This window comes from Aulostomus chinensis, chromosome 15 (assembly GCF_037954235.1).
Source record: "Aulostomus chinensis isolate RoL2024-O1b breed Wild chromosome 15, RoL_Achi_v1.0, whole genome shotgun sequence".
Taxonomy (NCBI): Eukaryota; Metazoa; Chordata; class Actinopteri; order Syngnathiformes; family Aulostomidae; genus Aulostomus; species Aulostomus chinensis.
In genome coordinates, this window is record NC_141334.1 from 2,438,675 (window position 1) to 2,671,172 (window position 232,498).

General features: G+C 46.7%; 31 protein-coding genes, 4 non-coding genes and 1 pseudogene across 58 annotated transcripts; 24 read left to right on the forward strand and 12 right to left on the reverse strand.

The window, feature by feature from the left end:
* Window positions 1–188: 188 nt before the first annotated feature.
* ncf1 (neutrophil cytosolic factor 1) lies at window positions 189–6,245 on the reverse strand. 2 transcript variants are annotated; one of them, XM_086227257.1, is made up of 11 exons: window positions 6,126–6,245; window positions 5,959–6,039; window positions 5,574–5,649; window positions 3,389–3,554; window positions 3,242–3,288; window positions 2,660–2,782; window positions 2,256–2,363; window positions 2,068–2,185; window positions 1,677–1,790; window positions 984–1,159; window positions 189–905 (listed from the first exon to the last, which is right to left on the reverse strand). In XM_086227257.1, exons 1-11 carry the CDS (start codon window positions 6,195–6,197, stop codon window positions 742–744), a joined length of 1,245 nt encoding a protein of 414 aa, XP_086083383.1. In that variant the 5' UTR covers window positions 6,198–6,245; the 3' UTR covers window positions 189–741. The 2 variants fall into 2 exon arrangements, with proteins under 2 accessions (XP_086083383.1, XP_086083384.1); XM_086227258.1 differs by lacking the exons at window positions 5,959–6,039; window positions 6,126–6,245 and having other exon boundaries at window positions 3,389–3,656; window positions 5,574–5,622.
* A 148-nt stretch (window positions 6,246–6,393) lies between these two features.
* Window positions 6,394–10,210, reverse strand: LOC147248182 (histone H4). Its single transcript, XM_086179241.1, has one exon. It carries the CDS (start codon window positions 10,022–10,024, stop codon window positions 9,713–9,715), a length of 312 nt encoding a protein of 103 aa, XP_086035367.1. The 5' UTR covers window positions 10,025–10,210; the 3' UTR covers window positions 6,394–9,712.
* trnav-cac (transfer RNA valine (anticodon CAC)) lies at window positions 8,471–8,543 on the forward strand. Its single transcript has one exon. It is a non-coding gene; the product is annotated as a tRNA-Val (tRNA).
* LOC147248184 (histone H2A type 2-B-like) lies at window positions 8,788–9,265 on the forward strand. Its single transcript, XM_086179240.1, has one exon. It carries the CDS (start codon window positions 8,837–8,839, stop codon window positions 9,215–9,217), a length of 381 nt encoding a protein of 126 aa, XP_086035366.1. The 5' UTR covers window positions 8,788–8,836; the 3' UTR covers window positions 9,218–9,265.
* Window positions 10,211–10,595: 385 nt separating the features above from the next.
* LOC147248185 (histone H3) lies at window positions 10,596–11,067 on the reverse strand. The gene has a single exon (XM_086226098.1). It carries the CDS (start codon window positions 11,053–11,055, stop codon window positions 10,645–10,647), a length of 411 nt encoding a protein of 136 aa, XP_086082224.1. The 5' UTR covers window positions 11,056–11,067; the 3' UTR covers window positions 10,596–10,644.
* Window positions 11,068–14,998: 3,931 nt separating this feature from the next.
* Window positions 14,999–15,432, reverse strand: LOC147248186 (histone H2B 1/2-like). Its single transcript, XM_086226092.1, has one exon. It carries the CDS (start codon window positions 15,420–15,422, stop codon window positions 15,048–15,050), a length of 375 nt encoding a protein of 124 aa, XP_086082218.1. The 5' UTR covers window positions 15,423–15,432; the 3' UTR covers window positions 14,999–15,047.
* A 2,551-nt stretch (window positions 15,433–17,983) lies between these two features.
* On the forward strand, window positions 17,984–18,931 carry LOC147248187 (odorant receptor 131-2-like). Its single transcript, XM_086179065.1, has one exon. It carries the CDS (start codon window positions 17,984–17,986, stop codon window positions 18,929–18,931), a length of 948 nt encoding a protein of 315 aa, XP_086035191.1.
* A 1,911-nt stretch (window positions 18,932–20,842) lies between these two features.
* Window positions 20,843–21,736, forward strand: LOC147248188 (odorant receptor 131-2-like). The gene is made up of 2 exons (XM_086179066.1): window positions 20,843–21,537; window positions 21,625–21,736. Exons 1-2 carry the CDS (start codon window positions 20,843–20,845, stop codon window positions 21,734–21,736), a joined length of 807 nt encoding a protein of 268 aa, XP_086035192.1.
* Window positions 21,737–29,039: 7,303 nt separating this feature from the next.
* Window positions 29,040–29,933, forward strand: LOC147248189 (odorant receptor 131-2-like). The gene is made up of 2 exons (XM_086179067.1): window positions 29,040–29,714; window positions 29,823–29,933. Exons 1-2 carry the CDS (start codon window positions 29,040–29,042, stop codon window positions 29,931–29,933), a joined length of 786 nt encoding a protein of 261 aa, XP_086035193.1.
* Window positions 29,934–34,490: 4,557 nt separating this feature from the next.
* Window positions 34,491–38,254, forward strand: LOC147248190 (olfactory receptor 1500-like; annotated as a pseudogene).
* Window positions 38,255–41,694: 3,440 nt separating this feature from the next.
* Window positions 41,695–42,588, forward strand: LOC147248191 (odorant receptor 131-2-like). Its single transcript, XM_086179069.1, has 2 exons — window positions 41,695–42,369; window positions 42,478–42,588. The coding sequence occupies exons 1-2, from the start codon at window positions 41,695–41,697 to the stop codon at window positions 42,586–42,588; spliced, it is 786 nt and encodes a 261-aa protein (XP_086035195.1).
* Window positions 42,589–49,279: 6,691 nt separating this feature from the next.
* LOC147248192 (odorant receptor 131-2-like) lies at window positions 49,280–50,128 on the forward strand. Its single transcript, XM_086226649.1, has one exon. It carries the CDS (start codon window positions 49,295–49,297, stop codon window positions 50,126–50,128), a length of 834 nt encoding a protein of 277 aa, XP_086082775.1. The 5' UTR covers window positions 49,280–49,294.
* A 7,888-nt stretch (window positions 50,129–58,016) lies between these two features.
* On the forward strand, window positions 58,017–58,910 carry LOC147248193 (odorant receptor 131-2-like). Its single transcript, XM_086179070.1, has 2 exons — window positions 58,017–58,711; window positions 58,799–58,910. The coding sequence occupies exons 1-2, from the start codon at window positions 58,017–58,019 to the stop codon at window positions 58,908–58,910; spliced, it is 807 nt and encodes a 268-aa protein (XP_086035196.1).
* Window positions 58,911–67,487: 8,577 nt separating this feature from the next.
* LOC147248194 (odorant receptor 131-2-like) lies at window positions 67,488–68,450 on the forward strand. The gene has a single exon (XM_086179072.1). It carries the CDS (start codon window positions 67,488–67,490, stop codon window positions 68,448–68,450), a length of 963 nt encoding a protein of 320 aa, XP_086035198.1.
* A 7,717-nt stretch (window positions 68,451–76,167) lies between these two features.
* On the forward strand, window positions 76,168–77,001 carry LOC147248195 (odorant receptor 131-2-like). The gene has a single exon (XM_086179077.1). It carries the CDS (start codon window positions 76,168–76,170, stop codon window positions 76,999–77,001), a length of 834 nt encoding a protein of 277 aa, XP_086035203.1.
* A 3,473-nt stretch (window positions 77,002–80,474) lies between these two features.
* LOC147248196 (odorant receptor 131-2-like) lies at window positions 80,475–81,308 on the forward strand. The gene has a single exon (XM_086179078.1). It carries the CDS (start codon window positions 80,475–80,477, stop codon window positions 81,306–81,308), a length of 834 nt encoding a protein of 277 aa, XP_086035204.1.
* Window positions 81,309–91,211: 9,903 nt separating this feature from the next.
* On the forward strand, window positions 91,212–92,177 carry LOC147248197 (odorant receptor 131-2-like). Its single transcript, XM_086179079.1, has 2 exons — window positions 91,212–91,978; window positions 92,063–92,177. The coding sequence occupies exons 1-2, from the start codon at window positions 91,212–91,214 to the stop codon at window positions 92,175–92,177; spliced, it is 882 nt and encodes a 293-aa protein (XP_086035205.1).
* Window positions 92,178–92,627: 450 nt separating this feature from the next.
* LOC147248198 (alpha-1A adrenergic receptor-like) lies at window positions 92,628–107,796 on the reverse strand. 4 transcript variants are annotated; one of them, XR_015119472.1, is made up of 6 exons: window positions 107,068–107,796; window positions 105,010–105,261; window positions 102,775–103,168; window positions 95,799–95,920; window positions 93,568–95,027; window positions 92,628–93,208 (listed from the first exon to the last, which is right to left on the reverse strand). XR_015119472.1 is itself a non-coding variant. In XM_086226374.1 (6 exons), the coding sequence occupies exons 1-6, from the start codon at window positions 107,392–107,394 to the stop codon at window positions 93,684–93,686; spliced, it is 1,374 nt and encodes a 457-aa protein (XP_086082500.1). In that variant the 5' UTR covers window positions 107,395–107,796; the 3' UTR covers window positions 92,628–93,683. The 4 variants fall into 4 exon arrangements, 3 of the variants coding, with proteins under 3 accessions (XP_086082500.1, XP_086082499.1, XP_086082501.1); XM_086226374.1 differs by having other exon boundaries at window positions 92,628–93,719; window positions 94,785–95,027; XM_086226373.1 differs by having other exon boundaries at window positions 92,628–95,027.
* Window positions 107,797–122,375: 14,579 nt separating this feature from the next.
* havcr2 (hepatitis A virus cellular receptor 2) lies at window positions 122,376–125,909 on the forward strand. 2 transcript variants are annotated; one of them, XM_086226658.1, is made up of 7 exons: window positions 122,376–122,502; window positions 123,293–123,494; window positions 123,767–123,918; window positions 124,009–124,056; window positions 124,128–124,216; window positions 124,313–124,418; window positions 125,233–125,909. In XM_086226658.1, the coding sequence occupies exons 1-7, from the start codon at window positions 122,451–122,453 to the stop codon at window positions 125,340–125,342; spliced, it is 759 nt and encodes a 252-aa protein (XP_086082784.1). In that variant the 5' UTR covers window positions 122,376–122,450; the 3' UTR covers window positions 125,343–125,909. The 2 variants fall into 2 exon arrangements, with proteins under 2 accessions (XP_086082784.1, XP_086082786.1); XM_086226660.1 differs by having other exon boundaries at window positions 124,131–124,216.
* Window positions 125,910–126,440: 531 nt separating this feature from the next.
* On the forward strand, window positions 126,441–132,807 carry LOC147248200 (hepatitis A virus cellular receptor 1 homolog). Of its 2 annotated transcripts, XM_086226770.1 has the most exons (8): window positions 126,441–126,846; window positions 126,957–127,358; window positions 128,223–128,576; window positions 128,744–128,818; window positions 129,040–129,098; window positions 129,603–129,687; window positions 130,244–130,271; window positions 131,472–132,807. In XM_086226770.1, exons 2-8 carry the CDS (start codon window positions 127,310–127,312, stop codon window positions 131,590–131,592), a joined length of 771 nt encoding a protein of 256 aa, XP_086082896.1. In that variant the 5' UTR covers window positions 126,441–126,846; window positions 126,957–127,309; the 3' UTR covers window positions 131,593–132,807. The 2 variants fall into 2 exon arrangements, with proteins under 2 accessions (XP_086082896.1, XP_086082897.1); XM_086226771.1 differs by lacking the exon at window positions 126,441–126,846 and having other exon boundaries at window positions 126,920–127,358.
* Window positions 132,808–132,830: 23 nt separating this feature from the next.
* LOC147248201 (cornifelin homolog B-like) lies at window positions 132,831–135,993 on the forward strand. Of its 2 annotated transcripts, none has more exons than XM_086226773.1 (3): window positions 132,831–133,747; window positions 134,077–134,231; window positions 134,999–135,993. In XM_086226773.1, the coding sequence occupies exons 1-3, from the start codon at window positions 133,648–133,650 to the stop codon at window positions 135,122–135,124; spliced, it is 381 nt and encodes a 126-aa protein (XP_086082899.1). In that variant the 5' UTR covers window positions 132,831–133,647; the 3' UTR covers window positions 135,125–135,993. The 2 variants fall into 2 exon arrangements, with proteins under 2 accessions (XP_086082899.1, XP_086082900.1); XM_086226774.1 differs by having other exon boundaries at window positions 133,617–133,747; window positions 134,123–134,231.
* A 36-nt stretch (window positions 135,994–136,029) lies between these two features.
* nhp2 (NHP2 ribonucleoprotein homolog (yeast)) lies at window positions 136,030–139,956 on the forward strand. Its single transcript, XM_086226772.1, has 4 exons — window positions 136,030–136,336; window positions 136,827–136,896; window positions 136,988–137,093; window positions 138,947–139,956. Exons 1-4 carry the CDS (start codon window positions 136,171–136,173, stop codon window positions 139,070–139,072), a joined length of 468 nt encoding a protein of 155 aa, XP_086082898.1. The 5' UTR covers window positions 136,030–136,170; the 3' UTR covers window positions 139,073–139,956.
* A 5,750-nt stretch (window positions 139,957–145,706) lies between these two features.
* foxi3a (forkhead box I3a) lies at window positions 145,707–147,295 on the reverse strand. Its single transcript, XM_086226645.1, has 2 exons — window positions 146,677–147,295; window positions 145,707–146,376 (listed from the first exon to the last, which is right to left on the reverse strand). Exons 1-2 carry the CDS (start codon window positions 147,161–147,163, stop codon window positions 145,802–145,804), a joined length of 1,062 nt encoding a protein of 353 aa, XP_086082771.1. The 5' UTR covers window positions 147,164–147,295; the 3' UTR covers window positions 145,707–145,801.
* A 2,705-nt stretch (window positions 147,296–150,000) lies between these two features.
* Window positions 150,001–159,674, reverse strand: lcp2a (lymphocyte cytosolic protein 2a). Of its 4 annotated transcripts, none has more exons than XM_086227146.1 (22): window positions 159,518–159,674; window positions 159,221–159,425; window positions 157,948–158,010; window positions 157,688–157,734; window positions 157,336–157,401; window positions 157,008–157,036; window positions 156,797–156,831; window positions 155,487–155,676; window positions 155,184–155,278; window positions 154,978–155,035; window positions 154,747–154,824; window positions 154,416–154,435; window positions 153,243–153,262; window positions 152,717–152,827; window positions 152,622–152,640; window positions 152,529–152,544; window positions 152,359–152,437; window positions 152,214–152,269; window positions 151,666–151,742; window positions 151,108–151,182; window positions 150,532–150,681; window positions 150,001–150,366 (listed from the first exon to the last, which is right to left on the reverse strand). In XM_086227146.1, the coding sequence occupies exons 2-22, from the start codon at window positions 159,296–159,298 to the stop codon at window positions 150,223–150,225; spliced, it is 1,506 nt and encodes a 501-aa protein (XP_086083272.1). In that variant the 5' UTR covers window positions 159,299–159,425; window positions 159,518–159,674; the 3' UTR covers window positions 150,001–150,222. The 4 variants fall into 4 exon arrangements, with proteins under 4 accessions (XP_086083272.1, XP_086083271.1, XP_086083270.1 ...); XM_086227145.1 differs by having other exon boundaries at window positions 152,214–152,266; window positions 154,966–155,035; XM_086227144.1 differs by having other exon boundaries at window positions 154,966–155,035.
* Window positions 159,675–161,913: 2,239 nt separating this feature from the next.
* Window positions 161,914–164,934, reverse strand: zmat2 (zinc finger, matrin-type 2). Its single transcript, XM_086226255.1, has 6 exons — window positions 164,800–164,934; window positions 164,032–164,131; window positions 163,328–163,451; window positions 163,128–163,201; window positions 162,879–163,024; window positions 161,914–162,595 (listed from the first exon to the last, which is right to left on the reverse strand). Exons 1-6 carry the CDS (start codon window positions 164,815–164,817, stop codon window positions 162,452–162,454), a joined length of 606 nt encoding a protein of 201 aa, XP_086082381.1. The 5' UTR covers window positions 164,818–164,934; the 3' UTR covers window positions 161,914–162,451.
* Window positions 164,935–165,556: 622 nt separating this feature from the next.
* slbp2 (stem-loop binding protein 2) lies at window positions 165,557–171,036 on the forward strand. 2 transcript variants are annotated; one of them, XM_086226389.1, is made up of 9 exons: window positions 165,557–165,716; window positions 167,129–167,284; window positions 167,529–167,609; window positions 168,107–168,184; window positions 168,284–168,427; window positions 168,570–168,740; window positions 169,388–169,541; window positions 169,839–169,965; window positions 170,295–171,036. In XM_086226389.1, exons 1-9 carry the CDS (start codon window positions 165,664–165,666, stop codon window positions 170,357–170,359), a joined length of 1,029 nt encoding a protein of 342 aa, XP_086082515.1. In that variant the 5' UTR covers window positions 165,557–165,663; the 3' UTR covers window positions 170,360–171,036. The 2 variants fall into 2 exon arrangements, with proteins under 2 accessions (XP_086082515.1, XP_086082516.1); XM_086226390.1 differs by lacking the exon at window positions 168,107–168,184.
* A 1,251-nt stretch (window positions 171,037–172,287) lies between these two features.
* Window positions 172,288–182,119, forward strand: fam53c (family with sequence similarity 53 member C). Its single transcript, XM_086178973.1, has 5 exons — window positions 172,288–172,625; window positions 176,249–176,562; window positions 176,982–177,039; window positions 177,169–178,163; window positions 179,101–182,119. The coding sequence occupies exons 3-5, from the start codon at window positions 177,033–177,035 to the stop codon at window positions 179,398–179,400; spliced, it is 1,302 nt and encodes a 433-aa protein (XP_086035099.1). The 5' UTR covers window positions 172,288–172,625; window positions 176,249–176,562; window positions 176,982–177,032; the 3' UTR covers window positions 179,401–182,119.
* A 2,321-nt stretch (window positions 182,120–184,440) lies between these two features.
* On the reverse strand, window positions 184,441–185,315 carry hspb9l (heat shock protein, alpha-crystallin-related, b9-like). Its single transcript, XM_086226352.1, has one exon. It carries the CDS (start codon window positions 185,260–185,262, stop codon window positions 184,621–184,623), a length of 642 nt encoding a protein of 213 aa, XP_086082478.1. The 5' UTR covers window positions 185,263–185,315; the 3' UTR covers window positions 184,441–184,620.
* A 1,526-nt stretch (window positions 185,316–186,841) lies between these two features.
* On the forward strand, window positions 186,842–186,914 carry trnaa-agc (transfer RNA alanine (anticodon AGC)). The gene has a single exon. It is a non-coding gene; the product is annotated as a tRNA-Ala (tRNA).
* Window positions 186,915–187,560: 646 nt separating this feature from the next.
* On the forward strand, window positions 187,561–190,543 carry LOC147248210 (early growth response protein 1-A-like). Its single transcript, XM_086226925.1, has 2 exons — window positions 187,561–188,043; window positions 189,030–190,543. The coding sequence occupies exons 1-2, from the start codon at window positions 187,875–187,877 to the stop codon at window positions 190,223–190,225; spliced, it is 1,365 nt and encodes a 454-aa protein (XP_086083051.1). The 5' UTR covers window positions 187,561–187,874; the 3' UTR covers window positions 190,226–190,543.
* Window positions 190,544–191,478: 935 nt separating this feature from the next.
* timd4 (T cell immunoglobulin and mucin domain containing 4) lies at window positions 191,479–197,604 on the reverse strand. Of its 2 annotated transcripts, none has more exons than XM_086226927.1 (8): window positions 197,415–197,604; window positions 196,534–196,712; window positions 195,884–196,046; window positions 195,441–195,536; window positions 195,017–195,090; window positions 194,739–194,850; window positions 194,036–194,066; window positions 191,479–193,841 (listed from the first exon to the last, which is right to left on the reverse strand). In XM_086226927.1, the coding sequence occupies exons 1-8, from the start codon at window positions 197,494–197,496 to the stop codon at window positions 193,757–193,759; spliced, it is 822 nt and encodes a 273-aa protein (XP_086083053.1). In that variant the 5' UTR covers window positions 197,497–197,604; the 3' UTR covers window positions 191,479–193,756. The 2 variants fall into 2 exon arrangements, with proteins under 2 accessions (XP_086083053.1, XP_086083052.1); XM_086226926.1 differs by having other exon boundaries at window positions 195,013–195,090.
* Window positions 192,498–192,570, reverse strand: trnav-aac (transfer RNA valine (anticodon AAC)). The gene has a single exon. It is a non-coding gene; the product is annotated as a tRNA-Val (tRNA).
* trnav-cac (transfer RNA valine (anticodon CAC)) lies at window positions 192,772–192,844 on the forward strand. The gene has a single exon. It is a non-coding gene; the product is annotated as a tRNA-Val (tRNA).
* A 1,874-nt stretch (window positions 197,605–199,478) lies between the features above and the next one.
* pgap2 (post-GPI attachment to proteins 2) lies at window positions 199,479–203,828 on the forward strand. The gene is made up of 6 exons (XM_086226674.1): window positions 199,479–199,831; window positions 200,358–200,526; window positions 200,610–200,859; window positions 201,346–201,452; window positions 201,928–202,036; window positions 202,122–203,828. Exons 2-6 carry the CDS (start codon window positions 200,359–200,361, stop codon window positions 202,250–202,252), a joined length of 765 nt encoding a protein of 254 aa, XP_086082800.1. The 5' UTR covers window positions 199,479–199,831; window position 200,358; the 3' UTR covers window positions 202,253–203,828.
* Window positions 203,474–210,926, reverse strand: rhogb (ras homolog family member Gb). 4 transcript variants are annotated; one of them, XM_086226675.1, is made up of 5 exons: window positions 210,786–210,926; window positions 206,433–206,527; window positions 205,780–205,933; window positions 205,459–205,629; window positions 203,474–205,334 (listed from the first exon to the last, which is right to left on the reverse strand). In XM_086226675.1, the coding sequence occupies exons 3-5, from the start codon at window positions 205,906–205,908 to the stop codon at window positions 205,059–205,061; spliced, it is 576 nt and encodes a 191-aa protein (XP_086082801.1). In that variant the 5' UTR covers window positions 205,909–205,933; window positions 206,433–206,527; window positions 210,786–210,926; the 3' UTR covers window positions 203,474–205,058. The 4 variants fall into 4 exon arrangements, with proteins under 4 accessions (XP_086082801.1, XP_086082804.1, XP_086082803.1 ...); XM_086226678.1 differs by having other exon boundaries at window positions 206,433–206,523; window positions 210,786–210,795; XM_086226677.1 differs by lacking the exon at window positions 210,786–210,926 and adding an exon at window positions 210,742–210,760.
* Window positions 210,927–211,032: 106 nt separating this feature from the next.
* LOC147248216 (stromal interaction molecule 1-like) lies at window positions 211,033–230,630 on the forward strand. Of its 9 annotated transcripts, XM_086226669.1 has the most exons (16): window positions 211,033–212,156; window positions 212,379–212,509; window positions 212,905–213,045; window positions 217,414–217,544; window positions 217,625–217,739; window positions 218,227–218,338; window positions 219,236–219,351; window positions 219,563–219,737; window positions 221,941–222,118; window positions 223,407–223,574; window positions 224,040–224,140; window positions 224,439–224,674; window positions 225,684–225,770; window positions 227,414–227,477; window positions 227,970–228,115; window positions 229,028–229,165. In XM_086226669.1, the coding sequence occupies exons 3-16, from the start codon at window positions 212,907–212,909 to the stop codon at window positions 229,033–229,035; spliced, it is 1,776 nt and encodes a 591-aa protein (XP_086082795.1). In that variant the 5' UTR covers window positions 211,033–212,156; window positions 212,379–212,509; window positions 212,905–212,906; the 3' UTR covers window positions 229,036–229,165. The 9 variants fall into 9 exon arrangements, with proteins under 9 accessions (XP_086082795.1, XP_086082796.1, XP_086082797.1 ...); XM_086226670.1 differs by lacking the exon at window positions 225,684–225,770; XM_086226671.1 differs by lacking the exon at window positions 227,970–228,115 and having other exon boundaries at window positions 211,038–212,156; window positions 225,684–225,709; window positions 229,028–229,173.
* The last annotated feature ends 1,868 nt before the right edge of the window (window positions 230,631–232,498 follow it).

A 232,498-nucleotide genomic window follows, 5' to 3' on the forward strand; every position in this document is an offset into this window, starting at 1 on the left:
ATCGTTATCTAAATACCTTTTCCCCCAGCAACTTTTAAAGGCCATACAAATAATCCCTGAATTAAGCAACTAATGAGGAGACACATTTTCTAAAACCTCAGAGATTTTGTGTCTCGTCACCGGAGGAAACATTTGATTGCACATCTTGAGAATACTGTGATGAAACATTTACCATGAAAACTACAGGGTTAGGTCTCAATATTCATGTTTTATTACTGTATAAAAGCAAATAAATAAAGACAAACATTCCACAGGCTGCATGCTTGGAAATGGATCACAAACGGCAAGAAAAATTGCAAACAGGAAGTTATTTAATGCTTTGTGGCTTGTAAATGTTTTGAATGAATCAGAATTTTGTTTATGAAAACAAAAAAATAAAAAACCTGATGTGGCAGTTTCCTGCTCTTCCACTTCGCCATGGTAACGCTGCTAAACCACAACTAACAGTCAACATAGTAACCCAGCAACAAGTTCTGGTTGACCCACTGAAGGAGGACGGACTCAAGGTCTTAAAACAGAGGTGACTTCCTGCTGCCAACAGGTGGCCCGATGACTCATTCAACGCCAAGTTTATTAATCATGAATCTAATAGGTTCTTCCTTGGCCCCGCCCTTCCACCAAGTCTGGTGAAAATCAGCCTAATAGTTTCTGACATATTTCTACTGACAGACTAAATGAACGAAGAGACGCAAAGACTTGCTAAACGCTGTTTAGCCTCCCGGGACGTACGGTGACTTCGTGCTAGCTGGCGGGACCGGGGCAGGCGGTGTGCACGCTGACTTTCTTGCAGGTGTTGGCGGTGCACCGCTCCAGGATGAGCTCTGGACTTGGCCGAGGAGGAATGACTGGAACCTCCTTCTTCCTGTCGCTCTCTGAACCGGAGCCGGACTGCTCAGGAATGTTATCTGTTATTTACAGAGATAGAAAGTCAGTCTTTGTCGCTCCAGTAGTGTGAAGCCACGCTGCCTGACACAGGTCATTACCCTGGTTCTTCCTCTCCCTCAGTGGGGACTTTGTGGCGTTCTTGGAGTTCCGGGTCGGCGCAGTCAGACGGCCATCCTTCTGCTGCAGGTAGCGTTGGCTGTTCCGGCGGTAGGCGTCCTGGCTGAGGCGCCGGCGGGCTCGGCTGTGGATGCTCTTGGCGTTTCTGATGGTGGACCTGCAGAATTGGGAAGAGGAAGTGTGACTGGAAGCAGAGCGGATGGTCTGATCAGCAGTGACTCTGTGTTGCTTTTGTTTCCCTTCAGCTCAAGCGTGTCTCCTGGGTGTGACAACATTGTGGGTAAAACAATTAACAATAAAACATATTAGTGCAACATCTGTATTATGAAAAAAAGTGGAGGAACATCATCTTTAAATTTGTTGACTGTCACTTTTTGGGGAGGAAGTTGGAGGGAAGCACAGACTTGATGCAGCAATCACACTTCCTGTTTGTCTGAGGTGGCACAGAGGAACGCCTGAGCCAGTCGCTCGATTTGTTTACATTATAAATGTCTAAGGGTTAAACCACAAGGTTACTTTTTATGTGTACGTCAAATTAAATGTTGACGAGGTTTTGGCAGCTGATATTTGCACTTCAGTGATTGTTTTGAAAGTCAATTCAACTGAATGTGTTAGAACAACTTTAGTTACTCTGGAGAAGCCGCCTGTCACCAAGGAGGAGGTCTCCAACATACCTGCGAGGGGGTGGCTTCTGTCCCTGCAGCTTCAATGGCTTCACCTCCTGCTTTGCTCCTTTGTCAGCAGCCCGCAGGAACATGGATGGGAAATGTCCCGTCTCCTCTCCTTTCCTGCAAAACCAACATCCAAACAAAAATGAGATAACGAACCACAGAGCTCTTGGAGAGCAAATCCTGCGCCAAAGCAAACTCAGTGTAAAAAAAACAACCATCTTTCACCGCGTTCATACATCCTCCTGCAACGGTTCCAGGTCCTTCACTGGCCCAGGCTCAATAAAAAAGTAGAATAATGACATGTAAACTTTACATTTCCAACCCTGATAACATGTTGTTCCTCAGCCCTGCCATGCTAACTTCCTGTTGGACTACAAAGCCACCTTATACCCACCTGACGACCCACCAGCCATCCAGCAGCTTGTGAATGACCTCAATGGTTTCTCCCTGATCCAGAGAGATCTCGTCCTCCTGCTCCGCTGCGTAGGCTTGGATGGTGACGTACACCTCTCCTGAGGGGACACAAGGCCGTTAGAAAACCTTCCTGGAACAAATGCATTTAAAAAAGGTCAAACAGCTTGCCTTCATAGTTTGGTTCATCCTCCTCGGTCTCCTCTGGCCCGTCCAGAGGCTCCAGGTAGCTGGCAGGAACCCACCCATGTTTGGACTCACACTGGCAGAACCACCATCCTAAACATGAGAGCAGAACAAGAGCTCCAACTGGCAGTCACAACCAGAAGCAAATAAAACTACAGAACACGGCCTGTAATGGACTCGAGGCACAAGCAGCTCCACCCTCTCACCCAAATATGGTCACTTCCAGCTCCAAAACTCCAAGATGGTGATGGTCAAAATCCACAACAACAGTTAACAGTTAGTGTTATCACAACGGCTGCATGTCCTTCGCTCACTGGGTGGGGGTTTGTGTCTTCAAAGATTTTAACTGTTTGTGTTTTTGAGCAAATTTTGGATTCAACTATTCTCACCGTTCTGGTTTTTCTCCACAATTTCCACCAGGTCGCCGGAGCGCAGATTGAGCTCATGTTTGGACGTCTTGACGAAGTCTGCGATCACTCTGTAGGAGTCCAGTATGATGGGCCCAGAAATCTCTGAGGAGTGAAACAAGCCGTCGTTAACCAGGAGCTCTGCTTCCACTTCAGAACCTTGTTTTCAAAAAGTAGGATTGCAAATAAAAAAAGAAGCAAATACGGCATTTATGAGATGTTTGTGATCACTTACTTTTGTTTGCTGTTCAGTTCACTCCAAAAACAAACAAACAAACAAACAAACCCTGCAAACACTGGGCTTTCACCTGCAGTGGAACCAGGAATCAACCCACAGGGCTGCAGCTCGGTGCTGGGATTTTTGTCATTCACTCTGATTTCTGCTGTCTTTGTTAAACAAATGTGGTGACACACAGTGGAAGGTCAGCTCCTTTAGTTGTTGATTCTGTCAAAACCCTGACATGTTCAAGGACTAAGCACCGAGTAAAATTCCCTGCCCAGACGCTGTCCGTAACATCCTGACTAACGAGCTTTCCTGCTCACTAAAACGGGAATACGACTCACCAGATGCGTTGCCTCTGGACACCACGATCGTTTCACTTTTCTTGTGTCTGGAAGGGAAATGATCCTGCTGCTTATAGGAGCTCCACGGGCAACATGCAGTATTCTACTGATCACGCGTGAAGGAGGAAGCGTGACACGAATACTGACGTGTTGGGAGCAGGTGGGTTTTCATCCTCCAGCCGAACCTGGAAAAAGTTGATGAGGAGTCTGCAGCGGGAGATGTGCGGTGGCAGGCTGACGATGGAGTGGCAGTAGTGGGCCAAGGTGTTCTGCCTGGATTCTCGGGACCTCTGGCTGTCCAACCACCGGGGCGCTGGGGACACGAGAAGACTCGTCACACAACCGGCCGGCGACTTGTGGATGTTTCGCTGGCCGTGCCAGGATGTACCGCTGCATTGCATTGTGGGAATTTATCCTATAATCATCAGAACAAACCAAGCTTCTTTCAAATGTCGAACAACAGTGAGGTCGAGGGACTCGCTTTTAACTGACAAACTGCAGCAACAAAATCGGGGCGAGCAGCAGCTGGTCTGCACCAGACTGACGGACCACATCGGTCCTGATCAGGCCCCTGAGATCAGACCTGAAGCAATGAATCACTCAGGCTCGTGAAACTTTTAGCAAATGTGTTTAACATTATTTTAACTGCACCAACGAACACGTTCAGATAAAGGCCACAATAAAAGAAAAGAAGAGACTGGACTTGGAGTTCCAAGCACCAGTGTAGCAGCACATAACCAGTAAGTAGACACGCCCCCCCCCCCCCCCCGCACTAGTTAGCTTAGCACAATGAATGACAGTGGGTGGGAAGTGTTAGCAAATGTTGTCTTCAGCGTAGCAGAGCATCTTCTCACCATGACACTAATATGCAGGGGGGAGCTCAGGACTTCGTCCTATAATGACTATTTGACTTTAAATGACAGGAAATGTCCTCAGCTGTGTTCAATAAAGGTTCTCCTCACAGGAGAAATGCGTGCGTTCTCTGAACATCTGGAACGTCCTAGAACAGCTGGAGGAAGCATTTTCTGAGGACACCTGGTTGTGTGTAAAGAAGGAAAGTGGCATCGAATGTTCCACTGATGAGTTCTGCGTTGGGAGGCAGACTAAAAAGTGGATCATAAAATGAGCAACATTTTGACACAAATTTACAAATACAAGACAAAAAGATCACAATTTTGGAACGCGACCAATGTTCTGCTGTGTCATCGTAACCTTCCTCTGGTGTTGGGGTTGGCACAACCTGTTTTAAGGTTTTAAAGGCATAAAAGTAGTACAAAAATGTGTTTAGGCCAGGAACCAGATGGATCCTTCAAGGCCTAGAAGAGCTCATCTCATGGGCCAGGATGAGCTTCAAGCCCAGCAAGTCATAGATCCTTGGTCCTGAGAGAGGGATGCGCTGTGACAAGTTCCGCTTCACACTTGCAGGCATCAACAGCCCAAGCGGCATGGAGCAGCCAGCGAAGAGCCTGGGACAGAAGCTTGGCTCCAGCCTCAAAGACTCCAATTCCATCAAAGACCTTGAAGAGTGGCTCACAAAGGCAGACAAATCAGGTATGCCTGGGAGGTTCTGACCCCGGGTCGACCACCATGCCGTCCTGCCTGGGACCCTGTGGCTACTGCTGATATATGAGGTCCCAATAACAACAGTAGAGTGGATGGAGAGGAGGGCGAGCAGCCACCCGGGCTTCCCCGTCCTCAGCAGTGCAGCAAAGGAGCAACACCTTGCAACTCCCATTTAGAAAAGAGGAGTTCATGGTGTCGCGACAAGGGAGGCGCTCCAATACAGAAACTCAAGGGACCCCAAAGAGTCAGCGGCAGGCAGGAAGTGGAAAATTTTATATATATATATAGATAGATAGATAGATATATAGATATACATATAGATATACATATAGATATATATGTATATATATAGATTTTTTTTTAACACCAATCTTTTCATGGATAAGGAAGCCTTACAAGGTCAACAAGAGCCAAGAAACAAACAGGATGATAAATAATTTAGGATCTTTATGGCTGATTTAAGACCGACCCGCTGCCAAAAACAGAGGAAGTTAAAGGAGTTTACTAGGAACTTTCTTTGGAATTTTTTGGTTTGTTACATTTTCACAAAGACATTGAGTGAAAAGTGTCAGTGCCTGAAGTTTGAGTACGTTTCCGCGCTGTGGTTTCAATTGTATTTTGGTTGTTTCAATAAACAGAAAAAGAGGAATAGGAGGTGAGTTTTGACACACAGGGGCTTCCTGCAACGATGCTGCAACATGTGGACGTTTGAGCCTCATCTGCTTCTGAGCAGCACCCATCAGAGTTAGAACAAGGGTCCACGCCTTACCTGGCAACGACGGGATGATACGGTCCTTCTTCTCTATTTGACCAGATTCGATAGGAAACATCTCCTTGAGGGATTTCTGAGAGAAAACAGTGATACAGTGAATCTGGATTTGTTTCTTACATGTCATGATTGTATTATTCTGATACATCAAGCACGTGTCAAGCGTCTCCTGTTTATGTTTGACAGGATGTTCTCTTCTTACTCTCGTGATCTGCATTTAGAGAAGATTTCCCTGCTCTCACATTATTTCAAATCAGGGTAAATGTTGTTTCAATTGCTCCACCATGACTTCCTTTGGCAATGAGGAGGAAGACGCCAGAAACCGTCTTTCAACCAGGAATCAGACACGATCCCTCTGACGTGAACCTGCTGTGGTGGAACTTACATGGAACGTGTGGATTTCAGGATACGTGCGGTAGATCAGCTTCTCTGAGAGGTCGCTCCACTTCACCATCAGCATGTACACCTACAAAACAGGAACTTGGTCTTCAATGCAGTGAGAAGTATGTTAAGAAGAATTTGCATTTGTGAAATAAAAGTTTGGAGCCTTACGTAGTGCTGGCTGGGGAAGAAGCGTTTCTCGAGGCCCAGCAGCTCCACGTGCCTGATGTAGAGGCCCTCCATGCTGAGAGGCGGCAGACGGAGTCCAGCGCAGCAGGTGTGAGGCTCAGATGATATACGGCGCCCGCGTCATCAGGAGTTAGTTCCTCTTGTCACATTTGAAAGTTGAGCAACTTCATCTCAAAGACAATGAAACTTCCACATTTGCTTAGCACACGTAATATCAGCAGATACAAGGATGTAATGATCACAACGTTCAAGGATTTCGTACAGAACATCATTTTTATTTTTTTATTTTTGTTACTTTCATTTGCCCCGGCTAAAAGTGGAAAAAAAAAGTAAAAGCAAGGTTATGTAAAGAACAATAAAACAGTGAAAGCAGTTTTGTTTGTCATGTGGGACGTGACAAACCCTCGCAGTGAGTGAGCAGCAGCCAGGGAGTCTGAGGGGTTTTGGAAAGGGTTCCACTTGTTGGCTGCAGCAAACCACAGGAGCTTCATCCAGAGACGGACCTTTGATCGAGGGGAGAGAGGCGTTGTACCGAGTATGGTTTTGTAAATGAGCTGAAGCTGGTGTGGAGTGATGTCCAGTCTACTAGGGTATACAGGCACCAGTGGCAAACTGGTGTGGAGTGAGTTTGCTGTGGGACGATTGAGAAGCCGTCCTGTAGACGGCGTCACCAGGATGGTCGTTTTAACAAGTGTGTGTTTGGCTGAACAGGGGAAGGAGGCCTTGTTCTGGTATAAGAAGCTCAGCCGAGCTTTGACTTTTGACAGCAGGTCAAAGGTTGCGGTCACTGAAATCACCAGAAATCTCTGCAGTTCCTGAACGTTCTCTCGTCCTCAACCCTGCCAGAACGTAGCGAATGCTGCCCCAGTATTCCACCCACTAAAATCCCCACAATTCAAAGATAACAAAAACTCAATGCCCTTTATGCTGGTGGAGATGTTGTCAGACATTCTGGAAACAATTTCTGGAACAATTCAGGAACTTTGTCCTCTCCACAAGTCCACAGGGGAACGTTCCCTAACTTATAGAGAATCATAAAGGAACATTTACGCTTCAGTAGTTCTCGCAGTGACGTTGCAGTGTGGCTGAGCGACGGCTTCGGGCACCATGGAGTAGAAGAGGGTTCCTCTAATCTTTCCTTAACCTGTCCTTGATCTTGTGACATCTATGGTGATGTGTCTGTTTGCTATCAGCTCACTGGTTGTAGTACTGGTAGAAGTACTTCTGACCTCAAATGAAGTAAACAGTCACAGTGGTGAGAAATAATGCGCCAAGTTCCCCTTCAAACTCTTTCTCAAGTGTCCCTGTTGATTTCATCCTTCTTTTACACACACTCACTCTCACAAAACGCATCAAACCATGGTTCACGGGAGTGTGTGTGTGTGTGTGTGTGTGTGTGTGTGCAATATGGGTTTCATAGGGGGTTTCGGCTGCATTTGTGATTTACAAAATTTTTGCAACAGCAAAGAGGAACAAAAACACCGCAAAAGAAACACAAATTAAGCCGAGAGGGGAAACTCCTTTCATATGGAAGTGTTTAGTTTTCTTCTTTTCTTCTTTTTAAAAGAAACCTGAATGAGAAATTACCATTTTTTTTCTATTTATCAGAAGGATAAACATTCCAGAAAACAAAACAAAACTTTTTTTGTTTTGTTTTGGGGGGCAGGTTGTACCAAAATCATTGCAGGTATGAAGTATCGATGCTGTCAGTCCAACAGGAAGTGACCGTGTCGGGGACGAGGTGTGTTTGTAGTCCAATAAACCTGAGAAAGCACTTGGCAACAGCAGTGACAATAAACTGCCTTTTATCAGAAATTAGTCATGTCAACCACCCGCCTGGTCAGGTGACAGTAACCCCACACACCAATGTTTTTATGACTCATTCCTGCTCAGTCTGACAGAGGAGGTGAGTTTGCAGATCTCGTGATATTAACAAAGATCCAGTCACTGATCAACCCTGATGAGACATCTTGAGTAACAGAGGGGTCCATCAGTGTCCACTCCTGTGACAAACCACCTTCCTGCAAGGACAAATACTGATTATTTTCCTGTGTGTCTGTGGAGTTTTACTCTGGTGTTTTTTTTTTCTTCTGTTTCCTACTGCATTTTTTTTTTTTGCACAAGAGCATCCAGTTTGTACCAAAAATTTGAAGAACTGCTGATTTTATAGTTCTGGTCTCTTGATTTGGCGGTGAAACGCAACAACACTAGAAGAGGTTGTGCTGCCTGTCAGCAGGATCTCACATTAAATTGATGACTTTGAGTAAACGTCATGTTTATGTGTTTAATGTAGTTATAAAAAAGCCAGGGCCTTCACTTATGGTATAGTTTCCGTAGTGTAGTGGTTATCACGTTCGCCTCACACGCGAAAGGTCCCCGGTTCGAAACCGGGCGGAAACACTTTACTCCGGTCGTCATTTTAATTTTGGTGTTCAAATAACTTATCCGAATAGTTGTATCTGTAACATACAGACGGAAATTTCTCTGTTTTGCCGCGTAAAGGGTCGTTCCTAACGCGTTAACTCCTCTGTAGTGCGCATGCTCGCATCCATCTGTCCAATCCCGTCACAGCAACAGCGCACTCGTGTTTGCATACGAGTCTATAAATGCGCCGCTGAGGGCAGGGAAGGGTCGCGTCATCGCGTCAATACTGAGACTTTGGTTTACTCTCTCAAACCCGCGAGTAACCGATCATGTCAGGTAGAGGTAAAGGAGGTAAAGCTCGCGCCAAGTCCAAGACCCGCTCCTCCCGGGCCGGGCTCCAGTTCCCGGTGGGGCGCGTGCACAGGTTGCTGAGAAAGGGTACCTACGCGGAGCGCGTGGGCGCCGGTGCCCCCGTCTACCTGGCGGCGGTGCTGGAGTACCTGACCGCTGAGATCCTGGAGTTGGCCGGGAACGCTGCCCGCGACAACAAGAAGACCAGGATCATCCCCCGCCACCTGCAGCTGGCGGTCCGCAACGACGAGGAGCTCAACAAGCTGCTGGGCGGCGTCACCATCGCCCAGGGCGGCGTGCTGCCCAACATCCAGGCGGTGCTGCTGCCCAAGAAGACCGAGAAGCCCGGCAAGAAGTGAACCAGCACCACCTTCAAACCCGCAACAACGGCTCTTTTCAGAGCCACTCACGTCCCGTTAGAGAGCAACAATAATTTGTGTCATTGAGTGTTGATATTAGGATAGAGGAAGAGTAAATAAGGAGTAATTCCAGGACACAGAAGTTTAAATACAAGAAGCCTCGGGTTCCCACACCACGTGACCTTGTGATCTTTTAGAGCCACGACAACCGTGTCATGCACTCACGACATTTTTTTTTTTTATCCCAAGTCTACCGATTTGTTTGCAGTGGAACCCGAGGTTTGGGGTGTATCAACTGCGCTCTGATATGCAGGTGGGGGTCAGGCTCCAGTTACATTAAAGGGTTACTGTGCAGGAGTTTTCCCAGGAGCTCTGCCTTGTTAGTGGAAATGCAGAGACAAAAGCCATCTTGATACCCTGCAAGACGCGGATGTTGCTGAGTAGATCAGGTGGGTGGCTCTTAAAAGAGCCGTTGTGTTGAGCAGCAGGACGAGTTTATCCGCCGAAGCCGTACAGGGTGCGGCCCTGCCTCTTCAGGGCGTACACGACGTCCATGGCGGTGACGGTCTTCCTCTTTGCGTGCTCAGTGTAGGTGACGGCGTCACGGATGACGTTCTCCAGGAACACTTTCAATACTCCGCGAGTCTCCTCGTAAATGAGACCGGAGATTCGCTTGACTCCGCCACGGCGAGCCAGGCGGCGGATGGCGGGCTTGGTGATGCCCTGGATGTTATCACGGAGGACCTTCCGGTGACGCTTGGCGCCTCCTTTGCCGAGTCCCTTGCCTCCCTTTCCTCTTCCACTCATGATCGCTCTGTGTTCCAGTCACAGCAGACTGAGTCAAGCCGGTCACCACCGGTATTTGTAAAGAGTCTGCGGACGCTGTAGAGGACGTCTACATGTCCCATGTGACGTCATGGGAGGGGCTTCGACAAGCAGCGTCAGTTTGAACCGCCTTTGAGTTTTAGTTTTTAAATCAGCGAGTGCATAATATTAACACGATATTAATGTACTTATCAGTGCGACTAACTTGGTAGTTAGTAACTCGTCAACTGCTGATGACCCCGCTGGTATCCAGTGACTGAAGCAGGGCGGGCAGTGGGCTGCTCCACCAGTAGAATATAAAATACATGCAGTCGTAATTGTGGCACGACAAACAGATGAAGGCGCACACGAACACCAAAGCTGCGCGTTAATGCAACGCGTAGAGTTCAGGTGCCGTCGATGCGACCGCCAGTGGCTGAGATCATTTTTTTAATTTGAGTAAGTCACGTGTTTTTAACATTAGCAAGTTTAATTTATATACAAAAAAAAATCTCCACAGGGACATGTTGGGATTTGATTTGCACCTTAAACGGACTAGCTTCTTCAGCGGAGGTTTATTGGCTCTTAAAAGAGCCGTTGTGTTGGCAGCAGCAGCGAGCGGTCTAAGCGCGCTCCCCGCGGATGCGGCGGGCCAGCTGGATGTCTTTGGGCATGATGGTGACCCTCTTGGCGTGGATGGCGCACAGGTTGGTGTCCTCGAACAGACCCACCAGGTAGGCCTCGCTGGCCTCCTGCAGCGCCATGACGGCCGAGCTCTGGAAGCGCAGGTCGGTCTTGAAGTCCTGAGCGATCTCCCTCACCAGGCGCTGGAAGGGCAGCTTGCGGATCAGCAGCTCGGTGGACTTCTGGTAACGCCGGATCTCCCTGAGAGCCACGGTACCGGGCCGGTAACGGTGAGGCTTCTTCACCCCGCCGGTGGCCGGGGCGCTCTTGCGGGCAGCCTTGGTGGCGAGCTGCTTCCTGGGGGCTTTGCCTCCGGTGGACTTACGGGCGGTCTGCTTGGTTCTGGCCATCGCTGTGCGTCTGTGTGCGAGACTGGAAGTAACACGGAAGATTGAGACACGCTGGTCTTAAACAGTTGGCGCGTCGACGTCACTTCCGACTGATGATTGACGGAGTTTAGTACCGCCCCTGTAAGCGCAATTCACACATTGATGGCGCCACGCTACATTTGAATAATTCAAATGTGACAAAAGTTTAAAGGTATAAAACCGCTTATGAGAGTTCTGCAGCTCAGTGCTACAAATACAAGAGGAAAAGAGTGTCAAAACAAAAACATGTCCGTTAAGAGGGAGTGATTGTTCGAATCATACAAACATTTTCTACATCCCACAATGGGGAAATTTAAGTTGTCAGGAGAATTTACAGAGAGAAGTAAGGATAATATAAATGACCAAGACCTGAAATTAGAAACAAACATTCTATCAGCCAGCCATCCATTTTCTAACGCCTATCCTGTTAAGGGGGGGCTGTTTTGAGGCAATTTAAAAAAATATTTACATGAAGTTTGAAAAAATATTTTATTGCACATTACTGACTACAGCCAGGGGGACACCCTCACACTCTCTGTGGCTTTCCTCACCTTTGTCCTCCCGGTGTGTGTGTGTGTGTGTGGGGGGGGGGGGGGGCGTGTCTGAGGGGACGAGTTCAGGTTTGGTGCTCTGTGACCTCCGCCTGCAGGTACAGTTGGAGCTCTGTGCAGGGAGCCTGGCAAGAGAACAGAATCCAACCTGTTGAACTGTTTTAACTGGTTTGCCCAGTCCTGATCCCCGCGGTGTCCTGCCGTCCCCCACCTTTGCTGTGGCCTGAGATGAGATCCAGGCCTCTCTGCACCTCCCTGGCATTTTTCTCCTCCGAGTGAACTCCAGTATCTCCTCTGCTTCCTGCTGTACTGGGATATGACGATGTCAGTCCTGCACAGAACTGGTGGGCGGATCGATACCAGTACAAATGCTGGTATCGATCCGAATGATGACACTGACTAAGAACCGTGTACCAACCATACAAGTGTGAAATGTGTTGCAACCAAAACACGAGCGGTAACACAAAGCATGATAAATAAATTGGATTAAAACAAACCAAATGCTCGGGATGCTGCTCCCACGTGAGGAATCCCAGGACCCTGCTGTTGTGACCGTGACAGAAACACTGATGGTGTGTTTGTGACTCACCAACTCTAAATATTTTTGAAGTATCAGGGACCCTGGGATTTCTGAGGATCTCCACTGCTCAGCCTGGTTCTTGGGGGCTTTGCTGGCTTCTTCGAGCTCTTCGTGGTCTCCTTTGCGTCCTCAGGGACTTCCTAGCGGCTGCTGTGGGTTTGAGCTTTTTAACGGCGGTCGGGTTCTTCGCTGTCGCCGTGGTTCTTAACTTTCCTTCTTGTTGACCTTGAAGGACCTGAATTGCCCGGTCCCCCTGGTCTAGACCAAAGTACGGTGGCCCTGAAGTGCAAAACACAAACTCAGGGGAAAAAAAACAACGCAACTGAAATTGAGAAAACCATAAATGTAAAAAATGAAAACGGAACTGGAATCAATAACATTAAACACAAATGTGAAGAAGATCACGGCTGCAAGACAGAGAACACAACCACAGGAACTCCTGGGTGGGGGGGGGGGTACTGTCCTTTAACATCTGCAGGACCCTGCTGAGGGGTTCTATGAGTCCGTGGTGCCATCCTGTTTGCTGTTGGGTGCTGGGGCAGCAGACTGAAGGTAGCAGATGCCAACAGACTTAAACTCATCCAGAAGGCCGGTGACATTGTAGGGGCAGAGCTGGACTCTGACGGTGGTGACAGAGAGGAGGATGTTGTCTGGACTCCATACAGTCTTGGACAGCATCCACCACCCCTCCACAAAGTCCTGGTGAAACACAGCACATTCAGTGCTGGACTGATCCCACCTAAATGCATCATATATAAAAATATAGCTTAGCTTATTCCTACTCCTACACTTTCTTATTCTTATTTCTTAAAGTCTGCACTTTCTAATTATTGTAATTTGTAACTTTATAGTACTTTGAGAGCTTAATAACAACAAAATTTCCCCCCAGGATTAATAAAGTGTTCTGATTCTGATACTGGAGGTCACTGCCCGTCTCTTCAGCCTGGGGTCAAAGCATGAGAGCCATCAGCGACTCGGTGCTCAGAGTAAACTTCATTTTCTATGTTGGGCATAATTATGATGTCATACCTGACAGGCTGTCAATGGAACGAATCATAAATGATTCCTGTGGGTGGAATGAAGCGATGGAACTCTGCTGCCTTAGCAGAGAGGAGAGCAATCATACATTGTGTGTGTGTGCGCGTAGCCTCCAGCAAAAATTTGGCCTTGGCATTTCCGTCAAATCTTTCCGGTGGTTGGAGCAATTTCTGATCTCCACCTTGACACCTTCTTGTGGGCAAAGAGTGAAACAGAACATCTGGTGCATCTGGCCAAAGAGAGACTGACGTCACCCAGTCAAAGTCAACTCCTGCCACTGCAGGGCTCCTCCTTTTCCTGAAGAGTTATGATTGTGTTTTCAATTTGTGTTTTGCACTTCAGGGCCATCAAACTCCAGATGGCGAGCTTCATGAGGGACTTTTACTTCACAGTGTAGCCGCCCTGCAGCTCCCACCCCCCCCCAGGCTAACGCGTCCTTTGCAGCGACAGCACCATTTTAAAGTCGTGTTGATAAATTTACACGGGACATATACAATCTGGTCTGTGCTTCACTGCCTTGTTTCCTGCACTCTAGTGAAAGCAAATACAAGAAGACACGGTGAAGGGTCACAACAGGGAATGGCAGGAGTGGAGCTCATGGCTAGCATCACTTCCTCAAGCTGATCAGGTAAGAACAGAGTCCACAGAAGAATCGCTGCAGTCGCTTAACGTCGCGGGAGTCAGGTCGACAACAGGAGCAAGGTTGTGAGACAGAGGTTGTCTTCACACAAAAAGTATACAACGGTCGACAATGGTGCTGGCACGCAGTCAGAGATGAATCTGCATAAGATGACGACTTGCTGAAAAATTCCTAGTCACTAAACGCAAAAGTGTGTTTTTCTACAAAGGTCAGCAGGGTCAGAACATGGAGGAGCTCTTAGAGTGAGCCATCGTCGTTTCCGTGTACACGAGGTTGTTGTGTTCTGTTAAGTTTCACCGTCACACTGCAGGTTAGTTGTTCCTCCTGACCCCAGGGGCTGTGTGGTCACCAGCGATGGAGGCACCACTGTGGGAGTCACTGAACAAAAGCATTTGATATCCAAGTTTCCCAGCAAACAAAAACACGAACCATCTTTAGAAAAAACGTTAGAAAAACAGACTGAAGTTTAAACATGGAAAAAAAAAAAGACTGTCCTGGATCAACGGTGTGGGGCTTCGAAAGTCAGCATCAACACTTTAATCTACGATGAAGTAAAGCAACCCGGATGTGATTGACAGCGTAACCGGTGACCTCACCACCGCCATCGGGCAGAAGTTGAATCCACGTGTTGTGTCCACCCAGCAGGCACTTGGGGGGGGGGGAGACGGTCCCGCCGCACCATCGGTTACACGTCTCTTATACGGACAAGTCGCACCGTCATTGCTGTTCTAAAGTTAACTTCTGCTTCAGGGCTTCGTGCTCCCCGGCACATTCCAGGATGCTAGAGGCAGTGTTTGCGGTCGAGTGTTGGCTCCCACCCCGCAGGTTCCTTTCGCTTCAGAGACCACGGCTCCGACTGGTGCGCGCTTCTCGAGGCCGCGGCGGAGCTCTCGGCTTAAAGGGTCGAGTGTTGGCATCACCGCGCCGTGACGCAGTGAGACAACTGGCTCGGCCTGATGTTACGGTACCGCGAATTCGCCTGCCATCATACACGGTCACGTGTCAGACTCACCGTGTTTTAAGATCCTCACCTGGATGTTAAGAGGAGCTGGCACCCCTACCGCTCCCCACGGTTTGGTAAACTACTGGATTCAAGAGCGCTCTCTGGATGAGGTGGGTGGCTCTTAAAAGAGCCGTTGGTTTGAGGGCTTGACGGCGAGGACGCTCACTTGGAGCTGGTGTACTTGGTGACGGCCTTGGTCCCTTCGGACACGGCGTGCTTGGCCAGCTCGCCGGGCAGCAGGAGCCTGACGGCGGTCTGGATCTCCCTGGAGGTGATGGTGGAGCGTTTGTTGTAGTGAGCCAGGCGGGACGCCTCGGAGGCGATGCGCTCGAAGATGTCGTTGACGAAGGAGTTCATGATGCTCATGGCCTTGGAGGAGATGCCGGTGTCGGGGTGCACCTGCTTCAGGACCTTGTACACGTAGATGGCGTAGCTCTCCTTCCTGGTCTTTCTCTTCTTCTTGCCTCCCTTACCAGCAGTTTTGGTGACTGCTTTTTTGGAGCCCTTCTTAGGCGCAGACTTCGCTGGTTCGGGCATTTCGGTCTCGTCAGTGACTGACAGAATGAACCAGAGGCCGCCAGCCAGACTTCTTATAGAGGCCTCATGCAAACACAACTGTGTCGCCCCCCTCCTCTGATTGGCTGAGCTGCCCACCGAGTACCGGGGGGGGCCTCATTTTAGAGGCGCGAGTTGCCATGGAAACGAAAGAAGACGGCGGTCAGTTCGAGCAAACAAAAAGATGTCACTATTTGGGTTGATAGTGTGGATATTTTGTGACATGAGAGGGAACATTCACAGTTCACACCACTGGAAAACCCCATTAAAGTGATAATTGTGTTATTTTTGTGGAGTTCTCAATCAAATTCCGATGCCCCCCTCAATCTGGAGAGCAGAAAAAAAAATCCTAGTGGACTACAGCCCGTTTCCATCTGCAGACTCTCCAGGTCTTCAATGGTGAACTTCTTTGGCACTGAGTTCTTGAGATCAGTGGAGACGGCCGGGTTACTGAGACTGAAACTTGTCTCCTACCGCGGGGTGTCACTTCTCTGCACGGTGGATGTTCACAGCCGTGTGACCCAGACTCCCAGGCCGCTTCCTGTTGGGGGATGGTGGTTCCAGTCCAACATACATGGCCTCTTTAACTCCTCTTTCAAACCATCCGCCTCCTCTGGCTAAGATGTGCACCTCGCAGACTCCTTCTGTCCACTGGGCCGTGGTCTACTAACAGCCGAAGGAGACGGGACAGTCTTTGAGGACAGCGGTTCTGCGTGTTAGGCCATGGCAGTGTGTTGAGTTATTAGATCATGTTCAAGTATGTAAACTACATCAAAATGTCTGTTGCACACACGTTTATTCATTCAGTTTATTCGTTTTAGTTTTTTTATTGTTGTTGTTTAGTTTGTTCAACAGATTTGTTTCTAAAATGATGTTTACTTGCTTCACACCACTGCAGGTCATTCGCCGATCCCTTTTTCCCCCTCAGAAGAAAATCTGGAACTGATAATTTACAATCGTGAAAACTTTAATGGAGGTTTGAAGTTTGTCTGTGTGCTTTGGACGTATCATTTGTTTAACTTTGCCATAATTTGTCTCCATGGACATGTACATGTTTCCATCTCCACTAAGAATCCTGATAAGCACCCACAGGAATCATTTATGAAGTTATATTTACTGAAAACATCAATTAGTAAATGTTTGAATAATTAATGTGCCTAAATGAGCTGTTGAGGGACTGGGTCAGGGGGGGATTTCATGTGTCTGTCACACCTCCATTAGCTGAACAAACAATGTTCACTCTTGAGAACGCAACCCGTCAATTAAGGAAACCCCAAACCCCAGGAGCAGTTATGCTAGTAGCTTCTAAAAAAGTGAACTTCTTACCCGTTGTTTTCCAAATTATGACCAGAGTTTTATTGTTTATTTTTTTATTCAAGTCGATTTCTATGACGCACCAGGTTTAGACATTTCAGCGCTGCCTTCACCATTCAGTTTGAAAAGCTTGTTTCAGCCCTCAAAATCCCACAAAAATAAAAACGCAGCTCTTTTGTTCTCGTGACTTGTTCTTCACAAGCTCACCACACAAGATGTAGGACTTCTCACACGCAAACAAAAGGTTTCTTTTCAACACATTTCGCACACAAATGTGTTCACATCTTTCAGTGAGCATTTCACCTTCGCAAAGATAACCCTCCACCTGATAGGCGGGACATCATAAGATGCTGATTAACCAGCAGGATGATTGACATGTGAGTCTCGGACTGGTCGTAATAAACTGCAACCTCTCAAAGTTTTCAGTCGAAAATGAAAAAGGCCTTTATTAGTCACACAACTGTGGTAGCTTAGCATGAGGCGGTAGACGTCATCTATGCAGGTTGAGTAATGCCGGTCGGCTCTGGTTCAACGGTGGCAACATGAGGAGGTGTTGGCAGATGAACAGGGCACCGCCGGCCCTCACACCACCTCTGCATTCAAACCACCATCAGTAAAAGCAACTTGAGTTTGTAGCCCTTTGCCAGTACCGGGACCCTACTCCCCTCAATGCTGACATCAGCAAACTACTCGCGCTCATGCCAACTTGGAGTCTAGAGAAAGCTGCTGGCCATTCTGCTCTTCCTCTGCAGGTCGCATGGTGGTGTGTCACCCGGAAGTCAAACAGCAAACAATCAAGGAGGAATCATCACGGTGGGCAGGAACAATACGTAGAGGCACATATGTACATGTAAATATGTGCCTCTGCACACCCGGAACGTGCTCACACACTTATACGCTCATTTTTTGTGTACATATGTATGATGCATGATGCATAGCCCAGGTGAGATGCTTGGAGATACGGGACAGGAAGAAAAGGAGGATGACATCACTTTCTTCTACATATATTGAGCCTGTATGCATCAGGCGAAGGACCCGTGAGAGGGAAGGATATCTGCTTTTTGAACATCAGCTCTGCCCTGGATGTCGTCTCCAACAGGCTGGCGTCACTGGTGGATCCTCTGCTTTTATCGGATGTTTGTCTTTATGGTTTTGCAGTAGCGTGATGACTTTACTGTGTTGAGTTTACCGGAGCAACTACAAAGACACCTGCGTTGCGAGAGTGTGGAATGTCTCTGCAGCCTGACGCCAACAGCACTCGTGCTCTGGCACCACAGGAGATCATGTTGTTCGGTTTGTTGTCGGTGGGCTCCAGCTGCTCCTTCCTCTACATTAATTGTGTTCTGCTCATCACGCTGAGGAGTAAGCAGGAGTTCTATGAGACACCCCGTTACATTCTGCTCTCCAACCTCCTTTTTTCAGACTCGGCTCACATGGTATCAAATCTTCTGCTTTACTTGCTGTCTTCTTTGCGGGTACAGACAGCATATTACACATGCGGCACCCTTGTTCTGCTCTCAGTTTTCACAGCCACAATCTCGCCGTTCACCCTGGCTGTAATGTCTGTTGAAAGGTTTGTGGCGGTATCTTATCCGCTGAGGCACGCCACCATCTTCACCAGGAGACGCACGAGCATGGCCATCACTCTGTCCTGGGTCGTGAGTTTCATTCACATCCTCATTCGAGTTTTCATCTTGTTGTATTTTCTCACAAAAATCGCCATGAATGTACCGTTGAATGTCTTGTGTTTCAAAGAGGTTATTTTTTTTGCCCCGCTCTTTCATGATTTTGAAGAGGCGTACGCCGGCACTCTGTTTGTGGTCGTGGGTGTAGCCATTGTCACATCCTATGTGGGCGTGGCACTCATCACAAGGTCTGTATCAACAAACAGAACCTCAGCAAGAAAGGCTCTTCAGACCCTCTTGCTTCATCTGATCCAGCTCAGCCTTATTCTCATCTCCACCATGTTCTCCACCATCATTCTCGTCATTATTAGAACAGCGGGCCGATCGGCCATCCTGCGTGTTTACAACATTTGCTTTGTGTGCTTGAATGTCCTCCCAAGGTGTCTGAGTGCCCTCATCTATGGACTCAGAGATCAAGCCATCAGACCTCTCCTCCTACAGAATCTCTGTTGCTGGAATCGATGCTCACTTTTCTTCACCAGGAGTTTGTGAGAATTTGATAGTTTGTTTTCTGAGCTGCAAAGACCTCAAAATTCACAGCGTGTATCTGTCAAGTTTCTTGTCAGAGTTTGTAATTACACTGTAAATAGGCAACCTAAAATTCAAGAACACTGAATTTGAGCCAAAAATCACTCATAGTGGCATTATCTGTTCAAGCATGAAGAGTTTTAAATTTCCTGCGTGTGTGAAATAAAAATGAGCTGTCATTGGAACAGGCTGAGTCTCCATATCTGACTAACATGCTGCTCGTTAGGTGAGTGTTTGTTTAAAGAAGATACTTTTGAAGACTTGGACTTCAAAATGATAATGATGACATTTTTTCAACACTTAAAGAATCCATCCATCCATTTTCTGCACCACTCATCCCTTGAGGGTTGTGTGCGTGTGTGGGGAAGGAGGGGGGTGGAGCCTATCCCAGCTGACATTGGGTGAGAGGCGGGTTTTATCCTGGATGGGTCACCTGTCCATTGCAGGACCATCAGGAGCAATTAGGGGTTGAATATCTTGCTCAAGGACACTTGGACATGGCCACTGGGGGAAGAGGGGATCAAACGAGCAACCCTTCAGTTGCTAGACAGCCAGCCACTCTACCTCTGAGCCACGCTGCTCCTTCGCTAAAAGAATCCAGAAGACAAACAATCATCGTCCCTTTATTCTTCTAAATTAGACCTTTAGACGCCCCTCATTGCTGTCCAGACTGCCCACTAATGTCAAATACATTGTAACAGTCCTCCTGAGGTCTTGTTCAGTTGTTTATTCGATTCTCGACTGTGATGCTCAGTGTACACATGGCCTTTGTTTTATTCTTGTATGATCAGATAGAAGGTTTATAACTGAGCCTGCTGATGAGGATGAAGCCTAGCAGTTTATGTTAATAAACAACACGCTGTGTGGAAACCGGTGTGAACTTGAATGTGAATATGCATGTGTACCCAGGGCAAAGAATGTCGCTTCAAGTGTTGAGTGTTTCTGTGGGTGGATCCCTCAGATAAAGCACCCTTCAGGCCAAAAACCCCTGGCTTTCTGCTGTCATGCAGACTTGGATTATTGGTTTCATCACTCAGCACCTCAAAATAAGAGCAGAGGTTTGCAACAAACTGAGAACCAAGGGCAGAACTTTTCTGAAAGTTAATTCCAGGATGAGTTTACATGAAAATTCAAGATGTACTTCAATTTAAAGCAAAGCGTCATCTTTTTTGGCATTTTTAAATAGAATATGAATTAAAGTCATTTTATTTGGTGAATATTCCACCTGATTTTTCTGCACTTCTTAGTGATATTGATGATCCACATTATTGCTTATCAAACAACCTGGGTTATCTGATTATGTATAATGCATATTAAAAATCATTCACGTATTTTTTTGACATACTGCCTCACAGTATGGTTTCCTAGCTGTACAGCGAGCAACAAGAGAGCATTGAGTGAGTGATCAAAGCAGCCCAGAACATCATCGGCTGCCACCTCCTTGGAAGATATTTCCATTTCCCGCAGCCTCAGGATGAAAACAGGAGTCTGACTAAATATAAAATGGCCACATGCAAGTTTCCATGACGCAATGCTGTTTTCCTTCCTCAAGTTCAGTCATGTGATGTGGGTATGAGGACGGAGCTCATATACATCATGTGGAGACAGAAGAGTCCAGCAGAGTCACTCTGCTCACATGGAGACAAGATAACTCTTTACAAAAGATGATGTGGAATATTTGGGGCTTTGCATGTGAACGTAACTCTGAACATGACCTGCATTCTCTGTTCTAAGAATGCAAGCTGGACGAGAACTGTTGTTCTTTTCTACTTCATAGTGAATTATTGTCTAAAATGTTTTTCAAAAATGTCCTTTGTGAATTCATCTCAGAACAACGTGACTGTTCAACCACAGTTGTGGGGATTGTTGGAAATCATGCTTTTCTCTGCTCCAATTACGCTGTCATGCTGTGTGTTTCTCCTCATTAATGGGGTCATGTTATTCACCTTGAGGAGTAAACCAGTGTTTCGTGAAACTCCCCGTTACATTCTCCTGTATAATCTCCTTTTTGGAGACACTGCACAGCTGGCAATGAGCCAGTTATTGTTCTTGCTGCATGCTTGTCGGATGAAGTTGTCGTATCCTGTATGTGGTGTTCTTACTCTGATTGCCAATCTGATAAATGATATCTCTCCTCTCACGCTGGTGCTGATGTCCCTTGAGAGGTATGTAGCTGTGTGCTACCCACTGAGACACGCTACCATCATCAGCATCAGGAACACAGGACTGGCTATCATCACTGTTTGGAGCTTTTCTTTGTTGAATGTTGTGATTCGAGTCATTTTGCTGTTACAATTTCCATTTCAGGACCTGGAGAGTTTGCAGATGAGACAGCCGTGTAGTTCAGTTGCCATGGTTCTTGTGAAAGCATCTGATCACTTTGACAAGGCTTACACAGGTTTAGTGTTTGCATCAGCAGGTGTGGCTGTTATTTCCAGTTATATTGGTGTGATAGTAGCAGCCAGGTCGGCCTCCACAGACAAAGCTTCAGCCCATAAAGCTCGTAAAACACTTCTGCTGCATCTGATGCAGCTGAGCCTCAGTCTCTCCTCAACATTTTTCACCGCTTTGTGTTTTGTTATCTCCAAAATCCTAGATCGAGTTACATTTTACCGCATGCAGAGTGTTCTTTATGTTGGTGTGTTCCTCCTCCCCAGATGTCTGAGTTCTCTCATCTATGGACTCAGAGATCAGACCATCAGACCTGTCCTCATCTACCATCTCTGCTGTGGGCTGAAACTCTCCAGCATCCAGCCAAAGCTACACTGAATTATTCTCCATTCACACTTCTTGTCATTCCAGATACTGATGACGTGATAAGAATGGGCCTGAACTGCAACATGACTTTCTGGTTTTCCATGTTTTTAATCGTATGAACACAGAGACATGAATATTAGAAGTTTATCAATAAATCTCTGTAAGAAACGATCAAGAGACACGACTCTTTACAGCTCAACCTAGGATATTTGAAGATTTGTGATGCTCTGATGTGAGACATGATGCTGGAAATAAGGAAAGACCATGAATGAAAAGTTAAATTTGTATTAAATTTTCAATACTGTTGATACAAAAATATTCAAGGAATCAGGAGAGGAATTTCTGATGCCTGATGTTGACTAATTTACAAAATCCCAAATGACCTGGTGTGATGTCTCCTTCCTCCTAGAGTTGTCAGTGAGTTATTTCTGCTGTCAGCTGGAAAGCATTTTCTTTGGTAAATATTCCACCTCATTTTATGCACTTCTTAGTGATATTAATGCACTGCGTTATTGCTTATGGCACAACCTGGGTAATATGATCAAGTGTCACGCTGTGATAGGGAATGATTGTACACATCTATAATATGTCATAAATAAACAAAAAGTACATGTTTTTTATCTTTCCATTGCATCCTTTTTTTAACCTGTGATCATAGCCATTTGGAGTGTTACAGAAATATGGTTCAAATTTGCTCTGTATTTCCAGGTGTGATTGAATACTTTCATAGATTCTAATGTGTAGAGTCCAAGAGTAAAATAATTACATTGCAGAAGGGACCAGAAAAGGAAAAGATCCCAGATATCACGAATATGAAACACAAGTACGGTGGGTAGAAGGCCTGGAGGACAAAATCAGAAATGGTTTCAGGCAGCTTAGGAGGCGCCTCTCTGGAAACTTTGGCAGAACACTTCTAAACGGCTGAAAGGAAGGTGAACACAAACAACAAACCAGACTCTCACTTCTCTGGCAGTGGAGTGGCCCTTTGTAAGGAGCCATCCATCCCATACTCCCATCACCCCAGTCTGCCACTCCAAAGGGACTGCCCCCGATGTCCACTCAATGTTGCAGAGACGTGTCAACCAAGACAGCCTCACAACATCCAGAGCCTTGAGATACCCAGGGCGGATCTCATCCACCCCTGGAGCTTTGCCACCATGGAGTTGCTTAACTGCCTCAGCGACTTCTTCTAACCCTTACTCCCCAAACTCTGTCTCTTCCATTGAGTATGTGTTGGTGGGATTGAGGAGTTCCACAAAGTATTCCTTCCACCGCCCAATTATCTCCCCAGTTAACATCAGCAGCCTCCAGTCCCTACTGTAAACAGTGTGGGCAGGTTGCCGCCTTCGACGGCGACGGATGTTTTGCCAGAACCTTTAAGGAGCCGACTGATTGTCAGTCTCCATGGCCTCACCGGAATCCTCCCATGCCCAAGTTTTTGCCTTGGTGACTGCCATGGCTGCACACCACTTGGCCTGCCGGCACCGATTGGCTGCCTCTGGAGACCCACAGGCCAGCCATGCCCTGTAAGCCTGACACCAGCCTGACGCCTCCCCTCACCTCTGGTGTCCACCAGTGGGCTTGGGGATTACCTCCGTGACCAGCCCCAAAAGCCTTACGGCTACAGCTCACAGCAGTCGCCTCGACAATGGCAGAGCGGAACATGGCCCATTCGGACTCACTGTCCCCCACTGCCCCCAGGGTGTGGTCAAAGCCTTGCCAGAGGTGAGAGTTAAAGATTGTTCAGATTGGTTCTTCCGCCAGGCGTTCCCAACAAACCCTCACTACTCGTTTGGGCCTGCCAGGTCTGTGCGGCTTCTTCCCCAGCCACCTGATCCAACTCACCACCAGATGGTGATCAGTTGACAGCTCAGCTCCTCTCTTCACCCGAGTGTCGAGAACATGCTGTCGCAGGTCAGATGACATGACTAAAAATCGATCTTAGTCCTGCGACCTAGGATGTCCTGTTGCCACGTGCACCAGTGGGCATCCTTATGTTCGAACATGGTGTTAGTTAAGGACAAACTGCAACTTGCACAGAAGTCCAATAACTGTACACCACTCGAGTACAGGTTGGGCCGGCAGTTCCTCCCAATCACGCCCTTCCAGGTCAAGCTGTCATTGCCCATGTGAGCGTTTAAGTCCCCCAGTAGGGCAATGGAGTCCCCAGTCAGGGCACTATCCAGCACCCTTCCCAAGGACTCCAAAAAGGGTAGGTACTCTGAACTGGTGTTCATTGCATAAGTGCAGGACCCGTTTCCCAACCCGAAGGCGCAGGGAAGCAACCCTCTCATCCACTGGAGTAAACTCCAAACTGCAGGCAGAGAGTCTGGGGTTATCAAAAAGCCAACCCTGGTGAAAGAAAGAGTCCAACCCCTCTCAAGGATTTGGTTTCCAGACCTGGAGATATGTGTCAAGGTGAGGTGACTATATCTAGGCAGTAAAGCTCAACCTCTTCCACCAGCTGGGGCTCCTTCCCCACCAGAGAGGTAACATTCCATGTCTCAAAAGCCAGCTTCTATGCCCGGGGATCAGACAGCCAAGGCCCCTGCCTTGGACTGCCACCCAAACCACATAGCACCTGACCCTTCCGGTTCCTCCTACAGATGGTGGGTTCTTGGGAGGACATGTCCATGTAACCTTTTCGGGCTAAGCCCAGCTGGACCCCATGAACCAAGGCCTAGCCACTAGGTGCTCGTCACTGAGCCCCTACCCCGGGCCTGGCTCCAGGGCAGGGCCTCGGTGCCCCTCCGGGCTGGGTACACAAACTCCTAGGTGTCGCTTCCATGAGGGGTCTGTTTAACCTTTGTCCAGCCCTTTGCCTAGGACCAGTCTGCCTTGGGTGACCCTACCAGGGGCAAAATGTCCCCAACAGCATAGCTCCTAGGGTCAATAGGGCACTCAAACTCTTCCACCATGATAAGGTGACAGTCCAGGAAGAGTGGAGATTGTTTTGGAGGAGCTGACTCAAACTATCTCACCACGAACCTTGTACATCTGTTGTGGACATCCAGTAAATTCACCAGTGTCAGCCATCTCTGAGTCTCCAGGATGTTTCTTGTTTCTGACGAAAACCTTCATCACCCAAAATTCCTCTACACTACGGACCCAACCCAGTGAGGCTCAGAGTAAAGAGACACATGATTTTGGGGACAGGAAACGTCACCCTACTGTGGTGTCATTGCCTTCCTAAAGATCCACTCTAACGGGACCTACAGTAAAGAGACAAACATGCTCCCTCAAAACTAGACCACTGAGCCAGGAAGGGCACAGTGGTCATTTATGTGAGGCAGCCTGTCTCCAAAAATACTCAGAGGGTTATTTGACATGTTGCTCAGTCCAAAGTTGGCCGACGTGTTCTGTCTCGATGGTGAATTTGAGACAGGTCGACGAACTAGCGGAACAAGTCAGAGCCGGGACGGGGGCGGGGCAAATGGCTGGGCCCTTTAAACCCAAATAATAACAGTCATGATAACAACTCAGGCAACTAGGTATAACTCCTCATCTCCTGCTTGCAGCTAATTTTTCTGGCCCTAGATGCTTCAAACTGTGTTTGACTTCGCCATTTTGTAGCTAGAACAAGAGTGCCGGACTTAGCCTCATCATATTGCTCCCTAAACTCCATCAAAACACTGCTGGTGTTTTGCAGAAGTGTAGATGCCTTCAGAATAGCTAGCAGTAACAGTGAGGCAGTGTTTATACACTCAAGAATCTTGGTTTGCATGTTGACCAAAAATATGAAAGAAAATTTGCTTATGGCATTCTTGAGCATACTTGTTTCAATGTGCTCCTCTTTTTTGTCACTGGTTAGGGATATTTTGTCAAGGGCTTTTATAATGCCTTCATATCTGTGCCTTAATGCTAAAAGCACATCATGTCGAGATGACCAGCGAGTGGGACAGAGACATTTTCATGTGACAGTTCTGCTCTCTGGCGTCATTAACTCGCTGAAGAGCACCCATCGTTTGATACTGTGACCAAAAAAAGTTGTACAGGTTCTCTACAGTGTCATAGAACTGCTTCCCTCCTGGGACATTTTTAATAGAGCCATTAAGAGAAAGATTGGGTTTATGAGCAGCGCAATCAACATAACGGACAAGGGGCTCCCTCTCTGTTATACTTGCCTGTATGCCTGTATCCGCACCACTCATAATCGCGGCCCCATCATAGCCCTGTCCACGGCATTTTGACAGATCTATTCCATTTTTCACTACAGAGCCCAGGATTTGGTTTTCAAGCTCTTACGCTGATGAGCCCATGTCCGCTTCAAAACCCCAAAACATTTCATTGATCTGTTTATCTTTTGCAATGTCCATGTCATTCTTAATAAGTTACGTAATGGTACGCCTGGCTCAGCTGATCTATCTTTGGCACATCTTACATTGTGTCCATGACAATGGAATAAAACAGGGCTTCATTTATTTCATTAATTATCTCAGCTTTCACACATTGTGACAGGATGTAAATAATCTCATCTTGAATCTGGTGACTTAGGTATTTCACTGACCCTTCTGGTCGGTTGATTCGCTCTTTCGAAACGGGGTCATAGTGAGCTAATAGCTCAATTATTGACAAAAAGTTACCAGCATTTCCCTGACCTAGAACTTTCCTGTAACCCTGAATGCCAGGCTGCGTGAAGCCAGAGTAAGAGTGACATTTACAATGCACTCAAGGACCTGTCGCCAAAACAAGGCTGCATTATGCCCATTCCTCTTCATTTCAGCATGTATTGTGCTGTTGAGTTTCCACTTCTTGTAGACTATGCATGCACCAAGATGTATTTGTGTGGATTCATGCTGGGTTCCAGTCTCTTATTCCATTTACCCATGCATTGTTGAAGTACGGGGCATTACGGCAGTACGGGGCTGGCAAAAAGCCAGCAAGACTCACAGAAACAGCAGTCTAATTTGGGGGAAAAGCACATCCAGCTTGGAAGTTTCATCCCAACTTTAGTGGTAGAGGAGTAATAAATCAGTAAAACACTGATTGTTGTTATCAGTAGGAAATCGACCTTTGGGTCTGCATGGGCCCATGTTAAGGATATATCTTATAACATTGGAGTCGGCTGCACAGTGGTGCAGGGGTTAGCACTGTTGCCTCACAGCAAGAAGGTTCCAGGTTCGAGTCCCGGCTCGGGCACAAGATTTTTCTGTGTGGAGTTTGCATGTTCTCCCCATGCCTGCGTGGGTTCTCTCGGGGTACTCTGGCTTCTTCCCACGTCCAAAGACATGCAATGGGGGACTAGGCTAATTGGTACTCTAAATTGCCCATAGGTATGAATGTGAGTGTGAATGGTTGTTTGGCTCTGTGATGGTGCCTGCATTACTGCCAATGCCACCCAATCTGCCTGTCAACCATCCACTCCATCCTACCCTCACTCATGAACAAGATCCTGAGACATTCTTAACTTCTCCACCTGAGGTAGGACGCTCCACACCTGGACTGGTCAGTCCACCCTTTTCCAGCTTAGGACCATGGTCTCAGACTTGTAAGTGCTGATTCTGATCCCAGCCTCTTCACATTCCCCCAGCAAGACCTGGAGGTCGTGACATCCTCCTGCCACTAAACTCGCCCCCCTACAACGCCTGGCTACACCTAGAAATTCTGTCCATCCATCAGCCAGGACAGCCCCACAACAGAACCGGTGACAAATGACATTCTTGGTGTAGTGTAAACCTCACAGGGAAAAAAATTCCCACTTACTGCCAGAAATGCATACTAGACACTCACTGCTTCGGATATAGACTGAATGGCCTTTTGTAAGGGGCCATCCACCAAATACTCCCAGAGTACCCCCACAGGATGCCTCCAGGAACACAGTAATAAGCCTTCTTCCAATCCAAAAAGCACATGTGGACTGTTTGGGCAAACTTCTATGCCCCCTCCAGGAACCCAGCAAGGGTAAAGAGCTAATCAGCGGTTCCACAGACAGGACAAGAACCATATTGCTTCTCCTCGAACTGAGGTTCCACTATCGCCCTAACCCTCTTCTCAAGTACCCTTGGCATAGGCCTTTCCAGGGAGGCTCAGGAGCATCATCTCTGTCTCCCTTGCCCAGTCTGCGACTCCAAAGACTCCGCCCCCGATGTCCACGCAATGTTGCAGAGATGTGTCAACCATGACAGCCCATCAACATCCAGACCCTTGACATACCCAAGGCAGATCTCATCCAACCCCAGAGCTCTGTCGCCGCAGAATTGTTTCCTTGCTTCGGCAACTCTGCCCTGGAGAATGGAGCACCCCTCCCCAAGTCTTCCCCTGGGTCTGGTTCCTCCATGGAATAACTGTTGGTGAGATTGAGGAGTTCCTCAAAGTATTCCTTCCCTTGTACAACATTCTCCCCAGTTGAGCATCTTCAGAGCCGATCGATAGCCATTCTTCATGCCCTCCCCGAACTACTCCCACACCCAAGTTTTGCCTCAGCAACCACTAAGGCTGCACTCCGCTTGGCCCACGGTAAGAGGCAGCTGCCTCTGCTTCTTCTAGTGTATGTCCTCAGTGGACTGTAAAAACGGAAACATATATTTCAGGAAAAAGAAAAAAGATGGGAGAAAGTGAGAGCAGAGACAGATCTAATCTGGGATGTCTGATATCAGCCAGAAACAAAAACGCTCTTTTAGTGCCCATTATGTAAAATAACATTTACAATCATTGACTGTAGAAGAGTCTAATATTATTTAATTTTTTTAAGTGAGCCATGGCAACCTGGGCATTTCTCATGTTTAGTGACCACATGGTGATGCAATAATACACTACAGAATTGTACTGTTCTGTCACTATTGACCCAGTTTAATACCGACTCAAAGTCAGGAGCTGAAGACTTTCTTAGATGATAACATTCCTAAGGTTTGATTTTCCACTTGTGGATGAAAACAGGAGTCTGACTAAATACAAAATGGCCACATGCAAGTTTCTGTGACGCAATGCTGTTTTCCTTCCTTCAGTGGATGGCGTGACGTGGAAGGGATTGGCTGGTTTATTGGCTGGTAAAGTTCAGTCATGTGATGTGGGTATGAGGACGGAGCTCATATACATCATGTGAAGACAGAAGAGTCCAGCAGAGTCACTCTGCTAACATGGAGACAAGATAACTCTTTACAAAAAATTGTGTGGAATATTCGGGGCTTTGCATGGGAACGTAACTCTGAACATGACCTGCATTCTCTGTTCTAAGAATGCAACCTGGACGAGATGTCTTGTTCTTTTCTACTTCATAGTGAATTATTGTCTAAAATGTTTTTAAAAAATGTCCTTTGTGAATTTGTCTCAGAACAATGTGACTGTTCAACCACAGTTGTGGGGATTGTTGGAAATCATGCTTTTCTCTGCTCCAATTACGCTGTCATGCTGTGTGTTTCTCCTCATTAATGGGGTCATGTTATTCACCTTGAGGAGTAAACCAGTGTTTCGTGAAACTCCCCGTTACATTCTCCTGTATAATCTCCTTTTTGCAGACACTGCACTGCTGGCAATGAGCCAGTTATTGTACATTCTGCATGCTTGCCGGATGAAGTTTACGTATCCTGTATGTGGTGTTCTTGTCCTGATCACTGTTCTCATAAGTGATATCTCTCCTCTCACACTGGTGCTAATGTCCCTTGAGAGGTATGTTGCTGTGTGCTACCCACTGAGACACACTACCATCATCAGCATCAGGAACACAGGACTGGCTATCATCACTGCTTGGAGCTTTTCTTTGTTGAATGTTGTGATTCGAGTCATTTTGCTGTTACAATTTCCCTTTGAGGACCTGCAGAGTTTGCAGATGAAACAGTCCTGTAATTCACTTGCCATGATCCTTGTGCCAGCATCTGATCACTTTGACAAGGCTTACAGTTGTTTTTTGTTTGCATCAGCAGGTGTGGTAATTATTTCCAGTTATGTTGGTGTGATAGTAGCAGCCAGGTCGGCCTCCACAGACAAAGCTTCAGCCCATAAAACTCGTAAAACACTTCTGCTGCATCTGATGCAGCTGGGCCTCAGTCTCTGCTCAACATTTTACTCCACTTTTTCTTTTGCTATCTCCAACATCCTAGATCGAGTTACATTTTACCGCGTCTTGAGTGTTCTTTATGTTGGTGTGTTCCTCCTCCCCAGATGTCTGAGTTCTCTCATCTATGGACTCAGAGATCAGACCATCAGACCTGTCCTCATCTACCATCTCTGCTGTGGGCTGAAACTCTCCAGCATCCAGCCAAAGCGACACTGAATTATTCTCCATTCACAGTTCTTGTCATTACAGATACTGATGACCTGATTAGAATGGGTCAGAACTGCTACATAACTTTCTGGTTTTTGCATGATTTTTAATTGTTGGAACACAGAGACATGAATCTTAAAATTTAATAAATTAATATCTATAAGACACAACCAAGAAACACAACTCTTTACAGCTCAACCTGGGATATTTGAAGATTTGTGATGCTCTGATGTGAGACATGATGCTGGAATCAAGGAAAGACCATGAATGAAAACTTAAATATGTATTAAATTTTCAGAACTGTCAGCACAAAAAATATTCATGAAATCAGATAAATAACTTCCTGGATAGTGAAAACAACTCTTTAAACAGTCTGATGTTGAATAAATGACAAAATTCAATTGACCAGGTGTGATAGTCTCCCTCCTTCTGGAGTTGTCAGTGAGTTATTTCTCCTGTCAGCTGGAAACCTCCCTCACTCAGCCAAAGCTCGTCGTCGTCCGCTTTATCCGGTGGGTCCGAGTCGAGGGGGCAGCAGTCTCAGCAAGGAAGCCCAGACTGTCCTCTCCCCAGCCACTTCAACCAGCTCTTCCGGGAGCATCCCGAGGCGTCCCCAGGCCAGCCGAGAGACATGATCCCTCCATTGTGGCCTGGGTTGGCCTCGGGGCCTCCCGGTTGGGCATGCCTGGAAAACCTCCCGAGGGAGGCGTCCAGGAGGCATCCTCACCAGATGCCCAAACCACCTCAACTGGCTCCTCTCGACATGGAGGAGCAGCGGCTCTACTCTGAGTACGTCCCGAATGACTGAGCTTCTCACCCTATCTCTAAGGGAGAGCCCACTCACCCTGCGGAAGAAACTCATTTCAGCCGCTTGTATTCGCAATCTTCTTCTTTTGGTCATAACCCAAAGCTCATGACCATAGGTGAGGGTTGGAACGTAGATTGACCGGTAAATCGAGAGCCTCGCCTTTTGGCTAAGCTCCCTCTTCACCACAACAGACTGATTTAGCACCCGCAACACTGCGAATGCCGTCCCAATCTGCCTGTCAATCTCCCGCTCCATCCTACCCTCACTCATGAACAAGACCCCGAGATACTTAAACTCCTCCACCTGTGGTAAGACCTCCTCCCCAATCCGGAGTGGGCAAACCACCCTTTTCTGGCTGAGGACCATGGCCTCAGACTTGAAGGTGCTGATTCTCATCCCAGCCGCTTCACATTCGGCTGCAAACTGTCAAGAGCTGGAAGTCGTGGCCCGATGGCGCTAAGAGAACTACGTCATCCGCAAACAGCAGAGACGACACCCTCCCACCACCAAACTCGACCCCCTCCACCACCCGGCTGTGCCTACAAATTCTGTCCATAAAAGTTATGAACAGAACCGGTGACAAAGGGCAGCCTTGGCGGAGTCCAACCCTCACTGGGAACAAGTCCGACTTACTACCAGCCACGCAGACCAGACTCTGGTAGAATGACCGAACGGCCCTTTGTAAAGGGCCATCTACCCTATACTCCCAGAGGACCCCCCACAAGATGCTCCTCAGAACACGGTCGTAAGCTTTCTCCAGGTCCTCAAAGCACATGTGGACTGGTTGGGCAAACTCCCATGACCCCTCCAGCACCCTTGCGAGGGTGAAGAGCTGATCCACGGTTCCACGGCTGGGATGAAAACCACACTGCTCTTCCACAATCTGAGGTTCGACTATCGCCCTGACCCTCCTCTCCAGTACCCTGGTGTAGACCTTACCAGGGAGGCTGAGGAGTGTGATCCCCCAATAGTTGGAACACATCCCCCTTTCTTAAAGACGGGGACCACCACCCCGGTCTGCCAATCCAAAGGCACTGCCCCCGATGTCCACGCAATGTTGCAGAGACGTGTCAGCCAGGATAGCCCCACAACATACAGAGCCTTGAGATACCCAGGGCGGATCTCATCCACCCCTGGGGCTCTGCCACCGCGGAGTTACTTAACTGCCTCGGCGACTTCTGCCCTGGAGATTGGACGACCCCCCTCCCCCCTCAAGCACTCCCCAAACTCTGTCTCCTCCATGGAGTACGTGTTGGTGGGATTGAGGAGTTCCTCAAAGTATTCCTTCCACCGCCCAATTATCTCCCCAGTTGACGTCAGCAGCTTCCCGCCCCCACTGTAAACAGTGTGGGCAAGTTGCCGCCTTCCCCCCTGAGGCGACGGACGGTTTGCCAGAACCTTTTCGGAGCCGACCGATAGTCGTTCTCCATGGCCTCACCGAAGTCTTCCCACGCCCGAGTTTTTGCCTTGGCGACCGCCACAGCTGCACACCGTTTGGCCTGCTGGTACCGGTCAGCTGCCTCTGGAGACCCACAGGCCAGCCATGCCCTGTAAGCCTCCTTCTTCAGCCTGACGGCTCCTCTCACCTCTGGTGTCCACCAGCGGGTTCGGGGATTGCTGCCACGGCCTGCCCCAGCAGACTTGCGGACACAGCTCACATCAGCCGCCTCGACAATGGCAGAGCGGAACATGGCCCATTCGGACTCATTGTCCCCCACTGTCCCCTGGATGTGGTCAAAGCCTTGCCAGAGGTGAGAGTTAAAGATTGTTCAGATTGGTTCTTCCGCCAGGCGTTCCCAACAAACCCTCACTACTCGTTTGGGCCTGCCGGGTCTGCGCGGCGTCTTCCCCAGCCATCTGATCCAACTCACCACCAGATGGTGATCAGTTGACAGCTCAGCTCTTCTCTTCACCCAAGTGTCCAGAACATGCGGTCGCAGGTCAAATGATAAGACTATAAAATCGATCATAGACCTGCGACCTAGAATGTCCTGGTGCCATGTGCACCGGTGGGCATCCTTATGTTCGAACATGGTGTTCGTTATGGACAAAATGCGACTTGCACAGAAGTCCAATTACTGAACACCACTCAGTTTCAGGTCGGGCCTGCCGTTCTTCCCAATCACACCCCTCCAGGTCACGCTGTCGTTGCCCACGTGAGCGTTGAAGTCTCCCAGTAGGACAATGGAGTTCCAAGCCAGGGCACCATCCAGTACCCTTCCCAAGGACTCCAAAAAGGGTGGGTACTCTGAACTGGTGTTCGGAGCATACGCGCAGACCACAGTCAGGACCCATTCCGCGACCCAAAGGCGCAGGGAAGCAACCCTTTCGTCCACCAGGGTAAACCCCAACGTACAGGCAGCGAGTCCATCCCCGCCCTCCGCTTCTAATGCAAAGCTGCATTAAGTTATTCAAGTATGCTTAACATTAAAGGGAAGTGTATTCACAATAAGATAAACTTCATTCTCCATGTGGGGAAATTTGCTCTGGACTGGCTGCTTAGGCTGGCCCTTAGATATGCTACTATAGGCTTAGGCTGCTGGGGTATATCCCATGGTGCACTGGGCTTCTCTTGACTCCTCTCTGTCCTCCTATATTTGTCATATATAAATCATACTCATGCATATTACTAACTCATCTTCTTCTCCAGAGCCTTTGGGCTCCCCTCATAGCAGATCCTGGGTGCTGCTGGAGGAGGCTGCAGACCTGAAGAAGCTCAAGCTGCCACCCGTAGCTCCACCTGCTCACGTCCCCGTCTGTCCATCAGTCTCTTCTTTTTCTCTCTCTCTTTATCTCTGTCCCACTCTTTCCTTCTGCATAAATGTCTTCCTCCATTATCTGTCTTTGTCTCTGCCCTGCTCTCCTGCTCTCTTTCCCCCCAACCAGTCAAAGCAGAAGGCCGTCCCCATTGAGCCTGTGTCTGCTCGACATTCCTGCCTGTTAAAAGGAAGGTTTTCGTCGCTGCTGTTGCAGGATGTGCTTGCTCATGGAGAATTGTTGGGTGTAAATTCATTGAAGGAGCGTGGTTCTAGACCTGCTCTACCTGTAAAGTGTCATGAGATAACTTTTGTTGTGATTTGGCGCTATACAAATAAAATTGACTTGACTTGACTGTCCATCCTGCAGTTTAAAATGAAATAAATAAGATAAAATTGAAGGTAAAAGTTGAATTACATCTCATTCAGTACTTTCATACACATACGTTCTTAACATCCTAAAATGTTGCCATTTTGCTTAACCGTCATGACCAATGTCCACCTTCTACTTAGGTGTTCAGGAGCTTAATGGACAGAGTCCAAATGATTGTAGTGGTTCTGCCTGCACTCAGGGACCCTGAAAGTAAATGCTGGGACTCTGCATGAAGAATGTGGGTTGGGTCTGACAGATTCTCATGCACATCTGATGACAGACTGCTCATGAAAAGAGCCCAGTCTTCACTGCTGTGATGGCTGACTTTAATATGGACAACAACATTTTCTTTGGTAAATATTCCACCTCATTTTATGCACTTCTTAGTGATATAAATATTGATTGCTTACGACACAACCCGGCTTATCTGATTATGTATAATGCTGTAATAATACATTATATTACAAATCAATAATATATAATGACTAAAACAAAAAGTACCGTGAGAACAGTGTTTTACATGTTTTTCCCGAACACTAACATTTTAACAAGACATGAAAATCAGGAACACAAATGACAGATTGTCCTAATTTTTTGGGGTGTTTGAAATGTTTTCTTAAAATGTCATTTGACAATGTGTCTTAAAGAACAACAGCAGTTGGACCACAATTGTGGGATTGTTGGAAATCATGCTTTCCTCTGCTCCAATTACGCTGTCATGCTTTGTGTTTCTCCTCATTAATGGGGTCATGTTATGCACCTTGAGGAGTAAACCAGTTTTTTGTGAAACTCCCCGTTACATTCTCCTGTATAATCTCCTTTTTGCAGACACTACACTGCTGGCAATGAGCCAGTTTTTGTACATGCTGCATGCTTGCCGGATGAAGTTGTCGTATCCTGTATGTGGTGTTCTTGTCCTGATCACTGTTCTCATAAGTGATATCTCTCCTCTCACACTGGTGCTGATGCCCCTTGAGAGGTATGTAGCTGTGTGCTACCCACTGAGACACACTACCATCATAAGCATCAGGAACACAGGGCTGGCTATCATCACTGTTTGGAGCTTTTCTTTGTTGAATGTTGTGATTTGAGTTGTTTTGCTGTCACAGTTTCCATTTGAGGACCTGGAGCCTCATGTATCAACAAGGTTAATGCAAGATAAATGTGCGTACACCAGGATCGACGCTCACGTTCAGATGTAAAAAAGTTTATCAATTCTTGCGCTGTTTCACGCCAACTCTGGAGGTGCCGTAGAAGTTGGCGGAAAGCCGATTCTTGCGTTAACTGCACTTTGGTCCATTGGCAACAGCTTGTTGCGGTGTTTGGTGACTGACATTATTTGATAATGGGCATGAAAAAGTCTTCCAGCGGGAGATGGCAGACTTTTCCAGGGTGAGTCAGTTGACCCTCAGCCGGGCCATGCCCTGGGTGGTGGACCTGATCATCCGCCTCTCCCGCAGGTACATTAAATTCCCTTATGGTGCAGTTGAACAGGTCAATATTAAAGCGTAATTTGCAGCAATTAGGTCTAAATTCTTGCTTGTGTTGTACGTCACTTTGGACAAAAGCATCTGCTAAATGAAATTGTAGAATTGTAGAATTGTAGCAATTGGCAGATTCTCTAATGTCAAATTCTCTAATGACTGCACTCATGTTGCCATAAAAGCGCCGTCCCATGAGGAATATGCTTATGTTCATCGTAAGGGTTTCCACTCCATCAATGTGCAGATCATCAATACGCAGAGGCTGGAGGGATGGATGCCGATCCCGGCTGGGCAGCCGTCCTCGCATGCGTGAATTTCATTTCCACAGTGTGAATGGGTAAGAAGCTACTACACGATTCATGAAGCCAGATTAATTTATTTTGTCCATGAAACGTTCCAGAAAATTATCAGGCGGTCGAGCCAGTCATTGTTCCCCATTATTCCCCTACGTAATAATGTCCTCCTGCGACTGCAGGACCGCCTGTGTGAGGACTCTCCCTCTGGATCCTTGTGGGCCGGAGGATGTGCCGCTAGATCCGGGTGGGCTGAAGGACTGTCAGCTGCTTGTCGGCCTGGTGCTGGTGCCGGGGTACAGGCTGGCCCGAATGCCGCTGGTCCTGGCGGATGACTCTGAGCCAGTGGACGGGCTGGCACGGGAGCCGGCAGGGGTGCTGCACGTCAGCAGCATGGCTGACAGATCAATTTCTATTAAACATCTTGGTTTATTTAAATGGCTGATTCTGTGTATTTTTGCCTTTACATCTGTGGCAAAGCATGTGGAAATGTTGCGTAAGAAATGGAGTTGCCATTTACCCTCCAGGCTCTCGGAGTCAGCGTGGGTGGCGGCGACAATCCCCCCCACACAGAGGTGCTGCCCGTGACTGCCGCCACCCGCAGCTCAAATTCTGTCAGGTGCCCCTCTCCCTGACCCCCACCTGTCTGGCCGGCACTCCTCCGGAGGGCAGCTGTACGCCGCTTGACCTCCACCTTGAGGTCCTGTTAGTGCCATTTTCCATATTGTTATTTAAATTTAGATTTCAGCCAATTTATTATTGTAGTTATTATATTTAGTGATTGCGCAGTGTTGAATTAAGTCGTACGTTAGCTTGCATTGTTTAGGAAGTTAGAATTTCAGACATGCATTAGAAATAGAGAGGAAATCTTTCAGAGCACTAGCAGTGGTGCAAGCTTATGACATCGTGATGCTCGAGCAGGTTTCGTGAGGAAAACTGTGCTTTGTATTGTAGCGTGAAGTCAGACAATGAGCTACCAGTCGGCCTCGGTTTGTGTTATTTATTGCTCCGGTTACACGGCTACTGCGAGCTGTAGCCTACGCCAACAGAACAAAAAACGAAGAATCACGGAGCTAGCTAATAATCATTCAACTGTTGACTAGTCCTCTCATCCACACATACCACACACGCACACAGACACGTACACCCACCTCCCATTCACTTCCAGCCAATCACACACACACACATGTCTAGTGACTGACAGCTTTGCATCACATTCCTGACATTAGGGAACCTCAGTAACAGCCATGAACAGAAGTAAACAAACTCTAAACAGAACTCAAAAATCCAGTCCATAAGACTTCCCCCCCCCCCCATAAGTCCCTCGCCCTCGAGGGGGCAAACAAAGGCTCTCAGCCGGGGAGGAAGTCTGCAAGCTCGCCGTGGCCGTGGTGCCGCAGGAGAAGCGGCAGAGGGAGCCGATGCATGGCGGCCGCCAACATCAAAACCAGTGGCAGAAGAAGCCTGTTGAACTGAAGGGGAAAAGGGAGAGAGGGGAGGGGAAAAAAGAGGAAGAGAAGAGGACAACTCCGCACTGGCAGAAGGGAGCGGTGGGGCTGAACTGCTGTTGGGGAACCTCCCAGGGGTTAAGGTGGCAATGTCGGCTGACCTCCCTCCTCCAGACCCTTCAGGTGTGGCGCTGCCCCGATATGGGGCCAGTCTGTCCCGATGCAGTGCAACTTTTCTGACTCTGGGTAGCAGCTGCAGTCTGTAGACAACTTCCCCTAATCTTCCAAGGGTTCCGCAAGGTCCAACCCAGTTGCTGTCCAGTTTAGGACACCTCCCCTTCTTCCTCTGTGGGTTATACACCCAGACCAACTCTCCGACTGCCTTCTGAATGTCTTCCTCTTGCACAAATATCATAATTCTTCTTCTGCCTTAACCCAGCACTGGTCAGTCGGTCCCTAGCAAACTCGTGTGCTGACTCCAAGCAGTCCTGAAGCTTCCTGGCCTACTCCGGCCCTGGGGGTCTGGGGGGGCATCAGGAGGTCTGCCCACCATCATCTCGGCCGGCGCTCTTATCTCCCTGCCTAACATCAGGAGGGCTGGGGAGGTGGAGTCCTGGACAGCAGACCGACAGGCCATCAGCACAAGAGGAAGATGTGCATCCCAGTCATGTTGGTGTTTGGCTGTCATGATGGCTAACTGCTGTGCTTGCGTGCGGTTGAATCTTTCAACGAGACCGTCACTCTGAGGGTGCAACGGAGTGGTGCGGGTCTTATGGGAGCCAAGCCTGTCACACATGCAGGTGAAAATGCAGGACTCAAAATTCCTGCCCTGATTAGTGTACGTCGCTTTGGACAAAAGCGTCTGCTAAATGATATTGTAGAATTGGATGGTCTCAGGCACCCCAAACCTGCTTAACATTCCCTCGATTAGGGCCTCCAGTACAGTCTCTGCTTCTTGGTCGGGTAGACTGTAGGCCTCTGGCCACTTTGTGAAATAGTCCATAGCAGTGAGGACGTACCGATTTCCTCTATCATGAGGGGGAACGGCCCAAGGACATCAATTCCCACCCTTTCCATAAGAGATCCTGTAGGAAACTGCTGTAGCTTAGCGTGTGACCTGTCTGTGGGACCCTTGTGTGCTGTGCAGCTATCACAGTGTCGACAGTAGTCCACTACGTCCCGCCTCTGCTGGCCTCAGTAGAACCCTTGTTGAAGGCGGCGAAGTGTCTTAATGACTCCGAAATGTCCTGATCCAGGAGGCCCATGTGTTGCCCGCAGCACTGTGTCTCTCAGCTCCCTTGGCACCACCACAACCTGCCAATGCATGTCACCTGTGGCTGACTCTCTCCATCTTCTCTGGAGCACCCCATCACACAGACGCAGAGCACCAAACATTGACCAGAGTCCCTTCGTGGATCGAGAGGTCATGGCAATCTCTTCCCACAAGGGTCGGTGCCCTGTCTGCACCCACACAAGCACCGGCTAATGTCAGCATCCTCTTCTTGCCTATGTGCCCATTCTTCCGCCCCCCTGTAAGTGAAATTCTCCTTGTACATCGTTGAGATTTACTATTTCTCTGAAGAATCATGAACTCAGTGTGATGAATCAAGTCTCTTTAATGCATACAGCATGGAGAGACGACTGCTGAGTGTTCTCTCCCGATCTTTACAATGTCTCAACCTTTATACCATTCAACAACAAAGGGCAGATGGTTTCCCCATCCCAGCAATAACTGTATCACCTGTTCATCAGCTGCTTCTCAACTCCCCCCTTCATCCTGTCTGCGACTGTTGTCCATTTGTTTCTTGAGGTCAGGGAATGGCCATAGAAACTCATGTGAGTGACAAAATGCTTCCTGAGACTAATACTCCTAATCTACAGTATCTGCTAATTTAATTCCTACACCCCACAGCAGCCAGTCCTGGTCCTTCTAGGGCCATCGCTGCAGAGCTCACCTCAGCCTCCTCCTGAGCGTCCTTTTTGTCACAGTAGCGACAGCCCTCGGTGTAACAGGGGCAGCGGGAGAGTGAATCAGCATTACCATGTTGAGTCCCTGGTCTGTGCAACATGGTGAAGTTATAGGCCTGTAGCTCTTCAATCCAGCGTGCCAACTGACCCGCTAGTTCCCTGAAAGACATCAGCCTCTGCAGTGCCGAATGGTCAGTTCTGACTGTGAAGTGGAGTCCTCCCCAGGGAGTATTTGAAGTAGTGCACAGCACTGACAACTGCAAGCAGTTCCCTCCTGGTGACACAGAAGCAGCGCTCGGCTTTATTGAACGCCCTGCCAAAGTATGCCACCACCCTCTCACCCTTCGGCCCCGCTTGGGACAACACAGCACCTGATACCGTTCCACTGGCATCCGTGTCTAGGATGAAGGGTAGGGTGGGGTCAGGGGGGGGAAAGGACCGGGGCCTCCACCAGAGCCCTTTGCAGGGTGGTAAAAGCTGTTTCACAGTCCATGGTCCAGACAAACTCCTCCCCCTTCTGTAGCAGCAGAAGAGAGGTGCAGCAATACAGGAGAACCCCTTAACGAAACTCCTGTAATAAGAGGCCAAGCCCAAAAAGCTTTTCAGGTCTGCCGTGGAGCAGGGAGAGGGCCAGTCTGCCACAGCCCGCACCTTCTCCTTCACAGTGCCAACCCCCCCTCCCCCAAGTCAGTGTCCTAGGAATGTAATCTCACGCCTCATGAAGCAGCACTTTTGGGGGTGAAGTTTCAGTCCTGCTGCTTTGACATGCTCCAACACCCGACGCAGTGTGCTCAGAGCTGCCTCAAAGGACTCCCCGTGAACAAGGATGTCATCCAAGTAGACAACACATTCCTGACGGGGAATGCCAGCCAGAACCCTGTCCATCAGTCTCTCAAAAGCCTCAGGGGCATTGCAGAGGCCAAAGGGAAGGACCTTGAACTGCCACAGGCCCCCACTAGTAATGAAGACAGTTTTAGGTCTAGCATCCAGATCGAGAGGCACCTGCCAGTACCCGCTGCATAGGTCCAGTGAGGAAAACCAGGACTGTATCAAGGGTCTCATCACTGCGGGGGAGAGGGTAGGGGTCCCTTTTGGTCACCTTGTTCAGGGGCTGGAAGTCAACGCAGAACCGCCAATCATCCTTCTGTTTCTTGGGAACCATGACAACCAGGGAAGCCCAGGGACTGTCAGAAGGCTCAATCAGTCCAGCACGTTGCATCTCCCGAAGTGTTTTGTCAGCGGCTGCCTGTCTAGCTAGGGGTAAGCGTCGAGGTCTCATCCTGATTGGCTGTGCCTCTCCCGTGTCAGTGTGGTGGTGGATGAGGTCAGTGCGGCCTATGCCGTCTTCCGTCAGGGAAAAACAGTCCTTATAATCCAGCAGAAGCTGCCACAGCAGGTCCTTCTCCTGCCTAGATAATCCATCAGGGTGCTTCTCCAAAACCTCCTTCACAGCCAAAACTCGCTCATTCAAGGCAGATGGTTGGGGAAAAATAGGACATGGTTGAGGTGTGGTGGAAGGGAGGAGAGAGGTTGCTTAGGACATCAGCTGCAAATCAGTTGAGGATGATGCGAGCTGAGGCTCAGGCAGACGCACAATATCGTCGAAATGCTGGGACAGTCGTACACGGGCTGTGAAGGTTGGGGGTGGAGTAGGGTGGAAAGTCTTGTCAGTTACAGGCTCAGTTCCCAGCAGGGCAGTGGTGTGGGTCTCGGACTCATGTCTCTGGGATGGCCGCTTGTGCATCTGGATTACATGGCCATCAGGAAAGGTGAGAGTTCCTCTCTTCACATAAATAACACACTCCATCATCTCCAAAACATCCAAACCCAGTATACAGTCATCGAGATCTGCGACTCACACTGAGCAGAGAACTGACTTTTTCCCCACCCCCAATGACACAAGCGTCTCACCCACAGTGGGTGCTCCCTCACCAGTGACTCCTTGGGATGTCTGATATCAGTCAAAAACAAAGGCCCTTTAGCACCCTTTATATATCATAACATTTACAATTATTGACGCTAGATGAGTCTGATATTACTTCATTTTTCAAGCGAGCTTTCGCAACCTGGTCACTTCTCATGTTTCGTCACCACATGGTGATACAGTAATAAACTAAAGAATTGTACTGCTTTGATACTATGGACACAGTTTAATACAGACTATGCCAAAGAACTTATTTTCATCTTGTGGATGAAAACAGGAGTCTGACTAAATATAAAATGGCCACATGCATGTTTTTGTGACGCAATGCTGTTTTCCTTCCTTCAGTGGATGGCGTGATGTGGAAGGGATTGGCTGGTTTATTGGCTGGTAAAGTTCAGTCATGTGATGTGGGTATGAGGACGGAGCTCATATACATCATGTGGAGACAGAAGAGTCCAGCAGAGTCACTCTGCTCACATGGAGACAAGATAACTCTTTACAAAAAATGATGTGGAATATTTGGGGCTTTGCATGGGAACATAACTCTGAAAATGACCTGCATTCTCTGTTCTAAGAATGCAAGCTGGACGAGAACAGTTGTTCTTTTCTACTTCAAAGTGAATTATTGTCTAAAATGTTTTTCAAAAATGTCCTTTGTGAATTTGTCTCAGAACAACGTGACTGTTCAACCACAGTTGTGGGGATTGTTGGAAATCATGCTTTTCTCTGCTCCAATTACGCTGTCATGCTGTATGTTTCTCCTCATTAATGGGGTCATGTTATGCACCTTGAGGAGTAAACCAGTGTTTCGTGAAACTCCCCATTACATTCTCCTGTATAATCTCCTTTTTGGAGACACTGCACATCTGGCAATGAGCCAGTTAATGTATCTGCTGCATGCTTGTCGAATGAAGATGTTGTATCCTGTATGTGGTGTTCTTGTCCTGATCACTGTTCTCATAAGTGATATCTCTCCTCTCACACTGGCGCTGATGTCCCTTGAGAGGTATGTAGCTGTGTGCTACCCACTGAGACACGCTACCATCATGAGCATCAGGAACACAGGGCTGGCTATCATCACTGTTTGGAGCTTTTCTTTGTTGAATGTTGTGATTCGAGTCATTTTGCTGTTACAATTTCCATTTCAGGACCTGGAGAGTTTCCAGATGAAACAGTCCTGTAGTTTTCTTGCCATATTTCCTTTGCCATTATCTGATCACTTTGACAAGGCTTACAGTTGTTTTTTGTTTGCATCAGCAGGTGTGGCTGTTATTTCCAGTTATATTGGTGTGATAGTAGCAGCCAGGTCGGCCTCCACAGACAAAGCTTCAGCCCATAAAGCTCGTAAAACACTTCTGCTGCATCTGATGCAGCTGGGCCTCAGTCTCTGCTCAACAGTTTATACCCCTTTTTCTTTTGCCATCTCCAAAATCCTAGATCGAGTTACATTTTACCGCGTCCAGAGTGTTCTTTATGTTGGTATGTTCCTCCTCCCCAGATGTCTGAGTTCTCTCATCTATGGACTCAGAGATCAGACCATCAGACCTGTCCTCATCTACCATCTCTGCTGTGGTCTGAAACTCTCCAGCATCCAGCCAAAGCTACACTGAATTATTCTCCATTCACACTTCTTGTCATTACAGATACTGATGACGTGATAAGAATGGGCCTGAACTGCAACATGACTTTCTGCTTTTCCATGTTTTTAATCGTATGAACACAGAGAAATGAACATTTGAAGTTTATCAATAAATCTCTGTCAGAAATGACCAAGAGACACGACTCTTTACAGCACAACCTGAGATATTTGAAGATTTGTGATGCTCTGATGTGAGACATGATACTGGAAATAAGGAAAGACCATGAATGAAAAGTTAAATTTGTATTAAAATGTCAACACTGTTGATACCAAAAATATTCATGGATTCAGGAAGGGAAATTCCTGGAGAGTGAAGACAACTTTAACCCAGTCTGATGTTGAATGAATTACAAAATCCAAATTGACCAGGTGTGATGGTGTCCCTCCTTCTAGAGTTTCCAGTGAGTTATTTCTCCTGCCAGCTGCAAACCTCCCTGACTCAGCCAAAGCTGCATAAAGTTATACAAGTATGCTTAACATTAAAGGGAAGTGTATTCAGAATAAGACAAACTTTATTGTCCATGTGGGGAATTTTGAAAACATTTTCTTTTTAATTCTGTGACTCTGCATGAAGAATGTGGGTTGGGTCTGACAGATTCTCATGCACATCTGATGACAGCCTGCTCATGAATTGTGACCTCAACCATTTTCAGAGCCCAGTCTTAGCTGCTGTGATGGCTGACTTTAATATGAATAAAAGCATTTTCTTTGGTAAATATTCCACTTCATTTTATGCACTTCTTAGTGATATTAATGCTCCGCGTTATTGCTTATGGCACAACCTGTGTAATATGATGATGTGTCACGCTGTGATAGGGAATGATTGTACACATCTATAAAATGTCACAAATAAATAAAAAGATGATGTTTTTATCTTTCCATTGCATCCTTTTCTCAACATGTGATCAGAGCCATTTGGAGTGTTACAGAAATATGGTTACAGCATCAAATTTGCTGTATTTCCAGGTCTTGTTTAACACATTCATAAACTGTGATGTCTAAAGTATAAGAGTCCCAAGTTTAAAATCTTTGCATCGGAGAATGGACCAGATCAGGGACAAACCCTGACACCCCGAAAACGTAACCTCTACCAAATGGGCGGAGAAGGCCTGAAGGCAAATGAAGGGATGATTAGCCTCCCTGGAAACTCTGGCAGAACCCTTCTAAAAGGCTGAATGGAAGGTAGAAATTCCCCAGAGATGGTTTTCCACTTCTTTACCCTTGTAGAAGAGGAGATGGCTATGGCCCATCTAGAACAAGGGACAACTGCAGCCCATCAGGAACAGCTGTGGTCCAACCAAAACAGTAAATGGCTGCAGCCTCGGTGGGACTGGAGTTTTCTTTGCTTCCTCTAGAAATGCAGATGCCAGCATCCCAGCTGGGACTACAAATGGCTGCAGCCCAGCCCCAATAGTCTCTGGAGACAGCTGTTACCAAACCAGGTCTGAAGATGGTTGAGGCCAGGTTGAAACAGGAGATGGCCAAAGCCCAGGCACAGCAGGAGATTGCTGTGGTTCAGTCAGGACTGAAGATGGCTGCAGCCCAACAAAAGGGGGCGCAAAGATTCTGGGGACAGGAAACGTTACCATGCTGTGGTGTCATTGCCTTCCTAAAGATCCACTCTAGCGAGGCCTACAGTACAGAGACAAACATGTTCCCTCAAAACTGGACCACTGAGCCAGGAGGAGCATGTTGGTAGTTTATGTGAGGCAGCCTGTCTCCAAAAATACTCAGAGGGTTATTTAAAATGGGCTGGAGGTTGCTCAGTCCAAAGTTGGCCAATGTGTTCTGTCTCAATGGTGAAGTTGAGGCAGGTTGACCAAAATGCAGTCAAAATCAGCAGGAAAGCTGGTAGTTTGGGGAACAGATGAACAATCCAGGTGTCCAGAAACTAATAAACTGGAACCACCTTCTGAAAAAGAAACTTGCAAGTTGCAAAGCAGATGACAACACAGAGTAACTACAGCGGGTAAGTTGATAAAAGTGGAAAGAACACTGAATGGATTCAGACACACTGAGGAAGTTGATCCATTAACCACAGAAAGTGAACTCCTTTGTTGTGTGTCGGTCCATCCTGTATTTTATCTGCCAATCTCATAATGAGAGATTGTTAACTTTTTTTATTTGGCTGCTAGTTTACAGGTTTGTCTGTGAAGGACAAAAATTGTCTGAACTAATTTGTTGGTGAATTCAACAGGCAATGGAACCCAGAAGAGTGACTTATTTATTCCTTTTTTAATCCTTTTAATTTTTTTTAGATTACAATGGGTTTAGTCTTGAGCTTTAAAGGGATGTTTCATCTGATTTGTCATAATTTTCAAATGTGCAGTATCAATGTCCATATGCCCTCCTCATCTTCGTCCTCAACCTCCGCTTAACTGGGTCCAAGTTGCGGGGGAAGCACCCTCAGCAAGGAAGCCCAGACTGTCCTCTCCCCAGCCACTTCCACCATTAGATTGATGTAGATTGACTGGTAAATCAAGAACTTCACCTTTTGGCTAAGCTCCCTCTTCAACACAATGCACTGGTTTTGTGCCAACGCCACCCCGATCTAACTGTCAACCTTCCGCTCCATCCTACCCTCACTCGTGAACAAGATCCTGAGATACTCTAACTCCTCCACCTGAGGCCCAGCCTGGACAGCTTAGTCCACCCTTTTCCAGCTGAGGACCATGGTCTCAGACTTGGAGGTGCTTAATCTCATCCCAGCATCTTCACACTCGGCTGTGAATTACCCAAGCAAGAGGTGGAGGTCGTGACATCCTCCCGCCACAAAACTCGCCCCCTTCAACACCCAACTGTGCCTAGAATTTCTGTCTGTAACAGTTAAGAACAGAATCGGTGACAAAGGACAGCTTTAGCGAAGTGGAACCCTCACTGGGAAAAATTTTAACTTTCTGCCAGCAATGCAGACTAGACACTCACTGCTTAAGTCGAGAGACTGAATGGCCCTTGGTAAGGAGACATCCACCCCATTCTCCCAGAGTACCCCCACGGGATGCCCCCAGGAACAGGGTCATAACTTCTGCCCTGAAGACTGGAGCACCCCTCCCCAAGTCTTCCCCTGAGTCTGGTTCCTCCATGGAATATGTGTTGGTGGGATTGAGGAGTTCCTCAAAGTATACCTTCCACTGTCCAACATTCTCCCCAGTTGACATCAGCAGCCTCCCACCCCCACTGCAAACAGCGTGAGCAAGTTGCCGCACCCCCCCAAGGGCGACAGACTGTTTGCCAGAGCATCTTCAGAGCCGATCGAAAGTCACTCTTCATGCCCTCCCCGAACTACTCCCACACCCAAGTTTTTGCCTAAGCACCGGACACGGCTGCACATCACTTGGGCCACTGCCACCAGTCAGCTGCCTCTGCTTGGTCCAGTTTATGTCCTCAGTGGACTGTAAAAATGGAATTGTCCTTCAGGGATTAAAAAAAAACCCCAACCATTTATGTCTAGAAAAAATGAGAAAAGATGGAAGAACACAAGAGCAAAGAAAGAACAAATCTGGTATGTCTGATATCAGTAAGGATAAAAGGCCCTTTAGCTCCCTTGATGTATCATAAAATTTACAATTTTCAACTCTAGATGAGTCTGATATTACTTCATATTTCAAGCGAGCTTTCACAACCTGGGCATTTCTCATGTTTAGTGACCACAAGGTGATATAGTAATAAACTACATTAATTGCACTGCTCTGTTACCATGGACACAGTTTAATACAGACTCAAAGTCAGGAATTGAAGACTTTCTTTGGCGATAACATTCCTAAAATCTGATTTTCCACTTGTGGATGAAAACAGGAGTCTGACTAAATATAAAATGACCTGTAAAAAAGGAACTGTCCTTTAGGAATAAAAAACAGCCATTTATATCTGGAAAAGATAAAGAGAAGGGAGAACACGAGAGCAGAGAAGGATCTGATCTGGTTTGTCTGACATCAGTCAGAAATAAAAAGGCCCTTTAGCTCCCATGATGTAACCTAACATTTACAATTATTGACTCTAGATGAGTCTGATATTGTGTCATTTTTCACGTGAGCATTGCAACCTGTGCATGTCTCATGTTTAGTGACCAAATGGTGATACATTAATAATCTACAGAATTGTACTGCTCTGTTACTATGGAAACAGTTGAATACTGAGTCAAAGTCAGGAGTTGAAGACTTTCATAGATGGTAACATTCCTGATGTCCTGAAACCCACTGGCATCACAGCTTCAGGCTCACCCCTCCGACAAGAACCTCTGTGAACAGTTCCAGCCTGGCCTTCGCCCCCGCCACAGCACAGAGACTCCTCAAGATCACCAATGACCTCCGGATGGCAACTGACTCTGGATTTTCAATCTCACCTCAAAACCCACCTGTTTAGGCAGGCGTTTCATTAATATTCCTCTCTGTTGTAGTTCTGCTGCAAAGACTAGGCTGATGTCTACTTTTACTTTGACTGTGTCTTGATTTTTTTAAAGTATTTTCATTTGTTGTGTGGCGACCTTGAGTGCCATGAAAGGCGCCTTATAAAATAAAGGTGTTGTCACGATCCCTGTCTTGTGCTTCCTGTTTTACTTTGGAGTCATGTCCTGTCTTCCTGACCTCCCTCCTGTGTTTACCTCATGTGTCTCACCTGGTTGATTGCACCACCGGTGTCTCATTTTCCCTCGTGTATTTAACCTCTGTTTCCCCCTTGTCGGGTTATTGTTGTGTCGTGATGTAGAAGTCTGCGTCAAGTGTTGTCACTGTCACAAGTCATGAGCCGCCGGTCACAAGCCGCCGGTCACGAGCCTCCGGTCACGAGCCTCCAGTCTCTTGAATAAATCTCTTTTGTGCACCCTCCTTCCCCTCGTCTGCTGGAGGAGGCTGCAGACCTGAAGAGGCTTGAGCTTCCACCCATAGCTCCACCAGCTCAGGTCCCCATCTGTCCATCAGTCTCTTTCCTTTCTCTCTTTTTATCTGTCCCACTCTTTCGATCTCTGCCCCGCTCTCTTTCTCCTTAAATGGTCAAAGCAGAAGGCCGTCCCCACTGATCCTGGATCTGCTTGACGTTCCTGCCTGTTAAAAGGAAGGTTTTTGTTGCCGCTGTTGCAGGATGTGCTTGCTGATGGAGAATTGTTGGGTGTAAATTCATTGAAGGAGTGTGGTACTAGACCTGCTCTACCTGTAAAGTGTCAGGAGATAACTTTTGTTGTGATTTGGTGCTATACAAATAAAATTGACTTTACCTGACTTGCATTTGGGTCCACTTCCCTGCACCTCAACCCCTTGACAGAATGACCCAACCATGAGAGACCCAGCAGACTGCTCTCCTTCCACGCCTGATGAACCTTTTTGAATTTTTTGTCTGGAATGCAAAACAAACAGCAGAGAAAGAGTCACCTGCTGTGGAGGATTTCACTTGTCCCGGCTTGCCCGGGGGGGGGGGGGGTCCTCACTCTGTGCAGCCAGGCCTCGGGTCAGCTCGGACCGCATTCGGGAGAGCAAGGTGCTCCCAGCCTGCGGGCAAAGGGCAGGCTGGCCGCCTTCATGCTCAATGGTGGTCAGGCCTAGTCCTCACTGCAGCTGCGCAGCTGCCACCTTCAGATGCCACTCCTGTTCCGGCGTCGGGGTTCCCGACGGATGCCACTCCTGTTCTGGCATCAGGGGTCCAAGCGACCGCCACACCTGCTCCACCACCGAGGGTTCTGTCGGGCGCCGCACCTGTCCCGGCACCAAGGATTCTGGTGAGCAATGCTCCTGCTGCGCCGCCGAGGGTCCTGGCTGGTGCCACTCCTGTTCTGAGGGGCCAGGAAACACAAGACAGGGATCGTGAAAGTACCCCCCCCCCCAAAGGGCTGGCTCCCAGACCGCCCAACAAAAATAACACTAGGGTGGGTGGAGGGTGGCCAGGAGGCAGGAAAGGGCAAGAACACAAGAGGACCAAACAGAAATTACTCTTCAGGCCTGGGGGCCGAGCAATGAGACAGAGTCAGGGGGGCAACCTGGGGGCCGCGTAGACCACGGGAAGTCAGGGGGCAGCCCCAGGGCCGCACAGACCACGGAGAGTCAGGAGAAAGAGAGGCATCCGCCTGGACCCGCACCCTCCTTCCCACCGTCTGAATTTGGGTCTACTTCCCCGCACCTCAACCCCTTGACAGGTGTTCTTATTTTTTTATTATTGTTATGTGTGATTTTCCACTTGTGGATGAAAACAGGAGTCTGACTAAATATAAAATGGCCGTATGCAAGTTTCCGTGACGAAATACTGTTTTCCTTCCTTCAGTGGATGGCATGACGTGGAAGGGATTGGCTGGTTTATTGGCTGGTAAAGTTCAGTCATGTGATGTGGGTATGAGGACGGAGCTCATATACATCATGTGGAGACAGAAGAGTCCAGCAGAGTCACTCTGCTCACATGGAGACACGATAACTCTTTACAAAAAATGATGTGGAATATTTGGGGCTTTGCATGGGAACGTAACTCTGAACATGACCTGCATTCTCTGTTCTAAGAATGCAACCCAGACAAGATGTCTTTTTCTTTTATTCTTCATAGTGAATTATTGTCTTCAGTGCATTTCAAAAATGTCCTTTGTGAATTTGTCTCAGAACAACGTGACTGTTCAACCACAGTTGTGGGGATTGTTGGAAATCATGCTTTTCTCTGCTCCAATTACGCTGTCATGCTGTATGTTTCTCCTCATTAATGGGGTCATGTTATTCACCTTGAGGAGTAAACCAGTGTTTCGTGAAACTCCCCGTTACATTCTCCTGTATAATCTCCTTTTTGCAGACACTGCACAGCTGGCAATGAGCCAGTTAATGTACCTGCTGCATGCTTGTCGGATGAAGTTGTCGTATCCTGTATGTGGTGTTCTTACTCTTATTACCAATCTGATAAATTACATCTCTCCTCTCACACTGGTGCTGATGTCCCTTGAGAGGTATGTAGCTGTGTGCTACCCACTGAGACACGCTACCATCATCAGCATCAGGAACACAGGGCTGGCTATCATCACTGCTTGGAGCTTTTCTTTGTTGAATGTTGTGATTCGTGTCATTTTACTGTTACAATTTCCATTTCAGGGCCTGGAGAGTTTGCAGATGAAACAGTCCTGTAGTTTACTTGCCATGATCCTTGTGCCAGCATCTGATCACTTTGACAAGGCTTACACCTGTTTTTTATTTGCATCAGCAGGTGTGGCTGTTATTTCCAGTTATATTGGTGTGATAGTAGCAGCCAGGTCGGCCTCCACAGACAAAGCTTCAGCCCATAAAGCTCGTAAAACACTTCTGCTGCATCTGATGCAGCTGGGCCTCAGTCTCTCCTCAACATTTTTTAACCCATTTTCTTTTGCCATCTCGAAAATCCTAGATCGAGTTACATTTTACCGCATCCAGAGTCTTCTTTATGTTGGTGTGTTCCTCCTCCCCAGATGTCTGAGTTCTCTCATCTATGGACTCAGAGATCAGACCATCAGACCTGTCCTCATCTACCATCTCTGCTGTGGGCTGAAACTCTCCAGCATCCAGCCAAAGCTACACTGAATTATTCTCCATTCACACTTCTTGTCATTACAGATACTGATGACGTGATAAGAATGGGCCTGAACTGCAACAGGTTTTTGCATGATTTTTAATTGTTGGAACACAGAGACATGAATATTAGAAGTTTGTCAATAAATGTCTGTAAGAAACGACCAGGGGACACGACTCTTTACAGCTCAACCTGGGATATTTGAAGATTTGTGATGCTCTGATGTGAGACATGATACTGGAAATAAGGAAAGACCAAGAATGAAAAGTTGAATTTGTATTAAATTTTCAAAACTGTTGGTAACAAAAATATTCAAGAGATCAGGTGAGGAATTTCCTGGAGAGTGAAGACAACTTTTAACACAGTCTGTTGTTTACTAAATAATAAAATCCTCAATGACCTGGTGCGATGGTCTCCTTCCTTCCACAGTTGTCAGTGAGTTATTTCTGCTGTCAGATAGAAACCTATTTTTTTGGAAAATATTTCACCTCATTTTTCTGCTGGTAAACTTCCTACAGCTGCTGGTTTCATGGTTTGTCTGTGAAGGACAGAAACCGTCTTAAAGAAACTGTCAGTCATTTCAAAAAGTAGTAGAACCCAGGAGAGGGACATTCCCTTTTTCCTTTTTCAATTATTATACTACAATGTTTTCAGTCTTGTGCTTTCATGGCATGTTTTAACTTATTTGTCACAATTTTCAAATGCGCAGTATGAATGTTTACATGTCCTCAGTTGACTGTAAAAATGGAACTGTCCTTTAGGAATAAAAAAACAGCCATTTATATCTGGAAAAGAGAAAAAGAAGGGAGAACACGAGAGCAGAGAAGGATCTGATCTGGTTTGTCTGACATCAGTCAGAAATAAAAAGGCCCTTTGGCACCCATGAGGTAACCTAACATTTACAATTGTTGACTCTAGATGAGTCTGATATTGTGTCACTTTTTTTTAAGCTAGCATTGCAACCTGGGCATTTCTCATGTTTAGTGACCACATGGTGATACAGTAATAATCTATGGAATTGTACTTCTCTGTTACTATTTGGGATGCAACGGTTCAGTTAGCCCACGGTTCGGTTTGTACCTCAGTTTTGGGATCACGGTTTCAGTTTGTGTTTTGCTTAAAAAAAAAACAACAACAACAAGAAGTTTGACTTTCCAAAAAAACTCCACTTTATTTTGCTTTTATGAAAACTGAATTATGACAATGCCTCTTTGCCTTAACTTTTAGTGAAGCTTAGATGTCAGGGATTACGGTGTCGGAGAAATATGTACGAGAGGGAAAAATTTAACGTGGATCAAGCGTTGCAAGTAAGCAAAGCCCGCATTTTCAACCACGGAATATGGCTGGATATCTTTCAAAATGCACATCCCCACTGCACGGATTATTTTCTTGTGTCTGTCTGAATTCATGCTGTCGGACTTTTGGAAGGCCTTTTCGAAACACCCTTGTGTTTTCGCTGGTGTTACCTTCACATAGGTTTATTTTTGTCCACTGTTTTCTCTCCCTCATCGTGAGAATTTACAGGGAAATGGAAATGTCCCCACACCGCAGATTTGAATGAAGCCGGTGCTTCTTCTAACTCCGGTCTCTCCACCACTCTGCTCGCCATAACTTTTTTGTTGTTCTCTTTCTTCGTCTCAGTGTGTATGAGCTGTGAGCTGAGCTGAGCTTAATTGTGCTGAGCCATGTGCTCGGCTCATATTACAAAGTAGGTGCTTGACAGCAATTGGATATTTACTCGCAGGGTGGGGTTTTGTCCAGAGCTGTGCACAGAGGAGTAGGAGGGGTTGTCTCCAGAGCAGGACAGCAGGCACTGGCTAGACAAATGCATCCCACAGCTGTTAGAAATGCATTAATTGCAAAACGGAAAAAGCGCACTTCATAAAGGTGTATTGAGCTGTGTCGGGCATACCGTATGGTGCGGTTTTAAAACTGTTAAACGATGCATCCCTAGTTACTATGGACACAGTTGAATACTGAGTCAAAGTCAGGAGTTGAAGACTTTTATAGATGGTAACATTCCTGATGTCCTGAAAGCCACTGGCATCACAGCTTCAGGCTCATCACTCCAACAAGAACCTCTGTGAACAGTTCCAGCCTGGCCTTCGCCTCTCCCACAGCACAGAAACTCCTCAAGATCACCAATGACCTCCTGATGGCAACTGACTCTGGATGTTAATCCGTCCTCAACCTCCTCAACCTTAGGGCGGCTTTTGACACCATATCCCATTCCCTCCTTGACAGACCAGCATCCATTGGCATAACTTACACATCTTGAGACTGGTTCCACTCCTATCTCTCTGACCATACTCAGTTCATTTAATTAAAATCATTCACTCACCCCTCCGACAATTCTACAATTTCATTTAGCAGACGCTTTTGTCCAAAGCGACGTACAACACAAGCAAGAATTCAGACTTAAGGAAAAACCCATAGGAAGCGCAAAAGTGCTTCAGTTGTGATTTGGTCACAGGTATTGCCATCTAGTGGCAGAAGAAGTGTCGCCCCCCTCCTCCCTTTTTTATTTATTGATTTTTTAAAAATTTTGACAAACATACAACATCACACAACACAGTTAGTGCTACATAAACACTAAGTGCTGGGTCTTCGACCCTCTGACTTATTCTACCCCACAGGACAAAGAGGAGAAGAGTCAGGTTAAGTGCCTAGGTGCTCTCTGAACAATTGAGTCTTCAATTGTCTCTGAAAAGTAGAAAGGGACTCAGCAGAACGCAAAGAGTTCGGTAGTTCGTTCCACCATTTGGGAACAACAGAAGAGAAGAGTCTGGCTAGAGATTTGGAGCAGCGCTGGGCAGGAAGCACCAGGCGTCTTTCGCATGCAGAGCGTAGTGGGCGAGAAGGAGAGTAGACCTGGATCAGGGATTCCAGGTAGGCTGGAGACGTTCTTGTGATTGTTTTGTAAGCCAAGAGAAGTGCCTTGAATTTGATCCTGGCTGCCACTGGAAGCCAGTGAAGAGAAACCAGCAGCGGGGTGACATGTGCCCTTTTGGGCTGGTTGAAGACCAGATGTGCTGCTGCATTTTGGATCATCTGCAGAGGCTTGAATGAGCCTGCAGGGAGGCCTGCCAGAAGAGAGTTGCAGTAGTCAATGCGTGAGATGACAAGAGCCTGAACCAGAAGCTGTGTGGTCTGTTGGGTCAGGAAGGGTCTGATCTTCCTGATGTTGTCGAGGGCATAACGGCGAGACCGAGAAACTGAGGTCACATGAACCTTAAAGGTCAGCTGGTCATCAATCATGACACCCAGGTTTCTGGCTGACTTTGTGGGCACAAGTAGGCTCGAGTCAAGTTGGACACTGACCTGAGGCTGAACAGATGGACAAGCTGGAAAGACCATAAGTTCAGTCTTAGACAGATTCAGTTGAAGGTGGCGTTCCTTCATCCATGTGGAGATGTCAGCCAGACACGCTGATATACGATCTGAGACCGTTCTGTCATCAGGTGGAAAAGAGAGGAAAAGCTGAGTGTCGTCAGCATAACAGTGGTAGGAGAAGCCATGGGAGCGGATCACTGTACCAAGTGAGGTGGTGTACAGAGACCCCTGAGGAACCCCAGTCGATAGGCCATGTGACGTCGCTCAGAGGAGCAAAGGAGAAGAGTGAAGCAGCAGTGGCAGGTTGGTGCTGACTGGACTGGTCAGGCTCAGAGAACTGGTTGCTGATTGCAGCAACTTTTTCAGTAAAAAAGGAAGCAAACATGACTGAAGTCAGTGCAGTGGAAGGCTGAGCAACTGGAGGAGAAAGCAAGGAGTTAAATGCCAGAAACAGTTTTCTGGAATCAGAAGTGGCACAGATCTTGTTCTGATAGAAGGCTTTCTTAGCGGACTGTAAGCATGAAGTGAAGGAAGCAAGTTTCTGTTTGTATAAGGACAAGTCAGTGGGTTCTTGGGATTTACGCCACTTTCTTTCTGCTGCCCTGAGTCCAGATCTTTGTTCTCTCAGAACTTCAGAGAGCCATGGACTTGGTTGTTTTTTCTTGGCTGGTTTGGACACCAGGGGGCAGAGTTTGTCCAGAGAGGATGCCAGAGAGGAACAGAGTGTTTCCATAGCCTCATGAACAGAAAGTGAGGAAAAGTGCGAGTGGTCAGGCATGACGGAGTTCACCTCATCAGACAGCTGTGCTGCTGTGAGGGACTTCAGGTTTCTGCGGAAGGAAACCGTCTGTGTGGGTGTCTGCAATTGCGGAAAGGCAGCCGCAAATTTGACCAAGAAATGGTCTGACAGGTGGAGTGGGGTAACTGTCACATCTGTTATGGAGCAGTTACGAGTCAGCACCAAGTCAAGGACTTTACCAGCTTTGTGGGTGGGAGGAGAAGGAGCTAGTTCGAGTGCAAAGGAGGAGATGAGTGCCAGGAAGTCGTTTGCCAGAGTTCTGTCAAAGTGAATGTTCATGTCTCCCATGACAGTCAGTGGTGTGCCATCATCAGGGATGTCAGAGAGTAACATGTCCATCTCAGAGACAAAGCCATCCAGATTACCCCCTGGTGGGCGGTACACAACCAGAACATATGACACTTAAAGCATGATATTCAAATGTTGTCTCGCTGTTCGACGGACGTAGTGCAGAAAAAGACCAGTTCCCAGGAATGAGCACGCCAGCACCGCCTCCTTGTCCAGTAGAGCGAGGGGTGTGGCTTAGTGTGGCGGACTCGGAGAGTGCAGCTGGGGTAGTTGTGTTTTCTGGGTGGATCCATGTCTCAGTCAGGGCTAGGACCTGAATGTCTGAGAGTTTCATCAGTGAACTGATGAATTCTGTCTTATTGACTGCGGACTGACAGTTCCAAAGACCAAACGTGACCAAGTGTGGGCTGGGACCACTTTCTGGGAGTGCGGACAGGTTTTGCGAATTGCGTTTGCGGTAGACTGTGCGTGTTTCCGATTGCCTCCTGTTGTTCCCCAGGGTTCTGTCCTTGGCCCCATCCTCTTTATCATTTACCCCCTCCCACTTGGCCTCACCTTTTGCAAACGTAACATCCATTTCCACTGTTACGTGGATGGCACCCAGCTCTATGTCTCCTCCAACCCCAAATCCACCTTCCCACCCTCCTCTCTCAGTGCCTGTTTGCAGGAAATGAAATCCTGTTTTTCCTCCAACTTTCTCAAATTGAACAGTGATAGAACTGAGGTCCTCCTCATTGGCTCCAAGTCAACCCTCACCGAACATCCCAGTTTCACTAGCGCTGTTAGAGGATGTGGCAAACGGGGCAATAAGATGGGAGCAACATTTCAGGGAGCACACTTGCTCCACAATTCTGATGAGCCAGTTCCGGCTACCACGGGCCATCCTCCTGCAAATTTGTGAGGAGCTGTGACCTGCACTCCAGCGCAGAACCACCAGGAGCGGAGCTGTGCCAGTGCCAACACTGGTGCTGTGCACGCTCGGCTTCTTGGCCACTGGCTCCTTCCAACATGGTGGACTGTTCCAGGGTGAGCCAGCCGACCTTCAGCCGGGCCATGTCCTTGGTGGTGGACCTGATCATCCGCATTCCCTGCAAATTCCCTTACAGTGTGGTTGAACAGGCCAATATTAAAGCGCAATTTGCAGCAATGGCTGGTGTTGTATGGGACCCAGGAGTGGATGGAGGAATCATGGAGACTCAAAAATCTTCTTTAGGGGTTTTTATTTTGCCCACCAAAAGTGCAAAAAAGTGCATATGAAAAATTCAGGACAAAAGGTCTAACCAAAAACAAAGAACAAAAGCAAAACAAAAACTAATGCCAAATAACTTAAGTTCACAAGTCTTTCAAAAAAATCAAACAACCAACGCTAGGCTTCAGGCTATGGAGCTCTAGCACCTGCTCTGTTCAGGCCCAAGCTGCATGCCCTCGAAAGGAGGCTTTCCACTCCTCCTTTATACCGATAGCCCCTCCTACGAGACAAACCATCATTAAAATACAATTAAGGTCATCAATCAATAAACACACCATATACCAGGGTTCCCCAATTAGATTTCACCAAGGGCCAAATTCTGACCTGGACACCAAGCCGAGGGCCACAGCGCCCGTGGGGCACGCTGCTGCAGGGAGGGGGGCGCCACCACACCCCCACTCCAGTGACAGTGCAGATACCAACTTTGAATCTGCACTTATAGTGCATTATAACATTATTATTAGTGGTGCCCTGGGGTTCAGGAAGACTGTTTGTGAGGGTCACACAAAGACAAATTGCACACTGGAAACAAAAGTTGAGAACCAACCATTTACTCAAAATAAATATTTGGTTATTACAGTCTGCTTGGAAAGTTGCCAGATTTATAACAGCAGCCAGTACTGTAACTCAAAATACTATTTCAACAATTTACTTTGCTCGTCTGCTTGAACAAATCAACAGCAATACAGCTATAACAGCAGCCAGTTATACATACTGAAATAATAAATAAACCTAATAAAAACATCAAACAAACAAACAATATATTTCCATCAAACTCACAGTGGGCTTGAACACTATCCCTAATCAAAATTTTAGCAGCCAGTTGTACATACTGAAAATGAATTCAAAATAAATCAGTAACCAACAATTTTCTCTTTTACTTGTAGTCTGCTTCAAAAGGAATGCAGATGTGTATTTGATTGGGATGGTACAAAGCTGATTATGGCAGCAGGGAGTCACACTATTCTTCACTCAGTGGCCAGTATGTGTTCCTTCTCCCTGCCACACACACACACACACACACACACACACACACACACACAGTATCTCTCAGGCAGAGCTTGCTTCTCTGTCTGCCTGTCAACTGTCTGCCTGACACACAGACACAGACCACGACACACACACACACACACACACACACACACACAGACACACACACACACACACACACACACACACACACACACACAAACACATAGGAAAGAACAGAGGTAGAAAGAAATGAAGAGGGATTTTGGCGTTTTCACTGTTTGTTTCATTGTTTGTCATTTACTCTTAATTAAGAAAACTCTGTTACATTTTAAGTCTGCAACTTGTTATTAAATTTAAATTATTATCATTTGTGTTGCAGTTGTAATTTTAGACAATAACACAATTGACAGAAATACACTGATGTTCACTCACCAATCAGTGGGAAAAGTGACAGCGGGATGAGCTGGCAATCCCTCTGATGTGAGGTTTGTACTCCGTTGTGGCAATCCTGAGGCACTGGTCAAGATGTTCATTTGTCAGTCTGTTTCTGTCCTGGCTCTTGATGGAATTCGTCATCGAAAACGAGGACTCACATACGTATGTGGAGGGGAACATCGTGAGTCGAATTCATTCCATTACTGTTCCTCTCTGTTGTAATTCTGCAGCAGACACTACACTAATGTCTACTTTTACTTTGACTGTGTCTTAATGTTTTCAAAGTATTTTTGATTTGTTGTGTGGCGACTTTGAGTGCCATGAAAGGCACCTTATAAAATAAAGGTGTTATTTTTTTATTATTATGTCTGATTTTCCTCTTGTGGATGAAAACAGGAGTCTGACTAAATATAAAATGGCCACAATCAAGTTTCTGTGACGCAATGCTCTTTTCCTTCCTTCAGTGGATGGCGTGACGTGGAAGGGATTGGCTGATAAAGTTCAGTCATGTGATGTGGGTATGAGGACGGAGCTCATATACATCATGTGGAGACAGAAGAGTCCAGCAGAGTCACTCTGCTCACATGGAGACAAGATAACTCTTTACAAAAAATTGTTTGGAATATTTGGGGCTTTGCATGTGAACGTAACTCTGAAAATGACCTGCATTCTCTGTTCTAAGAATGCAAGCTGGACGAGAACTGTTGTTCTTTTCTACTTCATAGTGAATTATTGTCTAAAATGTTTTTCAAAAATGTCCTTTGTGAATTTGTCTCAGAACAACGTGACTGTTCAACCACAGTTTTGGGGATTGTTGGAAATCATGCTTTTCTCTGCTCCAATTACGCTGTCATGCTGTGTGTTTCTCCTCATTAATGGGGTCATGTTATTCACCTTGAGGAGTAAACCAGTGTTTCGTGAAACTCCCCGTTACATTCTCCTGTATAATCTCCTTTTTGGAGACACTACACATCTGGCAATGAGCCAGTTAATGTACCTGCTGCATGCTTGTCGGATGAAGTTGTCGTATCCTGTATGTGGTGTTCTTACTCTTATTACCAATCTGATAAATGATATCTCTCCTCTCACACTGGTGCTGATGTCCCTTGAGAGGTATGTAGCTGTGTGCTACCCACTGAGACACACTACCATCATCAGCATCAGGAACACAGGACTGGCTATCATCACTGCTTGGAGCTTTTCTTTGTTGAATGTTGTGATTCGAGTCATTTTGCTGTTACAATTTCCATTTCAGGACCTGGAGACTTTGCAGATGAAACAGTCCTGTAGTTTACTTACCATGATCCTTGTGCCAGCATCTGCTCACTTTGACAAGGCTTACACAGGTTTAGTGTTTGCATCAGCAGGTGTGGCTGTTATTTCCAGTTATATTGGTGTGATAGTAGCAGCCAGGTCGGCCTCCACAGACAAAGCTTCAGCCCATAAAGCTCGTAAAACACTTCTGCTGCATCTGATGCAGCTGAGCCTCAGTCTCTCCTCAACATTTTTCACCGCTTTGTGTTTTGTTATCTCCAAAATCCTAGATCGAGTTACATTTTACCGCATCCAGAGTCTTCTTTATGTTGGTGTGTTCCTCCTCCCCAGATGTCTGAGTTCTCTCATCTATGGACTCAGAGATCAGACCATCAGACCTGTCCTCATCTACCATCTCTGCTGTGGGCTGAAACTCTCCAGCATCCAGCCAAAGCGACACTGAATTATTTTCCATTCACACTTCTTGTCATTACAGATACTGATGACGTGATAAGAATGGGCCTGAACTGCAACAGGTTTTTGCATAATTTTTAATTGTTGGAACACAGAGACATGAATATTAGAAGTTTGTCAATAAATGTCTGTAAGAAACGACCAGGGGACACGACTCTTTACAGCTCAACCTGGGATATTTGAAGATTTGTGATGCTCTGATGTGAGACATGATACTGGAAATAAGGAAAGACCAAGAATGAAAAGTTGAATTTGTATTAAATTTTCAAAACTGTTGGTAACAAAAATATTCAAGAGATCAGGTGAGGAATTTCCTGGAGAGTGAAGACAACTTTTAAAACAGTCTGTAGTTGACTAAATAATAAAATCCCCAATGACCTGGTGCGATGGTCTCCTTCCTTCCACAGTTGTCAGTGAGTTATTTCTGCTGTCAGATAGAAACCTATTTTTTGGAAAATATTTCACCTCATTTTTCTGCTGGTAAACTTCCTACAGCTGCTGGTTTCATGGTTTGTCTGTGAAGGACAGAAACCGTCTTAAAGAAACTGTCAGTCATTTCAAAAAGTAGTAGAACCCAGGAGAGGGACTTTTAATTCCCTTTTTCCTTTTTCAATTATTATATTACAATGTTTTCAGTCTTGTGCTTTCATGGCATGTTTTAACTGTTTTGTCATAATTTTCAAATGCGCAGTATGAATGTTTACATGTCCTCAGTTGACTGTAAAAATGGAACTGTCCTTTAGGAATAAAAAAACAGCCATTTATATCTGGAAAAGAGAAAAAGAAGGGAGAACACGAGAGCAGAGAAGGATCTGATCTGGTTTGTCTGACATCAGTCAGAAATAAAAAGGCCCTTTGGCACCCATGAGGTAACCTAACATTTACAATTATTGACTCTAGATGAGTCTGATATTGTGTCACTTTTTTTTAAGCTAGCATTGCAACCTGGGCATTTCTCATGTTTACTGACCACATGGTGATACAGTAATAATCTATGGAATTGTACTTCTCTGTTACTATTTGGGATGCAACGGTTCAGTTAGCCCACGGTTCGGTTTGTACCTCAGTTTTGGGATCACGGTTTCAGTTTGTGTTTTGCTTAAAAAAAAAACAAACAAACAAGAAGTTTGACTTTCCAAAAAAACTTCACTTTATTTTGCTTTTAAGAAAACTGAATTATGACAATGCCTCTTTGCCTTAACTTTTATTTAAGCTTAGATGTCAGGGATTACGGTGTCGGAGAAATATGTACGAGAGGGAAAAATTTAACGTGGATCAAGCGTTGCAAGTAAGCAAAGCCCGCATTTTCAACCACGGAATATGGCTGGATATCTTTCGAAATGCACATCCCCACTGCACGGATTATTTTCTTGTGTCTGTCTGAATTCATGCTGTCGGGCTTTTGGAAAGCCTCTTCGAAACACCCTTGTGTTTTCGCTGGTGTTACCTTCACATAGGTTTATTTTTGTCCACTGTTTTCTCTCCCTCGTCGTGAGAATTTACAGGGAAATGGAAATGTCCCCACACCGCAGATTTGAATGAAGCCGGTGCTTCTTCTAACTCCGGTCTCTCCACCACTCTGCTCGCCATAACTTTTTTGTTGTTGTCTTTCTTCGTCTCAGTGTGTATGAGCTGTGAGCTGAGCTGAGCTTAATTGTGCTGAGCCATGTGCTCGGCTCATATTACAAAGTAGGTGCTTGACAGCGATTGGATATTTACTCGCAGGGCGGGGTTTTGTCCAGAGCTGTGCACGGAGGAGTAGGAGGGGTTGTCTCCAGAGCAGGACAGCAGGCACTGGCTAGACAAATGCATCCCACAGCTGTTAGAAATGCATTAATTGCAAAACGGAAAAAGCGCACTTCATAAAGGTGTATTGAGCTGTGTAGGGCATACCGTATGGTGCGGTTTTAAACCGTAAAACGATGCACCCCTAGTTACTATGGACACAGTTGAATACTGAGTCAAAGTCAGGAGTTGAAGACTTTTATAGATGGTAACATTCCTGATGTCCTGAAAGCCACTGGCATCACAGCTTCAGGCTCATCACTCCAACAAGAACCTCTGTGAACAGTTCCAGCCTGGCCTTCGCCCCCGCCACAGCACAGAAACTCCTCAAGATCACCAATGACCTCCTGATGGCAACTGACTCTGGATATTAATCCGTCCTCAACCTCCTCAACCTTAGGGCGGCTTTTGACACCATATCCCGTTCCATCCTGGACACTGACCTGAGGCTGAACAGATGGACAAGCTGGAAAGACCATAAGTTCAGTCTTAGACAGATTCAGCTGAAGGTGGCGTTCCTTCATCCATGTGGAGATGTCAGCCAGACACGCTGATATACGATCTGAGACCGTTCTGTCATCAGGTGGAAAAGAGAGGAAAAGCTGAGTGTCGTCAGCATAACAGTGGTAGGAGAAGCCATGGGAGCGGATCACTGTACCAAGTGAGGTGGTGTACAGAGACCCCTGAGGAACCCCAGTCGATAGGCCATGTGACCTAGACACCTTTCCTCGCCATGACACTCTAAAGGATCTGCCTGTGAGGTAGGACTTGAACCACAACAAGGCAGAACCTGATATGCCGAGCTCAGAGAGTGTGGAGAGGAGAATCTGATGGTTCACCGTGTCGAAGGCAGCAGACAGGTCCAGCAGAAGTAGGACAGAGCACTGACCAGCAGCTCGAGCTTGTCTCAGTGACTCCATGACTGACAGGAGTGCAGTCTCAGTGGAGTGGTCACACCTGAAGCCAGACTGAAAAGAGTCAAGTAGGTTGTTGTTCCGCAGATGTTCAGAGACCTGGTTAAATACTGAGCGCTCCAGTATTTTTGACAGGAATGGCAGAAGTGATACTGGCCTGTAGTTTTCAACCTTGGCAGGGTTGAGATTCGGCTTTTTGAGCAGTGGGGTGACACGGGCTTGCTTAAAAGTAGCAGGAAAAATGCCAGTTTCCAGGGAGGAATTAACAATGTGTGTGACTGCAGATTTGATAGTGGGCAAAATGGTCTGCAGGATGCTGGTGGGTATTGGATCGAGAGGACATGTTGTAGGTTTTGAGCTCAGGAGAAGTCTGGAGACCTCATCTTCGCTCAGAGGAGCAAAGGAGAAGAGTGAAGGAGCAGTGGCAGGTTGGTGCTGACTGGACTGGTCAGGCTCAGAGAACTGGTTGCTGATTGCAGCAACCTTTTCAGTAAAAAAGGAGGCAAACATGACTGAAGTCAGTGCAGTGGAAGGCTGAGCAACTGGAGGAGAAAGCAAGGAGTTAAATGCCATAAACAGTTTTCTGGAATCAGAAGTGGCACAGATCTTGTTCTGATAGAAGGCTTTCTTAGTGGACTGTAAGCATGAGGTGAAGGAAGCAAGTTTCTGTTTGTATAAGGACAAGTCAGTGGGTTCTTGGGATTTACGCCACTTTCTTTCTGCTGCCCTGAGTCCAGCTCTTTGTTCTCTCAGAACTTCAGAGAGCCATGGACTTGGTTGTTTTTTCTTGGCTGGTTTGGACACCAGGGGGCAGAGTTTGTCCAGAGAGGATGCCAGAGAGGAACAGAGTGTTTCCATAGCCTCATGAACAGAAAGTGAGGAAAAGTGCGAGTGGTCAGGCATGACGGAGTTCACCTCATCAGACAGCTGTGCTGCTGTGAGGGACTTCAGGTTTCTGCGGAAGGAAACCGTCTGTGTGGGTGTCTGCAATTGCGGAAAGGCAGCCGCAAATTTGACCAAGAAATGGTCTGACAGGTGGAGTGGGGTAACTGTCACATCTGTTATGGAGCAGTTACGAGTCAGCACCAAGTCAAGGACTTTACCAGCTTTGTGGGTGGGAGGAGAAGGAGCTAGTTCGAGTGCAAAGGAGGAGATGAGTGCCAGGAAGTCGTTTGCCAGAGTTCTGTCAAAGTGAATGTTCATGTCTCCCATGACAATCAGTGGTGTGCCATCATCAGGGATGTCAGAGAGTAACATGTCCATCTCAGAGACAAAGCCATCCAGATTACCCCCTGGTGGGCGGTACACAACCAGAACATATGACACTTAAAGCATGATATTCAAATGTTGTCTCGCTGTTCGACGGACGTAGTGCAGAAAAAGACCAGTTCTCAGGAATGAGCACGCCAGCACCGCCTCCTCGTCCAGTAGAGCGAGGGGTGTGGCTTAGTGTGGCGGACTCAGAGAGTGCAGCTGGGGTAGCTGTGTTTTCTGGGCAGATCCATGTCTCAGTCAGTGAACTGATGAATTCTGTCTTATTGACTGCGGACTGACAGTTCCAAAGACCAAACGTGACCAAGTGTGGGCTGGGACCACTTTCTGGGAGTGCGGACAGGTTTTGCGAATTGCGTTTGCGGTAGACTGTGCATTTTTTCCGATTGCCTCCTGTTGTTCCCCAGGGTTCTGTCCTTGGCCCCATCCTCTTTATCATTTACCCCCTCCCACTTGGCCTCACCTTTTGCAAACATAACATCCATTTCCACTGTTACGTGGATGGCACCCAGCTCTATGTCTCCTCCAACCCCAAATCCACCTTCCCACCCTCCTCTCTCAGTGCCTGTTTGCAGGAAATGAAATCCTGTTTTTCCTCCAACTTTCTCAAATTGAACAGTGATAGAACTGAGGTCCTCCTCATTGGCTCCAAGTCAACCCTCACCGAACATCCCAGTTTCACTAGCGCTTCTGGAGGACGTGGCAAACGGGGCAATAAGATGGGAGCAACATTTCAGGGAGCACACTGCAGCTGTGACCTGCACTCCAGCGCAGAACCACCAGGAGCGGAGCTGTGCAAGTGCCAACACTGGTGCTGTGCACGCTCGGCTTCTTGGCCACTGGCTCCTTCCAACATGGTGGACTGTTCCAGGGTGAGCCAGCCGACCTTCAGCCGGGCCATGTCCTTGGTGGTGGACCTGATCATCCGCATTCCCTGCAAATTCCCTTACAGTGTGGTTGAACAGGCCAAGCACAATTTGCAGCAATGGCTGGTGTTGTATTGGACCCAGGAGTGGATGGAGGAATCATGGAGACTCAAAAATCTTCTTTAGGGGTTTTTATTTTGCCCACCAAAAGTGCAAAAAAGTGCATATGAAAAATTCAGGACAAAAGGTCTAACCAAAAACAAAGAACAAAAGCAAAACAAAAACTAATGCCAAATAACTTAAGTTCACAAGTCTTTCAAAAAAATCAAACAACCAACGCTAGGCTTCAGGCTATGGAGCTCTAGCACCTGCTCTGTTCAGGCCCAAGCTGCATGCCCTCGAAAGGAGGCTTTCCACTCCTCCTTTATACCGATAGCCCCTCCTACGAGACAAACCATCATTAAAATACAATTAAGGTCATCAATCAATAAACACACCATATACCAGGGTTCCCCAATTAGATTTCACCAAGGGCCAAATTCTGACCTGGGCACCAAGACGAGGGCCACAGCGCCCGTGGGGCACGCTGCTGCAGGGAGGGGGGGCGCCACCACACCCCCACTCCAGTGACAGTGCAGATACCAACTTTGAATCTGCACTTATAGTGCATTATAACATTATTATTATTGGTGCCCTGGGATTCAGGAATACTGTTTGTGAGGGTCACACAAAGACAAATTGCACACTGGAAACAAAAGTTGAGAACCAACCATTTACTCAAAATAAATATTTGGTTATTACGGTCTGCTTGGAAAGTTGCCAGATTTATAACAGCAGCCAGTGGTACTGTAACTCAAAATACTATTTCAACAATTTACTTTGCTCGTCTGCTTGAACAAATCAACAGCAATACAGCTATAACAGCAGCCAGTTATACATACTGAAATAATAAATAAACCTAATAAAAACATCAAACAAACAAACAATATATTTCCATCAAACTCACAGTGGGCTTGAACACTATCCCTAATCAAAATTTTAGCAGCCAGTTGTACATACTGAAAATGAATTCAAAATAAATCAGTAACCAACAATTTTCTCTTTTACTTGTAGTCTGCTTCAAAAGGAATGCAGATGTGTATTTGATTGGGATGGTACAAAGCTGATTATGGCAGCAGGGAGTCACACTATTCTTCACTCAGTGGCCAGTATGTGTTCCTTCTCCCTGCCACACACACACACACACACACACACACACACACACACACACACACACACACAGTATCTCTCAGGCAGAGCTTGCTTCTCTGTCTGCCTGTCAACTGTCTGCCTGACACACAGACACAGACCACGACACACACACACACACACACACACACACACACAGACACACACACACACACACACACACACACACACACACACACACACACACACACACACACACACACACACACACAGACACACACACACACACACACACACACACACACACACACACACAAACACATAGGAAAGAACAGAGGTAGAAAGAAATGAAGAGGGATTTTGGCGTTTTCACTGTTTGTTTCATTGTTTGTCATTTACTCTTAATTAAGAAAACTCTGTTACATTTTAAGTCTGCAACTTATTAAATTTAAATCATTATTATTTGTATTGCAGTTTTAATTTAAGACAATAACAAAATTGTCAGAAATACACAGAGGTTCACTCACCAATCAGTGGGAAAAGTGACAGCGGGATGAGCTGGCAATCCCTCTGATGTGAGGTTTGTACTCCGTTGTGGCAATCCTGAGGCACTGGTCAAGATGTTCATTTGTCAGTCTGTTTCTGTCCTGGCTCTTGATGGAATTCGTCATCGAAAACGAGGACTCACATACGTATGTGGAGGGGAACATCGTGAGTCGAATCAGTGCAATAGCTGTCATGTTTTTGAATTGGGTTTGGGGAACCACATTGATCCGAAAGTCACTCACAGTCACCTTCTCATCCTTGTGTCGTTTTTTGAGCAAATCAGATGAGCTCATCTCCACAACTTCAATCTGAAGAGCTGCCTCGTCTATGATAGGGACCAGCTTTTTAGCCTCTGTAGTCCACTGACCATCAGCTGCAACGGAGAAGGGCTCTCTGAGGAAGAGGAGGATGTCAGCTGAGAGTTTGCTGCTTTCAAATCATTCCTTGAAGTTGTCTGACAGGCTCGTCACAAACTTCTTCATAGCTGGGGTCTCGTGCATTTTGTTTTTCTCACAATAGTCACGCAGATGTGGAAAATGCAACTTTCTCCCTGTGACGTCGCGTTCTAGAAGGCTCAGCTTTGATCTGAAAGCATCAATCGCCTCGTACATGTCAGCGACAGTGTGGTTCTTGCCTTGCAGTTGTAAATTGAGGGTATTCAGACGAGACATGATATCACACAAAAAAACAACTTTTGCCACTGTTGCCTCTTTTCGCTTAAAAAGCTCTGAAAAACCTGCGCTTTTTGGCTCTGCTGCAGGCTGGATAGAAACATCAGAATCTCCTCGCACAGGTCACACTCTCGCTCCAACACTCGGCCCCTTGCTCAGCCAGCGTTCATCATCATGGAGCAGAAGATCACTGTTCTGCTGACATTTCCTCCAGCAAAGCCTTGAAAAGGCGATGTTGCAAACTAGAATTTGCACAGATGAAGTTTACAAGTCTAGTCACCGTATCCATCGTGGTTTTCATGTCGTCGCATAGTTCAGCGCACAATGCTGACTTGTGAATGATGCAATGAAATGTCATGAGTCCTTTCTTTGTTCTCCTGCACAAACTCCTCCATAAGCTTCAACTGGTCCAGAACTCTGCCACCCGCATCATCACTGGAAAAACATCCATCAGTCGCATCACGCCTGTTCCACATCAACTCCACTGGCTTCTCATTAAACACCACATTAACTATGAAATTCTCCTCCATACATTCAAGGCCATCCATGATCTCCCTCCTCCATAACTCTCTGACCTCCGACACATCAATGTCCTCACCCAGTCTGACTCTCCCCCCCAGCCCCTCTGTCAAACATGGGGACTGGAGCCACTCTGCCCCTCACCTCTGAAACTCCCTTCCCCCTGACATTAGGAACATTGACACCATCTCCCTCTTCAAATCTCACCTCAAAACCCACCTGTTTAGGCAGGCGTTCCATTACTGTTCCTCTCTGTTGTAGTTCTGCAGCAGACACTACACTAATGTCTACTTTTACTTTGACTGTGTCTTAATGTTTTCAAAGTATTTTTGATTTGTTGTGTGGCGACTTTGAGTGCCATGAAAGGCACCTTATAAAATAAAGGTGTTATTTTTTTATTATTCTGTCTGATTTTCCTCTTGTGGATGAAAACAGGAGTCTGACTAAATACAAAATGGCCACATGCAAGTTTCCGTGACGCAATGCTGTTTTCCTTCCTTCAGTGGATGGCGTGACGTGGAAGGGATTGGCTGGTTTATTGGCTGGTAAAGTTCAGTCATGTGATGTGGGTATGAGGACGGAGCTCATATACATCATGTGGAGACAGAAGAGTCCAGCAGAGTCACTCTGCTCACATGGAGACAAGATAACTCTTTACAAAAAATTGTTTGGAATATTCGGGGCTTTGCATGGGAACGTAACTCTGAACATGACCTGCATTCTCTGTTCTAAGAATGCAACCTGGACGAGATGTCTTGTTCTTTTCTACTTCATAGTGAATTATTGTCTAAAATGTTTTTCAAAAATGTCCTTTGTGAATTTGTCTCAGAACAACGTGACTGTTCAACCACAGTTGCGGGGATTGTTGGAAATCATGCTTTTCTCTGCTCCAATTACGCTGTCATGCTGTATGTTTCTCCTCATTAATGGGGTCATGTTATGCACCTTGAGGAGTAAACCAGTGTTTCGTGAAACTCCCCGTTACATTCTCCTGTATAATCTCCTTTTTGCAGACACTGCACAGCTGGCAATGAGCCAGTTAATGTATCTGCTGCATGCTTGTCGGATGAAGTTGTCGTATCCTGTATGTGGTGTTCTTACTCTTATCACCAATCTGATAAATGATATCTCTCCTCTCACACTGGTGCTGATGTCCCTTGAGAGGTATGTAGCTGTGTGCTACCCACTGAGACACGCTACCATCATGAGCATCAGGAACACAGGGCTGGCTATCATCACTGCTTGGAGCTTTTCTTTGTTGAATGTTGTGATTCGAGTCATTTTGCTGTTACAATTTCCATTTCAGGACCTGCAGAGTTTGCAGATGAAACAGTCCTGTAGTTCACTTGCCATGATCCTTGTGCCAGCATCTGATCACTTTGACAAGGCTTACACCTGTTTTTTATTTGCATCAGCAGGTGTGGCTGTTATTTCCAGTTATATTGGTGTGATAGTAGCAGCCAGGTCGGCCTCCACAGACAAAGCTTCAGCCCATAAAGCTCGTAAAACACTTCTGCTGCATCTGATGCAGCTGAGCCTCAGTCTCTCCTCAACATTTTACTCCACTTTTTCTTTTGCCATCTCCAAAATCCTAGATCGAGTTACATTTTACCGCATGCAGAGTCTTCTTTATGTTGGTGTGTTCCTCCTCCCCAGATGTCTGAGTTCTCTCATCTATGGACTCAGAGATCAGACCATCAGACCTGTCCTCATCTACCATCTCTGCTGTGGGCTGAAACTCTCCAGCATCCAGCCAAAGCGACACTGAATTATTCTCCATTCACACTTCTTGTCATTACAGATACTGATGACGTGATAAGAATGGGCCTGAACTGCAACATGACTTTCTGGTTTTTGCATGATTTTTAATTGTTGGAACACAGAGACATGAATATTAGAAGTTTGTCAATAAATGTCTGTAAGAAACGACCAGGGGACACGACTCTTTACAGCTCAACCTGGGATATTTGAAGATTTGTGATGCTCTGATGTGAGACATGATACTGGAAATAAGGAAAGACCAAGAATGAAAAGTTGAATTTGTATTAAATTTTCAAAACTGTTGGTAACAAAAATATTCAAGAGATCAGGTGAGGAATTTCCTGGAGAGTGAAGACAACTTTTAACACAGTCTGTTGTTTACTAAATAATAAAATCCCCAATGACCTGGTGCGATGGTCTCCTTCCTTCCACAGTTGTCAGTGAGTTATTTCTGCTGTCAGATAGAAACCTATTTTTTGGAAAATATTTCACCTCATTTTTCTGCTGGTAAACTTCCTTCAGCTGCTGGTTTCATGGTTTGTCTGTGAAGGACAGAAACCGTCTTAAAGAAACTGTCAGTCATTTCAAAAAGTAGTAGAACCCAGGAGAGGGACTTTTTATTCCCTTTTTTATTTTTCAATTATTATACTACAATGTTTTCAGTCTTGTGCTTTCATGGCATGTTTTAACTGTTTTGTCATAATTTTCAAATGCACAGTATGAATGTTTACATGTCCTCAGTTGACTGTAAAAATGGAACTGTCCTTTAATGTTTTAGTGGCGGTTCGCTAAGCCCTTGAGGCTACCCCAGAACTTAACACCCCCCCCCCCCCCGCCCCCCCGCCCTACAACGTGATGAAAGCAAAAGAAATAAAGCAAAAAAAAAACCTGGAGCCGGTGGTGACATGAGTGTTTGGTGCCGAGGCTTACTTCGTCTGACGTCGGCAAGTCACCTGGGCCCGCGACTCGGACGTCTCCTCGTCGCAAGGGCCCGAACAGTACTAGCCTGGTCCCGTGAGCCGCCAGCTCCGTCGGTCAGCGTAACAGTTATTTTGGTGGAGAGAGAGAATTCGGTGGTTCGATGTGGAGCTGTCTGTGGATCGCCGTATGATGGCGGACTCCGTCCGCGTCGGTGGTCACCTGTGTGCCTCTCAGCGTCTCACACCTGCAGCGCTTCTAATCAGCGCGCCCGGTGAGGACGAGACCGGACGTGACGTCATATCACCAAAGCAACACATAACACCACGTCACACAACCAAACTCCAAAAATAACAGAAAAGAAAAAGAGACCTAACCCGTGGCCATCACAGTCCCTCCCCCTTATGAGAAAACAAAAGATATATACAAAGATTGTTTGTTTTTTTTCTCTCTCCCCTTTTTTTTGAAAAAAAAAACATATTTTCTATTTTTTATAATAAGGAATTTTTATTCCTATTTTATTAGAACTCAGTCAATTCTACCGACCTAGACTACCGTGTCTTTCTGATACAAATCTAACGCTATACATAGACCAGTATTTACCCCAAAAGATAATCCAAAAGTTAACCGTTTTGTCTCTGGCCCAACGACCAACACAATAACAGTTTAGATGATGAACTCGGTCCCATGACCTCTAGTTCGATCAGTCTTTGATCATTTAGTGACGGAAAACTGTCAGTAGAGGCAGGGAACCAATTAAGGCAGAGATACTACCTGCAGGAGTCACCCTCTGGATAAAGCGTCTGCTGTGACATTCAATTTCCCAGACAGATGTTGGATCACCAGGTTGTAGGGGTGTAACACCAAACTCCACCTGAACAGTCTCTGATTATTCCCTTTAAATTTCTCAATGAAAATGAGGGGATTATGGTCTGTATAAACCAACAACTCCTTCTGACTACCTGCCATGTAGAACTCGAAGTGTTGTATGGCTAATACCAAGGCCAAAGCCTCCTTTTCAATGGTTGAGTAGCGCTGTTGATGACGATTCAGCTTTTTCGAGTAATAGACTATGGGCTTTTCTATTCCCTGTGAATCCGCCTGCAGAAGGACAGCTCCGATTCCTAGGTCTGAGGCATCAGCTGCCAACCTGAAAGGAACACAAAAATTATCATTCCCATGATAAAATGGCCTTCACCTTCTCTACAGCACTCTGACACTCAGGCGTCCAAACAAACTTACAGCCCTTCTTCAAGAGGTTTGTCAGAGGAGCTACCACATCGGCAAAGTTAGGTACAAACCGCCGGTAAAATCCACTCATCCCGAGTAAACGCATTAACTGTTGTTTTGTGGTAGGCGTGGGAAAATCTGCAATAGAAGGCACCTTAACTTGTCTTGGTCTAACTGACCCTCTCCCCACCAAGTGGCCTAGGTAGGTAACTTGGCCCTTCCCAAGCTCACACTTTGGGAGATTCACAACCAGGCCTGCAGCTTCTAACCTCTCAAACAACTGATCAATATGCACAATGTGCTCCGTCCATGACAAGCTATACACAACAACATCATCAATGTATGTTACCACATTGGCCAACCCCGCCGTGAAAGTATTCAATAACCTTTGGAAGGTTGCCGGGGTGTTTTTCATACCAAAAGGTAACACTCGACACAGGTGTAACTGATCAGACGTACAAAATGCTGACACTTGCTTCGCTCGGTGGGTGAATGGCACTTCCCAGTATCCTTTTAAAAGATCGAACTTGGATACAAAGCTAGCCTGCCCAATCCTGTCAATACAATCCTCTAACTGAGTGATGGGGTACGCATCTGTCTTTGTCACCGTATTAACCTTCCTGAAATCAATACATGGGCGCACAGTATTATCTGGCTTCAGAACTGGCACCAGTGGAGAACTCCATTCACACGTACCCTTCTCTATATCACCAATCTCTAACATGTACTGCAACTCCGCCTGAACAGCATCTTTCCTATAAGGTGGAATCCGATACGGGTGCTGCTTAATTGGGACAGCATCCCCAGTATCTACAGTACATCATGGCAGACTAAGGCTGTGAGACCAGGAGTGTCCCTGAATAAGCCTGGGTACTTCTTCACAAGCTTCACAATATCTTGCCTTTGCTCAGGCTGCAGATACTACAAATGATGGCTGAGATTGGCTAACATTCCTGAATTGAGTAGGCGAGCAGATACAGGTTCTGGAGGTTGGGGCTCATCCTCCCCCCCATCAGGCTCGCTACTCACAGCAGTTGTTAACATACACACAGCGCTTTCTGAATCTCGCTCGATGTAAGGTTTGAGCAAATTTATGTGGCACAACCTTGTCTTCAGTCTACGCTCCGGGGTGCTAACAACGTAGTTGCACTCACCCACATGCTTGACAACAGTGTATGGACCACAAAACTTTAATCCCGATTTAGGCTGATTCATAGGCAACAATACCAACACTTTCTCACCTTCTGCAAAGGTGCGCTGTACCGCCTTCTTGTCATACTGCTGCTTCATCTTGTTTTTCGCTGCCTGCATTTTCTGCCTAGCTACTTCGCATGCTGACTGTAGTCGGTCTTTAAATGTAGCAACATACTGCAATGTATCATTCTGAGGTGCTAACAGGAGTAATCGTTCTTTCATCATCTTAAGTGGTCCGCGGACCTCATGTCCGTACACCAACTCAAAAGGACTGAAACCTGTAGACTCATTCGAGGCATCCCGAATGGCAAACAAAAGAAAAGGCATAGCCATATCCCAGTCCTCAGGGCATTCCATGCAATAGGTTTTTATCATGGTCTTAAGCGTTTGATGGCAGCGCTCTATTGCTCCCTGGGGCTGTGGGTGATAGGCAGACGACATCACCTGTTTGATGCCCAACTGGCACACAACTTCCTGAAACAAGTTTGACGTAAAATTTGTGCCTCAATCGTGCTGAATTTCCTTTGGGAGCCCTACACGTGAGAAAAACTGCAACAGAGCATCCACTACAGGCTTAGTTTTAATGTTGCGTAATGGCACCGCTTCGGGAAACCGGGTACTCACATCCATAATCGTGAGTAGATACTCGTTCCCTTTCTTGGTTTTGGGGAGGGGGCCTACACAATCAATCAATACCTTAGAAAATGGCTCCTCCATGACAGGAGGGGGATTCAACGATGCAACCGGAATACTTTGGTTGGGCTTGCCCACTAACTGACAAGTATGACAGGATCTGCAGTAATTTGTGACATCTCTTCGTATCTCAGGCCAAAAAAAATGACGCATAATCCTGTCCTGTGTCTTACATACACCAAAATGTCCAGCCCAGGTGCTCTCGTGAGCCAAGCGCAACGCCTCCTTCCTGAAACTAGTTGGTAATACTACCTGTGAGAGTACAGTCCAGTGCTCCTCAGCTGGGCGGCGCAGTGGGCGCCATTTTCTCATCAGAAGATCATGATGTAAATAATACCCTGTAGCAACCGCTTTAGTTTCTTCCACTGACATCGCTGTCTTCCTGAGGGCCGCTATGGAGGACTCTTGGCACTGTGCCTTAATTAAAGCGTCTCCGCTAAATTTCCTGCCATCCTCCATACCAGCTAACTGGGCCAGAAAGTTTTCAGACAGGTCAACAGGAGAGTCGTCAACCTGAGTATCCAGCGGCTGCTGGGGCTGTGACCTCGATCTTGTAACAACACAGGCCGTGAAAATTTCAGGGTGCTCTTCCTCTAAAGCTACCGTTTGAGGTGCTTCACACAGCTCTTCCTGCACAATAGGAACCACACTCTCGCTCTGCCCTAGCTCCCCCTGAGTGTCTTCGGGATCACTTGGGCGCATTCTAGTGCCTGCCAGGTCATTACCAAGAAGAAAGGTAATACCTTTCACTGGGAGTGTGTCTATGACCGCTACAGCTGCGAGCTTAGTCACCAGCTCAGTTTTTACAAAAACTGTGTGCTTGGGAGCAGAGACATACCCCAACCCCTTTGATCACTACAGATACACCAGTAGCAGTGGATGGTGGTAACTCCAACACTCCTTTTAGGAGCAATGAATGAGATGCTCCAGAGTCCCGAAGCACCTTAACTGGGACCTCATGGCCATCCTCAGACACAGCAACTGTACCATGAGCCACAAAACCCTTGTACTCTTTCAGTACATCTTCCTCAGAAGGATCAACAAACTCAGTGGGTTCCAATACTTGTGGTAAAACACCCACACACGCTACAGGCTTAGCTTCCCTTTTCTGCAACTTACGGCAAACTGATTTGGTGTGGCCAGGTTTCTTACAATAGAAACAGTAAACTTCAGTACGAGGAGGGCGCTCAATTTGTTTTGACTCAGGAGGAGAGGAGACATACTCTGACTTACCCTGAAACCATAGGGGTCGGTCAGAAAACTTCTTAAAACCAAGAGCATTCTTCCCTGCCATGCCAGGATCCCGTTCCACTTCCCTGTCTTGTCTAAACCTGTCACCTGTCTGCCTCTCAGCTTCTCACACCTGCAGCGCTTTTAATCAGGCGCCCGGTGAGGACAAGACCGGACGTGACGTCATATCACCATAGCAACACATAACACCAAATGTCACACAACCAAACTCCAAAACTAACAGAAAAGAAAAAGAGACCTAACCCGTGGCCATCACATTTAGGAATAAAAAAAACAGCCATTTATATCTGGAAAAGAGAAAAAGAAGGGAGAACACGAGAGCAGAGAAGGATCTGATCTGGTTTGTCTGACATCAGTCAGAAATAAAAAGGCCCTTTAGCTCCCATGATGTAACCTAACATTTACAATTATTGACTGTAGATGAGTCTGATATTGTGTCACTTTTTACGTGAGCGTCGCAACCTGGGCATGTCTCATGTTTATTGACCAAATGGTGATACATTAATAATCTTCAGAATTGTACTGCTCTGTTACTATGGACACAGTTGAATACTGAGTCAAAGTCAGGAGTTGAAGACTTTCATAGATGGTAACATTCCTGATGTCCTGAAAGCCACTGGCATCACAGCTAAAGGCTCACCCCTCCGACAAGAACCTCTGTGAACAGTTCCAGCCTGGCCTTCGCCCCCGCCACAGCACAGAGACTCCTCAAGATCACCAATGACCTCCGGATGGCAACTGACTCTGGATTTTCAATCTCACCTCAAAACCCATCTGTTTAGGCAGGCGTTCCATTAATATTCCTCTCTGTTGTAGTTCTGCTGCAAAGACTAAGCTGATGTCTACTTTTACTTTGACTGTCTTAATGTTTTAAAAGTATTTTTCATTTGTTGTGTGGCGACCTTGAGTGCCATGAAAGGCGCCTTATAAAATAAAGGTGTTGTCACGATCCCTGTCTTGTGTTTCCTGTATTACTTTGGAGTCATGTCCTGTCTTCCTGACCTCCCTCCTGTGATTACCTCATGTGTCTCACCTGGTTGATTGCACTTTTTTGAGTATTTTGTCTCGAATGCAAAACAAACGGCAGAGAACGAGTCACCTGCTGTGGAGGATTTCACGGGCACCCGGCTTGCCCAGGGGGTTGTCACTCAGTGTAGCCAGCCCCCGGGTCAGCTTGGCCTGTTTCCGGGAGAGCCAGGGGCTCCCGGCCTGCAGAGAAAGGGCAGGCTGGCCGCCCTCGTGCTCAACGGCGGTCAGGTCCAGTCCTCACCGCAGCTACGCAGCTGCCAACACCAGACACCACTCCTGTTCCGGCGCTGGGGATCCAAGCGACTGCCACACCTGCTCCACAACCGAAGGTCCTGGCGGGCGCCACACCTGTCCCGGCACCGGGGATTCTGGTGAGCACTACTCCTGCTTCGCCGCCGAGGGTCCTGGCGGTCGCCACTCCCGTCCCGGCACCAAGGGTCATGAAGTGCATTACCGCTGTCCCAGCGGCTGCTACACCTGCTCCAGCGCCAAGGGTCCTGGCTGGCGCCATTCCTGCTCTGAGGTTCCAGGAAACACAAGACAGGGATCGTGACAGTACCCCCCCCCCCCCGCCCCCCCTCCAAAGGGCTGGCTCCCAGACAGCCCAACAAAAACAACACCAGGGTGGGTGGAGGGTGGCCAGGAGGCAGGAAAGGGCAAGAGAGGACCAAACAGAAATTACTCTTCAGGCCTGGGGGCCGAGCAATGAGACAGAGTCAGGGGGGCAGCCTGGGGGCCGCGTAGACCACGGGAAGTCAGGAGCAAGAGAGGCGTCCGCCTGGACCCGCACCCTCCTTCCCCTCGTCTGAATTTGGATCTACTTCCCCGCACCTCAACCCCTTGACAGGTGTTTTTATTTTTTTAATATTATTATTATTCTGTCTGATTTTCCACTTGTGGATGAAAACAGGAGTCTGACTAAATATAAAATGGCCACATGCAAGTTTCCGTGACGCAATGCTGTTTTCCTTCCTTCAGTGGATGGCGTGACGTGGAAGGGATTGGCTGGTTTATTGGCTGGTAAAGTTCAGTCATGTGATGTGGGTATGAGGACGGAGCTCATATACATCATGTGGAGACAGAAGAGTCCAGCAGAGTCACTCTGCTCACATGGAGACAAGATAACTCTTTACAAAAAATTGTTTGGAATATTTGGGGCTTTGCATGTGAACGTAACTCTGAAAATGACCTGCATTCTCTGTTCTAAGAATGCAACCTGGACGAGATGTCTTGTTCTTTTCTACTTCATAGTGAATTATTGTCTAAAATGTTTTTCAAAAATGTCCTTTGTGAATTTGTCTCAGAACAACGTGACTGTTCAACCACAGTTGCGGGGATTGTTGGAAATCATGCTTTTCTCTGCTCCAATTACGCTGTCATGCTGTGTGTTTCTCCTCATTAATGGGGTCATGTTATTCACCTTGAGGAGTAAACCAGTGTTTCGTGAAACTCCCCGTTACATTCTCCTGTATAATCTCCTTTTTGCAGACACTGCACAGCTGGCAATGAGCCAGTTAATGTATCTGCTGCATGCTTGTCGGATGAAGTTGTCGTATCCTGTATGTGGTGTTCTTACTCTTATTACCAATCTGATAAATTACATCTCTCCTCTCACACTGGTGCTGATGTCCCTTGAGAGGTATGTAGCTGTGTGCTACCCACTGAGACACGCTACCATCATCAGCATCAGGAACACAGGGCTGGCTATCATCACTGCTTGGAGCTTTTCTTTGTTGAATGTTGTGATTCGAGTCATTTTGCTGTTACAATTTCCATTTCAGGACCTGCAGAGTTTGCAGATGAAACAGTCCTGTAGTTCACTTGCCATGATCCTTGTGCCAGCATCTGCTCACTTTGACAAGGCTTACACCTGTTTTTTATTTGCATCAGCAGGTGTGGCTGTTATTTCCAGTTATATTGGTGTGATAGTAGCAGCCAGGTCGGCCTCCACAGACAAAGCTTCAGCCCATAAAGCTCGTAAAACACTTCTGCTGCATCTGATGCAGCTGGGCCTCAGTCTCTCCTCAACATTTTACTCCACTTTTTCTTTTGCCATCTCCAAAATCCTAGATGGAGTTACATTTTACCGCATCCAGAGTCTTCTTTATGTTGGTGTGTTCCTCCTCCCCAGATGTCTGAGTTCTCTCATCTATGGACTCAGAGATCAGACCATCAGACCTGTCCTCATCTACCATCTCTGCTGTGGGCTGAAACTCTCCAGCATCCAGCCAAAGCGACACTGAATTATTCTCCATTCACACTTCTTGTCATTACAGATACTGATGACGTGATAAGAATGGGCCTGAACTGCAACATGACTTTCTGGTTTTTGCATGATTTTTAATTGTTGGAACACAGAGACATGAATATTAGAAGTTTGTCAATAAATGTCTGTAAGAAACGACCAGGGGACACGACTCTTTACAGCTCAACCTGGGATATTTGAAGATTTGTGATGCTCTGATGTGAGACATGATACTGGAAATAAGGAAAGACCAAGAATGAAAAGTTGAATTTGTATTAAATTTTCAAAACTGTTGGTAACAAAAATATTCAAGAGATCAGGTGAGGAATTTCCTGGAGAGTGAAGACAACTTTTAAAACAGTCTGTTGTTTACTAAATAATAAAATCCCCAATGACCTGGTGCGATGGTCTCCTTCCTTCCACAGTTGTCAGTGAGTTATTTCTGCTGTCAGATAGAAACCTATTTTTTGGAAAATATTTCACCTCATTTTTCTGCTGGTAAACTTCCTACAGCTGCTGGTTTCATGGTTTGTCTGTGAAGGACAGAAACCGTCTTAAAGAAACTGTCAGTCATTTCAAAAAGTAGTAGAACCCAGGAGAGGGACTTTTTATTCCCTTTTTTATTTTTCAATTATTATACTACAATGTTTTCAGTCTTGTGCTTTCATGGCATGTTTTAACTGTTTTGTCATAATTTTCAAATGCACAGTATGAATGTTTACATGTCCTCAGTTGACTGTAAAAATGGAACTGTCCTTTAATGTTTTAGTGGCGGTTCGCTAAGCCCTTGAGGCTACCCCAGAACTTAACACCCTCCCCCCCTACAACGTGATGAAAGCAAAAGAAATAAAGCAAAAAAAAACCTGGAGCCGGTGGTGACATGAGTGTTTGGTGCCGAGGCTTACTTCGTCTGACGTCGGCAAGTCACCTGGGCCCGCGACTCGGACGTCTCCTCGTCGCAAGGGCCCGAACAGTACTAGCCTGGTCCCGTGAGCCGCCAGCTCCGTCGGTCAGCGTAACAGTTATTTTGGTGGAGAGAGAGAATTCGGTGGTTCGATGTGGAGCTGTCTGTGGATCGCCGTATGATGGCGGACTCCGTCCGCGTCGGTGGTCACCTGTGTGCCTCTCAGCGTCTCACACCTGCAGCGCTTCTAATCAGCGCGCCCGGTGAGGACGAGACCGGACGTGACGTCATATCACCATAGCAACACATAACACCACATGTCACACAACCAAACTCCAAAAATAACAGAAAAGAAAAAGAGACCTAACCCGTGGCCATCACATTTAGGAATAAAAAAAACAGCCATTTATATCTGGAAAAGAGGAAAAGAAGGGAGAACACGAGAGCAGAGAAGGATCTGATCTGGTTTGTCTGACATCAGTCAGAAATAAAAAGGCCCTTTAGCTCCCATGAGGTAACCTAACATTTACAATTATTGACTCTAGATGAGTCTGATATTGTGTCACTTTTTACGTGAGCGTCGCAACCTGGGCATGTCTCATGTTTATTGACCAAATGGTGATACATTAATAATCTTCAGAATTGTACTGCTCTGTTACTATGGACACAGTTGAATACTGAGTCAAAGTCAGGAGTTGAAGACTTTTATAGATGGTAACATTCCTGATGTCCTGAAAGCCACCGGCATCACAGCGACAGGCTCATCCCTCCGACAACAACCTCTGTGAACAGTTCCAGCCTGGCCTTCGCCCCTGCCACAGCACAGAGACTCCTCAAGATCACCAATGACCTCCGGATGGCAACTGACTCTGGATTTTCAATCTCACCTCAAAACCCATCTGTTTAGGCAGGCGTTCCATTAATATTCCTCTCTGTTGTAGTTCTGCTGCAAAGACTAAGCTGATGTCTACTTTTACTTTGACTGTCTTAATGTTTTAAAAGTATTTTTCATTTGTTGTGTGGCGACCTTGAGTGCCATGAAAGGCGCCTTATAAAATAAAGGTGTTGTCACGATCCCTGTCTTGTGTTTCCTGTATTACTTTGGAGTCATGTCCTGTCTTCCTGACCTCCCTCCTGTGATTACCTCATGTGTCTCACCTGGTTGATTGCACTTTTTTGAGTATTTTGTCTCGAATGCAAAACAAACGGCAGAGAACGAGTCACCTGCTGTGGAGGATTTCACGGGCACCCGGCTTGCCCAGGGGGTCGTCACTCGGTGTAGCCAGCCCCCGGGTCAGCTTGGCCTGTTTCCGGGAGAGCCAGGAGCTCCTGGCCTGCAGAAAAAGGGCAGGCTGGTCGCCCTCGTGCTCAACGGCGGTCAGGTCCAGTCCTCACCGCAGTTACGCAGCTGCCAACAACAGACACCACTCCTGTTCCGGCGCTGGGGATCCAAGCGACTGCCACACCTGCTCCACAACCGAAGGTCCTGGCTGGTGCCACACCTGTCCCGGCACCGGGGATTCTGGTGAGCACTACTCCTGCTTCGCCGCCGAGGGTCCTGGCGGTCGCCACTCCCGTCCCGGCACCAAGGGTCATGAAGTGCATTACCGCTGTCCCAGCGGCTGCTACACCTGCTCCAGCGCCAAGGGTCCTGGCTGGCGCCATTCCTGCTCTGAGGGTCCAGGAAACACAAGACAGGGATCGTGACAGTACCCCCCCCCCGCCCCCCCTCCAAAGGGCTGGCTCCCAGACAGCCCAACAAAAACAACACCAGGGTGGGTGGAGGGTGGCCAGGAGGCAGGAAAGGGCAAGAGCACAAGAGAGAGGACCAAACAGAAATTACTCTTCAGGCCTGGGAGCCGAGCAATGAGACAGAGTCAGGGGGGCAGCCTGGGGGCCGCGTAGACCACGGGAAGTCAGGAGCAAGAGAGGCGTCCGCCTGGACCCGCACCCTCCTTCCCCTCGTCTGAATTTGGGTCTACTTCCCCGCACCTCAACCCCTTGACAGGTGTTATTTTTTTATTATTATTATTATTCTGTCTGATTTTCCACTTGTGGATGAAAACAGGAGTCTGACTAAATATAAAATGGCCACATGCAAGTTTCCGTGACGCAATGCTGTTTTCCTTCCTTCAATGGATGGCGTGACGTGGAAGGGATTGGCTGGTTTATTGGCTGGTAAAGTTCAGTCATGTGATGTGGGTATGAGGACGGAGCTCATATACATCATGTGGAGACAGAAGAGTCCAGCAGAGTCACTCTGCTCACATGGAGACAAGATAACTCTTTACAAAAAATTGTTTGGAATATTTGGGGCTTTGCATGTGAACGTAACTCTGAACATGACCTGCATTCTCTGTTCTAAGAATGCAACCTGGACGAGAACTGTTGTTCTTTTCTACTTCATAGTGAATTATTGTCTAAAATGTTTTTCAAAAATGTCCTTTGTGAATTTGTCTCAGAACAACGTGACTGTTCAACCACAGTTGCGGGGATTGTTGGAAATCATGCTTTTCTCTGCTCCAATTACGCTGTCATGCTGTGTGTTTCTCCTCATTAATGGGGTCATGTTATTCACCTTGAGGAGTAAACCAGTGTTTCGTGAAACTCCCCGTTACATTCTCCTGTATAATCTCCTTTTTGCAGACACTGCACAGCTGGCAATGAGCCAGTTAATGTACCTGCTGCATGCTTGTCGGATGAAGTTGTCGTATCCTGTATGTGGTGTTCTTACTCTGATTGCCAATCTGATAAATTACATCTCTCCTCTCACACTGGTGCTGATGTCCCTTGAGAGGTATGTAGCTGTGTGCTACCCACTGAGACACGCTACCATCATCAGCATCAGGAACACAGGGCTGGCTATCATCACTGCTTGGAGCTTTTCTTTGTTGAATGTTGTGATTCGAGTCATTTTGCTGTTACAATTTCCATTTCAGGACCTGCAGAGTTTGCAGATGAAACAGTCCTGTAGTTTACTTGCCATGATCCTTGTGCCAGCATCTGCTCACTTTGACAAGGCTTACACAGGTTTAGTGTTTGCATCAGCAGGTGTGGCTGTTATTTCCAGTTATATTGGTGTGATAGTAGCAGCCAGGTCGGCCTCCACAGACAAAGCTTCAGCCCATAAAGCTCGTAAAACACTTCTGCTGCATCTGATGCAGCTGAGCCTCAGTCTCTCCTCAACATTTTACTCCACTTTTTCTTTTGCCATCTCCAAAATCCTAGATCGAGTTACATTTTACCGCATGCAGAGTGTTCTTTATGTTGGTGTGTTCCTCCTCCCCAGATGTCTGAGTTCTCTCATCTATGGACTCAGAGATCAGACCATCAGACCTGTCCTCATCTACCATCTCTGCTGTGGGCTGAAACTCTCCAGCATCCAGCCAAAGCTACACTGAATTATTCTCCATTCACACTTCTTGTCATTACAGATACTGATGACGTGATAAGAATGGGTCAGAACTGCAACATGACTTTCTGGTTTTTGCATGATTTTTAATTGTTGGAACACAGAGACATGAATATTAAAAAATTATCAATAAATCTCTGTAAGAAACGACCAGGGGACACTACTCTTTACAGCTCAACCTGAGATATTTGAAGATTTGTGATTCTCTGATGTGAGACATGATACTGGAAATAAGAAAAGACTATGAATGAAAAGTTAAATATGTATTAAATTTTCAAAACTGTTGGTAACAAAAAATATTCATGGATTCAGGAAGGGAAATTCCTAGAGAGTGACGACGACTTTTAACCCAGTCTGATGTTGAATGAATTAATAAATCCCAATTGACCAGGTGTGATAGTGTCCCTCCTTGTCAGTGAGTTATTTCTCCTGTCAGCTGGAAACCTCCCTCACTCAGCCAAAGCTGCATGAAGTTGTTCAAGTATGCTTTACATTAAAGGGAAGTGTATTCACAATAAGATAAACTTCATTCTCCATGTGGGGAAATTTGCTCTGGACTGTCCATCCTGCAGTTTAAAATGAAATAAATAAGATAAAAATAAGTTGAATGACATCTCATTCAGTACTTTCATACACATACGTTGATAACATCCCACAACGGCATATCGGCCAACCGTCATAACCAATGTCCACCTTATACTTTGGTGTTCAGGAGCTTAATGGACAGAGTCAGAATGATTGTAGTGGTTCTGCCTGCACTCAGAAACCCGGAAATTAAATGCTGGGACATGAAGAATGTGGATTGGGTCAGGCAAATTTTTTTTTTGCACATCTGATAACAGACTGCTCATGTATGGTCTTGGTGGATAGGTGTTTCTTGTCCAACAATTTTCAGAGCACCAGATGTACCAGATGAGTTACGTGTCTCTTCAGCCGCACTGTCAGGTTAACGTACCAGGTTGTAATGCCATATCTTACAGCGCTTCTCAGTTTGGCCAGGCCAAATGATGATCTGTCACACAAAGCTGACTACAACAACAACATGCAATTCTTTTCAGCCCCGTATCCTGAGTCTTTGTTGCTGCTCAAGTATCATGTAAAGACTAGCAGCATTCACCTTCAAGTTAAATACATTATCAATGTAAATGGTAAATGGACTCTTTATAGAGTGCTTTTCTACCTTAGCAGTACTCAAAGCGCTTTACAGTGTCATCTCATTCACCCGTTCACACACACACTCACACATTGATGGTGGAGGCTACCATGCAAGGCACCAACCTACTCATCAGGAGCAATTATGGGTTCAGTATCTTGCTCAAGGACACTTTGACATGGTCACCGGGGTCAGGGATTGAACCAGTGACCCTTTGGTTGCTAGACTGCCACTCCACCCCTGAGCCATGCCGCCCAATGTGAACACAACTTTTTTTTCAGTGAGGATCCATTTCTTTAGAGTGTAGAAAGCAGCAGCACTGTGGTGCAGTGGTCATCACTGTGGCCTCACAGCAAGAAGGTTCCGGGTTGGAGCCCCGGCTGGAGCATGGGGTCTTTCTGGGTGAGTCTGCATGTTCTCCCTGTTCCTGCTGGGTTCTCTCCGGTACTCTGGCTTCCTCCCACAGTCCAAAGACATCAAGAGGGACCAGGTTAATCCAGACTCTAAATTGACCGTAGGTGTGGCTGGGAGAGCCAGTGGTTGTCTGTCTATATGTGTTGGCCCTGCCATGGACTGGTGACCTGTCCAGGGTGAACCCCCACCTCTCACCGGAAGGCTGCTGGGATAGGTTCCACCCCCCCCCCCCACACACACACACACACACACACAACCTCTAACAGGATAAGAGGTAGAAGATGGATGGATGGATGCTGAAGAAACCATGACTTAAATGACATCGTGAATTTGTTTTCCATTCAAAGAATACCCCATCAGGTATTGTCTGAGTCCTTTCTGATGGTGAGGTTCCCTACCTCCCCGGTCAGCAGGAGGCTCTCCCTCACTCCTGCCACACTGAAGCTTCTGACCCGCTCCACTTCGTCCCCATTGATGTTCAGGCCTGAGTGCAGCATGGTCCTTGTCCTCCAGAAGTCTATGATCATTTCTTTTGTCTTTTTGGTGCTGAGGTTGAGGTGCTTGTCTCTGCACCAAGCCACCATCTCTGCTGTCAGCTGAAACTCAACTATCAAAGTCTAAACTAACCTAAATTATCCCACAATAAGATGAAGTATCAGATAAATGTTCAGTATAAGATCACTTGCAACCATACAATATGCAAACAATTATATAGATAATCAGAATACTTTAACTTTTGTTGGGGTTTTGGGGGGGGGGGTTGTTACTCAACTCATTTAACTTAGACATTTAGAGTAAACTGAAATCTTATCATTTGTTCCCTGATGGAAGTGTGTTGCAAAGATTCCTTCTTAATTCTTTATTTTGTAAGTGGCCTCTAGCTTTGGTCAATGCTTAGGTTTATTTTTTCTTTAATTATTTTTTGTTTCAGAAAACACAACTTTCAAACCTGACAGGGTTTTAGAGTTTAGAGGGTTAAAGATACTGTCAGTTAACTGTCATATCCAAATGTTGAATTGTGCTTTTATTGAATATATTTTGGCCATCTTGCTTCATGTGCTGGTTTGGAAACCCTGCTGAGACCCAGAGAGACCCTGACAGGCCAGGAAACTGTTCCTGGGTACAGAGCGAGTCTCCAGAGAAAGCCTCCAGAGGGCCTACCTGGCCTTGGAAGGAGTGGGGGGCCCCTCTTCTGTTTGAAAGCCTCCAAGGAAGAGAGAAAAGCCATGGTGGTGGCTGAAGTGGAGGGCTGAGTAGGAATGCTATAAGATCAAATCAGTATCCCAGGGGCGGCAGGGTGGGTGGGCATCAGGGGAAGGGCTTATGGATAGGGCAATGTCATGGGCTGATCTGTGGAAGACACCCCGAGTCAGCCTCAGCTTCTTGATCAGAGCAACCTATGTAACATTGCCTTGTCCCCAAAGCCTTCACCAATGGTTTGGCACTGAAGAAAACTGACCCTTTGCAACACCACCAGTGCTAGTCCTCAGCATATCCTATCTGGTTGGAAGATGGCATTGTCACAAGGACCCTACAGGTGGTGGCACAATCTAGTGCTGAAGAAGCTGGCAGAGGTGGTGGAAACATGCAGGCGGGAGGCAAACAGCAGGCCTTTTGCCCCAGGCAAGCAGTCCATCCAGTTTTCTAGGGCTGTAAAGAGCATTAATTCACAACCCCCACAACAAGGAAAGAGCAAGACTCCTCTCACCCAGCCATGAGTCGCACATGAGTGCCAGCCTCAGGAGACAGCTCCAGTTCCCCCGGGAGATTGTGGAAACATCACTTTGGCCTGACTTTATGTTGTGGACAAGCAAGACGGTCCTGCTGGTGGAGCTCACTGCTCCGTGGGAGGTCTATATGCTGCCCATGATTTCCCATGAGGGCTGTCACATGCCCGGTGGAAGTTGGTTGCCATGGCTTTGTGGGCTCCTCCACCTTTCGGCTCCACCGTGACACAGGATGCATAGGAGAAGGGATGCAAGCTATGAAAGAACTGGCTGAAGAGACTGAAAAAGGAAGCTTATGGTTGTGGCTTAGAAGGAAGCACAGGAGTTGGGGGCCAAACAACACAAAAGGCATCAAGGGAGTCCCTGCCATTGCTTCACCACCAAGAGATGCACTGAGGTTAAAGGAGTGAAACATCAATGACTGGTGGTCCCCAGCTGATGACTCATTTAGGCCCAGTGAGATGTTTAGTGAGGCATCCCCAGGTGGGAGCCTCTTTGGAACACACCCGCACATGAAGGCACCGGTGAAGGACAATCTGGCAGCAATGCCCAGCAGGATGTCCATCAACCTGTATCTCAAACTGGATGTCCAGCTGGTCTGGTTACCTTCTCTTAGGCCAGGGGTCTCAAACTGGTCCAGTAGAGGGCCGTCTGGCTGCAGGTTTTCATTCCAACCCAGCAAAAGCAATAACTGATCCAACAAATGAGCTGTGTGAACACAGCTTAATTGATTTAAGTAGAATCAGGTGTTGCTTTTGGTGGGTTGGAATGAAAACCTGAAGCCAGACGGCCCTCTACTGGACCAGTTTGAGACCCCTGTCTTAGGCTGCTAGTCATATGATAGTGCTACAAACCAATAAAACAAAAATCTTAGTTATTGACTCTGTTTATTTTTGTTTTTAACTATTTGCAGTTTCACCAACTCCAGTCAAATCCATTAAATTACCAGATATCATGTTACAAATTTCGTTGCATATTTAGAAATCGATTACCACATTGTGTCAACTATCTGTTTTGTTTGTCTGGGGAAAAAAATGCAGAGTAAATTCGGCTGTAATACTTTCATTTCCACTGCTTATCATAAACTAATGTTGTGTCTGCTAAATCAGCAATCACAATTATTATGCTCTGAATTTTTCACAGCAAATAAAATATGCTTGGAGATATCATTCATATTCACAATATGCATGTGTTTTTTTATTCAAAGAAACAAACATTTGACAAATTATTGTTCTGTCAATCTCATACCAACTGCCGATTAGCCGTGACTCATAGGCTACTTTTGAATGTCTTTCCCTTTTAGGTTGCTTGGAAAAACCACATGGAGAAAGACAGCAACAGGACACGTCAACCCATTAACTTTTGTATGCACACTATTGAGATTTTTTTCTGTCTCTCCTCAATCCATCACAAAAATTCTAATATTTTCACTGATCCAACACATATTTACGACCAATTTCTTTGTGAAGAGGGGAGTTTTGCAGAGCTTTGGCAAGAATAGAGGCTCGCATCGAAATGATGGACTTTCGTTTAGTTCTCACAGGTACACAGAGAGGAATCCCTTTCAGTCTCATCAAGTTGTTGTCGTCGTCCTCCGCTTATCCAGTTCTTCCAGGTCATGGAGGCAGCAGCCTCAGCAAGGAAGCCCAGAATGTCCTCTCCCCAGCCACTTTCACCAGCTCTGCCAAGGGAATCCTTAGGCATTCCCAGGCCAGCTGAGAGATATAATCCCTCCAGCGTGTCCTTGGTCAGCCTCGAGGTGTCCTCCCGATTGGGCATGCCTGGAACACCTCCCGAGGGAGGCGTCCATGAGGCATCCTCTCCCAATGCTCGAACCACCTCAACTCCTCTCGACATAGAGGAGCAGTAGCTCTAGTCTGCGCACCTCATGAATGACTGAGCTTCTGCTTTTGTAAGGGGCCATCCACCCCATACTACTGGAAAACCCCCCACAGGTTGCACCTGGGATCACGGTCATAAGCCTTCTCCAGATCCACAAAACACATGTGGACTGGTTGGGCAAGCTCCCTGGCCCCCTCCAACACCCAAGCGAGGGTGAAGAGCTGATCCATTGTTCCACGGATAGGACGAAAACCATACTGATCCTCCTCAATCTGAGGTTCGACTATCGCCCTGACCCTCTTCTCCAGTACCCTGGCGTAGACCTTTCCAGGGAGGCTGAGGAGTGTGATCCCCTGATAGTTGGAACACACCCTCTGGTCCCCTTTCTTAAAGATGTGGACCATCACCCCAGTCTGCCACTCCAAAGGCACCACCCCCGATCTCCGCACAATGTTGCAGAGATCTGTCAACCAAGACAGCCCTACAACATCCAGAGCCTTAACATACCCAGGGTGGATATCATCCACCCCCGGAGCTCTGCCACTGTGGAGTTGCTTAACTGCCTCAGCAACTTCTGCCCCGGAGATTGGACGACACCCCCCCCCCCCCCAAGCACTCTCCAAACTCTGTCTCCTCTGTGGAATACTTGTTGGTGGGATTGAGGAGTTCCTAAACGAATACCTTCCACCACCCATTTATCTCCCCAGTTAACGTCAATGGCTTCCCGTAATACTGTACAGTGTGGGCAAGTTGCCGCCTTCACGGATGTTTTGCCTGAACCTTTCGGAGCCGACCGATAGTCATTCTCCATTGCCTCACCGAACTCCTCCCATGCCCAAGTTTTTGCCTTGGTGACTGCCATGGCTGCATACCACTTGGCCTGCTGGTACCGGTTGGCTGCCTCTGGAGACCCACAAACCAACCACCTCAAGCCTCCTCTTCAGCCTGACGGCTCCACTCACCTCTGGTGTCCATCAGCGGGTTCAGTGATTACCACCGCAACCAGCCCCAGTAGCCTTACAGCCACAGCTCACAACAGTGGCCTCGACAATGGCAACATGATGAGAACATGGTCCATTTGGACTCAATGTCCCCCACTGCCCTCGGGATGTGGTCAAAGCTCTGCCAGAGGTGGGATTTGAAGATCATTCTGTTTTTCTGCCAGGCATTCCCAGCAAATCCTCACTACTCGTTTGGGCCTGCCAGGTCTGTGCGGCTTCTTCCGCTGCCACTTGATCCAACTCACCACCAGATGGTGATCAGTTCACAGCTCAGCTCCTCTCTTCACCCAAGTGTCCAGAACATGCAGTCACAGGTCAGATGATACGACTATAAAATAGATCATAGACCTACAACCTAGGATGTCCTGGTGCTGCGTGCAACGGTAGGCATCCTGATGTTCGAACATGGTGTTAGTTAAGGACAAACTGCGACTTGCACAGAAGTCCAATAACTGCACACCACTCGGGTTCATGTCGAGCCTGCTGTTCCTCCCAATCACGCCCCTCCGGGTCACACTGTCATTGCCCACGTGAGCGTTGAAGTCCCCCAGTAGGACGATGGAGTCCCCAGTCAGGGCACCATTCAGCACCCTTCCCAAGGACTCCAAAAAGGGTGGGTACTCTGAACTAGTGTTCAGCACATAAGCACAGACAACAGTCAAAACCCATTCCCTGACCCAAAGGCGCAAGGAAGCAACACTTTTGTCCACCGGGGTAAACCCCAAAGTACAGGCAGAGAGTCTGGGGGCTATCAAAAAGCCCACCCGGGCCCTCCACCTCTCACCCGGAACAACTCCAGCGAAGGTGAGGGTCCAACCCCTCTCAAGGACATGTGTTCCGGACCCGGAGATATGTGTTGAGGTGAGGCCAACTATATCTAGCCGGTAACACTCAACCTCTTCCACCAGCTCCGCCCCCCCCCCCCCCCGAGAGGTAACTTTCATGTCCCAAAATCCAGCTTCCATGCCTGGGGATCAGACAGCCAAGGCCCCCACCTTGAACTGCCACCCAAACCACATAGCACCAGATCCTTCTGGTTCCTTCTAAGGGTGGTGGGTCCACAGGAGGATGAGTCCATGTTTCCCTTTCGGGCTAGGCCCAGCCAGACCCCATGAACTAAGGCCCAGCCACCAGGCGCTCGCCATCGAGCCCCTACCCCGGGCCTGGCTGAAGGGTGGGGCCCCGGTGCCCCTCCAGGCTGGGTACACAAACTCCTTACCTTCCATGATGGGTCTATTGAACCATTCTTTGTCTGGCCCTTTGCCTAGGACTGGTCTGCCTTGGGTGACCCTACCAGGGGCAAAATACCCCTGACAGCATAGCTCCTAGGTTCACTGGGGCACTCAAACTCCTCCACCATGATAAGGTGACGGTTCCAGGAGGATCAAGTCGATCAAAGAAAACTTCCGATTTAACCCTAGCTTTTATCAAAGCATCTAGTTGTTGCGTTTCAACATGACAACCTGCGATCAATCCCTGGCATCATCCATTCAATTGGTTAACACTTTTCTCCAGGCTCTCGAGACATTCCAGCCTCAACATCATCTGCACCCGCTGGCCCTCAGTTCATTTTCACAGACTCATCTGCACCCCAAACTTTTATCCCCATTACAAACAACACTTTAACTACGTTTAAGTCCAGGCTTAAGACCTTCCTCTATGACAGAGCCTTCAGTTAGGACTGGTTCAGGTAGCTCTGAACCATTGATAGCTATGTTGCTACAGGCTTAGACTGCTGGGGGACACATCAGGTTACATGGAGCCCTTCCCTCCTCTCCTCTCCTCTCCCCCTCTCTCCTCCTCTCCTCCCTGCACATTTTTGGAACTGTCACTACCACTACTTGTTGCACTTTGTAGTTTGGCCTTGGTGTCTCTCTGTGTTTCCACAGATCCGCCAGAGCTCCAACCGCCGCCTGCATCGCCCCCCCCCCCTCTTATTCCCTACTGTGACACCGGCCTGCGCTCCCCTTCCATGAACCAGTCTGCCATCCAGTCCCCCATCAAGCTGGCTTGCTCTCCCTGCCTCCCCTTCCAGAAGCTTCCTTCTTCAGCTGTTATTAACATTTCCGTGTTTCTCACATTCTGCATTGTAAACTGTTTTCTTGTCTGTAACAACATCTCCTGCACGTCTGTCCCTCCTGGGTGAGGGATCCCTCCTCTGTTGCTCACCCTGAGGTTTCTCAGATTTTTCCCTGTTAAAAGGGTTTTCTATGGAGTTTTCCTCAGTCAATGTGAGGGTCTAAGGGCAGAGGATGTTGTTATGATGCCATGTGAAGCCCTTTGAGACAAACTGTTTGTGAAAACGGGCTATACAAATAAAATTGTCTTGCCTTGCCTTACCTTGAAGTCTCTCATTGTTCTCTGGCCTCTGCAGTCCCTGCAACCTTTTATAGATGGGCCATGCACGCCATTACATGCCAATATTTCTCCTTGTATCAGAGTCAAGATCCTGCAAGAAAAGACATCAAACTGGTTTACTGAGATTATGCTAAATAAACTGAGCCCAGAAAAAAAAGACTAGCACACACAGCAGGAGTGACCAGACTGAGCACAAGGAGAGGCCAGCGGAGAGGATGTGTTGGTGAGCTAAAGGATAGAAGATATCAGCTGGAGGAAGCTGAGATTGAAATACACCCCCATGAATCGACAGCTAGAGTGACTGCATCGTGGAGAGCAGACTGAGGCCCAGAGACTATGTAGTGGAGCACCTCGTACAATCTTCGTAACTGAACTTTTGCTTAGCTTCATTTTTTAAGAGTTCAGTGATTTCAGTCATTTTTAATTAAAAAATAAATAATGGGTGCATTTTGAGGCAGCACGGTGGTGTAGTGGTTAGCACTGTAGCCTCAAGTAAGAAGGTACGAATCTCGGCTCAGGCATTGGGTTCTTTCTGGGTGAGTCTCCATGTTCTCCCTGTGCCTGTGTGGGTTCTCTCCGGTACTCTGGCTTCCTCCCACAGTCCAAAGACATCAAGAGGGACCAGGTTAATCCAGACTCTAAATTGACCGTAGGCGTGACTGTGAGTGTGAATGGTTGTCTATCTATATGTGTTGGCCCTGCGATGGACTGGCAACTTGTCCAGGGTGAACCCCGCCTCTCGCCCGTAGCCACTGGGATAGGCTCCAGCCCCCGCGACCCTTAACAGGAATAAGCAGAAGACAACGGATGGATGGATTTTGATTAAATATGCCAGTGCTTTTGTGGTTTGTTTTACCAAAGGGTATTCAGTTGTTGCTGTTAGTGTTTGAATAGTTTTGTGTTTGCTGATTACACGTGCTATTCAACAGAGTCCACAGACAATGTCATTTTCTCAGTATTTAATTGGAGGAATTGTTTGGATTACTACTTTAATGCATTACATTGAAGCAGCATATATATTTTAAGGTCTGGAATAATGTTGACGGAAACTAGAATAATGTTTTTTTTCTTGTTTCTTTCTTTCTGTAAACATTGCGAAGATTATTGGCTGATAAAGTAAAGTCACATGACCTGGCAGCTCCGACTGAGCTCATACATGTCATGTGAAGACAGATGAGTCCTGCAGAGCTGATCTGCTCTCAGGGAGACAAGACAACTGTTGGCAGGTGAAATGTATGTGGAATATTTGAGGACTTGCATGTGATGTAACTCTGAACATGACCTGCCTTCACTGTTTTCAGAATGCAACCTGGACAAAATGTGTTGTGCTTCTGGGCTTCAAGTTGATTTTTGGTCTTAAATGTTTTGTTGCAGTTACATGTTGATACTGATTTACGATGTCCTCCCTGGATCCCTCTCAGACCAACGTTACTGCTGGTCTGCAGTATCAGGGGTTACTGGAGAGAATGTTGTTTACTGCTCCAATTACACTGTCATGCTGTGTGTTTCTCCTCATTAATGGGGTCATGTTATTCACCTTGAGGAGTAAACCAGTGTTTCGTGAAACTCCCCGTTACATTCTCCTGTATAATCTCCTTTTTGGAGACACTGCACATCTGGCAATGAGCCAGTTAATGTACCTGCTGGCTGCTTGTCAGATGAAGTTGTCGTATCCTGTATGTGGTGTTCTTTTCATGATCGCCCTCCTCACAAATGATATCTCTCCTCTCACACTGGTGCTGATGTCCCTTGAGAGGTATGTAGCTGTGTGCTACCCACTGAGACACGCTACCATCATCAGCATCAGGAACACAGGGCTGGCTATCATCACTGCTTGGAGCTTTTCTTTGTTGAATGTTGTGATTCGAGTCATTTTACTGTTACAATTTCCATTTCAGGACCTGCAGAGTTTGCAGATGAAAGACACCTGTAGTACGGCACTCATGTTCCTTGTGCCAGCATCTGATCACTTTGACAAGGCTTACACAGGTTTAGTGTTTGCATCAGCAGGTGTGGCTGTTATTTCCAGTTATATTGGTGTGATAGTAGCAGCCAGGTCGGCCTCCACAGACAAAGCTTCAGCCCATAAAGGTCGTAAAACACTTCTGCTGCATTTGATGCAGCTGAGCCTCAGTCTCCTCTCCACGATGCATTCACCTGCTGTGTTATCAATCACAAGAACTCTGCAGAGATTAGCAGTTGTGCGCATCAAGAATGTGTTTTATGTTGGTATGTTCCTCCTCCCCAGATGTCTGAGTTCTCTCATCTATGGCCTCAGAGATCAAACCATCAGACCTGTCCTCATCTACCATCTCTGCTGTCGGCTGAAACTCAACCCTCAAAGCTTGAGACATTCGAAATGATTCCTTCATTTGCAGAAGTTCATGTGTGGGCTCTGACTATAGTAATTTCTCAGATTTATTTTTCATTAATTTTTTTTGTTTTTGTTTCAGAAAACATGCCTTTAAATCTGAACGGTGGGTTTTAGAGTTCAGTGGGGTTAAGATACTGTAGGGTAACTGTTGAATTGAAAAATTTCTTTGTGCCTTTATTTAATATGTTTTTGCCATCTGCTTCTTGAGCTATTCATGTGATCCTGGTATAAACCGATTAAAAACAATGTTAAATTTTGACTCAGTGTTTTTTAAACGGTCTGCAGTTTCACTGGCTGAGGCCAAATTCATCATTTTACCAGAGATGATATCACACGTGTATCATTTTACCTTTGAGAATGATGCTTCCTTGTCACACACTGGAGCCTAACTCATTCCTATTATAATTTAATGACTTTAAGGTGGAGCAGTGGTCCTCACTGTGGCCCCCACCAAGAAGGTTGTGGGTGGAGCCCCGGCTGCAGCACGGGGTCTTTCTGGGTGAGTCTCCATGTTCTCCCTGTTCCTGCTGGGTTCTCTCTGGTACTCCAGCTTCCTCCACAGTCCAAAGACATCAAGAGGGACCAGGTTCATCCAGACTCTAAATTGACCGTAGGCGTGGCTGGGAGAGCCAATGGTTGTCTGTCTCTATGTGTTGGCTCTGCCATGGACTGGTGACCCGTCCTTTTTTTTGCTTGTGTCTTGGAGGTTCTCAATAACAAATTTGTTGACTGAGGTTAGCATTGTTAGCCAGACATGAGCTAAAGGCCTTGTACTTGTTCACACATCATCTTTTATTACAATATAACATCAGAACACAAAACAAGTGTCAACATTCTTCATCGACACACTTCCTGCTCAGCTGCATCATTTTCTTCTTGCATCAATGACACAACTAAAAGAAAACAGGCTTTGATGATCAATTTGAAGTTACATCTCCAGCAGGAATGCCAGGAAATGTTCAGGTGTATCTGCAGGTACGTCTGGCCCCTCGTCTGCTGTCGAGTCTGTTCCTGCAATAACTGCAAATGCAACTTATTTATTCTACTAACGTTCCTACTTGTGGCATCCAAAAAACCCATTTTACACTCCTCTGCTTCTCATAGTCGATGACGCAGCTGGCAAAACAATCAGGAGCCTCGTGACTGTAAGTGTTTTGAAGATCTCATCCTGGTTGCAGACACTCTGACCAGGCTACCAGACTCTCCCATGATGCCACATCCTCACAGACACACCCGCCCGCAGGCCACGAAGCCTTTTATTTAACCTGTGTTTCCCCAAAGTGACAAATAACATAGTGTCCAATGTGCAACTCATTCTGTCATCAGCGTGCACACGGGGAGTGCGAAGAGCGCTGGTTTCATGACACTTACTCACATACCAGCGGAGGTGACTGACTGGTGTCTGATGTCATTCTGAAGCAGGAGCTGCGCACGAGTAAACTCTCCACCCCGATTTTCTCTCCTCTTCACACTCCTCGCTCCTGGAGCTTGTTCGTCAAAGTGAAAGTGGGATGTCTGCATCTGTCACTTGCTAACAAAAAGTTGAGAGATTTTCACAGTTTTTAACGACAAAAATACACACAGATGTGAATGCAAGTAGTAAACAAAACTAATATTTACATCTCAAGATGATTTAATTGTTTATTTGATAATTTGTTTCAATTTGATTGCCTTGTGGCTGTTTAATTACGTTTGATGTCAAGATGAATCTAGGCGTTTTAATTAGTTACCAATTTTTTTATTTTACACACTTGTTGCTCCAATTCTTTGATTCTTCTTCAATTATTTTTGACTTATTTTGTTGTGTTCTATTCATTTTCATATCCAGTTGACTTGCTTGAAATAAAAACCTCTTGTCTTGATCTAATTATGCTTCTTTTTTTTCCTTTTTTTGCAGAACATATTTCAGGGACAACACCATTCAGAAGTGAATGTTTACCAAAAAAATATGGTTCACAATTAACCCTTGAGATCATTTTCCTTTGTATTCCTGGTGAATTTTACTTTAATTATTTTAATTTAAGACAGACATTAAAGAATTATTTTGATTAACACAAATGTTCTAACTTATTTCATGAGTATTTTAATTATTTTTGAATAAAAGATTTTGGTAATTTACAATTCCTAATTTCAGTTTTTGTAAAGTTTTTTTTTTTTTGGTTTTATAAAAAAATACGAGTATATTTTGTGCAGCGTTGCTCCAAGCTTCCCTGAAACAGCGGCTTTCAAACACCCATTCACAAACTTTCATGTTTCTCTTCAGCCGCTTATGTGAGTCAGGCAGAGGAGGCGGGAACCATCCCGCCTGTGTGGTGATGGAGCCACAGTGACATCATAACCACGTGATGGATGCTGACATCACACCTGTCAGGGGTGATTGTGTATCTGTGCATGTGTTTAACATCCAAACCACCCCGCAGCTGAGGGTGACACCACCTGACGCAGCAGGTGTGTCAGTAACTACCCAAAGTTAGATTTCCTGTCACAGCTCAGATGAAGGCGTTCGCCCCCTGTTTACACTCTGACCATTCATCCTCGCACTTTGCCTCGAACCCGCCCCCTTTGCCATTCCAGCATCCTTCGCAAGTGGTGATACCGGGTTGAGCCTTCCTCGTCCTGAAGATACGGGCAGGAGATGGCGGCTGGTGTCAGTGGTCCAGGGCGGGGTGCGGAGTCTGGAGGTGACACAGCGGGGGCTGGGGCTGATGGAGGACAACGTCTGCTGACTACCATTCAAGATGGACGAGTTGTTGGAGCCCTGATGGCAGCGGTAGTTGTAGTACGCCTGCCAGCCCTGGCGCCGCCTCTTCCAACGACAGCGAAGGATCCGGATGAATGCCTGAGGACGACAGGAAGACAAATGCTTGTCTGCAGCAACATGAACTGGTGACACAGACTAATGACAGACGTGTCCATCAACAGTATCAACGGACCACTGTAACAGAGTCCTGTCCGGTCTCCCAGTGAAATCCTGGACAGGCTCCAGCATGTGCAGAACTCAGCTGCCAGGGTACTCACTCACACTGGGCCCTGGCAGCCCATCACCCCCACCCTCATCCATCTCCACTGACTCCCCGGATCTCCAACCATCTCCTTCTCACCAACACACTCCATCTCGGAACCTGCGGTCCTCAGACATGGGCCTGCTGTCCATCCCCGCACCAGACTGAAGCGCTTTGGGGACAGCGCCTTCAGTGTGGCCACACCAACCCTCTGGAACTCCCTCCCGATATCCGCAATGCCCCGACCCTGGACACTTTCAAATCATCCTTCCAGACCCACCTCTCACATGGCCTTTCCCCATCGGTCTTATTTTCCTTTCCCCTTGTGTGTTAGTCCTCACCCCTCCTTCCCCTACCTGCTTCCCTACCTGGGTACTCTGAAAGGCGCTATATAAATATGTTAATTTTAATTAGTTTTAATGGTACCAGTAGTTCAAGAACCAGTACTATCAACACTATTGGTAGTACCTTTACCAGTAGTATCATTAGTAGCGGTGGTTCCAGTGCAACCAGTATTTGGCCTTGAATGGAGGCGTGGCCCTCCACCGTAACAACGGTGCTGTAACTGATCCTGAGTGCTGCAGGCGTCTGAGCCAAATGTGTGTTACCTGTTTGAACTCACGGCTGTAGCAGGGGTAGATGATGGGGTTCAGGCAGCTGTTGAAGTATCCCAGCCAGAAAATGACTTTAAAGAAGGTTTCAGGAGGACGCAGGCTGCTGTTGAACGAGCCTGAGGACACAAACAGATCAGTGATAAGATGTGAAGCTGTTGTAGTTCTCACACATCACCACCTGGGGGCGGCACCAACCATGACACCAGAGGAGCATCCATCTGAAGGAGGCCAAGTCAAGAACCCTCTTACCTGCTCACACACGTCTGCTGTATTTTATGCGCTGCTGAAAGCAAATAATAATAATAATAATAATAATAATAATAATAATAACAATAATAATAATAGGCAGCATCTCTCACAGACTATTCAATCAATTACAAAAAAAGTACTAGAACTGTTCTAAGTCTACCATGACTGAAAAAACCTGACTCACAAAACACGTATCCCCTTCAGAGCATTTAGAGTGGCACCATGATTATTTATTCAACCTCCAGATTTTCTGCTCTACGTTTTTTAACTCCTTTGTTCCTGTCTCTCAGCAGCAACTCCCAGATCCTGTCCTACAAGACAACGTCAGCCGGTAAACTTCATCACACCTTTCCAGAGAAACTTCCCAATATCCCATCAGATTCAGAGCAGAAATCTGTTTTGTCCTGTTGGTACTCAAACAAAGAGGGATTTCTGCTCATTTCAGATTAAATGTTCATTTAGCAGAATGCGTTCACGGCAGTTACAGGTGAACCCCGAGGGTGAGACGTCTTCACTTGAGCTCAGTATTCCACTGTTCAACCAGTTTTTGCCCTGATTCTGAGAATGAAAACATTCGGACAACCCTGTTTCCATGGATGACGCTTTGGGCGACGACGCTTTGTGTGCTGCCGTGATTTATCGTCAAACCTTCCAGACAAAAGACGACTGAAAACAATTAGACAAAATCAGGCTTTCATATAGGTTCTGGTTTTTGATGATTCCCTGAACTTTCATCCTCTCCGTCTCCCATCGCTCTCAACTGATCCCTCCTTGCATCCTCCCTTATATCCTTGTCTCCTCGCTCCTCCTCTGCTCTCTCCTTGCCTCCTGTCCTCTGTCCTCATCTCCGTGTGTCATCGCTGTCCGAGGACCTCCAACAACCAGGTGATCTGTAGGATGTTGGAGGATTTGGAGGATCTCGGGGGATTTTGGGGATCAGGATCTGATGTTCCCTGGATAACAGATTAGCTGAGATGGGGATTGTTTCTCCCTGAACATGGACTTGTAAGGCCATCCTGCGCCTCGGGCTGCTGTCTCTGACTATATATGACCTCAGACCTGAGACCGGTCAACCTCCGCAGTAAACCGTATGACACCTGCCCATGATGCATCGCTGACCAGCAAAAACCTCTGCTCTCCTAGTTTGGTGATTCTTCCTCAAAACTAAAAGAGGAGTCTTTTTTTATTATTATCAAGCTAATTGTGTTCTCTGCGTCGAGGCCTCGTAGGAGCTGATGGATCTGACGTGACTCAGACGCAAGAACAATCTTCCTTTTTGTTTTTTTTATTTTATTTTACATGTTCTCCCTGTTCTCGCTCCTGCTTCCTCCTACACCAGAGAAGCATGCAGCTGGAGACTGACGTGCTTTTCTCCACATATCGGCCCTGTGATGGACGCCTGCTGCTTGATCAGGCCTGACAAGGCAGACGCACTATTTTTATTCTTTTCTTTTTTTTGGAAACATTTTAGAAAACAAAAGATTTTTGAAAACTGTCGACGTGTCAAAGTCATTCAGTCGCATCACCGTCGAACAGCTTCAAACGTGGTGGTGGACTTCACAAATCCAGTAATAAGAGTAAGACTGGGTGTCAGTGTTCAGGGGAGGTTGAGCCTAAACAAATACTTAAACCTAAACTCACTAAATCATTTATCTTTGGTTCATTCACTTGAAGTTCTGCTTTCTTCCTCTGCAGCTTCAGGTCGGGACATAAAAGCAGTCCCTCCGGCTGGCAGCCGCAGACAATGAAACGTCTCATTTCAACGGCGGCTGTTTGTCGTCAGCGCTGCTTCACTGATTCTGCAGTGCAGATCATGACTCAGCATATAGAAAACACTGCATCGCTGAGATGCTCAGCTGGTAATGGCACTGCGGAGGTCATCTCAAAGCCGCCGCTGCAGAGTTCATTACAGCCTGGATATGAATAAACATCCCGGTGATCGACCTGCTCTCAGGCTTCTACGAACATCTGGTGAAGGGACATAAACCTGCAGCTTCTCTTCAGCAGCCACCTTGTATTTGCACCGACTGATGTGGAGGAAGTGACGGGCAGCATCACCACCTCCCACCTCTAACGTGTTGGAGTAGAAATAAACATTCATGGCCCCGACATCTTATCCTCTGACCACAGTTCTACTTTCCTGGGCTCCAAAGGATCTTTTTAAACCAGGTGAATCTCTCATTTATGAGCCCTGAAGTCCCCTTAAGCCTGAAGGATTTCACCAAAGACTTGAGTTCACAGTGTGATTACGGTCGTAGGTGTGGGGTTTTCAAAGAACTTCACACCTTCAGGAATTATTAGGAAATGGGGAAGGTGTGGATCTGGTTCTGTCCAGAACTTTTTGGCTCTGGCTATTTTTGGAGCATGAACGCAAACGTGACCTGGTTCTCACATCACATCTGGTTTTATCCATAACAGCAGAAGATGGTGAAAAATCTGGGTTAACTTGGATTAAGAGGAACACACAGGGATTGGATTTCTTCTTCTACTCTTTTCAGCAGGTTTGACACAGGAGAAGCTCGGCTGCTTTACGAGGGGAAAGAAGTCCCTTTTTCTAAAAGTGGGAAAGTAAGAACTGACCACAGATCAGACAAATGTGGTATCACCAGTCTAACCCCTGTCATTAAGGTTTTAGTTCAGCTCAGACACTGGATACAGTTTAGTTCCTGTTTAGCTGTCAAATTTACTCCGAGATTTCACGTCAAGTTCAATTCCTGAATTTAGAGGTCAAGGATCTTTTCAGCAGCCAAGAGTCTCCTCACTAGGAGCCTCTTAGAGGCTGAGATTGAACTGGCTGAGAGGCTGATGGGTGTGAGGAGGCCCAGGTGTGTTGGCCTCGTGTCCTCCATCACATCAAAACGTGCCGTGTGCTCACACAACTGGCCGAGGAGGCCACTGAAAGGGAAGCGCCTCTCACATGTGAGCGGTTCGTCGCAGGTGAATGTTTGTGGGGCTTCCCAAAGCAGGCGCCCCTCCACAGAACCTGAGCAGGTGCTCGCCGTGTAAAGATGGAAGATTTCTGTAGTTTGTCGGCACCTGTTTTTGTCAGTACACCCGACTCTGGGTGTCTTGGCGCTGTGCAGATCTGAGTTTGCTCACTGGCTTCCAAACAGACAGCTTAGAATTTACAAACGTCAATAATCTCCCGTCAAACTGGACAAATCTGAGCAAACTCAGCTTTAATCTGCAACATCAGATGGCAGGAATGTCTGGTGCTGCTCCACCATCCATGTTGTGGGAAATCTATCAGAGAAAATGCAGGAATAACAAGTGCATTTCACTTCCTGCTGCTGGTTTCGGCTGCTCTCTGGCACTGCAGTCATTCCTGAAGTTTTTTGCAACTGTGATTAAAATCTGAATATATGTCAATCTTGGGACCCTAGGGATTAAGTTGGAAATAGCACATTGTTGTGTTGTGAATACAACAGAGCTCAACTGGGTTTTTCCCAACAAAGATGTGTTTCTGTAAGATTATATGGAAGCGTGTACACGGTGTACATCTGCGTATCACACTGAGGGCTCCAGCAGCCCCCGCTAGTTTCTCAGCATGTGTTACTGTTTTTTCAAGCTTCTGGCAGACGCCTCAGTGATATTATCTGATGTTTAAATGTTCGGCGGAGGCTTGGAGTGTCTGTCTGATGTTTTAATGGCCAATGTTCAGATTTAAGACCCTGCAACAGAACAGATGTGATAAATCATAGTAAAATACTGTCAAACTATTTCAAGTGTGAATAATTTTTTTTTTTTTTTTATAAAAGCAATTTGCCTCTGCCTGTTCCATCACCTTTTTGGAGATAGGAGGTCTTTTACGTTTATGTGTGGTTGTATTACTGTATGTGTGATGATGACGGAGCGACTGATAGAGATGAGAACAGATGGACCTACTAGTGGACCTACTGATGGTCCTACTAGTGGACCTACTGATGGTCCTACTGATGGACCTTCTAGTTGACCTACTAACTGATGGACCTACTAACTGGTGGACCCACTAGTGGACCTACTGATGGTCCTACTGATGGACCTACTGATGGTCCTACTGATGGACCTACTGATGGACCTACTAACTGGTGGACCCACTAGTGGACCTACTGATGGACCTACTAACTGGTGAACCTACTGATGGACCTACTAACTGGTGGACCTGCTGATGGTCCTACTAGTGGACCTACTGATGGACCTACTAACTGGTGGACCTACTAGTGGACCTACTGATGGACCTGCTAATGGACCTGCTGATGGACCTACTAACTGGTGGACCTACTGATGGACTTACTAACTGGTGGACCTACTAGTGGACCTACTGATGGACCTACTAACTGGTGGACCTACTGATGGACCTACTAACTGGTGGACCTACTAACTGGTGGACCTACTAACTGGTGGACCTACTGATGGACTTACTAACTGGTGGACCTACTAGTGGACCTACTAGTGGACCTACTGATGGACCTACTGATGGACCTACTAACTGGTGGACCTACTAACTGGTGGACCTACTGATGGTCCTACTGATGGACTTACTAACTGGTGGACCTACTAGTGGAACTTCTGATGGACCTACTAACTGATGGACCTACTAACTGGTGGACCTACTAACTGGTGGACCTACTGATGGACTTACTAACTGGTGGACCTACTAGTGGACCTACTAGTGGACCTACTGATGGACCTACTGATGGACCTACTAACTGGTGGACCTACTAACTGGTGGACCTACTGATGGTCCTACTGATGGACTTACTAACTGGTGGACCTACTAGTGGAACTTCTGATGGACCTACTAACTGGTGGACCTACTAGTGGACCTACTGATGGACCTACTAACTGGTGGACCTACTGGTGGACCTACTGATGGACCTACTAACTGATGGACCTACTGATGGACCTACTAACTGGTGGACCTACTAACTGGTGGACCTACTAACTGGTGGACCTACTGATGGACTTACTAACTGGTGGACCTACTAGTGGACCTACTAGTGGACCTACTGATGGACCTACTGATGGACCTACTAACTGGTGGACCTACTAACTGGTGGACCTACTGATGGTCCTACTGATGGACTTACTAACTGGTGGACCTACTAGTGGAACTTCTGATGGACCTACTAACTGGTGGACCTACTAGTGGACCTACTGATGGACCTACTAACTGGTGGACCTACTGGTGGACCTACTGATGGACCTGCTAACTGGTGGACCTACTAGTGGACCTACTGATGGACCTACTAACTGGTGGACCTACTGGTGGACCTACTGATGGACCTACTGATGGTCCTACTGATGGACCTTCTAGTGGACCTACTAACTGATGGACCTACTAACTGGTGGACCCACTAGTGGACCTACTGATGGTCCTACTGATGGACCTACTGATGGTCCTACTGATGGACCTACTGATGGACCTACTAACTGGTGGACCCACTAGTGGACCTACTGATGGACCTACTAACTGGTGAACCTACTGATGGACCTACTAACTGGTGGACCTGCTGATGGTCCTACTAGTGGACCTACTGATGGACCTACTAACTGGTGGACCTACTAGTGGACCTACTGATGGACCTGCTAATGGACCTGCTGATGGACCTACTAACTGGTGGACCTACTGATGGACTTACTAACTGGTGGACCTACTGGTGGACCTACTGATGGACCTACTAACTGGTGGACCTACTGATGGACCTACTAACTGGTGGACCTACTAACTGGTGGACCTACTAACTGGTGGACCTACTGATGGACTTACTAACTGGTGGACCTACTAGTGGACCTACTAGTGGACCTACTGATGGACCTACTGATGGACCTACTAACTGGTGGACCTACTAACTGGTGGACCTACTGATGGTCCTACTGATGGACTTACTAACTGGTGGACCTACTAGTGGAACTTCTGATGGACCTACTAACTGATGGACCTACTAACTGGTGGACCTACTAACTGGTGGACCTACTGATGGACTTACTAACTGGTGGACCTACTAGTGGACCTACTAGTGGACCTACTGATGGACCTACTGATGGACCTACTAACTGGTGGACCTACTAACTGGTGGACCTACTGATGGTCCTACTGATGGACTTACTAACTGGTGGACCTACTAGTGGAACTTCTGATGGACCTACTAACTGGTGGACCTACTAGTGGACCTACTGATGGACCTACTAACTGGTGGACCTACTGGTGGACCTACTGATGGACCTACTAACTGATGGACCTACTGATGGACCTACTAACTGGTGGACCTACTAACTGGTGGACCTACTAACTGGTGGACCTACTGATGGACTTACTAACTGGTGGACCTACTAGTGGACCTACTAGTGGACCTACTGATGGACCTACTGATGGACCTACTAACTGGTGGACCTACTAACTGGTGGACCTACTGATGGTCCTACTGATGGACTTACTAACTGGTGGACCTACTAGTGGAACTTCTGATGGACCTACTAACTGGTGGACCTACTAGTGGACCTACTGATGGACCTACTAACTGGTGGACCTACTGGTGGACCTACTGATGGACCTGCTAACTGGTGGACCTACTAGTGGACCTACTGATGGACCTACTAACTGGTGGACCTACTGGTGGACCTACTGATGGACCTACTAACTGGTGGACCTACTGATGGTCCTACTAGTGGACCTACTGATGGTCCTACTGGTGGACCTACTGATGGACCTACTAACTGGTGGACCCATTAGTGGACCTACTGATAGGCAGAGCCAGGAAGAATGGCAGCCAGCAGAGGATGAACATGCCCACCACCACGCCCAGCGTCTTGGCAGCTTTCTTCTCGCGGGAGAACTTCAGCAGTTTAACAGTCAGCGTGCTGCGTGCAGCTGAGGTTCCACCCCCTCCAGCCTTGGGGGCAGGGCATAGATCCTGGATCTGCTGGTTCCTGCAGTGGATCCTCAGCGTGAGCTCATTGGAGTCCTCCTGACGCTCCTTCATCATGCCAGCCTCCAGGTTCTTGGTGGTGCGCTTGGCCACGATGTAGACGCGGCAATACATGGCCAAGATGACGGCAAGTGGAATGTAAAAGGAGCCGAGCGAAGAGAAGAGGGCGTAGAAAGGCTCCTCAGTGATGAGACACTCTGTGTCGTCCTGCAGGAGGGGCGAGAAGGCGGAGGTCAGCGGGGTCCCTGTCCACACAGGACGCAGCAGGGGGACCCTCTATCACACGTCGGAGCGATTCAGCGATGTTTCAATAAACTGACGATATTCACCTCTAACAACTGTTTCAGTAATTAAAAGTTATATCTGCACACATATTATTTATGGCAGGTAAAGTAATTCTCAGTTAATATTCTACTGAAGTTGCTACAGACATGAAATTTTCACCAGATGTCAGTAACAACTCGTGCAACCCACACAAGCAAAGAAACCAAACCTTGGATGTCCATAAATTAAGTTATGTGGAATGAAATGGAATGACAGGGGAAAGTACTGAACACTACTGCTTAAAATGTATTTAATACTTTGTACAAAAGCCTTTGTTGGTAACGGCAGCTTCAAAACGCCTCCTGTATGGCATTCCTCAGGTGGGATTTTGGTCTCCACACAAACAGTCTTCTAATCTTGAAGGTTCCGTGGGCCTCTTCTAGGAACTCTCATCTTTAGTTTTTCCATAGATTTTCTGTTGGATTCAAATCAGGTGATTGACTTCCTAGCAGCTTTATTTGCTTTCTCTGAAACCAAGGGACAGTTTCCTGAAACATCCACCCTGGTTTCATCTTCATCATCCTGGTGGGTGGCAGCAGATTTTTATTCATTCAATTATATGAAAGAACAGCCACCACCGTGAGTTCCCACCTCCACACTCCACTGTTGGTATGGTGTTTTTGGGTTGATGTCCACCTCCAAACATGGTGTGTGTTATGGCACCTCATAAGTTCAGTCTTGGTCTCATGTGACCAGACTGTATCCTCCCAGTATTTCACAGGCTTGTCTAAATGTTGTGCAGCAAACTTTAAACCAGCACTATTTTCGTCAGCGACAGAGTCTTGGTGTCAAGCGCTCAGAAAGGCCAGGCTGTTGAGTGCGTCACTTCTTGCTTTCTTTGAAACACTCTGCTAATTCCAGGTCATTCTGAAGCTCACCACTAGTGGCCCTGGACAACTGTTCTGATAATTCTGTAACTCCTCTTGACAGAAATCTTGCTAGGAGCGCCTGGTGGTGGCCGGTTTATGGTGGAATGATGTTTCCACTTCTGGATTCCGGCCCCAGCAGTGCCCACTGGAACACTGAGAGGCTCAGAAACCCTTCTGTAACCAACGCCATCAGTAGGTTTGTAACAATGAGGATGTGAAGGGCTTGAGCGCTCTTTCTTTTTTTTTAACACATCATGAAGAGTTCTTGCGTGGTGCCTCGGCAATGAGACACTGTTTTAATAGGCCATCAGTTGGAACTGCACCAGCTGATATGAATGTGCACTGACGAGGTGCAGGCTCGCTCATGACTGATAGGTTTCAGCTGCTGTCTTGGCTTCCTGTGCCTTTGTGCACCTCCATTTCTTCATGTCTGCAATACTTTTTCCCTGTCTCATTCCATTTTTTGTACACATAACTTAATTTATGGACACCTAAGGTTTGATCTCTTTGCATGTGTGGGTTGTTACTGACATCTGCTGAAAATTTCATGTCAATAGCAACTTTTGAAAAATAATTACTGAGAAAAACGGTGAGGTGTTCAATACTTATTTTACCTGCAGCGTTTCTGTTATGGAAGAAATGTAAAGCTGGATGTTTATTTTAGTTTTCAAATATATTCAACTCTAAGCCTTTCTGACGGCATCTGTAGGAACTCTTTCACTGTGTTTTATTTTGTTGGGGTTAAATTTAACCATTTAGTTGTTTATTCATTTAAGAACTTTGACACTGTTGATAAATCTCTGTATGATAACCTGAGTTTACAGTTGTGTTTGTGGTGCATGACATTAAAAGTACCTGTGAGGGTGGCTGCTTCCAGCCCAGCAGCGGGCCGATGGAAATGACAATGGCGAGGATCCAGACGCCCAGCATGGCGAGCAGCGCACGCTTCTCCGTGACGATCATCGGGTACTGCAGCGGGTAGCGAACGCCGATATAGCGGTCGATGGAAATGACACACAGTGACATGATGGACGCCGTGCAGCACAGGACGTCTACGGCAGCCCAGATGTCACAGAAGATCCGACCAAAGACCCAGTAATCCAGAACCTGCAGCAAAGGAGAGCTTCGTCAGGGAGCCTCTGAATCCCGTCCTCCTCCTGGCTCACACTCACGTGAGCATGGATCCTTTCCTGCTATGTTTTGTTCTTTCACATAAAATATGAAAGTAAATACCACAATAATGAATTCTCAAGTGTTTACCCATCTGAAAAGTGGTGGTTGATGGCAGGTGGTTAACCTGTAATACTAACTTCCTGCAAAAATACTCTATGGCCGCACGAGCTTCCTGTTGGACTACAAACACACTTCATCCCTGCACTAGCTTCCTGTTGTACTACAAAAATAAATACTTCATTCCTGCACTAGCTTCCTGTTGGACTACAAACACACTTCATCCCTGCCCTAACTTCCTGTTGTACTACAAAAATAAATACTTCATCCCTGCCCTAACTTCCTGTTGTACTACAAAAATAAATACTTCATCCCTGCCCTAACTTCCTGTTGTACTACAAAAATAAACACTTCATCCCTGCACTAGCTTCCTGTTGTACTACAAACACACTTCATCCCTGCACTAGCTTCCTGTTGTACTACAAAAATAAATACTTCATCCCTGCCCTAACTTCCTGTTGTACTACAAAAATAAATACTTCATCCCTGCCCTAACTTCCTGTTGTACTACAAAAATAAATACTTCATCCCTGCACTAGCTTCCTGTTGTACTACAAACACACTTCATCCCTGCCCTAACTTCCTGTTGTACGACAAAAATAAATACTTCATCCCTGCCCTAACTTCCTGTTGTACTACAAAAATAAACACTTCATCCCTGCACTAGCTTCCTGTTGTACTACAAAAATAAATACTTCATCCCTGCACTAGCTTCCTGTTGTACTACAAAAATAAATACTTCATCCCTGCACTAGCTTCCTGTTGGACTACAAAATGGCACTCTATAACTCTCTTTTTGTCCATCTTTTTGTCCATCAGACATTTTAAATGTTCAGTTTACCAGCAGCCCCTCCTCACGTTCAACCCCCCCCCCCCCCCCTTGTGTGTCCAACAACTCTGCTGTCAGGAGGCAGAGAGGCTGGATGTCCTTGTGCAGATCAACCAGTTTGTGTGCTCAGTTTAAACGTGTACATCCTGGCTGAGTGTTGACGGTTCGTGTGGTGAATGTGCTGACGTGGTCGCTGTGCTCTGATACGTGAGAAGCTGGAATTCTCGCCTTTTGCATTTTTCCTTGACAAACGACTTCAACGATTAATTGATTGTCAAACTTGCTGATGATTTCCATGCGTCCACTTCCTTTATATGGTCACATGTGGTCTGTAGGCCCTCACCCGCCCCTGGTCTGGGTCGAAATGAAGTTCTTGTTGTTATGGTGTTAAAAATGATTTAATATGACAAATATATAATCTATTTATGTAATATACTTTCATGAATAACAGCGTCTTCTACCCATTAAATCACTTTCTACATGGCTTCTTGTAACTTGTGAAGAAAGGGGTTGTTTTAGTAAGAAATTTACATAATAAGTTGACTTGTAGTATTTGGTTGGTAGAATGTGTGTGTGTATGTATATATATATATATATATATATATATATATATATATATATGTATATATTTATATATATATGTATATATTTATATATTTATATATATGTGTGTATATATATATATACATATAATCTACAACACAACTGTCCCTGGTCTCCCCCACTTCTTTCCTCAACTCCTCTGCTCCTTCTTCCTTCTTTCATTCTCATTCATTCTCAGACACGTCATTTTATTCACTGGTCTGAAAACCGAAACTCCGCGTGAAACCGGGTCCTGACGTCGGTCCACTAACCTCCAGCGTGGCGGACACCGGCAGCACGGTGGTGCCCAGCAGCAGGTCCGCGATGGCCAGGTTGATGATGAAGTAGTTGGTCGGGATCCGCAGGTGTCGGTTACAAACCACCGACAGGATGACCAGGATGTTGCCCACGATGGCGAACATGATGAAGAAGGCCAACACCATGCCCACCGGCACCGCCCGGCCCAGGTCCAGCGGGGCGGTGCCGTGGTGGCCGTGGGGCTGGGAGCCGTCGCTCCGGTTGGAGAAGTTGGAGACCGGCAGCGACGGCAGCGCACCGTCGGACAAGTCGGCAGAGGACCCGTTAGTCCACAGACTCATGGCGGGACGGAGTTCCTCTCCCGGGGTGTTCTCGTGAAACCAGACGGTCAACCGAACTCTTTCCGTTTTAAGCAAACTACTGCGTGTCTTTAAAACTGCGCCAGTCACAGAGGCGTTTATGGATCTATAATATTATATTTAATCACTTTTTGCTCTTCCATAAAAGAAAGTGACGGCTCTTGACCGTTAGGAGCGCTCGTGTCGGACTGTTGCGCGTTGGGGAGCGCGTGCACGGACCAGCAGCAGGTGTTCGGGTTCGGTTCGGCGTCTGCGGACCGTCGTGGAGCCTCCTGCCGCCTGTAGCGCCTCCACCCCGGGTTAAACTGCTGCCTCGGTAGCGGGTAACTGACGTCCGCGTCCTTTTATGGTCCAAGTGTTAAATGTGGGAAAGTTCCGAGTCAAAACGAGTGAAAAAACGAGGCGAAGAGCCGCATCCCCGAGTGATGGAGTCTCTCTCTCTCTCTCTCTCTCTCTCTCTCTCTCTCTCTCTCTCTCTCTCTCTCAGATACCGAGTAGATTTGTACTTCAGCAGCTTGTAAAAGGGTTCAGGACTATAAATGGAAAAAAGATCCGAACATGGATTTTCTCTGCGTTCAATTCTTGAAACTCCTGAAAATAGTGAGAGATTAATGGGCGTAAGTAGTGGAGGGGGGGGGGAAGTAGTACTGCAGTACTTGTTAGTTAAACAGCATCATCCTCTCATATTATTACAGTTTTTGTATGCAGGATATTTTCATTTAAACAGGGAAGGCCGTTGAGAGCAAACTCTTTTTCAATGACACCCCGACTACAGCACTAATATATATATATATATATATATATATATATATATATATATATATATATATATATATATATATAAATAAAATAAAACAACATAAAGCAAAATTACTGCTTTGTAATCATCAGCAGAGATTAGTTTGTCAAGTTTCTTCAGGTTGTAAAATCCAAATTACATTCAAAGCTGTTTTTCACAGTTTTGGCTCCACCTATCGGCTTCTGTTTGTAAAGCCTGAAGTTACAAATCCGATCAGTTTGCCTGGTGTTTTTTTTAACGGTCTGTACAGAATGCAGTGTGGCTCTGGTTCTGTCGTGGAGCAAATACCTGTGGAAGTTAGGGAGAGCTTCATGGATGAAGTAGTAATACTACTTGAAGTGGAGAAGTAGTGGAGAAAGTGACAGTGTTCATGTTATTAATATATAAACGTGCAATTTCCTGCAACGGATTCTTCTATCGTGACCAGTAGGCTGCTCGCCCACTATTATAAAGCTCTGTGTGCACTGCAGTGTGTGTGTGTGTGTGTGTGTGTGTGTGTGTGTGTGTGTGTGTGTGTGTGATAATCAGCCAAAATTAAATCCAAGGCCGACCCGTTTCAGGTGATATAAGCGGTCAGCTGGGAGCGAGTGGGATCTATTTTCAGACGGTCACGACGCCAGCAGCAGAGTAACAATAACAGAGCTGAGGGGATCCGAGTGCTGTCCAATCACGGCGCAGAACCGCAGGTGGGCAGAGCAGGTTTCCACCGATGCTTTCTAAAACATTTTGGTAAAAGCTCTTGAGTTTAGCCTTGAGGAGTCACATGGCTTGTTTCAAGTCTCTGTAGAAACCATTTTGAAAAAAGTCGACACTCAACAAAGACGGGTCAGGTGACTGATGAACCATTCGTTCATCAGCATCCATTTTCTTCCACTTAGCCTGTTAAGGGTGGTGGAGGTGGAGCCTATCCCAGCAGCCTTCCCCCTGGACAGGTCACCAGTCCATGGCAGGGCCAACACATAGAGACAGACAACCATTGGCTCTCCCAGCCACGCCTACGGTCAATTTAGAGTCTGGATTAACCTGGTCCCCTCTTGATGTCTTTGGACTGTGGAGGAAGCTGGAGTACAGGAGAGAACCCAGCAGGAACAGGGAGAACATGGAGACTCACCCAGAAAGACCCTGTGCTCCAGCCGGGGCTCCACCCACAACCTTCTTGATGGGAGCCACAGTGCTGACCACTGCACCACCGGGCCGCCTGATCCATCCATCCATTGTCGTCTTCCACTTATTCCTTACTAGTAAGGGTCGCGGGGGGGGGGGGGTGGAGCCTATCCCAGCATCTACGGGCGAGAGGCGGGGTTCACCCTGGACAGGTCGCCAGTCCATCGCAGGGCCAAAATACAGAGACGAACAACCATTCACACTCACATTCATACCTACGGTCAATTTAGAGAATCCAATCAGCCTCGTTCCCAAATTGCATGTCTTTGGACGGTGGGAGGAAGCTGGAGTACCAGAGAGAACCCACGCAGGCACAGGGAGAACATGGAGACTCACACAGAAAGATCCCGCGCCCGAGCCGGGACCTGAACCCGGAACCTTCTTGCTGTGAGGCCACAGTGCTGACCACTGCACCACCGTGCCGCCTGATCAATGAACCAATAATCTGAAGTTAGCACGCTAGTCATACCACAACCCACCTCAGGGGGTGATAGTGAGTCACTGCAGCTGTCAGTCCTCCAAATCAGTCAATCAACTGAATCTCTTCCACAATTTAGGCTGCAGGTTCATTATCTCGTTTATTCTCGAAGTGTAATCTTTTCATCAAGGTTGGACATGATTGACACTTTCACCCCTGAAGGTGAAAGCTGTCCTGTAGCATCCAACGCCACTCGTCCATCGTTTAGCACAGTGAGGTGCCGACTTTCAACTGAGGGAACAAAGAAGGGCCTGATGGGCTGCTGTGATTTGGCGTCCATTGTTACCTGCAATATTGGACCTCGACCCCAAATATCACATTCTCATTGGCTGGAAGCTCTGGAGGAAGCCTGACACTGAAACATGCTGTCGGGCTACGCCGGCAGACGATGACGGGAAAGAATTCCCGCATTGAGGATTAATGTGGTTAGTTGTTCCTCAAACATCTGAATCATCCTATTAATCCCAAATACAAATACATGAGATTATGTGAGTTTGAGGGGAAATCCGCGTCCAGTTGCGGCTGCTCCTTCCCACGACCCTCGAAGTCGTCACGGTACCAAGCTGTGTCTTGGTAGAATGACGACAGATTCGTCAGGGTGACTGAACGAGCCCAGACTGCAAACGTACTGGCATGGATTTATCAGAGACAGCAGCGCTGGATGTCGTTTTTGCATCATTTATAACTGACAAACGCTGCAGGTTATTGCCACTTGTCCTCTCATAACAGAAAGTTTTCTCATTAAAACCTGGTTAATTCATCCTGTTGTCACAGGACACTAATTAATGAACTGCCAGTGCAACCTGCAGGCGAGGTACATGTGTGTCTTTCCTTGTTCAAGCCTAGGAATTAGACACTGATGTTTTAGCAGTTGAGATTTTTTTTGTCGTGGCTCGGAGGTAGAGCGGTTGTCTAGCAACCAAAGAGTCGCTGGCTTGATCCCTGCCTCTCCTGGAGCCCATGTCCAGAAAGAGCGGATTCTATAGAACTGAGCTGTTTTATTGGCTCAGTAAACATTTTCCTAATGAGTTTTCGGTCTCAGTGACTAGTTTCGAGTCTTCCTCAACACAACATGGCGTCCATCAGTTCTGATTCCATGTGACTGTACACCTGTGGCACAGTTACCTCTCCTGTAGCTCGTAGTATTCAAATATGGAAGCTAATTTACCAACCACGCAGGGCGTATCCAGGAGCCTGGTGGTCAGGCTGCTCCGACAACAACCTGTCCTCTGGTTCTCAGTCAGCTCCTCCCTCTCGTCTAAATATATTCACCTCTGGCGCCAAAAAGACGGCGAGAGACAAAGTGACAAACTCAAGGTTTCCCTCGTCATTCTTGGTGCTTTTAACTATGAGTAGATGAGGGCGTGGAGCTCTGCTGCTGCTATTTTGGTCTGAATCGCTCATGCAGAAACAGCACAGAACCTACGTGATATCACGACCGCGAAAGAGTCGGAATTTCAACTGAATCTCAGCCTGCAGCCTTTCGGGAAAAGGCAAAGGAGACGTTTCATCTGAGAGGATCCATGTGAAATAAGGAGAGAACGATGAGCAGCGTTGGGAAGATCTTTTGAAAGGAAATAATTGTCATTTATATCCCCTGATCTGTTAGCGACCCACTGCAGAAACATGTTGAACTCATATCTCCAGAGCAAAATGGGGGATGAAAACTTTAAGTCTTCAAAGTCAGAGAATTTCCAGATTATGAGCCTTGACATCAAAATTATATAAGAGTTTTTTTTTTTTTTTAAACAGCTGTTCTGTTACATTAAAGGTCCACATGTGCAGGACTGAGGGTGTGGTCTTTGCCACTTAAGGGACACCAATAATTTTACAAGTAAAACATAATTTATCCTCTTCTTCTCCTTCCTCCAGGGTCTCCTTGTGTCTTGCTTATTTTCCAGTAAAGAAGAAAAAATGAAAACAAATACTTGCTGCTGTTTATTATTGCTGCTATACTGAAATAACACACCCCCAACCACCCACAATGCACCAGTGCAGAGTAGGATGGAGGATTTGAATCCCCAGATGACCCAGATATTTTTGTTTCAGGAGCAGAGGTGGCTGGAGGAAGCTTTAGCCTTGAAGAAATATCAAGTTTGTATTTATCCAAAAAAAAACAGCATGCAAAGAACTGTGAACAGTTTGAAAATCCTTAAACTGTCAACGCTGACGTGAACATACAAAAACAGTGGGGACGAGGGCTGCACAAAACACAGCAAGCATGATGAACACAGACGTGACGTCTTAGCCTGTGCTAAGCTAACTAGCGTGAGTCAAAAATCCTGCCTGAGTAATGTGAAGCAGACTTCCTAGATTTGAGGTCACATGAGTTACCTTCAGGGGGTGGGTCAATTTACCTACGGGCTCAACTGACCCCATTCTCCCCTACATATTTTTGAAATGCATTGGTGTTGTCTGACCACGTGAAGTGAACAACCACACACGTAGGTTTTTGCTCCAGTGCTGGATCTAAAAATGTTGGCAGATTATTGGTTTGTTTTGGTTTCAGCCGTCTTTTGAACCACAAATTGATCAGAGGATGTTGGTGCGTCTCACCGGTGTTTGTCTCCCTTCCTTGTTTCTCATGGCGTCATCAACCGCCGTGTCACACTTGGAGCCAGAAGATAAAACAAGTTGACCGTGTCCAGCCGCAGTAACAGTCATAACTGCCGACGGACACTTCCTGCTCCACTGACAGGGCGCCACCAATACAATGAAACACAGTCACATACACACAACCAGATCAGCGACGGCCTTCACAGCTCAGCACATTTCTGCAGACTACAAGTGAGACTGAGCTCAGTCCACATTTTGTTTCCCGTCAAATATTCATGTCGTTTTTCCCAGAGGCGCCCGACGTCTCTCGGGACCCTCCAGAGATGAATTACATCTCCATAAACATCTGATTTATGTTTGGTGCCAGAAAGAAATGGAAAAAATTTGAGATTTAAAAGAGGAGCAGCAGCAATTGTTGGAGCCGCACAGCCGGTTGACTGATTCACCATCGTTAACGCATTAATGCAAGAAAAATGACGTGAAAACATCTGCACGTCAAATAAAACGATAAACTCAAGACGTCAATAAAAATAATGAAACCTCACCCTCAGAATTTTACTGTATTGGTTGTCTTTGGACGTTGGGAGGAAGCCGGAGTACCAGGCTTCCTCCACAGTCCAAAGACATCAAGAGGGACCAGGTTAATCCAGACTCTAAATTGACCGTAGGCGTGGCTGGGAGAGCCAATGGGTGTCTGTCTCTATGTGTTGGCCCTGCCATGGACTGGTGACCTGTCCAGGGGGAAGGCTGCTGGGATAGGCTCCCCCCCCCCCCCCCCCCATGACCCTTAACAGGATAAGAGGGAGAACATGGAGGGATGGATGGATTCTTTAATGTGACACTGTACTGTGATGAAGGAACAACCCCACAGTCACATGACTTCCACGGCACCACAGCCAGGCTTCACACTTCTTCTCCACACTGCTGACCTTTAGTGTCCTCAACAACCTGCGTAGTTTGGTTTAGCCGCTGATGTTACGGTCAGAGGAGCGTCCCGGCTGGATGAGCTCCACTGCTCTGTTTATGCTTGAAGCCATTAGCAGACTTTCATTTCTGTTGGAATTGAGCTTGAATGCATCATGGCGGGCTCTCAGTTACTTGCAAATACCACCATGTTTGGGTCAGATTGTCTGTCAGAGGTGAAGTTTCTGAGATGTTCCTCTGCTCTGACCTCTGACTTTTGGTTATGCAGTAGTTTCCATAGTTTCCAAAGAAGGAGCAGCAGCAGATTCTTGCTGGTGGAGGAATTTATCATCAAGCTGAAGTCTATGCTGATAAAGCTTCATCCAGAGACGTTGATGAAGAAAACTGCAGTGAACATGTGCACATTAAAATGTCAGCGCTGAGTGCCGACTGCTTTCCCTGCACGCCGTGACCCTGAATTATTGACTGCCAGGGTAAAAATGGCAGCACAACCCTTTAAATTTTAGCTACACATTCCAGAAATTACAACTTTCACTGAGAGGATGCTCCTGTCCGATATGAGAGGAGCTCATCTCTCACCGATTTATCAGGAAATTCCAGGTAGATGTGTTTGTTTTCAGGGGGGGGGTTAATTAGTTTCTACGGTTACGTCTGTGCTTCTATGAGGTTCAAACTCAAACCAGATGAGCTGAATTGTCAAACATCAATCTTGATGACGTCTTTATCAAAACACCCCTGCTGCAAGGGCTGAAAGCGATGGGGGGGTATTTATGCTTTCACCAAGCAGCAGCAGTGTTTCAGGGTTAATAAAGTGGAAAAGGGTTAAATGAGGGGTCTTTAGGTGGCGCTAGAGAACTCGCTTTGATGATATATGAGGTGGCTGTGGGGCAGCACGGTGGTGCAGTGGTCAGGGCTGTCGCCTCACAACAAGAAGGTTCCGACTTCTTCCTTGGCCCAGACTCCACCCCTCCCCATCGTTAGATGGAAATCACCCTCGTGGATTTTTCATAACCCTGCTGACTGACGAACACTCTCAACTCAGATGAATTGCCCTGGACATGTTTTACTACTTTGAGGAAAAACATTTTTGTGCAGTTTGAAAGGTGTCTTTGCCTCCACAGATTCCCAACTCTCGGACAACATCTTTGGAGCATTATACTTCCAATTTTCCCAATTAGGTTGCCAACACAATCTTGCATTCGTAAGCATTTTGGACATCATTTCCAGAACTCGCATCAACATTCTGTTTCATTCCCACATTTATGTGCTGAATCATTTCTACTTCATTCTGGTTGTTCTTTGATGAGCGGAGTCGTTTTGCAGATGCACTTTTAGGCCTGCGACAAGAAGATGGCGACCCTTCTCCAGGGAGCTGAGACCCACGCTAGTTAGCTTAGCATAATGAATGGAATGAATGGTGGTGGGTGGGGGGCATTAGCATCAGCTAGATGAGGTTCAGGATGTTGGTCAGGGGTAACCCTCCTCCTTGACTGCACAGAGGAGGACCTGGACCAGGACTCAGAGCCACGACACCTTCATGTCCTCTCAAAAGCAAATCTTACAGGCCTTGTTCATGAATAGATGAAGCCTCTTCTTCAGCTTCCAGTACTCACCAAACTTGTTTGTCCTCCTCCACTCCAGCTGGAGCCGAGTAATGGCGGCAAGTGGTGGGAGTTTAGGAACACGTCTGTCTGGGGGTGTTTTATTATTTAACCCTCTCATCGCAGTCGTCCACAGATCATCTGCCAGACTCCTTCTCTCCAGGCAGCCATTCGTTTCCCTTTATTTCCATGAAAACGGGCAGAGAGAGGATGTGTTGATGATGCGGTTGAGCGGGACAACGGGGAAGCCCCGACCAATCAACTCTTTACATGTCGCGTGTCATGTAAAATACATTTGCTTCGCATAGTGAATGATAATATAATCAAAATTCTAACCCTCAACTGTTTGAGTGAGAGGAGGAAATGACGCTTCCTGCTCAGAGAAGAGTCAGCATGGGACGAAACCCTCCACAGAGACAACCGGAGGGGAATGGTGAAGGTGCGACCCAGATGGGGCTGGTAAACGAGCACCTGGACCCAGAGACTCCCCTGTCATAGAGCCAACAGGAAGCTGACAGACAAGGGACGGTTGGAGGATGATGAGGATGGTGATCAGCAGGTGGAAAGAAGGATGAAGAGGGTGAGGAAGATGATGAGGATGAAGAAGTCCAGCTGGACAGCTGATGATGAATCTCAGCTTTAAGCTGTATTTTTTTCCCTTTAAATACAACACACACTCACACACACACACTCTGTTTATGGCTTCAGCAGACTATTTTTAATCTCCGCTGAGACATTTGAGAATTTACTGTGCTGCCTCAACGTCCACAATTTAAATCTGCATTTCTCATCCCAGTTCCACAAAACCGTCAGACTGCTGATGCACCAATCAGAGCAAGAAGAAGGTGTACTTGTACTCAAAGTAATACTTCATCCAAATAGCATAATTTGTCTTTCAAATACTCACATATGGTATCTTGAGCTTTGTCCTGGTTGTTTTTAGTGTTTAACTCTTGATCGAGGAACAACCAACCGGAAGTTTGTTTTTATCTCACATCAGAGTTTCGGGGGTTACTGATCAGACGGCGGGATTATACGAGTCGATGCAGTTGAGGGTTTTTCGTGGGTACTTCAAAGATAAATTTACTTTCTGTCAGGTCCATTCACATCAAGAAACACAAGAGATGATAATGAGCTTGATTTGTTTATTATAGTACAAATTGGCGGTATGGCTCCCTGATGATTTTTCATGAGCACCATGAAACAGGGGACCAGCAGCGTGAGGAAAGGTTCTCCCAGTTTAAGACTGGAAGAGCAAACATACCCCCGTGAACAGAGCAGCAACATGACATAGAACGAACTATGCCATGTTATACACGACAAGGTGGAGCTGGGGAGGGGGCGGGTAGCAAGATGCGAGCAGGAGCAACTGTACAGCAAATAGTAGCAGCAGCAGCAGCAACAGCAGCAGTAGATAGCAGCAGGCTGCAGCAGGTAGCAGCAGTAGATAGCAGCAGGCTGCAGCAGGTAGCAGCAGTAGATAGCAGCGATGACAGCAGGCAGAGCAGCAGCCAGAAGCTAGCAGAGCGGGAGTTGAGGCCAGGTGACATTTAAGTTGAGAGGGGCCAATCAGAAGCAAGGGATTTGATCAGCTGATGCTGAGCAGCTGTGATCAGCTGATTGATCAATTTGATTGATGGACGGGAAGCCAATAGCGCTTGACTACCACGGCCTGACAGAACTAACGCTAACGCTCGATTTTTAGGTGAAGTATCAATGTCACTGTATGTGTGTTTTAAACCACTCAGAGCTTCATTGACGATCTGCCTCACTGAGACCAAGAGAAAACACAGACAAACTCAAAGGAGATCCTTGTCGCTTCAGTCCATCGCTGAGTGTTTGTTCCGTGTTCTTGACGAACGCGTTGAAGGTGTCACCGGGTGCAGCAGCAGGTCCGGCGTTGCAGCCACGTGATGTGAGTGGTATGGCTGGGATTTTGCTGTTGATCTTCCAATAAAGGTGATAAACACTCTCCTCTCGTGGACTGAAACCTTCACATCACCACAAGAGAAACAAAGCAGAATTATGGCAGGAGTGTATCTCTCCTCAGCTTCATTCAGTTCAGCGGCCCAATACAAACAACATTTCTGTCTCACACGTGAAATAGAAGCACGATGTCTCAGAACCAAGTCGGAATGCAGGATCAGATAACAAGCTTCACATATTTTATGGGGGAGACTTCAAAGACTGCGCTTCCTTACAGTCGTCTCTGCTCAGGACAACTCAATACCTGAGTCTAATGACTGAGTTGTAAAACCCACCAAAAAAAGTTAAGCTAAGCTAAGCTAGCCATCCCAGTCTGAGTCCTGTAAATAATATAGAACTATGAAGTCCTCCATAGCAACCCCCCCCCCCCCGGCAGGCTCGCCATCGCTCTGTCCTCCCCCAGGGGATCAATTCGCCAGTTAACACTTGTTGAGTTGAGGGTCCATCTGAGGACAATTCGTCACTTTATGTTTCAGAGTTCATGTACGCTACACTCAAGCACTTCAGGTGGAAATAGTTTTCCACCATCTCAATGCTCATCCAGCCCGGGATTCATCTCGACAAGAGGTCAAAGGTCACAGGCTGAGTAAACTGTGTCGACCTCATTGTGGGAGACACAAATCAGAAGAGCGGTAAACCTGCTACCGAGGAGAGAAATATTCCAAACATGTCTGATATTAAATATGAGTTGAGAAGGTGAGGAGCCTTATTTGGAGAAGATGATCTTCCCAAACTGAATTCCTTCTCATCCAGCAATTAAATATCTTATCAGTACATCAGAACCTCCGTATGAGGCAGAGAGCCAAATCAACCCGGAGGAGTCCGGAGGTCGCGTCATTACAACATGGTGGAGCTGAAGTGGAGTGTAAGTTCGGCGACATATGGGCCATGAGGAAATGGTCTTCCAGGGCGCACAACCCCAGAGGACCCGCCCTCAGATCTCCTCGGCCTCTGATTGGCGGGTGGAGAGAGCGGGATCAGGGACAGATCCAATCAAAGGAGTAGGAGCCGGTCCGGACGTGATGCAGTTGGGAAAAACACACACACACACACACACACACAAAATACTGATCTGTTTTTAAAGGATGATTCTGAAGGATTGTGCTGACTTTTAAATGTATGTGATAATTTGGGGGGTTTATATTTGTCGCTGCCGTGTGAAACGCGCCGACATGTTGCCAGCTTCAATCGCGCGTCCGTGTGCTCATTTATCATTTATCTCTTGATAGATGTCGAGTATGCGTCAAGAAGTCAATAACAGAGTATTTTTACTTTTCCTGTAAAAACACCCAACATTTTGAATGAACCAACTTTGCGTCCTACTCATGTGATTTCTCTGAATTGTATTTTTGTCTCTTAATGCATTGCAGCACCAAAAGGACATTTAGGCTCGGACTGTGAATGAAGTTGCTGTAAAAGCTCAAAGAGTTGTAATCATCACACATGATGGCAGTGGGAAAACAGGAATTTACAGTATATCATCAAATTACTGATCCATAGAGGCAGCAGAAGAAGCCGGCTGAGCGTCAGTCTCTGCTGCGCATGCCCTGTTGGTTTATGTAACCTCTTATCCAGATGCACGCCAAGTCCCCCCCCCCCCCCCCCCCGCTTCGTGAGTTCACTGTAAACCTGTAAATACGAGGAGAGCAAATAGAACCCTGGCTTCCTTTAAGTCCCTCTGTACCTGCTGAATGATTTATAGCAAATAAACAGGAGAGCTGTCATCAGTCTCCTGCGTCCATGTTGATTTTATTGGCGTCGCTGTGATGTAACATGGATGAGATCATCGGCGCAAACCCTGACTGACTGTGAAGCCAAACCCATCCCATCAGCCTCCGTCATGCACGGAGCAGGTTGTCAATGAAGCAGTGAAAAATTGTGTCATTTATAGAGTCGAGTATTTGCAACGAGCCTATCGGCTACACGAGGGCGCGTGTTTCAGCGTTTCAGGGTTCAATGTCTGATGATGTCATATTTAAGAAATTATTTCAAGAGAAAAGCAAGAATTTATGTTTTGTGAAACTTGTCATTATAACATCAGGAGGGCAGCACCTCCAAGCAGTTTGATTCTTTCCTGCGTTTACATCCCAAACTTAAGGCTCTATAAAACCACAGAAGAAGAAAAACAAAAGAAAAGAGCTTTTATTGCAGCGACAGACTCTGTGTGTTTATGTGATGGAGGAGGTCAAAGGTCACACACACACTCATAAACACACTGGTGCACTTAACAGACTTGAAAGGAGCCGTCTGCTGGCCAACGGGAAGTCAGATGAGAGCGCTGTGATGTCACAGTAGCTGGTTAACGAGCTATTGTTACTGATGTAACAATAGGGGATGTAGAAAATACTCTGAGGTATCTGAGATTAGAAATACTTGTCCAGATTCAATATGAGATTGAAACGAGATTGAATATGTATGTGTGTGTGTGTGTGTGTGTGTGTGTGTGTGTGTGTGTGTGTGTGTGTGTGTGTGTGTGTGTGTGTGTGTGTGTGTGTGTGAGTGGGTCAGACAGGTCAGTCAAACCTGCTTTGGAACACAAAACAACAATCAGCTGTAATTTGTGATGCTGAACATCTTGTAGCTGCAAACAAAACCCCAGGAGAAGGATGGGGGGGGTGGGCAGATTCAATTCATGTCATGACGTCATCATGTCAGCAAAATTTAACCTTCGGATGTCTGAAACCTCTTTCTGACACATTAGCAGTGGCCGATGTCGTGTTTCCAGGCCGTTGCCGTGGCAACAATGGTGCTGCTTGGAAGCAGGACCTGTTTAGACGGGACGGAGACGCTGAGGACTCCAGGCGAGGACACGGCTGATCACATTTATATTCAATTAAACCGAAATGTTTTTTAGACAGGAAGCACTTCCCAAACCAAAACCCATCTTTTTATGATGCATTCGTTACCTCATCAGCATGAAGTCTTCGTCTCTGAGGAAGAGGATGAGATTACCAACTCATAAAACAGACGTAAAATCAACTTTAAATGTTGTTTTTAAATGACAATTAGAAGTTTCTACTTTCTACAGCTGAGCATTAAAATTAATGGAGTTAATTAATGACGGTGGTGGGATGAGGGGAGTAAACCATTTACAAGGACAAACTAGAGTTTGTAAAGTCACAAATGAATGACAAAAGTAAACTGAAACTGGGTCAGGACCGATACATGGTGGCGTGAAGGACCAAACAGTTGAGGAAGGACATGTAACTCTGACCATCCGGATCTTAACGCAGACCGAGGGAACTCATGTATTTGCTCCAATGAATGGATTAATGCTCTTTCCCTCCTCAGTGAATACTCTAAATGTTGAGGGCAGCAAAGTGGGAGTTTTCACATCCGGGCAGACGCTCTCGTTGTGGACCCACATCACTTGAAACTCTTTGAAGGTGCTCAAGTGCGTTGGCTCAGTGATAATTAGCTGAGAGGGTCGGCAGACGCTCGTGGTTGCGTGGGAGCACTCGGTGTTCATGAGTCCACGTTGCTCTGCGTCCCCTCGTCCACATCCACTCAGCCCCGCCGCATTAGCATAGGCTCATTGGCTGCAGGTGGACGGTGTTAGCGGGATGCTAATGTGAGCTGGAGTGGAACTGACACAACGCTCATACACAGGAGGATGGGTGAAGGGGGAGGAGGAGAGGGACTCACAATAGGTTTCCTAGGTAACAGGCATGTTGTCGGGATATTGTAAGTTTTCATGCCTATGAAATAGTTGTGACCAGCTGCCTTGTCTTCATCATCATGAGTCACTTCGATTCAGTATGTAATTATCAATAATTACAATAGTGAAGAGAAAATATAAACAAATATTCTTCTGTGGTTAAGGAGTGTGAGCCAGGCCCTGCTACTGCTGGTGGGTAGCTTGGCCAGCTAAGCTGTCCTCGCTTGCAGGACCACACATCTTTATCGTCAGCATGTTTAACCACGGCAGAGACATTCAGGCTGGAGGCACCATCAAGGTCTCTTCAGGTGGGGTCAACCCGCCATGAGGGGGTGCCTAAGGAGGGAAACCTGTTGCCTGCTGGCGGTGCTCTGACTGTGGCTGAGGACTGACCTGAGTTCATCAAATATGTTGGCCGGCCGATGCAGGTAAGAGCTCGATGGTCCTTGACGGCCACTTGAATGTTTCCATCTCAGCCCCAGAAGTAGCCGATTGGCGCTTCCTGTAATCAGACATCAGAAGCTGGAGAGGATCTGATGACTTCATCAAACACGGCGCTGAAACCTGACGCCACATCTACACGTCCTCTCGTCTTTTGACAGGATTCAGATGCACGATTTACTCTCCAACTTGTAAACACAGTCAGGAGCTTTAAGTGCTGCAGAGAAATGAAGAAATTGTGAGCAGAAACGTGGAGATGAAAAATCCCCAGGGAGGAGGTCCAGTTAGTCCTTTGTGTTCGTGACAAATGTGCACAGAAGTGGAGAGAATTCTAGTCCGACTGAACCACCACCTGCTCCAGGGTCCTTGAAGGCAGCACACTTGTCAGTAGTTTATGACGGGAAGTGACAAATCAGGACAGCAGATTCACTTAAACTAAAAATCTGACAGTGACCTGAGCGCGATGACCTCTGACACACAATCAAAGACCAGATCCAGATCCGAGATGTTTTACATACTGTGTCATGTGACATGTCTGACATTTAGTAGAAGAAAACCTCGGCATGACAGGATCTGATATCAAGGGGCGACCCTGATGGTCATGAACACAGAGTTTAATATGTTGTGCAAATACAGACGTATTTGTATTTCCAGATTGAGAAATGTGGTAAGTAAGGAATGAAGCTCAAAATAAGAATAGCCGACCTTTGACCTCATCATGTTTTTACTGTAGCATATTTGATTATTACAGAGGAGGGGGAGGAGAGAGGAAGTGAAGAGAGGGAGAGGAGAACATAAACATATAGAAAGATACTTAGACACACCCCCCCCCCCCCCCCTCCCGGGATGCCAGAAGTAAAGCCAGAAGCTCTTGATCGCCCTCTGGTGTCTGGGTGCAGAACAACCAACAAATCCTCTCCTCTCTTTATCAGTCCAAAACCAAACCTGGCATGTCACATGGTTTGTTTCACACAACCTTTGAGAAGTCGCCATAGAAACCATTTGGAAAAGAACAGGAGCTTTCGACAAACACTCAGCAGGTGGCCAGAGGAACCACCTGTCTATCAGCATGTGTGGCGGACAAACTTCCAACCAGATGTGGACGCCAAAACCAGTTGAAATGAATGAAAATGGAGAAAGTCCTTCATTCCTTTTTTTCTTCTTCCAAAGAAGATGAACCCTCCAGCTGGGATGTAACTGACACCATAGCAGCATCCATGCTAACCTCCAATGCTGTTTTAAACCCTGGTGAGGCCCCCGGTCCATCACAAGACGATGATTGGTGGTTGTTCCTCATGGAGACAGCATTTTTTGTACTCCTTGCATGTTTGGCAACAACTGCAGTTTCTATAAATACTGGAAAAGGGAAGTTGTGTCCCTGAGTCGTCTGTCAGATGCTTCTCTGTCTGTCTGTCTGTGAGAGGGAACAACATGCTACCACTGCTTCGTCTTCACGTGGTGGCCTGCATCGTCATCCTCCTCGGTGAGTCTGAACCTGCCGTGTAATGTGGAAGAAAGTTTGGAAGATTTGCTGACTTCTTATGTCCATACAAGTGAAGAATGTTTGGGTCGCGGCTAACTGGGAGTAACAAGCCATTAGCTTGTGTTGACACTCGAAGGAGGGTTGAATCACCGACGACTGGACAGAAGACGTCTCATTAAAGGAGCGTCCCGCCGTCCTGAAGATCTGCAGTCATACTTATAAATATGAGTTCATGGTTAAATAATAGGGGCAGCACGGTGGTTGTCTGTCTCTATGTGTTGGCCCTGTGATGGACTGGTGACCTGTCCAGGGGGAAGGCTGCTGGGATAGGCTCCACCCCCACCAGTGTTAACAGGATAAGCAGTAGAAAATGGATGGATGGACGGATGGATGGACGGATGGACGGATGGATGGATGGTTAAATAACAGACTGAAATGACAGCTTTGATTGAAGGAACCATTTTCAGGGAAAGTCCCTTAATTCCCATCATCACCAGAGGCAAGCAAGCGGATTGAGAGCTGAGAGTCTCACTAGTTAGCTTAGCATAACGAATGATAGTGGATGTGAAGTGTTAGCAGACATTTGAGCCAGTTATTTGGAACTGATGACATAAAAACAAAAAAATCTGTGAATGTCAGCAAGCTCACATTTAGTTAAAACGGGCTACTTGGTAGTTAGCGATTGACACTAACATGATGCTAACTTTTGGTAACCAAGCACATTAAATAATTTATATTAATTGTTGTTTTTGTTTTTTCTACAAATGTTGTGTGTGGTTCCATGTGGCAGCACCAGCATGTGCATTTTCTGTTACCGCGGAGACAGTGGTGGTGGTGGCTGGGAGGAGGGCGGTGCTGCCGTGCCGCTTGGAGATGTGGAAGCGTAGACGGTTGGAGGTGTGCTGGGGGAGAGGACAGCCATCGCTGTTCAGCTGCCACAATACTGTGATTAACACCTCCGGGAAGCTGATCATATACAGGAGCTCATACAGGTGCGTCGTCACATGACTACATCCAGTCAGAAAGCGCCAGGCTCAGTATGAAGTTAGAGGCAAACCCGACATACCTAACATTCTCAATTTATTTGATTTTGAAGTCAACAAAATGGTTGATAGCTTCACATTTGCCAACACAACGTGAAGACCTTTAATGTCTCCTGAACTGCTTTGAGGTCACAGCTGCTGAGTCTAGCTGTCTTGGTAACAGCTGTCAATCAATGAAGCAGCCAGTAACCGTAGTTAAGCCTCTCCTCCCGTCCCTGCAGGTACTCAGTCTCCTCCTTGGGGTCAGGAGGTGTCTCCTCTCTGTCCATCGCCAAATCACGGCAGTCTGATTCAGGCTTCTATCACTGCCGGGTTCAGCTGCCGGGACTCTTCAACGACCAGACGTACACCGTTCACCTCATTGTCATCGAGCGTGCGTTGACCTTCTCTAACCCAGCATCCACTGGCTAAAACTCATTTTTCCTCATCATCCTGTTCAGTTCTGGTGTCCATTCTCTTTCAGCTCGTCCTGTGGTCTCCTACTCTTCAGCAGCGCCACAAACTATGACAAGTATGAAGATGAATACACGACAATTTATAGTGAGGAGCGTCGACTAACTTCAGCTCTCTCAATTTGGTCAGCAGGCCACAGCAGAGCAGACCTAACAGAGGAGACAGGAAGTGGTATGACAGCGGAAGATGTGACGGTACCAGTGGTGGCACGAGCTCAGGTAGGAAACACTGAGCCTTGTGAGTTGTGGTTACCACAGCAACACTTGTTCAAAGGAAAAGTAAAGACCTAATGCTTGCTCATGTTTGCTTGTCAGTCACCTGCTCAGCAGCAGGTAAACAGCCTGGAGACATTCATCGGACACACACTCCGATCCTCCTTCATTATCTTCATACCTGCAGTGCTGCTGTCTGCTGGCTACAGTCAGTACACACGCACGCACGCACGCACACGCACACACACACACACACACCATCCATCCATCCATTGTCTTCCGCTTATTCCTATTAAGGGTTTTGAGGGGGGGGGGGGTGGAGCCTATCCCAGCAGCCTTCCCCCTGGACAGGTCACCAGTCCATGGCAGGGCCAACACATAGAGACAGACAACCATTGGCTCTCCCAGCCACGCCTACGGTCAATTTAGAGTCTGGATTAACCTGGTCCCTCTTGATGTCTTTGGACTGTGGAGGAAGCTGGAGTACAGGAGAGAACCCAGCAGGAACAGGGAGAACATGGAGACTCACACAGAAAGACCCCGTGCTCCAGCCGGGACTCCACCCACAACCTTCTTGATGGGAGCCACAGGGAGGACCACTGCACCACCGTGCCACCTCACACACACACACTCAAAGCAACTCTCACACTCTGATTGGCTGTCATATTTCTGTAGGGTCAACAGTTTAATCACTGCGACAACACAACAACTGCACTGACGTTCTCTGGGTCAAACCCATGATGAACATTTTTTTAATAAACTAGCATTTTTAGCAACTTCAGAAATGTAATCAGTGATTTGATCAACAGCACATTTGGTTGCTAAGCTAATCTACATGTCAATCACTGAACCAACTGACAACGCTAATGTTAGCATGCTAATGTCTGACTCATTTATGGAGGATTCCAAATATTTACTATGATTTATTATTTTATTTATTTAATAATGTAATAAGTTCAAGTGCCAGCTGGTATTTTAAGTCCCTGCTCGGATTTTACAGATCTTTTGTCTTGTGGTTGCAGGAATCTGGAGGTCCAATCAGAGAGCAGCGACTGGCAGCAGGCTGAACCAATCAGAGGAGGAGGAGGAAACTGTCGAGAGCCCCTCCATCGAACTGAATTTTGTCATGTGACACTTTAAATTCTTCTGTTGTAATGAAGGTTCTTTGAGTCCTTTAGAGCGTCGAGTGCAAACGGAGGAAATTCCAAGAAAAGGAAGCTTACTTGTAAAAGCTGCACAAACCAAATATGTTTTATCAACTTTATCAACTTTATCTGAAGCCCAAAATAAAAACAGCTGAGGATGAGGACATTTCTTACCTTGACACTATATACCGTTTTAGCAAATTAGCAAATTTAGCTAATGTAATGCTATACTAATGAAATAATGTCAACACCTTTTATTTTTAAATGAGAATTAACTTTGACGTACTCTCATAAAAGTAAAGCTGTTTGGACCACAGGGACAATAGCGGCTGCACTGCAGTGGCTAACAGGGATCCCAAATGAGCTGAACTCAACACTTCACATCAGCAAAAACAAGAATCGTAGAGATTAAGCTTTTTTTCACAGCAGGTTAAAATCTTTCAGTGTTCCTGTTCAGTTTTGTGTTTTCTGGCATACCATGAAAAACAAGCTTAGATATTTTTCATACGTGTCATTTTTCCCTGTAATATCATCAATTAAATCTTTGTTGCTGCCCCATTGTCATATTTGCTGCAGTTCTGCTCTTTGTCCAGTAGATGGTGACACTTAGTCACATGCGGGTGAACCATCTCGTCAGCTAAAACTTATTTCCCTTTGATTTATGGGTTTGATTCTGATTCCATCAGTTTTCTTCCACTTATCCTGTTAAGGGTCGCGGGGGGGGGGTGGGAGGGTGGAGCCTATCTTTCTGGCGTGAGGTGGGGTTCACCCTGGACGGGTCGCCAGTCCATCACAGGGCCAACACATACAGACAGACAACCATTGGCTCTCCCAGCCACGCCTATGGTCAGTTTAGAGCAGGGGTGTCAAACTGATCCAGTAAAGGGCCGGTGTGGCTGCAGGTTTTCATTCCAACCAAGCAAAAGCAACACCTGATCCAATCAATGAGCTTGATTGATTTAAGTAGATTCAGGTGTTGCTTTTCCTCAGTTGGAATGAAAACCTGCAGCCACACGGCCCTCTTCTGGATCAGTTTGACACCTGTGATTTAGAGTATCAATCAGCCTCATCCCCTCTTGATGTCTTTGGACTGTGGGAGGAAGCTGGAGTACCGCAGAGAACCCACGCAGGCACAGGGAGAACATGGAGACTCACACAGAAAGATCCCGTGCTCCAGCCGGGACTCGAACCCGGAACCTTCTTGCTGCGAGGCGACAGAGCTGACCACTGCACCACCGTGCCGCCCTGATCCTGATTTCACATGTGAAATGTCTGTTTGCCGTATTTACAGCAGCTGTAAAAAAAAATTGCAAAAGAATGAGAGACACAGCATAAAATATAAAGACTTGATGTTGTTATGCTACTAGAGCCTTGCAGTTAATTATTTATGAGGAGTATCAAGAGTTAAACCGGGGTCCCAGTGCAGGGCCTTGGGGGACCCCACCAGTTTACCCCACCAGAGTGTTTATTGATGTCAACTTTCAGCCAGAGGTTTGTTGCACCTCGTACCCAATATTTTGTTAACTTTGCTCTCTAAGGTTCTGCTGTTTTTTGGTTGTTGTTTTTTTCAGTATTGATATGTAATCCTTTTTTTTTTGCAGTGTAGAGAAGGGTTTGCCCAACAAAACCACAGAGGCTCAGAGAATACTGACTCTGAGTAAGACACCAGAAGCAGCTGAAACCACACGCAACAAACAGGAGGCTGAGACGTAAAACAGTCGGAAACACACTTGACTGCTTTACTCCCCACCACCGAGACCAGGAACAAGAGCGGGACTCCAACCAGTCTCTGTTTGCTTGTTTCTCATTTTGGTCTCATCACATATTTTCTTTCACCAAACTTGGTGTTTCAGGTCACAGCAGGGAATTTGTCTTTTTCTTTTTGGAGCGTGGACGGATGGCTCAGTTTTTTAATTTGACGTAAAGACATTGAAAACATTGAAAGTGCGTGGAGATGAAGACCGTGAGACCGTTCACGTCACTGCTGATTTGTCTCCTCACAGGTAGTTTTCATGTTTATACCTCTGATTCAGTTCAACACTTTGTAAACAATTGTTCTTCTTTCATGTTGTTGAAATATCCGATTTTTTTTTATAGAATTATGTCCAAATATGCATAAAATGTGTAATCTAATGGAATTTGTGCCAATTTGCGTTAACGTCCAGAACAGAAACCTTACCTGAGATGCACACGCGTGTATTAAGTTTTATAAACAGGAAAGTTTGGGTCCGTGTCAGTAAATGAATGAAAAACACTTCAAAATCACGTACATGCAATCGCTCTGTCACAACCCGTCTGTGCCGTTCATTCCAGCCTTGGGCGGGGGGGGGGGGGGGGGGGGGGTCTTGGGACAGCGTGTAACATTTTCCAAAGATGATCTGATTTAACTTTTACAGAACACAAACATTCTGTAAGTCAGGGAAGTCCAGCAGTCCAAAGTTCCCAGCAGAGCATGAGGAGAACGTTCCGTTTTATGATTTCATAATCACACTCCTAAGTTCTTGTGGAGGACTGTTAGCATATAGAGGACTAGACGCCGTGTGGATCTCTATTCACAGGAGAACTTGTAACCCTGTAACATTCCCACAGGTGTATAAAGGAAAGGGGAACGTTTAGAAAGTTCTGGGAATGTTCAGGGGAACATTATTATAGAATGTTCCCACTGGGCTTCCCAAAATATTTCTGGGTTTTTGGAAGGTGAAGCTCTTTAAAGGTTGGGGGGTGGGCTTTTGGTGGAGTTTTAGGGAACGCTCGGGACGGTCCCAGAATTATAACATATAAGGGACGTTCCCACGTGGTCCTGGGTCGTCTGCTGATGAGACCCGGATGTGCTGGAACTCAAATTCAAAGATTTTTTCTGTTTTCAGTCGGTGAATCCAGCACCAGTTACGTGACAGTTGTTGGTCAAGCGGGCCAGAGAGTCGATCTGCCATGTAAATACAACATCAAGGTAAACAAAAGGCTGTTCAGTTGCTGGGGAAGAGGAGAAATACCAGCTTCAGGCTGCGGCAAGCAGCTCATCGCCACAGATGGACTGAAGGTGAGAGAAAACACCAGAGTGTCCAGCAGGTACCAGTTACTGGGACCACTGGAGGACGGAGATGTCTCCCTGACCATACTGAACACCACAGAGGGAGATAGTGGACTGTACGGATGCAGAGTGGAGATACCGGGGCTGTTCAATGACCAGAGAGTTTCCATCAGTTTGGTCATTCAGGAAGGTGAGCGATGGTTTCATCCAAATCTTCAAAAGGCACTTTAAGATCTGGTCTTTGTTCTGGTTTCATGAGCACCGATGTAAACGCTTCCTGCAGCCTGAGAGCGTTCTAAAGGTTTCACATCTGAAGTCACACCCAGAGATTTCTGTTGATGTTCACTCTTGCTTCAGTTTCAGCGCCTCAGACGACCACCTGTGCAACGTTCAACGCATCAAGAGAGCAAACACCCACCGATAGCACAGCAGGTACACAGTCAACACCACAACACAGTTATCACATGAGCAGGCAGATGGACCCGCCTGGTTGGTTCATTCTGACAGGAAAGGTGAGAGGTTCAGGGTTTTCGATGCGCTTTTCGGTTGTTGGCAGAGAGCATAAGAAAACACCGCAATGTGTCACCACGAGGTTCATCGTGATGCTGACACAGCTGCAGTAAAAATATTGGCTTTCATTTCCTCATCGGCAGGTCAGATGACCTCGACAGAAACCCTTCTGACTTCTTCCTCAAACAGCGCCGAGGCTGCGGTGAGTGCCCCCCAAATCCTGTAACAAGGGTTACTGTCTAAAATCAAACCTGGGGGCGGCACAGTGGAGCAGTGGTCCTCACCGTGGCCCCCCAGCAAGGTTGTGGGTGGAGCCCCGGCTGCAGCACGGGGTCTTTCTGGGTGAGTCTCCATGTTCTCCCTGTTCCTGCTGGGTTCTCTCTGGTACTCCAGCTTCCTCCACAGTCCAAAGACATCAAGAGGGACCAGGTTAATCCAGACTCTAAATTGACCGTAGGCGTGGCTGGGAGAGCCAATGGTTGTCTGTCTCTATGTGTTGGCCCTGCCATGGACTGGTGACCTGTCCAGGGGGAAGGCTGCTGGGATAGGCTCCACCCCCACCACCCTCAACAGGAGGAGAGGGGGAACATGGAGGGATGGAGGGAGGGATGAGGGAGGGATGGATATCAAACCTGCCCTTTCATCCTCAAGCATCATGAAATGAGCCCGGTCTCACAGGAAGTGTGTGTTGTCTGTGTGTTAACAGGAAAGCAGCAGCATGACAGTGCTTGTGGTTTTCATCATAACTGGGCTGGTAGTTCTGGCTATCGCAGGAAGCTTCACCTTCATCGGTAAGTTCCTCACCCACAGCTTCTTCAGCTCAAGCCCTGGTCTGTCAATCACGAGGAGTCATGCTCTTCATTTCTTGGACTTGTCTTTCGTTCAACACTTCAGTCCATCAGCGATGGGGATCCACCTGCCGAGACACATCAGTTCTTTTTCTGATTCTGGTCCAGTTTTCATTTCTCAAGATTTCTGTTTTTACGAGTGGATTTGTTGGGATCAGATCCTACCTTAGGTTTCATGAATAGATTAAAAAAAAAAAGTGTGTTCAAACATCTTTACAACACCTTTTTTTATTCTTTGATATGTTAGCAGGCTAACAGGTACCAAGTTTAGTGTACTTATCTAAAATTGAGTCAAAGTTAGACGAGTCAAATCTGACTGAAGCGAAGCCCAAATGTCCTGATATTTATGGCTGTGATGAATTACTTTATATTATCCTCAATAATCAAGATGCATTACTTTTTTCTGTCTTTTAGAGTAAAAATCTAAACGTCACTTTGTTAACATTCAGATGAATCCATCTTTATTGAAGTTAATTCTGGTGTTTCTTTTTCCCTGCAGCCAGAAAAATGAAACGAGTCAAGAAGATGTAAGTGACTCAGGATCCTTCTTTTGTTGTTGTTCATTACATTTTTACCAACTTAATTTTCCGCAAAGTTCCCAGTGAATTTCATCAACGCCAATAAACTTTGCATCTCTTCTGTGACAAATCATGACTCAGGATCAACCATGATGAGTCATCAGGCTGGGAAGCCTTGAGGGGTCTCACCCTGAAAATGGAAACATCCATCACCCTCTAACGGCTCTCTAGGTTTCTATTTGACAGCGTGACCTTCTGACACGCTGAGTCAGTAGAAGTGTGGGAGCAGACTATTTCCTGTAGATACCAGATATATTGTGTCCGTGCGTGTGTGCACCTCATGAGCATGCAGCAGATCAAGCAGCCCACCCAGGGTCCGGTCGCGTCTGACTGACCTCCATCAAAAGGTCTAAAACATCGAATCTACACCGTACAAGGAGTGAGATGGAACGATGGTTATTCTGCATCTAGTTTAGGCACGTTCTTGTATCAAAATGTTGGTTACCATTGGTGAATTTTAACAGTTCACCGCACCTGCCGCTGCCACAGCACTCCATCACCTCAGCTAACCTCAGAGACCAAACGCTTCCTCTCTGGCTGGGATGACAGTCGCTGGTTGACATCATCACTGCTGTCATCATGTTTAAAGGAACAGAACAACAGAAGAGCGAGTTGAGCTGCTCTTAGAACCCTAAACCCTCAGTAATTGAGGTCTGGCTGCTACCTTCTTAAACAACTGAAGACTTTACTGACGTGATTCTCCGTTGACGTGTTGATGGCGTTGGTTCTGCCTGCTGTCAATGGTTACGTCCACTAAGCTCCCGAGCTGCAACAGAAGCATGGCAGGGATGATGTTCTTGTAGTCCAACAGGGAGTGACCATACACACATCATACGAACGCTTCAGAACGCACCAGTGTGGTATTTGCTTATGTGTGTTTTATGATGTAGGACAAAACATTGGATATCTTCAGCTTGTGTTCAACAGATTTGATTTCAGGGTCGTTAAACAACAAGAACCAATTTATGGGTTTATTGGTTTCACAACTGGTTCCTGCCCTCGCCTGTGGCGTGCGGTCAAAAAGAACCTGCTTCTCCACATCAGAAGCAAAACAATAACATTTACTTGACAAAAGATTCCTGGAGACACAAACATGTCTGTGAGTTACCAGAGAAAAGTCCAGATAAATTAACTGAGTTTGATTCTCAGTCCTCAGCAGCAGCAGGATGGAGGTTTGGTCCAGTTCCCGTCTCTTCAGCTCCAGAGTCGGGGTTCTGCAGAGGAGAACATCTACCAGGTGGACAGAAGCGAGTACGAGTACTGCCCCTGATGACATGAACGCGCTGTTAAAAAAAAAAGAAGGCATTTTTCATTTCACTTTTCCGACTTTAAAGTCGATGAAACTGGTCTACAAGCAACTGCTTCATCGTTCACCCCCAAACCAGCAGGGGGCAGCATGCTACGAGAGGGTAGGGGGTCCGCCTCCATTCTTTCAGGCTTTAGAAACAAGGAAGTGCTAACTTCCTTAGCATGAGTCAAAGGTGAAACTCTCAGTTTGTCAGCTGACTTAAGAGCGGCAGGTCATGCCTGGTCAGTGGTTATGAGCCTGAGCTCGGACGTAAACATGTAAATAATGAATGTTGTTATTTCCGTTGAATAGTGAACACTTTCAATGTCCTTCTGTCTGCTTATAACAATTCATTTGCTTCGTTGCAACGTGAAATTTTCATGAAAAGCAGATTTGTCGGAGGAGGACGTGACCTCCCTTCAGTTAACCGTTATTGTTGCTTGTTTCTAACCACATTCTACTTATTTAAAAATTGGTTTTGTGATGCTTCATTGTGTTTTCCACCATTTGGTAACCAATAAAAACGATTTTGAGTGAATTTTTTTCATATTTTACGTTTCCTCAGGCTGTGAAACAAGTTGAGAGCGTCACAGTGGGTTTGAGTCAGGGTTATGCTCCTTAATCATCAAGAATTAGAAATGTTCAAAATAAAGTTCTGAGGCTGCATCATATCAATGAAGTGTTCATTAGCTTTAAGTAGCCAGTTCTCTATTTGAGTATTTGTGTCTCCATCTAGTGGCTGAATCTTGAACTGCCTGTAGTTCATCAGCTAACTGAACCAACTTCTGAATTCAAAACTCACATGTTTTCATGAGGAAATTAAACTCTGAATTTTTGGAATTTTAAGTTAGAATGCAACGTGTCTGGAGCCTCACAGCCAGCAAAAACGTCAAAAACGTATCTATGTCATTAGACAAATATGTTATCATAATGTGAATTAGACTAAACATAGAGCTTTATATTTATACCTCAAAACAGCTGAAAAATGAATAAAATATTAGATGTGAAGGTATCCTTTTAGAGGATTACAGCAGAAGTTTGTCTAATATTGATGAAGGGTCACGGAGTCCAAATGGAAACAAGGCTTTTTACTTAAATAGTTGGTTGCATTTCTGAATGTTTTATTCATTTTGGTGCTTTAAAAAAATTGAATTCATCAATTAAAATAAAACAAATACCTCTGATGTATTGAGCTTCCTGAGTCAGTGCGATGACATCATGTTTTGTTCTGCAATAAATAAAATGTGGTTCCACAGGTCGTGCAGGTTTGTCCAAGACTTTCAGCACAGAACGTCTGAATCCGTCTGCGTGGCCGGCGCTCGCAGGTAAGATGGACGTCTTCCTCTTTGTGTTTAAGCTGATATTATCTACTCCATCTGCAGGAAAAGTACTCGTACGATCTTTTAATTAAGTATTCAATTGCTGAAGTTCATGAATCCTGGTGCCCTCTTTTCTTATTTTTAATGTAGTTTTTTGTTTCATTTTTTTCTCTAAACATTCTGAGACCCGAAACCTTAATTGACAATCTTTTAATGTCTAAAGTCTTACAACTGCAGTACGAAGTAGAACTTGAACTTTTTGTGAACTCAGAGTTGACCGCTGTTTTTGAGGATGGTTTGACCATATTTGGTGGAGGGGTGGAGCCTGGACCAAAGCAGAACCCATTAGTGGTGAATCTGTCACTATGACAAACATTACATGTGTGTCTCTGGTCCAGCCTCAGTGTTTTGGGGTTTTCTGTCCTCACATCCTACTCTTTTCAAAGCTGATATCTCAGGAGCACCTTTGATTTCGCACAAACGTCTGCTGGAGCTTCAGGTTAAACTTGGTAGTCAAAGAGGTCAAAGGTCGCTGTGACTGACACAAATGCAGGGACAAGCAACAGCAATGCAATATTTCTAGCTCACCTTGTGAACCAGTCAAACTTTCTTGGGTTCAGCCTCATAGTTTTTGATTAATTCTGCTGTCAAACACCACTGATCACATGACATACCAAGCAGGACCATCATTGCTGCGGTCGTGCGTGTTTCTGCCAGCATGAGCCGACTGGTGACAACGCAGCCGCCGCCTTTGGAGGTTTCTGATGCAGCCGAATGGGCTTCCGGCATCTGCAGCTGCTGCGAAGACATGAGGGAATGTACGGTAACATCTGTCCTTCATAGATGGGCTCAGTTCCTGAAATCTTAACTCCTCAAACAAAAAACATTACTCAAAATTTAGTTTCAATCTCAAAGGAGGTTGTTTTTGTCCCCGAACATTAAAATATGGGACAAGCAAAGTCAGACTTTGTGTACAAATATAGGTCAGGTATTAGTTTTTATGTTGTACCTCAGTGTAGTGTAGCACAAAACAGGAAAACTACTTCACTTCAGGAGATAGAAAGTAGTAATTTGATATTTTCCATCTGTTTGACCTCGTGTATGTGTGTTTGTATGTGATTGTGTTGTTGTTGTTGTGTTTTTGAAGGCTGTTTTGCATTCTGGTGTTGTCCCTGCTTTGCCTGTAAAACCAGCAGAGAATACGACCAATGCCTCTGTCTCCCCCTGCTGGACATCTTTGGCTGCATCCCGCCCATCACCATGGCGATGAGGATCCATGTACGCCATCGCTATGGCATCCAGGTCAGGACATCGCTTCTCTTTGTCACTGTTTTCTCGATGTTGATTCCACCTACAAATTGTGTGAGGAAACATTTAAATATGATGAGACATTTTAAATTTGCATAGTCCTTTTGTTACTTGTTTTTTAAGATTTTGAATCAATTTTCTGCTGCTTGTTTTTGTTGTTGCTGTTGTTGTTGTTGTTGCTGCTGCTGTAGTTGTTGTTCTTGTTGTTGCTCTTGTTCTTGTTGCTCTTGTTGTTGTTGTTGCTGCTGTTGTAGTTGTTGCTGTTGTTGTTGTTGTTGCTGCTGCTGTAGTTGTTGCTCTTGTTGTTGTTGCTGCTGTTGTAGTTGTTGCTGTTGTTGTTGTTGTTGCTGCTGCTGTAGTTGTTGTTCTTGTTGTTGCTCTTGTTCTTGTTGCTCTTGTTGTTGCTGCTGCTGTAGTTGTTGCTCTTGTTGTTGTTGTTGTTGCTGCTGTTGTAGTTGTTGCTCTTGTTGTTGTTGTTGCTGCTGCTGTAGTTGTTGCTCTTGTTGTTGTTGTTGCTGCTGTTGTAGTTGTTGCTCGTGTTGTTCTTGTTGTTGCTCTTGTTGTTGTTGTTGCTGCTGTTGTAGTTGTTGTTCTTGTTGTTGCTCTTGTTGTTGTTGTTGCTGCTGTTGTAGTTGTTGTTCTTGTTGTTGCTCTTGTTGTTGTTGCTGCTGTTGTAGTTGTTGTTGTTGTTGTTGCTGCTGTTGTAGTTGTTCTTGTTGTTGTTCTTGTTGTTGTTGAAGGTGTCTCTCATGTGTCTGCAGGGCAGCTTGTGTAACGACTGCATTTGCGCCACCTTCTGTCTGCCCTGCGTCTGGTGTCAGATATCCAGAGAGATGAAGAAACGTCAGATCCCAGCCGTGCTTGGTGACATCATTATCAACAGATGACATCATCACTGTGACATTGCTGCTCTCAAAGTGGCTCCACCCAAATATAGTTTAATAAATGTAATGACCTCAGCTCCCCACAAGTCAAATAGTTTATTCTTCCAGTGTTTCAGAGTTTTTATTCGTGTAAAACTTTTACTAGATAACATGTGAACTTGGATTCATTGCTGTCATTACTGTTTGCATATTTTGTAATTCTCAACTTCTTGACTTATTTAATTTTTAATGTTCCAATCTTTTAGTTTGTGTTTGTGTGCAAGATTCAAGATTTGGAAAATCCACCGTCAGGCTTATTACCAATCTGTAATTCTTAGTATTTATACTGTTGACATTAGGACTGTGTTTTCAATCTCGTTCTTTTTTTACAGATATATTACAATATTTTAACTACACATTCTGCATAATTGAGCCTTTTATCGTAAGACAGAATGACATTTTAATCTAGTTTTAACTTAAAAATTTTAATACATCTATATATGGTTAAAAATGGCCTTTAAATAAGAATTTTTGGTTACATGATATTCTCGAGTTGGCTTTTTTATCTAATGTCTATTGTTTTCCACTCTAATGTATGCCTAACTATCTAAATTTTGCTGGTGACTCAGCAGGTATGAGGAAATGTCAATCAATATTTCTACAAATAATTGGAATATTCTATTTTATGCCTCTCATTTCCCCTTTACTGAATGAAAATGAACAACACGTACCGTCTTAATGGTAAAGTGGAATCTATACGTCTAATTCTTGTAATTCTGGTAATAAACAAACCGTACCACTCTCATCCTGCGTTCATCACCTCCCTCAAAACATGAGAGGACTCAGAGGAAAGAGTTAGAGTTTAGCTCTGAAGTGCGAGTCTGGTCTGTGTTGTTCCCCTCCTTTCCGCTGGGGGCGCAGTCGTGTTCCGCGTCGAGATAAAACCCAGAAAAAGAAGTTGGTAAACACGTGTGATTTTCTCTGCGGAGTGTGTTTCTGACCGGCTAGCGGGAGCTAAGATCGGATCACAACCCCAACGGATATCGATTGACCGTCGAGTTTGATCAAAAATGACGAAGGTGAAGAAGGAGAAGGTTTCGGCGGACGGAGACGAGGCCGCAGCCGCCGGCGGGACCGAGAAGTCCTACCACGAGCTGATCGCGAACGTCAACACCATCGCGCAGCCTTTGGCCTCCAAAAAACTCAGCAAGAAACTTTACAAATGCGTCAAAAAGGGTAAGAGTCGAATCGGTATGATCGGTTACCCGCTGATAAAACCACGCAACACGTGGACATGTTCGGTGTTTACAGGTTGAATGAGAAATGCCAAACTCGGTTCTAATGTACTTGCATTAATGTTGGCGTTAACCCTCAGCGAGCGCCGCGGACCACTGCTGACTCAAAACTACAGTCTTAGAAGGTTTGTTGAAGTCGCAGTAAATCGGGATGATTGAATGTGGGAATGGTGGCCAGGAGGAGCGCCACCTATGTGCAGACGTGAGCCTGTAAAACAACTTGTTTTTATGAAGTTGTCGTGGTCAGAATCGATGAGGATTGATTCTTGTTGAAGGTGAATTTCATCCTCTACCCTCCTTCCTGGTAAGAGTCTTGGAGGTTTGATGCCGAACGAAGCGCAGCCCTTAAGTCAGATGCGCAAGAATCTCCCCTCCGGAGATGAGAAGATGACAACAGACCCTGGATCAGTTTTATCTTTGTTCCTTTTCAGCTGCCAGAGTGAAAAACATCCGCCGAGGAGTGAAAGAAGTGCAGAAGTTCATCAACAAAGGAGAGAGAGGGTGAGGCTCAGCAGCTGGAACAGAGCAACGTCCTGGTCAGATGTTGTGTTGTGTTGTTGTGTTAATCCCGGCGTGTGCGTCTCTGCGGCAGCATCGTGGTGTTGGCGGGCGACACGCTGCCCATCGACGTCTACTGTCATCTGCCCATCATGTGTGAGGACAGAAACCTGCCCTACGCCTACATCCCCTCCAAAGTGGTGAGTCGCCGGCTGAACGTCTGCAAAACAGTTTTTGTTTTGGTACAAAGTCTCCATGCTGCTCAGTGTCGGGTCTGAACTTAGCGTGAATAAATGAAACATAAGTAGATATAATTGGCTAAATAAAGGACGACTGAAACAACTGAGTGATTAATGACACGCTTGATTGAAAAGTCATCAGGATGTTCCAGCTGCTTCTCTAATGAACCCTCTGATGATGCTGGAAGCCTGAATGCAACGGTTAGCTGTGCTAAGCTAACGTTAGCCTATGAAGGAGCTACACCAGGGTCACATGACTTCTAGGTCACCGCCACTAAGATTCAGGCTTCTGTTTCCCCTGACGACCTTTAATGACCTCTGTAGGCTCCTTTTAGATTCTTGTTAGCAACCCACATCCACCAGTCTGGTGTTTACTGGTGGATCTGATGTAGAACTGAACCTCCCACATCCACCACTCTGGTGTTTACTGGTGGATCTGATGTAGAACTGAACCTCCTACATCCACCAGTCTGGTGTTTACTGGTGGATCTGATGTAGACCTGAACCTCCAACATCCACCACTCTGGTGTTTACTGGTGGATCTGATGTAGAACTGAACCTCCTACATCCACCAGTCTGGTGTTTACTGGTGGATCTGATGTAGAACTGAACCTCCTACATCCACCAGTCTGGTGTTTACTGGTGGATCTGATGTAGAACTGAACCTCCTACATCCACCAGTCTGGTGTTTACTGGTGGATCTGATGTAGACCTGAACCTCCAACATCCACCACTCTGGTGTTTACTGGTGGATCTGATGTAGACCTGAACCTCCACCATCCACCACTCTGGTGTTTACTGGTGGATCTGATGTAGAACTGAACCTCCGACATCCACCGGTCTGGTGTTTACTGGTGGATCTGTTGTAGACCTGAACCTCCACCATCCACCACTCTGGTGTTTACTGGTGGATCTGATGTAGACCTGAACCTCCTACATCCACCACTCTGGTGTTTACTGGTGGATCTGATGTAGAACTGAACCTCCTACATCCATCATTCTGGTGTTTACTGGTGGATCTGTAGAAATGAACCTCCACCATCCACCAGTCTGGTGTTTACTGGTGGATCTGATGTAGACCTGAACGTCCAACATCCACCAGTCTGGAGTTTACTGGTGGATCTGATGTAGACCTGAACCTCCACCATCCACCACTCTGGTGTTTACTGGTGGATTTGATGTAGAACTGAACCTCCTACATCCACCAGTCTGGTGTTTACTGGTGGATCTGTTGTAGACCTGAACCTCCACCATCCACCACTCTGGTGTTTACTGGTGGATCTGATGTAGACCTGAACCTCCACCATCCACCACTCTGGTGTTTACTGGTGGATCTGATGTAGACCTGAACATCCACCAACCACCAGTCTGGTGTTTACTGGTGTATCTGATGTAGACCTGAACCTCCACCATCCACCAGTCTGGTGTTTACTGGTGGATCTGATGTAGACCTGAACCTCCAACACCCACCAGTCTGGTGTTTACTGGTGGATCTGATGTAGACCTGAACCTCCAACACCCACCAGTCTGGTGTTTACTGGTGGATCTGATGTAGACCTGAACCTCCAACACCCACCAGTCTGGTGTTTACTGGTGTGTTTGTTGAAGACATCTTCATCTTCTTCAGGACTTGGACACCAGGGAACTGTTGTTCAACTCTCAACTGTTTTACAGATTTTAGCACCAGTTCTGTTCTCACCAGTTCAGAAAACTTCGGGAGGAAAATCAGTTTCATTTTAATATCCTTGACTCTCTGACACCTGTCAATCATCGTCTACCCTGAGCCATGGTTCTAACTGTCAGTGTCTCGGCAGGATCTGGGCTCCTCTGCAGGCTCCAAGCGGCCGACCTGCGTCATCCTGATCAAACCTCACCAGGACTATCAGGAGGCGTACGACGAGTGTTTGGAGGAGGTGTCCTGCCTGCCCAAGCCACTGTGAGCCAGTCAGGGAGCGGCGCCGGGGTCGGGACTCTTTAAACTGACGTACCGACGCCTGAGTTTATGTTTGAGTTTACAGACATTTTTACGGGACCTTAACTGTTTTGCCTTACAACCCGACGAGAGAGGACACATTCCAGGGAGGCTTCGTCTCCACGTACAGAGGTCAAGTGTCTGTAATGCAGGACACACACACACACTTCAGACACCATGAGATGCTAATTTCAGAAAAGGCCTGTTAGCTTGTTTTAGCTAGCACACTTGGAAGGAGGAGATGCTCGGGTTCAGGGAGGTTCCTTTGGAACATCAACTAACTTCCCAGTGTGTCGATGGATTTGTGGACTCCAGTCATTTGAACCAGTTTATGATGTTCATGAATATCTTTGTGGCTCTAAATGATAAATAGGATGATTGTAATTATCCTTTAAATACTCAATTGTCCAAGTTCATAAATGTCCTTCACCGGAGACGTTTGCTTCTGAATAAGTAGAGGAAGCAGACGGTGTCATGAATGTAACACCAGATGTTAATGAGCTCCACATCCCGACTCGATGACGACGATCAAACGCAGGAGAAGAAGATTCCTATGAAATAACTCGACCCAGCAAACAGAGGGTTTCTCTCCTCTCCTTTTGATCAGCGTAAATGTTTTTGCTCCACAGCTCAGCGGGGGGACATGAATGCGTGAAATAGTGACAACGCTTCTGGTTTAATGTGACAAAACCGCAAATCTGGAATCTTTATTTCAGAGATTTCTGGGTGGTTTTCAAAAACGTATTTAAATCCCGTGCAGCAGCTGATGTTTCCTATCAGTTTTCATTCAATACTTCAAATGATAAATTCTGTGATTCCTTTTTAAGTAGAATAAATGTGAACTTGCGTGTGTTTGAAACCCTTTTTTTCCTCCACACTGTCCCCGTCCTGTATTTATTATAATTAAAGATCAAACCATCATCATTATTTAAAATCATTGATGTACTGCAGCAGCACCTCCTGTAAAGGAAAATCAAATCAAATCAAAAAGAATTATTTTCAGAACTCCAGGACGACGCTCTGTCTATTGAGTTGCTGTTTGGTATTCCAGCCACACGGTGGCAGCAGCATGTCAGTTGTCATGTGAGGTTTTCCAAGTGTCTGGAAACTAAAATCGAACAAATCCATCTTAAAACGGATCATAGCCCTCAGGAGGGGCGGTTTCTTCTGTCAGCACTACAGCACTGGTCTCTGTGCTCAGAATGACCTAATTATTAGGTGGAAGTCACTGATAAATCACTTCAGCACAACTTTTACACACTTTTACTTGGACTATTCCCACTTTATGTTCTGCTGTGTTCTAAAAGGAAATACTTTACACTTATTTTCAGAATAAAACCTGTGCCGCCCACTACCTGTCACTGTGCCAAGCTTACTAGCGTCGGTCTCCATCTTCCTGTTCCTTCGATGGTGAAACCAGCAACTTCTGTTTTCGTCTAAAGAGCAGCGAACAGTTGAACAACAGTTTTATAAAAAGCAGTCATTCATGAAGCGTTCATCATTTTTGATCAACAGTTCACTACAAAGCTTTCGTTAACTGAACTCTGGAAACGTGGCGGCTGGGATCATGGAGGCTAATACCCTCTCTGACGGTGTGAGCATCCCAGGTTGTTTGTGGGTCTGAGTTCAGGGTTCCAGGACGTCCTGAAGATGATTCAGAGGTCGTTGAGGTATGCTGGGGTCCCTAGTGGCTCCCCAGGGTCCCTTTGGCCCTTGGAGTGCAGAAGAACTGCTGGAGCTTCTTGAGTCTCCAGGATTCATGTGTTAAAGTTCAGGATGACTTTGGAATCCTGATACTGGATCTTCAACTACGCCTCTGAGGATCCTGCGATTGTGAACCGTCAGCAGGTGCAGTGGCGGCAGACGGGGATCCTCCAGCCTCCAGAGGATCAGACAGGCTCCTCCTCCTGTCCCGTCGACCTGTTCAGGCTCGTCATCCTGATCTCGCCTCGCTCAGTAATTCATAAACTCCTGTCAACTCTGCACCCGAGGCCACAGAAACTTTCCACTACAAAACACTGCCACCACAAACATCAGGGGTGTTCCAGAGGGGAACATGAACACGGTTCCTGTTCAACTCACACCAGCTTGACTCCGGAAAATAGGAAATAGAATTGTTCAAGTAGAAGATGTTTAATGGTATCGGTGCCCGGGAGGCCCAGAGTGACCTCTGCTGACGATGAGGGGCTGGGCTGGGGGCGGCTATATGGGTTGTGCAGGGTTGTAGGTTTCCTGTGAGGTGCTAAGAGTTCTGATTTTCCTCCTCAAGAGTCTTTGAGGAGGATCAGGGGACAGCATTATGGTTCTCATGAGGTTTGCGCCGATCCTCCAGAGGTTCCAGAATTCTAGCGTTCCAGGGGTTCTCGGAGATGGCCGCTGTGGGGATGTTGTAGCTGGTCAGGTACTCGGTTGGAGAATTGTGGCAGTTCTGAAAAATGGAGGTACTTAAATGATTTTACGGGCCCATGAAGATATTCTGGTTTCAGGGGAATGCGGGAGACTTGTGGGGTGTCGGGGGCCAGAGAGCATTAAAGTGGTCTCTGGGATCCTGAATGATCATCCTTGAATATGTCCTGTGGGATCCAGAGAGACCAGGACACTCGAGACGTTTCATCTGACTGCAAACAAGTTGGCAGGGGAGTTTCTTATCTGAGGAGGAGAACTGGAGACGTTGTCACCTGGCGGGACAAACGGAGACGTCTCAGCAAGGAGGACGAGGAGGGACAGACGCTGCTGTTGGGAGTGAAACTGGATCTGATGAACTGAGACATTAACAGCCGCATCGGGGCACATACGGGTCGTCATGCTCGGGGCTGTCAGGATACCAGCATGACCGGCTCAGGCTAAGCTCCGCCTCCTCCTGGTCCAACAACCCCCTGCAGAAAAAAAAGACTACCTGCACATGTCCCTTTAATAGTATGAGGGTGTCTGGGGTTGGTTCTTGCCATCTGGGTCTGGTTCTGGGGAGGTTTAAGGGTCTTTAAAGGGAAGCAAAGACACCTTCAGCTTTTCAGAGGCGGAGTTATGACATCACTGACGGGTTCAGTGATGCGTGTGTGCGTGCGTAACGTTGTTCCAACGCCAGCTTTCAGTCTAGCAGTTGGCAGGTTCAACCAGACGCTGGCAGCCCTTCCACTCTCAGCGCATGAGACACCTCCTTGTCACATGACCTCAGTTCTGCCCCTCTGCTGGTAACCAGGGGGCAGATATGGCCGAGAGCATCATGGCCGACCTGGACAGAGACGTCTTAGTCATTTTGACATGTCACTGCAGGGTGAACAGGTGTGGCGAATCACACGAATCAAGGCCACGTTCCGTTTTGCTTGGTCCTAACGGCGAACGTGCTGCCTTCAAGGAGGGGCTCCTGTAGACCGGCACCATCATTGATCTGAAGGACGACGTCTGCGTGAAGCCTGATTGGACAGCTCCGAATGGCCGCTTTGTCTGAGGCTGAGCTTCTGTTACTTTGTGACAGTTTTCTGCGTCGATGCAGTGGCGTTCCTCCGTCTATGACATCAACGCTAATGCAAAGACGTCTGACTTTCAGGTTAAAATTTAACATCCTCAGCAAAATATTACTTCATTTTTATTAAAAGAATTTATCATGAGCAAAGAAAATCACACAGACTTTAAATAATAAAAATATCGAGTTTTAATGATTATTTTGTTAATGTCCCGGTCCGTTTCTTTGATTTTTTTTTAAATCTTTTTTTAATGCTAACTAATTTTGTACTTTTTTTATTTTTGTGAAAAAATTGTCACTCCTCAAAAGAGAGCAAAAACCCAGAATCGTGTGATTTCCTTGCTCTATGAAGATGTCGTGATTCATGAATGCAGTGGTTAGCAGTACCCAGCTAACGTTAGCCATGAGGAACTGCCTCAGGGTCACATGACTTCAACTTCACCACAACTCAGCTTCAAGCTTCCTCTGTTTTCCCCCCGGTGACCTTCAGTGACCTCTACAACCTCGGCAGCCTCCTTCAGACTCTCGTTAGCGACCCGGGTTTTTAAGACTCGCGAATGCTTGAAAGTTCATCAGGTCTGTTTTTTTACTGCCGGATTTTCGGACGTAGAACCCACTGCTACACCGCCTTCAGCCGGTGTGAACCTGACCTCAGGTGCTTGATTTGGAGACGAAGGAATCCAACGTTCAACCATGAGAACCAAATTCTGGGGTTGTTGCTCTATGTGTTAATTAAGATTCTGAATGTTTTCATGTTTCGGTTTTTTTTAGTCCGGTGAAGGATCTGAAAACCGTCAGCTGACATTTGCGGGTCCAGGCTCCTTACTTGTCACTCATATTTGTTAACGAATAACCTGTTTCTGATCGCGAGGCATTTAAAGTCACACGAGCTGCTGTGTTGTTTTTAGTTTTGAGAGGTGAAGGTGGGGATGAGCTTATAGGGGCGTCTCAACTGGTTCAGGACAAGCTGAGACAAAACCACACACACGCACACACACACACACACTCAGAAGATGTAATCGGGACGTTATGACAGTTATGGTGGGGACCATGGTAACAATAACTGTCCTATTGGTACCTGGTACACCTGGATAATGTGTTGATGTTGTTGTTGTCAGGTGATCACCGTGATTCCAACTCTTCAAACATTTCCACTACGAGTCTGTGACGTTTAAAAGCGCCGTCAAGATTAAATGTATGGAAAAAAAAGAGGGTTTATCGGTGTCTGCTGCTCCAGCGATGGGAGCTGAGGGCCTGCGATTGACCTCGTCAGTGCTGAAGATGGTGACTAACTGATCATCGTGAGAAAACAAGCTTGAGTGTCTCATCTTGTCAAGGCAGGGTGGGGGTGTTATGGTTCGTGATAAAATAAATAAAAAAAAAAAACAAGTTATGCTGACAGGAAATGAATTTAACCACATTAAAGGGTGACCTTCCTCTCTCCCCACCATCCACATCCGATCAGATCATTGAAGACGTTGCATCTTAACCCCGGTGATAAGCACCAGTTTTCTCTGCAGTGGGCTTTCACCAGCGTGCGCGCCTGCGTCACATGACCCCGCAGGAGGGCGTTTAACTCTGGGTGAATGCGACGACCCTCCATGCTGCTTTCACGACCACTCTGGTGCTGTTTTTCCGTCGTTCCAGTTTTCGCGGTGCAACGACTGCATTTCGGATATCAAACGCGAGGCACCGGGCGGGGGGGGGGGGACTAAAACTGGAAAGTCGGCTGCTGGGTTAACGGGTGTGCGGTGGGAGAGCGGCCTCACTGAGGCGGCACCTCAACGAGCTGCGTAGACTCTCCTCTTACCACCCAGCGTGATGCAAATACTAGGGTTTAATAGCACCTATACTCTGTGTGTGTGTGTGTGTGTGTGTGTGTGTGTGTGTGTGGTTTCATCAGATCTTTTTCTTCTGTCTGCAGAGGAGACACAAGGAATACACAACTATAAAAGTGAAGGTGTCTGTCATCAACTTGTCTATTGTCACAATAAACACTAGAGTGGGTGTGTGTGGGGGGGGGGGCTGTGGAGTGTAAATGAGCGGCACACTTATGCTGCCCCAACACACACACACACACATCATGTTGTGTTGTAAACAGTTGGTCAGCTGCATCGATCAGCTGATGGTATCAGTGGGTCAGCGTGTGCCGCCTGTTTACAGACACTTACACATGAATGGATAACATGATGGCTAAACACACACACACACATACAGATCTTATTTTATCTTATTTTGGTAAAAGCTCATTACACTACGGTACCCATAATGCCTTACTCCTGTATTCCCTGTTTCTTTAAAAACATCAGATGCAGCAAATTAAAGATAATCAATATAACATAATCATATCATTTTAGTAACTGCATTGAGTTTATGATCCTGTGTATCATCTTGTGTTATTCAGAGTTTTACTCCATTTTTGTTCCTGAATGCAGCTGGAACACAGAAGGCAACGGCGCTAGGATTCCATGTCAGCGTTACACTGCTGAAGTGCTGCTGTGCTCCACCGCGGTCGAGGAACAATATCCAATTTTTTTGTTTTTGTTTTTTTTATAACTCTTCCATGTTGTGCTGTAACAATTGTGAAACAATATCAATGCAAAGGGGTTGAAACATCACCATATATTGTTGTATTGATGTTGTTGCACCGCGCTACGGAAAAGTAACTTCCTAGTAATTTTATACTATCACTTAAGCGTCTTGTCACTTCAACCTTGCTGCCATCTGAGGTGAAACTTGAATTGAACAACAAAGAGACCGAGCTGGAGGAGACAAAATATTAAATGTAAAATAATTTAAAATGTTATCGGATCAACAAAGGAGCGAGGTGAGGGCCAGTGTTGGTTCAGCATCTCTACGCTGGTCTAACTCGAGAGACCGAACGTGGCTGAAAGCCACACCGAGGTGGCCACTTTTCTGATGGACAGCTAAGCTAACGGTTGCTAACTGACAATAGCAGTAGCTCAAGTTAGCAACTTTAGCCTTTGACAGGTTCATGTTGTTATTGTTCATGTGTTGGTGCATTTAACTAAAATCAAGCTCTGGAGTTTTAATGCAACATTAACATACTACGGAGAGAAACACTTAACATTAACATCTTTGTTTTTCTTTTTTATTACAAAAACATTTTGTGACAAAAATGACAATTACAACTGACACACACGGGTTTTAACTTATAATATTTTGGTAAAAGATAAATAGAACCACTGGGAGTGGCGAGCTCAATGCACGATGTTAAAAAAGAGTTTCACTGCTGGTGAGCCAGAACGGCGCTGAAGCTGCCGGAGAAGGGCAGCGGTTGGCGGCCTGCTGACGCCACTCCTCCTGGAGCTCCAGCAGAGGCCAGGCTGCTGTCTGCAGGTCGCTGTAGAGTGGCGGAGGGGAGAAATGTGGAGGAGAGGAATCACAAGTGTCCCACTGGGGCACTACAGCACCAGGCGAGTAGGTGGAGACAAGCTCCTGAGGGGGTGGAGGAGGAGGTGGGGAGAGGTGGTCCGGTACTTGCATGTGCAGGGATGGCGAGCTAGCATGAGGAGGAGGAGCCAGAAGCGAGTCCTGTAGGTGTGACAAGAAGCTGCCGAGGCCTGGGAGGATGCTTTGGAGAACAGGAAGCTCTGCACCAATGTTGCAGTGCATGCTGGGAAGTTTGGGGCTGGGCTCTGATGAGGAGGAAGAGGAGTCAGACGAGGAGGAGGAAGGTTTCTTGCTGGCAGTCACATGATCTGCCTTCCTTTTTCTCTTGCGACAAAAGTTTCCGTTGTCAAACATCCTTTCACAGTTGGGGTCCAACGTCCAGTAGTTTCCTTTACCTGCAGCAAGGAAGAGGAAGAGGAAGGTCAACAAAACGGCAGGGCTTCTCGCCAGCGAGGTCGTTACTGAGCTACGCTTTAAAAGTGATCAAATTTGATTAAAAGTTAGTTTCATTGATCCAAACAACTGAAAACAAGCAAGCAGATGCTGCTCCTGAGGACCTGCTACACTGTAGAAAAGATGCTGATCTACTTTTACTGTCAATGAAATTAAGACTAGTTAACAAAATAAAAGCCTGGGCACGGCCTAGGCTAAAGGTCTGACTGTGGAACGGTGTCCTGGCGTGTGCGGCATCTCACCAGGATGGTTCTCATCACGGGGAACTTTCCGGAAGCAGTCGTTGAGCGACAGGTTGTGGCGGATGGAGTTCTGCCAGCCAGCTTTGTTGCGACTGTAGAAAGGGAAGTTGTCGGTGACGTACTGGTAGATCTGGCTGAGGGTCAGCCGCTGCTCAGGAGCACTCTTGATCGCCATGGCAATAAGGGCGGAGTAGGAGTACGGCGGACGGATGAAGTGCAGCATGTCATCCGGCGAGGAGAGCCAGGAGGCAGCGGGGAGAGGGGGTCTCTGGAGGCTGTAGAGCCGAGGTAGGAGGCCTGAGTCTGGGCTGCTGAAGCAGAGGGAAACGTCGCTGGAGGAGTGGAGCCATGGCGCTGAAGGCAGGGCCGGCTCCGGGGGGCTGTACAGGCTGAAGTCAGAGGGATCCAGGGATGGGAGCTCCTGCTGGGGGAAGGAGTATCCACACGCAGGGGGCGACAAACCCAGCGGTGGGGTGAAGGAGGCCATGGTGTCGTCTGTAAATTTCTCTCTAGTGTGTGTGTGTGTGTTTGTGTGTGTGTGTGGCAACAGCTCCAACAAGTGTGTATGTGTGTGTGTGTGTTTGTGTTTATAAATCTGCTGTCGTACTCCTGCACCTGTCCTGCCCTCTACACCTGCTGCTGTTCACCTGGGGCTTTTATACTCTAATGTCCCGCCCACCAATGAGCTGATTGGCCACTGTGCTACCCCCCCAGCTCACACACATACTGGTTGATTTGAATAGGCCTGGGCTGAATTCCCCCCCTCAGGCAGGTCGGAGCTGGAGGAGCCACTGTGACGGCGTGTCAACACACCCTGACAGATGAGTGATTGTCTCTTTACAGTTTCAGACGTTACAGCGTCTCGTCTCCGATTCTACCAGGCGGAAATCAAGCTGCTGGTTTACACGCCATTGACGTTCCGTTTACACTGCAGCGCCTTCGTGTGAGACTCATCTCTTGTGTCACCAACTTGAGACCTCAGCTGTGAACTCCCTCGTGTGCGGTGAATCCCGACCTTTAGTGGTGGTCACTATCGCGCTGTTAATCAAACTATTCAGTGATTAACTTCAGCTGTTTTAAACTTCCTGTTTCTTAGCTAACTCACCCACCGTTTCACTCGTTACGTTTCGATCACTATTTTTAACCATTTATAACTTCTTTGGTAAATGTTTGGCCGTTAAACTTCTTTTTTATTTTGCCTCGTCCACTATTTCAAACATTACACAGGAGAAACTATTTTGTAAGTACTTCATCTACAGTAACACCATGTCTAGAATACTTCAGCCTCTTCAAACCCTTTACTTATACCAGTTTCAACCATTTATCCATGTAGAACATTTTGCCTTAGGGTTACTACTATTACTACTAAAACTATTCCTAACTATTCCCATTGGTTTCCTTATATTTAGATTTTTTTTTTTTAACTGCTGTATTCATTTGAGGTCAGCTTCCCGAGCTCTTAAAGCCCAAGTTATCCATCTCCTTCCTTCTCCCAGGGTTACAGGTCAGTTCATGTTATTACTCAATACACAAACAAGCAGAAATGTAAAACGTTATTCTGAATATTTATTGATTCTAATTTGTGTCAATCGGGTTTGATCAGAACTCAATCTCCCGGAAAGTACGTAGAACGACCTTGAAAGCAGCGCCGGAGGAAAGATCCCCGCCCTTCGGTTCTTTATTCAGTGACACTGATTTTCACCTGCAGGTCACTGAGCTCAAACCAAGCGGATAAAACCTGCCTGCATGCTAGCGAGGCTCCGCGTGCCGGCAGCTAGCCGGTGGCTGTTCGCCGAATTTCTCCACTCTTTGTTTTTCAGCATCCATTTCTCTAACAGCTGAGCGATGGCGCCAAGCCGGCCTCTTGTTTTGTTAATGACGTTGTAGGGATGAGTGGGGAGATAAAGGGACGTGCAGCCATGTCACTTATTGACGTGTTAATGAGCTCAGACGCGGCGACTGTGTGTTGGCTGGAGGGCGGTGTAACAACAGTTCAGGGCGACACCTCAAACAGCGGCAGTCCGTCTGTGCTTTGACCCTCAGAGGTGAATCAGGGTCAGCTCCTCCGTCTCTGGTGGATCTGACGTAGAACTGAACCTCCTACATCCACCAGTCTGGTGTTTACTGGTGGATCTGATGTAGAACTGAACCTCCCACATCCACCAGTCTGGTGTTTACTGGTGTATCTGATGTAGACCTGAACCTCCTACATCCATCAGTCCGGTGTTTACTGGTGGATCTGATGTAGAACTGAACCTCCCACATCCACCAGTCTGGTGTTTACTGGTGGATCTGATGTAGACCTGAACCTCCTACATTCACCGGTGTGGTGTTTACTGGTGGATGTGATGTAGACCTGAACCTCCTACATCCATCATTCTGGTGTTTACTGGTGGATCTGATGTAGACCTGAACCTCCTACATCCATCATTCTGGTGTTTACTGGTGGATCTGATGTAGAACTGAACCTCCAACATCCACCAGTCTGGTGTTTACTGGTGGATCTGATGTAGAACTGAACCTCCAACATCCACCAGTCTGGTGTTTACTGGTGGATCTGATGTAGACCTGAACCTCCTACATCCATCATTCTGGTGTTTACTGGTGGATCTGATGTAGAACTGAACCTCCTACATCCATCATTCTGGTGTTTACTGGTGGATCTGATGTAGACCTGAACCTCCTACATCCATCAGTCTGGTGTTTACTGGTGGATCTGATGTAGACCTGAACCTCCTACATCCATCATTCTGGTGTTTACTGGTGGATCTGATGTAGAACTGAACCTCCTACATCCATCATTCTGGTGTTTACTGGTGGATCTGATGTAGACCTGAACCTCCTACATCCATCAGTCTGGTGTTTACTGGTGGATCTGATGTAGACCTGAACCTCCTACATCCATCATTCTGGTGTTTACTGGTGGATCTGATGTAGACCTGAACCTCCTACATCCATCATTCTGGTGTTTACTGGTGGATCTGATGTAGACCTGAACCTCCTACATCCATCATTCTGGTGTTTACTGGTGGATCTGATGTAGACCTGAACCTCCTACATCCACCAGTCTGGTGTTTACTGGTGGATGTGATGTAGACCTGAACCTCCTACATCCATCATTCTGGTGTTTACTGGTGGATCTGATGTAGACCTGAACCTGCAAAGACCTAGTGGTCTCAGGTTATTGATTTAGAGATGAAGGAACCGGATGTATGAAGTCAAAAATGAAGTTCCTGGCAAACTCAAGAGGTTTGTCACATTGGACGGTGATGATTCTCTCACCATGTAGAACAGAATTTCTAACATGAATCAGATTCTCATAAATGAAAACTTGGTTTTATTGAGCTTCAATGAAAAAGAGGCAGAAGTGGAAAAACAGTTTGAAACCACACAAGATGTCGATGCTCTGTAAAGAAATGAAGGTCAAAAAGACAAGAAGCGACAAAATGACGCGTGCAAAAAATCACATTTAACCGTACCGGTCAAACTCATTTGATCCAGTCTAAACCGGTCTGAGCCGGCTTGGTCCTGTGAGTGCTGGTGTGGTCAGTTGGGTCCAGCCATGTAGTATCCAGCCGGGTGCAACAGCTGACACTGGTTCTGCTGGCCAGAGGTACGGTTTTTGGCATCGATGAGGAGCAGAGGAGACTGGGAGTAATGGCTAATGATGCCACAGACTGATGGGAAGAACTGCATACACACACACACACACACACACACACACACACACACACACACACACACACACACACACACACAGGAGAGTTTATTGGCCAGTCAGCAGGCCTTGTCTCCTTTCATATCTGAACATGTCAAACACATCAGAGGCATCAAAAATCTCAGCGTCCCATTTACCTCCTGGACTTTGAGTCCAGTTCCCAGCTGGAACTCCTGGTTCTGCTTTCTGATCTGGATGTTGTAGACTTTGTCCTGGTACAGGACCATCAGGGTGAAGGGCTGGTTGGCCAGCTGCCGGGTGCTGTCCCGCACCAGGAAGGTGCCATCCTACATACACACAGAGTCACATGACTGATTGACGGATTAATCTCGTTTTAAAAGCATTCAAAGTGAGAAAATTCGGCCTCAGTCTGTATAAACGTGCAGGCGGACGGTGCTGGAACCTGATCCGTCTGGGTGGTCTGGAGCGGCACCACTGGAGGAGGTGGGCTTCAGCACAGCTCAGGCTTCCTCCAGTTGTCTACTGGTCAAACTGGTCACTGCTCCTCGTCAGTGTGTCACTAATGACGCGTTCAGTTTGTTGTTGGAAACAATGGCCAAGTTTCAAAGTGTGTCTTCAAACTGCAGGTTTACTTGGACAGTAACCACATAGCAGGTTCAAGCCCTGTTACAGCTTGATAACTGCTTGAAGCAATACTGTGTGTGTGTGTGTGTGTGTGTGTGTGTGTGTGTGTGTGTGTGTGTGTGTGTTACCTTGTTGACTTGTTTCAAACATTCTTCAGCATGTTTTCTGGTCACTTCTCCAACATACCAGCTAGGGTCCAGCTCCTACACACACACACACACACACACACACACACACACACACACACACACACACACACACACACATGTTTCTGACCACACTGAGAGTTTCTGGAACTTGTTGAACAGCAGAAGTGTCCATTAGTTTGTTTAACATGAATTATTTCCTCTGCCAAGGAGATCAGGATTATCCAGAAATTATTGATTGATTGTGTAGGGACAAAGCCTTGATCTGTTGTGTGCCTGCCTGCGTGCGTGCATGTGTGTGTGTGTTCTTGTACTTGCTATATAGTGAGGACTAGAGCACGTATTTAACCAACAGAGTGAGGACATTTTAGCCGGTCCTCACATCTTCAAAGGGCCGTTTGAAGGTCAAGACTTGATTTTAGGGTCGAGGATTGAATCAGGTTCTGGTTGGGTTTAGGGTGAGGGGCGAGGGAATGTATTACATCAGTGAAAGTCCTCACAAAGATATAAGAACAAGGATGTGTGTGTGTGTGTGTTTACCTTTGGGTTAGCTGGCCTTGATGGAGGTGGACGAGCCCAGTCTGATCCAGTGAAGCTACCTCGGTGATTGGCCATCGCTACTCGCACACACACACACACAAATGTGATTGTAAAGATCCTGAAGACATTAAGCGTCACCCCACTCATACTGAACCTGACCCCGGTTCTAACCCCAGCCTCAGAATGAAGTCTGAACCCTCAAATGAGGGACCGTCCTCACTAGGACGGTTTAACACTCAGGACCACTGTTTGAATAAATGTTTTTTTAAAAATTACACATTTCTTCCAATGAAATTGCACAAACATTTGGTCAGCTGACCCTAAACAACCTGGGTATGAGAACTTGTACTGTTCTGTTCAACAACTGCTGACCACTCGCACTCGAAGCTGTGGCTGAGTTTGAGGATCCAGGAGGAGGAAGTGCTCCAGTCCCCAGGAGGAGCAGCGGGGGGGTGAGACATGGCCGAGGACCGGCTGCATCCCCAGCCATTCACCTGAATGATCACCTGAACCGGTTGCATGAGTCGGAGGAGCTTCCTGTTGCTTACCAGACCCCATTTTGAGCGGCAGAGAGCCCGCGGAGCCGACGCCAGGGGGCAAACTGCTTCAAAACAAAACAAACACTTTGTTCAGCGCTGATGAACTTAAACTGAGGACAGAACTGGTCCAGTTATCATCCACGAGGGCTCCTACCAGTCTGCGTAGCGTCCAGGGGGTCCAGGGTGGGGGTGCAGACTTTTACCGACGAGGGGGAAGGTGTTGTGTTTGAGTGCTGGACCACAAAAACAGATTTTAGAAGAAACGGTCTTGTATTTCAGGACATGATCAGGTTTTGCTGGACTGAAAATGGAACGAAAGCTCACCGTCATCAGGCGTTTGCTGGCGAGAGAGGAGACAGCGGCAGGTCAGCGCGCGTTCGGTACAAAATCTCCACCAACATACAAACTCAGACTTACCTCTCGCTTCATGTCAACCCTGTAAAACCAAAGAAAGGTTCAATTATCTGCTGCATGGTCATTGAACAGTCGATGGAGGGGGGTTCTATGCTGACCTGTTGAGGGGGGGCCGGACGGAGGAGTTGCTCCTCCCAACCGAGGTGGACAATGGAGGCAGGGCAGGAGGCTTGGGCCAAGTGTGAGTATCCGGAATGTCCATTTGAGGCCTGGGTACAAATGTGCAAGACCAACTCAAGCAGAGCTTCATGTGCATCCACAGCGGTTGAGAATGTTACAAACTGAAGTTTACACGTCATACAAGTCGTAAATGCAGGAGGAAAATATTACTTTGATACGATTCTCCCATTAAACCCATATTAAGGTTCGTGTGCCCTCTAGTGGACATAGTAAGTACGACGGTGAAAAGTAGAAAATCAGGTGGTGCTCAAACATGGACAACAACATCAAAACACAAGACTTTTCCATCTGTTTTCTGTTTCGTGCTGCAACTTTACAAAAAGAATATTTTGTCCCTCCTTAAAATGGGGTTTGATTCTCTGTAATTCTTTGATACATGAAACTAGCAGGGCTGCTACGACATGTTAGCGCCCCAGTGAATGTGAACTTGTGTTTGGCGCTTACCTGCGAGAGTGTACGCCCGCCTGTGACACCAACAGATACAAAACCAAAACAACAAAGACAGAAACATCAGTGGCACGCTAACATACTCATGATGATAATGCTAGCAGGTTAGCAGTAGCTTAGCCTCAGACAGAGGAGGCCTTTTTCACTCTTTTTATTCGTTTTCATTTTGTAGATAATTTCTCGAGGTGTAAATATGGAGATGAGTAATGGATATGCGGGTGTATGGATACTTAGAGTACCAGCAAGAACAAAAATAATTCCTCAATATAGGTCAGATCATTTTATTTATTAAATAAATGTATTTATGGTTTGTAAGATATGAATTTTTGATGGTAACTTGGATATTTTGTTCCACAGGCTAAAGAAAACTGATCAGTGCATATTTGTGTGAATAAAGAGACAGTTAGGAGCCGATTTACTGGTGCGAGCGTTAGTTTTTATATGAATATCGAAAACAAACTTAGAGCTTAAAGAACAATAGGTAGTAATTAGTTTGGTGTTTAGTTCAGTTTGATTTTTTTACAGTTGCTATTTCATGTTGTCTCGATGTTCCTTTTAAAATATTGTTTTTTTTTATTTGTCATCCGTTTAATATGATTGAAATAAAGATGTCAAACAGTCAGTGAGGGATTGTCAGAACTTTTGAAAATGTTTTTATGTCACACCAGAGACTGTTGGTGTCCTCAGTGATTCGCTCCAATCCTCGTCCGTCACCTGATCGTAAATCAAATGCAGTTTCTCAAGAGAAATGATCCTCTGCAAATCAATGAAATGAGGATTCGCTGTCTTTATCAACAAACTTGAGATGAAGAAACCCCACCCAGCAGCCTTCTGCTCCTGGTGTATGGTTATTTTATCAGATTCTGCTGTCGGCTGCAATTCTTTTTGCAACGTTTGCTTCAAGCGCCCCCTGCTGGTAGAAGGGGAGAGTCGTGCATCTGTGCTTTCATAAAGGGCATGTCCAAACTTTTCCCCTCAAGGACCAAAACTCAAACTACATGGAGGGCAGGGGGCCACAAGCAAACACATATAATGTTGTTAAAATGACTTGTGCCATTTCTTTCTTTATTCATTCACATCACTTTGATCAGATTCTGACATGTTTTCTCCAGGGAGCCGACACATCCTGTATTTCAAATGCATTTTAGTCGACAACAAAAAGGAACTCACCTTCTCTGGAGTGTTGGGTCCTGCAAGACAAAACAAAAGACAAAACGTGTTACACAGGGGTCCAAGTACTAAAATACTCATTTATGACTTCTTTGTGACTCCATAATGCAGTTCAAGAGCCAGCCACATACATTTAGCTTGAAGCTAATGGAGACTGATGGCTAACGACAGCAGAACTGTCTAGAAGTGTCTGACAACGCTGTCCACCCCACATTCAGGATCCACAAACACTTTGACTTGAGATGAAAACAAACAAACTAGAACACTACAGGGACCAAGCGGATGTCAGAGAGAACGCGGTACCGGTGGTCAGAACAAAGGTGAACGTTACCTCGGATGGTGGGCGGCGCCGATCCCGACTCTCGGCCTGGTTTGTTGCCACGGAAGATTTGCGGCGGCTCCATTGGAACTGAACATGACACGAGCAGAGATCATAACCAGAGCCTCAGAGATGAAATTTTACACACAAATGTATATGTTTGTGTGTGTGTGTGTGTGTGTGTGTGTGTGTGTGTTTTTGCACTAAACACAGGGAAAACTTGGGACTGACACTCATACTTTCCTGATGGTCGCCCAGCGCTGTGTGGCGAGTGATCTCTTGCGGGGGATGACTGACCTGGCTACACACACACACACACACACACACACACACACACACACACCTCATCAGACGACGTTCACGCAGATGAAAGCTTACACTGAGTCAAGCTGCACACTCGCTCACCTGGGCAGTGGGAAGTAGAAAAATGGTTAATATTGGACGCTCACCATGCGAGGCGGGGGCACTGCGAGGGCAGCAACGGGGGGGCGGGGACTAACAACAGGGGGCAGGCATCTGGACGACACATGGTTGTCCCTGTTGTCTGAAGACACAGACGTTAAGGGTTAGTCCTACCCGACAGGACTGAATTGAGCCTCTCCATCATTCCATGGCTGTCAGGAATCCCAGTAACCTGACATGTGACTTCATCACATAAACAGGTACATAGGGTGAGTGTTCGTCCAGATGGACAGGCCTCTAAGATGGCGTGCAACATAGACGCCAGCAGTGATTAAACCTGGCCAGGTCACCTATGTAGTCGCTGTCTCCGACGGGCAGGGTGGGGCACTGCTTGAGCCCCAGGTCCTCCGGCTCAGTGGGAGGAGGCTCGTAATTGCCGGCGTCATCCAGGTCATCGTTCGGGTGCTCATAATCTCCGTCGCTGCTCTCCTTATCGCCGCTGTCGGGACTCTCGTAGTCATCCTCCGTCTCTTCGTCATCCTACAAACACAGTCGGTGACATGAAACTGCAGGGTTGGTTACCCAGGTGAGTTCACACTCCTCACAAGGCAGCAAAACACCCCCCTGAAGCAGGTGTGTTTCTGCAGGGACCTGATGAGCTGCACTGAGATCAAATGTCATTTTACAGACAACAGGTTCAGAGTGATTGAATGCTTGAGGCTGGTGGGTACAAATATTGAATATTTGCATCCTTAAGTAACCGACGTGTACGATCACCCCACACAGAGTTTCACTTCCGGTCTGTCTGAGCGTGACGCTAACTTCAAGCCTTGATGTTTGTTTCTTTTTGTTTTTTTTCTGGAACTTCCCTTGAGAAGCTTCACGCTGTCACAGGTAAAAGAAGCTTCACTGGAGCGGCACCAGCCCTTCGTGCTGGTTCCTTCCTTGTTCAAAAATGTGTGAAAGCACGCAGGCCACCCACAGTCCCAATCTAGAGGGAGGGCGGCGTATAACCAGGAAGTAAGAAAATGCTAACTTCCTTTGCATGAGCCAGCAAGCACTACTCTCAGTTTTCCTGTTGATTTGAGTTCCAGCTTTGGTTGATAACTGAAAGAAACCCTGATACAAACAGCTGAGATGACAGTTAACAGTGTTTTAAGGAGCCTACAGAGGTCGTGGAGGTCATTCAAGGTCATCAGTGGAATCACTAGAAGCCCCAAGCTTAGTGGTGGGGACCTTGAAGTCATGTGACCCTGGTGTAGTTCTCTCATAGGCTAATGTTAGCTTAGCACTGCTTAGCAGCAGAGGGTTCATTAGTGAAGATGATCTTGATGAACTCAACCTGGAAGATCGTCAACTTTTGTTCACCAGAGCTGATTTACTGGTTCAATCACCACAATCACATGGAGCGATCCTATTGGCTGCTGGTGGAGGAACCAGGAGATGACCACTTCCTGTTGGACTACAAACACTCCACATCAGGCAGAGCTCTACAGTGTAACACACTTTCTGAAAATCTATAAAGTTATCAGAATATTTCAGCAGCCATCAACCCTTTGACAGCGAACGTCGTTTTTAGCTTCCTCGTGTTTAAAAATGAACAGAAGTGAAACGCTCGTCCCTCCAACAACAATTCAAAACACATGCAGGCCAAACTTACGAACTCGTCATCACCCCAACCTTGAACTTCAGCAGCTGTCAGAGAAGAAGTCAGAGTGTTACCACTTCAGAACCTCCTGTCAACGCGCCACAACTCACTACAACGAGCTTACAAGCTCAGACCACCTGTTAGCACACAGCAGCCTAGAGTAGGAATTTATCATCTCAGACTGACACAACTTTGAGTACAAAGATAAAAATGGAGGTCCCACCTGGTTCGTGATATTTCGGCGTCGTGGTTCTGGGATGGAGAGAAAGAAAGAGAGAGAAAGGACAAACAAAGTGATCCTCAAATCCAAGCTGGTGTCTCCAAGTCCACTGAAGGAAATGTACGGATTCTATCATGTCATGTGTCTTCCAGGAAGTGACATTAATGATGTCATTCCAATCACGTATTCTTCGTAATTTTACATCAGCAGAAAAGCTTTGTATTCAGAAAAAGATGAGACGTCAGAACATCTAAATTTCAACATAGTGCTAATTAATGTACGTTCCAGACGGTCGTTCTAAGTTTTCAGGTTCGTTGAAAAAGGAACGTACTTCATTCGGAACAGGCCTCTCCTCTCCTCCTTCTTGCTGATCTCAGTGCTGAGCTTGGAGATCATCCTGAGACCACGGATGGACACACAACAGTTAAACTTTCCTTCACAGCTACCGACACCTCAGATGCTGATGAACCACAGCTCTGTCAGCGTCCACCAACTCTGACCAGCCAATGCCGGTTTAAATCCTCTCTCACTCTTCCTACTGCAGGGTAACGAGAGCATTTTAGTCAGCACTGTTTGTGTTGGAGACGCCCTCTAGTGGTCTTCGTAAATATGACGGACCCTGAGGAGGCAAGTCAACCATGTTTGGGTGTTCAGTGTGATGCTGTCCTGTGAGACGAACTTACGGAGCGTGAAGTTTTGGGAATTTCTGAAGGTCGTTGTCACTCAGATTCTAGAACAAGAAGAAGAAGAAGAAGGAACAGTTAACATCTGGAAACATCAACCTGAGTCTTTTTGCCCTGAATGTGGTCTTACAGGCAAATACAGCCTGAAGACTAGACGGGGAACCTCCCCTACCTCCTCAGCTCCCCCTCTCGCTCTCCTTCTCTAACCTCTTGTTTCCTTCTTCATTCACTAATGTTCAACGTGTTCGATCCAAACTCACCACAAAACGTATTCCGCTGATGGAGTGTTTCAACACGGCTTTATCACATCCAAACAGACTCATCTGCAACACACACACAGACACACACGTGTCAGGTGAGCAGAGCTGGGGGGGGACAAATACCTCAGGAGACTAAGTTCACTTCCACATGAGTAAAGAAGTTGAGTGTGTACTACACACAGAGAGTGTGTGCATGTGTGTGTGTGTGCATGTGTGTGTGTGCCACAGAGACGTTAAAAACAACAAGAGATTCTTTCCTCAACTTCACGGATCAAAGTTTTGTGCAATGAAACATCAACAGAAAGTCCCTTCATCTTTTTAGAGGAAACATAAGGAGAGCTCTCGAGGGGGAAGTTGAATCTAAAAGCAGCATGAAGCAGCAGCCTAAGGGGGCAGTGGACATTCAAGTAGACATTCAGTGGCATTCTTCAGCAGGGAGGGGAGGACTGACACTGATGCCCGTCTTTGGGAAGTCTGAGATCCAAGTCAGAATTTAAGTCTTAAAAAAAAAAAAAAAAAAAGGTCATGTTTCAGAGATAAACTTCATAATTCTTAGATTACAAATTATTGATTAAAGTCAGAAATCTCAAAAAAAAAAAGTTAATTTTGAGATTAACAAAAGAGCCAAAATTGACTTTATTCTCACATTTCAAGTATTTTTGCCCCCCAACCCCTCCTAAACACTCTCATGGCCCCAACGTTCTCCGGCAGTCCTGCTCAGAGAGCCTGACTGATAAATCGTGGTGATTTTATCTGCAGGTATCAGCGCATCATAAAAGCGAATGTCATCAGCCAATATGTTGTCCTTTGCGTGCAGATTTGAAAAAAAAAGATGTAACAGAATATAATCCAGGAGAAGATGGGAGGGGTCATTCACAGTGATTAAAATCCCAGGGAAGTTGGTGAGTTCAGTGCTCTGATGCCATTCTGGACAACAAAGTTTATTTCCAACGACAACATTCTGCCTCCATCACGTATCTTAGTCACCAGTCTTGTCCATGTGCGGTGTCGGCCAACACTCGTGCTGATACGGGAGAACCTGTCAAAGGCCAAAGTCAGCGGACGATGTCATCCTGCTGGTCGCTCTGACAGAAAACCAACATTTCTGGGGTTTAGTTTAGACTGTGTGTGTGACTTTCTGTGTTTTTGGGGAGTTTGGAGAACGATGAGTTCTGTCTTTGTGCTCCGGCTCTCCGTCCCCTAACACGTCAACAGTTCACGTCTGCTGAGGCTGAACGCAAAGATGAAAACGTTAATAAGGTGGTAGTCTCACCCTCCTCAGGTAGTCGGCCAGCTGCTGCGGACCCCACTCTATCACCTCGGACCTCGACGGCATTCTGTCGGAGTTCATCCTGCATCGGTGTGCGTGGAGCTAAAGACGTGTCCCTCTCACGCTCACTGCTGATTTTGTCTTTGTCACCATCCAAGTGTCTGTGCCGGAGGCGCCCACACCAACCAGCAGGCCTCGTGTCTGACTCCTGCGGCACAAACAAGCCAGCACCAGGCAGGCAAGGAATCAGAAGTTGCAACAGCTGCCGTCAGAGAGTTTGACTTCCTGGTGTGGACTCACCCGAGTCTCCTTCTCCTAAGCGTTTAAAAGGTTCAGGCACCAAAGGGAAGACAGTCAACTGCAGGCTGAAATGTCAAACTGAAACCAAGATGGCTTCCTTCTTTCTTCCTGTCTCTTCCACTTGTACTGTTTGTCAACGTCTCTCTTATTGCCTCCCTCCCTCTGACAGGAAGTGACTAAGTGGGGGGGAGGATAAAGGCCCCCCCACCACCACCACCACCACCGCCTCATCCCCCGACCTCAAAGCGGAACAGTTGCACTCACTCTGCAGCTCGGCGACATCGCTGCTTATGACAAGTCAGGTCAATTGGACTGTAGCGACAGGAAGTCATGTTTGAGAGTCATCTGGTCGTTGAGCACATTTCTGTTCAGGTTCTTTAATTCTGGGGAGTCAAGAGGGGCACCCGCGCGCGCGCGCGCACACACACACACACACACACACACACACACACGTGACTCAAGGCTTAAAGACAAGTACAATTTTTGTTTGGCACACAAATGAGCTGAAGGTCGTTCCCTCTCCTGCGCATCCTTTGACATCCATCTGGTGGGCGTGGCCACAGTGAAACTGCAGCCATGCTATGGTGACGATTCTGTCACTCAGGTCTTAATCGGCATGCGGCAATGAGACCACGACTTCATCAGGTGGAATCAAGAGATGTTAACCTTGAGATGAGCAAACATGTTCAACGTTAGCAGCTACACTTGCTACTCGCTTCGTGGGACGATAACTTCAACAGATACTTTCCGTTGCTGGTGTTGCCATGAGGAGAACAATCCCTCCATTTTCCAGCACCACCACGTGCCAGCCAGTGTTAAACCAAGATGAAGACAGCGTTTGGGGAACTGGCAGAGGCTGTTGAGCTTTGACTTAACACCAAAGACTCTTTCCTGCTATGCTATGTTCTAGTTATGTCTTTAGTGAGGTTTTCAACTTGAGTGAACTCTGAGGAAACGTCCTCTCACAGTGGCTGAGTTAAATGTTTGCCTGACGCCATCATCGCGTCTGCTCGCTCTGTAGCACCAGGCCACAGCCAGCTTAGCTTAGCTTAGCTTAGCTTAGCAGAAACACTGTGAGAGGCTCCCCTTTCTCCGTTCATCATATACGCAATAGCGGATGGTGTTTCTACGATAAGCTAATCTCCCGCCTGCAGCGGCTTCATATTAAGCGTTCAGACGTGACTGTAACTTTGACAGTTGACCACATCAACATCTGGCTGACAGCTGCCAACTAAAGTTATTAGGCGTTCTGAGATACTTTTTCTGGTTTCTTTTCATCTTGTTTTTGGGTGTCATTTATTTCTGTTCTTTATTTTAAGTGCATCTTTTCACACCCCTCATGCCCTTCCTCCTGTGAGTCATGCTGGCGGTGATGTCACACGACCAAAGATGATAAGCGTTTGTCACTGCGCGAAGCCCGAAATACACTCACAACTCCTTCACCAGACGCGTAACGGAGACATCAAATCCCCAAATCTGCTGCATAAAAGTTGATTAATGCCTCCCAAGTTCAAATCTTTTCAGTTAATATCTTTCCGGATGTTTTGCTTCGTTCGTCTACTTCAGGAAACAGAAGCCTCATCACCTCAAACTTTCTTTCCCCTTGAGGTTAACTGGATTCTCATTTTATCTGAAGGAGGAAAAGCAAATTTAGGTCAGTTATCAGAACGAATGACCAGAACTCTTATCTAGAAAAAATATTGTACAACTCGTTCTTTTAGTCATCGCCAGGAACAGTAAAACTTTACAGACTCAGGAATCAGGAAGTTCGCCAGTCAAAGGTATGAAATATTTAGCTGGTGTGTTTAGAGGAAATATTAAAGTGTTTAACACGTGAGACTAAATCAATGTTTTTGACCAGTACTGAATAATGAGTTCGTCATCACCAAAATGTTCAGTGTCAGCACATCCACAACTCCTTCTGATATCCTCATTAATTCACCCTCTAAACTCAGATGTGCCGGCGTGTGCTGACGTCCTCCTGATAACGCCAGTCATTAATCAGCGGGGCCACATTCCTTGTCTCCCTGTACATCCGACAGACAGGAAGCAGTTAACGCTCAAGTTCCCAAACGTCCCGGACGCCCGCGACAGCCACCTCGATGCTCGGCTGTTGAATTTATTGCTCTGTCTTTACAATTTCTGAGTGGAGTTCAGGTTTGCTCCAAGCATGTTTGGATGCACACCTGAGGAACCTCTGAAGTTGAAAGTTTGTATCAACAAATATAAACTTTTGCCTCCTTGTAAAATCAGTCGCAGATGAGAAACGTCCTCCTGGTGCGTTTCCAGCTGGCCGACCAATCAGAGGACAGCCAGGGTGAGTAGTGAGAAATGAATGCAGAAAACTGGACCAGGTTCCTTTAAATGAAGCAATTTAGGCAACAACTGATTAGAAATAAAATTCTGTTTATTAAAATTAATAATTTTTCCAACACACTATTATGAACCGATGCGGATGAAGGTTGTCAAATACAGCCGATGATCATCAGAGTCCTCGGCTGTATTTTTCTATCAGAATTAGAAGAATAGATTCCTCTCATCAAACTGGAGGATCTTCAGGCGTTGGTTCTTTTTCTTTTGGTCGCCTCATCGTTTGTCCGTCATCTCTGGTCAGACGCTTCACTCAGACGTCAACATTCATCACCTGAACAACTTCCTGCTACACGGTAATACGGGTTTCTGACTTGCTCACAACCTACGAGATGGGGTGGATGAAACTACAAGATCAAAGTCTGTAAAAAAGAAGGAGGGCCGAAGCAGAACAAAGACGCCAGGACTTCCATCCCTGCCGTCCGCGCAGCAGGACACCACTGGCCTCCGCACCAAGTGTCCTTCAGGTCTGACACTTGCGTCACCTGAGGGGGGCGGAGCAAAGTTTTTAAAAATAAAATTAAAAAAAAGGTTCCTGTCTTCTTGTGTCCTCGCTGCCCAGCATCAGTGACTCTTCTTCGATGAGCCGAATCCAGAGAAACCCATCACAGCCGCCATCTCATCATCCTCCTCGAAGTCCACGTCGTCCTCCGCCCGCCGCTTCCTCTCCTTCTGCTTCTCCTTCTTGTAGGCCTTTGCTTTCTCCTCCTTAACACACAGCAGACACAAGTTTTTGCACTTATGAAGCTCATTCGCAAAATATCTTGCGAACAGAAGAAGGCGGAGCATCCCCCCCCCCAAGCCAAAATATGTCTGGTGGCAACAAGCGGAGCTTATTGATAGATGTGATATCTGATTGGCTGCATGGAAATAAGGTGTAACAAAATGATTTACCAACAAATGAACGTCATCAAGACCCCCAAACAAATCTTAAATATACGTGTTTTCCAACATCATTTGTTTGCAGACAGAAAAGGACCCGCCCCCTGACCTCCTCCCGAAGCTCTTTCATGCGCTCCTCAAAGTCGTACTCCTTCTGTTTCTCCTCCATCTTCTTCTTGTTCACCTCAAAACGCTTCTTCACCTGATCCAGAGATGAGCGCTCCACCCTCATCGACATGCCCAGGTTCCTTTGGTCTGTGCGCACACACACACACACACACACACACACACACGCGCCCTAGTAAGGTACATACCGTTTACATGGAGATGGTGAAGCATCTTGGGTGTCTAAACTCACGTTTCTTGCCATTGATGTGATCCAGGAAGTTGATGGAGTCTTTCACCACGCAGTCGCAGACGTTACAGTAATACCTGAGAGAAGAAGACGACAGCCTGTCAGAGACACGCCGCTCCTGTTCCTCCTCCGTCACCTCTGACAGCTCTTAGTTAGCTTCTTCAGTCAGAATTAGCAACACGGTTGTCAACAGCTGTATTTACCCTCCCATCTCAGCCTGGGGGGTGGTCTTAGTGATGACGATGGTCTTCCCCAGTTTGGACTCCAGATCCACTTTATAGTCTCTGTGCCGCAACATGTCCCGCTTGACCGGCGGTGCCGTTTTCCCTGAAAGGGACAGAAAGGGTTTTTTTTTTTTCCACCTGATTATTATAATTTCCAGATTAAAAAAAGGACAAAAACCTACTCAATAAATTCAGGGAGGAAGAAGAATATTCTGTATCGTGCGTGTACTTTGGCAATATATTCATTTATTGACATATTTCATGAGATAAAGATAATTGGCCAGTGCATTTTTTAGGAATTAATTTTATACTTGTGAATAAATGAATTTAGGTATCTCATAGGAAGGAAAAAGGTATCATGAGTAGTCCAGATGGAGTTGAAATAATAAATATTTCAATTAATCAGTCTTCAAACGATCACGTTTGGTCCCTGACAACAGGCTCACTGAGAGTTTTGCGTCCAGGGTGAATGGTCACTCTTGTGTATTGACGGACAGGTTTATATAGTTGGTCATCTACAAGGTGGACGATGGCTCCACTTCAGAGGAGGGCACCACCACTTGTTGCTCTGATCTTAATGAACCTGACATGTCAATAACTACTGACAGAAAGGTAGAAAGAAGGTTTTTCCTCTGTCACGGCTCATTTTCAGGTCGACCTTGACTGCGTTCATCTCTGCTCACCATCTCGCCTCTCCCGGTCTCGCTCCTCCGCCAGACGTTTCTGAGCAAGGTTTTCATACTCGTCTTTGTCCCACTTCCGCCGGAAGTCATTCTTACTAGACTGGAACCAGAGAAGAAGCAACAGTTACAGTAAAAGGACTCGACTGACGATGTGACCTGTGTGACTCTAACATCAGCTTTTAGGGAAACACATTCATAGTCAATCATCAGAGTCGGACAAGCAGTTCGAGCTCCAGACCGCTAGCTAGATTAGCTGCGATGGAAGCTTTACATTAGTGAAACACAATACTGTCAAACGTGTGGTTTCTTCCGGGTTTATAGCTTCTGTCCACGACTGTTTAGTTCTCTGTTCAAATATATCCACGTTCTTTGTCTCCATGAAACAACTTTTTACTCTGAAGACTGGGCATTTTATTGTTATTGTTGATGTTGTTGCTGCCAGCGGTACCCCAAGCAAATATTTAACCATTTTCATCCTCACATTATTGCGAAGGGGGTCGAAGCAAAGCCACACATGAGCAAATGCTCAGGGATTCAGCCAGTTACTTTTATTTGGCGGCTCAGTTGGGACTGAGAACAGGGAGGAGATAGAAGCAAGCTAACGCTCATTAGCTTCTAGCTAAGCGCGTCACAACGCTCATTCTGAGCCGGTTCCGACAACGAGAAATACAATAAAAGTGGATACATTAAAGTAAAAAAAACTAACACTTTTATAAACGATCTAATAATTAAAGTACACGGACAAAAACAAAGACTAAAAAAGCTCACCCCACTGCCAGATGCCATCTTGTTCAATTGACGACAAATTCACGTTCTCGCGAGTCTTTCAGTCAGGCTGCGACGCGTCAACAGCGCCGCCTGCAGGACCGGAGAGTAACGACGGAATAAGACGAGTCATTGACACCAGTACAGCTACAAATACACACGAAGGGAAGGTTTATTTATTCCAACACCACGCAGGCAGATAGGAAGGCAGTTGTAGTTAAAAGACGATAAAACAGAGCAAAACAAACACATAAACCGGTAAATACAAAAATAATGTTTGACAGAAATATATTTTTGTTTTTTGGGGTACATGATTAAGAAACAGGAAAAGAAAAAAATGTGATTAACACATTGAATAAAGTGAAAAGAAAATCAGTCAAAAGTTGCTCTCAAATACATCAAAAAGGTCAAAGGGATTTATTCAGTACTTTTGTTTTGCTTTGGTGTTACTTTATCTCACTTGTATTGTATGTTGTTGATGAGAACAGCGGTTGTGGGATTGTAGCCAAGTCAAAAGCACAGCAACAAAAACGAGAATTTGGTCAAATAACTGGGACAAAATGAAGTTAATGATATAACAAAGTAAAGCAATAAAAATAATCACATTGTAAAATTTGAACCAAAAATATTGATTTATGGGAAATTTGGATTTAAAAAACTTTTGAAACATCATGAAAATCATAAACATGCATCACAAATTTTTTTTTAAAAAAAGGGATTTTCTGGATGACACATCTCAGGTGAGGCGGCGGGGGTGGGGGTGAGGCCCCGCCCACGTCCTGCAGGTGCAGGTCATTAAAAACCCGAGAAAGCGGAACATGGCGTCTGTCCGTCTGACGTGAAGGCGCCAAACTCAAAACTGCAAACATGTCGAGCAGCGGCGTGGAAACGGCAGCTCAGAGCCCGCTGCTCTCCTCCAGGTCTGTAACACGCCAATTCACCGTGTTAACTCAAAAACGGTGGACCCGGGTAATACCCGGGAGCACGCGTTTAAGGAGGATTCCTGCAAAACAGCCTCAAACGGGACTGCACACACGCAGATCCGATCATTTTTGAATGTTTGGGGTCACGTCTCCTCCGTTAAACTTGTAGGCGAGTCTTCAGGTATGACGCACGTGTAACGAGGTAATGGCAGATGCATTTTAACTTCCTGTAGCTGCTTTTCACATTAAGAGTCCATCAGCAACAGACGGTCCTTTTATCTTGGAATTCCCCGTTAGTTCAATTTTAGCTCATGTCAAGGCTGTGTTATAACCACCAATAAATTAAAACCTTTTTTTAAAAAAAGGAGAGTTCTGAGTTTCCCTGGTACTCATGGGAGATGTAGTTAAGTGTTAGCTAGGCTAGGCTAACCACATGATCAGGGAGGAACCGCTAACGCTGAGGTTTCACATTCAGCTTTTAGTCCTTTCATTTATATAATCTTAAAGCTCTGAAAAAACATTGAGAGCCTTTTTTTTTTTTTTTTTTTGGTCAGAATTGTCGCTCACCTGAAGTTAAAGTCAGCCCTTTTTAACTGTGACAACAAACATTGTAATCTCCGGTCTGGACAGAGAAGATCTCAAATGTAGATCTCACTTCTTTGTTTTTTTAGGTTAAATTTCTCCTCTGGAGCTTTTTCTTCAAATAAGATGAGTTCATAAACCTGTTTTTGTATGAAATGTAAGAAATCTTCAATGCAACACGACTGGTTTGGGTATTGAATGAGCAGAGTGTCAAGACGTGCATAGTTTTTACTGTAAGACCTTTTAAAATGTCTGGAAACAAAATGTTGCATTTGCTGAAATGAATTTAAACTTCCTCTTGAGTTGTGACTCCTGAAGTTTTGCTGAACGTTTCTTCCATATTTACAGATTCAAACATTATACTTATAATTAACTTTATTCTGCAAGACTTGTTCATGAACATTAAATAGTAAATATGCGCGTATTGAATAAAGCTTCAAGGTTGCAGTTGTCTTATTTTGGTAAATTGGCGATTTGAACGATATTGTAAACCTTAAAGCAGCTCTTGTTAGTGCTCACTGTTTAATTTGGCAGATTTTTGATGGATTATCACAACTTCAAATACATTTACATTGTGAAAAGAAGCTGATTGGTAAAAGAACCATCAGCAAGATGAAAACCCAGGGGGGAAAGAGGACCTAAGTTGTGACCCTGGAACTGATAACATGCTTGATGTAATGTGGTGAATGTCCTTTTTTAAATGTCTGTCACAATTTTTGATGTTTCCTTTTTAATTTCTTTTTGAGTTCCATGTTTCTGTCTGATTCTGGAGAACTCCGGTCCCAATCTTAACAGTGGTTAGTGATTTGACTCCATCCTGCTCTCAGCTTCTGTTTTAGCCCGCGGTCGTGTGTCTGTGCGAAGGGCTGGTCAGCTGCAGTATGGAACGGCCTCCCAGACCCGCTACTGGCCGGCACCGGATGCTCCGCCCCTGAGCCGTGGCTCCTCCCCGGCTGCAGCTCAGTCTATGACAGTCTGGTCAGGTGAGTCATACTTCAGCGGTGAGATCGGCGGTCTCACGATGTAGCTGAGTACAGCACGGCGCAATAAACAGAATATTGTGGATTCAGGGACTGAGCAAAACAACTCGGCATCATCTTGTGTAACAGAACTTGGAAAATATTTTGGTTGAATCAGTGATTGCAGTCCGTGATGGTGCATGAATCTCTCTGGACGCCAGAGTTGCTTCTTGATGTCTGACCTCTGCTGTCTTCGTCCTGGTTACAGTAACGTCTCTCCAGTCCCGGCATCTCCGGCTATGACCAGCCTGCGAGGAGGAGAGCGAGCCGGCAGTAACAAACCTCGCAGGTTCAGATGGTCTTTATCTTCGCATGAGGTCACATGACCTGGATGATTGATGGGGGGGGGGGTGCAAATGAGTTCCTGCAAAACTATGTTGAGGACTAGAAGAGCGACATGTGGCTAGTATGATATTCATTCATGTATTCTGTACAAACATGATGACAAACGTTTGGTTCTGTTGACCCAAGTCGCAGTGGAGCTTTGGGGGTGCCGCGTCAAATCACTGCACCCATTCAGGAAAGTAGTTCCGGCTACGTGTCTGATACTAAAATCACACTCTTATTATTTAAAGTTATCTCATAATGAATGTTATGCACAACCCTCGTTATATAAGTGCAGGTACAGACAATTATTCTTACACGCCACCTGCTATGAGGTTATGCTAAGCTAATTAGCGGGACTCGATCTTTTGTCTCTGGTGGTGAGGGACATGAAGAGACTCTCCCTAAGGGTTGACATATTTCTTTTTGGAAGTAAAATGTCAAACACTGGCTTGTCTTCAGGCCATCCATCTTGGAGCGTTGTATCCTCAAAGTGTCCACCAGCAGCGTCGCTGTGGGGACGGACGATCTGGACAAGAGGTCTGGAAACAAAAAAACTTCAATCCTATAAGCTGCTGAACACTGGTCATGTAGCCCAAGACGACCAGTGTGATTTTTTTTCCCCCCCCCTCCCTGCAGGCCTCCCCCCAGTCGCTGCTACCCCCGCCTCCCAGACCCCACCAACACAGAGACCAATGCTGCAGTACTGAAAAGGCGGCAGAAACAAATCCAGTATGGCAAGAACACCAGCGGGTACCAGAACTACCTGCACCAAGTCCCGAAGTGAGAACCCCTTTATACTATTAACATGAAAACATCAACTCCTTCAGTTATCCAACACTCTGGAAAAGTCCTCCGGATCCATAAATTCCTAGTGGATGACATGGAAACACCAACATTAAGTAACTGTTCTCCTCCTCCTCAGACACCTGAGGGACCCAAAGCTCCATCCCTCCACCCCCAACAAGTACAGGAAGTACAGCCGGCGATCGTGGGACATGCAGGTGCGTCTGTGGAGGCGAGCGCTGCACCTGTGGGACCCGCCAAGTGACACCCAGCCGGCTGCCGACGATGCACCTGACCCAGTGGAGCAACTGTAGGTAGAACAGAGTCTGACCTCATGAGTGTTAGAGCGCTTCACCAGTAAGTAAACCAGGAGGAAACATGATGGAAACTGTGCTTTCCCAAATGTTTATCCTCTGAGCTGTGTTTCTTTATAACCAGGCAACACCCAGAATATGATGGGAACCTCTTGCTAACTCCCAACTGTGCCGTTGTCTTCTTGGATGTTCCTAAACTCTGTCTTTGACGATGACGGCAGCGTGACTAGCTGGTATCCGTACTAGAGTCACCACCTCCTCTACTGTTTGTTACAGCCATTTTGTCCATTAATGCAACTGTTTTTGAACGCAGCACAATTGTCAAGCACTGGAGATCTTGTTGTTTTTACAAGAATTGATGACGTAATCACAGCATGATAAAGTCTTTGATCAGTAATGTGGATTTAGAGCAAACAGTACAATTTCATGAGCATTGTTTGAGAATGTAGGCAAACCATGAAGACTTAAAAGGGTATGGAATTAGGGTGACGGTCCCCTCCCTCCCGTTAACCAGCTAGCTGAAGTAGAGATTGTCTATCAAAGAGCTTTGGTTTGAAAATGCTTGTTTTGGGAGTAGAAAACCTTTAACTGCCTCTGATCATTATTGGAAACATCCACGTAGCTGCTGATGTGCTCCTGGCAGGCAGAGTCAGCTGGCCAAGATGACCTCTGACCTGTGTGAGGACGGCGTAGAGAGGCAGAGAGAGAAGGAGATGCCAAAGGCCTCCTCTGTGTCTCCGCTGTCGGCCGAGACAGAACTGGAGCTGCCGGGACCCTGGAATGTCCCCCTCTCACCGGTAAATCCAAGGCACCCGAGGCTTTGAGCCAGTCAGCAGGGATCACCTGGTTCCTTCTAGACCACCAGGACTTGGCTGTTTGGATTTGACCCCTTGTTAGCATCCATCCAAACATGGCCTCTTGACAGAGAAACTTTGTCTGGTATCCAAATTCCACGAAAGAGGAAGTGACCTCAGCTGTCTCTGATCACCTATTTGACTAAATGGCACTAAAAATGTGTTTTTACGGTTTAATGATTTGTAGTTTGATTCTTGGGGTGGTTTTAGATGTGATATTTTATTGTTTTCTTTCAACAGGAACCTGAGACAAGCTGCCAGCCTCCTCGCTCTCCTCCGGGCCTCAACTACTCCTTCAGGAGTCAGCTGACCAATGAGAGAATGACCGACTGGCTCCGCCTCCTGCTGGAGGCTGACCGAGCACGAGGTGAGACGGTGAGGAGGCGGATGTGATGACGCAGTGTAACAAGCCTCTGGAAGAGCTTTAATCTGTATTCAGGGTTTTGAGCTTCATTGGGAGAGGAAATGCAGTACAGGAATGAGTCCCACAACCTGTCGTTTGTAAGTTTGAAGTCCTAAGTTCAGTCTGAGTCTCAGTTACAGTCTGTTTGACAGGAGCTGCAGATCATTCATGTTTATGACATAAAACATGCCTGTAAATGCCTGTGGTTGAGTACGACGGCGCATGAGCTCTTTTGACGAGAGAGAAACGGAGAGTCAGCGGATGTGTGGCGTGTTCTGTATGTCTCCTGGTAGATTTGGGCGTTGATGACCAGCAGGTCCCCGTGGTTTCTGACCAGCTCTTGTGGAACCCATACTGATGGTCCACAACTGTGACTGACAAGGATCCGACAACCTCAAAACTCCTGAAGCATCTTCATCAAGAACCTTCAAGTGACGGCTCAACCTTTAAACATGTTAAGTGTGTGTGTGTGTGTGGCCTCCAGTATATTTTAAGATCACGAGGAGAGTAGCAGGGATGTGATTTGGTCCTTGATCTGAGGTCCGCCCCCCCCCCCCCACCACATTGAGAGGCTGCGACCTGAAGAGATGAGCCGTCCCCTCCGTCGGCCCCAGGCAGCGTCTCCTGTTGGGCGGGGGAGCGGACCTGAGCACGCTACTATTGTTTACACTTTTATGTTGATATGCATCTGATGAGCACGTTTCACCCACATCATGTTTGAGTTTGTCGACCTGCACAAAGCTGGGATTATTTTGTACTTGAAGTCACTTGTCTTATTTATATCGTCGTCTAAGCTCCACCTGCACTCTCACGCTCTGCCGTCAACCCGCATCAGGCTCCTGCTCCTCTTTCTCCACGTTTTTTCTAAAAAACAATCCCCGATTATCTGAGGGGGGGGAAGGCTGTCGCTTTTGGTTGTTGTGATTTTTCTTTTATTTGTATTTCTCAATTTGTACTTATTTGAATATTGAAATCAAAGCTGAACGATGTGAGTGAAATGATTAATAAAGATGTAAATAAAGTGTTAAACTCTCACTCGCCGGTTTCCTTTTTACCTCACAGATGTTGATGCTTTTCCCCGGGTTGCATATCGCGCCGTCAGGACCATCCTACCAACGACCTGCTTGATTAAACTTTAGAATTGATTTATTTTAGATATGAACAAAAGGAATACAAGCATTAATATAAAACTACTATAAGAAAGTAAAACAACCCACTGAGGGAGTATAAACCACACAAAGTAAAACGTTCAGAGGACGAACTACCCACCTAATCCTACCTGCCACTGCTTCTCACACTAATGTACTTTTTTAATCCCAGTTCAACAAGCAAACAATGCAATTTACCAACCCTGTGACCAAGGGTTGCTGTTTAAAACGCCACCATTCATGAAGCATAAATACATTTCTCAGACAGTTCTTGTCGGGAAGTACTTTGTTCTTTGCCCTGAGAGGACGTCTGTGCTCCAAAGCAGAATATTTAAATCATTGAACTCTGTATTTGGCTCATTGTTTCATATGGATGAGAGATATTGCAGACAGAATGATGCTAACACTTCCCAGTCCCTACCATTCATTGTGCTAAGCTAACTAGTGTGAGAAGAGTGTCTCCCTGTCTGTCCCTGGGGATGATGGACAATAAGACACTTTCCCTGTAAGTGGAGGTGTCTCCTTTTAAAGAAATCACACATGGAATTTCTCAGATTAAGATTATTCACATGTTGAAGGTTGGGGGAGTTTATTCACAGTGGTCAGCAGAAAAAAAGGATATTTTGTAGTAAAAAAAAAAAGAATTCGCCCAACTTTCACAAAGTCCTCAATTCGGATGAGACACTGCTGTCCCCGTAGATGACGGTGTCTCCCCCTTCCACCGTGAGCTGCTGCACCCTCCAGGGAGGTCGGACTCCCCGGACCCGTCTCACGACGCTTCCTCTCCACTTGCGACGGTCCCGCGTCGTCTGTGCCCCCGAACACCGTCCGGAGAGGAGCGAGCCACCGGTGGCTGCAGCGATGACTGACAGGCGGATCCGACTGCAGAGCCGTAAACAAGCTGCTGTCACCAGGCTGTAAACTACAACTCCCATCATCCCCCCGCCACTCGGTGCTGATTCTCTACAGCCGCTGATATATAAATGTATATTTTTATTTAAGGCGTGCTGTTGTGGTTGCAGTCAGCTGGAGGTCTTACTGAGGCTTTAATAAAAACATCATATTTAATGTAGATGAGGAGCAGGTGCTGCGGGATGAGGCTAGCCCCGCCCCTCCTCCTCCTGCCTGACACCGTAAACGTTATTTATGAATGCCTGCCGCTCACGGGCGTGTGCACGCACGCATCTTTATTATTATATTGTAATAATTAGACGACATCGGACATCGATCACGGCCGATGTTCCAGCTTGTCCCGGAGCCTGCAGCGCCCGCTCTGCGCGGTTGAATCCGGGCTTTGATTCATTGTGGTCGGTTTGGTGGTGACCGCGGCGGCGGCGGCGGCAGGCGGCAGGCGGCAGGCGGAGCGGTGCGTTCAGCCCTTTAATAACACTGGGTCAATACACCGAGCACCGCCGCGGACTGACAGTGCTGCATCCACCGGCTTCACAGCGTCACCCGGAGGGGCTCTCCGTCCAGGTAAGCACGTCGCCCGCCTGCCAGTGTGTACAATGCTCGCCTATGTGTCTGTCTGCGGTCGCTAGCAGCTCCAGTGATGCCTTCCGCAGCATCACGCCGTGTTTGCCTACTCGCACGCTGCTCAGAGAGCTCACAGGCCGGCCATCGCCGTTATTATTTTCATTACATTATTATTATTAATATCATCATTGTCATCAACCACTGTGTGTAAGGAATCTCGCAGGGCTCACGGGTTAACACAGACATAAACCCTCCGAGCAGAAGGCAGGAGGAGGGACGACAACGAGGAACGTCCCCTCGGATATTTACAGTGAAACCACCGCGGCTAACGCTGCTAGCCTGTCCGTTAGCTCGCCGCCGCTGCCGCCGCTGGATGCTGCCAGGCGGCCGGTGTAGCTGCCTGCTAGCCCCGCGGAGCAGGCTGAGCCCGCGGTCCTGCCAGCGTTCGGGGACGCTCTGTTTCCATCTGCTGGAACGGTTTTACCGGGCCGGGTGGTAGAATTTATTGTGCCGACCTTGAAAGTTATAACGAGATGACATGTTATTTATAGCTAGCTAACCGTTCAGGTGAGCCGCGCGGCATCGTTAGCCGTCCCCGTGATTGACCGTTAAACAAAATTCCGAATCTGACTCGTGAGCGGTTTTTGCCACGCGAGGCAGCTGCTCGACGTTCCCAGTAACACTGCGGTGTTTGTCCCGCAAGCGGCTGGCAAACCCGCAGGTTGGGCGTATTAGCACCCCCCCCCCCCCATTGAAAACAATGGGATGTAGTAGCCACAAGCTAGCAGCAGTCAGAGATGCCCAGCGGCCTCAGTCCGGCATCTGAGAGGCGGCCTCCACTGCCGCGGACAGCCGCCTGTCATCAGCGTGACTCCACCACAACAGAGCACATCCCAAACCAGTTCACCGCACCAGTCCGGTGATTGGAGTTTTATTTCCAAAACTACAGACGGGGTCAGTGGCGTGTGTGGCCCCTGACCTCCTGCAGCAGCCATGTTCACTGTTTGGATGTTGTCATGTCTGAAGGGTTTTATTTCATATACATTAGAATCAATGGACCAAGTGAGATTCTGGAGATCTTCCAGCAAGTTTGAAACCTCATGTCACAAAAAAAATGAAGTTAGGAATTTTAAGGGATGTAAATCAGCAGCACAGCTAAAGCCCGCTGTTCTGTAAACAGGACTGAACCTCACCAAACAGGACAGGTTCTCAGGTTCTCTGCCTTGATCTCGTTTTCTTTGTTCATTTCTCTGTGTTCATTAATTTTTTTTTTTTTTTCAGATTAACTCGTGTTCAATCATCTGGTTGTATTCACAAAACACCTTTGGTACAGTGGAGGGCAAAAGGCTGAATTATACAGAAACTATTGGAGCAACATGAGCTACATTTGATGGAAATGTCATTAAACAGTTGGCAAACACAAACATGAAAACAAAACAGGAGAAAAACGCTTCTAATTTCTAGACATCTGTGGAAAATGGAGACATGAAGCGGTGCTGTCCCACCATGATACAAAGTTGTTGCAATTGTTTGAACAACGGTGCGGCTTTTGATGATGTCAGAGCCCGCGATGACACAACTGACTTCAAATGAAGTGGAAAAGTGAAATCTATCCTTCATAAATGATGCAGAGGTGCTGTGGGAGTTCCGTGCACAGGAGCACCTATGATGGCGTTAACGTGCTCTAATAACTGGGACTGAAATGTGTCACCAGTTGATTCATCAGGACTCACTACTCAGCAGTGCCAAATAAATTTAGTGGCTAACTCAGTAAATGAAGTACAGCCCTGTACACAGTGAACAGATCTTTTCTCAAATTAAGAACAGAAAAAACAAACAACGATAAAAGGGAGGAGAGATTCTGTCCTATTTAAGAGATTTTTTTTTTTAAATAAAGAGAAACTGAAAGCTAAATAAAAAAAAAAAAGTCCAAAAAAACCTCCCCATAAATCCAAATAAATCACAGTAACAGAAAGGAAGAGACGCAATAGCGGCACCACGACTGCGATAGTTTGGAACGTGACATCATTGGCTCCGCCTCCTCTGGTCGCTGTTGTGGCTGTAAAACGGTAGAAATTGTGTCACGCGTCTCACAACGACTCGTTTCACCATCAGACTTGGACTCGTTGGTTCTCATTATATTTGGGAAATCCCACTGAGATGCACAATTAAAAAAAATAAAAAAAAGCAAAGAGCAAACAGACAGTAGCCTGCACCGCCCATAGCGTGGGCTCCTCCTCCTGGCAGCGCGGCTGCGGCAGTCGCCACAGACGCCAACATCAACCTAGAGTGAAATACTGAGCTGAACGAGGCCATGAGATCTTCTCCGACCAGCAATTGAACCTAAGTGGCGTTGCTGAGTTTAGAGACGCGAGAGCTTTAAAGAAGTAATTGAGCACAACAAAGTCTTCGAGAGGAATAATCAACATAAACCGATATTTACAGAGGTGAAGTGTTTTATTACTGATGGGCCGTAAAGTAACAAGTCCTTTGGCTGCTCGCTGATTTTGAGAATTTGAAAAAGAGACGTTTTTAGGAGAACTGGGCTGCGGTGAACACGGTGTCGATGACGTGCCCGCGTTATTGTGCATCTGTAATTATGTTGTCATTTGCGTTTTTTGCATTTTCACCAGAATCTTGACAGACAAATTCTTATTTTTTTATAACGAACTTCATGGGTATTGTTTTGTATGTGACACTGATGCGGCTGTGGCGGTGCTCAGATCTGCATCGTGATTGTACAGAAATACGGTGAAGTGTCGTGATACGGTTTTACGTCTGGATGAAGCTCACCAGGGGTTTTTAGGACTAGAAATGGGAATGAACGTTGAAGATGGATGTTAGACAGAAACTCAGGATGTGTTTGCCTGCCGCCATGTTCCTCCCCGTACCGCTCGACCTCCTTCACCAGCTGGCAGGCCAGTTTGGGGCTGATGGACGTACAAACATCCTGGTTCCCAACCAGTTTATCTAGGTTGATTTATCCAACTTTGAAAAGATCAGTTTCAGTCCGACTTGTTGTTGTTATCGCCCACGAGGGACGAATAAAGGTTTATCTTATCTCTCGTGTTGATTTTAAAAGTCTAGTTTTGTTGGATAAACTTCTGTGCTGAATCTTTGTAAGCATTTCAGCATCAAAGTGACCTCTGAATCACTGACGCCATGTCGTTGATGTCGTGTGATAATTTACCATCGAACAAATTACGGTTTATCTGATGTTGGTGCACCAACCTCAGGTTGGCCAGTCACGCTGCTGGCCGGGACGTCTCTGCTGGTCGTCCCTGCAAACATGTCAAACATGTAATACGTCGCCGCAGCGCCACGTCAGCAAATCCTCCTGAAGCTCAGCAGCTGGCGGCGACGCCGAAAGCCTCCCGAACCATGGAGACGTCTTCATCATGTCCAACAATGGTAACACAAACTATCCCACAGGAAACATGCGTGTCAGGCAGGCAGCTTAAACGTCAAAATCACGTCGATCAAATTTGGGGTGTGCGTCTTTACTGAGGGTGATGAAGTTTAGAGGGGCGTGGCTTTAAAATAATGGATGTGAAGTAAGTGAATAACAGAGAAATGGTAAACCAGAAGTATTTTGATGAACGTGTAACTCTCTTTGTCTCCAGGTGGGTTGCCAAGGGCAACAGCTGCCTGAGGATGCCCTTGTGAGAGTGGGCGGGGCTACCCAGCCCTGAGGTGTAAGGAGGAGGTGGAGTCTCAAGCCCTCAGCCCGCCCCCCATCTTCTTCTGCAACTAACGGACGCACACCGAGGGTGGTTCTCCCCTCCCTCCTCCTCTTCCTCCCCTTCCACCCCGCACCTCCTTCCTGCCCCTTCCCCTGTCTCCCCCCTCGGCCCCTGCCACCATGTTGTGGTCGTGTGGCTGGCGGACAGCCTGAAGCCTGGAAGGTGACCCTGCTCAGCCGGGGGACGTTTACCTGGTGAGTCCTTATTTGTCACAGGAACACAAACATGTGGATAAAATGTCAGCTGCTGCAGACTTGGGGTCGTTGTGAGATCATGACCTCAGCGAGGAGTAGGGAGTGGTCCTTCTGTCCACAGAACTGAACCCAGAAAACTCTGCTGGCCGTGGTGCCACAGTAATGGCCGCCACACTCATCTTGATAACTTTGAGAACAACTCTTCACTGAAGGAAGACTTTCCTCTGCCTGCACGTTCCTATCACCTCTCATTCACGCTAACGATTGCGTTCAGTCGCTGGCGGGAATCAAAGTCACACCCCACAGACAACTGGATGCCCCGCCCACCTGCCATGATGTTATTTGTATCCAGCAAGCACATGAGGTTAAATATAACACATCAATCAGGCTGTTAACATCTCATTGTTTTTGTCTTCCAGTCCCTGCTGGACCCAAAAACCCTGGCAGAGTGCTGGCGCCCAGATGGCTTGATGCCTGGTGAGTGGGCGTGTTCACAGTTCAAACGTCTACAGACCAATGAGAGACTGGCAGTCATACTGATGTCATCAACATTATGATCACCTCAGTCGGAGGAAGCTAATTTTGTGTGTCTGTGTGTCTCCTCAGAGAGCAGCTACTGGCAGCTCTGCCCTCCCTCCAAGTCCGGCCTGCAGGGGGGGTTGCTGAGCTCTAGTTTCCCTCCTGGCCCTGTGCCTCTGGTGCCCCCAGATGCTCACCTGCAGGAGGGGGTCGACCCCCTGGACGGACCCCCCTCTCAGCCCCAACAGCACCGGCCTCTGGCGCCTAGCACCTCTGCATCCGAACTGTCGCTCCCCGGAGCGGCGGCCCCTCCTGGCCCTGGCCTCCCTCCCCCTCCTCCCCCACCCCCCAAACGCCACTGCCGCTCATTGTCGGTTCCGGAGGACCTGTCACGCTGCCGCTACACCTGGCGGCCCAGCGCCTCACGGGTCTGGACTCCCGTCAGTCGCCAGCAGTGCCATGGAGGAGCAGGAGGAGGGGTCACAAGCGGGGGGGCAGGAGGTATAGGGGCAGGTGCGGCGGGGGGAGGAGCCTGTCCTCTCCGTGCTCCCAGTTCCTCTCTGAACTCCTCGCTACACTCCTCGTCCAGCCCCACCTTCTTCAGCCTGGCGCTGTCTCCGGACTCGCCATTGCCCTGGAGTTTCCCCTGGGACCCCAGCGAGGCAGCGGCAGGGGGAGGAGCTTGCTGCTGCTTCTTCCCCTCCCCGTCCTCCTGCTCCTCCTCTCCCTCACCCCTTCATCCTCCCCCCCCTCCTCAGAGGCGTTTCTCCCTCTCACCTGTGCTCATCAGAGACTCTACGGCCTCCACCTTCCTGCCTCCGCCTCCTGTGCCGAGCCAGGCGGCAATGCCTCCTCCGGGCTGCTGCGTTGCTGCCGGTGCAACAACAGGAGGCCCAGTTCCTGCCTCGCCCTCCTCAGCATGCAGCACGCCATCGTCCCTGCGCCGCAGCCTGCCACCTCAGTTGCCACGCTGCCACTCGCAGCCCTGCGACCTGCTGCTGCTCAAACCAGGTCTGAAGAGACGCCGTGACCCAGACCGGCCCTGTGCCCGACCTGTCCTGGACTTCACCAAGATGACTCAGGTAGATGAGCACTTCAGAACTGAGGAATCCTTTACTCTTTTTGTCGCCAGAAAAAGTCAGAGATGCTGCAATCTTGACTAAAAAAGACCCCAAATATTCAGTTTGAAATCATGATGATTGGCCAGTTCATTCGAACGAAGCGGCCCAGGCATGAGGCAGGAAGTTAGCACGGCACAGTTCAGAACCTAAATGGTTTGATTGTGGTGATTGAACCAGTAAATCAGCTCTGGTGAACAGAAGTTGATGATCTTCCAGGTTTAGTTCATCAGGATCATCTTCTCTAATGAACCCTCTGATGATGCTGGAAGCCTGAATGCAATGGTTAGCAGTGCTAAGTTAACGTTAGCCTATGAAGGAACTACACCAGGATCACATGACTTCAAGGTCACCACCACTAAGCTCCAGGCTTCTTGTGTTTCCACTGATGACCTTTAATGACCTCCACGACCTCTGTCGGCTCCTTTTTAAACACTTGGTAGCAACCCAGGTTTTTAAAACGCTTCAGCATAATTTTTTTTACTTCCCTTCTGTTGACCAGTGAACAAATCACAGTTGCTCAGTAAATCATGGACATCCCCAACAATGAAGTGTCAACCGTTTTATCATCTTTTTGTATGAAGGAAAGTGTTAGAAGACTTTTACTTTACATCCAGATTTCATTTTATTTTTATGACGTGTTGCACCTTGCACTTTTAGTTTTTTAAATCAATTCTACAGATATTTCAGAAAGCAGGTTTGAGTTTGTTAATCCAGATATAAGAAGAACATTTGTTTGGAAAATCGTCCCTCAGACGGGCGCCGGTGGAGGGTGAATTCATGCCGGCTCACTGAAGTGCTGAAAGTGAACGGACGGTGGCTGTAGTTGAATTGATGACATTCCTCTTTTCTCTGTGAGAGACTCTGACACGTCTTGACCTCCTTCCTGTCGCCCCTGCAGACTCGCAGCATTGACCCGCAGTGTTTGGAGCGTGGCGGCGGCAGGCTGGCTTGTGGCGGTGACATCTGCATGGGCATGGAGTCCTTCATGAGTGACTTCCGGGGCTCCTGCTCGCCGGCCGAGTGCCTCGGCAGGAACAGCATCGGGCCGCTGAGCGAGAGCGACGAAGAGTGCCGCGAGGACGATGATGATGACGACGACGACGGGGAGGAGGATGCAGACGATCGCGAGGCGGCACAGCAGGCAGTGTTCGAGAGGGATTGTACAGAACTGGACCTGAACTTAATAGAAGAGAACTGATGTGTTTGTAAATGGAAGGCTGTTCTCTGTTTCCTTTTTATACTTTAGTTTTATTTTGAATTTTGATCTGAAGCCCCTCCCCTTTTCCCAGATGACCATCATCTTAACACTCCGGCCTCCTTTCCATCAATCAGCAAGGCTCTCAGGAACAACACCTTCTCTCATTGGATGAGCTGGAGTACCTCGAAGCTGATTGGCAACAGTGATGATGTGACTACCAGCGTGAAAGACTTGGCGCTGTCACTTCCTCTCTGCGGCGTCCTGTGGTTGGAAAGCTGGCCGTCTTTGCAGCGAGGATATTAGAGAGTAACTGGTCGCTCGTGATGAGAGGGAACCTGCACACTCAGAATCCTGCTCGCCCTGTTAGCAAACGGGATTCAGGTGGTCCAGGGTTCCCTCCGCTTCGCTGCTTCCCGGCGTCCAGGCGTCTTCCAACACACAGCTGCTGAGTCCCTAACAGGCCAACCACCACATCTGGCCGAGCATCGTCACGCCACTGTCGGTCCTGCACAGACCGGTTGAAAGGTCATGCAGCGTGTTAATTAATCAGGTGTTAGCAACAAGATGTGATTCTACATCTGTTTACTGGTACGGAGGACCATCATTGCCACAATCATAAATACATACCTGCAGATAAATACATGGAATAATATAGAAACAAATATATCACGTATTTTCATATTTAATTTTTTTATTTTTGTTTATATTTTTGTATTTATTCCTGTATTTCTTAATTTCAGTGCGCTGTTTACGACTTGATTTTTATGAATCCAAGATCTGTTCTTCATGATTTACTGTCTGCTGCGTTAAGATTTTGATGCCTGAATGCTTGAGCCAAAGCATAAACAGCAAAAGATCAAATCAGGAAAGGAGTCATGATAAAAATAAAAAAAAGAATGAGTACAAAACTCATAAAATACATTTTAGCATCTGATTGATGTCTAAGTGACATCTCCAGGGGCGGCGTGGCTCAGAGGTGGAGTGACCCTTTAACAACCAAAGGGTTGCTAGTTCAAACCCCAGCTCCCCCGGTGACCACGTCCAAGTGTCCTTGAGCAAGATACTGAGCCCCTAACTGCTCCTGATGGCCCTGCGATGGACTGCCCCTCCGCCTCTTAATATCTACTCTTGTTTGGTTGTGGCAGTTTTGGCCTCCGTACTCGTTGCCTCTCAGTTTTGCTTTGTTAGTTGGTTAAACGTTTCACTGTCAATCAGTAATTCAGTTCGATTGATTGACATCTCGGCTGGACATTAATTTTCATTTAAAAAATGTGAAAAACTTTTGACTGAGAGAAACACAAGTTCTTGATTTGGAATAACGTTTTCACAACAAGTATTCCAGAAATTGTATTAAGTTAAATGCTGCTGCTTGGCAAACGCTTCCTGTCTGAGTCATGTGACCTGGGCGTGACCATGTGGAGCGGCGGTGTCCTGTCAGGCCTCACAAAGGGCCGGTAGCCACTGATGCTGTTGTTACCTGAGTGTTCACACATTCCTGTCACACCTGAAAACAGCACACACACCCGATAAATCACTCCCTGTGCACGCGTGCGTGCGTGTGTGTTTGTGTGTAGCTAATAGCGTTGTGTGAGAACTGCAGTCCGAGCATGGAGTTTAATCCGGATCAAATCTAGAAGCAGCATTTGTGAATGCGTGCAAGATCAACCATGAAGAAAAAGCCACACATTTTCAAGTGATTATTATTTTTTATGCCCACAAAGAAGAAAAAATATGTTTAAGCAGATGAAGGTCTGGGGGGGCAGCCTCTCTGACTCAAATTTGAATGTCCAGACTCCAAAACCAGAACTGCTGATATTTGCTGAGTCAGCTCGTGATGACCTGCTCAGGTCATAGTATTGATTTCTTTTAAGTAATCAATACTTCATTCATGTGACTTAAAATAATTGAATCACTTTGATGCTGCAGACTTTCACCCCCCGCACCCAGCATAATCCTTCACTACATGGATGGGGAACGACCTCCTGCAGTGGTTTACTTCTTCGTTGTGAAGGAGGAGGATTTTGACAGAGGTCACCTAAAAAGAGTGTAAGCGAGTTCATCACTGCCGCTTGACACTCACTCGGTGTCGTTCTACCCCCTAAACCCAACAGTGCAAAGACGGAGACACAAACTCACCAACGTTTGCTTCTTATCTGCTCTCAATCTGCTTTATTTCTCTAAAATGACACCGCACTTATAAAGCTCAGGATCAATGGATACAGCGAGAAAAAGCCCCTCTTCTACTGAGTTGGCCGATAAGGCGAGGAGATACAAGAGATGACCTGTTGGACCCGTCTGCATGGCAACACTCGCCACCCCGTGGCTCCGACGCGTTCTAACTTTGAACTCTATTCAGCAGCCACTGAATGCTCAGTGTGCCTAGTTGGGTCAGTCCACTACATTTGGGAGTTTAGGTGCTAATTTAGGTGTTAACGCCGTCCAAGACCAACATTAGAAACTTAAAAAATCAAAGACAATCTGCAGGTGAAGGAGAATTTTAGATTGAATCGTTGCTGAAGGGATGCGATGTTCTATCGTCAGAATGAGCAGATCTTTGTTAAAACCCCAGAGGCGTGAGTTCATGGTGTGAAAGACAAGGCCGTTGTCTGAGGGCGTCAGCAAAATCTCAGTTTGTGTGTTTGTTTTGTTTTTTGCCAGATTCAGAAGTCGTTCACCTTGACAGGAAGAACACGCGTAAAAGGCTGATTCACAAAAACATCCTGCTGCTGATTTGTTCGGATTGATCTCAACTTGTAAAGCTGTTGTCAGGACATGTTAGCATAGCTTAGCATAAAGAGCGCAACCAAAGGGTTCACTGAAATGCAGTCCAATGAGGTTTTTACTGAAAAAAACCAAAGACATGTTTGCTAATACCTATCAGAAAATAGAAAAAAATATCAACTCCAATTCCATGTACTGTATTTCCAATTATGCATATTTCATGTAATGAAAAACAATATATTTAATAACCTAAATATCCGTGACCACTTAAAATAATGACCATCAGATTAATTAGAAGCCTGAACATAAGTCACAATGAACATCGGTTATTTGAAAAGTGCCATGTTTCTCTAATTCTTTTTGATATTTCTAATTAGACGACTTATTTGGAAATTGGTGAAATTCAGATGTGTGAGATGGTAAGCTAGCTGCTAATGTTCCTCCAGTCCTCATTCTAAGCTAAGCTAAGCTAAGCTACATCCTGACTCAGCTCTATACTTAGTTGACACGAGCTACAAATTCATGGGAGAACACCAGTCAAGTTATTTACAAAAATGGGGGCTGTCTCCGGTTCATACTGAAGTTGGCTGTTCGCTAATCTGTTACCGTCATGTGCTGCCAGACAGAAAACATGGTGTCCAGAGAGGGAAAAAAACAAACTCAAGTACATATTTTAAAGGAAAGGAAAGGAAAGTAACATGATAAGATAAACTTTGACGTGAACACAATTTCCCTGTAATGCACACACATACACACACCATGTCCTCATAAAACTCGTACACACATAATGGCCCTGTATGAACCATCATACACACACACACACACACGCATTATATCCCAGTAACATACATCCATACGCAAAAAAATCACCATAAAACACATCCAATGTTCCTACAAAACTCACTTTCCTACAAAAGCACTTCTGTCCCTGTAAGTCACGTTAAAGACACACTCAACATCTCTGTATGCCACCTCTCCCCTCGTCTGTTGGCTTGTTTCTGTTTTTTGGTCCATGACACCCAACATGAGCCTTAACTGAACATATTCTATTACTCTGTAAATCAAAATGTTAAGAAGAAAAAAAAAAGGAAAAGACAAAACTAACGGGGAGGAAGAGGAACTGTGTACTGTAGCTGTTAAATCTTTAGTCCTTTAATTCTTTATTTCATGATGTTTTTTCTTAATATTTCTAATCTGATGCATCATGTCTGAAAAAATAAAAGAAGCTTCAGGAAGGAGGAGGAGCGGTCGTGAACAAAGATACCGGAGAGACTCGGACATCTCTTGTCTTTTAGAAATGTTTTTTATTGTATGTGTTTTTAAAAAAAAAAAACAATGACAACATGGCAATTTGAAAAGCAGTTTGTGAATAAATTAAGTTTATTGAGAATTATTTTACAAAGAAAGAAAAACGGGTGTCTTGTGTTTATTGTCATCAGCTGAAGGAGTCCGTGATCATTTCTGACCACAATCAAGTTTCTCATTTTGATGTTTTTACAATCATCCATCTCTCAGCTTGCAGAAAGCTTCCCTCTCAGCCGCCCGGCAGCCATCGTGTCCAACATGACACAAAACATTGCTTACACGTTTACAGCCACACGTCACATTGACCGGTCCAAGCGTCTGCTGTCGCACCGTGCTTGCCGTTTCCCGGCAAAGGTTGAGTCTCCTCCGCAGGTTTGTGTGTCCTGAGGTAGCTTCCTGTAGCCGGCTGGCTAACGCTAACCTCGCCAACCGAAGCTGCTATGAATTAGTGAATTGCCAACTCACATCATCCCTGTCATTGCCTCGCTATCGAAAACTTTCTACATGTTTTTCAAAGCTGCAAAGATCATTTGGAGTTGGGTCTCATCTCTTCATGGAGGTTTTAATTTCAGGTTGTAGCACATTTGTTAGGAGCCAATTTTCACTTCCGGCTACGGAAACCTGAAATGTTGGGAAAACTTAATGTGCGCTGCTGTAGAACATCTTCATTTTTTGTGGGGTTTTTTGTTGTTTTGTTTGTTTTTGTGTCGTCCCCCCCCCCCCCACCCCAAGTTTCATTACTGAGAGACTTAAAAGTCAATATGTTTCATATCATCGGGACAATATTGTTTGGCGTTTCTCATTTAAAGAGAAAATAATTATGGAGCCAGCATCATTTTACAGGAATCAGAATGTAACTATTAGAAAATTAACCATTTGGAGTAAACTTGAACTGATATAAATTAATAATTAGGAATTCGTTGTCATCTTGTTGCATAAAAAATACATTTTGAAATGTTGCATCTGACTTAACGTCGTCAGTCAACAGGCAAAAGCTGTAAACTGCTGGGTCGATCGCAACAAAACTGCCAGGAAAGGTTTGAAATTACCTGAAACATTCATACAAACTTGAATAAAACAGTTGACGGTTTATTAGAAACAGTTGAACATTGAAGTACATGAGAAGAACATCAGCTTGCGTCTGCTACGGGCCGTTACAGGTGGAGAGCGGCTGAGATGGTTCACGGAGAGTTTTTAGCTTTGCTCAGAGGGCGAGTTCTCTGTGGCGGGGGAGCTGCTCCCCTCTGGCGCCCCGGAGGATGTGATCGCCGGTGCTGAGGTGACACTGATGGGGACGACTCTCTCTTTCCCGTCAGTGATCGCTCTCTCCCTGGGCGCCTGGATCTGCAGACGGCCCCCCACCAGCGCGCAGGTGACGGCCTCTGGGTCAATGCTGTCTGGCAGGTCAACTTCCTGCCTGAACTCCTGACACCTGTAGGAGTAAGAGCCCTTCCCGTCCTCCTGCTTCTTCTCTGTCCGGCCGCTCACCCTCAGCTTCCTGCCCACCTGCTTGACTGACAGCTCCTCCGGGGAGAACTCTGTGGTGTCCAGGCTGAGGGCGAAGCTGCCGCCGTCCTGCCTCAGCTCCTGGAAGGCGATAGGCTTGAAGATGGCAGAGGAGGAGGAGGTCTGGTCGATCTCATCAAAGATCTTCTGGTGCAGCCTCTCCATGAACTCCATGCTCTGCCTCATCTCCTGCATGTGACGCATCATCTCCTGCTCAATGTGGTAGAAGAGCGGCCGCGTCTCGGGCCACAAGCTGCGGACCGGCCAGTGGAAGTCCAGGAAAGGCCTCATTGTGACAGGGGATGGCTGGAAGATGCTGGGGCACAACATGCTGCTGCTGGTCTGCTGGTCTGCTGGTCTGGTGCTGGTCTCGGTTTCAGATCAGTGTGTGGTCTGTGGTTCCTTTGGCTGTTCAGCTGTTTATATACAAGCACACACCCACTGGAAAGTTCCAGCAGCATTCCAGCTAGTGTGTGTGTTGGTCTAAATGCAGCCAGCCGCCGCATGCCGACACACGGCAGCGTGGTTCTATTTCTGCAGCAGGACTGGGTCATGGTCTTTAGAAAGCAGCTCGGTCATGTCCCATCTCTTGGAGAGGACGTGATGTTTACTAGCATTCATCTCTAAGGGACTCACCTTCGCATCGAGGTCACTCATCATCATCGCGGGTTTACACTCACTGAAGGTGTTAAGAGCGCGCTGGAAAAAGCTCCAGATCAGAATCAAACCAGTCCGAGGGGTTCAAAGACTCAAGGCGAGCGGCTCCCTGAAATACCTCTAACACGCCAGACATCCAGCAGCCGATATATCTGGATTAGTCAGCGCCAGGCTTCAGCCATGACAGCATGAGACATGACGGCATAAAACATGTCAGCGGAAACCTCGGTGAGGGGATGTTTGTCACAATAGAGGGTTTGCACATCACGACTCAGTTGGACCGTTCGTGTTCAGAGTCAACAGGGAGAAAACATTTAAACGCTCTTTTTAAAACATGAAGGAGCAATGCAGCATATCAATAAAGAAAGAACGTAAAAGTTAGTCATCACTGTGCAGCAGAACTTACTAACTTAAGGAACCTCCTAATGCCACGTTTTACTTCCATACTTTCTTTATAATGGCATTGCTGTAAAAAAAAAAAGAAAAGAATAGCAGAGCAATGTCGCAGCTCAACAGTCCTCCTGATGGACCTCAGACTCCCAGGGTCCAGAATCAGGTTTGGCATAGATTGCATGGGTTGTAGAATTCATTCGGACAGATATTTCTTGCCATTATAGTTGAAGGTTTCCAGTTGTTTCCATTTTAAACTGACAACCGGTCCATTATTTATTTACAGAACATCAGAAAGCTGCTGGGAAATTCGTGTCTCTTTCTTTTTCTTTTCTTTTTTTTTGGGGGGGGGGTGGTTATTTCACAGTTTCTTTTGTTCAGCTGAAATTTCTGACTGTAAAAATCGAAATGAAACAGCTGGAAGTTTAATGTGTTCGATTGGTCTGATGACAAAAACCCTCAGGTTTAGTTGGTTTATATACTTTTTCCAGTGAAGCCCCTCCCACAACTACATTCCCTCCCGATCAAATCTGTCCTACATTCACTCTGAGCCAATAACAGCAGACCTAATTGATGCACAGACGCAAACAGAAAGAAGAGTCCGTTCGCCTGGTAGGACGACCAGTCAGTCTGATGGCATCTCCCCAACGGGTGCGTGACGTTTCGGACACAGAGCACTGTCATCGTCATCATCGTCAGGCATGTTTCTATATTTGAAGTCTTGCTTCTGTCCACCTCCCACCGACGTTTGGGTTTGTTTGCTTGTTCACCAGGTTCATGATTCAAAGAAAGAAATGTATCCAAACAGCTATTCGGCAGACTTTATATGGCAAAAATGTACAAGGCTCGCTGCAAAGCCAGTGGGGGATTAGCTCAAATGGTAGAGCGCTCGCTTAGCATGCGAGAGGTAGCGGGATCGATGCCCGCATCCTCCAGAAGTATTTTTTAAACTCTAACTCGATGTTAAAGTTGTTTACATTATAGTGACAAGGTGGCAGGGCAAAGTTAGTTTTGGAACTTTTCTTTCCTGCCATATCTTATACGAGAACATCTGGACTGTGGACCTCAAACACAACTGCCGTCGCTAAATGGGTCACCATCATTGTGTTCTGCAGCCCAGCACCGATGTTCTGCAGCCGACGATTCATCTGATTTCCTCTGGTGTGTCTCTGAGTGTCTCCTAACACAGTTTTGGGGAGATGGTGAGCAGCAGGGACCATCCACCATCGCCCAGAAGTCTGGCAGGAAAAAACCCCAAATAAGGTCGAAGGAAGTGATGACGTCGCTGGAAGATCTCCATGTGACGCTGGGCATAAAAAACCTGATCTGGGCTGTGACGTGTCTCCGTTGTTTCCGGCCATGGCGGTTGGCTCTGCTCCCTGGCTGTCATCTACCGGCTTCGTCGAAGCCAACAGCCAGCAGCCTGCGAACCGGGCCGAGTTCTGGACTCCGTCGAGTCGTTCACGCTCCAAAAACACCGAACAAAGAGCGTACAAAACGCCAGAGAGTCAGCTTGCAGGCCGACCTGCACGCTTGCACTCTGACCAAATATGGGCTTCCTCTCGACCATATTTGGTAATCTACGTCACGACAGAAGTCTTTAAAAGCCGGGAATCCTCATTCAGAAATCTGACCAAGCTGAGGTTCAAGTTCGCAGCAAACATCCATCACGTTACTCATCAAGAACCTGAAGGAGCCGCCAGTCCTCCGGGACACCGCTGGAGTCCGTACACCCCCCAGCGTTGGCTTCCTCCGAACACCCGCGCCCGCAGCAGCAGCCCCAGCCCGGACATAGCGCCTCTCAGCGGGGCTCGGAGCAGCGGCTGCCCGGTGTCGCGGACGTCCAGGAGCGGCTAAGCACCACAAACGCGTCCGCCTCCTCTTCCTCCGGTGAGATGGCCGCTACTAAAGCGGAGCTGCTACTCTCCGCTCTGCAGATCTCCGAGCCTCTGAGCGGCTTTCCGCCGCCGGTGTCCCCGCTGGACGGTTACCCGAAGCTGGAGGAGCTGCAGATGCTGCTGCAGAGCGCCGCAGCGGGAGGCGGAGAGACCGCGGAGTTTGGAGGTGAGTTCCGATCACACACGAGGAGTCCTGAAAGTGAAATGATCGATGACACAATCAAAGTCTCGAGCCTAATGACACCCGGAATTACAATTATTATTATTGTTGTTGTTATTATTGTTACTATTATTATTATTATTGTTGTTGTTGTTGTTGTTATTGTTATTGTTATTGTTATTATTATTATTATTATTATTATTGTTGTTGTTGTTGTTGTTGTTATTGTTGTTGTTGTTGTTGGGGCAGCGCAGTGGTGTCACAGCAAGAAGGTTGTGGGTGGAGCCCCGGCTGCAGCACGGGGTCTTTCTGGGTGAGTCTCCATGTTCTCCCTGTTCCTGCTGGGTTCTCTCTGGTACTCCAGCTTCCTCCACAGTCCAAAGACATCAAGAGGGGACCAAGTTAATCCAGACTCTAAATTGACCGTAGGTGTGGCTGGGAGAGCCAATGGTTGTCTGTCTCTATGTGTTGGCCCTGCCATGGACTGGTGTACCGTCCAGGGTGAACCCCGCCTCTGCTGGGATAGGTTCCCTTGCTTACCCTGTTAAGGGTTGCTGCCTTCAGGCAAGAGGCAGTGTTCACCCTGGACAGGTCACCAGTCCATGGCAGGGCCAACACATAGAGACAGACAACCATTGGCTCTCCCAGCCACACCTACGGTCAATTTAGAGTCTGGATTAACTTGGTCCCCTCTTGATGTCTTTGGACTGTGGAGGAAGCTGGAGTACCAGAGAGAACCCAGCAGGAACAGGGAGAACATGGAGACTCACCCAGAAAGACCCCGTGCTGCAGCCGGGGCTCCACCCACAACCTTCTTGGTGTGACACCACTGCACCACCGAGCCACCCAACTTTTTCCTCTTGAATCTAAAAATACACACTGATCAACAATAACAAAGGCAAGTCAGGTGAGTCGCTGCAGCCCATCAGACCAAAGGAAGCTGTGTGGTTGACCTCTCTGACCTGCTCTGCTTTTCTTCTCCTGTGTTTCAGACAGTCTGTCTGACATCCTTGACCTCCCGCCTCTCACTCCCCGCCTCCCCCCTCTGGCGTACAGCGGTCGCTTCACTTTTGAGCCATCAGTGTCCAGCAGCAGTTTTTGGCCGGAGCCTCTCCTCAGCCTGTTCACTGGGTTGGTCAGCATGGCGGCGCCGCCCCCTGCAGCAAGCACCCTTTCCTCTTCTTTATCATCAGTGACATCATCAGTGACATCATCGGCATCCCTGTCTTCGCTGACCCAGCCGAGCATCAGCTCCGCCGATGTCGGATCAGTCTTCTCTGTGACGCCGTCATTCACCGCCCCAACTGCTGGCGACATCCTACCACCCACCGATTCCCAGCCAGCCCCCCAACTGTTCTTGCCTCAGGGGCCCCCTCCTGCCTACCCCAGCCCCGCCTCCAGGCTCGGCCCCCAGCCGGCTCCACTGGTGGTGCCGATGCTACCAGACTACATCCTGTCACAGCCTCCGCAGGACAGCGAGCTGGTTTTAAACCAGGACCAGAAGCCTGTGTTGTCACAGAGCCTCAACCTGCTGCCTCACCCTCCCCTCACGCCGCTCTCCACCATCAAAGCGTTCTCTCAGATCCAGACGCAGCCTGCGGTCGCCTCTATCCAGCCCCCCAAAACCAGCCGGAGCAAGAAGTTCCCCGCTGGACGGCAGAGTAAGATGCCGTCACAGGAACGTCCTTACGCCTGCCCCGCTGATGGCTGCGACCGCCGTTTCTCCCGATCGGATGAACTGACTCGCCACGTGCGTGTGCACACAGGCCAGAAGCCGTTCCAGTGTCGCATCTGCATGCGCAGCTTCAGTCGCAGCGACCACTTGACCACACACATCCGCACGCATACCGGCGAGAAGCCGTTCGCCTGCACTGAGTGTGGACGCAAGTTTGCCCGCAGCGATGAGCGCAAGAGGCACACCAAGATCCACCAGAGGCAGCGGGACCGAAAGACCAGCGTGAACGCTTCCTCTGCTCCGCCCGTCCCCACGCCTCCCACTTCCTCTCCCTGCTCCTCCTCCTACTCCTCCCCTACTCATAGCACTTCTCCCACCACCTCACTCCTCCCCTCTTCCTCCACCTCTCTGCCCACCCTCAGCATGCAGGCCACCTCCCCCTACCTGCACCTCTACTCTTCTCCAATGGGGAGTCCTCAGGCCGCCGTCTCCTCCCTCCACAGCACCTGCTGACAGGACAGGTGCCTTAGCCTCGTTGTGACCTTTGACCTTGAGAGGGCATGAGTGGCTCAGCTGCTGGTTAGCTGTAGTCAACGCACAAACAAGGCGGCGCCGGAGCGGCACAAGAAACAAACTTCAGTGAGGAATCACTGAATTTAAGAGACTTCCGATCTATGAAAGTGTGTAAATATGAATATTTTTGTAAAGGTTTACCCAGGTGAGCACTTCTTCCTACTGTGTAGGTTTGTTTGTTTACATGCTGGTCAGTGTTGCAGTTTATACTGAAAGTGTTTCCTCTTCAAATCAAAGAGAATAAAATGTTCACACCCTGCTGATCTCAAACCTGATTTTATGACAGAAGTTGAGCCCTCGACTGGATCACGTGGTCTTCATCAGCCTTTCCCTCATTATTCATCTTAACCCCGCCCACTCGTGATGACACTGTCGACATGTAGGGAAGTTACTTTATTACATCATAAAATGACCAATGCATGTTGTGGGAGATGGAGGACGCAGTAAAAGTACACATGTATCTTCTATATTTCAAGAAATCTACAACTGTCACGGAAAAAGGCAGGTGAGGAAGAACTTGGACCTCCAAAGTAAAAAGTGTTGCTCCAACTAATTTTGAGTTAGAACTCAGAAATAGTTTTTGTTCCTCCTTGTGGTTCCAGAACTCAGAAAGAGGCGGCCATGCAGATTTAGCTTGGTGCTAATGGGGACTGACAACTGACAACAGCGACCTTTAACTCTCCAATAAAACAAAAGCTTACTTTATACCACATAAATCTCCACATGCACATTTAGGTATGTTGATCTACTGGTGACCTTTCACCCTCATGTGACCCCTGACCTCAGAGAAACATAAGCACCGCACCAGCGGAGTGGTTTGAATACGCCGTGGAGAAGGCAAAGGGAAAAAAAGCACAGCGACTTTGTTCCTCAGGAGAAGTGACAGAGTTAATGATGCATTCAAAGACCTGCAGAGTGTCGTGACTCAGGCCAGTCGAACCTGCAGTCCCTGTCTCCCTGGTTTATTACATCACTTTCTCTCTCACACACACACACACACACACACACACACACACACACACACACACAGCCAGTCAGCCAGCCAGCAGGAAGGACCTTATTTGGGATTCAGGATGTCCGCTGCAGCAGCAGGAAGATCCATATTTGGGTTGAAGTTGATGTTTTCCGGCAGCAAGCTGAAGCTAAAGTTATGATCCCATTGGTTGCCCGCCCCCCCCCCCTACACACACACACACACACACACGGCAGGGTTTCACTGTCAGCAGTTCACACCGTCTCATTTGTAGACAGACATTTAGACAGACAAAGCTGAGACTTACAGGTTTTGTTCAGCAACATCTTCCCTAACGTTAAAACAGACGTGTGACTTCCACGTCCTCACAACTTTCACCTCGGTGACGTGTCACATTCTCGACAACCTCTGAAGTCTCCTTTTGACTCTTGTTAGCGACCCACGTTTTCCAGGCCCACCGACACTTCAAAGTACAGCAGTTTTACTAATTAATTTAATTACTGTCATTTTTGATATCCCATCACAAACCCTTCAACAATATTCGTAATCCTGCGGGTCCAACAACTCCATCGTCGCTGGGTTTCATTTAGAAAACGTGATAATCTGTCTGTTACTGACGTCGCTGTGTTCACCCTGTTGACACTGACTTATGACGTAATTCTTTGTTGCTCAAGTGGATCAGATATGGAATCATTCACAAAAACCTGGAAATAAGTGAGTATTGATATCTATCCAGTCACCGCGTCGCCTTGTGAAACTTCTTTAGTTTCCGTATTATAGAGGTTATCACGTAGGTTAGAGCTTAGATACCGGGTGGAAACATGTTACCTTTTAGGTATCAGGTCACATGGTTGAACGTGTGTTTGTATTTACGTGGACTCTTAAAGAACGTGACCCCAGGTTTTCCTTCATACTGCGGACGCAATATCCGCTTTGGCCACGGTAGTTAATAATGTTGTTTCGAATTCTTTCCGGACCGGTACCGATTTTTTCCTCTAATTATGTGACTCATATTATGACTTACAATAATTTTCACTTCTCTTTTACCGAGTCGCAGCTTCTGGAGGCCTTAAGGTTTTTAAAACAGGCGGAAGTAAACGTCATAGTGGAAGACTTCAGTGATTGTTAAGGGCTACATGGTGAAAGGGCACACCCACGGATATGGTTGTTAAAAAAAAAATTAAAAGTGGGCGTGTAAATTGTGATTAATCTTGATCTAAATCAAGAAAAATACTTATTTGTTTCCGCCCGGTTTCGAACCGGGGACCTTTCGCGTGTTAGGCGAACGTGATAACCACTACACTACGGAAACTGCCAAATGAGGTCATCATTACCCAGTATAATTTGTACTATCAGGTTGATGACGTTGCTGATGTAGTAACAAAACGCCTCCGGTTCGACTCTGTTGTGTTTTTGCACATCAGATGTCTTTGCCACGCAATTACCTCCCTGTTGAAAACAAACCAATACGATTTGAAACAATTTAATTACGTTTTTATGCTTTCATTTGGCAGTTTCCGTAGTGTAGTGGTTATCACGTTCGCCTCACACGCGAAAGGTCCCCGGTTCGAAACCGGGCGGAAACACTTTTTTTTTTACTTTCCTTTTACATAAACACGATTATCGCAATACGAGTGATATTGGTTAATATTTCCACTCCACTGTTCCTCATTCATCCCCTCATTTTTTGTACCATGAGTCTGTGTTGTCAAAGGCACCTTCAGCTAAACTTCCAGTCAGTCGGCCTCAGTCGAGTTTGACCACATTGCCGTTATATTTTACATCACAAGAATGCTTTTGCTCAATTTGATGTTTCGTGACTGAAAGTGTCACAGAGCAGAGACGGATGAGTCCAGGTAACCAGACGCAGGCGTTTGTCCGGACGTAAGAAGAAACAGTTGGATTCTTTGATTTACTTAGCATGCTAGCAGTGGGGCAGGAGAGAAAGACGCCCCAAAGGCCTTTGCCTGCATTATTAGAACTTGAGAAACTGTTGAAAATGAACCAGCCGTCAGCTGTCGGTGTGGCTCTGGAGCTGTTTCTGCTTGTCTGGTTCTATACAAAATTTAAAAAATAATTAAAAAAAAAATTGCCATGTTCCTTTAAATAATGTGTGTACTTTTACAACCTCTGATACTGATGCAGCACCCTTTAGTGTATCTAGCTGGAATAAAAATACACACAATTGTCGAGGTCACATGTGACAACAGCATGGTGCCACACAGCGACTGACTCGGTCGATCGCTGGCGTCCTGCTGTGTAGGAGGACCGCTCCACGTCAACTCACTCATGGCCGGGATGCCACTGGCGCCTCCCACAGCGTCATCGTTTGTGTCGGCCTCTGACTGGGCCGCCATGTTTGATGTGCTGAATCAATCAGCCCGCCAGCATCATGTGGAAGAAATGATCTGCCAGCTTTTAACAGTGGGTTTAATTTTGAGTTTTGCAGACAGAGCAGTGGGCGGGGCTGAGCAGGTCCAGGTGCCAAACGAGTCTGTCTAGTCCAGAGTGTAGATGTTCTCCTGAACCGGTCTTCTGGTCCTGATCTCGTAGATGATGTGAGGAAGTTCCTCCGAGGAAAAACTGGAAGAGAAGTGAGAGTTCAGTGTTACATCCTGGGTCACTTGGACCTGTTCCATTCACACCGCGACGTGTACATCTGTTTCCACATGGAAGCAACAATATTCCAGGTGTGTTCAGTCATGAAGTCTGCTGGGCGGTGCCGGCCGGCTCTTAGTGTGTAGACGTGAGTGCAAGAACGACGGTGTTGCACTCACCAGCTGGTCTTCAAGGTCCTGTGCATCCCACCTGCAGCAAAATAAAAGAGAGAGAGAGGAAAAAAACCTCAAATGTACAGATGGTGAAGTTATTATCATCTATTTTTATTTCCCCCTCGAAAATATATATTTTGCAAAAGTATTAGATGGTTTCCACTGGTGAAACTAATTCAGTCTTGACACGTTTTAAAGTTTGATTCACCGCAGGATTTAATTTATTTTGGATAATATTTTCTAATTTGATAATTATAGATTTGAACGGAATAAATTTATGAATTTTTTTTGTCTAAAAAAAAAACCCCACTGAAACAAACATGACCAAAGCCTCTCTGTTAAAAATAATTTATTATAATTCATTCATTCATCGTTTCATTTCGTAACGCGAAAATATGGAACAATATATTCTAGATTATGTTTTAATATGTAAGAAAACAATTGTTGAAATAAAGCATACCAGTTACATTTATTTTAATAAAAAATCGTTTCTTTAACTTGAATTTAAAAATAATCCAATAAAGAAATACAGACAAGTCTTTTCAGTAAAATTTAATCAAATTTTTTTTTTTTCTGATGATTTTATGTACATTAAGTGTATTACTGCATCGGAAACTATTTTTGATTTAAATATCTAAGAATTATTGATGTAAATTCTATCTGAATCAGTTTTTTGAGCAAACGAGTGAAGAGTAACAATAAAACGTACGTTTGAAGGCCAGAAACAGGAAAAACGCCACCAGGAAGACAACCAGAGTGGAGGAGAGAGCGAGGACAGGGACGTTGATCCGGAGAGAGAGAGACGGCTGGGTGTTGTCCACCTGACACACACACACACACACACACACACACACACACACACACACACACACACACACACACACACACACACAAACAACAGTTAACACAAACAGCACAAAGTCAAAAGTTACATCTGAAAAGCAGGGAAATGTTATGACATCACGTTGCTGGGAGGGGCTTACTCACGGCATCGGCGCGCAGCAGGGTGGAGTTCCTCCTCAGGAGGTCCAGCTGAGACGACAACAGCGTTTTCCAGTTTACTGCCACAGACAGGAAACAAACGTAGAGCAGAAAACATGGCTACACACGTGCTGAAAGCCTCTCACCCACTTTCCAGCTCAATCGAGCGTCACGTCTGCCTCCCCCGTGAATGCTGGACGGTCGGTTGCACCCTCGTTTGTTAGACGGTGAAACAACCATCAAAGATGCTCGCTATGTGTGACGTTGCTCTGTTGTATGGACTTTGCAGAAGAGGTCATCTTCAGCAAATATGGCTACCGCTGAGTGTAACGCCACATCAAATCAAAACTGGTGGCAGGATGCACGCTCACGCAGGGGTGATGTCATCAGAGGTTAATGTATCAGGGCGTCCTGGTGTAAGCGGACTCACCTGTGGAGGCTGACGGCTCTGTGACTCGAGTTATCTCTGTTGTTGTTGCAGGAGGCGGAGGAGGAGGAGGGGAAGTAGGAGGACTGGTGACCAGGGCTGACGAGGGAACATACAGATAAAATCTTTATTTTTTAAACGTCCGAATCCACGACACACACGACTTCTACTTCTCACTGCCGTCCTCCTCCAAACTACAGCAGCGACTTCCAGCTGCAGTTTGACCGTCCAAGTATCGAATGGTTGGACGGTGAAACTGAGTCTTAGCAGGTGATTTGTGCTTTTTGTGTCCACGTTTTCGGTCCTAATTCGAAGGGTCACAAACTCTTACTGACCCCCATGACCCTGTGACAAAGTTGCTCAAGTGCAACTTTGAAAATGTCAGAATCAGCGACGTGTTTCAAATCAGTTGTCCGAATTTTCTCCCTTCCAACATGGCAGCTCACCTTTGATCACCCTCAGGTTCATGATCACCTTCTTGTCGTTGAAGATCCCGTCGATGTCCACCCTGCAGCAGTACGGCCCGCTGTCTGTCCGCCTCACGTTCAGGATGTCCAGGTCCATCTGCCCGTCCAAGACGTCCCCGGTCAGCCGGTACCGGTCTTCCACCTGACCTCAGTTTGGACCGAAAGAACAGGGAGACGTTCTGAGTGTTGAGAGTCCATTTTTCAATTCCAAACCGATTTGAAACCGAACCTCTGTGTCATGGTGAATGCGGTGGCATGGTGGTGGTGGTGGTGGTGGTGGTGCCTGCTGCACCGCCCTGGATTATCTCTCTATTCAACCCCATCTCATTAGTACTTTTATGTATGTAGGGACCCTGAATCTGTTCTATTCTAGCCGCCACACATCAGAAGTAGAGGCTGACACGTGAGCTGGTTACGGCGCACACGATTTCTGCGCTTTTGCCAAGTTGCTGTTGGCGTACAAACTCAGGTTTGGTGATTCAAACTATAAAATTCTTGGTCTGGTGGTTTTGACTGGTGCTGAAAAGCTGAAACAAACTGAACCAACCACATCAACAGGACCAGAATCCAACCGAACCAAACTGAACTGGTTTGGAAGCATCCTGGTATCTTCCCTTGACGTCTCTGACCTTGGAAATGACGCCGTTTTCATCGGTCTGGACCACGATGTTGCTGCACCAGAAGGTTCCGCAGCCCCGGCCCCAGCAGACCCGGCTCAGGCCGAAACGCTTCACAGAGTACTGGCAAGACAGAGAGGCCACGCCCCCCTCCGTCACTTTGAAAGAGGAGACGGCAACAAAGCCGCCACCTGCAACGAGAATCACAAAATCCCCTCAAGATGTTCTCGATGTGAACTCAACATGACACCAACACAGCAGAGAACTGAGAGAACATGGTAAGATACATGTACATGTTCCCACCTCACAGTAAGTGTCATAAAGAGCCAGTAGCGGAAGAAGTACATGGCACACAGTACACAGTACACAGTACACAGCTCCCTTACTTCAGGAGAAATACCCAGATACAGCAAAACTCTGGTTAAAGTCTCCATTCAAGTGGCTACATAGGGAAGTGTTGGATATCGTGTTTTTCTATATATCAGAAGTAAAAGTACACATTCTTTATGATATCTGTGTATTCCTGTATGCTTGGAAGCCTTTGACTCTCAAGTGTTAGGATGTGTTGCCACGTTCACATTTACAAGTACATCCTCGTCTTTGTCTTCAGAGTAACTGATGGGTTCAGATAAACACAGCGGAAGTCGTAGAAGTACAAAGTCCCAGAAAAAATACAAATACTCAAGTAAAGTGCAGATACCTCAACAATCTACTTCGATACAGAAATCATTTACTCCCCGCCACTACAAAGACAGTAGATTATGCTGATCCGTGAACAACCAGCTTCCTGTTGACATCATGACGCAACACGTCCTGACAAAGATGAGCAGCAATTCTGGACGACCGTCTCATGATGTCACAACATGCTGTGATGTCATCGGGTTGGATTTTACCTGACAGGAGGAGGAAGAAGAAGACGACGAAAGAAGTGGAGGTCTGAGACGTTGGACTGCGGCGAGGCGAGACGGCAGCCATGGTGTGTGTGAGTGTGTGTGTGTGTGTGTGTGCTCATTGTTAGACAACACACAGTGACCCTGTGATGGAGCATGGTGAGTGAGTGTGTGTGTGTGTGTCTGTGTGTGTGTGTGTGTGTGTGTGTGTGTTTTCGAGTGTATGCCACAAACGATGATGAATACCTCATTGATTCTCATATTCGGAGTGTTTGCTGTGACTTTTAACCATTTGCACTCCTGACGCCGTCTTGATGATTCAAAGTTTCTCTTTCTCTTTTTACTGGGACAGCGAAAAATCCGCGAGGGAAAAGCTTTTATCTCTTGTACGATCAGCTCACGAATCATTATTAGTAATAATTATATTATTATTATTGTATGTTCGGTGAACACTGTCTGTGTACCCACTGGAGCTGTGAAGCACCAAACTCCACTCAAACAAACAGCATTTTAAACATTTGCTGTTCTTCACGTGTGAGGACATGAAGAAGCGTTGATTTATAGGTTGTTCATGTTCGCATTATTATGTCATTTTCTGGGCTTTATTTTTGCAGTTAAATCACAAATCAAACCTGCTCTGAAAATCAAACACCTCAGTTGTCGTTCTGGGACGCGGCCTGGAAACTCACATCGCTTCAGAACAGAGCAGCGATACGGTCGCAGAACACAGGGATGAGACGTTTGTGGAGTCCGACAGGAAGTCAGCACCTTTAGTGCCCCCCCTTAGATTCAGTAAATCAGCTCTGGGGAACAAAAGTTGATGATTTCTAGATTTAGTTCATCAAGATCATCTTCATTAATGAACCCTCTGATGCTGCTGGAAGCCTGAATGCAGTGCTAAGCTAACATTAGCCTATGAATGAACTACATCCGGGTCACATGACTTCAAGGTCCCCACCACTAAGCTTCAGGCTTCTTCTGTTTTCACCCTGATGACCTTGAATGACCTCCCCGACCTCTGTAGGCTCCTTTGGACGTATGCGGGTTATTGGACTTGGTTGTCCCCTGGATTGGTCCATTCTTAGTGCGGTAAATGAACTGAAAAGATTTCATAGGTGAAAGGTCAAAGATCAAAGTTGCTGTCAACTCACATGTATGAAATATCTCTAAAACGTCCAAACAACAAATTAACAACAAATCTGGAGTTATGATTGAACTCAGCTGCTCTCTGTCTCCTGTGTCAGGGGCCAAGCAGGAGTCTTGCTGTGTTTAAGTTCTGCTGGGTTCGTCACTCCAGCTTGAACTCTCACTTGAATTTGATTGAAAGTCTCCCCGGTAAAAGAGGCAACAAACTGCATCCTCAGTCGGTGGACCAGCTGAACGTTGATCCCCCTCAGCCCTCCAGCTAACGAGACTCTGACAAGTTTAGATTCTTTTTCTGGTCAGTGTCAACAAAAAGTAGAGATAAAAATTAGAAATAAAAACATAAAACGGTTTTAAAGCCATAAACAGACAAGAAACAGAGTGTGTTTAGACTAATGGAAGGAAATACTGCAGACAAAAGGACTTTCTGTTTCTGTAACACACACACACACACACACACACACACACACACACACACAAGGACCAACTGTGCGGAGACGTCGCAGACACACAAACGACTCCATTATTCACATCAAATATTTCCCTTTTTCGTCACTTTGTCTCTGAGCCCTTAAACCGACGCTCGGAGAGGCTTTTAATGTGAAAGAGCCAAAAGAATGAAGTGATTTGAATTATTGGCTGTACAAAGAAAAAAAAGATGTGTTGGCAAAAAGGGGTTTGAGCGGCAGAAAGAAGAAGCCATGATTTTCAATCCAAAAAAAAAGTAAGGTTAACGTCTTCTATGGGGGGGGGGCATCAGACAAGACATAGTCTGACGTCATCCAATTAGTAAAAGAACCTGAATTTGGTAAAATCCCTTTTTTGTCTTATTGTTTCCTGCATGAGCTGTGTGTGTGGAGTGGAAACTCCCGTCCAGTAGGTGGCGGTGACACTGTTATAAGCTAGTTTGCGAACTGACTGTAAACAATTGACGAAGTACAAGAAGAAGAAGAAGAAGACCAACAAGAAGGAGAGGGAACCCGTGCTCACCGGGGATGAGGACTAACCGAGTCCAGTTTGGACGGAAAATTAACGAACTATTGAGTGTCAGTGCAGACAGACCTATCAGACTAGCCGAAGAGGAGGCAAACATTTCGCCACATTTTTTTTTAATCCGTGTTAAGACTAAATTGACGTTGTAGCTGATTTAGCTCCGGGCTAATGCTAGCAGCTTGCCTGCTGAGAGCTAACATAATTAGCTGCAGGGGTTAAACAGAAGCTTAACGTGGTGAAATGAGCGTGAACCGGAGTACCTGGGCGGTCCGGTGGAAGTGAAGGTGAGTTTGCGACTTATTCGGTAGCGGGAAGCCAAAAAATAAAAATTAAAAAATTAAAAAAAACAGCCAAAACCAGAGGACGACCAACTTCTCAGGAACGGGAAGTTCAACTAAAGTCACTGCAGTTTACCATGTGAACGTTGTCAGTAAAGATAAAGTTGTTGGTATGAGAAACGGCTAAATATCCAGTTCTCAGAAAGTAGCTGCTAATTAGCTCCTGCCACTTGTCTTTAAAACTCTGAAATGCTGGAGCGAAGAAGCGCATTAAATGGACTTTTAATCATCGTCACGATGTGTCGTGGTTCAGTGTCTCCAGACGGCCTCTGCACCTCCGTCCATGCCTGCAAGTGTCTGATGCTGACATCCGCGTAGATTGGTGGCTGCTGCTCATCTCCACTGTTAAACTGTTGGGAGGTTTCTGCGCTGGCAGTCCGTGGTTGTCCGCTTAATATGATGGTGGTTCCCCCCCTAAACATGTGAAGTTCATATAAGCACCCCTGTGTTGAGCTGGCTGCTGTTCCCTCAGGATGCTCGGGGGGCAGTACAGCAGCCTGGACCGGGACCGGCCCCTTGTCCGCGTGTCCTACTCCTCCTTCACGCTGGTGACGGTCCTGCTCCCTCTCATCGGCCTCGTCGCCTGCCTCTTCATTTCACTCGTGTACCACTTTGAAGAGTCAACATACACACACTGCCTTGTAAGTTCCTCCACAGACAGAGAATAAGAGGTCCGTTGTCTCTGATGATGCAACGATGTGCGCTTCCCGTCTCCACCATCCAGGTGTCTAACTACCTCCCCTCCATAAGCGCCGCCATTAGCTGTGTACCCGAGCGCTACATCTGGCGCTGCTGCATTGGCCTGCACTCAGCGCCACGATTCCTGATGACTGCCACTTATTTCAGTTTTTACCGCTGCTGCTTCGCCAAAAAGCTGCCAGAGCTGCTGCTGAGCGGCTTGGTTCTCCTCTGCAGCCTCACCGAGAACTCTGGCCTGCTGCTGCTCACATACGTGTCGTCCACCGAAACCTACAGTGAGTAAAACGCACTCTCCTGTCACGCCGCAGGCCCCTGACACTGCTGACTCTCGCATTGATTGGCTACTAGACAGCCAGTCGTGTTGATGTGGGCGGGTTTGAGCAGCAGTAATCAGCCTGCATCTTCCTTTATGTTTAACCGTTTTTTTTAACTGCCTCAACTTCCTGTTGTTGATTAAAAATTCAGCAAAAGTGTCTTTGCACTGCAAAAGAACCTCTTAAGGCCAGAACTCCTTCTGGTCCATTAACGTCGCCCCGGAGAACTCTGCCAGTTCAGGCTTCACCTCTCAGTGCTCTACACTCACAGTTGATGCTGTTGTGATTGTGAGTCGAGATCAATCGGCGACTCTTGAGCTTCCGTTTCCTGCTGCTGTCCAGATGTTATCAAGTAGCTCTGCTAATCACATCTTTCCCTCTGCCGAGCACGTGGAGCTGCTCTGTTGCAGGAATGTGACCCATGAGTAAATCTGCCTTCTCTTGCAGTCGTTCATAAAAACGGCTTCATCGTGTTCACCGCCAGCTCGCTGCTGCACATGCTCCTGACGTGCAGACTGTGGCACGTGATCAGTAGACACAGTGTGAACCCTGAGGTAAACCCAACTTTATTTATACTCGCACTGAATTGACAAACGCACAGCCGATCCAAACTGAGACTTAGGGGAGTCTTCAGGGGTAAAACTGACACATTGCATGTTACACAGCACGTCTCACACCACCTGGTGATACTTGGGTAAAAACTGGGGCTTCGCAGTCAGGAAGCAAAGCCTGATGGCCGTTTGTAGCTCCTGTAACTGTCAATCATCAAGACGTGGTTGTCGCCAGAGGAACACGAACAGCTGTCAGGTTCTGCTTCCTGTCCTGTTGTGGGTCGGGACGTTTCATGAATTATCGGCTGTGACTTGTCAAATATAAGTTGTTTTTAAGAACAAACTCCCTCACATCGGGCACAAAGGTGTGAATGGCAGGTGTTCGGGTACGCCGTCGTGTCAGGAAGCTTGAACAATGTGTCTTCTTCTTCTGTGGTGATTACCTGTAAACCTGATGCGACCTTGTTGTTCCTGCCAGGAAACTAAATCATACAGGTGGAAGGTGCGTCTCTTTCTGTTTAACGTGAGCTGTTGTCTGGCGGCGGCGTACTTCTTCAGACGCCACAACGAGCTCTGTGAACCCGGGGGTGAGTTTTGGCCGTGCCGCTCTGCTCTGAAGGTCTGTCGCTCTCGTTGCCCGTTAACCGACGCGCCCTGTCTGTTGCCTTCCAGTCTACACACTCTTCGCTCTCTTCGAGTACCTGGTGGTGTTCTCCAACATGGCCTTCCACATAACCATCATCTGGGACTTCAAGTCCAGGGAGGTGATTGTGGCCACGCCCCCAGAAGACAAACGTTACTGAGCACAATGGAACCCAACCAGGAATCCAGCAAAAAAGACACAGAAACTCCTCTCTGAATACTTGAACTCTTGCAGGTGAAACCTGAGCGTTCATCTGACTCCTCGGGAGGTTTGACCATCCGCCAGCACCCTGATGGAAGCGTGGAGGTGGAGCGTCTGTTTTTTTGTTTTGTTTTTCTTTTAGACATTTTAAAGATTTTTCACGTGATGCAGTTGTTTTTAAATAAACGACACTGCCGGACTTTTCCTAAATGTGTCATTTTATTTGATTTTATTTTGTTAAGCTCACCGACATTAGAGGTCTTTGAGTCTCTCAACCTTAACCTCAGGACGCCAGCTTCCCAACAACCAATCTTAATCGCATTCGATTTACCACAGAATTCGAGGGGTGGAACTGGGAGTGACGCAGAAGCAGGAAGGAGAAAAAGAAAACGCACAGTTCGTTCAGAGCGACACATCTACATCTAGGAAGTCCAGCTTCAAAGTTTGGTTACACAGTAAATGATTTGTGCGGCGACCGCCAAGCCTATAGGAGTGTAAGATATGATGTCATCATCGTTATTGAACATGAAATCTCGGAAACGTCGCCACCCTCCATCAACAGCAGCCTCCGTACTGGACACGCCCTCGTTCAGTCGGTGGGATCATTCCCTGTCAAATGTTGCCAGCTCCGCCCTCTCATGTTGCGTAGCCATTAATTCTTCCTCACCGCTGTGAAACAGTCAGTGGGAGCACGGCACAACTTCCTGTGTAGGCTACTGTTTTAGAGCAGAGAAGAAGAAGTCGTTTCCTCTGATGTCAGCAGGAGCGAGCCGGATATGCGTGCGTTAAGGAACACTCCTGGTGACAGTTTTAGCTCGCCTGAGTAGAACATTATCAGAACTGAAGAATGGAGTTCTCCTATTGGATGGGAACTGAAAACACCGGAGGATGTGTGGTTTGTTTTTTTCCCCCAGACTGGCAAGTTGTTTTTTTTTTTTGTTTTTTTTTTAACTATTTAAGCGAAGAGCTGCTGACAAAAATAGCAAAGCAGAAGTTCAGTTTGGCTCTGCTGACTCGTTAGTTTTGTTTTGGGTCAGTGAATCATCCTACTGTCTCAGACTTCATGTGATCGCCTTCTAATTACCCTGCTGAGCAGCGCCCCCTGTGGCCACGGGCGGTTCCGACCCAGTGCCCAAGCCAACGGTGCAGGCAACCCAAGTGACAAACAGAAGATTTCAAAATTTTCTTTGAGTTTTATTAGACAATATGAACAAACAATACTGTGTTTTAAGTGGTTTTGGTCATTTGATCTCTGTTAACATTCAACACACCCTCAAATGTGGTCATGAGGCCAAATTATCTACAGCGGTCATCATGATTTCAGGGGGAAGCAAAGGTGGGCCGCTAACCACCAGTTGGACAACAGAGCTGAGAAAGTTATTCATGTGTTTTTTGATAATTAAAAAAAAAAAACAGTAAGGAAAGGACCGGATATTTTAATTCTGTATGGGAAAATGACTGTGTTCGGGAGCCCAGGATCATTTGTGTTCTGCATCTGTTTAAGTCCTTTTTTGTCTCTGAACGTCAAATCTGTGTTTCTTTTATGCAACTCAATAAATCCAACAATTTTCCTACATAAGCCCTTGTTCTCAGAAAGATAAATTCATCAGCATAACGAGGAAGGCGCGTCATCTCGTCGCTTCTGCGTCACGTCCTACTCTTGATTATAGCGGAATTATTACCACCTTCCAGGTTGTACAGTAGTTTTGCTGAGTATTTTTCTCACTGCTCCGCTTCTCTTACTTCGAATTCACTGAAAAGCCGGTGGCTCGGCAAGCTCAACCCTCCCAGCGCAGCTTGGGTTCAGTGCTGGCCTGTCACCAGCTCGCATCCTCCATCCTCGGTGTTTGGGGTTGTGACGTCTCAATAAACAAAGGGGGCGAGCGAGAGGATGACCTGCAGGCAGGGGACGAGGGCCAGGAAAGGGAAGTGGCTTCCTGCCTGCGAGGAGACGCAGCGGAGGAAGAGACCACGTCCTGAAACACTGACCAGACTCAGTGGACAGCGAGTCCACGCCTTTCTTTTTTATCCGACTGGAGTTTCTCTGTCCTCGTCAGATACGACCTTCAACTCACCGGTTTTCTGTCACGTTCACAAGTCGCTCTAAACCCCCTCTGCTTGGATCCACTGCAACTTTTTGTCCCATTTGGCGTGAATCTGCCTTTTGGTTTTAGGGGGCGTGTTCACGCTACTCATTCGTTAAATGCGTGTTGGTGCGGCTTCCTGTCAGATTTTTTAAATTTATTTATTTATTTATTTTTTGGCGCCCCGCAGCAGGAAAACCGCTCCGCCGTGGACTTCAGGAGTTGTTTTTACTGTTTAAATGGCACAGAGCTCGTGCCAGGAAGGTGACGTCACAGATTTATTTCACTTCCTGCTGTACAGAAACTAAACTTGTGAAATATCAACCTCAGTTAATAAATTGGCTCATTTAGTTCCACCGGTGTGGTGCTGCCTCCCACTGGCCGATAGAAAGACTCACGTTGCCTTTACTTGAACTATAATTCATACCGAGGCAGTCGTCATGACAACAGAAATATCCTTTTTTTTTTGGTACATCAACCTCTTCAGTGACAAATGCATCCAATCACTGCCAATCAATCAATCAATGTCGCGTTTTCTCCTCCATGTCAGACTTTAAAGCCTCATGCTGTCGTTTTAATTCAAGGATGAAGATTTAATCACACACATTTAAAAAAAAAAATCAAAAGTCTCTGGGACGCGAATCCGTGCGACTCAACCACTGACAGGTCCAGTTGGCGGTTCTACAGCAGCACGCAGTGTTTCTTGCTGGCAGCGGGCTGCGGGTTGAGGAAGGCCCTCACGGCCTCCGTGAACACGTCCTTTATACCGTCCTGGTTGAGGGCTGAGCACTCCAGGTAGCGGATGGCTTGGATCTGGCGGGCGAGGGCGGTGCCCTGGTGGTGTGTGACAGGAGACTGGTTCTGCTCCTTCAGCTTCCTCTGAGTCTCTCCGTCATTTCGGAGGTCGCTCTTGGTGCCTACGAGGAGGATCGGAACACCTGGGCAATGGTGAAACACCTGAGGGGGAGAGAAGAGAGACGGACTAAAGACACGCCCCCTCCAGCAACTGTAACACAGGTAAACCCTTCACGCTGCTGTGGAAATAACAAGATGTGAAGGCGAGGGTTGTGTGACCTCTGACCTCAGGATGCCACTTGTGTTTAACGTTCTCGTAGGAGGCAGGGCTTGAGATGGAGAAGCAGATGATGAAGACGTTGGTCTGAGGGTAGGACAGCGTCCTCAGCCGGTCGTACTCCTCCTGACCTGCTGTGTCCCACAGGTTCAGACTGACGATCCTGCCGTCCACCGTCACCTGGACGCACCACAGGTACACACGAACATACAGCAGAGGAAGTGTGTGTGAGACACACTGTGTGAACACACCCAGGAGGAGCATCGTCCACTCCCACCGGGAATCATTCGGTTTCCCTTCAGTGACTCTATTGATCAGTGATCGGCAGACCTGGCTGCTGTAGTTGTCGAACACGGTGGGGATGTACTCTTTAGGAAACGCTCCGGTGGTGTAGGAGATGAGCAGGCAGGTCTTCCCCACCGCGCCGTCGCCCACAACCACACACTTGATACTCTGCATGATGACCTCTGACCCCTTCAGTGACCTGCAAAAGACACACACACAATTTTCACAATCAAAAGTCTTCAAATCACTCCTCATGGGGAGGGTCTTCAGATGGGAGGGGCGTGTCCTAGCAAGCAGCATGAAGGTGATAATTAAAGGCTCAGCTTGGGATTTTCTGTCCTACAAACCTGCCTCACAACTGGCGCATTAATGATTAAAGACCCAGCTGCACCCGAGGAACCACACCCACACTGATGGGACTGGCGTTAAACATCAGCCAGCATCCACCCGTTACAGGCGCGTGGTTACCAGCAGGTCTACTGGAGCTGCAGCGACCTTGAAACTCACAGTCAGCTTTCCTCGCCGCAGCTCCTGTTGCTGCTTCGGCGGCGGCAGCTGTGGATTATGAATTTCTGTGAGCACCGTTCGTTTAAATTCCCCACATATCTCCAGCATATTCCCATTAATTCCCATGGAAATTGTATGAATTTGAATATTCCTGGAATTCCGCGACCCTTCTTACACCTGACTGCGTTTACCTGCCGTCTGATTGGTTGAGTCGTCCCACTCCAGCTGTCAGAGATCCCTCTGTTAACACAGTGTGTTCAGAGACTTGTGGCGTCCCATCGTCTGTCTGCGTGGGGGGGGGGGGGGGGTGGGGGGTGGACAGGGAGGGTTTGTCCTCCATTAGTGTTTGTGTTCAAGCTGCAGAAGGAAACAGCCTCCAAACAAAGATGAGATGTTATCCTACACACACACACGTTTAGTGTGCCGGCTATGCACACATATCAAGAAATCTGAAACACACACACGCGCACACACACACACACACACACACACACACACACACACACACACACACACACAATCATTCAGCTTGTATAAAAACTTCATTTATTCAATAAGACAGGACGGACCTCATTCTCAGAACAAAAACAAAGATGGTGGCAGCGTGAGAGGTTTGGGTCACCGCTCCTTTCCTCAGAAGGACCCGCCGCGACCTCGGTGGAGGACACTGATAATCGACTTCACGCTGTTGACGGCGGCAGTAGAAGGAAGTCGCTACTCGCTATCACAAACAAACCTGCTAAGAATTTAACGAGGAAACAGGATTTAGCCCCGACTGTTTTCCTGGTGGGTTTCAAGTCATCCTCACAACCAACTGAGTGAAGGAGCCCATGACGGTCCTGTTCAACGATGGATAAATGGTGTGAATATCAGGTTTGGAGCCGAGGACGAAAATACTGACTTTCTCGTCTCAGAACAGATGTGTGGGCTGTGAAAGTGGCTCCGCCCAAACTCTGGGGATGGTGACCCCACCCTCCCTTCTCTCAGTCTGGGCGGAGGTCTGCTGATCTCACTGCTGCTGGACGCTTCACCCTCTCATCTCACACTTCTTCATTTTCTCCTCCTGACTTTCCCAAACTCAGAGTGGGACACTTTCCTCGGACCTCATTGGCTCCCACCGTAGATAAGACCACGCCTCTGGGATGGTAAGACCGGGACCCAGAACCGACCCACTTCACCTTGGGTCGGGTTTAACACCTCTAGTTATGTGGGCTCAGAACAGTTCAGGGGTAAAGTTGTAAAACTGTATTTTTCATTTGACTTTGTTCACTTCCACACAGATGTCACATGACCGGAGCAGAGTCTGCCATATTAAAAACGTTCCTTTAAGTACAACACCCGGTCCTGGACTGCGACCCTGCAGGGCCGAGCCAATCACTGGCGCCCTCCTGGACATTCGTGACAATCACCAAACCTGCAGGTGCCCCACCCACCAGTCTGGGCATCATCTGTCAAAACCGCTACTTCCTGTTTGTGTCTGATTGTTGAGTTGCTTCTTCGCGTATGTTCCTGAGCCAGAGTTCCCCAGCACGCGTCACCTGTCTGGTGGAGGAAGACGACGAGGACGGCCGATGTTTCTCATCTCTGCCTTCGGCGGGAAGCAGAACCTCGTAGTGGTGTGAACGACCTGTGAGCATGAACGGGACCGCCGTTGCTGGTACGAAGCCATAGGGTGTAGACGCGACCAACAAACATCAAAGTGTTGACAAATCTTAACATAGTACAACCACAATCCAGGCTGAGGTCAACGTGTCCCCCCTCCTCTCCTGACGAGAACACTTGCAGACCCCCCTTCTCAAGCAGTGCTAAACAAACGATGCAGTAAAACTCAAGCCAGGAAACAGAGGCACGTCTGAGGTTCACGACCCGAAGAATCAGCGGGGACCTGCAGGAACTCTGAAGGGCCGAGAGAGAAACCTGTCAGGTGTTGAAATGATGTCGTTGGGAGAAAAAGGAAGCTTTTGGTAGCAAGATGTCATTGTGGTTTCATGTTGAAATGAACTTCAGTCCTGTTTGACTCCCTGGACACGAGAAACATTCAGACGTTTAGGGGAAATTCACTAATTTGCTCTCTTGCTGTGTCACATGTTCACAATGATGCCGCTTAGACGTTAAATGTGAAGCTAGCAGCTCGTTGGCTCGGCGAAGGTCCGGTCCTGACGCGGTGAAACGGGTCACAGATGCCGAGTGTCTCATAAACGGAGAGGAAGTGACACGTTGCGCGTGTACAAGAGAATCCGCTGAATCACTTTAAGTGTTTTTATATGGTGAAGATATTTACTCGTCTGTCCCATCAATGTGAGACTAAAACAGAGTCGCGAGTGTTTGCAACGTACTCTGCATTTTGACTTTGTACAAAACAAATAAAAACAAACCACGTTTGTGGAAAGTGAAACATAAACCTGGATTGCGTTTATGGACATTCTGCAGTTTATAAAGCTCCGATTTCGATGTCCATCAAGCTGGATTATGTTCTAGACGGGTTCTAGGGAGCCAGTTCCCCCAAACAAGTCTGTGAACCCATGAGGAATAAAATGAAAGCTTGTTCGTAAAATATTCCTCAAAAGTAAAAATTCACGGCTTCTGATCCTGATGATCAACATCCGCAAATATGTTCTGACCAAGACGTCGTGACAGTAAATAAAAGAAACCCTACACGGGTCCTTGTGGGAACTTTATCTTTAGCAGCGTCATTGAAGTGGCAAAAACGAGGAGACAGACGTCCTGTGTGTCCATCATGGTTTTACTGGCTGGTGTGTCAGCATTTCAGGAAGCAGCAAACAGCTCGTCAGCGGTGTTCTCATTCTCTATTTTTATTAAATCTCGCTGGTTTATCACGTCGGCTGACCGATAGAGGAACCGTGTTGTCCTGCAACTGAAGCTTTGACCAGAAAATGTCTTATTTTAGAGCTGCGGCGATTATTTCTAGAGAAACGAAAGGAGAAAGAGAGAGAGGGGGGGGGGGGTCACCTGCACAAGAGTATCAGGTCAACCAGGCTAAAACAGCTCTGCAGGGTATGATGGGATTGTTATGTTTTAGTTGTTGTTTTGTTTTGGTTTTTTTTAGCTGCCAGTTTTAATCGCCTCCACATATTTGATGGCAACCTGACGGTAAACCCATCTGAGCAGGACGAACGTGACAGCTCCTCATCGGTTCATCCGTCTGACCTCGCGGGCCCTGACAGGTCCGGTGGTCGTTTCAGGGTTCGGTCCAGCCGAAGGCGGGAAAAGTTAACTCTCATTAACTCTGAGAGCGGCGTTCGCTCGCAGCTCTCCCTCCTTCTCGGGCCAAAGAGGAACTGCTGTGTTGAAACAGGAAGGGTTTGTCCACCGCTCTGTTCATCCAGCAGCAGCGCGTCTGAAGAGTGTTAACTGAAACTCTAACCAGCAGTTTACGCAGTGAAGAACAGTAAAGTTGTCACAGCACTGAAAGCTTCCTTCAGACTGTTTTTGTGATTAAATTCAGACCGTTTACGGGGACAGAACCCTGACATCTGAGGACGTGCTGAAGTCTGCTTCTGATATCTGGAAGGCTGCTGAATATCAGACCGAACCGGGCTGAAACCTCAGAGGACACCTCACCAGACTGGAGTGACCATACCACCAGTTCCTGGACCAAACTGGTGCCAAAACATCAGACCAGCAGAACAAGCAAGATGTAAAACACCAGAGGACACTGGACCTGAGTTACCAAGCTGCGTGAGGGCTTAGACAAATGAACTGGTCCGAATCAGAGCAAACAACCAGGACTTGTTACACCTGACTGGGGTTAGAACGGGAGGCCAAACCTGGGTGAAACACCAGAAGTTCCTGGACCAAACCTGGACTCTAGGTCCCCATCTTGCTAGGCTGTGACGCCTTTAGTCTGAGGTCACACAGGGTTTGACGTTTTACCAGGCTGTAACACAGCCAAGATTAGACATAAAGGGGAAGTACACTTCAGAATAATACAGGAACTAATTAAACCGGACTCTGAGAAGCAAAAGTCCTCCACCAATGAGGACACAACCTGACACCAACCAGCTTTGATGAATAAACTCATACTAAAGCCGCAGCGCGTATTTGGAAGTCGAACTCTTCCTTAAATGTTCTACATGTTCTACATGCACCAGAACCAGGCGCACATCCCGATGCTCCTCGAGCGGTCCCAGACACACACAGTTTTACTACAGTTCTCGCTCCTGTACTGTGACGTGTATTCGGCCCGTTACTTCAGAGTCGAACTAATGAATGTCCCTGCGAGCGGCATCTCATCCTCCAGCAGAGAGCCGCACTCCTCCGGATGTCCCTGGGATTCTGCTCCGGTCGCTTTAACTCGATACTTGATGGGGACTTTTTAAAAAAAGAAAAAAAAAGCTTTGACTGGTATGAAAAGAAAAGTTACAGGAATTGACAGAACATCTCCGGGCCCCTGCTAACAACGTCGTGACTGATCAATCAGCTGGCGGGAATCAAAGATCGATAACAACCGTGAGGACCGACAAGTGAAGGAAATCTCACCGACACACGAGAAGTTGATCAGGGGAAGAAGAGCGACAACTCACCGGCCACTAATCGTCCTGTCCGGGCGTACAGCTCTGCACAGCCCCGCTCCTGCGTGTGCGTGCGTGTTTGTGTGCGCGAGTGTGTGTGTGTGTGTGTGTGTGTGTGTATGTGTGTGTGAGGGAGGGAGGGGCAGCAGATCGGTCTCCCGGGGTGAAGCGAGTGGGCGGGGCTACAGAGGAGGAAGTTGCCTGTGTGCGGGCCCTCCTCGTGAGAGATAACCGTCGGTGCGAGGGCCGCCGGCGCGGTACTCTGGAGAGTTTGAAGGCTGCAGCTTCTCTTTTTGTTCCAACATCCGAAATGTCCCGTTTTCCAAAGGAGAGCCTCAGACCCACTCCCCCCGCGGGAGTGATGGACAGGTCAGACCGTGAAGCCGCGCCCCTCCAGCAGAGCGATTGTCAAATCTAGCATTTGATTGAATGATTGACAGGCCAGGGTAAACCTACGTGAGGTCCTGTGTACAGACCTCCGCCACCACCAGCAGACTTCAGCATGAACAGTTCGGGTACACGGACCTTATGTTGATGCCACGCTCACAGCCAGAGGAAGTAAGCGCTCTCTGTAGACCTCAAACACAATCATGAATCACAAATGTCCCGTTCAAAGGTGGTTGAATGCCTCTCACAATATGCCACCAATAACGTTGAATAACAACCGATAAATCTGTTGGTTTCGATGTGTATTTCATTATTTTTGTTGGCGAATAAAAAGTTCAACCTCGTAAAAAAAAGAGGAAGAATTTTGCATGTTCAGTGAATGCCCTTTCATTTACATTGGTCAGTGACAGAAATCAAAATGATGTTTTTTTTCTTCAAATGTGTGCTTTGGAAAGAGAATAAGGATCGCTCCAATTGTCCCCATATTCATAAAATATAACATCAAAAAAATCGTTGAAATACACAAAACCTAAGAAACCTAAAGAAACCAGGTAAACAAGACAGATGTGATACAAATATTTAAAAGTAACTGTTAAATGTGTATTAAGTCGTTCAAGGAAAAGAGTTCCACTTCTGAAGTTCTTCATGTTCTTGGTGGAGGTCCGCGTTCTAAATCGTCTCCTTGGTGATTTTACACCTCTGACGGCGACTTAAATGAGGGAACGTGTGATAAAACATTTCTCATCGCACCATCTTGTTCCTGTCAGCATGTAAACGCACCCTTGACTCGCACTTCTCCTCTCCAACCGCTGGGCGGCGCCAAGACACCACCGAGAGCAGAGCCGTCTACGGTCCCAGAATGTTTACAAGACCAATCCTGGCTTTCTTTTCTTATCCCCCCCCTCCCTTTTTAACTCTGTTTAAGTTTTTGTATCATCTTTCCAGAACGTCTGAACCAATTTAAGTTCTATCACAAGAACATTCTAGAGGAGACAAGTAAGTTCCTTTAAAATACTCCTTTCAACATCAGAAATCCTTAAAGTTCCCTGGCAGCCGAAGTTTGCAAAGATAAAAATGACAAAACCAGGAACCTTTACTTAACAGGACTTGTGTTTCATGTTGTTGTTGTTTTTAGTATACCTATTTTTATTCCGAGCTTTTTCCAGTGCCTTGAAGGCATCACAGGCGGAACTCTGCATGCGTTTTTTTTTTTCTCAGCAGCTGTTTGAGTTGGACTTGTCTGGGTGGAGAACTGAAGAACAGCCTGCTTCTGTACCACCGCCTGGGGTTTTATGAGCAGAAGTTCCCGTTCCCGACCTGATCAGACCGGATCGATGGATTAGAACCCGGTGAGTGACGGCTCGGCGGTTGAAGGCGTCCGCTGCGGGTCTCAGCAGGAATGTAGATGAGCGACCCGCATAGACCAACTCTTGTCACCACGAGGAAATGAACCGATGCGGGAGTTCTCAGATAGTGATAAAGTTGCGATGTCGGTAAATCAAAAAAATATATATATCGGTCGGTTTATGACGTGGGCCACGAATGATCACCTCAGGAGGCTAAAAGCAGATGGAGGAACCTTCCTGACGTGACGGGTGGTGATGAAACCGTAGATTGTCTGAGCGCACAAATCACACACCTGTTAGAGTTTCCTGGTTAAAAAAAAAATTATGTTTGCTTTTATTTATTTTATTTTTTTAAATGTTGGCAGATGCCAGTCTGACCGCTTCCTGTCCATCTCTAGACATGGAGTGCGCGCGCTTGTGGCTCGTGGGTGTTTGCGTGTTCGCCGCGTGCGGTGGGACTCACAGTGGATTGGACAAGTCGGACGACCACGCCCACCCGGACCACGAACATCAACGTTCAGGTGCCCCCGCATCTTCAGGTAGGAGACACGCCCCCTCTGTTGATCCCTGACGCCTCGTGGGCGATAAAAGGGCGGGAATTTGATAGCTTTGTTCTTTTTAATGTCCTGATTCTGTCCCCTGACAGATTTTGTTAAATGGCCAAAATAGTTGAAGCCCAGCTGAAGATATTACAACATGAGTAGACATCAAACCGGTGAATTTTGAGATTAATGATGATTCATTAATTATAATGAATAATATGTCATTTTATTTTCGTTTTCACCACGTCAAAGGAAACTTCCATAGATATTTTTAGTGTATGGCAGCGATAGCGTGGGTGCTAGCTGCTAACAGCTCACCACAACTTCCTGGAGCTAAAAACGGTGTGGCGTCACAGGAAGTCGGCCGACAGAAACAGACTCTGCTGGGATGAGAGTTGCCTCACGTTCTGCTTTCATTTTGATGGATTTTAAAAAAAAAAAGACGTTATTTTCCTTGAGAGCATTTCAAATGTAGCCTTAAAGCGCTGGCTAATGAAGGAAGGAGAACTAGCTAGTTGCTCATCCTAGAGATTAAATCAAAGCACGTTGGCTAGCTTTTACTGTTAGCTAATGTAGTTTTCATCCACAACATGTGTTTATTATCTTATTATCGTGTTTATTATCTACTTGCAAATGTTTCATGGCTTGGACCACGAGCCATTTCTGCCTGTATTGTGTTGACAGAGGGCTCATAAATTGATCCCAGAGGTCAAAGGACAGGCAGCGTGTCGGCGTGAGGTTAGCGCGAGTGTATGATGGTAGAGGTGAGTGCTCGCCTCGATGCAGAAGAGCCACTTTACCTGTTAGTTGATGTTATGAAGCAGATCCTTGCGTCTTGATTGGACGTAATTAAAAGGCTCTAATGTTTTGGTTTGTACAAAGTCAGCACACATGCATTGTAGGCTTGGCTACAGGTTTAAAAATGTGGAAAATTATGATAAATGCGTGTACATTTACAGGGGTATATATTCATGTACATGTACACACATGCATATACTGTACATATACTCCCTTGCTGTCTCGTGTCCAGGGAATACAAGATGCTATCGCTAACTGTGGTGCAGCTAAGAAGCTTTCAAATGTACAATCAATTAACCTTCATTTACACAAATCCAAATATAAGTACACGTAATGTTAGAGCCAGAGTAGTAATGAGCAAGTTTAGACTTGATACAGTTAAAAAGTCCAGAAAGAGATCATTCCACATTCATTTAGTTGAATTCACAAGAACCTGGATGGCCCTGAGATGTTTCTCCAAACAGGAAGTGGCAGTAAATACCCAGAGGAAGAGCAGCAGCGCCGCAAGGCTCCTCATTAGCTTTATCAGGGCATCATATCTGGACACCAGCGTCCGTCCTCACACTGTCCTGGTGGGTTAGGGTTGTGCTAAACCGTCATGGAGGCTTCCTAGTTTTTCTTACTGAGGATTTAGTTGTGGCTCCCAGGGTTGTCACCATTCATGTTGTAGCATCTGCCTCATGTTTCTTGATATTATTAGAATTTGAGCTGAATTTGAAAGCTGCCGTCTGACGCGTGGTCGAGTCGTCAGCAGCTGGTTGGAAGTTAGAACTGTGGTCAAAGTGCATGATGGGAAGAGAAGTCCTTCTGACTTTGATTCGACCTTCCAGCTTGTTATCTCTGTATTTAGATCCTCACAGCTGCTGATGTTAATCCTCCAACTAAACCTGACCGGCTCTCGTCACCTCGCACCCTCACCTCTTCTTCTGTGGTGCTGTTGCAGCCGACACAGGGAAAATGAAGCTGGATTTAGTCTCGATGCGAGGGGTTAACAGCCACATAGACCTTTTCCACTACAGGAAACCCATCACCGACTTCTCCTTGTCGTCGATGCTTCAGATTGTGTTCTCTGTTGTCGTGAACTTCCTGGATTCATCTTCTCCCGTAACGACCGACACTGCTGCTGTCAAAGTTACAGTTAAGAAAGAAACTCGCTCACAAACGCAGAATAACGTTGACACATGAAGTGCGCTGATGAGGAAATAACCAGGATTTGAATCACTATTGATGTCTAGAACACTCATCAAGATTATTAAGTGATTTTTAGGGACAAAATTTTCTTCTTGCACTGAAACATTGGAATAAACTGAAGTGATTTCATGTCCGTGTCGACTGCTGTGACGTTAGTCACTCACACTCGCTCGTCACCACAACTGAGCTTCTCATTTCTTCCGTTTTCGCCCTGATGTGATTCAGTGACTTCAACAACATCCATAGTCTCCTTTAAGACGCTCAAAAGCTTCAAAGGTCAATGCTAATTTATTTACAGGTTTTAGGACTCATTCCTGCACCGCCTGAGGTGATCAGGGGAGCTAAAAGCGTTAAAAAGGCAGTTTTCACTTCAGCAGAATTGCAACAAGAACTCTGTTCATACAAGATTAGATAAGTTTTAGAAACAAAATAACAGAGCCAGACTCTTGGGAAGTCCTGGTTTATTCCAGCTCCTCAGAGGACATTCCCTCACTCTCGCTTTCTAAACTTTGAAACAAGTCATAAGTTTCACATTTAGGAATTTAAGACATTTAGTTATTTACACGGTGACTTGATTTTTGTCTGAAGAAGGTAGCCAGGTCCCCACAACAGCAGGAATACCTGTAACGCACTCACACACACACACACACACACACACACACACACACACTCTCTCTCACACTCAGCAGAGTCTCTCCAGAGGCTGAAATGACCAAATGTAGACATGAAGTTCTCCCTCTGATGAGTGTAAATCTTCTCCATTGTCATGACGACCACACCAGCAGAACACAGGAAGTGATGGATGGATGCTAGCTGCTACTTGAGGCTAGCAGGCACTCCCAGGCTGCTGCACAGAAACCCGCCGTCAGTGCAGAGTCGTCATGACAACAACAAAACAACAACGGTGTTCTTTGTCAGCTGGACTGTGAAATCAATAACTTTAAGATTCTTATTGGACCAAACAAGGACATCAGGACCTGCAGCACAAGAACATTTATCAGAGATTAGCACGAGGACGAGCACCACTACTTTAGATGTTGTTCCTTACAAACACAAAAAAACATCATAACATTTCTACTAAATAAATATTTTTAAGCCCCATTATTTGTGTGTTCAGCTCTCAGATGCGCCGTTTCCTGCCTCCATGGCTGAATTAACGGTTGGATGAAACCAAACGCTGTCGTGTCTGAGCTCATAACCGCCGTCAGTGGCGCCGCATCCCCAGGACCTGCGTGTGGATTATTTCAAACTTTGAGTTTTGCCGTGACTGAGTTTCAAAATTGGATCCAAATGATGCTGAAATCACAACATCATGATGCAGGTCTTTTTTTCTAAAAGTATAGTTTTTAAGATTTGTAAGATCCGTCTGCAAGACAACAAGCAAATACCTTTTAAAGTGAGTCTTTTCTGAACAGAGTTCAGATCGTATCGGCTAACAGTCACTGAGTCTCGCGGGATGCTTGCATGATACAGTTGTCAAGCAGATCATGAGGCTGTTTTTCGCTTATGTTAAATTTGGTACATTTATATCAGCTCCATGTGTGAAGAGCTTGATTCCACTTCTGTTAGATGTTAAGACTTGGCACTTCAAAGGGAGGGGTTTCAGTCGGCACAGAATGAGCTAACTGCTAACCGCTAATGCCCACATGCATTGGCTAATATGTCAGTAGAATGGAGTGTGTGAGTCCTGTGTGTGCTTCACAGCAGAGAGGGGACTAAATAAACATGGGAACACCATGAGTCAGCTAACGTCAGATACAGAGTAGCACCGCAGAGATGACGTATGTTTCTAGTCCAAAAAGAAGGAAGTGGTCATCTCCTGGCTCCCCCCCCCCATAGGATTGCTCCATGTGATTGAATCAGTAAATCAGCTCTGTGGTGAACAAAAGTTGATGATCCTCCAGGTTGAGTTCATCAAGATCATCTTCACTAATGAACCCTCTGATGATGCTGGAAGCCTGGATGCTACGGTTAGCAGTGCTAAGCTAACATTAGCCTATGAGCGAGCTACACCAGGGTCACATGACTTCAAGGTCCCTACCGCTAAACTCCAGGCTTTTTGTGTTTTCACCCTGGTGACCTTTAATGACCTCCACGACCTCTGTAGGCTCCTTTGGACACAAATATCTTCAGTTTGTGTAACCACAACAAATGGTCTCTGTTCTAGAACTGTGTGTGACAGATGTTCTCTGTTCTAGAACTGTGTGGCAGATGTTCTCTGTTCTAGAACTGTGTGGCAGATGTTCTCTGCTCTAGAACTGTGTGGCAGATGTTCTCTGTTCTAGAACGGCGTGGCAGATGTTCTCTGTTCTAGAACTGCGTGTGACACATGTTCTCTGTTCTAGAACTGCGTGTGACACACGTTCTATGTTCTAGATCTGTGTGTGATCGACCAGCAGCTCTGTAATGATGAAAACTCACTGCTGAGTTTTGAGGCGATTTGCAGCATCCACAAACTGATGGACGATGATGCAGATGGCACAGTGGATACTTCAGAGACGGACGAGGTGAGACACCCAGAGGAGGCAGGTGGTACCTGCAGAGCAACAGTCCCGTTGACTCTGTCTTCTTCTTCGTTGGTGCTCAGTTTCTCAGGGAGGATCTGAAGTATCACGACCCCAAGGACAAACACAGCAACTTCCACCGAGCCGATCTCCACATCAGCGTGGAGGACATGTGGGATGCCTGGAAGAGCTCAGAGGGTGAGTCAACCCAAATAAAAAATACCAAACAAAAATAAACCCAGATGAAGGTCAGCAGAGGCTTTGCCTCCAAAACATGACTTTGACTTTACATGTAAGTAATGTTGTAATTCATGAAGACACCATGGGAAGCATCTTCAGAGGTTTGGTCAGATGTTTGCCCCCAAGAGGCAACATTTGACGAGGAAGGAAGAGACGGTTGAAGAATCTGACCGTAAAAATAAAACCCTAATTTGGGGTCAAATCAATTTTCCAGCTGTTTGTTGCTACAAATACATTCAAAGCACATTAAACCCATTAAGCTTTAGAAGGACAAGTTCCATCAGTGAAGTCTACTCACAGCAGCCGGCGGGACATGGTTGGACATTAATAACCAGCGAGAAGTCTGTTTGACACGCTGCAAATAAAAACAGCTAGACACAATTGAGACACAATAACTGGAGCAGTAACAGATAGTGTGTGTGCGTGTGTGTGTGTGTGTGTTCAGTGTATAACTGGACAGAGCAGCAGGTGGAGGACTGGCTGCTGCTCAGTGTGGAGCTTCCTCAGTACACAGAAACCTTCCGCAAACACCAGCTAGACGGCAAGGCCTTACCCAGGTAACTCACACACACACACACACACACACACACATGCATGCTTCTCACTCTACTGGAGAGAACCAGAAACTGAATCAACTATCACAAAATCTGAAACGGTTTTCAGTCGATTAACCCTTTGAACCTCCAGATGTTCCTGGGGATTCTCAGTCCCATCATATTCGCTATCAATGTGAAGTCCTGTGGTTCCTCGGAAGCAAGACATTCCTGACTAGAAGGTTCTTCTTTAGTGCGGCAGAACACAATGATGATGGTAGAAACTGTTTGGCAAACAGACCTGCAGTCCTCTGATCATTTATTTATCGTACAGCAAGTGATTTTCTGCTCTTAAATATCGAGCTATTCATTACTTTTTTGAAAATGATTGAAAAAGTTCAGCCCCACATGAATACTAAATACACTTGAGGTCAGGGGTGCAGCTCCGTTCGATACCCATCTCAATTTGACCTTCACGAGATCTCACCAAATCCGAAGTAACGACGGGCTACATTGGGCCCCCTGGCCCTACTTTGGGCAGCCCTGCACTAGAAGCCCCTAAATGAATCTGAGGAAGAAGACACAAACTTATATTCAAAACTGTCATTTGCTTGTCTGCTGCCAGGTTTACTCAGAAATACCAGAACTACTCAGAAGTACTGAAGTAACAAAGTAGTTCTACTCTGTTACCGTCAGCCTCTGGGTATTGTTACTCCCCAGCACGTCTGCAGGACTCCTCTGGTTTGTCTGAGTGCAGGAAGGAATCCATGTTGACACACGTGGCAGCAGGGTTGTAGTATTTAGATCCTGAGAGTCCTGTCCAGCTGCATCCTTGACCTCACCTGTGTTTTTACCTCCTGTTGACCATGACATCGTCTCCCTCTGGGTTTCTGCCTCCTGCGGGCGCTGTGTCTCTGGCAGGCTGGCGGTGAAGAACACCACGCTGACGGTGTCGCTGCTGAAGATCTTAGACAGAAGTCATGCTCAGAAAGTGCAGCTGAAGGCTCTGGACACGGTGCTGTTTGGCCCGCCGCCAGGTGAGTAGGATTATTGACAACTCTGTTCTGACGATGCACTGCACCGCTGGCGTGTGCCTCTGAATGTCACAGCTGCAGTATGAAATAGAAGCTAATCCCATGATACACAGGAACTACATAAAAAAACACAAACAACTTGTAAAGGTTGTCTTTGACTGACTGAAGATGATCTTGTAAAGTGGGAGAGTTTATGCATGCGTGTGGCCTACAGACCTACGGAACCACTGGAAGGACCTGATTCTGGGCGTATCCATACTGATGGCGCTAGGCGGCTGCTGGTTTGCCTACGTGCAGACGCGGCGGTCCAGAGACGACCTCGGGAAGCTGATGAAGGACCTGGAGGGTCTGCAGAGGGCCGAGCAGAGTCTGCTGGACCTGCAGGAGAAGTGAGTGTGTGTCAGTCTGTTAGTGTGTATGTGTGCGTGTGTGTGTATGTGTGGGTGTCGGTCTGTGGTAGACTGAGCTGCTGGCGACTCACTCTGACCATATAAGGAGTTCATGCAGAGATAGTCAACACATACACTTATCCTTGTATCATTGTGAGGACCCTCATCCATCATGAAAGATTGACCTTCGATCTCCTGAAAACCAAGTTTTAACCCTCAAACTGCCCTGTGAAGGTGAGAGCACAGGACCAGATGTGTTTCCTTAAATAAACAAAGACACACACACACACACACACACTCACAGATGGAGTTGTGTGATAACATGTTTCATTTCTCACACAACTCCAGTGTGTGCTATCTTTAATTTGGGATGAGAAAATCTGTTGTCTGAACAACTGTCTCAGGACTCATATTCACGTCGACTGTAAAAATAAAAATCAGAAACCTTAAAGTCATTGAATCGCAGCGCCACCTGGTGGCAACGGGAAATGACATCATTGTTAAACTTTGATGTCCTGTCGGCCAGATCCAGCAGCTCAGGTTTGGTCAGAAACGCCTTAAGGACTTGGTGAGGGTTTACTGTGAAGACTATGCGTTGTTCTTGAACAGCATTGCCACGGTGAGGCGGCCATGTTTGATATCGTGTCAGAGAACAGGAAACCGTATTAACTGGACTCTCACAGTCGAATCTTTCACAAATTTCACATCGATATCTGACTGAGTCTTTGGTGTAAATTGAAGCTGTTATCCTCTGTGCAACCGCAGTTACTGTTACTATGGTTACCTCTGCTGATAATCCAACTGCTGTTGTTATGATGGGGGGGGGGCAGTCCTTCATTTCCTTAAACCCTAAAGATCAATGCAGTGTGAGATTATTGATCTGACTATGACGTCTAATACCTGCTGGTGATGTCACCAGCGTTCACACAAATCTCTCCAGTGAGTTCAGCTGCTGACTGATTCGGTGTCTGATAATGTGACTCAAACACGTGATGAATTAATGACACGTATACTGTTACACACACACTCACACACACACACACACACACACACACTCACACACACACACACACACACAGAGTAAAGGGTAATATAGTTTCTGGGTCCATGTGTTTGCTGGGGTTCACATCAGCCATAAATATCGACCACCTAGCCGTTTCTGTAATGATCGGCCCAAAAACTGTACCCACACACACACACACACACACACACACACACACACACACACACACACACATATAGACACACATGAAATAAAGACACTGACATACATGAAATACAAACTCTAACCAGTTGTAACATGACCATACAAACTCCCTGGTGTCCTCACAATGATGGTTTCCTACTCACACACTTGTGTGCGCGATCCGCAGGGATCCACTGAAGCATCAAGTCTATTTCCCGTCTATAATCCCTCGGTGCTGCTGTGTGTGTGTGTGTGTGTGTGTGTGTGTGTGTGTGTGTGTGTGTGTGTGTGTGTGTGTGTGTGTGTGTGTGTTGGAAAATACTACTTTCTCCCTGACGCAGATTCCCTCAGCCTTCATGTTCTCTCTCCGTCCCTCTCCCGTTCTCTCTGTTTCTCTCACTCACACACACACACTTGCAAACACACACACACACACACACACACACACACACACACACACACACACTATTTATATTAGCGCCCTCTGCTGAGAACAGATCTCCAAAAACAAACAAAAGACCTCCAGATCAAACTAACTCCATAACTAGTAACTTCATTACTCACATAAAATTAACCCACGAAATTTCTTTCTTTTTTTTTTTCAAATTCAGTTTCTAACTAAAAAAAACAAAAGTCAGTTATCAGAGCCTCTTAAGGCTGGTACCAACGTGTTGATGTTTAGCAGGTACTGTATATTGTTTATCATGTCGGTTTAGCATGCTAACTTTCATTAATTAATAGATTAGCTACTTTTGAAAATATTCAATTGTAAACTGATTTTGTTTCATTCTCAGTTTCACAGTAAACGTCCTGTAGTTCGATGTATCTTCTAATATGCCAGGTGCTTCCTCTGTGGCCCATGAATCAAAGTCCCTGTCAGTCCATCCAATTGTTATCCAGATATTTTCTTCTGTGGCTCATGTGTGATGTGCTAGCACGCTACAGACAGCAGGAGCGGTGTGTTCAGGTACCGGTGTGGAGTAGTTTTCTCAGCTGTCTGCTGGTTGTGGTCACCAGGCTGCAGAAAGCCCAGGAGGAGCAGCTGTGCGTGCAGGTGGAGAAGGTGAAGGTGGAGGAGGAGCTGAGGAGTGAGATCAACTCGGCCAAGCAGGAAGCACAGCGGCTCCGCGAGCTCCGGGAGGGAACAGAGAACGAGAGGAGTCGACAGAAATATGCCGAGGAGGAGCTGGAGCAGGTAGAAGTCTTCATTGTTCCAGATGTGAAACATGTCAGGAGTCACATGACTCCCACGGGCGTGTAGTTTTACAGCAAATATAGGACGCTGCTTTCTACTTGTACTGGGTAAAAAATGGTTTTCCGTGATGATTAACCCAGAAAATGAAGACAACTACTGTCAAAAACTGTTCATGTTTAACATGTGGTCATTGAATCATGGTCTTTCAATGTAAAGCACAGAAAGTGCACTGTAAAGGTTCCAGGAACTTTTAGTTCCTAGCAGAGCTTTTTGCTACAGACTAAACCTGACAAGTACTCAACTCATCCAACCTGTTCCACACTGATAGCCCCACAACCAGAGTTCCTGCTCTTTCGGAAAGTAAGACCCCCTTGAGGAGAGACTTCTCCTGGGGTAGATCAATTACCCTGGAAGGAAATGTCAACCCTGGTTCCTGCGATCAAGATTTCTTCAAAGGTTCCTAGTTTCTGGGGAAAGTTCCTGTGGTCGAGATGCACCTCAAGGGACCTTTGGGCTCCACCCTGCCTTAGTTACTGTTGAAAATGACAGTTTGAGAGCCTCTGAGGTGTGACGTAACCTTCGAGAGCTCTTGTCAGCCAGTGTCTGACATTTTGCAACGGTGGACTCAGCGGCCCCTGCCCAGGCTGACAGCTGATTTCAAGCAGTCAACAGTGTGTGGAGACATGATCAAACCTTGGCCGTTGCATTGCAGCTTCCTTCTTTTGGTGTTGATCAACAAGGCTTGAAAGGTTCTTGCCCCTATAAATACAAGTCAAGTTAGTTTTATTTGTACGGCGCCAAACCCCAACCAAAGTTCTCTCCTGACACTTCCCAAGTAGAGCAGGTCCAGCACCTCCCTCCTTCAATGAACCTCCACCCAACAATTCTCCATCAGCAGCACATCCTGCAACAGCAGCCACCAGAACCTTCCTTTACCAGCAGGAAGGTGGAGCAGATCCAGGATCAGTGGGGACGGAGAGAGAGCAGGAGTGCAGGACAGAGACAAAGACAGAGAATGGAGGAAGACAGAGGGACAGAAGGAAAGAGAGGGACAGAGATAAAGAGGGAGAGAAAGGAGGAGAGACTGATGGACAGAGACAAAGACAGAGAATGGAGGAAGACAGAGAGACAGAAGGAAAGAGAGGGACAGAGATAAAGAGGGAGAGAAAGGGGAACCTAGGGAACAACCTGTCAACACTTCTCCAGCTTCACATTCAGTAGTAACAGTTTAATCTTTGGGTCAGTGGACCAAATGTGTTTCCAAGCGTTGACCTGGTGTTTGATGCAGGTGCGTGTGGCGCTGAAGAAGGCGGAGAGGGAGCTGGAGTCCCGTGCTCTCTGGACGCCACCGGAGGTTCTACAGAAGTGGCTGCAGCTGACGCATGAGGTTGAGGTTCAGTACTACAACATCAAGAAACAGAGCGCCGAGAGGCAGCTGCTGCAGGCCAGAGAGGGGGTGAGGATGAGCGCTGGTCCGTGGCTCTCAGTGCCAATTTCACAGTTTATCAAAACGAACAGCCGCACGGTCAGTGACAATGTTAGTCTTCTCAACAGCACAGACGAAGCAGACATGTTGACAACAAATGTTTGGTTTGTTGGCCCAAGTTAGCTTTTGAGGTACTGCGTCAAATCACTGCATCCAGTCAGGAAAATAGTTCCTCTTCCTGTGGCTGATTCTATAATTGCCATGACAACTGAAGCAAACGTTTTACACTACCCTCATCCAGCAGCAGGCGAAGATGGAGCTATGCTAACACTTCCCACACACTACCATTCATTGTGCTAAGCTAGCTTGTGTGTGTCTCAGCTCCCTGGAGGAAGCTTTGCGCTGCCTTAAGATTAGAATGCACCAACAAATCTGACCTCTCTTTACGAAGTACATCTGCTACTTGAATGATGGAAAATGATGATGGTGTTTCAGGCTGAGAAGATCAAGAAGAAGAAAAGTTCTCTTTTTGGCACGTTCCACGTGGCTCATAGCTCTTCGTTGGATGATGTGGACCATAAGATCCTCTCTGCCAAGTGAGTCACTCCGAACACAAATATTGTTTTTACTCCTGTATCTGCTGCTACTCGCCAAATCCCATGATTCAGTTTTCAGTTTCATCCGAGCAGGAAACTGTGACTACTACTACTGCTGTTAGGCAGCCGTGTTCGATAGTAATTTTTGCAAACACTTGGCAAAAAACTTCACTCCTTCACCAAATTCGGTCTCAAAGCTTTGGCGGACCTGCTACTGACACTGGCTACATCACCTTGGTGGGGTCTTAATTGCTGAAATCAGCAGCTGCGTCTCTTCCTGGTGCTCCTCCCCCTTCAGACAGGCCCTGGCGGAGGTGACAGCGGCGCTGCGAGAGAAGCTGTTCCGCTGGCAGCAGATCGAGTCACTGACAGGCTTCTGTTTGGTCAACAACCCGGGTCTTGGGTCGCTGGCGGCTGCCCTCAACCTGGACCCGTCCTTCCTGGGCCTGCGACCTCCAACCCCACAAAACCTCATTCTCTCTGATGACCTCGACGACATGGACGAGGACATCCTGTCTCCAGGGACGCTTCAGTGTGAGTCTCATGAATACTTGTTGTCGAGCTAAGTATCTGACCACCAGGCGCTCTCACTGGGAGGTTTATTGAGCTGCCTGTCTCCAGGGACGTCAACACATAAAGTCCCTTCAGAGTAGAGAATCAAGATGTTGTTGCTCTGATCTGATTGGTTCCCATTGACCACTTTTTTTTTTTTAGAAAAGCAGCAAAAAAAATGGAGTTTTATTTTCTTCAGACAAACTGATGACAACAGTCCCCAACAACAGGACTGCTTTTTTCTGAGGATGAAGCCATATTTGGTGCTCCAGTGAGTGTCTCTGGTCTCCCAGTGTCTCATCTCCTGTGCCAGACCTGATTCTGGTTAGCTGTGATGTGTCTGTGGTGATCAAAGCAGTCACGAGATCAAAGATGACATCATAGCTCCACTTCTTAAAGAACAGGGGTGCTGCGACAGATGGTAGTAGAAACGCCACCACGTTCCCCAGATAATTGATGGTAAAATTAGTTCTCTGCAGTGATTGATGCCTCGTTAGCTCATCGCTGTCGGAGTCAACAGGAAGTTGTTGTTATCTGTCTGGTATTTTACCTGAGTGCGTGCATGTCCTGGTGTTCAACAGGAGGTGTATATTCTGAATATTGAAGGCTGTGAGGGTTACAGACAAATCTGTGTAGAAGAGCAGGGTAAATGTTTAAGAACTTAAGTTATATTGCAGATTTTTCTTACTCTGAACGTGAAAAGATGTCTTTTTTGACAGCCGAAATGATGAATAATTTGATGAAACATCGTCATGAATGGGTTAATGATACACATGAGAAGGGTTACCCTCAGAGATCGTCAAAATGAAAAATAATGATGTTCACGTCGAATCATCCTGGTGAGTTTTGGAGGCTCAAAAGAGACAAACTGTTCAGAGATTTGCAGGATTCTCAGACTTCCTCCTGATCTCTCGTCCGCCAACTGTCTCCGCCTCCTCCTCTGATTGGTCCTCTTCTTTTGGCATCTCTCTCTTGATTGGCTCCCCTCCAGATGCAGCGTGGCAGATGGACCGCCGCGTGAGTGACCTTTGGCCCTTGAGTGCCATCGCAGACACCCAGTCACCATGGAAACATTCTGGTTGGCCCCTCCTCTTCTGTCAGCCCCTCCTCCTCCTCTCTTTTGGTTTACACCTCTGAGTGATCAGCAGTGATTACTGATCGATCAGATCAGCTTATCTCATTTCAGTTCTTATCTACTTCACATAATTTTTCATTTGCAAATCTAGAACCACTCAACATTTGCATCATCACTCTGCAACTCTGAAAAGCTCAACAAGATTTTTGTAGACGTTTTGCGGTTCCACCGTGACGACAGTAACACAACAGAGGCTTAAACCAATCAGACGCCAACGTTCACGTGAGCATTTCTGAGAAATCAAAGATCCGACTGTCCCTGAAAGTGCCTTTTTCACCGAGGCCCCTCTATCAATAACTGCGGCTTTGACGAGGGTTGTGAATGAGGTTGGTTCTGAAATAGCAATTCAAGATAAGGAGACTTTGTAATTTCAGAATCAGACTCTGAGCTGGAACCACTCTCCTGGCTGGGTGCCGTAATGAGAGTCTTTCTCTAAAAGTTAGCTCTGTGTAAACGATCTGATCTGAAGCGTGAACGGCTGCAGGGAAACTTCATCAAACCATCTGAAAATGACCACGTGAACTGGCCTGTGAAGCTCCTCCTCTTCCTCCCCGGCTGTTTGCTCAGGGTTCTCTCTCACGTTCCTCCTCTGATGACCTGGAAAACCCAGTTCACCTGCTTTTTCCTTCTCTTGCTCACTAACCTCCACATTTGAGTCGTTGCAGCATTTACACGTTTGAGCCACTTCCTGTCAGCTGACACTGTTGACTCCAAAACACCAAAGACCTGAATAATCATGGCAGTTAGAATTAAATCAATAACTGTGGCATAATAACTAACCGAGGACTCGTCTTTGTTCAACGGCAGGTTTGGGAATCACATTCTGTCAGAATTTAGAACTGAAAAGTTCCTCTTATGTTGCTTCACCAAAAATATTTTCACTTCTTTTTTAATGTCACCCCTCCTCCCCCCCCCCCCCATCACCCCGGTTGCTGCTCCGCCCCCTATGCCTCTCTGGGGAGCCCTGTGGAGGCACCTTGGAAGCAGGTGTCACCGCCACAGGAGGGGCTCATGCAGCGAACAGGCCACGCCCCCTCACCCAGCATCTCTACAGACGCCAACCAAGCTGGAAACAACACAGGGGGCCGAACCAGCAGACAACAAACTCGTACTTTTTATCAAACCTGTAATGTATGGAGAATTCTACTAAGTGACCTCCACCCTCTGACACTACCTGTTTAATGTACTGCATCCTCTCCTGCAGTATTGCAGAGGCATCGCCCTGAACAATTGTTCAGCCTTAGCTCCGGCCATTTAGAGCAGTGGCGTGATTGGTCATCTTCACTGTCATTAATCTATCGTTGAATTACTTCCTACCACAATTACACAGCAGCATTGAACGTTCCTTCCCACCTACTTCAGTCTGGACGCTTCTGATTGGTGAGGCTTTTATTAACCCGCCACATTCCAACGCCACCTGAGCAGGAAGATGTGAGGTTCTGTCACACCAGCATCGCGTTTCTCTGAAAGAAACTTCCTGCAGCTTCTTTGGTTCTTCATCACATTTTTCTCTCCTGCAGCCACATCTCAGCTTGATTTTGCTTTTCAAAATAAAATTCTAACTCCTAATTCTCCCTCTCCTGCAGCTCAGAGTTTGGCACCCCTGCGACAAAGGATGGGAGACCCCACCTTGATGTTCAACTCTCAGAGGTTGGTTGATGGGCGGGGCGTACATCAGCAGGATGGGTGTGGCCTAATCACACCATCCCGGCCTCCCAGTGGCCGGCAGAATCGTAGCCGCTCTATTGGCCAGCTGGAGTTCCTCCCGGTGCCCTCCCCCTCTCTCTCCCCCTCCCTGTCCCACCCCTCCATTGGTCCCACCTCCTCTCCTCACCCACCTGTCCTCTCAGTTGGCCCTCCTCTTCCCCCCACCACCTCCTTGTCTACTTCCTATGTGGAGGCGGCTGCTAACTTTTCTGCTCTGCTCCTCAAATCTTCGTACTCTTTGGAGGCGGTCCCGCCTGCAGGGGGCGCCAAAACAACTCGGAGCCAACGCTGCCGCTCCGGCAGCTTCGGGTATCTCCCACTGCATGGCCATCCTCCATCGTTACTGATGCACTAACTAGACAGAAAACTGAAATAAATCTCGGCTTCTGTTCTTGAAGAGATACTTGAACTAAAAAGTGTATTTTGCCTTTCAAGCACTCACAGACCGGATGAACGCCGACGTGCTTTCCCTCCTGTATCATTTCTTGTGACTCCAGAATGGAAGAACCAGGCATCTGTGTGGACTGAATGTGAAGATAAAGACGAAGACAAAAATGTCTTTGTGAGGTCAAAACCTGTTTGTGAGTACTTGGAAGGCAAAATACACTTTCATCAACAGTTTTTCTAACACCATTTTTAAAAGCCACCAGAGGAACAAAGTTTATCAAGCAGTCCTGCAGCACCGCTATCAAGTCTAAGTTTGCGTTTCTTGACTAAAACGTGCCCGCAACGTTTGTTCCTAACAGGATGAAGTGATGCGGTTGTTCTCTAGACCAGATGTGTCCGGTCATCACCAACAGTGATGAAACCTGTGAGACTATTAACTCTGTTGTGCTGGTTAGCATGCTAACAAGCTAACCAAAGATGGATATTAACTCGTTTGTCATATTTAAGTCCATTAGCAAGCTAACATTGCCACATAGCACAGAGAATAATACAGCGGGGAATATTTGTGTTCTGACCAAACAAAGCAAATTAAACACACAAGCAAAATCCATGTAAACAAAATGGCATCCCTGTATTTTTGTGTACACTTCAGGGGAGAAACTTGACTGGCTCCCACGACAACGCCTGAGCTCAGTCGTTTTGCAAATCGCCATGGCGATGTCGTTATTTCCATTTACGCAATTATGCCACAGCAGAGAGCGAATTGGAGGCAGCTTCCATCTCGGCGTAAATTTGGAGGACAGCTGTGAAACTCACTGAGCTGCGTGAGTCGCTGTCGTGGCCGTGTTTGGTTTTCCGGCATGTGGCCGACTTCTGGGCGAAGGGTGGTTATTTGGAGTACAGTCAGAGACAGAACTTAGAACCCTGCCGTTCCTCTTCTCCAGAGGAGGAGCTTGAATGTTTTTATTTACTTCTTCTTTATTCATATTAAAAACCTATTTGGTCTGAACACACAATCCAGTAAAACGAGTTATTAGTTTTAACGCTACATTAGCATGTTAGCAATAGTAGCTTTAATCAAGTCTATCAACTTTCTCATCTCTCAGGGACATAATGAACCGCTCGGATTCGGACTCCGCCCTCCCCCTCTCTCAGAGCCTGTACAGCTCCAAGCCCCTCCTCATGTCTTCTAGGCTTCACCCCCTGCAGGGTCCTGGGGTCATAGGAGGATGCCTGGAGAAGTGCTCCAGCCTCGGGGAGCTTCGGGGCACCTCTGCAGCTGTCCTCGGCTCCTCCTGCTCCACCCAATCCCTCTACGTCACCCCTCACACTGCTGACAGCCCTGTCACCCTGTCATCCTCCACCTCGTTGGGCTGCAGTCGTGGGACTGGCCTCCCGGTTCCAGCCAGAAGGAGCCCTGTCGAGGAGGATGAGGAGAGTGAGTCTGGCAGGCGGAGGAGGAACGCCTTTCACAAGATCTTCAAGAAGAAGCAAGGACGTAACTGAAGCAGAGGAACTTGTCCTCCTTCAAGCTTCACTCGTTTGCTTCTGATGCCACCAGAAGACGAAGACACAAGATGAAGAGCCTGCAGCTGCAAGATGGATTCATATTTATCTATAAACTTCAGTCTTGGCGGAAGAATACATTCATGCACCAAGTCCTCCAAAAACCAAATTTACAGCATCATGAGACAATCTGGAGCGTGAAACCTCCTTCATCAGGGACTTTTGACTATGCTAACATTTTCCGCCCACTACCAGCCACTGTGCTAGGCTAACTAGCATGGGTCTCCGCTCCCTGGAGAAGGGACTCCATTTTCCTGTCTGTCTCTGGAGTTGATGGACATTAAGAGACTATTTAAAATGTTGGCTTGTTCCTTTCAGCTTTAATCACCATACTCCTCCTAAAATAAGAGTGACAGAATCACTCTGCCTGTTCGGGAGTCTTACACACACACACAGTCACATACACACACACACACACACACAAACACACACACACACACACAAATATATATATATGTGTGTGTGTGTGTGTGTGTGTGTATGTTGGGGTCCGACTGAAGTGGAGGAAGGCTGTCTACAGCATCTTGGTTGCACCATCCATCAGTCATTGCATGCTGGGAAACGTAGGAGTGATTTGTGTGTCAGAGAGGCGTTTACATTTTTAATATCTTATTTGAGACAGGTGTTTGTGGAGGTTTTGTTCTTGTTAATATTATTATTATTTTTATTTGGGTGTGTGTTTATCTGTAAAAAAAAAAAAAAAAACGCAATTAAAACGACTGAAATCTATTTTGGTGGTTTTGACTCGACTGATCAGGAGGTTCATGGCTAATAAACGTCTCCGCCTCCGCTCTAAAGCAGCTGTTAGTGTTACTGTCATTATTTGTGTTAGTCTCACATGTCGTTATGTAACCATTTATAGTCAAAACAAATTGAGAGAATAAAAGTTTGCTCTAAGCCTGAGCAAGTTTTCATGGAGGGACATCAGTTGCTGCATCTACATTATTAAAGGGCTAAAGTCTCCATTTACATTTCATCCTCAAACTTCTCATTTATATATTTATTAATTTATGCTTTTGTCAGTTTTGTGCCTACGTGAAATATGTGCTCTAAATGAATCATCTCTCCTGGTCACATTTGACCACTTTGTGCTCGCTGTGGTCGTGCAGACCTGTGGACACCAGGGGGCAGCACAGAGCCACTTAGACGCAACAGCAGACGTTCTGTCTGATCTGTTTACAGCTGTTTTCCCTGAAACACGTTGATAAACATTCAGACTCTGATGAAGACTTTGAATGTTTCAGTGAGCAGTGTGCTGACTTTAGAGGGTTCTTTTACTGAAGCAGGTAATTAATACAAATATCTTTATGAGTGTATGACCTCATGATGCTAGGAAATGAAATGAGCCTTTTAGATCTACGGCAGCCCAGGACGGACAAACAAGGACCTTCACATTTTAGACTGTAGACGAAATTCTCAAATCAGATGTCCAGAGTCGATGCTTATAAATAAATACATTAAAAAAAAACAAGTTCCAGGTCAATAGAAACCAGCCTAAATTTAAACGGCGACATTTTAATTTGGAGTTATATTTGTTTTTATACGTTATATATTTTTATATCATAAATATACAACATGTTTGCACGCCACGGGACGAGTGACTCTTGGTTTATCGCCATGTGACCCGACCGCTATAAAAGTGAAGCTTCTTCAAGCCACGTTTCAGTTAAACTAAAAAAAAAAATATCTTGTCTTGTTTTGACCTCGTTCAGTTGCATAGTGTTGCTCTGATCAGTTTCCCCCTACAAGCTTCCCTCCTTCACATTGCAGCATCTATCTGATCCACCACCCATCTAACCACCGTGCTGATTTTATCATGTGACCACCTGATAAACGGCGATACACTCAAAAGACGAGAGAGGGGGGAAACTTTCAGATCCCGGAACGCTGCCTGTAGGTGATAAACTCCAAACACCAGCAAATTAAAGAAAAAGAAGAAAAAAGTTGTTCTTGTCAAAATGCCTGTTCCTTAAATGCATCAATGGCAGCTTAAGATTCTATACAAACAGGAAGTGGTTTCAATTCTGGTTAGTCGTAGTGAAGGAACACAAAAGCAGAAATGAAAGGCGAAATTTTCTCCACCTGTGACTCAACTTCCTGTTTAAGAAGAAACATTCTGCAGAGCTCCAGGTTCCTCTTCATTGGAACGATAACATCTGAAAAACGCGCCCTCCACACCCAGAGGGGACAAAAGAACACAAACACCTGAGCAATGTGTCACTTTGGGTTAAAAACTACACAAAAGTTCTTTCTTCTCCCATGAATCACCGCCCCTGGCGGTTAGAACAAAGCTCAGGACTGTAAAAGAAGACCCTGCTAGGTTCTACCAGTGAACGGTTAGGATACGCAGCAAAGGGGAAACTGTAAAACTAGTTAACAGTGTATAAGATAGTTGTTTAGATAAACTAGTTAACAGCATATATATATAAACTAGTTAACAGTGTATAAGATAGTTGTTTAGATAAACTAGTTAACAGTATATAGGAATTATTAGCTGTATATGAAATAGTTGTGGGCTGCACGGTGGAGCAGTGGTCAGCACTGTGGCCTCACAGCAAGAAGGCTCCGGGTTCGAGTCCCGGCTCGGGCGCGGGATCTTTCTGTGTGAGTCTCCATGTTCTCCCCATGCCTGCGTGGGTTCTCTCTGGTACTCCAGCTTCCTCCCACAGTCCAAAGACATCAATTTGGGGACGAGGCTGATTGATTCTCTAAATTGACCGTAGGTGTGACTATGAGTGTGAATGGTTGTTCATCTCTATGTGTTGGCCCTGTGATGGACTGGTGACCTGTCCAGGGTGAACCCCGCCTCTCCCCTGTAGATGCTGGGATAGGCTCCACCCCCCGTGACCCTTACTAGTAAGGACTAAGCGGAAGACGACGATGGAAATAGTTGTTTGGATAAACTAGTTAACAGTATATATATAAACTAGTTAACAGTATATAAAATAGTTGTTTATATAAACTAGATAACAGTATGTATATAAAAACTAGTTAACAGTATATAAAAGTTG

Excerpts from the sequence above, each read along its gene's own strand:
- ncf1 (XM_086227257.1), bottom strand. The coding sequence starts at position 6,197 with ATGGAGGGCCTCTACATCAGGCACGTGGAGCTGCTGGGCCTCGAGAAA. Across the intron at positions 5,650-5,958 it reads CTGAAATCCACACGTTCCAT|AAATCCCTCAAGGAGATGTT; the intron begins GTAAGTTCCACC and ends GTTTTCTCTCAG. Across the intron at positions 2,186-2,255 it reads GGATGAACCAAACTATGAAG|GAGAGGTGTACGTCACCATC; the intron begins GCAAGCTGTTTG and ends GTGTCCCCTCAG.
- LOC147248184 (XM_086179240.1), top strand. The coding sequence starts at position 8,837 with ATGTCAGGTAGAGGTAAAGGAGGTAAAGCTCGCGCCAAGTCCAAGACC.
- LOC147248182 (XM_086179241.1), bottom strand. The coding sequence starts at position 10,024 with ATGAGTGGAAGAGGAAAGGGAGGCAAGGGACTCGGCAAAGGAGGCGCC.
- LOC147248185 (XM_086226098.1), bottom strand. The coding sequence starts at position 11,055 with ATGGCCAGAACCAAGCAGACCGCCCGTAAGTCCACCGGAGGCAAAGCC.
- LOC147248186 (XM_086226092.1), bottom strand. The coding sequence starts at position 15,422 with ATGCCCGAACCAGCGAAGTCTGCGCCTAAGAAGGGCTCCAAAAAAGCA.
- LOC147248187 (XM_086179065.1), top strand. The coding sequence starts at position 17,984 with ATGTCTCTGCAGCCTGACGCCAACAGCACTCGTGCTCTGGCACCACAG.
- LOC147248188 (XM_086179066.1), top strand. The coding sequence starts at position 20,843 with ATGCTTTTCTCTGCTCCAATTACGCTGTCATGCTGTGTGTTTCTCCTC. Across the intron at positions 21,538-21,624 it reads TCAACATTTTTCACCGCTTT|ATGTCTGAGTTCTCTCATCT; the intron begins GTGTTTTGTTAT and ends CCTCCTCCCCAG.
- LOC147248189 (XM_086179067.1), top strand. The coding sequence starts at position 29,040 with ATGCTTTTCTCTGCTCCAATTACGCTGTCATGCTGTGTGTTTCTCCTC. Across the intron at positions 29,715-29,822 it reads AGCTGGGCCTCAGTCTCTGC|TGTCTGAGTTCTCTCATCTA; the intron begins TCAACATTTTAC and ends CTCCTCCCCAGA.
- LOC147248191 (XM_086179069.1), top strand. The coding sequence starts at position 41,695 with ATGCTTTTCTCTGCTCCAATTACGCTGTCATGCTGTATGTTTCTCCTC. Across the intron at positions 42,370-42,477 it reads AGCTGGGCCTCAGTCTCTGC|TGTCTGAGTTCTCTCATCTA; the intron begins TCAACAGTTTAT and ends CTCCTCCCCAGA.
- LOC147248192 (XM_086226649.1), top strand. The coding sequence starts at position 49,295 with ATGTTATTCACCTTGAGGAGTAAACCAGTGTTTCGTGAAACTCCCCGT.
- LOC147248193 (XM_086179070.1), top strand. The coding sequence starts at position 58,017 with ATGCTTTTCTCTGCTCCAATTACGCTGTCATGCTGTGTGTTTCTCCTC. Across the intron at positions 58,712-58,798 it reads TCAACATTTTTCACCGCTTT|ATGTCTGAGTTCTCTCATCT; the intron begins GTGTTTTGTTAT and ends CCTCCTCCCCAG.
- LOC147248194 (XM_086179072.1), top strand. The coding sequence starts at position 67,488 with ATGTCCTTTGTGAATTTGTCTCAGAACAACGTGACTGTTCAACCACAG.
- LOC147248195 (XM_086179077.1), top strand. The coding sequence starts at position 76,168 with ATGTTATTCACCTTGAGGAGTAAACCAGTGTTTCGTGAAACTCCCCGT.
- LOC147248196 (XM_086179078.1), top strand. The coding sequence starts at position 80,475 with ATGTTATTCACCTTGAGGAGTAAACCAGTGTTTCGTGAAACTCCCCGT.
- LOC147248197 (XM_086179079.1), top strand. The coding sequence starts at position 91,212 with ATGTCCTCCCTGGATCCCTCTCAGACCAACGTTACTGCTGGTCTGCAG. Across the intron at positions 91,979-92,062 it reads ACGATGCATTCACCTGCTGT|ATGTCTGAGTTCTCTCATCT; the intron begins GTTATCAATCAC and ends CCTCCTCCCCAG.
- LOC147248198 (XM_086226373.1), bottom strand. The coding sequence starts at position 107,394 with ATGAGTCTGTGGACTAACGGGTCCTCTGCCGACTTGTCCGACGGTGCG. Across the intron at positions 103,169-105,009 it reads GGAAGCAGCCACCCTCACAG|GACGACACAGAGTGTCTCAT; the intron begins GTACTTTTAATG and ends CCCCTCCTGCAG. Across the intron at positions 95,028-95,798 it reads ACAGCCGTGAGTTCAAACAG|GCATTCATCCGGATCCTTCG; the intron begins GTAACACACATT and ends TGTCGTCCTCAG.
- havcr2 (XM_086226658.1), top strand. The coding sequence starts at position 122,451 with ATGCTACCACTGCTTCGTCTTCACGTGGTGGCCTGCATCGTCATCCTC. Across the intron at positions 124,057-124,127 it reads AGCGCCACAAACTATGACAA|CAGGCCACAGCAGAGCAGAC; the intron begins GTATGAAGATGA and ends CAATTTGGTCAG. Across the intron at positions 124,217-124,312 it reads CAGTGGTGGCACGAGCTCAG|TCACCTGCTCAGCAGCAGGT; the intron begins GTAGGAAACACT and ends TTTGCTTGTCAG.
- LOC147248200 (XM_086226770.1), top strand. The coding sequence starts at position 127,310 with ATGAAGACCGTGAGACCGTTCACGTCACTGCTGATTTGTCTCCTCACA. Across the intron at positions 129,099-129,602 it reads CAAACAGCGCCGAGGCTGCG|GAAAGCAGCAGCATGACAGT; the intron begins GTGAGTGCCCCC and ends GTGTGTTAACAG. Across the intron at positions 129,688-130,243 it reads AGGAAGCTTCACCTTCATCG|CCAGAAAAATGAAACGAGTC; the intron begins GTAAGTTCCTCA and ends TTTTCCCTGCAG.
- LOC147248201 (XM_086226773.1), top strand. The coding sequence starts at position 133,648 with ATGAGCCGACTGGTGACAACGCAGCCGCCGCCTTTGGAGGTTTCTGAT. Across the intron at positions 133,748-134,076 it reads CTGCGAAGACATGAGGGAAT|GCTGTTTTGCATTCTGGTGT; the intron begins GTACGGTAACAT and ends GTGTTTTTGAAG. Across the intron at positions 134,232-134,998 it reads GCCATCGCTATGGCATCCAG|GGCAGCTTGTGTAACGACTG; the intron begins GTCAGGACATCG and ends ATGTGTCTGCAG.
- nhp2 (XM_086226772.1), top strand. The coding sequence starts at position 136,171 with ATGACGAAGGTGAAGAAGGAGAAGGTTTCGGCGGACGGAGACGAGGCC. Across the intron at positions 136,337-136,826 it reads TTACAAATGCGTCAAAAAGG|CTGCCAGAGTGAAAAACATC; the intron begins GTAAGAGTCGAA and ends GTTCCTTTTCAG. Across the intron at positions 137,094-138,946 it reads CCTACATCCCCTCCAAAGTG|GATCTGGGCTCCTCTGCAGG; the intron begins GTGAGTCGCCGG and ends GTGTCTCGGCAG.
- foxi3a (XM_086226645.1), bottom strand. The coding sequence starts at position 147,163 with ATGGCCTCCTTCACCCCACCGCTGGGTTTGTCGCCCCCTGCGTGTGGA. Across the intron at positions 146,377-146,676 it reads CCGTGATGAGAACCATCCTG|GTAAAGGAAACTACTGGACG; the intron begins GTGAGATGCCGC and ends TCCTTGCTGCAG.
- lcp2a (XM_086227144.1), bottom strand. The coding sequence starts at position 159,298 with ATGAACTCCGACAGAATGCCGTCGAGGTCCGAGGTGATAGAGTGGGGT. Across the intron at positions 152,828-153,242 it reads GCGGGCGTACACTCTCGCAG|GCCTCAAATGGACATTCCGG; the intron begins GTAAGCGCCAAA and ends ATTTGTACCCAG. Across the intron at positions 150,367-150,531 it reads CTGGACTCAAAGTCCAGGAG|TTCTTCCCATCAGTCTGTGG; the intron begins GTAAATGGGACG and ends GTGTGTATGCAG.
- zmat2 (XM_086226255.1), bottom strand. Across the intron at positions 163,452-164,031 it reads AGACCGGGAGAGGCGAGATG|GGAAAACGGCACCGCCGGTC; the intron begins GTGAGCAGAGAT and ends TGTCCCTTTCAG. Across the intron at positions 163,202-163,327 it reads CCCCAGGCTGAGATGGGAGG|GTATTACTGTAACGTCTGCG; the intron begins GTAAATACAGCT and ends TTCTTCTCTCAG.
- slbp2 (XM_086226389.1), top strand. The coding sequence starts at position 165,664 with ATGTCGAGCAGCGGCGTGGAAACGGCAGCTCAGAGCCCGCTGCTCTCC. Across the intron at positions 167,610-168,106 it reads GGCAGTAACAAACCTCGCAG|GCCATCCATCTTGGAGCGTT; the intron begins GTTCAGATGGTC and ends GCTTGTCTTCAG. Across the intron at positions 168,185-168,283 it reads ACGGACGATCTGGACAAGAG|GCCTCCCCCCAGTCGCTGCT; the intron begins GTCTGGAAACAA and ends CCCTCCCTGCAG.
- fam53c (XM_086178973.1), top strand. Across the intron at positions 178,164-179,100 it reads ACTTCACCAAGATGACTCAG|ACTCGCAGCATTGACCCGCA; the intron begins GTAGATGAGCAC and ends TCGCCCCTGCAG.
- hspb9l (XM_086226352.1), bottom strand. The coding sequence starts at position 185,262 with ATGTTGTGCCCCAGCATCTTCCAGCCATCCCCTGTCACAATGAGGCCT.
- LOC147248210 (XM_086226925.1), top strand. The coding sequence starts at position 187,875 with ATGGCCGCTACTAAAGCGGAGCTGCTACTCTCCGCTCTGCAGATCTCC. Across the intron at positions 188,044-189,029 it reads AGAGACCGCGGAGTTTGGAG|ACAGTCTGTCTGACATCCTT; the intron begins GTGAGTTCCGAT and ends CCTGTGTTTCAG.
- timd4 (XM_086226926.1), bottom strand. The coding sequence starts at position 197,496 with ATGGCTGCCGTCTCGCCTCGCCGCAGTCCAACGTCTCAGACCTCCACT. Across the intron at positions 194,851-195,012 it reads GCTGCGCGCCGATGCCGTGA|GTGGACAACACCCAGCCGTC; the intron begins GTAAGCCCCTCC and ends TGTGTGTGTCAG. Across the intron at positions 193,842-194,035 it reads AGGACCTTGAAGACCAGCTG|TTTTTCCTCGGAGGAACTTC; the intron begins GTGAGTGCAACA and ends CTTCTCTTCCAG.
- pgap2 (XM_086226674.1), top strand. The coding sequence starts at position 200,359 with ATGCTCGGGGGGCAGTACAGCAGCCTGGACCGGGACCGGCCCCTTGTC. Across the intron at positions 200,527-200,609 it reads CAACATACACACACTGCCTT|GTGTCTAACTACCTCCCCTC; the intron begins GTAAGTTCCTCC and ends TCCACCATCCAG. Across the intron at positions 200,860-201,345 it reads GTCGTCCACCGAAACCTACA|TCGTTCATAAAAACGGCTTC; the intron begins GTGAGTAAAACG and ends CTTCTCTTGCAG.
- rhogb (XM_086226675.1), bottom strand. The coding sequence starts at position 205,908 with ATGCAGAGTATCAAGTGTGTGGTTGTGGGCGACGGCGCGGTGGGGAAG. Across the intron at positions 205,630-205,779 it reads TCGACAACTACAGCAGCCAG|GTGACGGTGGACGGCAGGAT; the intron begins GTCTGCCGATCA and ends TGGTGCGTCCAG. Across the intron at positions 205,335-205,458 it reads AACACAAGTGGCATCCTGAG|GTGTTTCACCATTGCCCAGG; the intron begins GTCAGAGGTCAC and ends TCTCCCCCTCAG.
- LOC147248216 (XM_086226666.1), top strand. The coding sequence starts at position 212,907 with ATGGAGTGCGCGCGCTTGTGGCTCGTGGGTGTTTGCGTGTTCGCCGCG. Across the intron at positions 217,545-217,624 it reads ATACTTCAGAGACGGACGAG|TTTCTCAGGGAGGATCTGAA; the intron begins GTGAGACACCCA and ends GTTGGTGCTCAG. Across the intron at positions 224,141-224,438 it reads CATAAGATCCTCTCTGCCAA|ACAGGCCCTGGCGGAGGTGA; the intron begins GTGAGTCACTCC and ends CTCCCCCTTCAG.